Source organism: Perna viridis, chromosome 3 (genome assembly GCF_037379345.1).
Source record: "Perna viridis isolate PV_CMFRI_1.1 ecotype Kerala chromosome 3, ASM3737934v1, whole genome shotgun sequence".
In the NCBI taxonomy this organism is placed as follows: Eukaryota; Metazoa; Mollusca; class Bivalvia; order Mytilida; family Mytilidae; genus Perna; species Perna viridis.
In genome coordinates this window covers 24,849,088-25,102,088 of record NC_142447.1, presented here as the reverse complement: position 1 = coordinate 25,102,088, position 253,001 = coordinate 24,849,088, and the positions used below count along the sequence as shown (strand labels likewise).

The 253,001-nt window shown below is 32.2% G+C and overlaps 11 protein-coding genes and 1 long non-coding RNA gene across 24 annotated transcripts; 6 read left to right on the top strand and 6 right to left on the bottom strand.

Annotated features, from left to right (window-relative positions):
* Window positions 1–11,771: 11,771 nt before the first annotated feature.
* LOC148621578 (C-X-C chemokine receptor type 1-like) lies at window positions 11,772–45,604 on the top strand. Of its 2 annotated transcripts, XM_088576095.1 has the most exons (5): window positions 11,810–11,924; window positions 17,653–17,721; window positions 19,479–19,528; window positions 24,780–26,075; window positions 36,734–45,604. In XM_088576095.1, the coding sequence occupies exons 4-5, from the start codon at window positions 24,801–24,803 to the stop codon at window positions 36,761–36,763; spliced, it is 1,305 nt and encodes a 434-aa protein (XP_088432221.1). In that variant the 5' UTR covers window positions 11,810–11,924; window positions 17,653–17,721; window positions 19,479–19,528; window positions 24,780–24,800; the 3' UTR covers window positions 36,764–45,604. The 2 variants fall into 2 exon arrangements, with proteins under 2 accessions (XP_088432220.1, XP_088432221.1); XM_088576094.1 differs by lacking the exon at window positions 17,653–17,721 and having other exon boundaries at window positions 11,772–11,924.
* A 7,278-nt stretch (window positions 45,605–52,882) lies between these two features.
* On the bottom strand, window positions 52,883–60,331 carry LOC148621577 (bis(5'-nucleosyl)-tetraphosphatase [asymmetrical]-like). Its single transcript, XM_088576092.1, has 2 exons — window positions 60,177–60,331; window positions 52,883–56,967 (listed from the first exon to the last, which is right to left on the bottom strand). Exons 1-2 carry the CDS (start codon window positions 60,295–60,297, stop codon window positions 56,648–56,650), a joined length of 441 nt encoding a protein of 146 aa, XP_088432218.1. The 5' UTR covers window positions 60,298–60,331; the 3' UTR covers window positions 52,883–56,647.
* Window positions 60,332–60,478: 147 nt separating this feature from the next.
* On the top strand, window positions 60,479–76,419 carry LOC148621576 (uncharacterized). Its single transcript, XM_088576081.1, has 11 exons — window positions 60,479–60,784; window positions 61,677–62,484; window positions 63,036–63,133; window positions 63,703–63,918; window positions 64,538–64,625; window positions 66,084–66,205; window positions 66,587–66,692; window positions 69,195–69,376; window positions 70,366–72,747; window positions 73,145–73,244; window positions 74,015–76,419. The coding sequence occupies exons 2-11, from the start codon at window positions 61,726–61,728 to the stop codon at window positions 74,138–74,140; spliced, it is 4,179 nt and encodes a 1,392-aa protein (XP_088432207.1). The 5' UTR covers window positions 60,479–60,784; window positions 61,677–61,725; the 3' UTR covers window positions 74,141–76,419.
* Window positions 76,420–78,433: 2,014 nt separating this feature from the next.
* LOC148621575 (uncharacterized) lies at window positions 78,434–119,406 on the top strand. 9 transcript variants are annotated; one of them, XM_088576086.1, is made up of 15 exons: window positions 78,434–78,589; window positions 79,790–79,879; window positions 80,146–80,916; window positions 94,253–95,315; window positions 101,233–101,366; window positions 101,863–101,995; window positions 102,466–102,624; window positions 103,482–103,538; window positions 107,182–107,431; window positions 108,096–108,231; window positions 109,733–110,109; window positions 112,286–112,400; window positions 114,297–114,429; window positions 115,283–115,296; window positions 118,405–118,537. In XM_088576086.1, the coding sequence occupies exons 3-15, from the start codon at window positions 80,264–80,266 to the stop codon at window positions 118,409–118,411; spliced, it is 3,231 nt and encodes a 1,076-aa protein (XP_088432212.1). In that variant the 5' UTR covers window positions 78,434–78,589; window positions 79,790–79,879; window positions 80,146–80,263; the 3' UTR covers window positions 118,412–118,537. The 9 variants fall into 9 exon arrangements, with proteins under 9 accessions (XP_088432212.1, XP_088432210.1, XP_088432208.1 ...); XM_088576084.1 differs by lacking the exon at window positions 115,283–115,296 and having other exon boundaries at window positions 78,435–78,589; window positions 103,482–103,517; window positions 118,405–119,406; XM_088576082.1 differs by lacking the exon at window positions 115,283–115,296 and having other exon boundaries at window positions 78,435–78,589; window positions 118,405–119,406.
* A 6,405-nt stretch (window positions 119,407–125,811) lies between these two features.
* Window positions 125,812–167,291, top strand: LOC148621573 (uncharacterized). 4 transcript variants are annotated; one of them, XM_088576077.1, is made up of 7 exons: window positions 125,812–126,179; window positions 137,706–138,706; window positions 153,228–155,563; window positions 158,929–159,071; window positions 159,500–162,054; window positions 162,825–163,083; window positions 164,729–167,291. In XM_088576077.1, exons 2-7 carry the CDS (start codon window positions 137,756–137,758, stop codon window positions 165,079–165,081), a joined length of 6,597 nt encoding a protein of 2,198 aa, XP_088432203.1. In that variant the 5' UTR covers window positions 125,812–126,179; window positions 137,706–137,755; the 3' UTR covers window positions 165,082–167,291. The 4 variants fall into 4 exon arrangements, with proteins under 4 accessions (XP_088432203.1, XP_088432204.1, XP_088432205.1 ...); XM_088576078.1 differs by lacking the exon at window positions 125,812–126,179 and adding an exon at window positions 129,831–129,971; XM_088576079.1 differs by lacking the exon at window positions 125,812–126,179 and adding an exon at window positions 134,929–135,079.
* Window positions 127,187–129,534, bottom strand: LOC148621574 (uncharacterized). The gene is made up of 3 exons (XR_015921208.1): window positions 129,439–129,534; window positions 129,038–129,106; window positions 127,187–127,262 (listed from the first exon to the last, which is right to left on the bottom strand). It is a non-coding gene; the product is annotated as an uncharacterized LOC148621574 (long non-coding RNA).
* Window positions 167,292–169,685: 2,394 nt separating the features above from the next.
* LOC148621572 (U6 snRNA-associated Sm-like protein LSm6) lies at window positions 169,686–178,134 on the bottom strand. Its single transcript, XM_088576093.1, has 4 exons — window positions 178,041–178,134; window positions 173,213–173,305; window positions 171,345–171,458; window positions 169,686–169,874 (listed from the first exon to the last, which is right to left on the bottom strand). Exons 2-4 carry the CDS (start codon window positions 173,301–173,303, stop codon window positions 169,840–169,842), a joined length of 240 nt encoding a protein of 79 aa, XP_088432219.1. The 5' UTR covers window positions 173,304–173,305; window positions 178,041–178,134; the 3' UTR covers window positions 169,686–169,839.
* LOC148621571 (iron-sulfur cluster co-chaperone protein HscB-like) lies at window positions 178,128–180,684 on the top strand. Its single transcript, XM_088576091.1, has 2 exons — window positions 178,128–178,598; window positions 180,055–180,684. Exons 1-2 carry the CDS (start codon window positions 178,152–178,154, stop codon window positions 180,427–180,429), a joined length of 822 nt encoding a protein of 273 aa, XP_088432217.1. The 5' UTR covers window positions 178,128–178,151; the 3' UTR covers window positions 180,430–180,684.
* A 6,406-nt stretch (window positions 180,685–187,090) lies between these two features.
* LOC148621570 (uncharacterized) lies at window positions 187,091–190,276 on the bottom strand. The gene is made up of 5 exons (XM_088576076.1): window positions 190,175–190,276; window positions 188,916–188,985; window positions 188,316–188,367; window positions 187,559–188,007; window positions 187,091–187,206 (listed from the first exon to the last, which is right to left on the bottom strand). Exons 2-5 carry the CDS (start codon window positions 188,977–188,979, stop codon window positions 187,196–187,198), a joined length of 576 nt encoding a protein of 191 aa, XP_088432202.1. The 5' UTR covers window positions 188,980–188,985; window positions 190,175–190,276; the 3' UTR covers window positions 187,091–187,195.
* A 4,534-nt stretch (window positions 190,277–194,810) lies between these two features.
* On the top strand, window positions 194,811–195,857 carry LOC148621569 (G protein-coupled receptor daf-37-like). Its single transcript, XM_088574082.1, has one exon. The coding sequence runs from the start codon at window positions 194,811–194,813 to the stop codon at window positions 195,855–195,857; it is 1,047 nt and encodes a 348-aa protein (XP_088430208.1).
* Window positions 195,858–212,488: 16,631 nt separating this feature from the next.
* On the bottom strand, window positions 212,489–213,759 carry LOC148621568 (B1 bradykinin receptor-like). Its single transcript, XM_088574001.1, has one exon. It carries the CDS (start codon window positions 213,757–213,759, stop codon window positions 212,632–212,634), a length of 1,128 nt encoding a protein of 375 aa, XP_088430127.1. The 3' UTR covers window positions 212,489–212,631.
* A 7,266-nt stretch (window positions 213,760–221,025) lies between these two features.
* Window positions 221,026–223,078, bottom strand: LOC148621567 (putative G protein-coupled receptor sqr-1). The gene has a single exon (XM_088576075.1). The coding sequence runs from the start codon at window positions 222,367–222,369 to the stop codon at window positions 221,245–221,247; it is 1,125 nt and encodes a 374-aa protein (XP_088432201.1). The 5' UTR covers window positions 222,370–223,078; the 3' UTR covers window positions 221,026–221,244.
* Between the last annotated feature and the right edge of the window lie 29,923 nt (window positions 223,079–253,001).

Here is a 253,001-nt window from a genome sequence, read left to right as displayed (position 1 = left end):
ATCTTCATATTAAATTTTTTTATAGTAGTTGCAAATTTTATTTTGAAATATATTTCTTTGTGTATTATATGCATTACAACTAAATAAAAAGTGTTTTTCATATTCAATAAACAAGTGAATCAAATAATTTTTCCAAGAGTCTACAAGGGTTATTCATACCAACAATTTTTCTAATTTTAAATAATGCTTTTCTTGCTTTTTCAGTTAGTCAATTTATAGCTAAATTAAAATTACCGTTATGTTTCATAGTGATGCCCAAGTAGTTATAGTGTGACACAGTTTCAATATTCAAATTATTATATAGGAACGTATTTTTATGACTTTTCCCATTTGAATTAAACACTATAACTTTAGATTTATCAGTGTTAACTTGAAGATTCCATGAATCACAATATGTATATTATTTGTTTAGACAATTTTGTAGCCCTGGTTGGCTCTCAGACAATGATACAATATCATCAGCATATAAGAGTATATTTATAGAAGAGTCTTCAATGACAACTGGATCCAAACTGGGTTGGTTAAGATGTTTTACTAAGTCGTCAATAAAGAAATTAAACAGAAGAGGACTCAACACGTCACCTTGTTTAACACCGCGTTCAGAGGGAAATGTTGAACTGAGTCCATTTAAAAAAAATTATATGATGTGTTAGAGTACATTGAAAACAAAATTTTAAATATATATCCGGGAGTGTTGTGTTTTTAAGAGTTTGTAAAATAAACCTATCCTCCAAATGGTATCAAATGCTTTCCTTAAATCAATGAAAGCAACAAATAGTTTTTTTTTTTGCGTTTTTGTTTGAAGTTGTCGACGATGGTTTTTAGTGTAAAGATATGGTCTGCTGTGCGACTTTTTTTCTTTAAAGCCAATCTGGTTTTTGCTAATGAGATTGTTACTGTATATAAATCTGGACAGTCTATTAAATACTATTTTATTAAAAAGCTTGCCTAAATTGGACGTAATAGAGATTCCTCTATAATTACTTGGGTCTAGCTTGCTACCTTTTTGTATATTAGTACTAAAAGGCTTTCATTCCAAACTTTTGGGAAAAGCCCATTTTTTAAGATTAAGTTAAACAGTTTTTTAAGTGGTTTCAACAAAACTGGAATAGCATTTTTCAGCATTTTATTTGATATCATATCTGATGAAGATGATTTTCCATTTCGTAGTGAGCGAATAGCTTTCAATATTTCCTCCTCTTTAATTTCCTTATATGCTGATAGGACAAACTTAGTGTTTAAATTTTCAAGTAAAGACATGAATTCTTTATTTATGTTGGTTTGAAAAGCATTATTTTTATCACATGCTTTATTAAGCTCTTTGTAAAAGTCAATAAAAGCATTATGATTGATGTTTGTTTCATTAGAGAATTAGGGTTTTTATTTTTATCAAGTTTATGCAATAAGTCCAAAAAATCTTTGGGATTTTTATTGCTTATTTTATTAATCTGGGTACATATAGAGTTCCTATACTGTTTTTCTTCAAACTTACATAACTGTCTCAATTTAGACCTAAGTGAATAAAATTTCTTTCGATATAAATGATTATAAGGAAATTTGTTTACAAGTTTTTCATAGTTTTTAACTGACCTATGGAGATCTCTGCAGGATTCTGAGAACCATGGCTTCTTCAGTGATTTTTTACATTTACTGGTTGGGGATTTTAAAACAAATTTAGCAGATTTATTGGCACTATCAAGGAGAATTGTGTTAAAAGCCTCTACAGCTGTATTTGAGTCTTTAAAATCTGTTTCCTAAAAATCTTTAAATTTCTTACAGCTATCTTCACTATTAATTTGAATATTGTATTTTTGGATAGCTTCAGGGGACCATATAAATTTACCAGGTAATGAATCCAGATGACACTGTTCAGTATGTTGAGAAGTAAAACATGAAAAAAGTGTACAACTTATAGCACAATGATCATAAAGGGGAGTGAAGTTATGCACTTTAAAATAGCCAATATTACTAATCAACTCTTGTGAAACAGTTATATAATCAACAACACTGCATCCATTATAAGTAATGCATGTAAATCTTCCTTGAAGATCACCTACAGTCCTACCGTTTAAAATGCGTAGTCCTGATTCTTTGCATAAGTTGAGCAATAATTTGCCACTTTTATTAACAAATTTTGTATCAAAATTATTTCTAAGTAAGGTGTGGTCTTGGATATAATGATCGTCACTAATCCGATCATTTTTTGAATTATCATCAGAAACGAAATCAGGTTTTATACCTGTGTATGCGTTAAAATCGCCTTGTAAAATAATATGACCTAGGCTACTATATTTGCTATATCACTAACTAGCCTATCATATATTGTTTCTATGCCAAAGTCATAAACATCAGAATTTTCTGGAGATATGTAAATGGTTGCTAAATAAATATCCCTGTTAAGGTTGAAAAACGCGTGGTCCAACTTTACCCAAAGGATATCAGGATGGCTTTTTTTGCATAATTTTTATACCTTTGGCAATTAGGTTTTTAACATATATACTTATTCCACCTGAATCTCTCCTTGCTTTTTTGCATTTTTTTTCTGTTACTGACTCCAATGCTACAAAAGTTTGACAAATTTATTTCATCTGAGTCATTTGACCATGTTTCTACAAAACTAACAATATGAAATTTTGAAATACTGTGAATAAAAAATGGATCAGGAATTTTGTCCGAATTCAGCCCGTTTATGTTAAGCAGCAATATGCAAACTAAGAAAAATCCATCCGCCATCGATAAAAATATTTGAACGAAATATGCAAATGATCATAATAGGCAAATCAAACCACCAATGATAACAAGAGTCTCAGAATGACGCTGAGACTGATATAGGTCAATCAATGAAACGACGCACGTTTTAAACAATTTGACCTGTATAGCGCCATCGTCTGGATATAGCTGAGATATTGCTGCTCGGACGTTAAACCCCAACAAACAAACAAACAAACTGAATAGCGCCCAGTGTGTACATTTGACCAGCACGCCAACACAAAAATAGATTTTACCTAACAACCACTGAATTATTTTCAAGATAACTTGGAAGAAATATAGTTCGATACAAAGATTAATTTATTTCCCCATAATGTAAATAAGCTAAATTGTACAGTTTTATACGGTAAGCTCCGGTAACGTCTATGATTATTTAAACAGCCCGTAGATCTGTTCGAGGGATTCGACTAACGCCTTACCCTCCAACAAATCTACTGTCTAAATAATCATAGACGGTCACATGGGAGCTTATAACTGGATTAATATATCAAGAATTAATATAAATATTAAAACAAAGTAGCAACAAAAATTAACATCCAGAGATCATATACATCTATCAGATTTCTGTCACTAATTGAAACCAGGAGCGGAGCCAGGATTTTAGATTAGGGGGCGCACAGTCAAAATCTTTACAGGTTAAATTCTTGATTTTTTCTTTTAGAGTGGGTGCAATGTAGATACCTTTTGTGGTGAAATTAGCGAGATATTAAAGTTTCAACCTAAAACCGCCTAAATCTACCCGACAACCCATGCTTTGCAAATTTTAGGGGGGGGGGACACCCGCCACGCCCCCGCCTGAATCCGCCCTGGTAATGACTTTCACGAGAAGATTACTGGATACGTAGACTAAGTATTGCAATACCTTACGGGTGCAATGACAACATCAAAAGTATAGGAAACCTTTCAAGCCAATATAACAATAACAAAAATGTGATGAATTTATTTGACAAAAATCTAAGATGAGTAAGGAGTCATGGCCATATCATTTTACATCACCTAAGATGCATGATGTCTCCACGGATGGTCTTCGTCTTTTCATATAAAAACCCCTTCGACTTCGTTACATTCAAACAAAACTCTCTTCTATATCTCTCCCTCTACTACACTTCCTTTACAAAACAAGTCTTGACACTCCTGTTTCTGACCCCACCTCATCATTATACAGACTTGTGGCTATCATTTTGGATATTGGTTTCCATAGACTCTTTAAACCAGTTTGTGTAAAAGGTGACGATGAAGAAAAATGATCATTTCTTCCACTACCGTTTGCCAACAAAGGTAAAGAAGCAATTAATTTGGCTAACATCCTCCGTCACAAATATGTCACGAACAAATTTCCCTCGTATTTCAAAGACAAATCAATACCGATTATATTTATACTTCACCTATTGCATCCCAAATTTTCAATTACAAAAAGCTATTGCAGGACCTCCAGATTAAGGACTTCAAGACTAAACCACCTGACTGTTCTTTCAAAAACTCTCCATTCAAAAATGGTCCTTCCGGTCACGTCATTAGGGGAATTTAAACATCATCGAAAACGAATCTCTCCGTAAGATCTTTTCTAAAGGTTCCAAGTACCATGAATCACGCTCCATAATTTGGAAATATACCTTCGAAGTTCTTATGGATGCCGTGGAGGACTACGCAAGAAAATGGATAAAACGAAAACAAGAAGACATTGATTCTCTGTCAGAGCGAGCAGAAGCCGTGAGGTCTTTAATTCCGAAAAGTACGAATGTTTTAAGTAGGTCAATGAGTGTCAATGCTACATCAGTTTTTTAAAGACCCCGATGCAGCAAAATCGTTGTCTATATACATAGCTACTATACATGACAAATATATTGTCGTACCAGCAGACAAAGCCCAAAAACAACATTGTTTTTGTCTGCAAAATGTATTACATCCAATGTTTATTATCAGAGGTAGACGTTGGATACCATAGTAGTAGTAATAAGTCCTATAGTGCTACCACACTCGATCTCCAAAGAAGAGATAGAGATAAATCTGTGCCATCCTCTTTTAGTGTCTCTACTAAAGACTATGATTGTGATATATTGCCTATCTTCTGGATTCCTAAATTTCACAAGAATCCATACAAACAGCGTTTCATAGCTGGATATGCAAAATATACCACGAAACCTCTTTCGAAACTTTTAACTTATATACTCACAACTGTCAAAGAGGGTCTCCAGTCCTACCACGACTCTTGTTACTCCCGTAGTGGCATTAATTCAATGCGGATTCTGAAAAATTCCAAAGAATTTCTGGAAACCCTCAATTCAAGATTATTATCAGAATACAATAACATTAAAAACTATGATTTTTGAACTCTTTGTACTTCTTTTCCCCATACTCAGTTAAAATCCTGACTCAAAAACATTATACATCGTTGTTTCTCCAAAAAAGACAGTACACCTAGATACAAATATGTAGTTCTTGGTAGAGATTCCTCATACTTTGTAAAAAATAATTCCAACTCATCTTCCAAATATACCGAAGAAGATGTTTTCAAAATGCTCGAATTTTTTGATCGACAACATTTTGTCCAGTCTGGTGGACGCATTTTTCAACAAACGGTCGACATTCCAATGGGAACAAATTGTGATCCTACCTCTACTTGATGACCTATTGTTTCATTCTTATGAGGCTAACTTAACAGCTAATCTGATCCAAAAGAAGGATTATCGTTTAGCTAGATCCATTAATCTCAGTTTCCACTATATAGATGACGTATTATCGTTAAACAATCCTAATTGCGGGGATTTGATACATCGCATCTACTTCAAAGAACTTGAGATACAGGACACTACAGACACTGGGAAGTCAGCCTCATATATCTTGAACTACAGTTCAAGGCCGTAGCCAGCGGGTGCAAAGGGTGCGATCGCATCCCCTTCTGAAAAAAAAACACTTTGATTTACATTTTAGCTTGAAATTAAGGAGAAATCATATCAGATAACCAAGTGAAATTGCTTATCAGTGATCAGTTCGCACCCCCATTCAGAAAACCTGGCTACGGCCCTGCAGTTATAGATCGATGGTAAAGGAAAGCTACTGACCAAACCCTTGATTACTCTTTATCCTATGATGGCCAAATTATGATTTGTGACTTTTTATCCTACCGAAATTTTGATGTTTTGTCCTGTGACTTTCTTCCCGTAAACATGTTGTGTAATCAATTTTATTAACCAACTACCCAAAATACGTTAAAATATGTCAAAAACTGACCAACTGATATGAATTCAAACCGGGCATCTAAACGGGGCCAATACGAAAAAAAGAGGGCTAATACGGCATCAGAACGTTCGGTCGTTTGAAACCGCCGTTTCGAATTAGATATTCTCACTTCATGATCCTGCTGGATTATTTATGCATATGTACCTTAACATGTATATAATTTACCAAACAAATAAGAAGCTTAGAATAAGGTAAGAAAACTTTATTTTGATTTGGCATGTTATTCAAATACAATCACAAGCTCTAAGAAGCTTCAGACCAAATTGTAATGTCTAAAACAAAAACAAAAAACATAATATATCTTCAATTGCACAATTGTATATCTAAAATGTGCTTCCAGAATTGTGTTATTTCAGGAATTTTGATCACCAGAACTAGAAGCAGTAGAAACACACAAAAATCTTCCATTTGATACAAAAGGATACTTAAGACTGATTAATGCAAATTAACCTACATGTTCTTGCTAAAACATGAAAACAACTGTTCTACAAAGCATCTAGTTGAGTTGGTTAATAAAATTGTCAATAAATATGGAATTTCATATTGGCCCTGTTATAGGTTTCGGTCGATCATATTGGCCTCGACAGTCGTAATGGCCCTCGGCGATGCCTCGGGGCTAAGACGACCGCCTCGACCAATATGACAGACCTCAAACCTATAACAGGGCCAATATGAAATTACATATTTATTAACATATATTACATGTATGTAATACACATGATGTGCCGGTCAGTGTAGACAGCTTATTATGTAGACGATGTCGCGAACTGTAGCGCTTTTGTCAATTAAAAATGCAAAAAATTAACAATTCTAAATAAAAGTAACAATTATTTCCTTGATGGAAAAAAAAAACGTTGATTCTGCACTAGTTTGTAATGTTTGGAAAATTGAAAAAAATTTCTTCTTTTTTTGGATTGAGATAAAAAATAATATTCACATTTTTTTTTGCCTGAACTTTAGCCATATAAGTTAAGATGAAATATGATAATTAAATATTTTAATGTCTGAACTCTAGTCAGATAGATCAAAAGTAAATGTATACTGATGTAGATTGAGCTATGTATATTTTACAATGTATATATACATGCAGCACATTTTGGACATGACCTTTGGAGCGCACTTCATTGAAAATGTGCTACGGTCAACGCTTTTATGAGTCATAAGATTCTTACACATATCATGTTTCTCTTATTTTGGTTTCTATAATATTTTAGATATACATAGAAAATAGCAATGCTTAAGAAATGACTGTTATATTGTTTCGGTGAATGAAGAAATAACCTCTTCAAATATGCACCACGAGCATTGAGGTTATTTCAAGTAGGCCGAAAAAAATATAAGTCATTCCTTATAATTTTATTCCAGTATCAAAATTCAACTAGTAAATCGTTCTAAAAGGTTGATGACGTCACAGTCACATTACAAAATTTAGTCTAAGATGATCGACATTTTTTTTTATTCAATCAGAAAGCGTGTTACTTCTTAAATAATACAATGATTGTTGGGTATCTTACGAAGCGATGAAACATCATGCGTAAAGCCGATGATTTCCAAATGAAATTATCGTAATTTAAATGATATGCACAGTAAATGTAATTACAGATTTAGATAAAGGTAATGTTTTGTGAACTGTTACATTTCCCATCGGTAGATGTGAAATTAATGTTTTCATCGAAGGTTAGGACTTTCCGAGTTTTATTGATGTATTTTAAACAGTCCACGGATCTTGATGGCAGATGCTCTTTTACATTTCCGAAAATCTACTTATTAATTAACTGCAGTTATGTCTTTATGCATGTTTTTTTGGGGTATTTTTTCATTTTGTTTTTTTTTTTTATTACAATGTAAAAAAAAAAACAAAAAAACAAAAACAAATAAACAAATAAACAAAAAAACTCGAAATTACTTTTTTTCCGGAAACTTGATTTTTTACCATTTACACTACACTTCCACATAATCATAAATCGGGATGCGACTATATTTGTTCGATATTTTATGACCATTTTCAGTAGCGTAAAAAACAATATTTACGCTGAATGGAATTATTTTGGGATGCTTACAGCACTCGAAATCCTGTTGGACAATTTAGTATCAGTCCATGTAAGAATCAGACAGTAGGTGAAACATGGTATGAAAAAAAAAACATCATTTTGGTAGTGTAATTTGACTTTTTGCACCATATGAATCAAAGAAAACAGACAAGATTTTCCATATCATGCTGGACCATTTCACTGAGTTATAATTTCATTGAAATGCACTGAAAATGCACATTTCAAGGGCAGATAACTCAGTTAAAAGCCTCATTTTTTTTTTTTAGATTCTATTGAAAAATTTCTGATCAAAGCCAGTAATTCCGAGATCAAATACCTTGAGTGATATTACATTGTCAGATTGGTGAGTTTTTGACATGTATGTTTCTGATTTTTTCCCATTTTGCTTGATTCTCATAAATACTTACACTTAACATTTACGTTCGCTTTGGAGATACCACTTATCGTCAAGTTATTATAAGCACTCGACTTAATTTTAAGTGCTTACTATAGGGACTATGTGTGATTTATTAAAATCATATGTATGTATTCTTTTTATGCTGAAAACCTCTCAGTTGTGTATATCAATGACGAAAACAGACATATTGTTCATTGCTGTAGCCTTTTAAATATAAATATATATATATATATACTCAGAGCTAGACTGGGATCAAAAGGTCATATTTGCCATAAATCAAAATTGAAGCATTCTGGCCTTACTATATCCTCGTTTCTGTTTTGGACGCCGTGGTTGTCAGTCGAATGCAATAACAACCTATGATAGAACTTAAAGGAAACTTTTTCTCACTACAATAATTAAAAGCAGAAACATAATCATCAGTAGACCTAAGACAGACGAATATCAAAGGAAAAAAAGCCATGGTGTCAACTGAGAAAAAAATAGATCAAAATTTAAAAAAAAAGAAAAGAAAAGAAAAGGGTGTCATTCTAAACTTTGAAAATTAAATAAAATAATAAGGATAAACAAAATTAAATTAAACACGATAAATGAAAGGTACAGGTTTTCATATTGTACAATGATAAGGCATTTCAGAAATCATTTCACCAATTTGTCATGTTTTGAACGCCATCTTGATTTTAAATTCCAAAACATACAATATATCAATGTAGGTGGCTCTTCCAAACTTCCAAATGAACAAAATAGGGACAGTGTCATAGTGCAGCATGATGTGAGCGCAACCCAATGGGGACAATATGGATATTTAATTGCATTAAATATTGGACACATGCAGAGTGGTGGGTTGTTTAAGCATCTTGTGGTCCTTTTTTTAAACAGGAGGAGCCACAAACCCCGAATAGATGCACCAACCTTCCTAGTGGTTACTAATATATATCAAGATTTCAAAACAATTGGTCAATTATAACTAACATAATCCTGAACAATATGATGATTATCATGTATCAGGTTAAAGCTAATTGCAATGTCCAATGCTTTTACCCCATGTTCTTATTTTAGCAACAGGGCATGTTTTTTTTTCGACTGATAAAAATCCCGACAATGATTTTGTTCATAATATCAGGGACTTAAATAACAGGGATTGGAATCTCATGAAATCTCACAATATTATCTTGAGTGACGAGAGTTTGAAGCATGTTTTTAAACTGTTAAAATCAATACTTAGAATTAAAAAAAAAAACAAGCATAAAATTTATTATATACATCAACAATGGTGTATATTTTATGACAAAATTCATTTCATGGAAATCCATTGAGTATTTCTAAAGCCTTTCATACTTTTTAATGGTGTATTTTTTTTTTGTCATATTAAGTCCAGTGCTCGACTTATTTGCGGGAAAATTAAAATTTTGTGTGTCCTAAATGTACCACCGGTATAGTTTCGCTTTTTACCCTTTGACCTTAAGGACGCTCTTCTATGGAAACGCAAGTCACCTGATCGCAATTCTGTTTTCCGCGTACGATTGGTCAAATACTAATAACTTAGTGGCGTTCGGAAAATCTTTATTAAAATTTGAAATTGCGTGCCATGTGTTATAATCTTAAAAGAAGTGTAGAAACTTAGAAGTTATTAACAGAGCAAAATTTTACTGCGTCTTCTATCTTTATTTAAAGATAGTACTTGTTATTTTATAAATGAAATATTATTTTTTTTCGGTAAATGATTTCTAAGTTCGTATGATGTTAGAAATGTTCCGAATTTTAACGAAAGAAATCTGTATATAACCTAGAAATTACTACTCCAAGGTTTTCAATACCATAAGCTCGTAAAACCATTCAATTACAAAATTTTCAAACGACACAAGGAATTTATTCTCTAATTTGGCATGGAATTGGTACCCGTACCCGTACCCGTACCAACTTTTCCCCCAAATACTCTTTTGGTGATTTCATCGTTATTACGCGATTCTTCCACCTGATAATTTGTAAAATTTACAAAATGATATGATGGCTATGCTTGCATCAATGGTTTTTAAATTATTTTTCGAAAATTTGAATTTTATTTGATTTTCAATTTTTTTTTAAAATACCGAATTGTGTAACCCCAAATTCCCGTAGGCAAAATCAAAGTTAGGTACTTTTGTTATACATGCATGTACAATTTTATTACATATTTTCCATATAGAACACCATAATATTATTTAAATATTCAAGGGCGAAAATCGCAACAGATTCTATTTATGAGACTTTCTTTTTCATCGTCGATAAGATTGTTTCCATTCTGTGTTGTTACGGGGGTTCGTGCTAATGGACGGTATAGAATTCTAACTCTGACATTTCTCTTCAAAACTTTTCCAAAGAGAATGTAATCCAGGGACAAAGACCAGACATGGAAAACAGACATACACAACAAACAACATAAAGTAACTATAGTCATACATACAAAGTAACAAAAGCAAATGAGCAACTCGGACTCCACTAAAACAGGAGCATGGACCAGATGCACCGGTAGGGTAAGCGTCCTCTGCTTTTCTAGAAACACCCGCCGAGTTGCTCATAAAAAATAAAGTCCGGGGTAGGCAAACTAGGAAAGGAAAACAATGACCCTTTGAATAAATCAGTTTTCATGGTGCTGGTGGATACACCATAACGATCCACGAGTTCATGATGACGACCATAAAATTTCTGTAGCGATGACTTCAATCTTGTTAAAACATAACCCTGTTCCAGAAGCCTATTTGTTAGTGTTCAATTTCAAGGCGAATTAACGGGGCTTTCTGATAGTGAAGATTTAACCTCTGAATTTTTTTTCCAGAAAAACGTAAAATTCGAACTGGAAAGTGAGAAATAAACAATTAATATTTTGATACGGTAACTTCGGGTTACACATTTCGGGACTTTTGAGAACATAAAATAGACTGAATTTGAAAATATCACAAATGTTTACAACTAACTTCAATTGATTTAAAACACCATTCAGAACTTTAGGATCGAGCAAGTTTCAGTATAAAATTCTAATAACAATAGAAAAATCAGCGATTTGGGTACGGGGAATTTGGTACGGGTACGGGTTACACATTTTGGGGTGTCCCAAGGGTTGTGTTCCTTATCCTAGGTCTACTTCCTTAAATTATATGTACTCTACCTAAATTTGTATTGAAATTGGAACTAGTCTATTTCAACTAGCTGTAAAGCTGTACTAAATATTTACAAGTTTCAATAAGTTTAGAGTTATCCTTCTTTAAACGCATTTATAAATTAGGTTGTATTAGGTAAACAATATTGGCCTGGTTTCTGGTTAGTAGTGTCAATACGCAAGCGTACAACTATCTGTAGTATTTACATTTTGGGTCAACACGCATGACATTCAAAACAAGATCAGTTGTGAGAGGAGGATAATCTTTCCAAAAAAGTGGCAAATACTTGCATAAACAGTTTGGAATGAGAGTGCTTTACGAATTGATAAGGTAACACTTTAAGATTACTTTCAGTTTTAATCTGTTTTGTTGCATGAATATATTTCATTTTCACATCTTATTGAAAAACATGATAAAATGTCAGTAATAGGCCTATCCTCGTGGTTGTAATGGTTACATCCCAGGTGTGAACGAGCCTCGGCCGGCTACCGATATATTAATATTAATGAATGTTTTATGTTGTGTTTCAAAATAGTCTTCATGCACGTGTGTGTGTAGGTCGTGGTTTGCATAATCAGCAGTTATAATAGCTAAAGATACTGAATGAAGTGTCAATGAAGAGGAATGAAGCTCAAGGAATTTCTAAGTTCTGAAGTTGAGGGTCTCGGTCCTAGGACATGGCTAATTTGAACCACCGTAAGATACATCTACAACGTACTTCAATTGTAACATCATGGATTTAAATTCTATTCTTTCTAAATGGAAATTTTTGAACAAGCATACATGTATAAACATTGTATGTAGGTCAAGAGTTGTGTTTATTAAAAGTATCAGTTTTAATTGTCAAGAATAGACCACATTGTGACTGATTCACAAAAATGTCTGGTTTCGCAATGTAGGTCATGAATATACCATGATTTTTTGTAGGATACAAGAGCGCAATTATTCACAACACAATATCCGTATGGGGGTTCCTCACTTCCACTTAAATCTAAAAATAGATCTGGGTTAAATTTCTCTAATCTAAAGCCATGTTGCTAAAGTACACCCATATAGCTTTTAAATTTTGAAATAAGAACCACCATGTCATGCAGCGTTTCTGCCCGTAAATTAAGGTTCAAAAAGGGGGATACTTTTTCAAACATCATTTTTTCAGTAGCCATCCTAAGCCTTAAGTGCTCCGTAAAATACACATGTATGGGCTGCTAGCATTCATATTCGATACTTTTGGTTCCTTACTGTTCTTACAATTTTTTCATGAAAATATCTTTTTTATTATCCACCAGTCGTGAACGTTTCTGTATTTTCCACTGGGCTGCATGTTGGGGTAAAGATCTGGCTGAATACTGAGTAGACATAATTGGGCTGTTGTAACCTGTAGGGTGTAACCCAATGCTTTGCATATCTTTGATCATTTTGTAACCACAGTTACACATTTAACAGATAATACATGTAAATATTTGTGCAGAACATTGACTGTATTAACTTCACTTTCCGTTTTCATCTGAAGTTAGTAAATCAATATACATTTTTTGTTGAAACTAATGTCCTCATGAATAAATATGTACATGTACAATTGTACATTGTACATTTTCATGCACATGTACTCATTCCAAAGCCTGTACTGTCTAGGGAAATAAAAAAATCATTTGGAAATATACATGTACATGTAAATATCTATTAACAGATATTGGCATTTCTTATTTTTTTCTTAAGAGATTAAGTGTAGATATACAAATGTGTCATACATACACTTTGTAGAAAGTGTTAAAAACCAATAAAACATCTATTTTGGGTAAGGTGGAGTGGGGAATGCTTATTCAATGTTCTGTATTGAATGTTGTTACAAAAACCCGATTAAATACTTGTTTTAACTTAATATGTAAAATGTTCTCGAAGATATTAAGTTTTTTTTCTTGAAGGGATGCAGTCATATATTGGTATGGCACTGTTGTAGTCGTCCTCAGACACTTGGTTTTGGTGCAATAACATAAGTTGGGGTTGACCAATGGTTAGTGAATTTTGATATTTTACTTACCACTAAAAAACGGTTCATGTTTAATATGGAGTTTTTGTACCTGACTATATTAGAATAATGGACCAAAAAAGTGTAAAAATAGGTGTTTCATTTAAACCCATATAGACTGTTCTTCTGATTTGTGGTCATATCATTGGTATGGGGCTGTTCTTGCGGCTGTGTCGTCGTCGCTTGAAGACACTTGCTTTTTTGTGCAATAACTTAAGTTGTGGTTGACCAATTGTTAGGAAATTTTGATATGATTTTAGTAACCACTAAAGGAAGGTTCATATTTAGTTTGGAGTTTTGTGGCCCTTACCGGGCTACCGTTTAAGAATTAAGGGCCAAAGAGGGTAAAAATAGGTGATTTATCAAAACCCATGTAGAATGTTTGTTTTCCATCCATTTTTGATACTTCTTTTTAGCTCACCTGGCCAAAGGCTCTAAAAATTCCAATTGTTGGTTGTAAAATTCCCAATTGTCGATAGACGTCCGGTTGCCTCGAGATGGCGATCATGTTGTTTTTTCTTTCTTCCGTATCATATCTTTTGGGATGTTTCGATAGTTTTCCTCATACTATCAGTGACATTATGACTGCATTGCAGTCTATTCGATTCTGTGTCATCGTTGAGCTTGAAGGGAACTAAAAAAAGGAAAACATGGCGTGGCGATGTCTCATAATTGCAAGTTCTATTAAAAAAAAGCTGAGCGCAGCTGATAGTGCTAAATATCGCAAATGTGATTCATTTGGCTTAAAAAATCAACATGAAAGAAAACTTAAATTTTGGTATACTATTAAATGATTCAAATGACAAATGTTTTATTAATGTTTGAAACTAATGAAAAAGAAAAACAATATACATGTATATTATGAAGATGAATTTTTGATGAGAAATGTACATGTATAAAATTTTCTCTGTTGTATCCAAATTGTCTTCCAAAGGAGATCTGCACTCTTCCATACTGAGGGAACAGTAGTGTTTCTCATTTATATATCATTTCCCAAATTAGCAATTTTACATGCATTTTTTTCCCCAATTGCATGGGCCCCGGGCCCCAAAAACAGTAGGAAAATCACTGGAGCTATTGGCATCACTTGGCTTCCATCGTCGTTAAGAATTTTTCAACACTCTTCTCCTCTGACACTAACTTGGTGTGATTGTTCCTTGGTTTATCCTGCATAGAACTGATGTGGGGATTTTTGATCCGTGAAAAAAACATGGCTGCCGTTACTAAAAATAGAACATAGGGGTCAGATAGTAGTTTTTCACATATATCTCCAAAACTGTTAGGTTAAGCTAAATTCTGACAGAGTAAAAGTGTTTAGCATGTTAAGATCTATCTGCGTAAAAATATTCATTTTAATCCCTTAAGCCATATTGGAGTTATAGCCCTTTTTCAAGGTTTTTGCTATTATTAATGTTAAGTCCTACCATATTGTTCTTGAGTCAAAATTGTTGGTCAACTTCTTGTTAAATTCATTGCCCTTGAAAGGCAAAATTCAACCAGGTGAGGGATTCAGGCTCCTGGGGGCCTTTTGTTGTATTGTGTTCCTTATTTAATTCTTTAAACAAATATATCAGCAGATTTGATGTGTTATGGACCATTTTCGAGTTATAAGGGATCAAAGGGGCAACATTCCCAAAGAATCTACTTTATTTTTTGTCCAATATTAAAATTATTTTGGTATTGGATTCCCTATGAAAATTCCTGCCTACTTTTTTCAAGCAGATTACAGATATCACTTGTGATTTTCGAGTTGTAAGGAGTGAAAGGGACCACACCCAAAAAAATCAACTTTTTTGTTTTTGGTTTGACTTGGAAAACTTTTATTTGAATTTCAAATTGTCCTTACCAGTTGTTGTGTTCACAATGAAATGTAATTCCTTATGCTTAAGTGTCAAAAGCTATTATTTTTGTGTCAACACATGCCCTAACTGTTCAAGGTTTGTCTAATGCAGTTGCATCATGCTGTGCTCTGTAAAGCTTTTATTGATGTTGTGAGCAACACTAGGACCACTATTTCGCCAAAATGATCTAGTAGTTTGAGTCCTGCAAAGACTGGTTCTCTTTAAGGTTTCTCCCAGAAATTTTAGTGCAATATCAGTACTGTAGTACGTGTACAAATTGTATATTCTAACCTGCGTACATGCATATATATTGACATTTTCATGCAGCTCAGTGCTACATCATGGTAGGAAACTCACTCAAATTCTAGCCAGTCCTGATTACAATTTTTCAATATATCTACTATATGGCTATTTAGATTTTTGCTAAAATTAGCCAGCCTTGCCAAAAAATGGCCTCGCCTAAATATAGCTGAAATATTGCTGCTGGGGCATTAAACCCCAACAATCAATCAATCAAAATATAGCCAGTCTCAGGCTGACAGGCATGCTACTATTTCTACATGCAACTCTGGCTACATTGACTTCAGAAAAACACTGCATTGGTAAAGGTTACTGTACACCATTTTATTTCGTGGATATTTTTGCATGTATTTATATTTGGGTTTAAGGATGTTGATTCATTTTCACAACTATTTAATTTTGCCATATACATGTACTCTTCCTCTTACATGTTATTTAGGTATTTAATAATTCAAGGACTTTTCAAAATGTTTTTCTTCATGGCAAAAGTACTAAAAAAAGTCGTCGTGGGTATTAAAGAGTTGGTTCACAGTATCTTGAATATTTATAATTTTATTGTTGTTTTTGAAATTCATAAATGAATGTATGGGAATAGTATCACTGTCTGAGGGAGATACAAATGGGTGAACATGTACATTTTTTTGTACTTATAAATGTAGACTGATGGTCAGATGGTTTATAGTAACATCATACCTCCTAGAGTTAATTCCTTTAAATTTCTTGAAATTTGTGTTGTAGAAATACGTGTACTAATGTACATGTATGAAGGTACATATAGGTCATGTAGCAACATAAGTAAAACATCAGTTCTTTACATGTGACAAGAGGTTTTGATGATGATGTGTTTGGATCACAGGGGTTTGTTTCCACAGGCTGGCCATTTACATTTGTATGTGGTTATTAAAAACCACGCTATTGTTTGGGGGTAAAACAATACAACATAAATGGCCAACCTGTGGTAAAACAATGATAAAATGGAGTTTCCATGATTTATTTCTTAAAACATCCAAACGGAGAGAGGGATAGCCTGTGATATATTTTTGGATTATTCTTCACTTCATAAATTGTAATGCATGTGTTTACCATTCAAAAAATTGCTAATGCTTATTATGACAGAGAATAACAGCTGATACTGTTAAATTTGAAAACAGTGAAAAAAGATCATATCTTATCTCCCAGACGAATTACTCACTTATAAGGCATTAGCCATTATATTTGTCCAAAGTATACCAGGTATAAATTGCACTTGTAGCTTTTCTGTGACATTTTATTTAGAAAAGGATGGTGGGAAAAACAACCCCAGATGGTCTTCCATTATGAAAAATTGTATTTGTCATCTCTGCCCACTAAAACAATATGCTGCTTTTGTCTTGTTTTGCAAAGAAAATTTCTTATTTATTGAGTGATCCTGATAGGCCAACCATATGCGTGTTTGTCTGATGTTGTAAATGTCAGTTTCTTAATAAAATAAATCTTAATTTGAGATAATTAGATATGCAAGATCTTCAATATGATGCACATGTAATAGTATTTTCTGATACAGATGTTCTTACATATTACATCAGTTAGAAAAAGTAGCCTGCCCGCCAGCCTGAGACTGGCTATTTTTTGGCAGGGCTGGCTAATTTTAGAAAAAAAATATGTAGCCATATAGTAAATATATTGAAAAATTGTATTCAGGGCTGGTTAAAATTTGAGAGATTTTCGTACCCTGATTACATCTATTTCTGTAAATGTTCCGTACTGTATACAAATGTATATGATAAAAAAAAAATTCATGTACATATATGTAATAATGTATTAAATTTTACCAGTTTCTACATACAGTGTAAATGTACATTTGTTGACTTGAACATATTACTTACTACTCAAACTTTTTTTATTTCGCTAGACTTCTTATAGTTAAGCTTGTGGAAAAGGGATACGTTGCTACAAGATTGGTCATCACTACGATATTATGGTTAGTTTATGTTCTTTGTTTTGTGTGTCTGTTTTCCATGTCTGGTCCTTGCCCCTGGATTTCATTCTTAAATTTGATTTCCGCTAGAATCTTGGTTCCCTTTATTATTTTTTGACTTGAAGCTGTTTTTGACTCTTCATAAAAAAAACAAAATATGTATCTAAAGTTAAGATAGCTTTTCATATCTGATGTGCTTAAAAGTATTAAGCCTTTTTGGAGTGTTGCTACTTCCCGGCTCAGCAATATTTTGGAAGTATTGGCCGAAGGATATGTTAATTAATGGTTATTTTTTCAATAAAATATAAAGACTACAGTATAAACTTTTATTATACAAAGTTTGAAATGTGGAAGAACTTGGTCCACAGACAAAGTATCCCTAGTCTACTGGTACCTAGGACGTCATCAAACATTTATAAAGTGATATATCTATCAATATGGTCTCCATAACTTAAACCTTTGTACTCTACAGCCTCATTAAAATTCCAATATGCAATTTTGTGTTGTTCTCCCTATATTTGATTTCTTCATTCTAGATCTTTATTCTGAAAATATGCACAGATGTTAGTTAAGAGATTTAGCCTTGAATCTTTGATGAAAAGTTGTCTGAAATTCAGGCCAAGATTAAGTATTGAACAACTGTGTCCTATTTATTGACCACTTCCAAAGACATTAATGGTAATGTTGTTTGAGTTCTGTATATGTTCTTGTGTTGTGGTATAGTTGCTGTGTCAAAAATGGTTGGTGATGTTTCATCATTAACAGGTCTCTGCAGTGCTATTTTTGAGGTGATACTTTCTTTGGCCAATGACATGTCTACTTTCAAAAATGTATGGATAGTGTCATTTCTTTTTAAACACCAGTAATATGGAAGATCAGAAAAGTTTTTGTATATTTTTATTCACAGTATTTGTGATGTTTATGTGAAAGTTCATAGAGATTCATTGTATATTTCCCAAGGAAGAATGATTAACTGAAATTTGTTTTGTTCCAGCACACATGCAATGACCTCAGATTTCACTTGCTCAGAATTTTCTGTGCATATACATGTACATATACATGTACGTTGACTTTGACATTTTCAATTGAGAAAAAGTTAATAGGCAAATTCGAAGTGTTATCATTATAAACTGTGCCCTGTCTGTAGTACATTGCACACATTGATCATACAGGGGTATGAACTTTGTAGTATTAGATAAACATTAATGCAGCTAAGGATTACAAACTCTTGGGACTTCTAAATGCATATAAATGGTCATGTAATAATCTTAGATGCTTTATTAAAACTGATTGCCTTTGACGTGGTATTTTGAAAAGTGGACATTTTTAGTGATCTACAGAATTTTGATGAGCCATTCCTAAACATTTGTTGTGAAAATTTTTGGTTTTAATGAGACATTTTCACCTGAAATGTGATAAATGGTGTGTAGTTCTCTGTAACCCCTATCACTGCTATCACATGGTTTTAAGAAGAGCTAAGGAGTAATGAGCTAAGAATCATCTTACTGCCTAGTCATTATTGAGTAGATAAATAATATAGCCTTCAGTCATTTAGACACGTGCATCTGCATTGTAGCCATAGTAGGGCATATCATGTTCTAATGCATTTGTGAGTAAAATTTGAATGGCTTGCCATAGTAGTAGGTTGGACAAGACGATGATTATTGGCTGATATGGGCTGTTCTGGGGTGGCTAACCAGTTATTACATTGGATTTGTTATTGTATAAATAGTAATCATTATGTAATTTTCTCATTACAGGGAAATGACTTGATGACAAAATGGACAGCTGATTTTAAAAGCCTATTGCAGTAAGTTTATAATTATTTTAAAACTATTTACTCTTTCTAAATTCTAAATGTTCATTTGTACTTCATCATTTTATTGTTTATTTTAATGAATAATTCATTGGAGAATTATTTTGTTCTGTAGATGGTTATAACATGTACATGTACATTGAACTATAAAGTCTTGGACAACTTTTTAACATAGCATCCACACTGTTTTTTTTTCTTTTTTTTACAGGAAAATCATTTTGGTATATTTGAAATGTACTAAGAGAACATTTTGTTTAATTGTCATTAAAAGAAACAAAATAAGAAAACCCAACGTACTGTTACACTTCCAAAAAATTTATGAATTTTTGTTTTACCCATCTTATGCAGGAATCAATTATTACTTTGTCATAGGAAGTAATCACTCAAACTCCCATAAATTTAGTATACAATTTTTCTCAATTTTAAAACCATAAACAATTATCCTTGTGAAATCAGCTTTGAATAATAAAAAAAAACAAAAATATTAATCCTACAGAAATTAATGTTACTACAGAATGTTTATATTATTGTGAACCATATAGAATGAAGAAATTGACCCTGATTATGATGTTACCGTAGATTTAGATTAGGAAAAAAAAGGGAATGATAAAGTGCATTAGAAATTGTTTAAACATATCAATGTAAAGTTTATAATAATGCAGGGTTTAAACATAAAATTTTGGCATTGTAGCCAATATGTATAGTTCTTTACAATTACAGTGGAAATTTACTAGTCCACACCATATTTTGGAAAACCTGGCCAAATCATTTTTCAACCTGTTGGACATTTGGTCTAGCAACCTTACAAAATCTGCTGGACTGAACAATTATCTGCAGGACCAAAAAAAACCAAGAATTTTACATTGCGTTTTTGTAATTACGTTTTACATTTTTCCTTATATTCCTGTTGACGAGCTTTAACCTCTGCATCAGTGAGCTTCCTGTTAAAGGGCTTTCCAGGGATGGAGTCCCTATTATATACTAATGCCAGAATCATTTTGCTAATCCAATTTAAATTTGCTTTGATTCAGATGCCATCTTTAAACCATAAGGTCCGGTTGAGGTGTCTAATAAAAAAAAAAACGTACCAGACATCTGGTCTGGAAATCGCACAAATTTTACCGGACTGGCAGCTAAAAGTCTGACAAATTTCGCCATGACTGTTTTAGGGGCCATTGGCCAGTGGGTTCGTGTTAATTTCAAACAATGTAGCGTACCTATTATCACAATATTAATAGGAATTTGAAATAGGACTTTGGAACCATAAGAATTTCTGATCATTTATTTTTTGCTATCTTGTAAAAGAAAAAAAAATTGATACTAGTTTACAATGTGACCATTACATTTACAAGTACATATAATTTGAGTGTAGCATGAACAATTTTCTTTAATAATGTTAAAGTATTAACTTCAAGTTTCTCTTAGTCCAGATACAAGTTGGTTTTTGTAATTTGATTATGTTTGGCAGGGTATTATATCTGTGGAACTTTTAAACCAAACTTCTCAATTTAAAACCATTTTAATGCGTCAAGAACTTTAAACTCTACAAATATTTTCTTTAAAAAAAGTCAACTTTTAAATCAGCTGAGCTGTTAAACAGGCATTTGTAAGAACTTAACCTAAGACTTAACTGTTAAGTCTTAGGTTAAGTTCTTACAAATGCCTGTTTAACAGCTCAGCTGATTTAAAAGTTGACTTTTTTTAAAGAAAATATTTGTAGAGTTTAAAGTTCTTGACGCATTAAAATGGTTTTAAATTGAGAAGTTTGGTTTAAAAGTTCCACAGATATAATACCCTGCCAAACATAATCAAATTACAAAAACCAACTTGTATCTGGACTAAGAGAAACTTGAAGTTAATACTTTAACATTATTAAAGAAAATTGTTCATGCTACACTCAAATTATATGTACTGTCCCAGTTTTAGACCACCTGTAGTTAAATGGGACTAGGTATAGAAATCTTCTCTTATTCAAACAAATTTCATTGAAGACATCCACATGTTTAAAAGTACTATGGCTACTAGATATATAATCTGTTCATGGTCAACTTACTTGTTGTAAGGTGACAGAAATCTAAATCATACCTGTATAAACCTGATTAAAATATCTGATAGTAAACAGAATCAGGAAATTATCAAACTAATACTTCATACATAGTACATGTATAAACTACTAACGGCTTTCTACATTTTTTTTTACATGGAAGATTTTAATTGTTTTGTACACAAATGTACTTGACTTCTTCCATATATTTATACATATATGCACTGCTCTTTTGGATTATGGATTTGTCCATGAATATGTTCAAAACAGACATTATGTCTAGAGTTTATCCTTGAGTGGCTACATTTCAGTGAAACAAAAAGTCATGGCCAGACAACGGCAACAAATATGGCAGGATCTCTATCTAGCAGTGGTAATAAATATCATAGCAGCTTAAACATTTATACCCCAAGCAACAAAGCCTGATTCACTTCGATTTTTAAATTTGATAGGGATAACATTGAATTGCAATAACAAAAAGCAAGAAATTTTAATTTGTTCCTTGTACAATAACTTGAAGTGTATGGATCAATGACTGTACTTAATTTTAGGGTTTGTGGCTTGAATTACATGAACATGTATTTATGAATGAAGGGCCAAAAATAAGAAATTTTCCGTATGTTTAGACCATAACTTGAGTATTAGCAGATGGATCTCTTTGAAATTGTATAAGGGTGTCTTACCTACTGTACAAAGAAATGCTTGAATTGACTTTTGGGATTGTGACTTGAACCAAGTAGGAAAAAGGGCCAAAGAGGCCTAAAACAGACATAATTCTAGGGCAGAAACTTGAATAAGAGTACATTGATCTTTATGGAGGAAAGTATTGAAGGATGGCCTGTATTATGTAAAATTTTCTTTTTTCGTATGTCTGACTACCAATACAAATTTTAAGTTTTTTACCACTTTCATTCTGGGCAGAAGCTTAAACTGTGTTGAACAATAAATCACAATCAAAATTCACAGGTGTATCAAGTTTTAATGTCCCAACTTGTTGTTTGACATCTGTGTTTGTATTAAACTGAACCCTGTAGAGCTTTTTTTTTTTAGCCAGGGAGTACAAGTCTGTAGAAATGTTAGCATGTGTCTAATTCATGCACAATTGGATTTTGTCCATTTCTAGACATTTAAGATAAACATAACATATACTGGTACAATAATTTTACTGGTTTATAGTTGAAAATCTTCCAAAAAAACAACAGCAATACTCCAGACTGGTCAAAAGTGAAATGCAAATAAGTCTCATTTTTATCTGTGTTGGCAAACCATCAAGGTCATAGAATGAACTTCAGATTTGTACATATTGCACTGACAGCCTGAATGGTGATAATGATACTCTCAGTTAACAATGGATGGATAAAAATGACAAAATAACTTACTCATTTATCTCAGGTAAAAAGTTATATTTGTGTTATTTTTTTTATGTTTACCATTTTTAAGCATGCCAACTTTATATAGAAATCCATTGTTAATATATTTAAATGGACCCAGGCACTTCAATGGTCTATAAACACAAATTAGAATCAACTTACAGTATTTTATATAAAATGCAGAAAAGGGTAACAGTTAACATTTTTACTGAATCATTAGTTGTCAATTAAACATCTACATAAAATAAAGTCTTAAAATATAGAAAGATATTTGTAAAGCTAGGTACCTGTTATTTTTTACAGGACTTAACAATGACCTAGTTTTTGACTTCCTTTTTATGTTTCTATTTAGTGTACTTGTTTGTTTATGACATGAAACTTATTTTCTATTTTACTGTAAGTAGTCAATAAAAGGTAGATTTTTAAATTGTAACTTTGAACATTTCATAATTTCATAATTAATTATTTTTCCTGGTTTGAAACTGTAAGTGCTAAATCTGGCTTCAAGGCAGCATTTTTTATATAATGTACACATACACAAACTATTTTCATATGACTGGAAAAAAATTCATTTGTATAATAATGTATTAGTAATGTTGTCATCTTTGTTCTAGCACATGGATCTATGATTAAATAGATTCCTTACCACAAAAGGTTGTCCTAATCATGAAAAGATAATTTAAGGGGCCAAAAGGAGACCATGAACAGCCATCTATTTGGGGTTTCCAGCCTCACAAAAGAAAGGCTTAAATCATTTTAGGGGTTAACCTTTATAACCTGAAAAATTTATTGATTATGGCTAAAAAGGTCCAAAAACAGTCACCTCTCAGGGTTTCATTTACCTGGTATTGAATTTAACTGTAGTATAAATATGTTGATCTTTATGAAATTGATCCACAAAATTCCCTACCAAATAAGGAACGTTTGGATGAGTGTAAAAGAGGGTGGGGTAGAAGAGGGGATTCTTGAACTTAACATAAATTTTCTTAGCCAATATTATTTAAGTTTGGTTTAAAGTGTTGATTTTTGAATGCAGAGTTCTATTGTTGGCATTGCTTTTTTAGCTCACCTGGCCAATGGCCATGTGAGCTATTGCCATCACTTGGCGTCCGTCGTCATCATCCGTAGTTGTTATCAATTATACAAAACTCTTCTCTTTTGAAACTACTTGACTAATTATAACCAAACTTGGTATTAATGTTCTTTGGGGTATCCTGCATAGAACTGATGTGGGAATCGTTGATTTGTTGAAAACATGGCCACCGTTACTAAAAATAGAACATAGGGGTCAGACAGTAGTTTTCACATGTATCTCATAAACTGTTAGGTTTAGCTGAATTCTGATGTAGGTAAAAGTGTTCAGCATGATGAGATCTATCTGGTCAACTTTTGGTTTTAATCCATTAAGCCATGTTGGAGTTATTGCCCTTTTTCAAAGATTTTTGCTATTTTTAATGTTATTTTTTTCAAAAATCTCCTCTGACACTACTTGACCAATTGAAACCGAACTTGTTATGAGTGTTCTTTGGGGTATACTGCATAGAACTGATGTGGGAATTTTTTATTCGTCCAAAAACATGGAAAAGTACATTTGTAAGTTTTCATGATTGTTGTTATACTTACAAAAGTTCATATTGTGTCCAAATTTCTCTTAGAAAACAGAAAATTTTAGGCAATTGATACATATACATGTACATGTACTTTACTGAGTTGAGGATTGATGTTTTTTTTTATTGTTTCTAATTATCCTAAAAATCATGATTTAAACTGAAAATTGTTCAGGATTTTATTTTACAACATTATTTGCACCCATGCTTTTTTTATATTTTAGTAACTAACTACCACCTTGGAGATGGAGGAAGACAAGAATCTAGAACATGGGATGGTAGTCAACATTGTGTTGATAGGACTTATTGGAATTATATGCTTGATAGGCAATGTGCTTGTCATTAGAGCTTTGATCTTTTCCAAATATCCCAGAATTCCTATCTACATTGCTATAGGAGGGATGGCATTTGCTGACATTCTCAACATGATCATGGAAATTCCGTATAACATTTTTGAACAGTTAGGACTTAGCAGCTTAATGAATACACCATTATGTAAATCTCACTTTTACCTAACATCAGTTTGTAGATATGTTGCTGGTCTTCATTTAGTTTTATTCAGTATCATTCGTTGTATTATGTTGAATGACAGAGTTCGCTCTCGGTCCTATGTAGTGCATACATTAGTTGCATGTATTGTGATATGGATTGTCATTTGCTTGACAAATGTTTTGAATTTGAAGACAGTCATGTTTGAGGAGAGACTTAATAGTTGTATTGAACTAGGATCAACGCTGTCAGAGGAAGATGAGCGAATCATGTGGTTGAGATTTAGCTTTTCATATATGATTCCAATTTTTGTTATAATCATCTTGTATATTTTGACGAAAGTACTTAGTATGCGATTTTACGATGAGAGTTACTCATCTCGGGAACGTAGGTTTTCTAGAATGGTAACATGTCTAGTTTTAACTTTTGCAATCTTTAAATTACCCCATGAAGTTGTGGAAATTATGATTTTTTATAGAGCAAGACATCTTTTTGAGTTAATGAACATATTAGAAGCAAGTGATGAGGACCATGAGAAGTTGAACACTTTATTTGATATTTCTGAGTACACAATTGGTGTGTATTTTATTGACTTGGCTTTGCGTCCAATTATATATGCAAAGTTCTCGTATTACTTTGGACAAAGTTTCGATGAAATTCTTAATTGCAACTCATGTCGTGAGAAAAAACATCGTCCAAGGAGACGGAAAACTGATAGCGGGATGTCAAATCACACCAATCTCATCGAGGAAGATGATCGGGAAGAAATAAAAGAAGACCAAAGTCTTGAAAGTGACAATGAATTAGACAAAAATGAAGATATATCGCTGGAGGAAAACAATCCCCCAGCAGTGGAAGAGGAAAAATTCATTAAACAAGGAAAAGATATAGATATAGAACGAGAATCTCTACAAAATGTTGACTACAAAGCTTGTCCTATTTCTATCTTTATCAACAATAAGGACTGCGACAAAAATATCCCGATGTTCGTTGGCTCCATCTGTGATGAGAAAAATGGTATGGTTTCAGAGGTATGTTCCATTTTGTAAACTGATAAAATGTGCACAAGTCAGTGGCTGAGTAAATCTACTTACTTAATAGTCAGTGCAGTTATTTTTTATTTTTATACAGTTTGTACAACCACAAAAAAAAATCTGCAGTTGTATAATGGTATCTTGCTGCCTTTGTCATCACCAGCTTTCTCTTCGTCTGGAGTATGAAGACAATCTTGTTTTCAGACATTAACTTGAGTATAAGTGAATGGATCATTCTGAAATCAAGCTTTAACATAGAATCAACAGTCTGCGCCAAAAAATTTAGATAACTAGTCAACTGGACTAGTAAACAAAATCTCATCAGTCTTAAAACTGATTTACTAGTCCGAAAAAATAAACATTTTAAAAGGTTTATAATTTTATTACCTAATAAGACTGCAGTTAGTTGTTTACAATAATGAATTGCCTATTACTACATGTATAATGACATTAGAAAAAAAATAAAAAACAGAGGCATATTTTTCTTCTCAACTTGTCCAATCAGAACCAGTAGCAATAAAAAATTATAAGTCTGAATTGAAATTTACCAGTCTTGGGACATTGGACTAATGGCTTAAGTCACAGACTGATCAGTAGTTGCAAAAACTGTTGTATCAAGTTGCACTTTGCTGAAATTTTACTACAGTGTGATACACATGTACATATACACCCAAAGGAATTGCAAAGATTGTCTCATTTCTAGGTCAGTTATTTTTAGGTCAGACATGCACAGAACAGTCTTTTTGCTTTTGATCATTATAGTGTAATGGGGAGATTGTACTTTTAGTCAGCAGACCTTAGAGTTCATTGAACCTGTTTTTTCCACTGATGGGCTTTATCATAATTGAGATCTAATTACAAGTATTTTATTTTGATACAGGTATCTGCATAATATCCTCTTACTGGTTAGAAAGAGGTTTTAGAGTGGCACTTCTTGTTTTATCTTAAGTTCACAGTTGAAGATACATAAAAATAACACCAAACTACATTGTAACTGTAAAGAAATGTTAAAAATCAGATGCAGTTAAACATTCTTGCTTAATGTAAATACATGTAGTGTTGAACTGAAGACATAGCATAGTGGTAGTTATGGTAAATAAAAAGCATCGCTGTAATATACTGACACCCATTATGAAGAAACCAAAAATAGATAATAGAGTACCTATAAATGGTCCTGAAAACACAGAATTAAATTTTTTTAGCTCACATAGCCATAGGCCATCAGTTGGCGTCCGTCATTGTCGTCATCGTCATTAACAATTTTTAAAAAATCTTCTCCTATGAAACTACTGAATGGATTTCAATGAAACTTAATGTTCCTTAGAATATCTGATATCCTGCACAATATGATTGTTTGGATATTTGATTTGTTAAAAAACATGGCCACTGTTACCGAAAATAAAACAGGGGTCAGACAGCAGTCTTTTGCATTTGTCTCCATAACTGTTAGGTTTAACCATATTTTGACAGGGGCAAAAGTGTTCACTATGATGAGATTTATCTGTGATGTTATTTTGGTGAAAATCTTTTGAGGTCTCACTAACCACTTCTAAAGTTTCCATTACTTTATATGTTAAACAAGTAATTTTCAATGTTTCACTGTGAATTCTCAGGACAAATGACACCTTAAAGTTGCATACCATTGCAAAGCTTAGGAAATCAGGCTTTCAAAATCATTATTCTAATGGTACAATGACCGTAGAAATTCTTCACAAAATTAACTTGAATAAAAATACTGAAAATCAACATTTTTACCTATTCTGCTAACTGACAGCATGGAGGCAAATTACTCACACATGTGAATAATATTCATACACTTTTGTAGTAAATTACATATATGATTTTAAAGTACACATTCTCAACTTTATTTTGACTAAATTTAATCAGAATACACACAAATAATGCACTTACAATCCATAGGTCTAGGTTCTGTGTGTTTTTGGTACTACATAGGGCGTTGGCCATTTGACCTGGAAGTGGTTAGTGAGACCTGACCCATGTTGGAGTTACTGCCCTTTTTGGATGTTTTTTTGCTGTTTTTTGATGTTATAACTTTCAAGCTCTCCTCCTCAGAAACTACATCCCGACTTGCTGACCAACATTTTGTCAACATTAATCTCCCTTTGGAGCAGGTGTCTATTCGGAACACGTAAGGTTTTCCATCCAATATCGACAATACTTTAGAAAATCTCGAAAGTCGTAAGGGAATTTCTTGTTTTACTGACCCTGCCATAAATTTTCTTTACCCAGGATACAAATGAAAATCATCCTTATGTAACCTACGAACAAAATGTGATTTTGGGAGCACTGTTTTGTTTGTCTGCTGGGGATTCCATTTTCATTCGAGTTACCTCTTTTTTTCTGCACCCGAATCCAAACATCGATTAGAGAGACTTTGAAATTATACCTGCTCTTACGGGAGGTAACTCTGCAAAAACAGGATAAAATATGGCTGCATCCCGAGCTCCGCAAATAGGAAATACAGAGTTCAGTGAAAGTGGTGTTACTGTTTTTAGGGTTTTTAACTGACTGTTTGGATTTTTGATCGGTGGAAAAACATGGCATCTGTTACTATAAATTGAACATAGGGGTCATACAGGGGATTTTTGTATGTATCTCCAAAATCGTTAGGTTTAACCAAATTCTGACATGGATGAAAGACTTCAGCATGATGAGATCTACATGTATCTGTGGTCAAATTTTTGGGTGAAAATTTGTTGACCCATATTTGAGTTGTTGCCCTTTTTCTGGATGTATTTTGCTGTTTTTGATGTTAAAATCTTCTCCTCAGGATTTACTGTACAGAATTTAATGAAAGTTGGTATTACCGGTTTTAAGGTATCCTGCCTGAAATGTCAGTTTGGATTTTTGATTGATGAAAAACATGACTGCAGTTACGAAAAATAGAACAAAGGGATTGAAATACAGTTTTTTTCAAATGACTCAAAAACTGTTGAATTAAGCCCAATTCTATTGTGGGTATTGTTTGTCAGGTGAGCAATTCATGCTCTTTGAAAGCCTCTTGTTTTGCTATTTTTTCGTCAACTATAAAAGAATAATGAAAATAAAAACTTCTCACAAGATAAACATAATATTTTGAGTTGACTGGCTTTATTGAAATTAATTTTTAGGCGGCCATAATCAAAATGGCTGACATATTTCAACCATTTTCGCCAGATGCTCAGATTCCAATGATTTTTGGTATGTTCAGGAAACTAGGTGTTTTAAGTTGAATTATGATGATGAAAGATTGTTTTGGGCATCCATTTCCTGCATATTTTTATACTTGCTTTGATTTCAACGATAATTGGTTTATATAGTAAACATTGTCTCCTGATATGAATGGGATGATGAAAATGTTGGATAATGTTGAAAATGTTGGTTTTACTTCATTTTGTGTTCTTTTTCTGCAAATGTATACTGGACTAATGTCCCCACTTACCTGGTGGAATAACAGGGTATAGGGGGACTCCTGCTCAATTTTTTTCCAGAGGTTCTAAAACACTCAAGGCATTTTCAACATTTTACAGTGCCTTGGTACTCTTTTGAACTTATAGCATTCATCAATATATGCTCTTTTTCAGCAAGTTTTTGACAAACATGGTAACAAAGCATAATACCATTACTTACTTAGTTAATAGGGCATGGTTTGCAAGGTGAGCGATTCAGCCTCTTGGAGAGCCTCTTGTTTGCCCTTGATTTGAGTTAACATGCACTGCAGGAGTCACTGTCCCATCACAGTGTTATTTTACACTTCACTTGACACATTCAGTGGCATCTTATAAGAGTTATGTTTACTATTTTAATAAGATGTTAGTAGATGTTTTAAGAGGATCATTTATGTACAGCAGTTGTCCTGTGGTGGACCAGAAAACTTTCTCTTTAGGGCAGGCTTTAGTAATTTATGAGGCTTTCAGTTGACAAAAGTTTATCTATTTCCATACTTCTTAGGGTTAAAAAATAAGTATTAAGTGACTGACTTATTTTGAGTGCAACAGCTGTTTTGTCTGACTGAAGATTGAACTTGAGTCTGAGGGCAAAAGTTCAGTAATAAAACCTGTTGGTGCATATGGTATTTGAATCACATTTTATATTATTTTTAAAAAATGAAAAATGAACTGTTTCATATAGTGAACAAATCTAATCTTATGGTGGAGATGACCTGACCATAACTGTCAATGAGCTCATGATGTAAACTGTAAAACTGTTGACTTGATGACTTTAAGTCTGTTGTCAACATTATAACCTTGATTTTATACCATAAGTAATACCATTACCTTTAGCATGAAGTAAAATAGATGTGTAGCCTTTGCTGGAGGACCATTTACATTAATGAGAACTCTGAAAATTTAATTGGGGGAATACAAGGTCTTATAACTCCCTGTAAAAGTGACTTTTAAAGTGCATTACACAATAGTACAACTGATGGCAGTATCTTGATTAAGGGGGTGCCCTTGGTATTATAAAAGGGACTAAAATTCTTATACATGTAATAGTAGATGGAGGTCATTATATATAATGTTCTTATTTTTACATACAGTAATTCACCCCAATAACTTGACCCTTTGCCAATTATTTAATTAATTAGGGTATATTTCCAATTTACAGGTGTTTAGTTCATTTAAATAATTCTTTTTTATTGGTACACAATCACCATGTACAATCAAAAGTTTTTCTGACCTTAAAAGAGGACTACAATGTATATGTGTGTTAAAATTTGAATTGATTTTAAAATTGTATTGGCATCACCTAAATTCTTTGTTTAATTATTTGAATGTAATTACAGGAATACAAATTTAAAGTTATAATATAATTTTGGGTTTATTCCTTCACTTGATATATAGGACGTTTCAACCATCTTAGGACATTTTGGTTAATGTTAAAATCATCCATAGTACATTTAGCTATTTTTCCAACACAGTCGGTATAGTTTGGCTTTTTATCCTTTGACCTTAAAGATGCTCTTCTATAACAGTGCAAGTCGCCTGATTGCAATTCTATTTCCTGATTTACTTTGATAGATAGTATTGATTCACAGATTTTACTTCTGCAAGTCCTGTAGAGAATTTATGTTTCTTTAAATCCAATATCAATTAAAGAAGCTGTCATTTATTTGAATCCCATTGACATGTATCTGTATATTTGTCCCCAGAAACAAAATTTCTTTCTCTCTGACAAGTCTAAAAGCAATATACATGTACAATATAACTTATTTCTTGTCTGTACATAATTTGCTCACTTTTTCAATTATCCGATTATTCACAGAATCCAGACAGAATATATAGGTGGGTTCCAATTATACTGGTTAAAACATAATTCAACATGCCATGATCACATGAAGCCCTGATCTTGTCACTCAATCATCATTTGAATTATTAGATATATAAAAATGAGAAATTTTGTGTCTAAATTTATCTCCAAGGCTGTGATATACATGTACATGTCATTTAACTAACAATCAGTACGTGAAGGTTGTCAACCAGAACTTGAATTCGGTGACATAGTTTGCCATTATATTGTATTTCAAGATGATGTACTTTACACTTATCTGTATACATGTAGTGCATTGTAAGTAAATAGTTAAGTTTTCCTAAATGTCATATTTAATGAAGAAGTATTTTTTGCACAAAAATGTAGCTTGGTTTGAACTGGTATTCACCATATTATGGCATACTGTTGTTTATCACATTTGAATTACTTAAGTTTCTGTTTTGGTGATTATTGCAGGGGTAGATCCAGTAGGTGGATTCCGACACTTGAAGGTGGCCAGTAGGTTTTCCTCAGAAAAAGGGGGATAGTAGGACATTATTTGCCCTTTTCTGTCAATTTTACACATGAAAATGACAAGTATTCTAATAAATAGGAGGGGTGCAAATGGCATTCAGAATTTCAGGTTTAGGGCATAAATAGAACTAAAAGCTGAGCAAAGCAAAGCAAGAATATATTGGGGGTAGAATTTATGGAAAATCATGATTTTATATATTTATTTTTTTTTTTCATTTTTTATTCAAGGTGATTTTGGTCTGTGTGATAAAGAACTAAATTTTCAAATTCAAAACTTAGATATACTTACAGGACACCTTTTTCAGACTGATGCTTTAGCCTGTTTTTCCTTGGCTTGGATTGAGATTTACCACATACTTCTTATATTATTAACTGTTTTGTGGATTTTTGGAGAATGGCATGTTTTGCAAGTACCTTTTAGTAAAGTTAGTAAAGATAATTTTATGTACTCAGTTCTTTAGAATTTCAGTAGAAATTTTGTTCTAACCACCTGAAAGTTTGTCATAAAAATGAACTTTTTGCAACTAAACTAACAAATGTAAACTTTCTCTAGGATAAGTTTCACTTCTCACAAATAACTGGACATATGCTTTCTGTAGCCTTGTATACACCTATAAGTAGAGTGTAGAGAATTACATGGATGCATAACCTAGAAAATATGTTAATTGTGTGCTATATTTAAAAAAAAAAAAGACAACAGTTTTATGGGTTTTGTTCTGCTGCCAAATGATGATTGATGTGACAATTTATTTATTGCTATGTAAATATTTGAAATGGTTCCACAAACATTATCTTTTCTGTCAAAGAATAAATTTGTTCTTTGAACACAAGGAAAAATAAACTTCAAGGTTTTTTCAATAAAAAGTCAATTAATTATCCAAAATTTAAACCTACAATTTTGAATTTACTTATAGTTGATAACCCTTGAGTTACATGTAACTTGTGATTTGCCAATGGCAGTTGAGGTCCAGTACTGTATGGAGACAGAATATCTGACGACAGGATATTACATTACAGGGTAGATGATTTTGTATCATCATATCCTTCTCTTTGGGTGAAGAAAACCCAAATTTTATGGGAGTTAAGACTTTTTAGCTTACCTGACCCAAAGGGCCATGAAAGCTATTGCCATCACTTGATATTCGTTGTAGTCCAACTTCATGAACAATTTTTCAAAACCTCTTCTCTGACAGTTTCTAGCCACAAAAGAAAGGTTGGTATTGATTTTGGAAGAATAAGGGGCATTTCATTGAATTCAACTTCATTTAAAGTCCAGTAAAGGCATAGGTATGTTTATATTGTTTCACAATATTCTATACCTCAAGGAATTTTTTTGCGGGGGGGTGGGGGGTGGGGATGGGAGGTAAAGACTTGAACTTTTCAGAACTAGGGGCCAAAAGGGTGCAGAAACATGCATTTTCATGATGTCAGGACATGTACAATAACTTGTTTATTTACGTTCCGATTTATGAAATTTTTTATTGGATTCATTTTGACGATCTTTGCCTGCATTTTTTAATCATATTTCAGATATCTCTAACTGTTTTTCAGGTAATAAGGGGTCAAATGTGCTACATCTCTAAAAATCGACTCTTTAGCTGATGTGGCCTAGAAAGCTAAGTGAACTACATGTATTGCCATCACTTTGGGTCTGTTGTCTTTAACAATTTTTCAAAAGTCTGTCTAAAAACATGGATACCATCACTAAAAAATAGAATATAGGGGTCAGACAGAAATTTGCATAAATCCCCAAAACTGTCTAGCCAAATTCTGACATACATGTAGGGTAAAATGTTCAGCATGATGAGATCTATTTGTGGTGAAATTTTCATGTAAATCTGTTTAGCCATGAACTGAAGATTTGAGGGACTCCTTTTTAGATGTCTATTAATTAATTAGCATGCAGGGAATGAAGTTCTTCCAGTAATGTGCCAAGAAGCATTGAGTGTGCTAAGCATGTTTCATTTAAAACAATCATCAGTCAAAATCTCCAGCATTGATATATGATGATTGATACATAGGAAGTGTAGTGCAGTGAATTTAACCAAGTCAGATTGGTGGGAAAATTCAAATGGATTAAAAGTGTAATTTTGAAAACCTTATTATGTTGATCAAGGAAATTATTTTCTTAAGTGAAATTAGTTCCATTTTGGTATAATTATAGTGTAGGATAATACTCTGTTGAAATACTTTTGAATGAGATTGCAAATTAATTTTAACAAAGGTTTATAAAATTGAGAAATAGGTAAAACAAAATGAAGTTTGTAAATGTGTGTGAAGTTGGATACTATCTATCAATTACAGTTTTTACTTCAGAGATCAGTAATTGATTGATATTCAGTTTTTACATATAAGGAAAACAGTTCTTAATAATATGGGAAATACAAATGTATGATTACATTATGTAATCTTTTAAATATTGTTCATACTACAATTTTCACGTGAATCAAAAAACTCCAGTGCTAACAGCACTTTGTTTATATTCCATATCCAGTTTTAATGCAACTTCAGGACAATGGCTCTGCCAAGGTATAGCCTTTGGGCATTCAAAGTGAAACATAGAATGTAACATTCCTTCTTTTCTGGAAAAGCTTCTTAAACTGTCCCTATATAAATTTAAAATTGACTTCTGTGTGAAGTAAGGTATAGTCACATTCATAATTGAAATTCACAGCTTGACATAAACATTTGTTACCTGTGTCCTGTCTGGCAAGTTGATGAAAATTTTAATCGCATAAATTGAAAATTAGATTGTCCATTAAGTCAACATGTGTTGAGAAATACATAAAAGTTGGGTATCCTTCTGCCAAGCATTATTGTGCATCTGATTATAATCTGATAGAGTAAGTGATTACTTTGCTACACTTTTGACAAGCCACCTTGTTTTGTACACACTGTTAATACTTCACACCATCTGTTAATCAGGCTGTGTACGAGGCCAAAGAAAACCCACACAATTACAGTATTGGTGTGATAATTAGATACTGTTAGTACATGTACTTGCAAACAGTTGTTTTTAAACTAGTTTAATAAAAAAAAAATATTTGTGTTTAAGTAAGATACTAGTACATGTAGTAATAGAAAATTTCCTTATCATACTATAAATAGCTTGATCTGTTTTTCCTGCTGTTATTTGAACTGGAAGATTTCCATTAAGTTTGAGTTAGAAGCCATTAATCTTCTGTTTCTTTTTTTTTTTTATAAAATTTATCAGGTCTGTGTTTAATCTGAACAATCCAATATGTACAAAGTTGCTACCCTTTAACAATTTGAATAAATATCTGGTCTTTGGACTGTGACACATCATTAAGAGTAACAAAATGTAAATGAATTAATGTTTCTATAGCATGAATCAGCCTGCAGTTGAAAAAAGTGTTATAATATTATTTTAATGTGAACTTGTGATGAAACAGCTGGTAAAGAAGTTAATTAGTTTCTGAATTTTCATGACTTTATCCAAGTCTTGTATGAAGAAGTTTTTCATAAAATATGTTGAGAATCTTGTTAGTACAAAACTTGAAACATTTTGATGCACAAGAAGTGGCACTTGTTTATTTTTATTAGATATTACATCAACATTTTGAAAGTCAAATTTTGTTATGCAGTTTAAAAATTCGACCTATCTTTTGACATTTAAAATCATTACATTGGTATATTTGTGAGTGTTTTGTACTGTAATGAAAGGTCATAATAAAGTCATCCACTGACTGTGTCTGTTTATTTCTATGTGAAAAAAAATCAATACGCTGCCCTACATTTTGACCAATCCAATTGATTCGTCCTACTTTTTGTCCAATGAGGGAGGAATGGTTGTATGTAAACAACTTTGTGGTTACCCCAGAATTTCTTCTATTGTCATTAAGAGGATAATATAAATCACATGCTTTAGAATTGTTATTTTCTTATTGTACTTAGATATTATTACATAAGAAAGAATAGTGTGTTTTTATTGACAAAAGTTGTTTTGTTAATGTTTTTAAATTGCTAATAAAATCCGCTTTCATAATTTATCTTGACACGGCCTTTTACCTCATGTTGTAAATACAATAAAGTTGTCAACAACACTCATGGTTTTCTGATTTGTTCAGTAAATGTATTTTTAGTAAATATTTTTGAAAATCGAGATTTGTTTTTAGCATTTTGTCTGTTTTGTTGTTAGTAAAGAAATAAGAATATATTAAGGGGTTAGACCTTGGATAGGGGACATAACTCTTGAAATCAGTGATATGTTTGTATCATATTCTATTTTACCAAAGCCCATCAAGCGTTCCTTTTAAGTTACTTTAAAGCTTGCATGAGATTTATGTAAAATGCTAAATACAAACATTCCATTGATTTCTATGAGTTGTGTCCCTTACCCTAGGTCTACCTCCTTAATTGACTGTTGTTTGTAATTCACAGTAAAACCTAATAGGGTAGTCTCATTTTAGTTTCATTTTCATTACGTATTGTAGAACATATTGAAATTTGAAGACCAACTGCATTTTATTGCTTACTTCCATGTTCTTGAAACCCTGTTTTACAATGCAAAATTTTTATTAATGCTTTTTCTGAACACTTTTATCATGTAAAAAAAATAAATTTGCCATTTTTTATCAGCATGTTTACACAAAAAGGTGTTTTGCTTTTAAAACTGAACTCAATGTGCTGCAAATTATAAATCTCAATACATTTGAACGGTAGACTAGGACACATTCTTCTCAAACCATGGAATCACATTAGGAGACTTAAATACCCTATTATAATTATCATTTGATCTTGTTGATGCAAAATCAATCCTTAGTTATATCTAATAGCCATAATTGTTGTAATAGATGCTTTTAATAAACCTCAAATTCAGAGTTTAAATAATGTAGCTGTTCTTATTGCAGGTGAAACTGGAGTCAGAGATGAAGAATTGAGTTAAGAGCTGGAGGAAACTACCAGTGGAAATAAAAATATGAAGTCAAGGCTTGAGGAACGAGTTGTTAGCTGTAAGAAACTCTGTGGTGGAAAACAAAGAGAAAGCTTAAGTTACCAAAGGCAGCTACAATGAAATAGCAGTGGATGTTTCTATTCAGAGAGGCAGAATCTACCTCCCTGTTCAAAAATATCATGACAGTATACAAGATGGTTACCTCGTTGATTTTCTTCATGTCTTGATATTTCTCAGGTATATTGTATTCTTAACAATCAGCCAAAATATGTTACCAAAGTATGTTTTGATATCAGGCGAAATATCAGTTATGATTATCTCTTTTTCTAGTCAATATTTGTTAAGAATACAATCACTCTATCAGTTAATTCTGCACAGCAGTGTAGAAAAAAAAATTTGCATGTAATAGGTACTTTGCACAGTTTGTATAAGCTTAATCACATTTAAATGAGATCTATCTGAAACAATGCTATTTTTAAGGACCGCTAGACTTGTTATACAATGCAGAATTATTTTTCTTTTTTCAGTATTTTTTTTTTTTTTCAACCTTTGATTCCTCTAAATGTGAATCTTAAGTGGGTTTTACCCTTGTAAATTCATCAGATACTTATTTCATGTAGGAACTTTAATGGTTAGATAATATTCAATTTACTCAAAAATTTTCTGACATGATTGGAACTAAATATAGATGTTTTCAACAAAAAGCCTGCAGGGAAACCAATCCTAGTATATTTATACCTAAATCTATTATTAAGGATTGAGTTTGAACCATCAACATCAGATGAGGATTTAAGATATCGCCATTTATAGTGTTGCCATTTATTTTCATGGTAAAGTCCCTATCCTGATAAGTACTGGTACTTAACTGTAGGAGTTATGTTATTGTTAAATATCATTATTTATGGAAAGACAAAAATATAGTTCTAAATGGTTTGGCAAAAATATACCCCTAGATACTTTAGCATTCATATTTTTAATTAAACATAGCATTTTTGAATCTGGAGTCCTCATTAGACCTACTCGTGTAAACTTTGACCGTATGTAAGAGCCAAACTTTAAATGACTTCAAAAATGACTTCAATTTATATTTATAAACAAATGCATGCACTTTTTTTATGTTAACTTTTTCAATTGCTGTTTGTAAACAAAATCAGATACTTGTTAGTACATGTAGTATCAGTAGGTTGAAGTCAACCTTTAATCTTCTCATTCAAGGAAGAATCAAATTACTAGGCATGTAATCTCCTCTTCTCGACTAGACAAGTCAGTTCCTAATTGTGTTGTCTTTCCAACAGAATTTGATCAATCAAGCTGTAATATTTCCTTATGGAATTATGTAGGATGATATCTGCTGTAAATCTCAGAAGAATTAGAGTAGGAAAATATCATCAATTACTGTTTTTTTCATAGGTAATGATAAACAACAATTTACATTGAAGTAATATCATTTAACTCTAAATAAGGTACCATATGTTTGCTTTAATCTGTCAAATATTAACGTGTTATCTTAGGAAATTTAGCTTCTTACTTCTGTTACAATTGCGCCTATGATCTCAAGCACTGCCCAAAAATGTGAAACACTATTGGTGGTAATGTCTTTTGATAACCAATTGTTTGGAAATTCCATTAAGGGAAGGATTAAACTTTTAGGACATACTGCCTGGAAATGATTTTTCTAAAATATTAGGTTTTGAATTGGATTTTTGAGATGTTAGTAATCAAGCCTATTGCTGTACTTGGTAACTGCTATTAGACTTTGGTAACAAGATGTGATTTTTACAGAAGCTCAACATTTTGTCATCACATTTACTTGTAGTTGTAGAGTACTAGATGTGTAAGATTGGACTTTTATCGTTGTCTGTAATTAAATTTGTTAAAGAAAATCATGCTTCTTTGGTACAATTGTATTCATAATATGAAATGTAAATAAGAAGGATAATACATATTTATGTACATTTACCAGTAACATGAAGATATAGTGTATTAAGAGTGCTTTATATCTTTATTGCAGGGTTTGGCACTAACATAGCCCACATGACATCAGGTAGTATTTGACATTATTTTGCAATCCTGTCCTTAGGATTAATAAAATTCTAAGAATTAATTTAGGTAGCCCAAAATATTAAGGTCTCTCAAATTAAGTAGACACGGGACCACTGTTAGTGTCAAACCCTGTTTTGTGAATAATTGTAGCTAACAGCAGCATTTGTTTGTGCCTTATATTATACTTGATACAAAGTGAACATTTTTATGCTTTAATGTATTTCATTTTCTGTATTCCGGGTTTTATGCTTACCTCATTCACAATAAGTATACCTCTTATAGCAAAATATTTATTAACAGAGAATCAGGGCTATGTTAGTGTCTTATATTACCAATATAGGCCAGTGGTTTAGATTTTCATAAATTAGAAATTAGGCTATACAGAGTTCATTTCTTGGTTCTCAAACCATTTTCACTAAAAGCATTTTTGAAGGTGGTATGAAAAAAATTTGTTGCCTTGAATAATGAGTTCTTTCGACATTGTTCAAAGCAACAAAAAAAACAAAGGATGTGTTATTTTTTTTTTTTTCATTTGATAATTGGTAATGAAGTACTTATAAATTATATCAGGAAGGGTCTTGGATCCAAGAAATTTTTTTTAGTTGGCCTTTTTGTGTTTGTACCTTGTTCTGTTTGTTTAGGTTTCCTTGTTTGTAATGAAAATGATATGGCATGTTGTTAAAAATTTGCATTATGAATCATTTGTTATTTGGGTGAGTTTAATTTGTTTTTGTTCAAGTATTTATGTCTACAATTCTTAAATTGATGTTATATTAGTAGTTATATATTATTTCCTGGTGCATGATGTAATCCATATAGTTTTATTAAAGATAGGCTGAATTTTATTATATAACTTGCACACAATTGTCATGTATTGTGAAGTTTCCCTCTACCTCAAAAAGGAACTCTATAACTAAAAATACTGTTTTTGGCATTTGCCATTTTTTCACTGACTTTTTTTTGTCTGAGTCTTACATATGTAAGTCTCCAGTGCAATACCTAAGAGACTAATATTAATGTTGACTGGGCTAGTAAAAATAGTCAAATACATGGAAATGTTTCATAGACTTATTTTCTTATTATTTATTAAATAACTTTTTTTTTTTGGTGCATACTAAGAAAAGTTAATATTTCTTTAAGAATTACCCTGTTGAAATATAAAATGATTAAAGGACATTAACAATGTTAAAGCATGTGATACATAAAAAAAACATAGATTATGACTTAAATATTGAATATTGGTAAGTGAGTCATAAGTTTAGCAATACAAAAAAGCCATGTAATAGAGATACATTAATCAAATGACGTGTTAAAACAATTGATAATGTCCATCCAGTGATTAACAAATTCAGAATTACAGTGATACAAAAGATGTTTTTGTTATTTATTTTTTGCTGTTTATAATATCTTTTAATATAGGTGAATTGATTTAATGTTGATGAAATTTTTATGTAAGATAAAAATCAGCTTATGCAATAACTATTGATTCTGGTGTTACTGTACTGTCAAGTTGTTAAAAAAGAAGTCAATATATGGAAAAAGAATATATTCCAATTTCTTGTTTACTGTAGGAACAGATGTTGCCGAATGCAATAATTCAAAATTTATTTCTGTTCATAGTCATTTTATCTGTATAAAGATGTTTTGATGCATGAGAATATTTTTATACTTCACATTTCATACATTATTACAAATCTAACGTTAAAATTGAATTCTAAGGGTTCTAAGGGGCATATTTTAATCATTTGTACCCGTTAAGCTAAGTTTGGGTAAAAAAAATGTAATATTATTTTCATTTACTTCAATTTAAGTAATGAAAAAAAAACAATCCATTTAGGAGCTCTGCTTGATAATTATCAAACATTGTAACTATATATTATTAAAGAAAAACAACAAATTGTGGGTAGGAAATAAGTGGTTATATTTTGTAACCTTATTCCCAATAATTCTTGTGATTTGACACAAGGGGCTTTATTATTGTATGGTTAAGAATAGTATGTAGCCAAAGACTGCCTCTTCAAGCCCATTTTATTAAAAAAAAAATGTGTTTTCAGTTTTCTTACTCACAAATGTAGGTATATGTTGATGAACAATTTATCTGAAAAAGGCCCTAAAAAATAGTTTTCTTGGAAGTGACTACTTTTTGCATGGGAAGGATTGATATCTCTAACCAAATTTAATTAGGCAATATTTTTCACTTGAATTTCATATTAATCAAGCTTCATATGAATTTCACTTAACATGAATTTTATGATAACAATTCACATGAATTTCATGTGAAGGGTCTTTTCACCAAAATTGCACAGAGTTTGTTCAATTCAGGTGAAAATCATGTGAAATAATTATGCCTGTGTAGTTAAAATTATTACTTTTGTCAGTTTACAATATTTGTTGTCAGCTTGAAGGATTTGATAGTGTATATTGAAGGGTTGCTAACTAAGATGACTACAATGTAAAGATATTATATTAGAAGTTTTAACATAGCTGTCAGGAAAATGATGTGTTCCTGTAATAAGTTAAATATAATAATGTATAGTTGCTTCATTTGTCAAAAATGAAATGTAATCCAATGAATTTAAAGCTTTGTAGCAGCAATTACTGTACATTTACATTATGTTTTTGGAAATATTATTAGTGCTAGTCATTTATATATAGTGCTTAACCATACTGGTAATCCATTTATCTTGTAAATAATCATATATAGCCGTCCTTTTGAAATTGTTTATATATTTGTCGTGTTTTTTCCCTGACGTAGTCTATTATGAATAAGAGATTAACTCACTGATACATATTAATAAGTTATGGTGAGGAATGTGTTGCTCATCCTTTTGAACCAGTGAAACATGAGTATAATGTGTTTTGAGGGAGGGGTGGCATTAAGCGACGGTGAGGAACCAAGTGAAGAAAAAGGGATGGGTAGCCAGTCTTGGGTTCCTAGCTCATTAAGGAACTACATAACAATAGCCTTTGTTTTTTCTTGAGCTTTTTTAATGAACACTGCAGATCACAGATAAATATCTGCACCTTTAATAACTTGAATTTATTTCAAGACTTGCTCTAACTACTGGTCCTATGCCAACAGGACAACAACACTTGAACACAAGGGCTATGGTTCTGTAGCTATGCATTGAGAAGATAAAATAGACTGTATTTCATTTTCTTAGATATCCTAGTGTTACATGTTAAAATATTGTTTCATAATGAAGCTTTCATTTCGTATTGTTTGACATGTCATTATTCATTGTTTATAATTTTCATATTTTGCCTTTAGAAATACATTGGACAGTAAAACCTGTCTAAACTGTATCCCTTTCAGACTGAAATACATGTACTTGTTCTGTTTATGCAGGTGTTAGGTTTACACAGGAAACTGGCATAAGGGAACTTGGTTTGGACAGGTTACCAGTTTATTTAGGGTTTAGACAGTTTTTACTGTATTTAGTAGGCTAGATTTGAGATGTTCTCAGTATTATGTATTACGGGTAATGAAATAATTTCATTTCATAATCAAATAAATGTACAGTGTGTATCTGGTTCTCAAATTTGAAAATCATGAGTTATACAAGTCTGGATTGTTTTAAATACATGCATAATTTTATATTCAATATATTAATTGTAGAAATTCTCAAGAAGTGTAAATTATTCACTCAAATTATAAATGGTAATTTTTTTCTACTGATGTTACATAGATATATTTACTTGATTAAGATTGTGTTGTTTTAATGTAAGGTGGTTAATTTGAAGGGTTTTAGTGAAGTTGAGAAAAGCAAACATTGAGGAAAAAACATTTCAATCAAAATTAAGAAACTAGTGCATGAAGTGTAACTCTCAAGTGCTACATATGATAGATAGTTATCTTATGATATAATTAATTGTGTTTGACTTGTAAAAGTACTTTATTATATCAAAGTATCAGTTTTCATGTTTCTGGTCAAATTAATGTAAAGATTTAATATCAGCATGGTATCTCATAAAAATTGAGAGCGTGAACATAGCTGGCGTGGATTTCACAAAAAGTGGTAAGTGTAAAGTTGATCGTAAGTGATGATGTCACAGCCTAAAATAGTATTGTGATGTCATAATTTACGATCAATTTCACACTTACGATTTTTTGTGAAAAGGACTGCAGGAACTTCAGTATGTTGTTATCAGATCTATCCATTATCAGTATGTTCATCTATAGGTTAAGATACCAGTCATGACCTTTCTATTGATGTCATCTATTACTTGTTTACAGGTATACAGAAACAGGTGTATAACACCTTATTATAAAACTTATTGTAAGTACAGTAGAACAAAATATTGTCACCAAACCATGAAAGTTGATACTTTTTTTAAAGTACTTGGGTTAGAAAAATATTTGACCAAAGGTTGTGATAATTGATCAGTTTTATAGGGCATGAAAGAATTGAATGGTATTTGTAAAGGGCAATCTTAAATAGCTTCATTTAATTCATAAAATTGTTGTTATATATACACACTTGATTTGTTCATAATGTGATGTAAATATATATGCATATGCATTTCCCATCCATTTTCTATTAATTTGGTTAAATGCTCAGAACGTGACACATTTGCTTATTCTGTAGTTCTCAGAGTCTTTCACAAATGTGTCTCTCATATCTTGGTTATTTGGAATAATTCCACAGAAAATTCCATTGAACATTCCATGGATTCTGAATCAGTTATGGTTTTGACCTTCCCATCTGAATTCACTTATCTGTTTTGATGCATAAGTTGGCCAAACATTTCACTCTCTACATGCAGTCTTGGAATTATATAATGCATGTCAATCTCCTATAGATATCAGCATGTGCCAAGAAGAATATATATCAACAGAGATAATTACTTGACACATCATCTAAAATAAGCTACTGAAAAGTGCTAACAGTTATGACAAAATTCTGTCTGTGTCCAGTTTAATTAGAAATCCTAGATTATTTTACTTCAGATTTGTATTTTTTCAAATAAACCCAAAAATAGTTGAACTACACCTACTACTGAATAGAGCCAAGTAAGAAAGCCCATACATCATATTTTGCAGCAAATATTCAGGTATTTTCATGCTAAACGTGAAGTTAAATAGTTCGGAACATATTTATTCAAAAAAATGCTCAATTCGGCATAGGATATTGGAAGGAAAGAAAACTGCTGAAGCCAGCAAGTAGCTAGGGATCTACAGAATAAGTAATCAAGTCATAGAACTGACAACCAGCACTGATTGAGACAATAGGGCATTGATGTTGATATTAATTGTTTGTTTTTACTGTTTATACCTCTTGTAATTTCGTCTATCTTTGCATTCCTCTTTCTACAGCTATCATGTAAAGTGTTGTTACCATGGGTCTATGTACACTTAGCCTGTTTTCATGATTTCCTACAATCCATTTGGATATTTTCTTTTTGGATTTGAACAAAAACTTGTTTTAATCTTCTATTGAATAAGACTACTTTTAGCCATCAAATCACTATACTACCATTTTCACACTGCATTTAATCAGGAATTTTAAAAATTAGTCCTCATCCAATTTGGAATTAGCTAGATCAAAACATGTTATAGTACATACTGAACATACTATTGCTCTGAAGTAGTGCCTTTTTGTTTATGCACATTTTTAGATCTTTACTACGCCAACAGAGTACAGTTCTTAATGGATGTAGTCCTTGTTGTACAAAAGACTTTTAAGAAAGGTCAATCACCATATGCAATTCTTTATGTAAAAATATTTGATGGCAACATTTTTAAGGTAAATATTAAATATAGTGTAGAATTGATTGAGCACTGTTTTTAAATTTTTAGCATCTCTTTAAATACTTTGTAGAATACTACATATACATAATGAGTGACTAAATCTGTAAATCATTTGTTTGCTTAATTGCTCAATGGTACGATATTCCAAACATACTCTGTTAGAATTTTTCTGAAAGTTTATTATCACTTTCAAACTCGAAAGCAGGTCATATATATTACATCTTTTTTCTTGTAAATAATCATTTAAAATGATAAATGATGATAATAATCAGGGTAATATAAACTTGTACATTATCATACAAAGTAATTTGTTTAATGTTTTGTTTGATCCATACTGGCATTTGATTTCCTTTGCAACTCTTATTCCCTCAGGTCAGAGAACTTGCCTGTCGGTGACGGATCTGAACCCTCCTTTTTCTGACACAGTCGGTATAGTTTCGCTTTTTACCCTTTGACCTTAAAGACGCTCTTCCATGGAAACAAAAGTCTTCAGATAGTAATTCTTTTTCCCGATTGGCTGAACTTAGTGGCGTTCGAAAAAACTGCATCGAAAAATTAAAATTGCATGCCATGTGTTATTTCCTGAATGAAATGTTGAAAATTATCAGTAAAATGAACAAATTTTACTCCTTTGGCTGTCTTTATTTTTAAAGATAGTTGTTCTTGTTGACAATGTTTATTTTGTAAAAAAAAAAAAGTTGGACAAAAAAGAGCAAATAAAAGCCTGTACGCCCCTCTTTCAGATTTTTTGATCCATCCCTAGTGGTACTAAAGCAATGTCAATATGTTGTTTCTTACAATAAGGCTTAAATCTCAGACTTTATTATGTGGTGCATAACTATATGAAAACTGTAAAGTCTGTTTTCTTGCATTTTAATCCCTGGTTTCTTGCCTTTGTCCAAGCTGTTATTATTTTAAAGTCTTCTATATATAGTTATATGTTAAGCCTATTGTTATGTAGATATGTAAAGTGTGCATGCTCATTGTAACATGAAATATTGCTCAAGTATCAATAAAAATGATAAGTGTTAATGGTTTTACTTTAATTCAGTGCTCTCCGAATATATACATGAAAAAATGCTGAAATTGATAAACAAGACCGTGACAATTAGAAATGAAAACAGAGTTAAAAATTTAACTCAAGAACAAGTTCAGAAACTAGCATTTGACAATTGTAATATAGTTTTTCAAATCTTGAAGTGAACAAATTGCTGTACAAGAAACAGAGAGAAGTACATTGCATTGGGATTTAGCTGAAAACTAACCAATAAATTTGAAAACAGAAAAAAAACTGCTTAAACCAAAACTATGAATTAAACTGCATTAAACAGTAAAAAAATTCAACTTACTAAAATGACAATAGCCGAATGAACCAAAAAAAACCTGAAGGAAGTCCCGTCTTAACCAAACCAGAAACAAACCTGTGGACATCAACCTGTGTAAAGCATTAAATATATTAAAAAAAACACATAAATAACACACACGAAGTAACAAAGAAACACTAAAACTACAGAATAAATGAACAGTAAATGTCGGGTAATCTTTTCCTAGCCCTCATTTGATTGACTAAATGACATTTACCTAGTCAGCTGCGTCTGTCTTCTCTTATGATTGACTGTATATGATGTTTGTCTAGTCAACTGTTCATGTACTCTGTACTCTCATATGACTAACTGTAAATGATGTTTGTCCAGTCAACTGTTCATGTACTCTGTACTCTCCTATGACTGATTGCAAATGATGTTTGTCCAGTCAACTGTTCATGTAATTTGCACTCTCTTACGATTGACTGTAAATGTTGTTTGAACAGTCAATTGTTCCTGTACTCTGTACTCTATATTATTATTGACTGTTAATATTGTTTGTCCAGTTAAATGTTCTTCTCTGTACTCTCTTATTTGCCTAGACTCGCCAACTGTTCTTGTTCTCTATAATGATTGTCTTTGAATGATGTATGCTTCATTGACCTTTAATTACCGTACTCTCTGATGTCTGACTTTAAAGTTTGTTTCCCTATAAACTGTTCCCGGACTCTCTTATGATTGATAGTAAAAAGTTGCTTATAGTCAAGGGTTCTTTTGTTTCCTAATGATTCACATGAAATGTTGTCTGCCTGGTCGACTGTTCTGTACTATCCGATAATTGATTGTAAATGTTGTTTGCATAGTCAAGGGTTCCCGTTTCCTCTAATGGTTGACTGAAAGTGACTTTGCCAGGTCGACGTTTTCTCTACGCCCTAATGATTGGCAGTAAGTAACGCTCACCTGGTCGACTATTCCTGTGCTTTCTGATGATTAACTATAATATTTACCAAGTCAATTATTCCTCTACACTTTACTAATTTATTGTTAAGGATGTTTCCTTAGTCATCTTTTCCTGTACTCTCTAATGGTTAAATGTTACTACACAGGCAAATATTTTTCACGTGAAATTCATGTTAATCGAGCTTCACGTGAAATTAATGTGAAATTCACATGAAATTAACATGATTTTCATGTGAAATTCACTAAACACGAATTTCATGTGAACATTTCGTGTGAATTTCACGTGAAGGCACCATTCACCCGAATTTCACGTGAACTCTGTCACTTAGTTTATTTGCTCAATTCAGGTGAAATTCAGGTGAAATTCGTGTGAAAATCATGTGAAATAATTTTGCCTGTGTACTGCAGCCTATAATAATTTACTGTGATGATGTTTGTCTTGTAAACTTTTCCTTTACTCTGTAATGATTGACTGTAGATATAGTCGCCTAGTCATCTGTAACTTTACTTTCAAATTATTTGGCAGTAAATTTCATTTACTTAGATGTTTCTGTACAATCTAATGATTGTGTCCTTTAACTGATGACTGTTAATGACTGATTGTGTGATGTTTGCCTAGTCACTCAATTGTTCCTGTGCTTTTTAACATTCGACTGTTTATATTTGTTACATAGTCAACAAACGGTCGGCATTCCAATGAGAACAAATTGTACTCCTTTACTTGCTGACCTTTTTCTTTACTCTTATGAGGCTGACTTTATAGCTGATCTGATCCGAATGAAAGAATATCGTTTAGCAAGATCCTTTAATCTCAGTTTCCGCTATATAGATGACGTATTATCTTCATTTTAACGATCCTAATTTCGGGGATTTGATACATCGCATCTACCCCAAAGAACTTGAGAAAAAGGATACTACAGACACTGTGATGTCAGCCTCATGTTTTGACCTACACTTAGAAATCGATGGTAAAGGAAAACTATTGACCAAACTTTACGACAAACGTGATTACTTTTTATTCAAAATTGTCAACCTTCCTTTCATCTGTGGCAACATCCCTTCAGCACCTGTGTATGGAGTGTTCATATCACAACTCATATGTTATGCCAGAGCTTGCCGAATCTACGCAGACTTTTTGTATCGCCCTAGAGCTCTAGCAAATAGGCTTCTGGAACAGGGTTATGTTGCTACAAGATTGAAGTCATCACTACAGAAGTTTTATGGTCGCCATCATGAACTCGTGGATCGTTATGGTGTATCCATCTACACCATGAAACTGCTTTATTCAACGGGTCATAGTTTTCCTTTCCTCGTTTCTCTGTCCCGGACTTGACTTTTTATGAGCAACTCGGCGGGTGTTTCTAGAACAACAGAGGACGCTTACCCTACCGGAGCACCTGGTCCATGCTCCCAGTTTTTAGTGGAGTTCGAGTTGCTCATTAGATTTTGTTACTTTGTAAGTATGATTTTGGTTACTTTATGTTCTTTATGTCTTCCTTGTCTGGTCTTTGTCCCTGGATTACATTCTTTTTATTACCGCTATAACCTTGGTTCCCTTGATTATTCTTTCTTAACAATAAGATTTCATATGTGCACTACATGGGAACAAGGCATTCAATATAAATTACCTCTAAAAATGAGGTACAATATCGTACAAATTATTTTGATTACACTAGTTCTTGAAATTAATCTTTGATGTTACTACAAAAAATTAGCTGGCATACAATGGTATGGTGATATTGTCAAAGTCACCAATATGCAGTTCAACCAATCAAAAAGCTTAGATAAAGGTCATTATGGGGTCAGTGCAAGGAGACTATTGCACCCTACAATAGTACATCGACAGTGCAATAGATCGCCCTGTCCTGAATAAATTTTGAAAATAGAGAAAAATATGTGTATATTTAATAAACAAGATAATAACTTATAATTAGGTAATAATAAACATCTGTTCCGGTGTAGTAATTTGAATAAGAATTGATAGATATTGATACCATTTTATAAGGTTCCAAACCACCAACCGTTAAGAAGACACTTAATATGCATTCCATAAAATTCACCATAAATATGACTGAAGTATAACCATACGATATTGTACCACACTTTTCATTTGACAAATTAGGTCAGACAGTGATTGATCTGAAGAGTTATGGCTTACAACATTTAGAAGGATTACTCGTTTTCAAGCAATTATAATATTGCATAAGGCGGCTCAATACCCCAAAAGGAAGATTTTGATCAATATTGATGTGTATGCCTTATTTTTGTTTAGAAATTGAGGTCATAAAGGGTCCAAAAGCAAACATTCTAAAAATTACCAGTACCTACACTAATTAAGTATTGCATATGGACCTCTACGAAATGGTCTCAAAAGTTAATTTCCATACAATTATATTACAAGGTTCCATGTCACTAAAGTTAGGCTTTAGTTGGTTTTCGGGGTGATTATTGTATATCAGTGAAGAAATTTTAGAGTCTAAAAATGTCAAAACAAACACATTCCTGGTATTTGGACATGAATGAAAGTGTATAGATCTCTCCACAGAAGGAACGTTTTGGTCGATTATAAAGGTTATGGCTCTTATCTTTCAGGAATTCATGGTCCTAACGGGGTCTGAAATCAAGGTTTTCTACAAATAAATTTCTTGTGTCTAACTACCAATTTGAATTGTTTTTACTACCTTTATTCCGGAAAGAATATTTTCAAATGTCATAATCATAAAAAAGATATGTAGCCCTTTTCATAAAAAATTTTAAGAGTAAATTAAGTCGTAAGTTATGACATCACAATACTTTAATATACTGTGACGTCATAACTCATGACTAATTTTACACTTACGATTTTTTGTGAAGGCTAAAAACCACTAATTCCACTTCCCATAGGCTTCTATGCTAATTTCACAATATTCAATGGCTTCTCTGGACTTTACCTTAACTTTAACCTGCAGAGGACTATATATCAGCATGATTCTACACATGTCAGCTCACAATCCTCAGAATGGCATGTGGGGTTAGCAGACTTGCAGTGCAGTACTGGTCACCGGAAGTGAAGGGTCTATAAATAGCATGGGAAATCCCAGTGTTTTCACAAGATAGGGGTATATTTAAAAATCATTATGGAGATTAGGCTTCACATCACAAGAAGCAAAATGCACCTATAAAATGTACAGAAATGTTTTTCCTTTCAGAAACTTTAAATTTTTTAAATAAGATGAGAACTTTTTTCACAGCACTATGAGGAACAGGGGTAATTTCTGCGTAGGACTATTTTTGCGTACGTTCCAAATGCTCATTGGTTGAATTGGTGGTCTGTAACCTGAAAAGGACCACTATATGTAGTCCTCATCGTCCTACTCCTACAATTTAAGAGGTTGGAATCCCGTTCCTCCATACCGTTAGGATGGCACCAAGTCAAAACGAAAGCTCGCAAGACAACCTCGAGCACTGCTGAAATAATATTCGTCCAAAAAATTCAAGTTGTGCCCTGTGACGCATTCATTTTTTAAAGTAATCTTAAAATTTTCCCAGTTGTTCGTTGATAAGACTGTTAATGTTTTAAATTTCATATCTAAATGTATTTTTGAATATAAAACACGAATGTATTACACTATTATTGCTTTTATATTGTGTTTAATTTGCGTGCTGAAAATATTTCTAGAGCGCTAATAATAAAATACTGATATAACAGTTTGCCTAATATATTATATTTCATGAATAATAGAACCTTAAAATACTTTTCTTTAAAAAAAAACAAAAAAAACATGACCTTTAAATACAACTGTACAAATATATCCTAATAAAGTATAAACACGTCGATCAAAACAGAGAACCTGACAGAGTTGTGAAAAAAACACGTTGTCATAGCACTCCTATGATATATTTGCAGTATTATAAATAAGTAATGTTCTTTATTCCATTACAGTACACATGAATTATCTAAGTAACAATGACCTTTTTATATTAAAACGACAACAGTTGGTTGTTGTAAAGGGTTTGTTTGGTCAAGTTAGTAGAGGAAATCACAACGGTTGTTGTAAAGGGTTTGTTTGGTCAAGTTAGTAGAGGAAATCACAACGGTTGTTGTAAAGGGTTTGTTTGGTCAAGTTAGTAGAGGAAATCACAGCGGTTGTTGTAAAGGGTTTTTTCGGTGAAGTTAGTAGAGGAAATCACAGCGGTTGTTGTAAAGGGTTTCTTCGGTGAAGTTAGTAGAGGAAATCACAGCGGTTGTTGTAAAGGGTTTCTTCGGTGAAGTTAGTAGAGGAAATCACAACGGTTGTTGTAAAGGGTTTCTGCGGTCAAGTTAGTAGAGGAAATCACAACGGTTGTTGTAAAGGGTTTCTTCGGTCAAGTTAGTAGAGGAAATCACAACGGTTGTTGTAAAGGGTTTCTTCGGTCAAGTTAGTAGAGGAAATCACAACGGTTGTTGTAAAGGGTTTCTTCGGTCAAGTTAGTAGAGGAAATCACAACGGTTGTTGTAAAGGGTTTGTTTGGTCAAGTTAGTAGAGGAAATCACAGCGGTTGTTGTAAAGGGTTTGTTTGGTCAAGTTAGTAGAGGAAATCACAACGGTTGTTGTAAAGGGTTTCTTCGGTGAAGTTAGTAGAGGAAATCACAACGGTTGTTGTAAAGGGTTTCTTTGGTCAAGTTGGTAGAGGAAATCACAGCGGTTGTTGTAAAGGGTTTCTTCGGTGAAGTTAGTAGAGGAAACCACAACAGTTGGTTGTTGTAAAGGGTTTCTTTGGTCAAGTTAGTAGAGGAAATCACAGCAGTTGGTCGTTGCGAAGTGTTTGTTTGGTCAAGTTAGTAGAGGAAATTATAATTATAAAATTATAACAGTGTGGCCTGATCAATGTTTTGAAAAGACAAAGAGGAATAATTCAAAACTTCTATGCTTTGACTTATTCTCCATGCACTTTTCGGGCAAATTACATAGTACATACGGTATCTGCAAAAAAGGGGAAAACAAAAAACAAAAACAAAAACAAAAAACAACAAATGTATCGTCAAGAATAAAAGGGCAATTCAATACAAAAAAAAGTGGAAGAGGTAGTTTTTATTTCAAAAAATATGATCTAAAATTATTGTACTCTACATATCATTCTGTTATAGTGTTATTAAATAGGAATAAATGAAAAAATAATCCTTATGCTGTCTAGAATTTTTCCAGTATTATGCAGTATAAAAACTATTACCATAAATGAAACACGAGCTGAAAAACAATATTTCCCACGATGTGCTGTATCTTGAGAATTAGCCTATGTTGACCAAACTAACAAAAGATGTGCGTTTCCTATAGCTTGCCCACTTTATTTTTCAGCTAAAAATAATGTACCCTCAGGTTTGCTTGCATTGGGTCATTATTTATCAAGCACTGTTATGTAGTCAGGATGCTTCTCCCATAAACACTTTACACCTACCATATTTTTTTTTCAAAGGTATAATAGGAAAATGTAGTTTTTTTTTGCTTTGCTTTAATGTTTAGGCGACTCTTTTAGACTAAGCCTACAACCAATAAACCCATACAAAGATATTTGTGACATTTGATTTGTTAAAATAATCTGTATATAGAATGAAGCCATGATTATGTTGTCACAGGGATACAAATATCGTGTTAGATTAGATTATTTCAACACCTACACTTCTATATAGTTCTGACACAGCTAAGAACATAATTTTCCCACAGAATCGGCTTCAATAAATTTTTTTCTCTCTAACGAAGTTCTAAAGCTAAATCAATACACTGTGTAATAATCAGGCAAAGGGTGAAACATCATTTTTCTCAATACAACCAGAAACCAACCGACAAGAAGCTTTCTGAATTTATCCTGAAACATCTGTGACGTAGATATTTTTTTGACTGTTTATATATGCAAATAGTGTATTTATATGTCTCTTTGTTCTTATTTTGTAGATCTTTTCAATGCCTTCTATATGTGAATAAAAGTGATTCCACATTTGTTTTTTCTTTGGGCCAACATATACCATCAATTCTCACTTGGTCACAATGTCATGGATCAAAATTATACAATGCACAACAACAAAAACAGACAATTTTCTACATCATATTTGAAATCACCTTCCTTTCAGGCACATTCAAGGAAAATCACTAACATCTTTTCTTAAACATCAACAATTGCAAGGTATCACATGGACTAAACAGGCCATCAAGGGACCTGTTTAATAACTATGCCATTTACTACATATAACTGTCATACAAGATTTTCTTCAAGATGAAAACACTCAATTCCTTATCAAAATTATAATCACATAAGAGAATTATATCACTAATAAAGGATTCTATTTTGTTTTTCCTTTTACAATATAACCTGAGAACCTGAGTGAGTTCAGACATTACTTGGATTTAAAAATCCTTAGTCAAAAGTTCTTTCAGAAATACATCTTTTTATATATACATTTACATGAAGCATATACAAGGTATGTGGAATGTCTGTGAACTTGATTAGCATCCTCCTCTATTCAAAATAAAGTTCTGAGCATCTTTCAAAACCTTTTGCAAGTCCACAAATTGTGAAATCTCCATTGCTTCTTCTAGAGGTACCCAGACATATTTTTGGTGCTCATCAGAAAGAAGGATTGGGCACTCTGGGTTCTTCATTTCTGCACGCCAATACACAACTCTTTTAGGCTTTCCATTTACCTTATAATTTAAGGTCCTTTCAAATTTTCTCTCTAACGAAGTTCTAAAGCTAAATCAATACACTGTGTAATAATCAGGCAAAGGGTGAAACATCATTTTTCTCAATACAACCAGAAACCAACCGACAAGAAGCTTTCTGAATTTATCCTGAAACATCTGTGACGTAGATATTTTTTTGACTGTTTATATATGCAAATAGTGTAAGACCATTTTCCCGCAATTTTTTCCATTACATTTCAACTAAAATCTTATAGAAAGCAAACTTTACAAACACTTAGATGGTTATTTCTGGAAGTTATGATGTAATAATTCTTGGATAATGCAATGAAATCTTAGATTTTTTCTTCATGTGCCACACCTCGTACATACTTTTCCTGATTCTTAGACAGAGAAGTATTTAAATGGTAGATATAGATCTCATACAATTAAAGTTTAATATTCATAGATGTACATGTAAGCCAACTATATACATAATACAATGAAACAATGCTGCTAATATTAGTAAAATTTAGTGTATCTTTTGAGTATAGGAACTTTATTCAGTAATGATAGGATTGGGCAGCAGGCTAAACCAGGCCCTATCCATATTCCAGTATAGGAATACATTAATGTATAACAGTAATAAAAAAAGAATGTGTTCCAGGTTACTTTTTGTTCATATTTGCACAAATAATATTTTTTCCAACAAATGAAGGGTTTAAATCCTCAACTATGGTTCTAAGACAATTAATAACAAGGTGTATTAGGGGACACAAATGTTAAACTCATGATAACCAATCATGGTAGAAATCTTATTTCGGACAATAAGAAGAATTTGGCACAGCAAGGGTTTTTGACCCTATGAAAATATGGAATAATAGTTGTTACTGTAATTTGAATGTTTTTAAGTTATAAGCAGGTAAAATCAGGAGACCAGAAAAAATGCAACCCATCAAAATAAAGTCATATAAGCACTAGAATAAGTAGGCACATTAATGAACAACCAGAAGACTAAAAAAAAGGCAATTACTCCTTAAAGGTAATGTCAATGTATATGCTATTTGCAATGTAATGCCAGACTTAACATGGATATGAATCATACGGTCTAAAGCATTGCGTAACTTTAAAATGATTTTATTCTGAGTGTTTAATTATCATTCAATAACAATTAGAGGGGTGTTTCATACTAACAATATATCCTGTCATTATGTTTGTGAGGTATTACATTTGTATTTACAAAAACCTATTTCTCAACAAGACCAGATTGTTTTCCATACTAAATTGCAATCTATAAATTACGTTTTTGCATAATTACAAAAAAAGTCAGTCCTTTGTATTATTTATACAGTAAGGCTTCTGTTCTGTTTTATTGTCATTCTAAATGGTCCTTCTCGCTTAGCATTTACATCAAGTCAAATTAAATAACCTAATGTCTCTTCAATATGTGTCAGTAAAACACCTGAAGACCTGCAGGTAATAGAGAATTATTGCAGTACCAGTCTAATTAAAATTAGCCCCTCCGATTTTTATTTGTTTCGCATACATCAAAAATAAAAATAAAAACGCTAAGTCTAATTTTAATTAGACTGTTACAGTACATATGTACTTATTCATTCAATCATTATAGACGACTGACCTGAATTGAGTTATTTCCCTTTGGAAGTCTTTCTATTTATTTTATACTGCATGTACTGTACATGTACACAAATTCTGGGGTATCATTAATTGTTAATAAATGTATTTAAAAACATATCAGCAATATGTTTACTGTGATGTTTTACTATTGGTTAGAGTCAGACATGATCATAACTGTATAGGTCTATACATGTACATGTACCTTTCGGTAGACTATGGTATAGAAAGGGGTTTCTACAAGCACTCAGAATAATCTGTATCATGCTTCATGCCCAAACTATTTTGTTGAGGACAAGCTGATTTTTATTAATTAATATGTTTTTCATTATATTTCATTTCTTTAAATTTGGTCTGTTCTGTTCAGTGTTCTGAGTTACTATACACTACATTGCATTTTGCATTTACTTGACATAGTGCTCACTGACTGTTATTTGTTAAATAGGGGTTTGATGTCCTAAATTTTCCACTTGTGAGTAGTATTTTATTTTGGCATTAATACTCAGAGTTTTGGACAGTATTTCAATGTGGAATTAGAAGACCAAGATGTGTATAATTGAAAGCCGTATAGCCAGCAAATAAGGTATTTATGATGTTAATTTTTCCTTTTACTTTTCATTTCTCTTACTGGCACTTTGCAAGTTAAAGCTTTTTGTATTCCAAAGTTATCTTGCTCTTTTTATTATATTGATTTTGAATATTATTGAGTCAGTTTAATTGATTTGATTCTAAAGTACCTTGTTATAGTGAGTATTTACAACGAACTTTAGTGGTCAGTTTGTGTATATTTATAGTTAACTGTTGGTATTACATTTAACAGCTTAATTGTTGAGATGTGCTCTATTTATGTGTTCAATATGTTTTGAACATGCAAATGCAATTTGATCGATGCTATCTGTCACAGCATTTGCAATAATGTTCGATAATTTGCATTTATTTGATAATTGATTTATTTTGATTGCATATTTATATGTCTCTTTGTTCTTATTTTGTAGATCTTTTCAATGCCTTCTATATGTGAATAAAAGTGATTCCACATTTGTTTTTTCTTTGGGCCAACATATACCATCAATTCTCACTTGGTCACAATGTCATGGATCAAAATTATACAATGCACAACAACAAAAACAGACAATTTTCTACATCATATTTGAAATCACCTTCCTTTCAGGCACATTCAAGGAAAATCACTAACATCTTTTCTTAAACATCAACAATTGCAAGGTATCACATGGACTAAACAGGCCATCAAGGGACCTGTTTAATAACTATGCCATTTACTACATATAACTGTCATACAAGATTTTCTTCAAGATGAAAACACTCAATTCCTTATCAAAATTATAATCACATAAGAGAATTATATCACTAATAAAGGATTCTATTTTGTTTTTCCTTTTACAATATAACCTGAGAACCTGAGTGAGTTCAGACATTACTTGGATTTAAAAATCCTTAGTCAAAAGTTCTTTCAGAAATACATCTTTTTATATATACATTTACATGAAGCATATACAAGGTATGTGGAATGTCTGTGAACTTGATTAGCATCCTCCTCTATTCAAAATAAAGTTCTGAGCATCTTTCAAAACCTTTTGCAAGTCCACAAATTGTGAAATCTCCATTGCTTCTTCTAGAGGTACCCAGACATATTTTTGGTGCTCATCAGAAAGAAGGATTGGGCACTCTGGGTTCTTCATTTCTGCAAGCCAATACACAACTCTTTTAGGCTTTCCATTTACCTTATAATTTAAGGTCCTTTCAAATTCTGACTGAATGTCATACAAGTTTTCAGTAAGCCCTGCCTCTTCTTCTGTTTCTCGCTTGGCTGTTTGTAGCTCAGACTCACCTGGATCAACATGTCCTAAGAAAAGAAATTGGAACAAAGATTTAGTCATATATACTCTACCATCAACCAAACTTTAAATTTGTCCACTATTCACAGTGAAGTCACTTGTGTCCTCCACTGTGACTTCACCAAATTAAAAACACCAAAAATTGGTAGAAAATTGCCCCATTTCAATGGTTTTCAATATTACTGAAATATTAAACTGCTATAACCATTAAATATACCTTGGTATAAAGACAGAAGAAGTTAATTAAAGACAATTTTTTAAATGGCGACTGCGGAGAGTGGAGACACTTTGACTTCCACTGTGGAGAATGAAGGAATTAAAATTTGTATTGACAGTAGTGTACATTGAAATCCTGGGGAAAAAGTATTAAGTACAAGTTCAAACAAAATTCAGACACAGTCAATGGTAAAATGATTTATGGCATAGAAAAAGCCACCAAATAAACAATGCTTTTTCCATCTATATATGCTATATTTTACAATCTTTTCTATATCTAGACCTGTATTTTTGAGAAAATCATACATCATTATCTCCCAATAAAATCAACCAAATCGAACAAAATCAAGAACAATAACTTCTACAAAGTGCCAATTTTATGTACAATCTATATAATATTTATCTCAAAAATGCAACAACTAAATGAAAAACTAAAACTGGTTATGTGACCAGTAACTGTTTTTGAACAAGAAATAAAACTGACTTGGTGGGTTGTATAATGACTGCTACTTGAATATACAATGTGCAACTAAACCTGTCGAGTTTAAACATTTGATGACCAATGTGGACACAGGATTTTTATTGGACACAATTTTTACCGGGATAAACGTAACCGTAAGCAATTTTGACACACAACATTGCAAAAAGAAAAAATTGCCCAGTTGGTAGGTAGACATTGGATACACTTTTGGTAAAAAAAACATCAAGATGGTGGAAAGGGGTTTCTGTTACATGAATTAACTGTAACTCCTGCAATTTCATAATGTCACAACAAAACAGGTGACACATTGGACTAAAATTTGATCAGACCAGGCAGCCCAGAGACTTATCGCATATGACAGTTTTTTGGGAGTGTTTCAGGTTTCAGCTACTTATAAGGCCATAATATATATCTGATTCCTGATACCCAGTTACCATTCCTACATTATTTTATGTACCTACTTTAAACATTTTATGGCTCAAGCACCAAACGGTCTGGATTTTTTTTCCCATTAACTCAATGTAAAATATTTTTTAAAAATAAAATTAATTCCCAATGTCCCTGTCCTACTTTTTCTAAGTACTATTTGTAGGAAAGAAGACTATTATTATTTTTTTTGCATAACAGTGACAGAGCATCAGGAAAGTCATATTCATGAAGAGAACTATGAAAGATAAATGGATCAACATCGGAAAAGATATATTTAGGATATGCAGAAAGGAAGTGATTGATTGAACTTTTAAAGCTCACTAACTTTTTTCATGTTCGTCAAAAAATCAGCTATATAACAACATAATGGCATTAATTATAAAAAAAAGTCAAGTGTAATTTGTGTATAAATAGTTCTATCCCTCATCGGCAAAGCAAAAAATCTGTTTAATCATATCAAAATTCATGTATTTGATACTTCCAATCTGATAGAATTTAAGGTTTGTGAACCATAAGTAAACCTCAAAGCAGTGAGTACCTAAACGAAAAACATTAACAGTGTGATACTTCCAGGTATCAGTCTTGTATTACATATTCCTGAGCGGGTGCACGTCAAAACATGGCAGCTAAAAAATATAGTGCGTTTCTTTTTTGCCTTTTCCTGTTTTTGTTTCTTGGCAATCATTTTTCATCACAAGTACAGGGTAAATATCAATCTATGACACAAAAAATTTGTTTTTGAGAAAAAACAGTATTTTCATGAAAAATAATGCTTCAGAAAAGGGGTCTATTTTATGAACTCAAAATAAAAGTGAAAGTAGAAAAAGTCTATTTTTAGTTTGACCTGTCCTGGTGTACCAAAGTTCGTGCCTTTTTTTTCTAAAATGGACCTAAAAATTATTTTTGACATTTCCTTAATTGAAAAACATCGTCAAGAGTTAGATTGAAACTCCTCGTCTATTTTTTAAAAAATCATGAAAATTTAAGGTATATTATAGAAGCCTATGGGGCAAAGAATACAAGACTGAAACCTTCCAACTGGGTTCAGGTACGAGAACACAATTCCCTTTGGTTTTCGTTGTATATAGAATATAGTCCCAACTTTGGTAGTAGGTACCTTCCACATTTTTTCATATTTTTATTGGAAACTTATTTGCTGAAGATTTGCCTCTAATTGGTAGAAAATAGGTTAAAATTACATGGGATTTTTTTTCATTGATCAATTCTGACTGAAAGTTGTGATTTGGTGCGGTGGAAGAAGGTTAAAATTTAGGACTTTTAACTCAGTTCATTTGTCATGTTTACCCCATCTCCAAATTGTATGTATTAATTTCAGAAAATGATGGTAAAATTTTCTACAATTTATATATAAAATTCTGTTTGTACATATCTTTAGGCCAGAGAAGTTTTATTCAGTTTGCACCGGTGGAATTTTTTTAATCTGCTCAAATGTGTATATTGAAATGCACTTGAAAATTAATTGCGGTCTCGTGCCATCATACATTGTATATGCAAGCAAGGTTTTAGGTAGGGTCTCACTAACCACTTCCGGGTCAAATGGCCACCCCCCTATGTAGTACCAAAAACACACTGAACCTAGACATATGCATTGTAAGTGCATTATTTGTGTGTATTCTGATTAAAAGTAGTCAAAATAAAGCTGAGAATGTGTACTTTAAAATCATATATGTAATTAACTACAAAAGTGTATGAATATTGTTTACATGTGTGAGTAATTTGCCTCCATGCTGTCAGTTAGCAGAACAGGTAAAAATGTGGATTTTCAGTATTATTTATTCAAGTAAATTTTGTGAAGAATTTCTACTATGATCGTACCATTAGCATAATGATTTTGGAAGCCTTATTTTCAAAGCTTCGCAACGGTATGCAGCTTTAAGATGTCATTTGTCCTGGGAATTCACAGTGAGACTTTGAAAATTACTTTTTTAACATGTAAAGTAATGGAAACGTTAGAAGTGGTTAGTGAGACCATAAATCACATTTTGAATTGCCTCCCTTGATAAAAGGTTTTAATTTTATTTGTTTTTTCCGTGTATACAGAAAACAATTGTGGACAAAAAGTTATATCACCTTTTGGAGGGGTCCAGTGGTGTTTGCCGTAAGATGTTTGCAAGAGAAGATACTCAATACGTGATTGGAATTTGCGAAAAATTAAAAGTCCAGCCGCAACTTTTTCCCCACCGGTAGTCATGGTGTTTTATACCTCCTACCGAAAGAGCTGACTTTTAAATTTACTATATCATTTGCTTTTCTTATTGAAAAGATTAATAAAAATGCTTTGAAACTATCATTGTCTTCTCCGTTTACTCACATAGGAAAACAATAGTGTTTTCAGTGACAAATTATTTTATATCTCGTATCCAAGGAAAGCGCGTCTTTCAAAATGGTGGATTTCTGCCGTCTCGCTAAGACCGAAATCATTTTTGAATAATTAATGAGAGCTATGAATTTCTTACATCTATTTTTTATTTGAAAAAAAGTTATTATGACTTCTCGTGTATTTTTCGAAATAAGAAATTACGGCATATTTGTGATACGTATGAGTGACTTAGAACAAGTCTAAACTTGTGATGTTTTCAGTAAAACAGGACATTGCGTTACAAAATGACGCCGGCGTAGTAGGGAAATTGTAACGGTGTTTGCATTGTTGAAATCATCAAAGTTGATATTGGATAAAAGTAGGTCTACGTGATGTATTTCATTTTTTTATATTCAGAATGTAGATAAAAAATCCTGCTAAGCATTTTTGTAGGAGTTTCATATTTAATGTTAAAATTTGTTTTATTGTCTTTGAACCTGAATTTTTGCCAAACTGACAATCCTTCAAATTAAATTACAGTAAATTTTTATTCATGTATGTTGATGGATTTCCCATAAAAAACACCATGTATATTGTAGTACATACAGTCATTGCATAATGTACAAATGTACTTTGTACATGTATGTAAAACTGACACAGGCTTACACTTATGTAATTGTTACATGCACACATACATTGTACATGTAGGAGTGCTGTACAATGGCAGTAATTTTTTTTTTTTTTTGCATTATTCTTTAACTAGGTCTGTAAAGCTTTGAAAAGCTGTATTTGCCAAAATTTTGAAAGATTGAGGATTACATGTGTATATGTATTATAGAAATTTGTAATACATGTAGATTTACTGAATTCTGTACGTTAAAACTTAAGTCATTATAAGTATGCATCATGTGAGGCCTTCTTTTATTTTGTTTGGTTTAATTTTGAAAAATAATTAATGCCTCAACCAACATTAAAAAAAGGTTGTCTTTGTTTCCCATGGAAAAAAATAGCTTTTCTGCTTGACCCTGATCAGGAGCTTTAGCCTTATATTGGTAATGAGATAAAAAGTGAACTATCATGATCTTAAAAAAATAGACTGACCAATTAACAATGCAGTTTGAGTCATTCGTTTTCATATTTGAATTGTCTTAACCCATTGTTGATTAAACTAACAGATCCTTGAACCATGAAATCTGAATTCCAGATTTATACACATAATAGAACTTAGAGGAAAAATTTGCTGAATAATACAAATATTCTTTTTGTTTTAGGAGATGGGATAGTAGAACAATAGGATGAAATTTTAATTACAATTAAAGTATGGGAACACTATTTGAATGTCTGAAGGAAGCAAGATTAGAAAAGTACTATCCAACTCTAAGAGTAAATGGAATTACAAAATCTGAAGCATTAGCAAGATTAACACTGGATGAATGTTCTGCTATAGGGATTACTTCTCATGAAGATAAAAGGAGGCTATTGGAGTTGATAAATATAATAAAATCTGTCCATACAACAGAGCCTTCAGCATTATCTGCAGTTAGACCTAGCAGTAACAGCCAGTCAGCAAGAAAAAGGAACCGAAGTCCTTTGTTGCCTGGTGGTAGGAATCGAAGTGATCATGCTTTGCATGCAACCAGCGATGTAAGAGTTCATGAAAGGCCACTGCCACAACCTTCAGGTAGTCATTTAAGTCAGGCTGAGTTAAGGCAGTTGCTAGAAAGCTCAGATTCAGATTCTTCTTCTGAGTCTTCTGATCACTCAGATTATGAGCCTGCTACTAAACATCTGAATGCAGCATCATCTCCCCAACGTGTGCGCAGGTCAGTAGTTAGCAGAATCAAGCCAAAGGGATATAACTATGGAGTACCTTCAAGTGCATCTTCAACTCCAACTTCTAGTAGGGCAAGATCAAGAACTACTGGTGAAGAGAGAATTAAAGTATGTGTTAGAAAGAGACCAAGAAATAAACGTGAAATTAAAAACACTGATGATGATGTTGTACAAACAGAGAGTGACTCAACATTAATAGTAAATGAACCAAAAGCTGCTGTTGATCTCAGGGCGTATACTCTTCAGGTAATTTAATGTTGTGACGATGTCTTTGAAAGAATTTAAACCATGCACATACATGTACAATGCAACACATGTGAGGGTTAAGTGAATACAGTAATAATTAGACTAAAGTAGTAATAACTTACACTGAACCTTGATGTTGAAAGCTTTATGGCAAAAATGTTTTGAGTCATATTTTTGTACAGTTAATTCAAAAAAGCACTTGTGCATGTATTGTGAGTTTTTGGTGTTGAACTCAATTAAAGTCTGTATTGGTGTAGTCTGAAGATTCATACAATATACATGTACTATGAAACCTGGCTTAACCAAAGCTGGAAAGTCTTTTAGGACATGTTAATCATTGTAAATTAAATACATCTACTAAAGAGGTTTGGTTTAGACAGGTTTTACTGTATTATTGTCAATATTGAATGTTATTGCCAGTCAACAGACAATCTCCTTTTTTGTTCTGAATCACAATGTAATGTACTGGTAAAGATAACACATATATGCATTTATATTACATGTATATTTTGTAGCAATATTAACATTTTTTTGTTTTTTTTCATGTACAGCATGAGTTCATGTTTGATGAAGTTTTTAATGATAAGTGTTCCAATGAAGATGTGTACATAAGAGCCACAAGACCATTGATAAACTGTGTTTTTGAAGGGTGAGTAAAATGCCAACATTAACAAAAATATATTTGGTTACTACAGAAACAATGTTAAAGAATATGTTACATGTAGTCAACCTTTTTGCATAAACCTGCTTAATCTGTTACATTCATCATTATATACTGTTTATCCCTGAACACTTTTAAACAAGCATAAATATATGAAGCAATTACATTGTAGATTACAATTATAAACAATTTATTTTGTATTTTCTCTATGTTTATACATATTACATGTATAACCCAAACTCAGAACCGGTATAAAACATTATTACATGTACAGTATTAGGTATTTCACATACAAATGTATCACTAACTATACCTGTAGTACATTAATGAGATCACAGGCATGTCTTAACAGAATTACAGAGTAATCAGAGTAAAATTTACAAATATACATTTATATAAATATAAATTTACATGTAACTGTATTATAGGTAAATGTAACACTATTGAAGTAATGTGTAGTTTGTTTCACATAATGACTGAATATCTTCAACATATAATTAACATGGTGATTTAAGGTAAAAAAAACTGGTTTAGTGATGGCCACTTTGTAATTACAGGGGAAATGCTTCCTGCTTTGCCTATGGACAGACAGGTGCTGGTAAAACTCATACCATGATGGGAAACCAGGAGGTTCCTGGACAATATTTGTTGGCTGCCCATGATATATACTCTATTGTGGAATCTAAACAGTATGGTGCTGGACTCAAAGTCTGGGTCAGCTTTTTTGAGATTTATTGTGGACAATTGTTTGACCTCTTAAATAAAAGAAGCAGGTAAATACTTAGAAAATATACATGTATATTAAGTTTGAAGTAGTAGTGTATGATAGATCTAATCATTAAATTGTGTTCAAAATGACTGGATTTAAATTTTCATTTTACATTTATTTAGTTTATAATGGAGTAAGGCCACATCAAGTTAATTTGAAGATTCTCATCCACCAGCAACTAAAAATCTGGGGCGGGTGGGAGGATTTTATTTTGTATTTTTCCAAGATCTGTAAAATCTTATTCGTGCTGACAAATTTGTTGAAGAAATCCAGGAAATGCGTACTTTCTTTTATGTTTGTGCTATTCCAAGGCTTCATTTCTTTAATTCAACCTTATAATGTGACTAACAATGAAAACCATCCTGAAAAATATCAAGATATTCTGTAAACGTACACCACGTTAATCATATTTTTACCAGAAGTCTATAGTATTGTGTATAAGTAGAGTCGTGATGGATACAGACATAAAAGAAATTTGGAAATTTGAACCACCATAAAAAAATCAAAAATTTATAAAAATTTAGGGCAGGCAGTGATGAGAATCTACAAATTAACTTGATGTTGCCTAATAGTAAGCTGAAATAGTCATGGTTAACTTTATTTCATTTATTCACTTTGTACAGATTACAAGCCAGGGAAGATGGTTCAAACAGAGTATGTATAGCTGGACTGACTGAAACAGAAGCTAAAGATGTACAGGCGTTAATGCAGGTACCTGTTTTGTATATTTTGAATGAAATACCTAGGTGAATATAAACCATTATTTTTTAACTCGCCTGGCCCAACCTTGGCATCCATCTTCATCACCTCCTTTGTTGCCGTCGTTGTCCATTGTCATTAAGTTTTTCAAAACTCTTTTCCTCTGATACTTCTTAGAACCAAAATTGGTGTGAGTGTTCCTTAGAATATTTTGCATAGAACTGATGTGGAGATTTTTGATCCATCAAAAACATGGCTGCCATTACTAAAAATTTAACATAAGGGTCAGTCAGAAGTTTTTTGCATATATCTCCGAAACTATTAGGCTTAGCCAAATTCTTGTAGGGTAAAAGTGTTCAGCATGATGAGATCTATCTGTGAACAAATTTTTGTGTTAATCTGTAAAGATTGCACATTTCTGACATTATTTTTAATGTTATTTCTTTCAAAAATCTTCTCCTCTGACACTAATAGACCAACTAGAACCAAACAGGGTGTAAATATTTCTTAGTGTATTCCTCTTAGAACTGATGTGGGGATTTTTAATCCATTGAAAAAACATGGCCACCGTTGATAAAAATAGAATATAGCTGTCAGACAGAAGTTTTCCACATATATCTACCTCCAAAACTGTTAGGTATAACCAAAGTCTGACAGGGAAAAAGTGTTCAGTGTGATTAGATCTGTCTGTGGTCAAATTTTCATGATAATCTGTTAGGCTATGTTGGAGCTATTGCCCTTCTTCAACATCTTTTTGCTGTTTTTAATGTTATTACTTCAAAAAAATTCTCCGCAGAAACTACCGAATGTTCTCTAGGTTTGAACATTAGAATTTTTTATCCTGGAAAAAAACATGGACACTTTACAAAAATAGAATGTTAATTATGAAGCCAGGTGAGAAATTCAGGCTCATTAGAGCCTCTAGTCTTTTCAGTCTTTTGTTAAATGTAGACCAGTGATTTATATTATATCAATCCAATGAAATTTGCTTCATCTATAATTTGTATGAACAGTTAATGTGAAAAGGAAATCATAGCATGTTTCCAACAGTAGTTAAAAAGAGCACAATTCAAGGAAAATAAACAGGCACATCAAAGATCATTAAATAACCAAAATAACTGTACAAAGAGACAAAAATATATGAGCAACCAGGATTTCCACTGAGCATGGACCAGGTGCACCAGGAGGGTAAGCCTTCTCTGCTTTTATGAAAACACTTGCCAAGTTGCTAATAAATATTGATATGCTGTACATGTGTTTGAAGAAGTAACTTCTTATCAGCAACATTAAAATCAAATACATAGGAAGATCTTAATAAAGAAGGAAGTCTGTATACACCAGACCAGATACAGACATGTTAACACCGAACTGTTTAAAGCATAAAAAATATTCACAACATGGTCCATTTCACAAGAATTGGACCAGAATTCAGCAACAAAATTTAATTAGTATAAACAATTTATTTACCAGGTTATTGACTATGGCAACAATGCCAGAAGTAAAGGTGCTACAGGGGTTAATCCAGATTCATCTCGGTCTCATGCTGTTCTACAACTAGAAGTACGCAAATCAACTGATAAAAAAGTTGGAAGGTAGGTCATGTAGAAGTTTTCTTGATCTTATTTGACAATTTACATTAGTGGAAACCTTAATTGATAATAGATCTATGTCTTTAGTTAAGTTCAGTTTTAATTCTTACTGTTGCTGATAATCAATGAAAGTGCAGCATCAATTCTATTGCTATTTCGTGCAATTTTCTCTGACTATTGACAAATAATTTCCTTTCTCAGCATGGTAACGTTAGGAGGATAATCATTGTAAAAACCAAAGGATGTCAGTGACCTTGTCAAAGTGAAATGCAAACAACATTAATCTGTCTTGCTTTTGTCTAAAACTGATAGTAGAATTATAAAATTAGACTGAATAGTTGTTAACATAATTTCTTTTGTTCATGTGTTTAATATTTGTTCCAGGATATCTTTCATTGATTTAGCTGGTAGTGAAAGGGCTTCAGATGTTACTGACACAGACAAACAGACCAGACTAGAAGGGGCTGAAATAAACCAGAGTCTATTGGCTGTATGTTTTTTCAGAAATTTATTCTTATGATAAACTTTTGATTGATGCATAAAAAATTCAGAGGTACACTTCCACTACCAATTTTTTTAATACCATAAAATCTGTTTTCATAAAATTTGCTCACAATATGTTTTATTGCTTATATTTAGTTATGTGAATTAGAGGCCATTAGCCATTATAGATGCCTTGGTGATTTCTATCCTTGTGTGAATTAGAGGCCATTATAGATGCCTTGGTGATTTCTATCCTTATGTGAATTAGAGGCCATTATAGATGCCTTGGTGATTTCTATCCTTGTGTTAATTAGAGGCCATTATAGATGCCTTGGTGATTTCTATCCTTGTGTGAATTAGAGGCCATTATAGATGCCTTGGTGATTTCTATCCTTGTGTGAATTAGAGGCCATTAGCCATTATAGATGCCTTGGTGATTTTTATCCTTGTGTGAATTAGAGGCCATTAGCCATTATAGATGCCTTGGTGATTTTTATCCTTGTGTGAATTAGAGGCCATTAGCCATTATAGATGCCTTGGTGATTTTTATCCTTGTGTGAATTAGAGGCCATTATAGATGCCTTGTTGATTTCTATCCTTGTGTGAATTAGAGGCCATTATAGATGCCTTGGTGATTTCTATCCTTGTGTGAATTAGAGGCCATTATAGATGCCTTGTTGATTTCTATCCTTGTGTGAATTAGAGGCCATTATAGATGCCTTGGTGATTTCTATCCTTGTGTGAATTAGAGGCCATTATAGATGCCTTGGTGATTTCTATCCTTGTGTGAATTAGAGGCCATTATAGATGCCTTGGTGATTTCTATCCTTATGTGAATTAGAGGCCATTATAGATGCCTTGGTGATTTCTATCCTTGTGTGAATTAGAGGCCATTATAGATGCCTTGGTGATTTTTATCCTTGTGTGAATAAGAGGCCATTAGCCATTATAGATGCCTTGGTGATTTTTATCCTTGTGTGAATTAGAGGCCATTAGCCATTATAGATGCCTTGGTGATTTTTATCCTTGTGTGAATTAGAGGCCATTAGCCATTATAGATGCCTTGGTGATTTTTATCCGTGTGTGAATTAGAGGCCATTAGCCATTATAGATGCCTTGGTGATTTCTATCCGTGTGTGAATTAGAGGCCATTAGCCATTATAGATGCCTTGGTGATTTCTATCCGTGTGTGAATTAGAGGCCATTAGCCATTATAGATGCCTTAGTGATTTCTATCCTTATGTGAATTAGAGGCCATTATAGATGCCTTAGTGATTTCTATCCTTATGTGAATTAGAGGCCATTATAGATGCCTTGGTGATTTTTATCCTTGTGTGAATTAGAGGCCATTAGCCATTATAGATGCCTTGGTGATTTTTATCCTTGTGTGAATTAGAGGCCATTAGCCATTATAGATGCCTTGGTGATTTTTATCCATGTGTGAATTAGAGGCCATTAGCCATTATAGATGCCTTGGTGATTTTTATCCTTGTGTGAATAAGAGGCCATTAGCCATTATAGATGCCTTGGTGATTTTTATCCGTGTGTGAATTAGAGGCCATTAGCCATTATAGATGCCTTGGTGATTTCTATCCTTGTGTGAATTAGAGGCCATTAGCCATTATAGATGCCTTGGTGATTTTTATCCGTGTGTGAATTAGAGGCCATTAGCAATTATAGATGCCTTGGTGATTTTTATCCTTGTGTGAATTAGAGGCCATTAGCCATTATAGATGCCTTGGTGATTTTTATCCGTGTGTGAATTAGAGGCCATTAGCCATTATAGATGCCTTGGTGATTTCTATCCTTGTGTGAATTAGAGGCCATTAGCCATTATAGATGCCTTGGTGATTTTTATCCTTGTATGAATTAGAGGCCATTAGCCATTATAGATGCCTAGCGATTTCTATCCTTATGTGAATTAGAGGCCATTATAGATGCCTTAGTTATTTCTATCCTTGTGTGAATTAGAGGCCATTGTAGATGCCTTAGTTATTTCTATCCTTATGTTAATTAGAGGCCATTATAGATGCCTTAGTGAATTCTATCCTTGTGTGAAAGAGTAATCAAGGGAACCAAGGTTATAGCGGTAATCAAAAGAATGTAATCTAGGGACAAAGACCAGACATGGAAAACAGACACACACAACAAAGAACACAAAGTAACTAAAATGATACACACAAAGTAACAAAAGTAAATGAGCAACTCGGACTCCACTAAAAACTGGGAGCATGGACCAGGTGCACTGGTAGGGTAAGCGTCCTCTGCCTTTCTAGAAACACCCGCCGTGAATTAGAGGCCATTATAGATCCCTTAGTGATTTCTACCATGTGAATAAGAGGCCATTATAGATGCCTTAGTGATTTCTATCCTTGTGTGAATAAGAGGCCATTATAGATGACTTGTAGATAACTTATGGCCAGTGTTTAAATCTGTTGAACAACAAAGTCCTTGGTTTTTGCTAAATCGTATGTCTAATTTTAATGTAAACAACACTTGATATTTCCAGCTGAAAGAATGTATACGGTCAATAGATCAAGAAAGTAAACACAAGCCTTTCAGACAGAGTAAGCTGACTCATATCCTGAAAGAATCGTTCACAGGCAACTCTAAAACCTGTATGATAGCCAATATTTCTCCTACACAATCATCATGTGAACACACGTTGAACACACTTAGATATGCAGACAGGTAAATATACAATATATACACCCTATTGTTTGGTTATTCAATGTACAATTAAAACAGGTACCCTTAGAAATACTGACGAGTGAACGCAGTTCTACATAATGATCATACACCATGCATTGAACTTAATGTGGGTTGGTAAGAAAATATTTGATTCTTGGTTTGCTATTAGCTTATATTGAGCAAATAACTGTATTTTCAAAATTTGAAACTTTCAAACTGGAATTTGACTGTTGTTAATTGAGTATATTGTATTTGCATCTGCCCAACTGATTAGTGAGAAATCTTCAATACAACACAATTATCTCTACTCTAATGCAACTGTCAAAAACATACATGTGAAATTTACTGTTAGATATCTTAGAAACAATATTTGCACATTGGAAAAATTTGTTAAACCAATAGATGAAAATCATTATTACAATAAATCTTCTATTAGAATTTGGAAATGATAGATATAAACTAAAGTGTAAATCAATTGTACATCTATACTTTATATATTCAAGTTGTGAAGAATTTTGAAAAATACAATTTTTAGTCCTTTTTAATAATTAAACGAGTCTCAATATTATAGGTAAAAAAAAAACAACTTAACTGAAGCAGTGACAAAGAAAGTAAACAATACACCTGCATTTTGTAATTTGCTATGGTAAAGTGTTCTCTTGTAAATCATTTGAAAAACTGTAAAAAAAAAGTGTTGATTGTCCAGATTTTTAGTAAAAACATCAATGGAAAAATCCTTTTTGTTTGGAACCAAATTTCATGTTTATGCCTACCCATAAAGACTGTGAAAATTGGTACCCTACAAACAATAGTACTTTCACAGTAATACACTTTACAATATAAAAAGCTTATATATACACAGTCTTTTTAAAAAATGAACTGTCCAACAGGTGTCTATAAAGGTATAATGCAACTATTAAGTGAAATATAATTATGTTAATTTATAATGAAAAGGATGCAGATTACATTATTTGTATTTGACCTTTCAGGGTGAAAGAATTGCGCAAGCAGGGCATTCCTGGAGGATCTCGTAGTTCTGTTTCTAGTTCATTGTTACTGAACATACCACCATCTGGAGGGCCATCAGCCTTCCATCCTAACAATATTTTGTGTTCATCAACTCCAACACGACAGAGAACTGCCAGACATACTAGTAGTCATAGAGACAGTCGATCTTCTGAAAGAGATTTCCATCTAGACCCCAATGAAACACCCATTAAAGGTCATGGGGTTAAAAGGAAAACTGTTACAAAGAGTGCTACAAAAACAGCACAACCAAAACCAACTCCAAGTGTTCCGCTTCGAACAAATGTTGTGAGGCATGTTGCTCGTAGCTCATCTTCTCAAAGTGAGTCAGATCATGTGGATTCAGATTCTTGTAATATAGACCACAGTAAACCACATGTTAAAGTTGTTACAAACAGTCAAAATGTTCCTGTTGTCAAATCTACAGACACTGAAAATGATTTTCCAACTACTGATTTTAACAATGAGGACGAATTGAATGATTTGAATAGGACAGGTGGTAAACATGGAACAATGCCCGTTCAAGGAGCTGCATCCAATCAAAGTGTAGCATCTGCTCTGAAATTGTCCACTGCTGGCCATCCACTTCCTGTTGTTGATTGGAATGAACATGGAGCAAAACCTAAGTACCCACAATCTGCACATGGAGCTTCTCCAACTTCAGCTCCAATTCTGAGACAAAAAGTTTACAAAGATGAACAATCTTCTGGTGAAAGAAGTGAACCAAAAGAATATTCACCTAAAAATTTTGGATCAAGGAGTGTTATACCACAAGCCGGTAATAATCTATCACAACCAAAATCTGAACCAAAAGTAACAGTGCCATCAGTACCTACCGCAACACCACGTCTTTCTGATTCTTCTCCACAACATCATCATCAACCTGTTCTTTCAGAAGATTTTGATGATGACATGTTGTTTGATAAACCATCATTTCAGTCCAATATTTCTCAGAGACACAGGAGAACTCCATCTAATGGAGATACTGGTATGAATAATTTAGGATTAAGCCGAGGTAGAGATGCTCCTCTTAAAACTCCACAAGATCCTTCAGTTCATCCCATATTACCTGCTGTAATGCCAGCTAAAAGTAGTGATTTAACAATATTTTCGCAAAGGTCACCAGCACGCTTCAAAAGTAATTTTGAACAGCCTGATCTCGATCCCCCACCATTTCCTCTTGCTCTTGTTAATCCTACTGAAAGTCGGCCAAAAATTCCTAGAACACCTCCACCTATTCTTACACAAACTAATAAGGAATCACAAGGAGTAGATATTTCTACCATTTTGGAAGGTGTTAATGGACATAGAAAAATGCATGAAGATCAGCACTATGATAGGAGGTTACCAGAAAGAGAAATCAGTTCAAAAGATAGAGACAATTCCAGAGAACAACCGAGTGAATCTCCAGAACCATTAAACCTGGATTATTCCCCTTTGTCTACCAACCAGTGGTATAATACCCCAGCTAATTTGACTAATCATATAGCTACCTCTGTTCAAAAGTCAACAAATATAAGCTCTGAACAAAGTGAGGCTTATAACTCCAAAAACATTGAACCTAATAATAATAAATATGATCAACATAGCACTGTTCCATCAGATGATAGACTTAGGATCTTTCAGCCATTAGGATTTGAAGAAGATGAAACTGGTCTGAAAACTGTAGATGATAATCTACCAGAGTTTTTACCCATACAAGCTAGACATGGTGTTCATGACAAACCTGCTCAGTCCTTGTCAGTTGCTCATAAAGATGTTGCTAGCAGGTTAAAGTCAGCTTTTTCTAAACCAGAACCAGATAATTCTAGATCTTTTAAGTCTGAACCAGATAGGGCTAGAATAAGGTCGTCTGCACATGATCATTCTAGGTCAAAACATATGCAGAATAATTTGTCTGGTCATAGTGATAGTGGTCATGTAACCAATTTATCAGTGGAAACAACTCAGGGAGATTCTGAAAATGGTTATTCTAGATTGGCTTCAAAAGATGGTGCCTTTAGTGATACAGACATTCACAAACCAAAAGTTTCTACATCAAAAGGGAGGCAACATGTATCTAGGTCACCTGTTGGTGATAGAAATGCAGGTTCAAAAACACCTGTGAATCAGAAAGGCACACACTCCCCGTGTAATATCTCACGCTCAGCAAGTAATGTGATCAAAACAGAAAAATTGAACAATGGTTCAGCTTTTTCACCAATACATCCACAGCCTGTAACAAACAGTGTCGTATCAAAAACTACTGTAGGACAGTCAAGCAAAGATCTGGTTTATCCAAAACCTGTGGTGTCTCCTTCTTCATCCGATCCAAGAAATCTGGACATAGAATCAATGAGTATAAGGTGAGGATATAGATTATTACTCCTCCTTTAGCAAAGTGTGGGAACATTTCAAATCTTGTATCCCTGAGTGCAAATTGGACTTGCATGTATATTCAAGTGAAAAAGACAGATAAGCTAAAAATCAATACAGGTTTTTGATGTGTAGATTTACATGTAAGTACAACTATGATTTGATGTTAATTTTTCATTTTGTAGGGAATTTGAGTTAGTAGTTTATCCGAACCACAGGAATCATGTACAATAATCTTCTACAATAAATTCTATTTTGTTTATAAAATTGAATTAAAGTTTTTTTTGTGGTTTTGTTAAAGTTTGCTAGAACATTTATCACTCTGTTTATGCAAAGTAAAAAAATGAATTGGAACAAATGCTAATGTTATTTTCTCTACTGTTACAGACAAAAATTGATTGCATCTCATGAAGATCAGCTGGCTTCAGTTACTTCCCTTTGTAAACAGGAGATGAAGTTACTACTTGGTGCTAAAGCTGGACAAAAGGTAGATTATCAATATATATATATCTTATCTTATCTTTGGTGATTGTTCAAAATTTTCTTTCTTGTTATGCTATTTTATTAAACAATATCCAAATAAAAAAATTACACTGAAACATTATATACTTAACCAGCTTTACCTTCAAATAGTAAGTTAAACTGCACAATACTTTATGATGTTCATATCATTACCAAAAAATCTGTTTTTTTTCATTTTGCATGTGTACTATTGATATTTATATTGACAACATGGTGTGTATATTGTGTCTTTCATTTCTTTAGAAGGAAAACTTGTTTTAAAGCCACAATAGAAATTATCCTCATTCCCTCCTGACCCAATTTTTTTCATTCTCCCTGAAAAATCTTATTTTGATTTTTTCTGCAGTTCAGGTAAATTTCTTTTAAATTGACTGCATTTTTCACTTAAAGTGATAAAAAATAAAAAATAAAATTTTGCCTGGATGCCTGCCCATCCCTAATTTTGAAAAATGTTGGATGAGAATCTAAGAATTTTTTTATGATGGCCAAAAGCACAATTTCGCAGAACAGTTTAAGTCTAAACCTATTTTCTGTGGAGAATAATGTACAAATAGGCATTCAATAGACACAAGATTTTATGTGTCTTTTTAATACTGCATTTTTACTACACATATGTTTGTACATGTATTTTTAATACTTCTAGTTAGTGAATTGATTTTTTGATATCCTATCTTGGCCAAATATTTATAAATTCCTGAGAATGTTTTTGAACTGATTAATTACTTTTTTTTTCAGACATTTGATGAGTACATCCAGAGGGTCAGTAATATTTTGAGCCAGAAAATGTCCTCCATTCGTCTTTTACAAGAACAGATTGATGGTTACGTAGCATCTAAACTACAGGATGAAGAAGCTAGATAACAGCATGATTGATTTTTATTTTGTAATACATGCCATAGTCTGTTCTTTCATAAGTTTTGTAAAGTTTTTTTAAGCTTAAGCTTATAAAGATCAAGCTAGTTTGTATGATATTCTATGTATTTCATGCCTTGCTAATCATTGAGATTTTAGGTTTATGTCTCTCTTCATCATATCTCAGGCTGAAACTTTTATTTCTATAAAAGTAGAATCAAATTATAATGAAACTTGGTGTACTTGGCATACCTGTTCATTAGGAAATGGTATTACGACTTCATGTTATTGTACTATTTCTTTTAAAAAAAATGTGACAGAGTATGAGACAGACATTTTGTTTATTGTATTAACTGCTCTATACCCATATTTGGATAATATTTTTGCTTTTACAATTGAACAAATTTCCACATTCAAACCTGTCACCATGATGGCTTATTATCAGATCTTGTTGAATACTTCTGTGCTCTCTTTATTGAGATCATATTATAGTAAGTGAGTAGAAATATTGTTGTATCAAGCTGTCAATTTACTAATAACAAAGATTTAAGGAGGTAGACCAAGGGTAAAAGACATAACTCTTACAAATCATTGGAACGTTTGTGTAAAGCATTTTACATTTATCTCATCTAAGCATCAAAGTAACTTGGATTTATTTCAATTTATTTCAAATGAAAGCTTGATAGGCTTTGATGAAATTGAATATAATGCAAACATACCACTGATTACAGAAGTTATGTTCCTTACTCCAGGTCTACCTCTTTAAGATGCTTCTGTATAATTACATATGTCATTTAGAAAAGGGGCATTGAAATAGTTATATTTATCAAATACTTCAGTTTAAAGTAATTAGCTTCAGAATGTGTAGGCATAGTTGAATATTACTGATATTGTTTCTATATTATTAAGTTATGTGTTTTATGTCACTGAATTTATGGAATTTTGTTTTTACTGTTAGATATTTATAGTAATGGCTGATGTACATTTAAGCAAAGAAGTAAATGTTTCAGTCTGTTATGGTGATGTTAAAACAACTCTAAAGGCATAGAAAACTATTGAGTTAATTTGATTAGTGTGATGAGAGATTTAATGAATTCCACTAACAAACACTATTTTTAGATAAACCGTCAAAAGTTGAAAAGATTATCAAATTAAAAAATAACCTAGTTTTATGCTCTTCTATTAAACTTCCTCCCTATCCCTTACAGTCCATTTTAATGGCCTAAAACTAACATTCCGTCCATAGAGTAAAGTTAGTGGCAGCTAGAAAAGAAAACTGTGATTGTTTCCACATTGTGATATTTAAGATAGGATGGTTATTGATATGAAATCCATTTTGTGTTAATAATTGCATTATTTTCTGTTGTTGTTTTTTATCATTTGTTTTTTAAATCCTATTAAGTCTAAGTAAAACAAGGAAAATGTTTGAATTGACTCTTTTATAAAATTTTGACTTTGAACATACCCAAGACCATTTCAGGCATATGTTATAATTCTGGTATGAATGATTAGTGATGGTAACAGAAAAAAAAATCTCATAATGTTTGTTCTTCGCTTATGTATTGGTCATGACACATTTTTATTTTGGGGGGGGGTGGGGGTGGGGGAATGGAAATTCAGACAATGTTGATTAATGAATTCAAAAATCAAAAGGAAAAGGTTTTCTGACTCTTGTCCTTAATTTGATTTGTTGTTTGGATGTAGTAAAGTTTGAATCACTGCAATTCTCTAATTAGTATATATTTCTGACTTGTATTCAAACTTGCCATTGTTTTATTTGTTTCTGATTATTTATGAAAGTCATTTATAACATTGCAAGTCTGATTCCTAGTGTGTTTTTAGACTATGGAAACATTCATTGAAATCATTTTGCCGAAATTCCATTGAAATGCTAACTGTTTATTTTTTATAGAATTAACTACCGGTACATGTACTTGCATTTGACATAATTGATCACTAATAGCAGTGTTGTCTCTTTTTCAAGGTATTTTGTTTATTTACAACTTTCTATTTTACTTTTTAGATTGTAAAGAAATTTTTGTCTTATTTGAGATATAAATGAGATGAACAGTAATGGGAGACAACTCCAAAATATTCTGTTTTGAAATATACACAAGTAAAAAAATGTGTATCACTTGTTGGGCCGTCGTAGTATTTTGTGATAAATAGCATTTTATTGTTATTATTATTTTTTTTACAGATTCACCGATTTTTGTTGTACTAAACAAGAATTGTAATTTATTTATTATTTATATTTCCATTTTTAAATTAAATTATTTTTAAACATATCTAGTTTATTTCTAAGTTTATCACCAATGATGATAGAACTAATGATGGAATTACAATGATGGTGAAGTAGTTTCACATATTACATTTTTTGTTCCAGTTTCAGTGCTACAGATGGACTTATTGGTACAATGTAGTAAAAGTAAAGTTTTTTTTCTTTTTGTTTATGACAGGTATTTTGTTGAAATAATTTTTCTGAAATAAGTTGCATGTATTGGAATTGAAGGAAATTTTATATGATGGTTCAACACCATATGTACTTGATCATAATGGCTGTTGCTTTTAATAGATAAATTTTATGTGAGATATGGGACTTACATACATTTATGCTTCTAGTTTTACCATCACTAGGGACCATATGGGTGTAATTAGCAAACTTGTCAAAAGTTAGGTCTAATTTCAGCTTTAGAACCCAATGATTAATTTGAAAGAGGGCATTGTTGATACTTGATTTAAAAACCCAAAGAAGGATCATGGACTTTAGATGGAACTGGTGACCCATAGCTCATTCAAGGCAGATTGAACCAGATTCAGGCTGCCCTGAAACTTCTTGTCAACTCACCAGGATAAAAAGTTTTTTAAGAGCACAACTTCATTTACATCTTTGTCCCTTATTGACCATCTAAAAATTTTCAGTCCGCTTAACATCTCAGAAACCATTGATCAGATTAGACAGAACTAGGAAAGAATTACAGTTTCTATAAATCGTCCACAACAAATAACAATAAGGTAATGTGTGGAATGTAACAGTCTGATTGTGTTAACTGATTCAGGTGTTGAAATATCCAGCATTAACTCTCCTGATGATGTTTCCTTCCTTACACTTAGCTAACTCCTACTTACCTAGACAAGCTCTACATGATATGTTAATGATGTGAATTCAAATTTGAGTTTTTCATTGTATCCTTACTGAAACTGTTGATAATGCTTTTATTATGTCCTAAGCAAGAAGTGGGAGGACCTAATATAAGGATCTTTTTGTTTCTAGAATTTACAATGTCACATGTTATGATCACAAAACATTATTTGACTCTCTATATTTAAAAATTAGCCTGTATTTGATCCCAACTGCCACCAATCTTTTTCTATACATTGCTACTTTTATGGTATCTAGCGAACTTAACTGTGCAAAATTCTTGGGGTAGGACTTTTCAATGGCACCAATTTTGTACAACAAACCCTGTTAGCAGTTATTGTCCATTTTATTTACAGATTAAGATGTTTGTACATTTAATGATTGACCAAAACTGCAAAAGATAAACTGTATAAAACCATTGGAGCTTCAACTTGTCCCGTAGAATTTACAATATCTTGATGATAACCTGAGAACAGATCTCTATATATTTTTTTTTTACTTTGCACAGTTGTTAAGCACCATAAAATACAAAATTAAATATAATTTTCAGCTAATTCAAAAATACAGTTTTTGAGTTCAGCAGTTTGGACATTTTGCCATCCCCCTTTTTTCACCATTAGTGGAAGGGTATCACTTAATGTTCCATTAATGCCCTATTTTTTAACATTAAAAATTTCTTAATGTAGCTTTGAGGAAAAACAAATAATATGTGGTTTTCTGTACGTAGGTTCTGCATATTATTCTTAGACACTGAATCAGAACATTAAATCGAGACAAAAATGTAAAACAATTGAGCATGATAAGAATGAAGTAGTGACTTATGTATCTTTAAATAGCTCTTGTGGTCAAATACCTATGCACTTCTTTCAGCCAATGTAACAAAATTGACAAAGGCTCTAAAAAATGGCAATAAATGCACAATTAAGGTAACTTAAAAGTTGAAAATACATTCGTCCATCCAGGCTGTTGGCTTGCAAATTGTTTTTAAATCCTAAATTATAATAAGTTACAATAATATTGATAAAAAGTTTTATAATTTACAAACAGTACAAGGACTTCAAGTATCCTCTTTAGGACAGTATAAATGAAATTTTTATCTGTTATACTTCTGTGTGCCTGAGGCTAAAGACAGTTGTTAATGAGCTATAAACTGATAAAACTATTTAACATTTTTGCCAGTTAATCAATAGGTGAAGTTTATGGTAAATAACTGGTGTTAATCTCCTATAACAATGTGCTAAGTGTTTTAGGGATACACATCCCCAGGTGATGCTGCCTGCTAACATTTGTGCACTGGACTATGCTTCAAGGATTTTGTAAGTAATTGTTAAGATTTTTACACACTTTTGAGAGTGTAAAATAATTTTAAAGCTTTTTGTCAGTGTTTGATAAGGTTTTTGTGTGTAAATAAATTTGAAAAAAATCTGTTTCAAGGAGATTTTTTGCAAAGGTTTGTTTTTAAGTGGTATTTTTTAAAAAGATGCAATTTTTATGAAAGAAGAATTTCATTTTTTTTTTGTTTCTAACTTATTTACATGTATTATGGGACTAAAGTCTTTAGAGATAAAATCTATGTTATCATGCTTAGGTATAGAAAGAAATACTTGTAAGGGAATTTACTTGAGTCCTGTGTTTCTTCATTTTCAATACCTTAGTTTCAGGGTGCACATCGAACCTATATGTACTCTGTCAGTTGAGTAACCCATAAATCTTTAAAATTACTTGAAAATCTGAAAATACATTTTTCAAACTGTCAAAAACTCCCAAGACTTAGGAAGAATTACTAACATAGTGTAGTGTTTTGTGGATTTTGGGACACTGAAAAGTTTTGTTTGTAGGTCTACCAGTGAATGTTCATTGAAGTTAAAAAAAAAAAATCATTTCATTTATTAATACTGTAAGTGTAAACAGTGTCAATAAAATGACTGCAAAAAGATGATAACACCTGGTTTAGAACAAAACAATGAATATTGATCAGTAGCATATAAATAAACATAGTTATCAAATAGATACAACAGACCACTGATTAATAAATCAGCCAATTTAGATAAGATTTTGGTGTAATAAATCCTAGTTCTTACTTCTGTGGAGTAAATTAACTATATTGCTCAAATTTTTTAACCTTATTAGTAAAGTAATGGTGGAACCTTACTGTGCAATTGCACTTTGTGATCTGGAAAGTGAAATGAATTATTTCGGACTGATTTTTAAAAAAATTACCCCCCCTCCCCCCACCCACACACAAATGAAAGGAGTACCTAGAAGATTTATACAGTGTGAGAAAGTTTTAATTTTCATATAGTTTCAAAATTTGTATTTAACAGTTTTAGAGAATAATAGCGTTTTATTAGATTGTTGCTTCAGCTATAGGAAAAAATCATTAACAGGTTATGAATTGGAAATCATGGAAATCATTTCTCCTAAAAACAAAGAATCTTTCACAGATTTTTTTTAAATGAAAAGAATCAACTCTTTCTTCTAACATCTTTACTGATCAGATGTTTTCTATGTTGCAGAATGAATACATCATCTGTATGTTCTGAGAAAAAAGCAGAAAATTTATGCTGAAGTTTATCTCTATATGATATGGATAAGATTATTTTCTGGTAAGATTTACATTGTAATACTTGAAAAATCCATTAAAGTTAAGTGGTTACATCAAAGTGGGTACAAAACCAATCCTTTTGCCATAACCATGAGTAATTAAAAAATCTGCAGCATATAGCATGACAGACAGCTGGCTCATATATTCTCTGTAGCATATTGTCAGTGACCCATGGAGTCAAAATAAAATTAATACCATCCACAAACTTCTTTATCACATAAATCTGGAAACTGTATACCTAAATTCATAAACTTCCTGTTTTTCCAGAATTATGGCAACATTACCAGAATATGGAAGTATATTACACTATGTACAAGTGTTCCAGTAGTACCCCTCCAGCTGTTGGATTTGATCAATATTTGGATTTGTCACTCAGGTTATAAACATGGAAACGTTAAAGTCATATTTGAACAGAATTAAATTCCCCCTTGTTTCAACCTCAGCAGCTGTTACCTCCAATGGATTGAAAAGAGAGAAACTAAGTCGGAAAGGGAGCCTTCAACATACCTCATCTAAACCATTGAAGAAAAATAGATATGAAAACCACAATCCATTAAGTAGTCGTGATTCTAATGGATTTATAACTATAAATGGAGTTAATAGGAATAATGACCAATTTGTAGATGAGGATTTCTATGAAATACCACTGTGTGGAAGGGATTCAGCCATGAAATTGTCACTTGACAGCAACTCAATGGCAAAAAGATCTCCCCCTCCTGTTAAACCACCAAGAAGGGATAAGATTCTAGTTGTAGACCTAAATGTAAAAGATGATGCAGATTTAGGCCTTTCAATTGATGCTGTAGATCTGTTCTCAGTTGAAAACTACTTTTATGGAGAAAGTCCAACCCGGAAAAGAATTTACAGTGATCGTGGAATAGATTCTATGAATGGTTATGCAGATATTGTTGAAGTATTACGGATAGTTAATATCAAAGAGGGTAGTGTTGTACATAAGGATGGAAGAATTCATGTCTATGATGAAATTCTGGAGGTCAATGGACAGTCTGTGCAGAAAGAAACTGTTGGCAATGCAAGGTGAGTGTTAATGTAAATTGTAGTTAGTAGGAATGCTTATTAATGAGGGTCCTATTTATTCCTTCACTTTTGCTTAATTCATACATTGTTGTATTTACGGTGCATTCAAAAGAATATTATAGTTTTATTGTTTGACAGTTTAATTGAAGAAAACTCATTTAACCTATTATGTTGTAAAGTTATATAGAGAAGAGCCTTTATAAGTACATAAAGATCCCTGCAGCTCTTGTAAATTAACTCATATAAAAATGTATGTATACAGAAACAGTTATATAATCAAACATGTTCCTGGTAATTCTGTAATAAAAGTATGTTTGGTACTCTAAGTTACCTTAGTAAAACTCAATGTACACTAATTTTGATGCTTTGTTTTTTTTTAAAACTTCAACAACTTTTTAATTCATTTTTTACCTCCTGCAAATTATTAAGGCACCATCCCAATTGATCTATAGTTTTCCTTGAATACCAAATGTCAAAAAGAATGCACTTCAACACAAGTGAAATTCCAACCTGCATGAATCATGTGTAAGAATCAATAAATCTGGTTTTTATTGTGAAATCAGGTCACCTGTGTATTCCAATCATGTTTCATAGTCCCTTCATATGATCTTATACCTGTATAAAATGCTCACTTGTCCAGCTAAATCCAAGCATGGCAGATCCAGAAATTTTTAAAAGGCGATAATCACAATCAAGAAAATAAAAAAGGGGTTTCCAGGCAACTATTTACTTTTTTTTTGTACAAATTGAAAAAAAAAATCAACAAAAGGAGGAGGGAATTCCAGGCATTTATGTAGGAATGCATTCTCTGCCTAAATGGTTTGTTTAATACAGGTTTTACCAATTAAAATGAAAGTTAATATTTACTCTGTTTACATATTTATTAAACCATTTAAGCTTATTTAAGACATAAATCTTTGAAAATATTTTAAAATATGAAAAGTTTTAACACATCAAGTGTTTGAACAAAACACCATGTCTAATAAGATTGCTCTGGAAAAACAATTAACCAGGTTATAACATGTACTGTACATGTACTTATTGTACATTGTACATGCATATTGCTCAGATACATGTAGGAATATGTACATTGAATCAATGAATCCCACCCATGAAAAGTATGTACAACATGTATCCTTAGGTCGTTTGAATGCTTGTAGGGAATTATTTAAAATCATAAGTATTAGTACAACAAAATTGTACATGTATATGGTTTAGTTGAATAGGAAAAACAGGTATTTCACATGTATACTTTTACTCCATTAAACTTCATGTACATATACATGAATGTCTGTACCTACTGAAAGCACTTTTACCTGTCTTAGTGACCTTGTGTCATATACATGTATTAATTTTTCTTATCATATGAATTTGCTGATTTTTACAAATCTTTCTGTATTTCAAAATTGTATGTTTTGTATATGCAATTTTCGTATGTATTCTCAGTGTTTCAATATCTAAAGTTTGAATTTTAAATAGAAAAGAGATTGAATGTGATATACATTGTACACAAATGAAGGAGCTGTTCAAATAGTTGTTTTCCTTTGCACCCGGTACATGTACATTGTACATTGTTGTGATCAAATTAAGTTAGTTTATACATGTATGGCTTTATTTGTAGTCAAGGACAAATTCAGAGAATGTGGAATATTGTGTTTTAGAAAAAAAGGGGTTCCAGCCTATTATTGTACTTTTTTCTATAAAAATGCACAATATTAACAAAACTTTTAATAAAAAGGGGGGGTTCCATTCACTGGAATCCCAAACTCTTAGGTCCATTAATTTGTAGTCTGCCTGTGGGGCTCACCACTGAAATCCCCAACCTGTAGGTCCATTAATGTGTAGTCTGCTTGTGGGGGCTCCAACCACTGAAATCCCCAACCTGTAGATCCATTAATTTGTAGTCTGCCTGTGGGGGTCCAACCACTGAAATCCCCAACCTGTAGGTCCATTAAATTGTAGTCTGCCTGTGAGGGCTCCAACCGCTGAAATCCCCAACCTGTAGGTCCATTAAATTGTAGTCTGCCTGTGAGGGCTCCAACCGCTGAAATCCCCAACCTGTAGGTCCATTAATGTGTAGTCTGCCTGTGGGGGCTCCAACCACTGAAATCCCCAACCTGCAAGCCCTTAATGTGTAGTCTGCCTGTGGGGGGCTCCAACCACTGAAATCCCCAACCTGTAGGTCCATTAATTTGTAGTCTGCCTGTGAGGGGCTCCAACCACTGAAATCCCCAACCTGTAGGTCCATTAATGTTAAGACATGATTTATGCCTTCCTGTAGTAAGTAAAATATAAGATGAAGCAGCTGTTCAATACAGGAAATAATTACTTGAATATTTACAATTGTGAGCCAAGTTTGCTCTTGATGCACCCCTTTGTAGTATGATTTGATGATTTCAACCTTTCTTAATATATTAATTCTGCACAACTGTTTGAAAAGGTGAGAAATTTATATTGAGATCTTTGGATTTTCTCATCACTTAAAGACCTTAACAGGGAAGGAGTATATTAACACTGCTGTTCCTCTGTCTGTCTGTCTGTAGCACTTTCAAATCAACATCTTTTTTCAAGAATTTTAACATACTGGTATTTTGGTAAATTTGTACTCTTAAAGAAAATCTAGAAATATATTGATTTTCAAGGTCACGAATCAAAGATCAAAATTACTGGGTCATTGTGGGATGCTTTTCTTGACATAAAATTAATCATTTTTAACAAAAATTGTGTAATTTGTATTTTGTGGACTTTTCTGATATGTATTCCTCATGAACATGATATAATACAAGAAAATACTTGTACATATATCTGTATTAGATCATATAATGACTTTTTTGTTTACAATGTAGACCAAGTAGTCAATTCAATGCAAACTTTAAAAGTTTGTTTAATTTTAAAGAAAAAATGTACTTGTATATTGAAAAGCAAAAAAATTTAATGTAGGGAGGTATATTTTCATGGACAAAAGTCTGAAAATCTTGACCATTATAAAGAAAGATCTGATTTTGTCTTTAAATAGTCAAGAAATCTGTTCATTTCTTTGTTACATGTGACTATTACATATAAGAGAGCAAACTTACAAAACTAATTACTGCATTTCTGTTGAGTAAGAAATATTTCAAATATTTAATAGATGTACCTTGTGCATTACAAGTTTCATATTGGTATTTTTCCAAGTATTTACTTCAGAGTGTACTTTTATGATACCCAAACTCATAAAGATAAGGAATATACATGAACATGTATCTGTACCGTTTTTTTCCTTGTCCATCCATCTGTCTGTTTGTCTGTTCATCACACTTTTTTTTCAAAACAATTTTCTTGATATTTTAACACAAAATAAATACAGGTATACCAGTTTTGGGCTAGGGCAACAACTTCCTTTTTGACAACTGGATTTATATTTTGACCATAAACTACAGTTGGGGGCATAAATACATTGAAATCAATACTGGATATTATCTCACCGATTTCTTGTTTTTAATGTATGATAAAACATACAATGTGAGTCTACATTACATAGACATATACAACTGTACATGTAAAAGGAACTAATACATGTATATGTGTACATATATAAATGTATCAGTATTGATCAACAGTGTTGACACTGTAATGAAATCATCCTCCTATTATGATGTTGTCACATTTTGTCATACATCCTCAAACCATTGAAATGTATACAGAATACAAATGACTTTTTATGTAATGTTCCTTGTTGTTTCTAATTTCATTAATCTGTACTCAGTACAAATGTATGCTTAAAACATGAGTTATTGCCCTTGATTGCTTTTATTAGGAAGTTTACAAGTACAGTCATCCAATTTATTGGGTCAAGTTTAAAATGCTGGACATGTCCTTCAGCAATGTTTAATTTTAAAGTGATAGTAAAGGGCCATTCAATTTTCCTTGTTACGTATATATATATATATATATATATGCCCAACTAAGCTAAAGTATATTTTTATATTTAATATCTGATTATTTGTCCCAGTCTCAGACCTAATGACCACTGCAAGATTTAACATTTACATGTATCACTCTGCTGGCTTATTGTATGTATAATCTGTAGATCTGTTTACCAAGACTTCAAAATGTCATAAGGCTTGAGCACTTGTTAAGTCTGATATACTGCACCTTTTTTTCACATAAAGAAGCAGGTTCTAGTACTGAGTATGGCAGAAGGGTCAAAGCTTTGTAATAATGAATATACAGCTGTACATGTATACATCTTCCTTGAACTTGCTACAAGTCTCTCTGCAATATGTTTGTCTTTAAAGTTACTATGTTCATTACTATCAAATATTGATTCACTATAAGCTGCAGTGCTGCAATAGCAATGATATTAATATACAAGAACATATATAACAGACAGATCTACATTTTTTTTATTGGGTTGACATTTTTAGGTTGGATTTTCTTGTATTACTGGTGGATTAGGTTAAAATATATAACTTTTCCTTGATAGAAAATTAACTTTAGTAACCTCTGACGTGAAGGGGAACATCAGTGTCATGTCCTCATGTTTAATCGAGAGACCCTTATGTTAAGAAAAAATGGTGTGCATGTTTAGACTATCATAAATAATTTTTCTTCTTAGCACAATATTGATTATTAACTTTCACATGATTTTTTTTAAGTTTTATACAATGATTAGAAAGTATTTTGTTCTATTGTTTCATTCTGTTTTAACAGAAGATAAATATTTGAATTGTGAGAGTTATATCCCTTTTTTTAAGTTGTACATATTACATTAAGTCAGATGAGGGTAACCTCCTCAGTGGTTTTGGGTAACCTCCTCAGTGGTTTTGTTTTATTACCACTATACATAGAAGTGTGTTAATATTACTACATGTATTATCAGATGTAAACAGAAAGAGGTAAAGGTGGTTTCAAATGAAGAACTGATAACAATGATAAAAGTTTACAGTCTTATCTTGTTTTTGGCACCACTATAAAACTGTGATAGAACTTCTTCTTTAAAAACAATTATCGGTACTTTAACAGTAGGAAGCAGCTTATTTGCACCTCTATCTGAATGGTTAGCCCAGGGTTATCTTTTTATTCCTCTTCAATATCTTCCTATATCTCAAAGTAATTTGTAAAGTATTCCTATAAAACAGTGAAAAAAAATACCTAATAATTTTATATTGAAGGATTTTCCAATGAGCTTCCTCTTATGATATGTTGATGAATTAGGACGTAAATTCTCTGACTCTAATAGGAAGTTGATTGTTAATAAAGGCTCTATATATCAAGTTTAAACTGATCGTGGAATACTTATTACATGTAGTTAACAATGACATCAACGGTTACTTCCAATATCTCTCATCTTCCTGAAATAGGATTACTTCTTTCAGAGGAGGATTCAGAAGAATACAGGTAAAACTACATTACATGTACATGAATTTTTAAAATAAATTTCTTCATATATGAAAAAAAAGTTCTTAGTTTAACTAAATAGTATGTAGTATTTAAAGACTAAGATGATACTAGATTTTTTTTCAGTAGTATAGTGATTAAAAGTACTCTCTTATAAATCATTATTGGAAATGTCATCATATTTTCATGGGATTTTATATCTTTTTTGTGTGCCTTATGGTAGAAATCCTCTTGAGTTAGAAATTCCTTTTGAAGGCTTTTTCAATTCAAAAACACAAATGTTGTACAAGATCTTTAACAGTGAAATTGTACACCGGAGATAAAGTTTAAAAGTTTATAGATTTATAATCTGTGTGTCTGTTACTGCTCTGGTAATGGTTTTTACTGGACAATTTTGTCACATCTTGAAACTAAATACACATGCCAGTACTTTCTAAGAAATGTTTTAATGCAACTTTAGGTATGTGATAATCAACACTACACAAAGATAAATTCTGTTTCTCTGATTCGATTTTCAGTAATTATGTTCCCCATTTCCAAAGGGCAGTGTACATGTATCACATGTATTTTATGCACTATAGTATCCTTTTTTGTCAGTTAGTCTGTCTGTTTTGATGCTTTGGTAATTTTTTGGGTTGATATTGAATATGTAACATTGAGTTTCACCCAATCAGAGAACCAAAAAAATTATACAAGTGACTGAACTCTTTTAATTATTGCAAACTGATTGAAAATAGCTGTAGTTCAATAGAAATTTCAAGCTGATTGACTTGTGTAATTTACAATTTGATAAACCCACACTCTGTTTTCCTCATTCAAAATTCGTAATAAAATTTGAGAAATAATATACTGGTAAATGAAAAAAGCCTTGATCCAAAAGGTAGGTGATAATTCATATCAAATGTGATTTGCTTTCCTACTCACAAATTTAACCATTTGGTATATATTAATAAATGTTAATTAGGTGTAAAGTAGGAATAATTTCCTGCACATGTTTTTATCCATCCTTATAATGATGGTACTTAACTGTGATAAATGGTAACAATTGTTTTAGCTGGTAAAGTGCACTGGTATCTGGCATTCAAATGTTCTATTTTATTGATCTGACCAGTATCTAGCCTTGAGGCCCATACAGTAAAATAGAACATTGTCAGGCTTTAGTTATACACTGATTTTTGTGCACACCACGAGGCAGAATTCCGGGTGTCTATCAGTTTGTCTGTCTCACCTTGTAACCACTCCAATGCCTTCATTTCTCAATAGATTTTTATGAAATTTATACCATGGTTTCTCAATTGTATTCTTTGTAATATTGTTAGAATTATCTTCCTTGGAAATTGAAATTTCTTCAAAATTTGTATTTTATGATCTCCCAAGCCTACTTTTTCAATCAGTTTTGATGAAATATTTTGATGAAAGTTACTCTAGAAATTACTACCATGATAGCCAGTTTAAATTGTGAGAGTTATCTCCCTTAGAGATTGAAATTTCTTCAAACTGTTTTGCATCTTTGCAAGTGCCCTCACACATACATTTCCCACATTTATACTAAATGTTCAAATATGAGTTTCTTGATCGTAAAAAAATCAGAAAACATTTTTCATGGCATTTATTCTCTTTTTACAATTAAAATTAGAACAGGCATTGGACATACATGTAAAAAGAATGTACAATAAATACAGAAAAGTTAAGGAGAGTATTACTATGATGGGTAATGACTAAAATATCTTAAAGGATTACAAAAATAATCTTAAAGAAAAAAAAAAAACAAGAATGTTTTAATTAAATTGAATGTGGAATGCTAACCCACCTTTCTCCTGTTGCTCTAGTCTTGAAGATAATCAGTAAAATTGGTTTTGTTGTTTATTGAAGACTATTTATACAAACCTGTGCTATCTTTCCAATATCTATCACCTGCCAGGGAGGAAGATGTTTGTTTTAATTACACAAAATGCCAAGAGATTTAGATGAAAATATGAAACATGAAGGTAGGTGGTTTGAGACTACTAAATTGAAATAAATCAGTTTTTATCCAGTTTAAAAGATGGTTGCAGAGAAGTTTATTAGCATGATGTAATCTAAAGAACTTTTAACTTTTAATGCCGTAGTCAATTTGGCGCTTAGCAGTACAACTGTCATAGACAATATAGTAGGTACAGATTGTGTTGTAACTTGGATTAAACTGGGTATACTTCTACACACTATTTTACATCTTAGAATTAGCATTTCCAGAATTTTATTGTCGTCTTATATATGCATTCTTCATTTCTTGTTACATACAAGATGTATTACTAATTAAAGCCTAACTAATTGAAAAATTATAAAATTTATAGAAAAATGCATATGGATTACACAATAACAACTTTGACCTATTGACCTTCTTATGACAAAAATAAGTCACTACTGATACCAGTACATGAAACAGTTACTAATGATGAGAAATGGTCATTCATTTTACTTAGCTATTAACATTAAGTAAATGAGGGTTAACTTTCTGGCTTAACCAATATTGATACTTGTTTGATATGCTGTAGAACTCAATGAGTTGATCTACAGGTCAATATGGTGATGATAGGAAGATCTTCCAATTAAAAAGCAATTTTTCCATTCTTTGAAGAATTTCATGGAATGCTTCAAGATAAGAATTATTTGTGGTGTCTCTGAGAAGGGTTACGCTATCTTGGTTGTGATTTAGTTGTGATATGGCTGTATTTTGCTTGTGGTTACATGGATTGGAATATTATGTCCTACTTAGTGACTCCATTATGTGTTTTGGTGCACCAGAAGAGAGTAATTAATTTTTAATCATTAAAATCATTAACATCTGGTTACAATTTAATCAGTTTCACTTAGCTGCCAAGTTCATTGAGAAGTGCCTTACATTCAGATAAAGGGAGAAATATGAATTGAAGGGAAGATGAATTATTCTAAAAGATATTTTCACCCTTTTCTGATTGTCTTGATGTTCCAAATGACAAACCTAGGCATATGTTTTTCACCCAACAACTGTTAGTGTTGAAGTGGTAATATTGTGACAAAAAACATGATCTTTGTCTGGAAAAAGAAAAGAAAATTGTTCAATGTACATTTGTACTTGAATAACCTTGCACTTAAAAAATACTATTATTCAATATATTTACTATATAGCTATATAGATTTTTGCTAAAATTAGCCTGCCGTGCCACAAAATAGCCAGTTCGCGGCTGGAGGGCAGGCTGATATTTCTAACTCTGGAAAACAATACCTTGCTAAATCTTCTGCTTTGATAAAATTTTGAGGGGGAGATCTCCTGGAGTTTTGAAGGTTAACACCTACACATTCATCAACATCATTGCTGCTTTTGCTTACTATCAGGAACATTTAAGAAGGTTGCAAAAATGTCAGCTGTAAAAATAAATCAAAGTTTACAGAATACCAGTATTTTATCCACAGCTGTGTATAGATTCATAGTAGTAACTTACCTTACCTTATCTTGATGAATGTCAAAATGTTTTTAATCTTAATTTGAATATATGTTATTTCCTGCCCAGAGGTTATCTGGTGGTCCTTGGAAAAAAAATTTTTATTCAAAACTTCTTTTTATGAGACTTTTGGTGGTATTAAAAAGAAAACAATTTAGTTTTAAACTTTCAATAATACCATGAAAATGAGACAATGGCAGCAACTGAGTTATTTTATTCCAGGGCTTAGGACCAATAATTGTTTTCCTTTCTGGTGTTCATAGATGAAATCAAATGGAAAAATGAAATTATTTTTTTCAATATCCAAAATTTTCATCAGCATTTAACTTTTTTTAAAAGACCATAGAAATGGTGTAAAGTGACATTTTAATTTGTGGAAACTGTTGCAGTGTTCAATTATTTTGGAAAAAGTTCCATGAAAAAAAATAACAATAAAAACAACTCTGATCCAAGAATAGAATGGTTGAAAATCAAGAATGGGATTGTACTGACATATAGGTTTCAACTTAAATATCTAGTTAGATTTGCAAATTAAAAAAAAAAAAAAAACTTTTGAAGACTCAAGTTGAAGTTGCCACCAAGTTTTTACTTTCTCTGGGCAGAATTTTTAAGCATAAACAAAGACTTTAAAACTTCATATGCTCCTTCATTGAAATAAAAGATAATTTTGCCTTTTAAAGATGGACGTGAAATATGAGATAAAGAGGTATTAATAGGATAAAGTCCCTGTGCCGAGTCTTACTGCTCTCACTGACACATCAGTAAAATCATTGAAGTCAAGTTCCCATGAATCTCAAGTGTCCTACGCAAAAAAAATGATGGGTTATGAGGCTTAAACATTAATGAACCATTTCCTGCTAATATCATTATTACATTATTACGTTAGGTGAAGATAGATCACTTCAATGCTGCTTCATGCTAGCCTACACAGAGCTGGAGTATTTTACAGTGAAACCTGGCTGTAATACTCAATAGATCTTGTTAAGAGGTAATCTGTAATGCTTTACTTTAAGGAGAAGTCATACTGTAATATATTACAGATTTTGTTGAGAAGTCATACTGCAATACATTACAGATTTTGTTGAGAGGTCATATTACAGATTTTATTGAGAGGTCATATTACAGATTTTGTTGAGAGGTCATACTGTAATACATTACAGATTTTGTGGAGATGTACTATAATTGGGTTGTACTAGTCTCTAAGGTATTTTATAGTGAAAACTAGATGAAATGTATTACATGTATTATATTTCAAATTTTGTACTGTGTTGACCTTCATCAATGGGGTTCCCTTCTATTTATATAGGGATAGGTTTGTCTGTGCGTCCTTCATTCGTCCATCCATCCGTCGGTACTTCTGTTACACAGTGTGTGTGGGGGGGGGGGGGGCATCTTGAATAAAACTTTCCTAGAATCTTTATTACATATTCCTATTCTGCATCTCCTGTTTTAAATTTTGATCGAGGTCAACTGGTGCATGTTATCAAGTAGGGGAGTGAAGGGGGAGATAAGTTAGTGAACATGCTCACAGTTTTTTTTATTTTTTTTTAGAACTTTTTCCCAGTTTCAGAGTTTAATATGGGCCTTTAAACACAAAAAGGGGACAACCTCATAGTGTGCTTAATTTGTATAGGGTATTTATGAGTTCCAGTCTACTTTACCATACCAGATTTTGATTAGAAAGTTCATTGAAGACAATATAAAAATAAATCTAAATCAGAAGAAGTAATGAATATTAATTAATTTTTAAGCGCTGATATTGTTAACAACTTCTTGTACTTGTAATTTCAGTACTCAATATTCGCATGTGATTTGCATAAATATGTAGTTATATGCCACATAATGCTGCAGATCCTCACTGTGTTTACCGCCATAGCGTCATTGTTCTAGCTTAATACAAGATAAAATTGTATCCTCTGAAGTATCATACATGTGTGTTCTACGTATGTTTCTTGCTTGTACGAGAACGGGAAGTTTCCATGAAATGATCAGTGAGCTTTAAACCTTATCCAGTTTCTGATTCAGGCACTGGGGCTCGTTACAAGACTATATATGTCATATACATTAGCACATCCCGATATTTATGAATATTCATTGCCAGTTCCTGAATCTGGTTTCTAAATTGATTCCTTGGTCAATATTATAATCAAACCAAAGACTGCTACAACATATCTCTTTTAAAACATATATACATGTCTGCCTATGTTTTTTTTTGTTTTTGTTTTTATTTTTGTTGGTATTAGAACGGTGAGTTTACATTAAAAGATAAAATGATCCGTTAGCATTGAATTTATGTAATATTATCTAGTTTCCGATTCAAACACAGGTGTTCATTACAATTGACTATATAAAGGTCATATTTATTATCAGGATATCTATATATAGCCATTGCCAGTTGTTAAATCTTTTTCCGTATGATTGAAAACATTTGGGTCATCTCAGTTATGAAAGAGTATGCACTCATGACAAAGCAACCAAGATTTTAGCTGAAGTCACCCGATTTAAGACCATATCTCATTAATACCATTTGAAAGTAAGCCAAAATCAGTGACAGTGAATATTTGATGATTAGCGACTTTGAAGACTTTGATTAATTATCATTCTTAATTTACATTAACCTGTACATTGTACAACAGATTATTTTGATGCAAAAAGATAAACATTGAAAACTATTTAAAAAAAAACGTGATTACACTTGGAAAAAATGTATCATACATATACTGAACATTTGAATCATGTACATGTATATATTGATGTACATGTATATATTGATGTATCTGCCCTCTAACCATCATCAGTTTTTTACATTTCCCCTATGATACAGATTACACTGTACATTATACAAGTTATCAATAGTAATAAAAAGATATGCAGGTTTGTGTGTTCTGTATATCCAAGCCATCTGACAGCTCCTTATCAACATGCTATCATACCTACATTTTACTCTTTGTTTGAAAATGGTAAGTTTTTATTAAATATATCTTTTGCTTTTTGGCTGAAATTTTAATTAATTTTGTAGAAAATTACTTTTTTTGAAACATGAAGCTTCTGTAATAATTTATAAGTGATAATTTATCCTAGATCTTTCAATGCACAATTTGTTCTTTGTTTAAACCATACTCACTTAATCAGTTCTAAGACATGCTTCTTTGTTCTTCAGCATGTATATTTTCAAGGAAAATAAACTTGGAGCTATGAACTGACAAGCATAGTATTGTTAGAGGTTTTAGAAGAGAAGATTATTAGGGGAAAAAAGTTTTATTTGAACATGAGTTATGATCCATATCTTAATTTATATTTGCAAATATTATTTGTGCAGAAACTGTTTGCTCTAAGATATATGTGAGAAAATTTGATTGACATACATTGTAGCTGAATTTATACATAAAATTGCAAGATGAAAGCTTGAATTTAAACACAATTGAATTTTAAACTACCCCTTCTTGTAACAAAATGGGAGATACATTTTTGTAACTTACAAATGTGTCACATTTACAATAATTCATATTAGATGAAGAATATGCATGTACTTTGAACTTGAAATTCAAAAGATAAAAATGCATTGTATATTGTACACATATGTACCACATTACACTGGATCAATTTTTTTTACTAAAAAAAGAGAAAATATATGGATGATAACTGCTTTATCTTTAATGCATTTCATACATTTTGTCATTGTGGATAAAATATTGTAATTGAAACTTACTGAAAATAATTATACAGAAGGGTGTTCTTCTTATATTTTAGAAAAATATAATGATACTGGTTTATTTTCATTCTCTATACACCAGGATTAAATTGATCAAACCCCTGCAGATAAAGTAGGATTCCTGATGAAGTCTATATGTGCATGTGTTCAATGATGGTTCAGTGTTGAAATGAACTAATCAGACAAAAAGGTGTTCTATACTAGTTCTATCCATGCTATGATTCATTCATACATACTATTCTAAAGAATTAATTACCGTACAGACTTGGATAGTATAACAAAATGTATACTTGAAAGCCATTCTGTGAAGTTGGTAATCAGTTGCAGATTAGAGGGCTGTATTTTCCCCTCTGTAAATTTTTTATGAATACTCGATTTTCACAAACTATTTCTATCTATCCCTCCCCTCCCCCAAAAATATTACAGTTTGCTTTGCTTAGCACTTATCTTTTCTATGCCTCCCCTACCTGAATATTTAATAAAAAATAAGATGGAAGGGAGATAACTCTATATTTTCATTTGCTGAACCATTTAATTAATTAAATCTTTTGATTGTTTTATCACCAACAATACAATTTAGGGTAAACAAGTCTGTCAGATTATGTGAAATTATGTTATTTGTTTTACTTTTATATCTAAGACATCATATGGGGATATACACAATCTTAAACAGGCAGTGCTCTGAATTTAAAATCATACAAAATCGTATACATTTAACATCATTTGGGGACATACAAAATCTTATACAGACAGAGCTCTGAATTATATTACTTGTACATTTCAGGCTGTTGCTTGCCAATGCCGTGAAGACAGGTCGTCTGACCATGACCTTACGTAGAAGAAAGAAAAGACCTGCTCCAACTCCACCTCCTTCTACTAAAACAACTCAAGAAATGCATTATACAGAGCCTTATTTGACTGAAATGCCTGGTCATAGAATAGCTTCCTCAACTCAAATGACTCAAATGCACTCAAGTTATTCTAGTCACATGACCCATAAACAGTTTGGTGCTGGTCACATGATATCACAAATTCACTCCAGTCATAGTGCCTCTAATCACATGTCACAGGTTACATCACAAATCACCAATGGTATGGCTCATACCTCATCACAAGTCTCCAATCATATGTCTCATTCAAGTTTTGAGATGAGTAGTCGTCAGCCTATTCATCCATCACATTTTAACACAGGTATACCAGGAACTAAAGTGAAAGTTGAGGAGGAACATGTGTATGAACCCGTGGAAGTTGTTACTGGTGTGTATAGACAGAAAAAGTTGAGTCAATCCTTGAACAGTTTCTTGGATTATAGTGTTGAAAATAACTCAAATAGTAAAAATAACAATAACAATGGAAGTTCGTGTACTTTGAATTCTCTTGCCTACAATTCTGAATTTAGTTCAAATGATGATGTGTTTTCTGATGCAAAACAATGTGACAATGACCCACCATATACTGTTACAGTTGTGAAGGCAGAAATAGAAAAGAAAAAACCTCCGTATGTTAATGTAGACATTGATAAACAAAGAACTTTAAGTGCATCAGCTGTAGAAGAAAATATGAAATGGAATTCTGTCCCAATTGACTTTTCACAAGAAGACAGCAGTTACGTAAGTTCTGCTGAGATTGCCAGGCAGAAACGTGATCGAGGTCTTAAACAACTTACTTTAAACAAAACTCTCAATTCTGATTCAAGTATTCATAGATCTGACCCAGACTTAGCCACAACACAGAGGAAACATTTCAGGAAGAACAGAAAGAGTCCAAGATACACAACCAATCGTGATTGTAGTGATCAATCATCCAACAGTTCTGCCTCAATTAAGACAGGGAACCAGAGGAAAAAGGTAAAAGTCTGAACATGTTAATTTAGATAGGAATGTTGTTATATCTTGAGGTTATCATTATAATCCTTCCATACCCTTGAAATTATTCCACATAAAACTTATTTAGATGTTAAAGTACACTGGTGGGGAGTAGTAAATTTGGTCATAATGAGAAAAAAAAATACAAAAAAATGTTAAATGTTAAACATAAAAAAGTGCATGCTTAATTATTGCTATTTTAAATCAGATTAATCTGATTTTTGCAATGATAAAAACATTTATATAGCTTCTGTATTTTCAGTAAGCCATGTGTAGTACTCTACTCCTTCACCCTGTTCCTGAAATTATTTTAAGAGTTTCAGGATTAGGTTTAAGTAGGCCATGGGACTTATTGCCATCACTTTACGTCCTTGGTCATTAACAATTTTTTAAATCTCTTCTCCTCAGACACTACTTGACTAATCAGAATCAAACTTGGTATGAATGTTTCTTGCGATGTTCTACAAAGAACTGAGGTGGGGACTTTTGGTTTGTTGAAAAATGTGGCCATTGTTAATGAAAATATAACATAGGGGTCAGTTTTTATGCCCCCGCAACGATAAGTTGGGTGGCATATTGTTTTGCCCCTGTCCGTCCGTCCGTAATTCCGTCTGTAATTCTGTCCATCCCATAAGTTTTCCCGCACTTTTTTTGAAAATCCTTAAAGATATTGAACTGATTTTTTTTGTGTGTCTTTCATGATTGGTTACAGATCGAGTTAAAGTTTCGTTCTGCTACGCTGAGTTTTACCAAAAATATAGGCCCTGGTCTTTAAAAATTTTATGGAAATAACAGTTTTCCGCACTTTTTTGTAAGCCCTTGAAGATATTGAACTGCTTTTTGGTATGTGAGTCTGTCATGATTAGTTACAAATTGAGTATAAGTTTCATTCTTCTACGCTGAGTTTTACCCAAATAATGGGCCTTGCACTTTAAAAATTGTATTGAAATAATAGGTTTTTTTTTGTAAATGCTTAAAGATATTTGACTGGTTTTTTGTATGTGAGCCTGTCATGATTAGTTACAGACTGTGTTTAAGTTTTGTTCAGCTATACTGAGTTTTACTCAAAACCACATGCGGGGGCATCATTTGTGTCTCACAGACACAATAACACATCTGACAAAGTGCTTTTTACAATTATGAGTTATGATATAGCTGTATGAAGGTTAAATGCAGGGGCATCACTTTATCTAGTTCTCAAATGTCTCCAAAACCATTAGGTTTAGCCAAATTCTGACATGGGAGTAAAAGTGTTTAGCATTATGAGATCTATCAGTGGTAAAATTTTCATGTTAATCTGTATAGTCATGTTAGAGTTATTGCCCTTTTTTTAACATTCTTTCACTATATTTAATGTTATGACCTTTAAAAAAATTCTCCTCAGAAACTACTGGACAGAATTTAATGAAAATAGATATGTTATTGTTCCTTAGATATGAGTGTTAGACATGGCTGCTTTTACAAAAATAGAATGTTGCTTATTGGGCCAGATGAGTGATTCAGGCTTTTTAGAGCCTCTAGTTTTATAGATTAGTGGATGCACCAATAGTACATGTTACGATAAATCTTGAACATTTGCTTTTCAACTTTTACTGTATCACTTTTCAATACTTTGTTTGTTAAACAAACTTAAATGTATTTTCCTTAAAAGTTTATGCAACAGAAATTCAATGCCATCCTTGAGATGTCATTTTTGAATTATTGTAATTATTGTGTCTACAAATTATTGCAACATTGCAATAATTTCTTGACCTAAATTTCAAACACATTGTTTAAAGATATATTTTTTTCATCCTTTGTCAAATTTACTTTCATGTAAATGTACCTCTTAGCAGGCCTCCTATTCTCTCAGATTTCCTTGACCGTCTGCTGATTTAAGCATATAGTATCATGTAGAAACATTTATCAACCCAACATCTATATAACAATAGTTAGAGACAGATCTATAATTGGTAATAATGTACTTGTCACCTCAGAAAGGAAGTAATTTTATCTTCATAAAATGGATATTTTGATAGAAATAGAACAAACAAAACTTGCTCATCTATAAGGAAATTTTTAGTTCCGTACTTGTAATTGATATACATGTATCTTATTCACACTGTTCATTAGCAATAGCGTTTGTATTGAAGTAACAAGCATGGAATGATATATTTTAATTGACCTTTGAAATTTTGAAGTTCAATTAAAGAATAGGACTGTTTTTTACAATGATGCACATAGTATAGGGAAGTAAAAAAAATTAATGGAGAAGGTGTGTTTGTTTGTTGAACTTGGATTTTAGTTCTGTGACATACATTGCAGATCTTTCATGATGGATTGTATTTCTAGGAATAATTCTAGCTTTACAACGGTCAACAAAGGGGTAGGCATCTAATGTCATGTTGAGCTGTTCTGGATGTCAAAGGGGAGGGAAAGGCATCTAATGTAAGGTACAACTGTACAGGGTACCAAGGGGTAGGCATCTAAAGTAATGTACAGCTGTACAGGATAGGAACTATTGGGTAGGCATCTAATGTAATGAAACAGCATTACAGGATACCAAGGGGTAGGCATCTAATGTAATGTACAGCAGTACAGGATACCAAGAGGTATGCATCTAATCTAATGTACATCTGTACAGGATACCAAGGGGTAGGCATCTAATATAAAGTGCAGCTGTACAGGGTACCAAGGGGTAGGCATCTAATGTAATATATTACTGTACAGGATACCAAGAGGTAGGCATCTAATGTAATATACTGCTGTACAGGGTACCAGGGGATAGGCATCTCATGTAATATACAGCTACACAGGGTAGGTACCATAGGGTAGGCATCTCATGTAATGTACAGCAGTACAGGATAGGTACCATGCGGTAGGCATCTGATGTAATGTACAGCTGTACAGGGTACCAAGGGGTAGGCATTTAATGTATGTACATCTGTAGAGGTAGGCAACTTACAAAATGTATAACTGTACTGTACTTGTTTGATTAATTTGGCAAACTGGATTTTTTTTATGTAATATCCATATAATGGAAGCATGACACAAGATTTTTTGCATTGTGAGGATTATTCAATGTTTAAAATAGGACTCTTGACAGAATTATTTTTATACAGAAATAACTGTGTTATCCATAGTCATCAGTGCTGTAACAATCATTTAAATTTTGACAACAAAATGAATGACATGAATGAATTTTAAATTTATGAAATTAGACTATTAGGCTAAGTAAATTTAAATGGTAGATTCTCGGGGGAGGTTTTTATTTTTTATATTTTATTTCTTAACAGATATTTGCTAGTCTAATTTTAGTTCTTTTTAAGTATAAATATATTCTAAGTATAAAGCCACATCAGTTTCAGAGAAGAAACATCATTTTAGTCACAAAGAAATGAAAGATTTATGTGTTATACTATCCTAATACTAGAAACTAACGCAAAAAAAAATCCTGATTTTGAAGTTCCCTCCCCAATAATTTTTATATTTGTCAAATATTTTAGGAATGGGATGGGATGAGAATCTACTGATTATTTTATTTGGCCTAACTTTTTTTAAGCCAAGATATATAAAACATTTTTTTGTGACTAGATTCTGAAATTTAGATACTGCAGGATAATCAAACCAGTGTAATTTACTATCATCTGAATATTGTTACAAATTTTACTCTTTTTTACTCTTTTAATGAGATGGCATTATAATTTTTTACATTTTTAAAAACACATATATTCAAACCCTTTTTACAGTAAGTCCAGAAGTTACAAGTAGAAATTAAGTAGCTTTGAAATAAGGCTGATGTAATCTTGGATGGATTTGGTGGTTGACTAAAATCATTATATATGATTTTTTTTTTGTTCATGTTTCTGTCTTTACTTTTTTCCTTTTCCTTAAAGTTTTTTTGTTTTGTTTTTTTTTTTTTATTATTCTTGAATATGATCGGTCAACATGTTTATGACATTGACTTAATCTTTCAAAGAATCACTGCTACTCATAACTTTGAGGAATCATCATTGACAACACCTGATAGTCAAACACTACATATAAAACATAATCTCTTGTAAAACTGAAACTAGAAAAAAAGAGAAACTGAATCTCTAACTGTGTGCAGTTGATTGTCCTATATCTCCAGTGCTAGAATAAGAATTACTATTATCATATATTAGCAAAGTGAGTTTCTATATTTGATTGATTGATTGATTGATTGATTGACTGATTAGTGTTTTTTTTTATACATTTGAAAGGTATTTTTATTTTCTAAATACATGTGTGTATATTAAGTAAGATAAAAGGTAAAAACAAACATTTTTTAGTAGAAGGGTCACAAAGCCTTGCTAGGACAGATTCATAGGGAACAGGCATGGCTCATCTGCCCTTTAAATGGAAAAGATTTTTTTCTTTACATGAAATCTTGATTATTCACAAAGTCTATACCCAAGACATTTTCTTGCCTCACTTAGCTTGGCCTTCAATTCTGATAATGACCACCCACCCCAACCTGAAATCTTGGATCAACCTGTGTCGTGTATGAAAACAAGGCACTTTGTTGAAATGGCCTGATTGAACAACTGCTTTGATCAGCAAACTTCCTTGATAATATTCCCACTAATCTCATGTACATACACTTGCACTTAAAAAAAAGAACAGTAAGGTCTTCATGCAAAGTACAAGTACAAGCTTAGTTGACCTATAGACCAATATTCCATTGTCAGAACAGGAAAGTTGTACTTAGTTTTTGTAGGTCAATTGAAATCCTTTGTACTGCATGTGATGTGAAAAGAGGATATATACTTCCTCCTTATACAATAGAAACAATGATGATGAATGTATTGTTAAAAAATGGAAAATTTTATGTCAGTTTCAATGCAGTTACAGGATATAGGCAGCAACAAAAATATATAAATCATAAATCCTAGTCGATGTCAAAGTGTAAAAGGCATGACTGTTTTGAAACAAATATCAATATGTTCAATTTATTCCTCTTACAGGCCTCATATTACCACTTTGACAGTATCATGCTATTTGTACACTGTTAGAAGAACTTTTGAAATATATATGACAAATAAATTGGTGCAGGTTATCTGTAAACCCAATGTATTACATTGGATTTCTAATGTCCTAGTTCTTATTTATATCATGACACTACACATTTCAGTAAGTAGTATACCGGTAGTTAACATTAGCGGATAGAGTTGGTCTTTCCACAATCACCTGATGACGGAACTTCCTTCGGTAGATAATTGGGCAGATGACAGAGATTTTGGTAGATAATTGGGCAGTTGACAAAGATTTCAACTTTCTAAAACTTAAATACCTATAAAATGATAGCAAGTTCTAATCTCCTTGTTAATTGTCCAGTTAACTACCTTGGAGGATCTCCTTGTTAATTGTTCAGTTAACTACCTTGGAAGATGTCCTTGTCAATTGCCCAGTTAATTACATTGCAAGATCTCCTTGTTTATTGTCCAGTTAATTACCTTGGAAGATCTCCTTGTTAAGTGTCCAGTTAACTACCAAGATCTCCTTGTTAATTGTCCAGTTAATTACCTTGGAAGATCTCCTTGTTAATTGCCCAGTTAATTACATTGCAAGATCTCCTTGTTTATTGTCCAGTTAATTACCTTGGAAGATCTCCTTGTTAATTGTCCAGTTAATTACCTTGGAAGATCTCCTTGTTAATTGTCCAGTTAACTACCTTGGAAGATCTCCTTGTTTATTGTCCAGTTAACTACCTTGGAAGATCTCCTTGTTAATTGTCCAGTTAACTACCTTGGAAGATCTCCTTGTTAATTGTCCAGTTAACTACCTTGGACATTTAAAAGCAGGTATCAGTGCAAGGTCAACTCTGAAGTTATTTGCTTTAATGGATATTTGAGTTTCAGTTTCCCAACAGAAAATAGAAATGAGTCCTTTTTTTCAGAGGGTTGTAACAAAGTTACATTTGATCAAAGATGAAAATGGCCTTGGTATACACATAGCTGGTGGAAAGGGGTCCAAGAAAGGAGATTTAGGAATATTTGTAGCTGAAGTTACAGTAGGGGGAGCAGCTCACAAGTATGTTTGCATGTTTTGCAATACTGCATGTATATACATTTCCAATATCATGCCCAGTTGTATTTCTTCTTCTGCATTTACAAAATATTATTTCTTGAATTAAAGTTCTTTTCTTATGCGCCTGTCTTTTGGTGGATATACTATGTACATGTATAATGTTGTCCATCCAACAATAAAAACCTTATGTATATAAAAACTCTCAAACACTTTAAGGGAGTTTCTTATACTTTTATTACTATGTTGTCCTCTTTGAAGGAAGCTCCCCTTTTGTTATTTGCTCTTCAGGGTTTATGGATTTTTAATCATCAAAATGGGGTCAGGCTTATGTTGTGCTTTATTGCATGTTTTGCTTCAATTTTGTGCCAATCTAAAAAACACCAATAAGCTTATAATTTATATAAATATGTATTCCAATATTTGGCCAAATTCGAGTACATGCACTGAATTTTAGTTGCTTTTTGATAGTGCATTTCATTTTTAATGACACTTTCTTCAGAGATGGTAGATTAAAGAGAGGAGATGAACTGCTAATGATTAATGGTAAAAGTCTGATAGGTTTGACTCACCAAGAAGCTGTTGATGTTATGAGACAATCCCCTAAACTGGTACAGATTGTTGTGGCTTCCAAAGTTAGTGTATATGATTAAAAATGTACAGATTGTTGTGGCTTTTTAAATTTTGTATACATGATAAAAAACGTACAGATTATTATAGCTTTCAAAGTTTATACATTGTATGTATGAAAAAAAAAAGCTGTTGAGGGTTATACTGGTACCGTACAGTAACTATGCATGAGTAAAAATCTTCATGCGTTCTCGGCACAATTTATTTTATTTTGGTTATTTATAATAAAATTGATTATCTTTTTTATTACATAGTTTTTTTTTCAAATAAATATTGAAATTTTCAAACAAACTTTAAATTTTGAGGTCACAGATTGATATTTCAAAGGTGATGTCACAACAGAAATTGCAAGAGAAAGTTAGAGGGTGAAATTATAGAATTTATGTCATGTGCTCATTATGAAAATTTTACGCAAGATTCACTGGCATCTTCATGATACATATGATTATATAGGGGTCTACATTTGTAATCTCAGATAAAGAGAAGTGGTACCATGCCATCCATGTCCAATTCCACAGAAAATAAAGAACAACTTCCTCCGTCTTCCAGAAGCACTGACATGACCTACCAGATACCTGATCTGACAGCAGAAACTCCACATGGTACAGTAATGAAATGGGAGGAGTTATTTGAGGTACAAAAATTCATATTGTCAAGTCATTTTTTCTCAAATATTTTTTTATAAGGATTTAATACAGCAATAAGGGCAAAATTGCAATAAATCCCATATTAAGTAGGTAGACCTAGGGTAAGGGATATAACTCTTATAAATCATTGGAACGTTCAGCATTTTACGTCAATCTCATGTAAGCACCAAAGTAAAAGTAACATTGACTGATTTCATTTTGTTTCAAATAAAGCTTGAAAGGCTTTGGTGAAATTGAATATGATACAAACATATCACTGATTTCAAGAGTTATGTCCCTTACCCTAGATCTACTACCTATAACACATGTGTTGTGTTAATGGGGTATTCAATCCTTTTTTTTAAGGATTTTTGTAATAAAAGGATCTAGATTTTTGATGAACCCTTTTTGGTCAACTGCAGTCTAAATGAAATTTTGATTGGTTTAGTCTTCAGGATATCAAAATTTGTTTACATTAAAAGCCAGCTTTGAAGTTTTCATAGGTCAGGTACTATCCTCTTTCTGTTGAAGTATTAGGAGACTTTCAGAACATATATATCTTGGAATAAATCATTTTTAAGCTGTGGCAACAAAACAAGAAATGCAATTATGTAGTTTAGCATTCCTATTAAGAGAGAGATTTTCCTACAGTCAATGAACCATATTGTGGTATGCCTAATTATACTGATATACTTTAATAATTGAAGTAGTATGCAATATGATAAAGAAAGATTTTTCTTCCTGATTTTAATCAAAAGGATATATAGGGAGTGCAGAAGTAGCCATTTAATATGTCCACTACTATTCCTAAAAAAATAATGAAACCATAATTATTTTATGAACAATATTCTATTGATTCCTGTAGGCAGTTTTTAAAAACACCAATATTGTGGATAATCATGTAAGCACTACAGAGGAATTTGTAAGTTACAAACAAACTTGTATTTTTTATTGCTATAGAACTAAAATCTTGACTTTCTTTATCAATGGAAATGAGATTTTCATTATCATATGTGCACTAATACATTGTATTATCAGGCAGGAGGTGATTCATGTATGTTATTAGCCAAACAAATTCACTTTTGGTTTTACTTCAGATACAGGCACAGACCACATAACCACTTAGTTTGTCATTCACTTGTTGCTCTTTTGAGATAAAAATTATAGAGTTTGTGTATGAAATTGGAAATTTACAAGAGTTATCATTCTTGATTTGGTTGATTTGTGTATGAGCTAAAAGTATTGTTTTCTGAAATATGCAGAATTTAAAACAGAAAAGACAATTGTTACACAAAAATAAAGCAAATGTAGATTGAAAAAGCATTGTTTGGTTTTTCTACACCATGAATCACCTCTACCATAGGCAGTGCCTGAATTTTATATGGACTGGTACTTAGATACATCATCTTCTACTTACAAATGCCCCGTGCAGGTCCGGTTGTTAAAAGAATAGGCCTGCAGCAGCGCTAAGCTTGTCGTATAAGGCGACTAAATAGTGCTCAGAACCCTAGCCGGGGGCTAGGCACTCTGCCCACAGAGCAACTGGGATGTGTGCCCCAGGTGGTGGAATGGGGTACCCCTGGCATGTTACATGCTGGGGTTGTCAGGCTATAATACGGAAAACCTGACCGCAAACCATAGTGGTGCACCGTGTTGGGAAATATGCCACGTTCCTGGCAAGTTAAAGAACCCTGCTGTGGTATTCGATAGGAGTGGGAACCTTTGCGCTCTGCCACAGGAGGCTAAATTGCCCGACCTTACCCATCCCCCCTTTTTCCAGTGGCAATCAAAATTTTTTGACCCTATTATCCTTGTGACCCATCCTTTTTTTTTTCATTTCATGTTCATTTTATCATCCACTTCATGTTCATCGTCTGAATATAGCTGAAATATTGCTGCTCGGACGTTAAACCCCAACAACAAACAAACAAACAATCTACTTACAAACTAATAGGTCCTTTATCATTAACTAAAAATCAAATACCTATGTAATCTGACCTATGGTATATATGTAATTTTTTAATAAAAATTGGTACATCCATCATGGTTCATGATCCCAGTTTTTGGTGTTGGTCAGGTTACTCATTAACTTTTTCATGGCATTTTAAGGAGGTAGACCTAGAGTAAGTGGCATAACTCTTGAAATTAGTGATATGTTTGTATCATATTCAATATCACCAAAGCCTATCAAGCTTTCAATTGAAACAGAAATCAGTCCAAGTTACTTTGATGCTTATCTTGAGATTGATGTAAAATGCTGAATACATTTGTTCCAATGATTTGTAAGAGTTGTGTCCCTTACCCTAGGTTTACCTTCTTCATTGTTTCTTTATTTTCCTTGCTTGGACTTTTTCTTGACTTTGATTTATGGTATTGCCTTAACTGCAGTTGCTTTTGATAAAATTTATACAAGTTTTATAGTGTGGGTACATTTACTAGTAATTTCTCCCAAATTTGGTATGTTTTTTTTGTCAACTGAGCAAAAATGTGTTGTTGCATTTCTAAGCAATGTAAGTGGAGTCCTGTCATTCACTCAAACAGTAAAGGTTGATTTACATTTTATACTTTTTTATGTGTAGGATCAAAAGTAAATGTTTTAATTCTCAGCTTTCCATGTGTGGAAATCAAGGTTGTTAATTTGCTATGTGTTTGCTTGGTGATGCTCAGTGTTTTGTTTGCTATTTCTGTGTGCTGTTTCTTGGCTTTGTCTTCCTCTTACGGTTAATAAGTTCTTGATCATGTTTAATTTTCGATTCATATAACTTACTGTTGAATATATGGAGGTAAAGAGGAAGTAAAATATCAAATTTACCCGTAGTTTGATTTCCTCTGTAACATATAAGAAAACAGGAACAATACATGATTGGTTTGGATTAGATTATCAAACATTACATATGTATATGGCAAGCCAAAGTGGACAAAAATCAATATTTTGTAATATTAAAAAATGAATTTTTGATATTACAAAATCATTTTTTTAATATTAGAAAAGATTTTTTAATATTAGAAATTCATTTTCTGACATTATAAATTCCTGATTTAGTAATATTATAAAATTTTGTAATATTACAAATTGAATTTGTAATATTAGAATATGAATATGTAATATGATAAAACAAATTTGTAATACATTTATTAGAAAATGAATTCGTAATACATGTATTAGAAAATGAATTCGTAATATTAAAAAATCCCTTTGCAATATTGCAAAATCAGTCAAATTTTTTAATATTACAAAATGATTTTCTAATATTAAAAAATCGCAACTGAATACGACAAATCCATTTTCTAATATTAGAAAATCAATTTCTTATATTAAAAAATCATTTTTGAATGTTAGAAATTCAATTGAATTTTTAATATTAAAAAAGTGTTTTGTGATATTAGAAATCTATTTTGTAATATTAGAAAATTAATTTGTAATATTAAAAATCATTTTTGAATAATAGAAAACACTTATTTTCTAATATTACAAATTCATTTTCTAATATTACAAATTCATTTTCTAATATTATAAATTCATTTGCTAATATTACAAATTCATTTTCTAGTATTTTGAACTTTTAATATTAAAAAAGTGTTTTGTGTTATAAGAAATCTAATTTGTATTATTAGAAAATGAATTTGTAATATCAAAAAATCATTTTTTAATATTAGAAAATGTCAATTTTTGTCCACTTTGGCTTGTCATATATGTTGGTGTTGGTTTGTATATTTATTAGTAAATTATTACCTTTTAAATTAATATTCTTATGAACACTTTCTAGGTTTTGACAGATGATACATGTATAAAAAAAAATTAAAAGAGGGATATTTTTACAAGTGTGTGTTTTAAATTGTATAATTTAATTGTTCATTCAAGTACAGTATGTCAGAATAGTGTTACAAAATGATCCAGCAAAATTGATTTTCATTTGCATAAAATATAGGGTTATATTTAAAATTTTTAAATTTGGTGTGTTGTATTTTGATTTAAACTTTTGTTTTGGTCACAAATGAATTACCACTCACATTCTGAGAACATAATTCTTCAAGTTCTTTTTCCCTTTATGTTTTCATTTCTACTGCTTTCTTCATTACTTTTTCGAAGCATGAAAGTTATCAACTGTTTATAGTTGAGTTGAGTTAATATTTTCCTTAAAAAATCAAGTCCAAGTTTTACTTTGAATTAAATTTTCCAAGTATTGCAAGAAAAAAAAATTTTTTGGAAAAAATATTCTGCTTTGCTGGTTGTGATAGAATGTTTTTTTTTCAAATTCTATCGAATGTTAAAATTCCAAGCTCCCCTGTAATTAATTGTTACACAGATGTAGTGCCTAGCAACGTATTTTTTTTTGTAAATATCATAATTTCATTTTTCAACCTTTTCAGTAGGCCATTCAAAGTTAATTTTGACCTTATATTCAACATATGATTACAAAACACAAAAGAAGAGCTTGAATGGCTTATATATATTACTGTTTAGTTTTCACACTTCAATTTTTTTTAATATTATAATTGCTTTAGTGCATGTCTGCTTCTGAGAAATTTTGCATAATTATCCATTTACAATTTTATCTCTACAGAAATTTTCTCGACCAAGTGACAACACAGAGAGCCAATTGACAGAAAGTGCAGTTAGGGAACAGACTCTAAAATCTAAAACATACCATTATGAGGCTCCACAGACTGTTACTATAAATAAAGGGGCCAGAGGAAAGGGACTTGGGTTCACTATTGTTGGGGGAAGTGACTCCGAAAAAGGAAACCTTGGTATTTTTGTGAGGAGAATTTTACCAAGAGGTCTTGTGGCAGAGGATGGAAGTATGAAGGAAGGTAGATATGACATATACTGTTGTATAAAGCATGATAAATATATTGTCTATAGGAGGCAATTTGCCCCACAGGTGCTTGGAGAAAGGAGGCCCCTGTTTGAAATCCAAATGTTGGCTCTTTCAGTGGAGGAGACAGCACATTGCACAATAACAGATCCAGAGGGGGCTTCAAGCAATTGGATCCCCCATTTGTTTGAGAATTTGCTAATTTAGGGCTAAGGTTGCCCAATTATAGCCTTGAACCTCCTCTTTATCTGTTAATCTGCTGCTGCAGATGTTAAACAATAATCAACCAGAAAGCAACCTAAAGTGAGAAATAAGTATGATACTGCACTTTTACAAATCAAGCATCAGATTTATAGCATCATTTTTAAAAATGACTTTTAACTAAACCAAGTTTTAAACTTTGCTGAACAGTGAAATGCTTATTGCATGAATCTCTTGGAATATTATTCTGTGTTGTATACATATTGCACTTGAAGCTTCTACAGTGCAGTATTGGGTGCTTCTTGGGATAATGTTCCTAAATATTCATGCAAAAAAAACTAAATAAATAGATAAAAAGGGTAAGTTAACTTTAAAAAATTGACAAAAATAACATAAGGAAAAGGAACATAGAATAATACCAAAGAAAGAGGTCTTGAGATATTGTTATTTTTTTACAGGTGATGAAATCTTAGAGATAAATGGTGCTAAAATCACAGGACTGACACATAAAGAAGCCCTGTCAAAGTTCAGACGATTAAATCGAGGGCCCGTGACAATCACATTCCGTAGGCGGATAAGGTCAAGGTCAAATAGGTACATGTAGGAATTATTTCTTTTATTTTTGCAACATTCTGAATAAAGTCTACGATAATGTAATAATTGATCTGTGTTGACAGAAAATAAATATATAAAGTACTTCATAAGATGACAAATTATAAAGCTGAATCATGTGTTAGGCAACAGCTGTTGAAACTAAGACAACATCCATTAATAGACAATCAATACACAAGATTATCATAATCTAGCTGACATCATAAACATTTTTTGTTAACTCATACTAACAGTTACCAGGCTTCTTTCTGTCTCTATATTATGGGTGTATAAGAGGCTACACTGCCACCTAAGATTTCGGACAAGTTAGAAATTTGGGACTCCCTTCCCCATTTTTTTTTTTTATTTGTAAAGAAAGTTGAATGTGATTAAGCTAAGTAAGTACTGTTTCTCTTGTCATTTTAAATTCGTACAAAATTCCTCTAAGTAAAGTTTATCTTTATAATATTGGTATTTAACACATGTAGCTAAAATTATCACTCATTTTCCAAGAGAGGGAACAATATCAAATTTTGTGTGTTTTTTTGATTCAAAGAATGAAACGTTTTCCTAAAATTCTAGTTTCTTAGGTGGACCCCTTTTTATTTTTTTTTAACTGAACCCATTCCCCCTTACTCTAACATTACTTTATTTTCTTTTTTGCTTTTTTGTCTTTTAATGGGTGTATTATTATATTCTGCCATCTGTCTATCTGTCCAAATGTACAATGACTCCAAAATGCTATGTATGACTTGGATAATTAATCTAGCTGTTAATGGATACCGAATTTGGACTTTCATTCTAAATCTATATTTTTATGTACATTTACATTATGTTCTAGCCAGTGTTTCCTTTCACAGGGTATAAATGCACAGAAGTTGATATGAGATGTGTTTTGAACATAATTGGTAAAGCAATTTCACTTCGGTCAGGGTTTATTGTAACTAGATTTGAACTTATCTTAGTTAGGTTTATAAAGGGTCTTTCTCTTTTCTGACTTTGTCCTGTAGGTTTTTCATTTGTTTTGAGGGCGAGTGATTTTACACATCAATAATGTCTGGTAAAACAATGTTCAATACTATAATGAATGTAATGTATTACTATAGCTTCAGTCACATAAAGAAATGTTTTAATCTTTTAATGTCAATTAAGATATCTTGATTTGATAGGTTTTTAGTTCAGGATTCATTGTAACACATGTACATATTTTCTTGATGAGCTTCATTTTTACTTGACATTATGATCATTTAATCATAAATTATAAATTCGAAGACCGACAAAGTTATTCTGGTTTTTAAGTGGAGTGGTTTCACACCAGTATAATCAGATGGTGTAAAAGGGGAGAGTTCTGGGGTTGAAACCCCCTCCCCCACTTTTGTTGTGAAAAAAAACCCTTTTTTTTATTTTCTGGATCTTAAGCCCACTCCCATTTAAAGCATTTCTTGATCTGCCCTGCAGAATTCTTTCATTATATTTAATTTAATGTATTTTGTAATCATTTCAGTCCTTTTAGATCTGGCAGACCACTTTCTGGTGGAGAATTCTCATCTGATGGTAGTCCTGTATCAACTCCAGGTCATTCACCATATAGTAGCTGTACAAACTTAGCTAACATTGATGATGATTTGGCTGAATTTTACGAAAGCAATGGAAAAAAACAGAGTAAAAATAGCAGTAGTGAAAATAATTCTGAATCAAGCGTGATACTAAATCTTGATTCTGAATCAAATCGTAAAGACTTAAAAAATAATTCTGAGATAAACAAATATGTAGAGACAGGAACTAATACACTGAGTAATGGAAAATTAACTGTAGCAATGACTGAAAGACCTAATTCAGCTTTGAACCCTACTGTTAGATGTGAAATCTTAATGCAGAAAGGTACTTATTTTGATATACAACAAAACTGTATAGATTTAGATTAAAATCTTCCTACATTATTGATTCTGGTGATGAGAAGTAACATATACAGTATACTGAAATTTGAAATATCTATTATCATTGGTATTTTTGTAGTGGTATATTTCCTGCAAAGAACTATAAGCTTATTTAATACAAATAACCAAATTTGATGACTTAAGGCTCAATCAAATTTAATTTTATTAGGGGAAAAAATCAAAAACTGCACTAAATAAATCTTTGCATCAATCTGCTCTGTACCCCTCTTACGTCAATCTGCTGTGCATCCTGTACCCCTCTTACTTCAATCTGCTCTGTACCCCTCTTACTTCAGTCTGCTCTATACCCCTCTTACTTCAGTCTGCTCTGTACCTCTCTTACTTCAGTCTGCTCTGTACCCCTCTTACTTCAGTCTGCTCTGTACCCCTCTTACTTCAATCTGCTCTGTACCCCTCTTACTTCAGTCTGCTCTGTACCCCTCTTACTTCAATCTGCTCTGTACCTCTCTTACTTCAGTCTGCTCTGTACCTCTCTTACTTCAGTCTGCTCTGTACCTCTCTTACTTCAGTCTGCTCTGTACCTCTCTTACTTCAGTCTGCTCTGTACCCCTCTTACTTCAGTCTGCTCTGTACCTCTCTTACTTCAGTCTGCTCTGTACCTCTCTTACTTCAATCTGCTGTATACCCCTCTTACTTCAATCTGCTCTGTACCCCTCTTACTTCAATCTGCTCTGTACCCCTCTTACTTCAGTCTGCTCTTTACCCCTCTTACTTCAGTCTGCTCTGTACCTCTCTTACTTCAGTCTGCTCTGTACCCCTCTTACTTCAGTCTGCTCTGTACCTCTCTTACTTCAGTCTGCTCTGTACCTCTCTTACTTCAATCTGCTCTGTACCCCTCTTACTTCAATCTGCTCTGTACCCCTCTTACTTCAATCTGCTCTTTACCCCTCTTACTTCAAATCCAGGATCTGCTCCTTAAATCTACGTTACAAGTAGATACTTTGAATTAAACATCATACTTTTCCTGTGTCTTACTTGGAAATATCTACAGAAATAAAAGAAAATTAATGTACCGGCCCACATAAAAAAAAGTAGGTCGAGTGAATTTCCTTTTACATGTGATAATTGTTTTATTGAAAGTAAAATTAATGGATGAAAAAACAATGGAAGTTGATGTTCAAAAATAATACTGTGAAAGTACTTTAATTCGTGGGCACCAATTTTTGTGGATTCTTGAATTCGTGGTTTTGAGGTTTTTAGTGTACATATAGATGGAAATCTATTTTTGTTGGGAACAAATTTTCGTGGTTTTGCCCACCTACAAAAACCATGAAAATAGGTACCCCATGAACATTAGTACTTTCACAGTACTTAATTATCTTTTGAATTTTGAGGTAAAAAGATGAATGCTGATGAAAATAATAAATACCAAGGACTGTTTAGGAAACAGTATTCTGATAACAATAATAAAGAGAACAGAAAAGGTTTCATAAGTACATTCATGTACAATGGCGGATCTAGAAATTTCAAAATGGGTAGGGGGAGCGGACCATTTTTACTATATAATCAACCAAACTATTCAAGCTAAAGGCACCTAAAATACCTAGAAAGTAGTGGTTAAGCCTTCACACCAGAGAAAAATACATATTGATCAATATTACTTTCACTCTAAATTGGAGGAAATCATAGGAAAGCAGCCATATTTTTTTTTATTACATATTGGAATGAGAAGTTTAAATCTGAAACTTTTTTACATAATTTTCTTGTTTTAACTGATACTTATTTAACACGTTATGGAGAACAGAAATCATTTTTTTCATTAAATTTGATTGTGACAATTGTTTTTAGTTTACTCAAAATTTTGGTACAGATTTTTTTTCAAACAACTCACAATCTTGATATTTATCATACTTGATTCTACCCCATCTTCAAAAACAAAGGAATCTAACTGTTGCATGTTGACCTTTCTAATTAGGTGTTACAGAGAATTGGTATGTGACTTTAATATTTTTAAGAAAAGAAGAAAATAGTTGGTGCATAAACAAAATGAACAAAAAATAACAAATTATTACATAGTATTAATATTAGTACTTTAAAATATTTGTTCTGGTGTTGTTGATGATGTATATGTATTGCATTTAGTATACATTTTTTTTCAGAACAAGGCATTGGACTGGGTATCCTGTTGATGAGGAGAGATATAAGTGGGACCAGTCACATATACATACAGGATATTAAGTCTGGTTCCCCATGTGATAAAGATGGTAGACTCAAGTATGTGTCTTAATTATTGTTTATCTATAGTTTGATTACTGTTAAATGTTGAATATTTTGGTCCGTACAGTTGTCATTTAGCATCAGCATCTGCCACTTTAAGCCGAGGACTACAACTGGACACTATTATGGAAAGTGCTGGTTGGAAATCATCAACCGTTTTTCAAAAATTTTATAATAGGACAATCGTTAGTGATAATGAACAATGTACTTTGGCACAGACTATTTTGTCTTCAAAGGGTAAACAAGGGAACCAAGGTTATAGCGGTAATCAAAAGAATGCAATCCCGGGACAAAGACCAGACATACACAACAAAGAAGATAAAGTAACTAAAATCATATATACAAAGTAACAAAAGCAAATGAGCAACTCGGACTCCACTAAAAACTGTGAGCATGGACCAGGTGCACTGGTTGGGTAAGCGTCCTTGAAAGGTTGTACTGTCATTACACTGTAAGTTGGTTACACATTTTTTGCTTGTACATACATGTATGTATATGTGTTAATTAAAAATTTAGCATCTCTGATTTGATTGTTAACAAGCATAAATACCTATACAAGGTTTTTACAGTTCACTTAGTGGATTGATGATCTAGTTGTGCTCTAAAATCTCATGGGAAATCGTATATATCACCAGTTTAATAAAATGTTTCAATTAATCGAAATATTTTAGATTGTAATTTTATTTAACTGGTGATATAAATTTCACATGCCCACCAATTTGGATTTTTTTGTTGTTGTTTTTCACCCACCCTATACTCAACTAGATCCTCAAGCTCTAAAGTATGACCTTTGGACAGCGACACCTGGCTGTTCTCTCATGTGAAATCTATATCACCAGTTTAATAAAATTACAATCAGTCTTCAAATATTTCAATTAATTGAAATGATATAATCGTTGCAAAATTTTTTTATGAAGCATTCATTCTGTGTTTCGAAATTCAAATCCCAATCAATATTAACAGATAAATCAAGCTTAGATTTAATGTCCACACTGCCAGTCCTTATTTCTGGGTTGACCTCTGGGTTGTATCAAGCTGCACTCTGAGATAGATTTTATCAAGTTTTTCCTCAGCTTTCTGTTTTTAATTTCTTTGTTTAGTTTTTGTATCTTTGATTGCAAGTTTTGGATTACTTGAATAGTCTTCACACCGGTTTTTCTTTCAGATATATTACATTGATCATAATGCATAAGAGATAGTTCTTGTTTGTCAGTTATAAAAATATGACTTTGTTCAAGTTATATCCTTAAAATTATTAACTTGTCAATATTTACATGTGCATAATTTACATGTAATTATAAGTCCCTTTTTCAGATAAATGAATCTGTTAAAGTGCAAGTGCAAAAGTTTTATTGTACATTTCTGAATTGTTTGCAAGTTTTGAGCTTATTGAGATCCAAAATTAGAATCTTTCATATCTTCAGAAGTTGTTTCTACAGATGGTGTGCAATGAACTCAAAGCCCTAATTTTCCCAAGGTACTGTTTAAATGTTTGATGATATTTATGCTTTTTGCTTGTTTAACTCAAAAGGTTTCACTTAAAAGTTTGTGTTAATTAAGTGCAGTCTTCTCTATCTGGAATGACCACTATTTGATCTCTGCATCACGTGTTTGTTTGGAAATTTTTATAAGAATCTTAGAAAATTGTGATTTTGACAGTTATCTGCCCCTGAAATGCTCATTTGCAGTGCATTTCAATGAAATTTTGTCATTTTACCAAAATGATATATCATATAATGATATGATATAACCTTGTCTTCATTCTTCGATTCTGTGGGTCCAAACTCCAAAGTCCAGTTAGTCAAATTACACTATCAAAGTGGTAGGTTCTGACAATGTTTCACTCTTTACCTGATTCAGAGACTAACACCTTAAAATGTTGTGATTTTTCAGAAAAGAAGACATGATTATGGAAGTTAATGGGAGATCATTACAGAATTTGTCCCTTCTTGATGCCCATCAGATATTCCGTAGTTTACAGCCAGGCAATGTTACACTGGTCATTAAACGAAAACAAAAACACAAGGTATTTTAATGAAAAATCATTTTATATCATTTCCATAATTTCTTATGAAGTTCACATATAGTCTCTATTCAGATGAATTTTATGCAATTTCTGTCTCAAAATCCATTGCTCAGTCTGGTTAGAACCATGTGAAGTTCATTAGATATTCAAGTGAAAATATTGTTTAAGTTCAAGACAACTTAAGAAATATATTGATTAGCGTTGGTCTCTAAATTAATTTTTTTGTAAGTAAGATTACCAGCAGCTGTTGTCTCTTGCAGCATTCACATGAAAAATCAAGCTGTCAGACTTTACCATGCAAGATCTTTCAGATTAATCATATGTTCTCATCCTGAAAACCAATAAATATTTGCCTATGGATGTTTTAGTACAATTATTTAATCAATCAATCAATTTCATATGTGTATAGGTTGTAAAAAAAATACTGTACTATGATAAAGAAAAAAATTTTGATGATGAAAAAGAGTTCTCAATATGAGAATAAACTTAGTCTTATAGAGCAGTGGTCAAGTTTACAAAAAAAATTAAGTTATGATGTCACAATACTTAGATCTTTTGTGACATCATAACGTATAACTTGTTTTACACTTATGATGTTTTGTGAAAAGGACTGCAGGACTTATAGGGTCTTCCTGTAGAATAAAGTGAAAGCTGTTTTAACAAAACCCTGAATTATTCGAACACTTGTCTAAACCAGACACTGTTTAAAGTCCCTTTATATCAAGTTAAATGTATTTTGAACCTTGGTAATCTAAGTACTGTCTAAACCAAACCAATGTTAGAGCCATAATAGGTTTGATATAAACAGGTTTCATGTATTGTTCAAAATTTTGAATGTGTTCTACATTTGTAGGGACAAAATGACAGGTATAATGGCATTCTGTTACCATGGTAATGGCATGTTTTATATATATATAATCAAGTCAAGGTCACATTTTAACATTCATTGAACATTTTTCAGCAATTTAGTGTATAGTGTAAGTATGAGAGCCAAAAAATGATGCTGTGCTCTCATTGTCGGTGTTAAAAATAAATTTAGTTTCTGCACAATTACTTTGTATAAGTTTGTGGAGCTCCTTTAAACCTTCCATACCACAAAAGTCACATTTGAAGTGACTGATTTTTTTGGTTTATGACCCCAACCGTTGTGGAATTAAGGGTTGAAAATAAACATCTTTCTGCTGTCCACAAAATAGCTTGAGTAAAAAGTATAGATCTCTTAAATACCATACCACAAAAATTGGGCTGGGATTCATTTTTGGGTAATTATCCAAATCATTTGGGAATGAGGTGGCCAAAAGGGGCTAAAAAATCAACATATTTTTCAGAATTTCTTGTTCATTAAATTTCATTTCAAATTGTGGGGGCGGGGGAGAGAGGAGCTGGATTTTTTCTGTTATGTAATAGTTCAATAAAAAATACTCAGTTTTGGCTATAAAAATTAGTTTCATGTTAAATGTAGTTTGAGGCTAACTACCCTTTATTTGTTATCACAGAAAATGATATTCTAAGATTTTGAATATAAGATTTAAATGCATGTATTGATAGACCTTGACTTAGTTATTGTTAGGGAGAATGTATGTCTTGACATGTCTTGTAGATTAATACATGTAGTTGAACTCATCAAATTATCCAAGAAAGTTACTTTGAGAATTAACATGTCTGTACTTACACATCTACACATTTTACTGCCCTGCACTTGCATTTTTGGGGCATATTGATTTAAAGTCTGTACACCTGTACATCTACTTGAATTAAGAGATTTTCCATCAGAATGGAAACTCTGTACCAATGTTTCTTATTAAATAAACTTTAAAAATCAACACATATTTCCTTGCCTTGATAACAATGAGAACATTAAGAGATTACTTTTGAACTGTTTTTTTTTTTGGTAAATTTTTGGGTCCAATCACAATAAAGCATTGTTTGTATTTATGTTAAGATATTTTATTATTAGCTTCCCTTGGAATATTTATGAGTAAATAATCTTAATTAAGGAAATATTTCTGTCTCTTTTTTTAATACATTTTATACCCCGTGGAACAAAGTTTGAGAGATTTAATTTCTCAAATTTTGTTGGAGTTAAACACGTCCTGAAATTATTTGACTCAAGCATTTTGTCATTGCAACTCTTCTCAAAACTTAGTACTGAAAAGAATTTCATGAAACTTGGCATTTAGTAAGGGCACAATATGTAGATGTCTATTTTACCAAGAAATCTGATCCCTCAAACTTTTTGGTAGTTTGTCCCTTTGAAGTTACCTGAAGTAAACTACTGAAGCATCTTGTTAAATTTAATGCATAAAATGATTTTATTTGTGGTTCAGATGTATAAAAAGCTAGTTTTACACATAAGAAAATCTCTTTTTTTAAATGGGTTCACTTCTGTGTCACTATTCAGTTTTATTTTCTTCATCAATATGTAAGGAATTAATTGATTGTCTACATTAATAAAAAAATATATATCAGTATCTATGAAATAGTGGAATTTTACCCTCTTATAGAATATATGCAGATGAATTAGGGTATTGTATAGAAAGAATTTTTTTTTTTTACTTCCATTGATTTGACCAATATCTGCTTTGTTTTAAAATGAAAATTGTCTGCATTTTATGAAAAACTGTACTGTCATTCCAGTTTTTTTTATAGGACTGCAATAAATTTGTAGTCATATAGTATAGCGATGTCTTCCCCCTCGTCGTCCATAAACACTTGGTTTTCCTATGATTACTTGAACATTGGTTTGGAATTTCATCACAAGATTTCAAACCACTAAATGATTTTTTGTATTGAATTTGGTGGTTATGGCCCCAAAGGTTTTGAAATAAGGGGCAGACCCAAAAACAAGTATTTCATATAATTTTATGTTATAAATCCATTAAAAGCATATGGATGATTATTATGATAGTTCCACAATATTCTAAATCACTAAAGTCTAACTGGGATTGATTTTTGGGGTTGTAATTCAGGAATGTGGGACAATGAAAAAAGGGACTAAAATCAAGCATTTTTGTGATTTCTAGACAATACTTTAATATAAATGCATAGATCACTTTAAAATTGTACCACAATGTGCACCAAAGAAAGACTAAGACCAGTTTTGGAAGTTATGACTTGAACCAGTTAGGAATTAAGGACCAAACAAGGGTTAGAAAAGATAATTGATAATTTATCTCTTAGAAATTGTTGCATAAGGTGTCATACCACCACCAAAAGATGAGATTAATTTTTGGGGTTGTGACTTGATGTTATTAGTAATTAGGGTTCTGAAAAGGGCCAGGAACATTCATTTTCAGCTGTCTGGTTGATTATCTATTTAAAAGAGAATGGATCTCTTCAAAATTATACCACAAGGTGCCATGCCCCGAAAGGAAGATTGGGATTGAGTTTGGAGATTGTGACTGGAATTAGAGGCCAGTAAGGGGCCAATTCAGTTCTCATTAAATTATTAACCTGTGTTTGATGTCTAATCACACTCAAATTTCAAAGACATATCAAGTTTGAATTGTGTGTCAATATTTGCCCCAACTGTTCAGGGTTTGACCTCTGCAGTCATATCAAGCTACCCCCTGTGAAGCTGTAAGCACGTGAAGAAAGTACAATGGTAGTATAGATTTACTAAATGAAAAATGTTTTGAAATACAATATATAGACATAGCTTCATGTATTTGTCAGTATTATTTTGTTACCTCTGCATGGTCTTTAAATTGTTTTAGCACGATGAAACATTTTCAAATATATTTGTTTTGAAGTGTAATAACTTTTTACCATTAATGGAACAATTAAGTACAACTTAAGTTTACTGGGGTGCTAATTTACATGCATTGATGTCTATTTCCATCAAAGGCAGAGATGTATTATCTTAGTTGTTATTTTTGTGGTTTTATACTTTGATATAGACAATGAAAGATAACTCTAGCCAATTATCACTTATGACCAGGTATATTCTAACACTGTTTTCCATTTCCTTTGCAGACAATAATCATCAATATACCACAAGCCAAACCTGTAGTAAAGTATACTCCATCAAAAGATAAGGATGTGTCACAACACCATGACACAGAAAATAATACAACCTTTGAACCTGACAACCAAGGATTTGTTTAATTTTACAAAACTTTTGAAAGGAAGCTTTTGCAGCACATGAACAGATATCAATGTGATATTACATCTGTGTATTTGTATAACTTATGGTGGTCAATATGTTCATGCCCTTTTGAAATACATGATTTACATGAAGCAAATGATAAGACCAAAATTAAATTACCATTATATATTTCATAAGAGTTTCTTCCTTTTTTTTAGAATGTTTTTGACTAAAGACTGTACTTATTGTGTTAGCATTTTCATATACATGATTTTGATTCTCCCATCCTTTTTGGTTTATAATTTAGCAGTATAAGTTGTGCTTTAAAAATTGTCAAAGGGAAATTCAAACTGTACACAGTAAAACCTTACAGGAGGCACTTGAAAGACTGTTTCTTCGTACTACAGTCGTCTGTGCTTGTGTATTAAGTACTTCTCCATCTAAGAATCAGGCAAAATGTGTATAAGGTCTGGCACATGAAGGAAAAAGAACACAGATTTTATTGCATTAACCAAGTATTTATACCCTATAACCTCCAGAAATGACCATCAAAGTGTTTGTAAAATTTGCCTTTTTAAGAAATTGATAGGTCAAATTTAGTTGAAATGCGCTATGGAAAAATAGCAGGAAAATTTTCCCGCACTTTTTCCTTATATAAGTAGTAAAAAAATATCTGCTTCATGGATGCTTCAGGATTAATTTAAATAGCTTTTCAGTTGTCTTCCAGATGTATTGAATATATTTGAGGCAAAAAAGACCAAATTTAGAAATATGATGTGCCACCCATTGCCTGATTCTTATACAGAATTTGTACTTAATATCTGTCTCATAAAACATTTTCAGTTTAACCCTTTCAATCCTGTAATTTTACTACACATCCTTCATATGCTTAGAAATCATGTTCTAATGATATACTTTTTCAATTTCTATTATTGATCTGTACTTATAGCTATTGGTTTATATATAAGATATAAAGATATCTCTTTTTATTATATAGATAGCAGTGATTTACTGAATGTTCCCAGTGTAAAAATTTTTGATAATTCACTCTGTGAAATAAATTCACTCTCGGACTTCCTCTCACAAAAAGTTCAGAAATCGTCACTAATATCAGTCGGACATTCCAAAAATTTAAAATACATGTTGAAAATAGCAATGAATGATGGAGGGAATCTGCATAAGAAATAGAATAATTAATTGGCTATCATGAATAATCAAAATACGATCACTCGTGGCAAGAACACATAAAGATTTGACTGGTGTATGGAACACTTGTGATCCATATTTTGGTTATTCACGCTTTATAATTGATTGTCCTGTTATTTTTTCCACTTTCCTGCAAACCCTAAACCTTAAAGAATATCTTATATAGGAATGCAACTTTGTTAAAGTTAAAATCATTAATTACTTTCTTTTTTTCATGACTATGAGCTATAGTTTATCTAATTTCTATAGAAAGTGCCAACAAAGTTTAAAAATGATGAAGATATTTTAATTTACTTTCATGAAATGACAATAGATGTGTATACAGTGTATGTGATATTGACAATGTTTTAAATATGAAATAAAACAGACATACTCCCAGATATAAAATGTGATATATTGTTCCATACTTTACAGATAATATATCAGGGGCGGATTCAGACAGGAACGTGGCGGGTGTGCCCCCCCCCCCTAAAATTTGCAAAGCATGGGTTGACAGGAGTAGATTTAGGCAGTTTTAGGTTGAAACTTTAATTTCTGGATAATTTTACAACAAAATATATCTACATTGCACCCACTCTAGAAGAATATTTAAAAAAAATAATCTCAAAAAAATTCTTGCCTTGCTCCCTTTGGCAATATTTTAATTGGGCACCCCCTAATCTAAAATCTGGATATGCCCTTGTATATAGTCATTTAAAGTTAATCATAAGGTTAATAGTTTCTAAACAATGCATATTTTCCCAAATGCAAAGAAGGGTGGGTGTAATTTTGACATCAAGTGCTCTGAAATGGTAAGCGTGTCCTGCTTTTCCAGTGGCACCAGTCACATACGGTAGATGTCAAGTATACATGATGGATGAAGAAAAAAACATAATGAATATATATAATTATGATAATAAATTTGGATTTAAACAATACTTTTTTATCAAGGAAGAAGTATGTTTACTGCAGTAAGGCTCCTGAACAAATATTGTAAACTTCTTTTGCTATCAAAACTAGTTTTGCAAAATAGCAAATAGTAAGTTCTGAAAAAAAAACCTAACCTTTATGTATTGCTGTAGAAACTCTGTTTCTTTAGATACTCACTCAATGTTCAGGGACAAAACCAACAAATTATTATTAATTCTATGTCTATTGCTTTTCATATTTGAATGATTGTTACTTTTGATTGCATTTAAATTCTGTACTAACGCCCGAAGATATCGTTTTTTACAAATTGCCCACTAAGTTGACTAACAAGACGAAATACATGTACCTGTATATGGAAAACTTGCATAATGGTTCTCACTGAACTTGGAAAAAAATTTCAAGGAGCCAGCAGATATATTCGAATTTGGGCGGGCTGCAAATCTAGTTTTAATTAAAACTGCAGGACCGGTTTTTATTGTTAACACAGGATAACCTATGTCTATTTGTAAAAGTAAAAAGAGCATTCTCAAAAATGAGTATGTGATAACATAAAAGCCGCCACCTTTTAAATTTTTAGATCGGAATTTACTTGAAAACATCATACCCCTACCACATGATAAAGAAATACTATTCACTATATCCATTCTCGCTATATCTCTTTGTTCAGCACCCAGATACATCAACTTCATAAAATTTCGTTCTCTTGGCTTTACTTCCTTTCTTTCCATTACAACCGATATAAAGAGTTCCACTATGGTTGTATGACAAGCACAGTGGGTTTTCTATACCAGCATCCTTGGTATAGACGAAAGTAAGTAGGCGACCAGTGTTGTTGATAATATGTAAACTTCCAGTAAAACAGTCCGTCACAATGACATTATCCCCGGGTGAAGTCACTATACATATTGGATAAAATGGATGGACCCCATTGACTATAGGATGACCAAGGTATATGTTATAGACCTCCCCTCCCTCCCCCATCACCAATACACTCCCCGACGATCAACAGAACGGCAATCAGCCACGTATAACATATTGTTGGATGTGCTGGTTATATCTTAAGGGTATCCAAACAGGGGCTCATTGTGATCATCAAGTACATAAACTTTCTCTCGTTACTCCTTCTGATCCATCACAATTACCCCACCCCTGTCATTTCTCAACCCACCCACTACTACCTTACCACCACTAGTAATATGGATGGCCGTTGGGTAATATGGTTTTGGGTCAAACGGAGAGTCGGACATTTTACCTGAATGATTGTTTACTACCTTCAAAATTGTCTCACCCACAGAAATTAGAATTTCATTTGACTGACCTAATGCCATACCATAGATCTTAGTTTTGACATTTCGTAAATAATTTACATTTTGCCCAATATAATCCGCTTTCTGTATTATATTGTCTATACCATCTCCTTTCTATATCGTACCATTATGACACGGTAGTAAACTGCAGATCTGTATGGTGTTGTTTGTTGATTTTGAGGTTTACTTTTGTTTTTTTTTCTGGTTCTTTGCTGACTAGAGCTAACTGACCGATATCTGGACAGAGAGTTATCTTTGTATGGACAAATGTCGGCACGGAGCGATATGACTGTGCGGTAACAGGAAACGAAACGCTTGCTTTGTTCGGTATTGAGTGCTTCGTCGACTTGATCAATGAAAACAGTAGAATTGTTCGTTTGAAGGAGTTCATTTACACCGATTATCTTTTTGTCGATTTCGTTGCTATAAGTTGCCATTTTCTTTCTGTCGTCATCGACTGACTTTCTAAAATCGTCGTAAATCTTGCTTGACTCATTTCTTAACTTTTCAAATTGTTTCTCGATGGCACTTTTCCACAACTGCTCATGCTTATTAATATTTTTCTGCACTTTTTGGAATATGTTTTGATGTGTCTTTAAAACATTAGAGAGAATAGTGTTTTTCCTCTTTGCATCACGACTACAACATTGGAGTTTTGTTTTTAGCTCATCCATTTTTCTTTTTTTTGTACCTATTTCCAATTTCATCAAGCTTATACATATTGTGAGTCTTACTTATACAAATCACACAAACAAACACATCACATACATCGCAATACAAGCACATCACATGTCGTAATACAAGCACACTTTTTGTCCCGAATGCGTTTTACAAAAGATATTTGCAGGCGCGTAGCTGCCGTTAGGCAAAAAAGCTTTTGTCTGCACTTAATTTTGCCAATTTTTTTTTTTTTTTTTTTTTTAGATAAAATACATCCAGGAGAGGCATAAATGATGGTCTAAACGCTATCTCCGCGGAGCTTCGGGGGGGGGGGCGGGCTTAAGCGGCCCCCAGACCCACTGCCGTAAATTTGCCTACACTTCAATTTGGCCTCAGCTACGCGCCTGATTTGTAAAATCGAGAGTTGTTTTTTGGTTATGCAAATCTGCTAAACTGATTATCTTATGATCTTGCGTAGACTTCACATCATATTAAAGTATCGTACTGTAGGCATTTCCAGCCTATAGATTTCTGGTTACAGAACTGACAGTTAATAGGTTATTGTTTCACAAAAGTCGCTGAACTTTCCTCTACTGTACATTCGGCCATCTCGTTTGTTTAAACACTGAACCTACCGTTTACGCATAGCACATATAGTTTCTATTTCCTCATTTCCAAGAACCCTCTTAACCTAGCTCCAAGATATAGGTTGTATTTAATTTTATGAAATTTGTAACAAATGTTAATAAAAGAACTGATTGTAAGTAAAAATGTGACACATTACAGCTATAATGATTGTCATTCCATTTAAAACAACAGGTTGAATGAAATGCAACCCCTAAGCAAAAACCCAATACAGTCTATCAGTTATCAATTCATTCAATAACAAAAACTAAAACAAACAAAAAACAAAAAACAAAAAAACAAAAAAAAACAAAAACAAAAAAACAAAAAACAAAATCGGCTGATTTTTAAAGTGTTCAAAACAACATTTTTTTTAATTAAATGTTTCAAGTTGCTCCGTATTACTAATTCTCTTACCCTTTTGAAAGCACACATGGCGAAACCATTGAAAAGTAACGCTGTAATGGTATAAGCTTTATCTATTTGATACCGAGTAAACGTAGCAAGCTTATAACGTACGTCGCCAACTGTGAGAGCTGGCTGTCGAGTGCGGCTCGACTACACCCGTCCGTCTGTCCGTCTATCCGCCCATCACTGTTAGGGATTCTTATATACGTTGTGTAATAGTATTTAACTAATATTGCTGAAATGCTGAACGACACTCAGAGTTTATTTGAGAAATAGTTTGTGGAAGGGGGTAGATTGGTACTCATTTAACAAGGGTACGGAATTTATATTCAATTATTTAACACCGAGCGACAACGAGGGTTTAATGAGAATATAAATGCTAAACCCATGTTAATATATATATATATATATATATGTTAAAAGTATAAATCTACCCCTGAAAGGAATTATTTCTTTTCTATGATGGCAAATACGGTAATTTTTGTGACAAAAATTTCCCTAGGCGTACCCAAAATAAGGCTGTTCCGGTTAACCCTCCCGTATGGAAGTTGGATTAAATTTATTTATGTCATCGTATGTGTCAAATATGTGTATTATTATAACTGATTTCTATAAGATATGTGTATGTGTATAATTGATTTCAATAAGATAACCTCCCAGTCGTTAAATCATCGCGTAAACGGTTTTAAATGAGTGTTTTGTCTCGAAGCGACAGCGAAAGAAAAGAGACAGTGCGCAGGTTCTAAAGGTGGGGGTTGTACCGACATATACTGTTTGACGATATGAAGACGTCATATCAGAATTCCATATTAAATTCATGGAGAAAACTGATTCTTTTTGTCCTACGTTTTATCTTGCTGAAGTTTCCTCGCCACTTTTTGTTATGGATTGTACGTGTAATCAGCAACTAAAAATGAATTACTAATATTGTTCAAACTTGGCAAAGTGTTTATAAACAATATACCTAATATGGACAGAATTGACGAATATTTGATATGAATATTGTCCTGTTTTTAAACAGTAACATTTTTATGTACATTTTTTGTAATTCGTTACCAATGCTATAGATATCCCTTGCCTAGTGTAATTTTCATGCATACATTGAATATAATAATAATTTGCTGATAAAATATGTCAATTTCGCAGGTTCAGACATGCTGTCGGTATTGTTTCATTTAAGTTTGAAAGAAAATCCATCATATTTGTTTTCGTCTTTTGACATTTTGATTATCAATTACCCAAATAATCTAATCCCTCTCCGTATCCGATTCTCTCCTACACTCGGAGAGGGATTGGATTGTTCGAGTTAAGGGGAATTCTGGATACTTGTGGTATCACAGGGATAACAGGGTCGCCGAAAATCTGTCTATCGGTTCTTGTCTCCCTGCAACTGGCAAAAACTTTTTTCGATGCAGCCAAGTTGCGGGGGGCAAGAACAGATAGGCAAAACTTTCGATGTGACAGAGATACTTACTTATTTACTGTTTTTGATTTAAGTTATACGCTAGTGCATTTGTTGTGTTTCCCTTGATTATTCTTTCATCATATCCGTTCTTTTTTCCTATCCAGAAATTTTGAAAAGGGTATCTAAGAGGGTTCCATCACTATTATTTGCTAATGTCTGTCCAAATTCTGGTCTGTATCATTCAGAAACTGCTGCTTAAGGCACTAACGATTTTTATACTGGGGGTTGGGGGGCTGGGATTCTTTTGAAAAAAAAAGAAATTATTCTATATTTGAGTCCAAAAGATGATATTACTCAGCCATTGTCAGAACAAATGAGATTCAATAGCCCCCATTACTTATCAATGCAGATGTTCAAATAAAAGTTTTTAACTCTGGCTCCTGCTAAAAAAATTATTTTGGCACTTGCACTCAAATCATTTTCTAACTCAACTTAAAATTCCATGCCTCCTCCAGAAGAAAATGGTCGATGCTTTAAGGTATCCTAGATTGAGGGCATCTTTTTTCATTCTCCTTTATAGCACGTCACAAACCTTGAAATTCCTCACTTTTATGCAAAACTATTTTTTAAAAATAGGCTGCAGTGATCCTTGGGTTATTAAAACCTAGTCCATTTTATAAGCTGTCCATCTCGTTGGTTTGATATGAATTTGTTAAATACAAATTACAAAATGATAACTTATCACAATATTAGCAATATTTGTATAGATGACAAAGTAAATTAAACCCACTGTTCATATCAAAGGACAAAACGGAGAGATATTTCAAGATATACTGGATTTGGATTGTTTTGAATTCACGCTCCGCTTCTTCCAAAAAATCTCCAAATACCTGACACTTACACGCTACGTTGTTCAATTTAAATCTCGGTGAAATTTTTTTATGAACTTGATATACGATGAGATTCCAAAACACTGTCTTGTTAATATGAAATATGGGGAAGATGCTTTAAATAGTGTCACTGATAGTGGGATATTTAACTCCTGTGTCGTGCATATAAGGAATGTAAATAGTACAAAAATGTGTACCGGGACATCTGTCATGTAAAATGGAATCTAGAAGGAAACAGGGGTATAACGGCAAAGGTTAGTGTTGTGTTTTACAAAATATCATGTAGGAAATACTTGGTAGTCTCTTTTCAAAATGTTTTATCATAGCAGTTCCTATGCACGCTTCAAACGTTGTCGGTCATAGTAATAAACAGCAATAGTGAATACCTTATCACTCATATTTATAATAAGAATATACAATAATACTCATAAACACGTGCTTGAAGTTTTCCGTTTGATGGAAGAACCTGAATCAAAAACTAGTTACAAAATGCCTCTCAAAACTTTTTTTCTGAAGGATGTATCACACACACTCAAAATTTGGGCAAACGTGAGCGAATGGTAGCCAAGAACCCTTATGATAAATTTCTTGACCGGACCCCCTTTTATAAATTTCTGGGTCCGCCCTTGCACTTAATCTGTGCAATTACAACTATCTTAAATCTCATTTTGGTTCTGAAAATACTTTCTTAATTTAAAAACCTTAGAGGGGAGGAGACAGTTCACGCGACTCAATATCAGCTTATCGAAAACAAATTGAGATGAAAGGTATCAGGGTACTCCCCGTCACGACAGACTCTGTCTCAGATGTAATTCCAATTATATTGATGATGAAAAACATTTCCTGCTATCATGCATCAGCCTTAAAAACAGGTCGTTATATACTTCTTCAGTTGGTTATACACTCCTGTAAAAAATTATGTTCTCAATACTAAGGAGAAACTTCTTTGGCATATGAATGTTGAAGATCATCAAATTCTCTGTCAAATATGTAACCTGATAAAAAAGAGTGGAATATGAGTGAAATTTCATTATTAGTGTTATATTTCATTTAATTTGGCATATTTTTAAATTATTTTTTTAATTTCTTACATTAGACACAAGAATAACTTTATGATATATCGGTCTGTAATGTTGCATCGTCATCTGATGTCAATGAACATTATATATTTTATTTTACTTTATCTTATTTTATTTCATCAATTTGTAAATATCTGTACACCATATACAGGCGGCCAGTCAGCATTTTGTTCAGTACTTGTACGGGACAGGTGTTGACTGGACCATTTGAATCGTCACATGGTGCAGTGACTGGGATACCTCTGATCAGATGACACTCTAGTTTGAAATAAATGCAGACCCATAAATATTATTAATAATTATGAATTGTAAACAAGAAATGTCCTTGTTAAAAAAGAACAATGTACCTAGCATCTTAGGCTGTGTCTGTCAAACCATTTTACATTACTGGTATACACTTAGAGAATAATTTAGTTGTATACACTTTAATTGTGTTCTGTATGTGCGTTAATAGTCCGTAATATTCTTTTGATCATTAACTGTATTGTCTCATTGTAACCGTTGTGATTTGTGAATAAAGTATTTGTATCCTTGTATCCTTTAGCTTTGAATTCGACTTTTTAGTAATTGTGACCTAGGGTACATGTATGTGAGCAGTGGGGCAAAATTTTGTCATGGTCCATAAGAAAGTCAGTGTTCACCCTTACACTACTCAATCACCGAAACAACCTACTTTTCTTATACTCAAGTTACTGAGATCGCGAGTTATGCGTAAAATTAATTTCTACTGTCGTGCGAAAAATTTCTACTGTCGACATATGCAGGTGTTCATGTTCGCCTTATGCAGACAAGTGATTTTGCAAAATTAAGTGTTTCCTAATAGAAGTAAAAGTTCTATTTGGGTAAATCTTCACAAATGAACATCTGTCTTTAACTAAATACGAGCCAAATAAAAAGGAACATTTTCGTGCTGAAATCAGTAATAGATTTGTTTCCAATGTCGTAAGAGGAAAATGATAACTAGATTTTTGAATTGGAGAATTGACATTATGGAGAGCAGTAACTGACTATATATTTTTAGACACTTTACGTGATTGAGCCCCGTGCAGGTCCGGGTGTTAAAAGAATAGGCCTGCAGCAGCGCTAAGCTTGTCGTAAAAAGCGACTAAATAGTGCTCAGAACCCTAGCCGGGGGCTAGGGCGCTCTGCCCACAGAGCAACTGGGATGTGTGCCCCATGCAGGAGGTGGAATGGGGTACCTCTGGCGTGTTGCATGCTAAGGTTGTCATGCTATAATACGGAAAACCTGACCGCAAACCATAGTGGTGCACCGTGTTGGGAAAGATGCCACGTTCCTCGCACGTTAAAGAACCCTACTGTGGTATTCTCCCGGAGTAGGAACCATAGGGCTCCGTCACAGGAGGCTAAATTGCCCGACCCTACCCACCTCTCTCCATTTCCACTGGCAATCAAAATTTGTCGACCCCATTCTTCTTGTGTCCCACCCCTCTTTCCATTCATCATTTCATGTTCATTTTGTCATCAATGTCATGTTCATCGTCTGAATATAGTTGTAATATTGCTGCTCGGACGTTAAACCCCAACAAACAAAAACAAACTACGTGATTGAACCATCTTTTAACGTATAATTCAGGTCAAATGTACACTTAGTGTGCATCGTTTCATTTATATTAGTCTCAACGTCATTATCAAATTATTGAATAATAGACTGATTCTGCAACTATTGCTGTCTTTGGTGGATGGATTTTGCTTTTATGGTTATACATTCTATGCTTCGGTTAATTGGAAATCTCCCAATTATCAATATTAAGGGTAGCAGTAAAACCATCAGTAGTCAACTGCACTTAACGGGTACCATTAAGTCTCGATATACATGTATTAAGTATATCTGACAAAATAGTGCGTCGTTTTGGAATGTGGAGACGAAGGTTAAAATGATTAATTTTGTTAGCTTCCGAATTGATACATGAATATTTGATAGTAATCTGGTGAGCATTACCGTCGTTATTTTTATGTGGCGATGACATTGTTTTATTACATACCAATCCATACGGTCTATCCTGTGTACTTACTATCCGTGTCATTCTGTTATCCAGAGATAATCTCATCTAAATATTTTTCATTGATAATGTACCATGGATCTGTAATAGAAGGTACAAAGATGGTTTTGAATATAGTACAAAAGTCACAATGGTAAGTGGCGGATTGGGGGGTGGGTTGGGGGTTGGCAAGCGAAAAATTGACAAAAATGGTAAATAATATCCTAGAACCCCCTTTTTCTGTGGAATCCCAACGGCGGATCCAGACGGATTGTAGGGGGTTGGCCCTATTGACAATAAAAAATGGCAAATAATGTCCTAGCACCCCCTTTCCTGCTGAATCCCGGCTAACACCCCTCCTTTTCAAAGTGTCTGGATCCGCCCCTGATATGTACAATTGTTAAATTACATAGACATATACAAGGTATACTTACTCCATTACCATAGGCCAACGGGCGGTCACTGTTGGGGTCACTGTCAATCTTCGTACTATTCTTAACAAGCACAAGAAAATTTTTATTATATGCACCAATACACATCTATAAATGTGTTACATGAGGTCAATCAGTATTCATTTACATACAGATTACGACAATACTGTCAGACTGAGGGGATTGCTTTATCAGTTGGGGAGCTGTATGCTTCATCAGTACTATATTTACAGGCCTACGATTTTAGCCAGAACAAAAGTTCACAGTTTTTGATGCAGCATATGTTTAAATTTGATTGTTCAAGTCTTTAAAGTGATAAAAAATATATTAATAATATTACAACGAGAAAATAACAAACGCTTTCCAACGGATGGGTCGATAGAGGTGACCCCAGGAGATAACCGATATTGATATGATGTGAAAACAGTCCCTATTACGCTCCCCTGTCTTGACTGGCCTCCATCAACATCAGAAGTCTCAGTGACTGACGGTTGGTTTGTAAGCTTAACGCTGGAATCCTAATTGATTTCTTTCTCGTAAGTGGTTTAGATAAGTTTCCAATCGAGTACCGCTTCTGCAGTTTGTCTCTGTTTTTCATTATAGCCATTGCCTATATAGCAATGTCGGATGAAAGCTCTACAGAGCTTATGTTGTATTGTTATTTGTAAAACCGACTTTAAATAAATCTTTTATGCTTTATGCTAAGCAGTGAAATCCATAAAGTGATGAGGTGTTTTTATGTTAATTTGAGAAATTCTGGTAAGATATTTACCTAATCTGTTTGCAATTCTTTTGGAAATTTGGAAGATTGAACTAAATTTTCTTGTATTATGTTATTATAATAATAAGTATTGAAAAAGAAGGAAAACAAGCAAACAACAGAAATTCAGGATGTAAGAAACTTTTGGGTAATTAATGATTAATGCAATTTTTAAATATAATTTTGTCTGTTTGAATGTTGAAACTTAATGTAAATATAAACAAAAAAGCGATGTGCCTAGGCGAGATAATAAAGCTAGGTAACTTTTAGTAATTTGAATATCTAAAGGTGTTAATACAGGATTAGAAAGGATGTTTTGTGATGTTTAATTGACATCTTTAGATAGTCAGAGAAGATGATGTCACATGACTTAATTATTCACCTGAATATTCAAATAGACATACAAAAAAATAATAGAAATATATAAAATGGAAATTACATTAAGTTTTTTTGTTAATTTGAGATGAAGTTCTGAAAATATTTCCTGGAGATCGTACGTACCATAGAAATAGATCCGCAGGAAGAAAAGTTAAATTATTTTGAAAAATTTTAAGAATTTTTTTTCAAAGATTTATAAAACTATTAACACACTATTTTATTTTAACTTTTTATTTTTTTTTTCAAATCTGATGTGTATGCAGCTGCATTTTTTGCAAACAGGTTGCTATGTGCCTGATTTTGAAACTTCCCTTTCTGAGGTCTAAACTCTTGGCTAAAAGTTAAAGGTAGGGTCTAAAATATGTTACCCGTACCCGTACCAACTTTTTCCCATACCCAAATAATGCTTTGCTAAAATATTTATTCTTACTTTATGTTAAGAACTGAAAATTGCATGAGACGTGGAACAGTCCGTTTTAATCCAATTCTCATCAAGAATATATGTATATTTATCTGATATTTCTTGTTTGATTGGTTTTCTTAAGTCAAAAGATATAAAAATGTGTAACTGGTAGTTACCGTACCCAACTGTTTATTGACTATTTCTCACTTTCCTGTCCGAATTTTACAATTTTCTAAAATCATTAAGGGGTTAAAACTTCACTTTAAGACCTTGGATAAAGTTTTGAAAGATTTGATATTGTTTAAAAAAAGGGAGTGTTTAAGTTTGAATTCTGTACCATACCTAGCGTCAATCCCGTATCAGCAAAGAATGGATACAATCTTATCCAGAATGAAAAACAATGTCTCATAAACAGAGTCTGATGCGATTTTAATTTATTGTCAATGAAAATTTTTATAATATTATGATGTTCTAATGTCAAATATGCATTAAATTAGTAAGGTTAGCAAAAATACCTGACTATGATTTTTGGTGTACATGGGACATTTTAGACCATTTGAAAACAGAAAATTGAATAAAATAATTTTTTTCGACAATCATTTTCAAAATCATTAATTCTAGCCTGTCATCATGTCATTTTGTAATGTGTACCAACTTTCAGCTGGAAATTGCAAGTAATAATGAAGAAATTGGCAAAATAGTATTTGGATTTGGGGAAAAGTTGGTACGGGTAGTATGGGTTACACATTTTAGACCATACCAAAAAAAAAAACCTCTTTTCCAAAAATTTACTTAAGTCAAGCATACATATACATTATCATATATACTTCAGTACATAAGTACATTTGTACATAAACAACATTAACCATAAAGATATTGCTATATCAATGACATTTAATTCTAGTTTCTGCATGTAGATGGCGCTTTCACATGTATATTGGGTGTTTCATAAACTGCATCATCCTTCAACTATGTAACTAGTGTAAGCATAATATGACACCCTATAAGGTTCTTTTCTGGCCAAAGTCAAATAACATGGATACAAATTACTGATTTTACATGTGCTATAAAATGGAAAGAGTAATGATCCCATTGGCCATGTATAAATTTAGGAACCACATGAAAAATGAAATGCTTTTCATATGGCACAGGTAGGCAGACAAATAGACAGATAGACGGACTGACAGACTGGCTACTATAGGGCATTTCTATATTTTGCTTAAATCAGTTTAGCTTGAGTTAATGACAGAGAGACTATTTACGGATTTTTGGTCAGGTTGGGTATATCTTGTACTTTTTTTTTTGTTAGACTATGATAGTAATTTTTAGGAGATTTTTCCTCTCTTTGTTGATTTAAGTCAAATCAGACCCAGGAAAGCAATTCAGTTGCCTTCAAACTTGTATATGAACACTTGTTAATATTTACCAAGACAAAATTACAAGTTAGATAAGGCATAAATCAGATGAAAACAAAAACATCATTTTTTGTGCTACCTTTATTAGAAAGAGTAATCAAAGGAACCAAGATTCTAGTGGAAATAAAAAAAAATGCAATCCAGGGACAAAGACCAGACATTGAAAACAAAAGAAGTTAGGATAAAGCTAGGTAGAATGGGAAATTATTACATTTTGAGAAAAATCTTTATCAGGCTAATAGTACTTAACCATAAAATGTGTTGGGATAGGCAAAGATACATGGTTATACAAAAAAGAGTACCGTTAGCAGGAAACAGACATTCAGATTGAAGGAGGTGTTTATTTTACGTGGCCTTGCTCCTCTCAACTCAATTTATAAAGGTTTAAAGTATGCTCAAACAACTGATTGATAAATGCCACTGAAAGTCTTTCAGTTGTAAATTTGTGTACTGTCAAAAGTGAAACCCCCTTCTTATTGAAGTAATAATTCAAATATTGTGACTGGTATGTTGACAATTAATTTATCAAAAGTCTATTGTATAGAAGTTTTAAATCTTTTATTATGAATGTAATAAAAATGTAGTGTATAGGATGATATGTTGACTTGAACAGGTTAATAACATCAATTATGAATGAATCAGACCATCGATCACCTGTATTTGTATTATACAGATTGATTTTTACCTATTTTTGCAATTATAGGTGTTAGATTTTGGCAAATTATTTTGATGTACATGTACTAGTTAATTTTTAACAGGAAAGAAGTCACTGTTACTATCCATTAAGGTAAGGGGATTATATCATTTACTTGTACATGTATTTCAGTGATATACTAGAGTGAGGTGATTATGTTTTAGGGATTCATGTTTATCCCTTTCTCTGGTTTGCTTATCAATTCTTTTTTTCCTCTGTTTTTTTCCCCTCTCATTCAGATGCCTACCCATAGTTTTCTATCTATGTGAATTAATGAGAATAATCAAGGGAACCAAGGTTATAGCGGTAATCAAAAGAATGTAATCCAGGGACAAAGACCAGACATGGAAAACAGACATTCACAACAAAGAACATAAAGTAACTAAAATCATACATACAAAGTAACAAAAGTAAATGAGCAACTCGGACTCCACTAAAAACTGGGAGAATGGACCAGGTGCACCGGTAGGGTAAGCGTCCTCTGCATCAAATAACATTTGATTTGTACAAAGATAATTTTACAATGAATCAACTTTCTGTTATAGTTCTTTTTATCTTTTTTTTCTTTTATTTATTTTTTTTCTAAACCTTTGTTACATAAAGTTTGGCACACTTTGTGTGGAAAAAAGGAAACTAAGACATTGCAAACGACAGTAAACTTCAAATATTTGATTTATTGGGGCTGCAGTAAGTACTTGGTTACTTTAAAATAACTTTTTTCAAACCATTTAGGTACTTATGGAAGTGAAAATAGTTTAAGTTTCAAAGAAAAATGTTTACTGTTCTTCCTTTCCCCAATGAGATCACCAACCTGGTAGTTGTGTGTTGGTGGGTTATGTTCCTTTGAAAAACTTGCTAAAATGGTTTGCATTCCATAAATATGGAATGGATTATTGGAAGAGCACTGTCTTGTTGAGTAGGTCTCGTGAAATGTAGTCACATCAAAGAATTTAAAATTGGTAGTCATTGCTTCTCTGCTAAACAAAGGCAAATATGAGATAGAATGACAAGTGGCTGGCTTGGAGTCAGAACTATGCACCCAATTTTGGTGACATGCCAACCTGTAGACTATTGGTTCTGTGAGTTAGCCTAATAAAAATCTGGCTCAGTGTGTCAGACTTGATTAAAGCAGGATCTGTTTGATTGGTAAAAAGTTCTTGTCCTGAAATTAATAAAATATCTGCCATAGAATGTAAACCACAGTCAATCAATCAATCAATCAATCAATCAATCAATCAATCAATCAATCAATCAATCAATCAGTCAGTCAGTCAACCAACCAATCAATCAATCAATCAATCAATCAATCAATCAATCAATCAATCAATCAATCAATCAATTCATTGTACATTACTTTTTTGTAAGTAAAAAGTATTACAAGGGAGAGTAATATAATCAGAACTTGGTCACAATCTGTATATCATGTATATGTTATGTGTGAATTAAAAAAAAATTGTGTTCCATCACTTCACACCATGTTTTATCTTTAAAGGAAAACATTACAAGTACATGTACATGTGTTCACTATTTGTTCATTAATTAAAGGGAGATAACTCTTTTTTTCTAGTACATGTATGAATGATTTATTTGATGAAATTAATTAAATGGTTTTACCTGTCTTTTATGATGGTAGAAATGGTGTAAATAATTAATAAATGAGAAATTAAGTCAACAGATGGTAGAATTAAATCCTCTATTATTTTGTTGTTATATTTTTCCTCCTTAAAGAAGTTAAAAACAGGACATAAAGATTATTTTTCCTAGTTAGTAAGTTTCTGCTATGAATTATAATGAGGTGTCAGTTTTTACTTATTGTTTATGTACAACAACAGTTTGCTGGAATATAAATTAGACGTTGGAAGTATGTGTGTATGCACCTTAATTTGTAGTTTTGAATGTGATTAGAATTTTAATGAGGATTAAAGGAGTAATTTTATCTAATGGAATTTTAAAACTGCTGTTTAGTTTTGATCAAATCGTGAAACTGTTTAGAGGTATGTTAGGAGTTCGAGGGTAAATAATTTAAGGCAAAAAAATATGTCTGTTTTCTACTACCCTACCTATCCTAGTTTTTGGTGCCTACCATAAACATTTTAAGGCCATTTTGGGCATATGCACTTTTAAAGTCCAGATTGCTTCCCCATTAACTCAAAGTAAAATATTTTTTACCTACCCTATTTTTTACTTGCTGTAGCAGAAAACAAGTCTATCATGTTATTTTTGCCCGAACTGATAATCTTTTCTCATGCATTACATCCTAATTTTTTCTATGGTTACTTTAAAAAAAAATTCTTCAAAGATTTAGGAATGATATCCCTTGCAAACAAAGTTTTGGGGAGGGGGTACATCATCTTCAGAAGCTGACGGTTGACTATGCTTCAAGGGAAGTATGAAGCGCAATCAACTGTGGGTTTCCAATGATGGGGGTATATAGGAATCTATATAGGATTCCCTCAATCTGTCTGTCTGCCTGTTCATATTTCTTTTAAGTGTAACTCCACCTAAACCATTTGAAGGATTTTGACGATTTTCATATCAAGGTTCTAAATATGTATGTACAAATAAAATTCCTGTCAGGGGACTACAAAGGGAGATAACTGAACTTCAGGATTTTGAACTTGACATTTTACTCCATTTGAACTTAGGGACATTCTCTTTGTCAGCTTCCTCACAGTATTCCTGATTAGAAATAAAAACTAGGGTTTTTAGGAGTAGTTGAAGTAATTTGAAATATATGGTATTATACATGAATGAAGAAATAATTATATTGTTCTTAATGCTGTATGTTTCTTAATCTAGATATTTTCTCTATTTTCAATATTGGCCACACAGCATGCTCTCATGATTTAACAAATTTGCATGAAATGTTTTGTCACATTTGACATTATAGAATCTGTTTGCTGAGGGTTGTAATCTTGTATTAGCATCAAAGCTTGTGTGACATTTTCAGATCTGCCTCGGATACTCAAATATGTACTATTTTGTATTTAGGTTATATGCTGGTGCATTTGTTGTGTTTCATCAAATCTGTTCCTTTTTCTCTCAGTATAAGTTTATATTAAGGCTTTTTTCTATAGGTATGAATCTTTTTTATACCACCACAAGCTGTTTGATACTGGGCAGTTAATAGAGATTGGGACATCCTTCTGTCTATTTGTCCTTCAACTACTCCTAAACCACATTTTTTTATGAAATTTTTTTTTGGAATGACTATTTGATAATGCTATGCTGAACTGGCTATTTCATTAATCATAGGTTTCAATAAGTAAAACATAGAACTTGCTATAAAACCATATAGTAAGTGTATACCAATTTGTACTTTTATTCGTGGTAACAAATTTTGGTGGCTTAGGGGGAAATGATCAATTCGTTGGTTCTTGAATTCTTGGAAATGACAACTCTATCATACAAATGAATGGAATATTTCCTTTTCATCGGGAACCAAATTTCATGGTTTACAAAACCAATAAAAACCACAAAAATTGGTACCCCACGAACAATAATACTTTCACAGTATCTGTAACTTCTCCTAATTCTCCTTATAGATTTTAAAAAATCTGTATGGAATATGATTTTTGAATATGCAATTGTGGTTATGATTGAAATAAATGTTTGATTTCAGCTAACATAACAGTAACTGCCACTGACTCAGATACATAGCAGGATACCCATTTTGTATCTACAACATCCTTAATGAATTTTAAAGAATTATTGCTACATATTACTTTTGTACAGATTTTTCTTGTAGTTTTACTTTCACTTTGCCATTGAATTTAGTGAGATTCTGTAATCTGTATATGTTAAGCACTTATATGATGCTTAAATGTTCATTTCATGGGAAGTATTACTTTTCTTCTCTTGTCTCTGTTGCCATGAATTGGTCTAAGTGGTGGATTCAAGTGGGGGATTCCAGAGGTTGGAATTAATCTAGAGTGAAATTTGGATAAAAATTACCAAATTATATGGTGATGTTGATCCACTTATTTTCTGGACCCCCTTACTTTAAATCTCTGGACCAACTCCCTTTAAAAATTTTTAAATGTTGAGGCAACAATGGTTTCTATTGGTTAAGATGGATTTTGATGGACTACTGTTTGGTAGAGGAGGATATTGATGTAGACCAACTACAGATTAATAGGAATGTGATTCACCAGCAGAATTTAAATATTCATTAAATGATATTTTTACACTGTAATTGATGTAACACTGTGAAGAATACACATTTTTGGCTTAGTTTATCCAAGCGTGCTGGATGAATTATAACTGTGTTTATGGGTGGGGTTACCAGATATTGCAACATTTTCCCATAATTATTTGAGGATCCTCTTTTAATTTGAAGATTTAAAATAAGATGAGGTAATTTAAATATCTTTAAGGATGATGACTTATATGTAATGTATGTTTTTAAGGATTACAAAAATTTTATATCTTTTTCTCTTTATATGTAAAGAAATTTTACCAATTGATCGAAAGGTAACTTAAACTTGTGCAGGTGTAGCATGTTTATTTCACATAAACTTTGTAACTTCCTTAAGAAATAAGATATTTTATAAACAAAAAATACTTGATACATTTAAAAGTCACTATTGTTTAAACATTTAATACTGTTTTTCATTTTAGTTTATACATTGATGAAGTAACTTGGACACGCATATATACAAGTAAAGAGGATGGAAAGTACTGGCTCTGATCTTTCGGACTGGGAATGTCGAACTTTTGGAAATATTCAGTTAAAGTCTCCACCAATGGTGCACCATGATGACCTGACCTCAGATAGTGATAATCCCCACCTGCCATCTCGTCAAAGAAACTATGGACAGTCTTTGGATACTGGAGATCATGAAACTAAAAATAAGGGAACTAATGCCTTTCACTTGGATAAGGAAAACATTCCAACAAAATGGAACAATTCTTGGGGTTCAAGAGATCGTGATAGTGCGTTAGGTGGTTCTTTAATTTCGGCTTATGGTTCAGTGCTTACAGACAGCTCCAGCTCATTTGATGGGCAGTCTAACTCCGAAAATGAAACTATTTCAAATGTCAGTTCCCCTACACATAGTACTTATGGTCGCTATAGAAAAATCTATGGCAATGAAAGTGATTCAACAGAAACAAATTTGGAAAATGGTGCAGAAGAAGTTGTTGTTCTGCATCGTCTTCCTGGTGAAAATCTGGGAATGATCCTTGGAATTGAGGGAGACAAGACAAAGGATCACATTTCAACAGTGAGGGTAAAATCAGTAACAATTGGAGGAGCAGCATATCGAGCATCAGGCAGCTCTTCTGGTATTGCAGTTGGTGATGAAATCTTAGAAGTAAATGGACTAGAACTAAAGACTTTGTCACATGATGAATGTGTAACAGTATTCAAAGAAATGCCACTGAGGGTAATACTGAAAATCAAGAGGAAGATGAGGAAGAGAATAAAGTCAGCCGCTATGACCAGTGATGATGAACCAGAGGTTAAGAATGGATTTGTTATGAGATACACAGCCTCAGAAAGTGAAGATGATGTCCGAGATGGATTTATTCCCCTTACTTGCGAAATTGACAAAAACCCAAAGGAGAGCTTGGGACTAAGCATTGTGCCAAGTTATGGATCAACTAGACAGTTTTACCAAGTAAGTTCAAACATAAAAAATTTATTTTGATTATTTATAGTCCAGTTCAGTGGTTGTTGTCATTGATGGAGTAACCACAGCATTAGTACAAGCAGGAGGAAAATTGAAAAAAAATATTGTGTTGTTTTTGAAAGAAACACAGAATTTGTTGCTTTCTATTTATGGTATCTAGCCCATAGGTATTATACAAAAAATATCTGACAAGCCTTCAGTATGATGCTGGGGAATCTGTGGGCATTGTATAGAAGGCCAAAAATTATAAAAAATTACTATTAAGGACCAGTTATACTATGCCCCCCCACACAAGAAATTCTGCAAGATCGCATAACAGTGGTTTCCAGCATGTAATTTTTGTCCCAATCCCTGTAATGTCATGACATCATGATAGAACATTTGAAAAGTCAGCCTAGATTCTACCAGACCAGACCAGACAGCTTGGAGTCTTCTGTTTTTTTTAATTCTCGGATTTTCCTATCTCATATTATTAGCCTGGTAGGGGTTTCTAAGATCAAATTTCACTAGCTGTCCTTAAATTTTGTTGGTCTCAAGCTAGCAGTTTAGTGTTAGTGTCAACCCTTTGAGAGATATTGAGACAAAGCAGAGATCTGAAACCATGATGATGAAATATAACAGTTTAATATTTTTTTATAAATGTGGGTATTGACCTTTTAATACATAAAAAAAATATTGCCTGTTAATAACATATTTCACTAATTTGGAATAAAATTAATAAGGCTCAGGATTTATCAAAAATGCAAGATTGAACACTGCATTTTTACTGGTTTGAGTAAAATTTGTATGTATTCAATTAGTGCACTGTTATTATCTTTATACTGCAACAAAAATTTGAAAGAAAAATAATACTTATAGTGATTGGGATTACTGTGCGCCATGCGCCATAGTCGCATTTCCTCATAAAATGGCGCATTGAGTGACTAATGTGTCGCGTCATGTCCATGCATTAAGTTTCTATCATTGATGGTGGATTATTTTCCGCTACTTGTTGCAGTTAAAAAGGCATGAAGATATCTTTTAACAAGGTTTCAATTAGCTACATGCGGGTGTTTTGATCGCCACGTTTTCGAGGGGATTTGAGGACCGGGGTATGAAATGGTTCTTTGTTGTGATTTGTTGGGATTGCATATTTTTCATCATTTATGCATTTGAAAGGAAGAACAATTAATATTGTATTTTTAAAGAACATAAATAACACGATAATATCAGAAAAGTGTACTGGTGGTCCCATTTGAAATTTAAATTGTCACCAAAGTAATTTTTTAAAAGCTTGACCCAAAACAAAACAAGTTATCTTTTTCAAAAGAAAATATAAATTTTGGTAACCAGAATCAAACTGCAATTGTTGTAGAAACTGACTTGCCAACTAAACATGATTCTGAACCCTCCTGTTTACAATACTGATGATGGTGGAGTCATGTCATCTGGTCCTATAGCCCCACCAAAACATTTCCATGATAAATGGACAAAATCTAATTGTAACCAAACTAAAAAAATAAAATAGGCTCTCACCTAAACAACTTAGGGTTCTGTGGTCGTGTGGACTATGATTAAGAACTGGACAATACATAAGTACATGTATAAAAACTCAAACAACAGAAAAGGAAAGTGATATGATGTGACAATTAATTGACATTGACATATAATGCAGTTATATACAATACTGAATAACAAACATTTTAACTCTTAATGAAAAAATAGTCTGTAGTGTAAATTAAACTTTGCTAATGCTACATTGTACATTTGGTCTGCTATATTTACGCGTAGCTGGCCATAGTTGCTATTTCAAATTTTGTCCCATGGTTTTTTTAGGATGGCCAATTGAAATTGAAAATGCCCCATTGAAATGAAGGGAAAGGGGGCCATAGTCCCATTGACAAAATTTTAAACCCAATCACTGTACTTAAGCCAGCTAAATAATGTTTTGATTTAAAGCGGTGACATCTTGACAGCTTACAAACAATGTGATGTTTATTACATCACATCAGACATCGACTGTATTTCACTTGTGATGTGGATTTTGTATTGCTCAAACAGTATGATTGCAGTATTACTACTAACTAGTCTGAAATTTTGCTAAATGTAATTAACCATAGCTTAATTTTCAAAAAACACATGTTAGTGCATGGATGACATTTATATAGTCTAAAGTATCCTGTAGATGTGCTATTGTTCATGGGGTACCAATTTTCGTGGTTTTCATGGGAAGACTAAACCACGAAATTTGGTTCCCAATGAAAGGTAGATTTCCATTGATGCGTATACTGAAATCCTCAAAACCGCGAATTCAAAAATCCACAAACTTGTGTTTCTTCCGTAATCCACAAAAATTGATATCCACGAATTTAAGCACTTTCACAGTATGTTTGTTTTGACATCAGTAGCTGTTTCCTTGAGTGAAGTCAGGTTAAGTAAATTGGATTTTAGTTTCGTTTGAATCATTTTTTTTAAGAATTAACATCCTCCTCCATTTTTTTAATCATTGATTTTTAAAATTTTTGAATTTCTAATTTTTGTTTTTCTAAATTTGTTCTGTTCTTGGGCTCTTGAAGTCATGGATTTAAAAAAAAATATCAAAGTTTCAATCGTAATTGATTATCTTATTTGGAATAAGAATTTGAGGTTAGTCCGAACTAAAAAAATCATGAAAATTGATACCTACATATAATGAATAGAAGTTCTTATACAGCATTTGATGTCTCATTACTAGAATTTAAATTGTAGAAATCTTTGCATAATTTGTTGTTTTGTATATTGATATGAACTTAGTGTGAAAACAATTCATTTGTATTGAATAAGGGGACCTTTGACCTTGTGGTGATAAGAAAAATTCCAGAATAAGGTTTCTTAGTATATTGAATTATCTCTCCTTGAATTTAAATGTTATTGCAAATTATGGTAATTAGAATAATTATTTTCAGAAATGACACCACAATTTGTCCATGAACAGTTGTATGTTGTCAGCAGTAATCTTTACAAACTAGTGTTGGGTGTTCTGTATATCATACTTATATTGTATATGCATTACCTTGTGATCAAATGAGTTACTAAGGAGGAGGGGGGATCAAACTGGGCCACAAGTTTTTTTTTCAATGAAAATGTGTAAACGTTGCATTTATTAAATTCACTTGTGTTAATAATACAATGCAGATAGATGAATTTGATAATTTTATTGAACTTTTTATGTTTTTTCATAAAGCATATAACATTTCAATTTTTATTTTGTAAGGGGTATGGGCTAGTTTACCAAGGACTTTGTATATTTTTTTACTTTATATTTTTGAAAACTGAAAATTTACTAACACTTTTCCAAGCAACTTCTCATCATAGCGGCTTGAAATTTTAACACTTCTTTCTGTCATATGATAAGGTCCATTTTCGAAAAACATTGACATCAACTTCTGTTTAACATTGAGTACTTTGTTTATGTTCCTGATATCATGATTGAAAGTCGGGTATCACTAGTGAGCCATTGCTCACAGATTTATTGTTTTAAGTTTCCAGTTACATGTATTCACTTCTCCAGGGGAGGGATAAATATTTTGTTTCCAATGACTCCTTAACTTCAGAAGAATTTTTAGGGATTTTTTGTCAGCCAATGCATTTGCGCACCTGTTTTATTTTGAATATATTTGAATATATTGACTATAAAACAATATTAAATATTTTTGTCATGCCATGTGTTCTCTTTTGATAATGCAATTAAAAACCTCTCTTCCCCCCTCCATACCCCCTTACACACAAGACAAATTTATAACATTTTTCCCTTATAAACACTATTTTGTCAAAAGCATATCCCAATTGTAAAGTGATGTAAAAAGGCTTAATTTGTACTATCACATCATCTGTATAAAATTATGAAAATATAGTGAAAATATAAGCATATATATTTATGACAGCCTATAGAAATATGTATACATGTACATGTGTATTATCAAGTGATAGCCAGTGTTGATGGTATGTAGATAAAACAAGCAGATGTCCTATCTTTCTATGACCACCAAATACTTTCCCTGGTAAAATGCTACTCTGGGTAAGAAACTGGCAGATATATATTTTAACTGCAAAATACTTTTTGTGCTAAATACTACTCTGGATAGGAAACTGGCAGATGTCATACCTTTCTACACCATCAAATACCTTCTACGGTAAAATACTACCCTACGTAAGAATATGGCAGAAGGTTGATCTCAAAGGTGAAAGACAGCAGGACACTTAGAATTTTGAAAGCATTAAACCAAGACCCATTTGCATTGAGTTGTTACTGTCAGACTGTGTATACAATGCATAATAATGGGAATGTTCTATTATTTTTCCATTTTTCTTTATAGTGTATAAATAGTTAAAAAGTACAACTCTGCTTAGAAACCAGGCAAAGGCTTATAATCGGTGATTATTGCATTTCTTAATCCAAAATATTTTTTATTGAAAATCCTTCTGTAGTCCTATAGAACTGCAGATATTAAAACTTAAAATGTGGTTATACTCTACTACAGAAAAAATTGAGAAAAACATACCACCAGAATTTTTACACTATATGCTGTCAAAAAATATTTCACTTTAAGTTGCAGATCAAAGTACATGAACATAGGAAGAGTTGTTTTTTTTTACCTAACAAATTTACTTTTATAGTTTCATTTATTACCTTAAGATATGATTAATCACCCCCTGCCTGGTTTTGAGGCAGGAAAATATTTAAGTGTTGCATTTTTATCAATGTTTTCACATTGTATATTCAAAACTTTTCCCATGATATAAGATTGAGTCCCAACTCTTAAACATTATTACTTTATATGCTTTTGAATTGTTGGTTTGGAACCATTTCTATCAGAGGATTGAGACTCTCAAAAAGCTGATATCTATATACCTTGTTAAATAAAAAAAATTGTAAAATCTTTTTATAAAAATAAATTTGCCAGATTTTTAAGCAACGTACATGTACATGTAGTACTAAATAACATAATCAAGATATTAGCCCAAATTTTAAGGCATATATTTCTTGTATTTTTGTTGATTGTTTTAAAAAAAACTGGCCATAGCCATCATGCAAAAAAAGGGATGGGGTGGTACGGTAGTTTAATTGGCACACTTTCTAATATAAATGAGGAAATCATGAAGAGCCAAATTGTAGTTGATGCTGAATGTAGTTCATGTATGATGACATCTTTCATTTTAAAAAGTCATTTGTGGTTAAGTTCACACAAATTTCCAAGACAAAAATCATAAAAATAGCAAATTTCAAATTAAAAAATATTGGGATTGCAACCTTCATGTTGGTGAAATCAACCACAGATATTTGATCCCTATATGGTCAAATAGCAACTTCACTTCAACAATGGTAAAATGTGAACTTGTATAATTTCTCTATTACTTTTCAATTTACAGCCATTTGCAGTAGAAAATTCAATTACCACAACCCATAGTGTGTATAAACTCTTCCAATCAATAAATTATACCAAATAACATTTATTTATCACCATGTTAAAAAGAAATGTCTACATTTCAATTAGTTAATTACTGCAATGCACCAAAATTAGACAATTTAAAATCTATGTTTTTATCTTCCACATTATGATAATTTCACACTTTACAACCTGCCCAAACTTGGTATTATTATTTTTAGTCATTAATTTCATTATATCATTCTGTAATTGAGTGTATCTTAAGGTTGAATATTTCTTTGAAATAGACTATAAAAGAAAGATCTTGTACACCTTTTAAAACATGTTCAAAATACCCATGATTGAAATTATTTTTCACAATTGAATAGGATTAATATAGGCTGATATATTATGAAATCTGAAAGCCTTTATTCCTGAAATATTAGGGAGGTATAAGAAGTGAACTGGTAAATTTTTCACTTTTTAAGGACAATTTATAATCAGCGATTTTACAAGTCATGAAAGTTTAGGATCTAATTAGTTGGAAACTTAAAACAGGTGAGAAATTGTACAGTCGATTGAACCCATAAAATAACGTATAATTTTTAAGTTATTGTAAGTAATTTCGTACAGGTAACTACCTGTTTTTAAGTAACATTATCACCTTGAACAGGTGATCGTGTTTGTATGGAATATATGCTTGGAAATAGAACATACATTTCACTCAGCCTTTGAAGTTACCTAAATTTTATTGGTAAGGACTTATGCTGGTTATGTTAGTGAAAGGTTTGTTTTTTATTGCTTAGATAAGTACCAGTATATAGTTGCAATAACAAGAAAGCTAGAATATGTACATGTATAGAAAAAAGAAAAGACTTTATTTTTTCAAACTATGTAATTTTTCTGAAATTTTCTTCTGTTTCTGATCAGTCACAACATGGCAGATTTTCTTGTTGACAGTAAAATTTTGCTTTGTCTATTTAATTTCCCCTTCTACTAATTTTTTTCTGATTTATTTTTTTACAGTACATTATTTCAGCCGAAATATTGAACCTGTGTGTCAATACTCCTTATTTCTTATTATGTATAACAAAATTCCTATTAAAAAATGGTAAAAAAATAATATATGAAACTTCACATACCTAGCCCCCCCCCTCTCTGGGAAGTAGATTTTTTGCAGTTATAACTTGTTGCATATCAATGTACTGCTTGTGTCATTTTGGCAATCTTATAATTTTTATTGTGTTAAATGACTGTAAAAAGATAAGGTATAACTGATTGATTGATTGATTGATTGATTGGTTGGTTGTAGTAAGGACACTTAACAAAAGATCGGTGCATTTATTGAAGTCAAGTAGCCCATGCTTTGTACTAAAACACTCTTTAAAATACATGCACCAGTTGGAGCCTCTTTTGATATGAAAATGGACACCTTGCTACCATTTTAAAGTTTGTAGCATGAAATGGTCAGAGATTCAACATATGACCTTCAATAAATTAAGTCATCATGCTACATGTACCACTAAGTCCATTGTAGGGGTTTGGTATACTGGAAAAAAATATTTCAGTTACAAATAAGTTGATGGTGTACCAAATGATTGTTTCAGACTAAAATTCTTCCACACCCTCATACCAATCTTATTGAAATACAGCCAGATTTGAGTCCTAATCAGACTTATTGCCTGCCTTCCAAGTTTAATCCAGATAAGCTGTGAATAAAATGTCTCTATTTAGTTGTGAACATGCCAAATTTGTCCAGACAATCATAATTTATTACATCTTGATGGTCTAAGTTTGTTTTTGTGTGAATTGTATCCTTTGGGTGCATTTACAATGTTTTAAAATTTCATGCTTATATTCTTTTACATAATATTTATCAAAGGAAAGTTTGGGTCCCTAAAGGCTTTGCATTCAATTGTAAATCTTTTCAATTATATTTTAAAAAGTACAATGTCAAGACGTCTAGGCTACTTTACTGAGAAGATTGTCTAAATGTTGACACAGCACTCCTGTACTACTCCCATCTTACTTTCCACACAATTTAAGCACAAACTTTTGATACAAATTTCTGCTAATTAGACAATAGCGTTTTATAATATGGCTTTAAATTAATTTAACACAAATTATTTGTGAAAAACTGGCTCTTATTGCAATTCCCATGGCACAGTTAAGAAGAATTAGTGTTAAAAACAGTGACAAATTGAAAGTGAAATCAATGTAAGGGAAGGACAAGTTCTGATGTTAAGGAAAAGGCCAAGATTTTAAAGTCTAGAGACAAAGCATAATACAAATAAATACATGTCATAGTAATGTAGACTCTGCCATATAAACCATAAAACACAGTCATCACAATAATGTGATTTATAGCCTTTTTAGGAAGTTAAGAATTTTTACCCGAAATAGTTTCCAAGGCAACTATGGTAGTAAGATGTCAACATTATTTTGAACATGGTGACAGTTGAACATGGAGATGACGATGATTTATTGTTGATGTATATCTGTTGTACAGATGTTAACACTATTTGATGACTGTACCTTCTGATGGTGTTATGTCAACACTTTCTGATGCTAGTATCTGTTTAACAAGTAACATACCTGTCATTAGTTCAGTGGAAGACATTGATATTGACATTCTTCTGTTGTCTATTTGTATTCAGTTTTCATTTCTTTGAATACAATGTATTTAAATAATCTTAAATCAATGGAATAAATGAGTTATTAGTGTATGCATTTATCAAATGTTTTTGAGTATGAGGCTTGGGGGTAGGGGAGGGGGGTTAATTTAAGCCTAGATCAAACTTTGTATCTTTACTGCTCTGTCTTTTTATCATAAATATAAAGCATTTTTTGTAATAGATTTGACTGTATGTTCTAGTTTTCTACCATTAATTCTGACATAAGAAGAAAAATTGCAAAATAAGTTCTGCAAAAATGGATTTAAATTATAGAATGTGAAATTGAAGCAAATGAAACATGATCCTGTATTTACAGATCGTGTTAAATATATACTATATTAAGAAAAATGTATTCTAAACCTAAAGGCTTGGATAACTTGAAATTTAAATCAATGCACCGGGTAGGACACGAATGCATGTTAAAGCCTAACCATGATCATTTAACCAAAAATTATATGTATACATATTCTATCTGCACTGTCATGTAACAAGGTGTATTTGGTAAGGTTTTAAAAGGAAGATATCGCCTTATAGTTATGATTAACGTCTTCCTTTGATAGTTGGTCTCCTACATAGATCTTAGGACATGTTCCTCCATATCTCCGGGACAAATTCCACGTTATGTTGACATTCCTCACGGATTATCATTAAGTCAGGTGTGTATCATTGTTATGTCACTGAGTTTTAACTATATGTCTATATCGGTGAATATACTTATAAATTTATATACACCCGGTTGTGTCTATTCATAAAGTAAAATTATGTTATGAATTGGGTTGTTATGTTATGATAGATGAGTACCCAGTTTTGAGGCCCTATGCATTGGGTGCATAATATCAGAACTAAAGAAAAACATAGTATTATTCTTTTGTTTTAAAAAAAAATTACCAAAAATGCTCCACATAATTGTATGACATTGCTCCAGAGGAGCCCTGTGCATACTGGAAAGAGGTCAAAGGTCAAGGTCTTTTGAAATAATTTGAAGTTTAATATACTTAATAATATTGTTCTGTAATTCAATACTTGCTTGGAAATAATGTGGCTTGTCTTAAAATGTGTTTCAATTGAAAATGCATGAAATTTGCATACTGGTAGTTTTTTTTTACTGTATTGCCATTTTCATTTGTCCTGGGCAACAGGACAACCTTTTAATTCATACCCAAAATTAATTTCCCATAACTTTGAACAAGTTGACAGGTATGAGAAAACCACTTTCAATAACACATGTGCTGGAAAGTTCATTCATAACTTTTATACTTGAAATAGTTTGTTGTGGTTGATACTGAGGAATTTGGTTTTGTTGACTCAGGATTTTACCTCTACTTTTAGATGTTTGGTTTTCAAAATCAAATATTTTGATATCTGTTTACATAAAGACAAGTAACAGTTTATTCTTAAAGACCCCAAATGTCCTTCATATAAGTGACCCTGAATCAAGTTTTTAATTGCAATTCTATTCTGTCTAATCATATTTTATTTAAAAGCTGTCAATTAATTTCTAGTACTTCAATTCATTGACAGATTGATCAAATTCTGCAATCTCTACTGTGAACCAAATAACTGAATCTGGATTTATTATGTATAAATACACTAGCTTATAAGCTTTGCTATTCAGAATGTGAGTAAACCCTTTTCCCGTTAAGGACCCAAGAAGCTCTTTCCTCATGTACTGTATTGATTTGCATAAGGAGGTCGGGTGTTTAGTAATGAGTATCATAACAGAGATGTGAAAGCTTTGAAATAATAAATGTACCTCTATGCAGAAAGTTGCAAATTTTATGCATTTCTTTTCTTCGAATGACCATTGAGATTAGGTGATAGGGTGAAATAAAAAGTTCCCTTTACTTTTAATTTGTGCAAAATGAATTACAACCATTAATTGGGGATTTTACCACCATATTTTACAAATTTAAGCCTTATAAGATTATTGATGATGGGGCAAAAAGCTGAAAATATTTGATTTGAAAATTTGTGGAAGCCTAAGGTTCTATTTGTTTCTGGATACCTGGGCTCTTGATAACAGCTATTCTTTATGGTTATATAGCCAGTAATCTAAACAACCTTGCCATAAGACTAATATGTCATTACACAGGCTTGGTACTCAGTGTGTTCTATTTAGTTCTTTTGTGTTGTAGAATTTGTTCTTGACCCTACCGGTGCATCTGGTCCATGCTCCCAGGTTTTAGTGGAGTTCAATTTGATCATTTATACTTTTGTTGCTTTGTATGTATTATTTTGGCTATTTTATGTTTTTGTTGTGTGTGTCTGTTTTCTGTGTCTGGTATTTATCACTGGTGACACATTCTTTTGATTTCCACTGGAGTCTTGGTTCACTTGATTTTTTCTCTTCTCAGTTGTTCTTATTGTGTTTACAGCATTGCTTTGTTTATATAACTTCTTTCATTTATATCTTCTGTATTGCTACTTTTTTTTATTATAAAAATACTTTACTGCAGAGATGATCACAGTATTCTTTATTTATTCCATTGTGCTTCCTTTGAGCTAATGTTTGAACTTTTGATGTTAGATCTTGTGATATTTATTTTACATTTGATTTCAAGTTCATTCTGAATATCATGTTTTATCAATAAAGATTGAAAAATTGATGGCTAATACAACTGTATAGACTGCTGAATATTGATATATACCTTTAAGTATGATAGTCATCTGTTCTATAGTTTGTTAACGTTGCCCAATACACACAGTAGAATTGTAAAAGGATTCGATCATATCTGATTTTGTGAACAAAATATATTACAAGAGATTTTTTCAATGGTTTACCGACGGACATAATCACCTTAACTTTACACTCTATTGTTGGAGGGATTTACTTTACGTTTTGTAAGAATTGTCCATTAGAGCTTTCCATACCAGAAAGAAACCCGTCAGACAAGTTTTTTAAATAAGTGTCATAGATAATTTACTCACAATATAAATCTGATTTCCCGTTATTGACAAACCTTCAATAAATTGGTTGTAAGCTATGAAAGGAACAGTCTTGCGTGCTACACACTGAATAAGTAAGTAAATGCATTAATTGTGTTATTTTTTTGTTCTAGATTGCTCATAGAGGAAATTAAACCTCCAGATTCAAACCATCGTGTTCACCTATCAAAGAATTCTAAAGCATCTATTTCAAATTTCTTGAGATTTTTTTTTTTTGGTTATTCTGTATACTGATAATTTTTATATTCCCATCTATTGATGTATGATGGCATACCATGTCTGTCTGTCTGTTAAAATAAATTTTAAGTTAAGAATTTTGGGCACAAAAACTAGAATAGGGGAAAAACAAACTAATATCATGTGTTTTAGTTACTTTTTTTGTTATCAACAGTATACAGCTACAGAGATGAACTATTACAAGATATATGTCATTTTCTCTTGCGTAAACAAGTAGCCAAAATGTTCCTGAACTTTGCATGGGCATAGTATGGTTTCCATCACTGATTTATAGTCATGTTATTGCAGAAATTTTTATTCCTAAAACTTATTGTATATATATGCTGATATATTTTTTTCCTGTTAATAGCCAATGTTGTATCAAGTAGTGCTGACTCATACATTTCATATAGACTCACATCTTTTTAAGCAGATTTGTTAGCAATTTTCATAGAAATATCGTTTTTATTTTCTCTTTGATGTTCTATATTTTTGCTAAATCTCATCCATTTGTATTTTGAAAGCTTGGCATCCCTGTGTCTTAGACCTTTCAATTGTATCAATCATGTTTTACAGTGGGCTGAATGCATTTAAATAATTCAACATTTTGCAAAAATGTTAAAGTGTATCATCAGCTGCCTGATAATTACTTGGATATGTATTTCAAGTCAAAAGGTTTTTAGTTGATGGAAATGAAAAAAAAAGTGTGTTATGTACATGTATTACAAATTTAGGACCTTTTTCAATATTTTCCCATTTCGCTTGGCTGGAGTTATAATGAAGTGTAATATGATTTAAAGGTAGGAATAACTTAATGCCTGGATAGTTACTGAGATCAAAATATTTTGAAATAGTTTTATATTAAAATACTTCCATTGTTGTCTATTAAATAATGGCTGACCTAATAGTTTTCTCAGGTGTAACATCAGATTTTTAATGATTTAAGAAGTCCAATGCTTATTTCAGTTCAATGTAAATTCATAAATATTGATGAATACTTTTGTTGTTATATCAGAAGATGTTTGATTACACAGGTTATTGGTTTTACCCATGGTTTACATAGGTTATTGGTTTTACCCATGGTTTGGTTTGGACAGGTTATTGATTTTACCCAGGGTTTGGTTTAGACAGGTTATTGGTTTTACCCATGGTTTGGTTTAGACAGGTTATTGGTTTATCCTGGGTTTGGTTTAGACAGGTTATTGGTTTATCTTGGGTTTGGTTTAGACAGGTTATTGGTTTTACCCAGGGTTTGGTTTAGACATGTTACACTGTATTTTAATTGAGACTGAGGTTGCAACTTGCATTTACATTGAGTTGCACTAGTTTGTTTATAAAACTGACTCTCCAAAACTTGATGAAAATATTTTTATGTAGTACAGTGGCAGATCCAGGGTGGGGTTCCAGGCACCCCTTAGAAAATTGTTGAAAATTGTTTAAGATACCCTCAGAATGCAGGATTTGAGGTTTAATATTTCAAAATTTTCTTTGGGGGAGCATGCCTCCAAACCCCCCTAGCAAATATGGTGATCCTGTCAAGAATTTTTTTTTGCCCCCCCCCCTCCTTACCTAAAACTCGGGCTCTGCCACTGTAGTAGGTCATTATTTTCATATGGTGGGACAGTAGGTGAGTTTTTCAGGAGTCTCATTATCTTAGTATCTCCTCCTTGTTGCTATTGATTATGTTGTTAATACAGCACATCCATTGAGCAGTTTCCTTTTCTATTTTACTCTCTAAGCACATCAATTAAAGTGATTAGATTGGGTTGCTTTAATAGAATAATTGATTCACCTGTAAATATATAGTTCAGGTGTAGTATGTCGTTACCTGTCAGTATCAGACTTCTGCTTGTTTGTTTATAAATTTAAGATCAATGACAACCTTATCTGCAATATTTAAGGACCATTTTAAGTAGAAAGTGATTCATGTTTTTGAGGGAGATAGGCTTTTTAAGGTATGCATGATATTTTTATGAGAATAAAACTAGAAAATAAATTAGTATTAGAAATATAACTGATCAATTATCAAGGTTTTTATTGTGATGTGGTTAATGAACAAGATGGGACACAGAAATCAGGGCTGTTCAGTAAATTGGTAGCAGTATTATTTGTGTATTTTGTTGTTTACTTAGCTGCCACCTATTTTTCAGGAGTTTAGTATCATTTTCTACTTATCAGTATTATTAACTTTCTCAAGCTTTTGGATGATTTCAGCTACTTCTGGTATTCAATTTATCAACCCTTCAATGTCTTCTGTTTAAATGTTGTTTTTTGCTCAAATCTATCCACTCTGGTTCTCTATAAATGTTGATTGACATATTCAGTAGTGTACAAAGAATGGGATGCTTATGTTGGATATTCTAAATTGGCAAGACAGAGAATAATTGGGACTGCCAAAGAAAGTCTCAGTATTACATTATGCATGAATCTTAGATGAATTTGTGCTTGTATCCCTTTTTTTTCCTACTTATATGTAATTCTTCATATCAACCAAGGTGTAAACAGGTATATGATTCAATATTCTAATGTTGACAAGTAATCTGAGTGCATTTCATTTCATCTGATGATACTTCCTGCTAATTATAGTATTATGACATTTGAATTACATACATGACAATAGATTCATCTCATCAAAACTTTTATTTTATGATTTTTTTCTCTAAGTCAGCCTAAAAAATATTTTTCCTGGAATGACTCCTAAAATGGTTTTTATGATGATTAGACAATTTATCTGTATAAATTTAACATGTTACAATTTATGGTGCGGAAAAAAACATAAATAACTGCTGGTTGATTGATTAGTGTATAAAAATTATATCAGATTAATGGAATAGACTTTGTGGAAGTGAAATTGATGAAGTAACATATCTTGGATAGGTATACATCTCTTCTTGAACGAAGGTATTTTTTTACAGCTAATACAGTTTAACTATGTAGTACATGTACTTGATTTTTAATTACATGTACTTGAATTTATTTGAATTCTTGACATTCTATGGATATCTCTGATGCAGGAAGCATCAAATTGTATACATATATTCATGGTCAATATCTATAGGATTATGTCCCTTTTAAAAAAAGAAATCTTTTATGTGACTGTTTTGAAGTAAAACTGACACATTCAATAAAAGATTTTTTTCTTTTATTATAACAAGTAAAATGCATCATTTAACTCTTAAAGGGAAGCTCAAGTGATCAGGTAAATTATATGTTATTTTGCATTTATAGATGAAAAAAAAAAAACAAAAAAAATGTATTTGGCTTAACATTATATTTTATTTTTTTTAGATTAAGAGACTTCTACCTAGCGGTGCAGCATCTAGGAGCAGGAAGTTAAAAGTTGGTGATCGACTTGTTTCATGTAATGGAATAAACTTAGCTGGTGTTAATCAGTCAAAGTGCTTGTCAATACTCAAATCAGAAGCTAATAATGGAGATTTTGAAATTGGAGTTTTAAGGCCAGTTGATAATGATATTCCAACAGAATTTTCATTGACAGTAACAAATGGACATACTGGTGAAACTAACCTAATTCTTAAGTCACCAAAACTCAATAGGAAATTTGAAGACAACCTGTTTGATACTGAGGGTGAATCTGAGGTTGTACTGAACAGTTTCCAAAATTCTAACAATTTATTTGCATCCAATAAAGCAAAGTTGTTGTATCAGAAACCAAACCAAACAACTCAGTACTCATCTGACCAGAGTACTGATTTGGACTCAAGTTTTGAAACTAGAGACTTTTATCAAAAAGAAAGAAATTCAAAAATGGCAAGTAGTGAAGATCCATGGAGTTTTGCCCTCCCCCCTCCAGCAGAATTTTCTGATCAGAATCAGGACAAAGATGATGATGAAAAGGAAGATCAAGTACCTGCACCAACAATTGATGATGTACTCAATGAGTATTCACCAACATGCTCTAACATGAGTACGCCAATTCATCAGCCTTCTGGACAGGTTACGGACATGAAAATGATTGAGGCTTTAGTAGGTTTGGAAGAGGATCGAGATGTTTCTGAGGAATTTCCCCTCACTCAAATTGATGAAAGTCCTCTTGAACAATCAAATACTGTGGATAGGATCGGAAAGAAAATGAATGAAGTAGTTCAAAATGATTTAAATGACAATCAAGAGGAATTAGTCAAAGAAAATGATCATACAAATTATACAAATACCAATGGAGATTTAGGAGGTCAGTTAGCAGACGACACTGATTCAAAATGGCTGCCAGAACAAAATGATATTGAACTTAAAAATGAAATTGTCTCTGAAGATTTAGACACAAAACCAAAACTAAAATCAAAGAACTATTTTGGTCTTGTTGGAAAAGTTCATCATTTTTACTATAACTCAAGTGACAGCCTGTCTCAGACTGAGAGTGGTGATGATGACATGATACAACCTATTAAAGTTAAGAAAGAATTATCAGTCCCTGATTATTTACAAGATCGGTCTAAGACAGTTATAACTGTTGTAAATGAAGAAACAATAACACCATCAGCAATAGAAAGAGACAACAAAATACCAGTTTCTGCTCGGTTTGATGTGAACTCTTTTGTTGAAGTGAATAAGGAAGAAAGATGTCAAAGTGAAGATATTCTCCTGCCACAAAAGTCCTCCTCTCCACCATTACCTGATATGAACAAAGACCGTCCTCCCAAATCACATGTGTCAACCAAAGTTGAATTTGATGGGGAGGAAATTGTTGAAACATTTGTACCAATAAAAGCAAAAAGGGAGGATCATTCTAAGATTTTAGAGGAGAAACTAGGTAATGGTATTGAGGAGGAAACTATTGTACGATCTGAAATCAAGAGAGACAACTCTTTTGGAGACCATGTTCAAACAATAATGATTGGTAATAAATTGGCCAAATCTGTCAAAGAAAAGACTGAGAACTACAAAAGTATTGTTACTTTATCAGGAAGTGTTCAAAGTACAGAAATATTTGAGAAGCATGAATTCTCCGATATGGAGGTGGATAATGCAAGAAGAGAGGAAGAGCTGAATGGTAAAGGTGGGAATTCCAATAAAGTGGACCCATTAGCAAATGAAATTTCTGTAACAATACCAATGCAAAGTACTCATGAAAATGAAGGCGCTAATGAAATTGGTGGATATAAAACTGAGATTTCTGTCAAAGTGCAAAATTACAATAATTCAAATGACAATTTAAAAAACGAAAGTGAATTGGATGCTAAGGTACAAAAAGTTTCCGAACACAATGTGACGGAAAAATCAGGCGTTGACATTACTCCAACACACAAAACAACTGTTTCTGTAACCAGTACCCTGAATACACAAGGATCATCCTCACCTACCTCTTCAACAATCAAACCTCTTACTACCATCAAACCATTGTCATTTAGTTCATTGTCACTCAATAGACCGAACAAATATAAAAGTGTGATAGATACTGGATCAAAACCATCTCTGTTGTCAACAATATACAGCAAAACTCATGCTATTTCTGCTAATGTCAGATCAGAAACGGAGGAGTTCCAAGTAAATGTGATGAAAGGGATTCTTGGTATTGGAATGAAAGTAGAAGTTAAACCTGAAGGATATGTACAGGTCACTGAAATCCAATCAAGTGGACCTGTTGGCAAGGATGGTAATATAAGGTAGGTAACTACATGTATAATATTGTCCACTTCTTTCTGTAAGAATCAGACACAGAGCATAACATGGTAATTTGACGATTTGTACCATTATAATCAGGGAATAAAGACAAGGTTTCCCCATGTCATTTTGGTCAAATGAGATATAATTTCATTGAAATGCACTAATAATGAACATTTCAGGGAAAAGAAAACTTCAATTTTTCTAACATTTTCAAACCCAGTGATGCACTTACTAGACCTTACTCTGAATATGACCTCATCTTCCTCTTGTGTTTTGAAGATGCCATTGTTTTTTTTTCTGGGAACAATAAGTCAGATAGTGTTTACAGATGTATCATTGATGTCAAGGAATTTTTTTGCTATGAATTGTTACAATGACATTTGCATAAAATTCTTATGGACTGTCAGCATTTTTTTTTATTTTCAATATTATATTATCTTTGGTACCCTCTATTTGTAAAGTATATGAAATTTCTTTTGCATAAAGAAAAAAATTCTAGGTGATCTCAGAGCACCTTTCAAAATCTGTTCAACTTTTACATAATGTTACTTTTTATCATTTTGATTGATTATTATATGATGAGATGTGTGTTATATGGTTCAGATATTCATAGGGAAATTTAAAAATTGACCAATGAATCTTTTGCAATGTCAAGTGGTTCATGAAATTGTTTCTTCAATTCTGTCTAAATGTTATCTCAGGTAAATTAATTCCATATAAAATTTATATGTTGAATGAAGTGTATGTGTGTGTGTGTGTGTTTTTTTTTTTCTAAGTAAAATTCTCTAGATGTACATGCCTTTAAAATCTTTTTTTCATTGTTTTGTCACATTTTCCTGTTTATTCTTCAGGGTTGAATTTGAAAAGTTAGTATAGGGTAAAATTTCAGTTTGAAAAGTAGAAATAATTTGGTCAACTAGTATTTCCTGTTGTTTTAGCTGACGACCAAGAGCAGATTTTCTGATAAAATATGTTTATGTTAATCAATGGGGCAGCATTTATATATTTCATGAATGGGAAGTAGTCAACTTTACCTAAATATGCTACAGAGAAATTACTTTTTTTTCAGTGAATCTTTTTGAAAGAATATTTCAATAAACATATCAAACAAAATTTTCAGAAAATTATCACACTTTCTTAAGAATCGTATACTGTCCTCCAGATATAGACATTTTCCCTTCAAAACAAACTTTAAGTCTGATGTATATGCACAAGTTGTAAAGCAGATCAAAATGTAGACAAATTGTTTTATGATTTATTGACAAAAATGACGTCAAATGTAATAATGTTATCATGTGTATGATCTGTAGAAACAAATCAAGAAGTTCAACAGATGTAATCAGTATGTCCTATGGACATCTGACATTACTTTCCTGTTAAAAACAAGGTTGAAAAATTCATTTTGTACATTAAAGGTTGTCACCTATAAAAACTATGGTGAAACAGTCTAAATAAAGTACTTTTTGCCTGCACAAATGTTAAATTTTTTTCTTAAAATGGTCCTGGAAATTATTTTTGTCTTAATTGGATAGTCACACAAGTTGAAATGCACCTGTTAAGACGGGTATTCAGTTTATGCAGGTTCAAAATGCAATAGAACCTTTTTAGACTGAACCCTGAATAAGTCCTTAATGAAAAATACTTAGATTCTCATCTAGTTTTCTTCAAATTTTGTGGTGCCAGGTGGGTTAATTTTATTTTTATTTTTTTTGTCAATTTTTGTGAAAAATACTGTCATTTTGAAAGAAATTGACCTCAATTGGGAAATTTTTTTTTTTAGGAGAATGAAAAAATCGAGTTTAGGAGGGGATGAGAATCAAGGTTATCTTTTATTTTGGCCTGATCCAAATTTTTAAATGTCCCTTTTAATACATTGATTTAAGTACTTCTCTGTCTAAGAATCAGACAAAGTGTCTATACCTAATTAACACCAGAAGTTTACCTTTTTTAGAAATTGATTGGTCTAATCTAATTGAAAAATAAAAAAAAAAAATGGTGAGAAAGTTTCCCTGCATTTTTCCTTATATAAGCAGTCAAAGATACATTTTTGTCACAGATGCTTCAGGATTGATTTTAATACCTTTGTGGTTGTTTTCTAGATGTATTGAATATATTTGAGTCAAAAAGACCAAATTGAGAAAAACGATGTGCCAGTCCCATTGACTTGTACTTACACAGAATGGTGTTTCATTGTATTTTGAATCTTGGTAAACTTTAAGACTTGTCCTATTGGTATGGAACAAAGTTTAAAGTCCAAAAGTGATTCAATTTAGCCAGGCTTCACTTTAAAATATAACTCAGAATTGTAAATTTGAATCAAGATTAGTCTGTTAGACTCTAATTTCAATTAATCCCTCTGAATAAATTTGTTTTGCCAGAGTATCAGGGTATAAGGTGGAAATACACCAAGTCTAGTTTTCATTAGACTGCTTGAAAATAAAAGAACTGTCTTCTTGTCTAACAGTTAATTGCATGCTTCAATTTTTTATTTTGAAAAAAAAAATATCTGTTTAACAATAAAGACAAAGATTTCCTGAATTCAAGATATTTTCATGCATTGAACATCAGTTTTTATAGAAATAATTTTGCTGAAAATTTAGACATTCATAATAATGATAAAATAATATATATTTAATGTTGATGGATGTACATTTTTTTTCTCACAAAAATATGCTAATATTTTCAACCCTTAAAATTATCATGTTAATAAAGAAATACTGCTGCTCCTTATCTAAGGGAGATAATTCTAGTTTTACTCAGAAATATAACTACAAGGAGAGCTTGAAACTTCAGATAAACCATTTTAATCCCTGTATTTTTTACACCAGCTCTGAGTCAAGCACTGTCTGTGTAGTTGTCCTTTGTCACTTTTTGTGTTTTATGTATTGACTTGCAATTATGCTTTTGAGTTACTAGTATGTGCAACTCTGTGTACTCCCTCATTTTTTATGGCAGTCAATAAGAGCTTGTCTTTCTATGTGGATTTAACTCCGTGTTTGGGCTGAACAGTGCCTTATTGTGTTTTTGGTTGCATTTCTATTTAAGAGGAGTTGTCACATAAACATTTTTTTCTACTCCATCTTTATTTCTCAAGCCAGATTATTCCTTTCCCACTTGCTGGTAGCAGAGTGCTATTGATGATACATGCAGTGTTATATTGAAAACTTAAAAAGTTTCATGTGTCATGTTTTTTGTCTAAAACTCACCCATTTCAGGTGATGGAAAAACATATATGAGCCTTAGTTTAGTAAAAAAAAGTTTGTTTTTAAGTGTACACTGTATATGTGTTTTATTGATATTGTATGTGCTTGAAAAAAAAAATCATTGTTTATATTGTTAAAAGTAACTTTTTTGTATTTTGCAGGGTAGGTGATTACATCCTGTCCATAAATAGCACAGAGGTCACAGGTCTCCCTGACCACAAGGTTCAACAAATCATCCGATTACTTCCTCGAGGGCTTGCTAAAATTGTTGTTAGTGTAACACCTCCAGATCTTTCTAAAATAGGTAAATTGGAACTTATTAGTTGGTTCAGTAATACATTTGTGTTTCTCATGTTACATCGTTACCTATTGTCAGCATTATTTAGGTATTAACATATATCATTTTCACATTTAGGGGTTTTTTATCAGTAAAAAAATATATCATTCACATACATACATATATACATACATGCATACAGACAGACAGACAGACAGACAGACACACACACCTGAATAGCAAAACACAAGGGTATTGCTATTTTCTTTTTACTTCATACTGAAAAACTTGCTATTTAAGCTGTATATACTAACATCACAGGACTTAAAATTCCTGTAACTTATTGGGAAATATTAAACAACGGAACTTTAATTTTAATTGAAACAATAAGGAATTATTAGCATTTGTTCTTTTAAAATAAAATACAAACATTGTTTTTCAATGTATATTTTTAGATATGAGCACTAGGTCAAGGCCATCAGATTTGTCAATCAACACAAGCATTGGTCCACTAAGACGTCTGACTCCTGCATTGAGTCCCAAATCATTTGATGGAAGAATAACCAGTCCTGGTGCTAAACCCTCATCACCCACTGTAACTAAACATCTGCCACCATCACTTTCACCAAGTCACCACTCACCGTTGTCATCACCACCAGCAAATCAAGGATCTCCAAAACTTAGTAGTCCTCCAAAGTCTCCTGGTCTGTCTCCTGCTCTGGCACCAAAGAGGTCTCCATTGCAACAGACACCACCAAAACCATTGGCTGTCCCAAGACACACTGTTACCCAAGAAACAGTAGGGAGCAGAGAATCATCAAAACCATTGGCATCTCCAAGGAAACCAGTTGAAGATGGAATGACAATTGTAAAAGTAACAGGCACTAAGAAAGAACCACCACCTGTTGCCCCGAAACCTAAACCAAGACCATTACCACAGCAGACAGAAACTGCCACACATCACAAGATCACACCAAGTATAGGAGGTTATGTTGGTTCTGCAATGAGTCAGCTTAAAAAGTCACATGAACAAACCCCAAAAGAGTCTATCATAACTCCACATCATACAGATTATGTGTCCTCAGCACGACGGGCTGGTCATGAGACAGACAAGACAGAACCTATAGATACAGTCATTTTTGCATCTGTTTCCCCAGATAAACAGACAGATTATGTGTCCTCTGCTATGAAATCTGAAGAGCCAAAACTGATTCCTTCTGGTGTAGTAGACTTTGTCTCCAAAGAAAAACCAAAAGTTGCAGAAAGAAGTAAGCCAGCCCACTTTCAGGTTATACCCCCTACTGGAAATGGTGAAGGAGGAGTAAAAATTGCTCCTGTGAGACTCAACTCAGCACTGAGTCCACGCAAATCAAAATCACCAGACAATACAAGTTTCAACTTTAATGCTAACTATTCATTTGAAGAGAAAGCATTACCTAGGACTGGTTACTTTGTTGGTAAGACTGATGTTGTAACTTCACCAAATAGCTCTTATTCACTGCATGATGAGGAAGTCTCTGTCCCACCCATACCATCACCGAGGTCAGACAAGTCTGAATCACCTAGGGACAAGACAAAACAAGTAAATGATGACAATTCATTACATTTTAATGAATCTGAGTCACCTAGGGATAAGGTTGAAAACTTGGATCTTGACATGAATATGTCACAACGATCCAATCAGTCTGATTCTACTAGAAATAAAATCAAATTTTCACCAATGCCTTCTCCAAGGTCACCAATTTCACCAAGGACAAAAGTTGATACAGCTGCAACTGAAATTGATTCAAAGATTTCTCCACTTTCTCAGTTTGAGAAAAATATAACAGGGTTGCATGATGATGTTGTTTCACGTACACCATTAGATGAATCACATGACACTTTAAATAACCGATCAGAAATGTTGTCTGCAGTCGATGTTGTACCAACTTCAAAATATGATGAAAGTGAAGTTAAACAAATTGACCTTGAGTCCAATGACCTCAACATTAATTTGTCTGAAGATTCAGTCATAAATGAAAAACAGTTAAGTGAAGCTTCTGGTGTTGGGCTTGAGACAGAAATTATAGCAGACTGTTCAGTTAGTCAGGAAACATTACCAAACATTAATGGTGAACATAATCAGTCAGATATGCATGGGGAACTTAATAACTTGTATATGCATGAGGGAAACATCCCTACTAATACTGATGAAATTGACTCTAACAAAATTAGTGAAGAATCAGAATCTAACCAAGTCACTTCAGATTTTTCTGTTGAACAAAATGGTCTTGGTTCTATTATAGACTCTTCACCATTGGATGCATGCTTTGATGATGTCATCAAAACTTGTGAACTCTCAGGTGAAGGGACTGATTTCAAAGGTGAAAGTTCAAATCAAAATGTTGATGTGCAATTAATTTCTGATACAAAAAATATTTCTTTTGAGCAGGAGCTTCAAGGGTCAGGCGATCAGCAAACTAGTGCAATTGTAGAAGTAGGAATAAACGTTTCTGTAAATAAAGACTATGTAGATAGTGAGAATATTGTAGATGATACATTTATTGGTGTAAGTCATGTTCCTGCGGGATTTGGTGATGATCCAGACAAGGAAGTAAAAAGTGATGATCATCACCAGCAACAAAATGACATTCCAGATTCTGCAAATATTTCAGACAGTGCTAATCAAAACTCTAATGTTCCATTCCCATCTTATTGTGTTAAATTTCCCCCAATTGATACTTCAGACAATTTCAATATTGTGTCTAGTCATAGGCCATTCTCCATTATAAGTGGGCTACAAAAAATTTCTGTTTTATCAAAATCAAACAGTCCAGATGATGTGTTGTTATGTGACATGGTAGTTTCAACCACAATGTTGTCATGTGATTTACGATTGGCCAATCAGAAGATGGATTCTCTTGGAAAGTCAATTGAAGCTGAAATTTCTGTGATACTTCTTCAACGAGAAAGTAGCAAGATTCCTATTGGATTAAATCTAAGAACAAATGATGCATCTGAGGATTTGATAGTAAGTTTATATGCAAAATCGCAAATGCTTATGGTAAGAATAACATTTTTTGGTTTGATAAAAATTTGATGGTTTATTTATTGACTTTTCAACTTGACAATACTTATATAATTATCTTTTTTCAATTGAAATTTACATTTAATACATCATATAATAAATTAATATTCAGTAAAAATTTTGGATCAATTGAAAATTTAATCCATGGAGATAAGAAGTCTCACAAAAAAATAAAAAAATTAATCATTTATTCTTTAATTTATTAATTTATTGAATTGCTGAAATATCTAGCAATATTCATTGTACTCGGTAATAAACTAATTGACTTTTAGGACTACCAAGTGAGTATTGCTTTACAGTTAAACCGAGTTTACACGAAATAACAACATTTTATGACTGAATAAAATGCCTAAAATATAGTTGAGTAAAATTTATTCCAATAATTCTGATATTATTAGCCAATATGTATATAGCTTATATGTTGTAACAGATCCTGTAATATTTATTTCTCTCTGTATATTGTTAACTGAGAGTACTGGATGTTTAGGGAAGTTGGCCCAACTAAATTTCCCTGACACTTGTTTGTCTTAAAAACATTTTTGATGACCTTCTGAAGATGCTCCATAGAAATATATTTTTGCTGAAAGTTTGTTTGCCAATTGATTGCTTCTGTGTGATTCCAAGGTGGAATTATATTAAAATACATGTACATCATGTACTATATAGAAATTAATAATTTCCCTATATTAAAAAGCAATGTTTTATTTTGCTAGGTCTCCAGTCTAGATACCTCTGGGTTGTTACAGCAGAGTGGACACATCAAAGTAGGGGATTCAGTTTTATTAATTGATGGTGAAGTTGTCAACAAAGACAATGTTGTTGCTATATTCCAGTCTGTAGAAAATTCAGAATCACAACTTGTATGTGTTGTTATCTCCCCTTCCACAGCTTCACCAAACAAGGAAAATATCTTACAAGATGAATTGGTTCCTGCCCTTAGTCCGACCAGTGATGAAAATGCTAATAAAAGGAGTAAGTATATAAAATCATTTAAAGTTTAAATCTCCAAATAATTTTTTTGTGGAAAAGTATAGGAATTTTGCAGCTTTGTGTTATTTAATTTTATATTGCAATATTTTTATAATAGAAGCTAGAACAGGAGGTTCACCAGGATCAGTTTTAGCCCCAATTTATAGATGATGGTGAGGAAATAGGTGCATGCTTTAAAAAGTAACATATACACTTTATACTTCCATTATTTTTTCCTGAAATACTTTTTTTTTCCCATTAATTTATGTTCTAAGCTCTTGTTTTATTTTGATGATATTTTTCCAGTTTAAGTTTTGAAGTAAGTAAGACTTGATTATGCTTGGTGTGTGACTTTAATGCAGTTCTTTCAGATTTTTTTCTTGTGCATGTAGAGAGTGAACAGATTAAATTGATACTAATGCAATTAAAAGTAACACATTTTTATTTGAAATTTCTGTAAGCAGGACATGGTCTATAACTGAAATTTATTTTTTATCCTAATTATGTTATCTATACTGATGTTGTGATTTTCTGCTTGTAGCTGCTTTGTACAATTTTTCTTTATTGCACAAGATTAAACTGCCTATTTGAATTGTTCCCAGAAAGAGCTTACAAAGGAAACCCTTGTATTGCACAACAATCATAGAGATGCTAGAACTTAAGTTCAGATATATTCATTTATTTTACCTATTTTAAACTATACTCATTTTGCTATTTTACCGGTTTGAAACTTTACTTAAAATGCTTTTGTGCAGTTTATTTCTGATACAAAATAAATTTCCTTATAAATATAAATGAATTTCTGAATATGTCCATGATCTGATGAAAGTTTCTTTTTTTTCGTTTTCAAATTGAAATGAACCTAATATAGATGGTCAATAAATTTCTATTTTTTTTAAATTCTGAATTCTTTATTAAATGAAAAATAAACACAACACTCTGTATCTAATTAACAAAAGTATTTTTTACATCATTTTATCTTTTATATCTAAAATTTTAGATCTCATTCTTTAGTTCTTGAACTTTGTTGTTTCTTAGACTACACATCTATTTCACAAATACTTCTTACTGAATATTTTCTTATTCAGTGTAATAGACAAGTCCATTATCTCTTTCTCCAAGTCAGGAATTATTCAGTTGTGTTATTTTTTGGTGCTTTATTGTGCATTCTTTGAATATGGTGTCTTCATTGAGATGGTAATGTGTCTAAAATGTTATGTTGTGTTAACTTTAACTACCATGAATAGTTACAATGTAATCATTGTGTAAATTATTGTCTTGAAAAGTACAGGCAGATCGAGGACTAATACTAGTGTGCTGAGAATGTGCTCTCCTTAATGACAATATTTGAAAATTGTGTTGGTTTGGAGGGGTTTCAGAAAATTTAAATTCCTTGGCTTCTTGTGTGAAAAATATCTGGGTTCTCCCTAATATTGGAGTAGTTATTAAATAGGTTGTTTATAGATGTTTAAACTGGTTGGCCAAACATTCAGGTTTAAAAAAATATTTAAAAAAGAGGAAAATAAAAATGTGTTGGGTATTCCCCTTAAATTTTCTTTTAGTACTGGTGCAGTTTTTAGGCATTTTTAAAAGGATGCATCTATTTTATCTTAAAAACACTGGTCATATTTGATATCTTACATTTCAGTTTCCAATGTGGAAGGCGCCAGCAAAGATAATTTATCTGAAAACACTGAAGAATGTGGAACAGAGGTATCACCTGATGGCATCATAGAATTAACAATGGTTAAAGGAGTCACTGGACTTGGATTTCTGATTGAGGGGGGCCTAGGCTCACCACGTGGGGATGTCCCTGTCAAAATTAAAAGAATGTTTAAAGGAGGTGCTGCTGCTAAGTGTGGACTTCTCCAAGTAGGAGATGAATTGGTAATGGTCAATGGCACAGAAATGGCTACTATGAAACACACAGAAGCATGGAATTTCCTCAAATTTTTAGATGATGGAGATGTTAAATTAACCATCAGAAGGGCACCAAACTAAAACTTTTAATTATGTTGCTGTTAAATACTTAAATGGCATTTACTGTAAATTCAGAAGTTATAGCAGTGTTTTAGATATTGTGAATAATGTGACTGCATTGGTTTTACATGTAATTAAAATTTTGTGATCTTAAGGAATGCAATTTTTTCCTGAATTTGCATTTAGATTGTAAAAATTGAAAGAATCATAATGCTTGTGCATAACAATTTCTGAGTTTACAGTATATTTTCTCGACTTTACTATTTAGATAAAAAAAAATAATAAAAAAAACACACTCAGTACATGTATTAAACAGCCAAGGAATATTAACACAATTAGAAAGTAATTTGCCTTATTAACTTTGAATTATAAACCTTTCAAAGTTTATTTTCAAGAACATATTTGATAGGTTACATATAATGGGTAGATTTCAGTAAAAAATATGTTTAATTTTAAGGAAATTTTAATTTAAAAACCTCTTGGAATACAATGCTTTCTTGTGTTAAGAAAGCTTTCATAAGAAAATGGCCATTTTCCATGAAAAGATGCATTTTGTGATGCCATAAAAATAATTTTAAAAATCAAAATCATATTTAAGAAATCCAAAGATAATACATTAAAACATCCATTTTCAATTTAATGTTTTACCATACAAGTAATTGTCTTATTATACTCAACAACAACAACATTGCATCACTCTTAACTATAGGCAGAGGTGAGGTGTTGCATTTGTATTAGCAGTAAGTATATATACTTATATTACTGGCTTTGTCTCATTTCTGTTTGCCATATACATAGTTTATTAAGTATACATATGGACACATTGTCACAAAAACAAAATATAATAATACATTTGTTTTTTTATATACATTTGTGCTTATTTATATTTATTTAAATGTGGTGGACAGCAAATTGAATTTACATGGAAGTAACAAATTTAGTACAGGTTCCATTAAGAGTTGTGCAAATAAAGAAACAGTAATCAGTCAAATACCTTTTTCGCAACTCTTTTAAAAATTGACATACCCAGTAATCTCTCCAAAAGTCCCAATCATTGTTAAAAATACCAATGAGATTTGTATCTTATTTCGAAGAAGTGATGAAACTAGTCCAAAAATTTCAGTTCTATTGAGAAATATTCCTTGCCATTTCTACTACACATTATTTTATATTCAGTATTTTTTTTGCCTTTGAAACCGGCTTCATTACTGATTGATACTTAAATAAATAAGGGGACATACAGGATAGATTTATAGTATTATATTTTGAAAGTTTACAAAAATATCGACTTTTCACTCTCCACATGTTTCTTAGGTCAACCTGTACTTAAGCAAATGCATGTAACACCACGAACAAGTAAAACAATTCACTTGGTTTGTTGACCCGTGCTATCAAGGGCATGAAATAAACCTTAAAAGCTTTCTAATGAATCTTATTAGCTTTTGGTGTCAATCCAGAGAAAGTTTGGAAATTAGGAAGACTGGCCAGTTTTCAGTTACATTAACTAGTACATGCATAGGGTCTTTGTGAGCTTGTATCCTCTATATTATATGCATTAATGATTAAAACTGAAAAAAAAATAGACAACTTATACTAATAATTAAAGAAACTGTATGAGGAACTTTCTTTATGGTTGAATTAATAATAAAGTTTTTTTTTTCCATTTTGCTAAAATTATGCTCACTATGTCTCATCACTAAAATATCCAATGCAGGTTTCCAAGTATTCTTTCAAGTTATTTTATACTAGTATATTATTACTGGGCACACCATTTAGGTTGTCTGAAATTTTAGGAAGTGTGAAAAAGTTCTAATATCCTGGCAGATCACATTTTGATAGATTTTTCTTCATTTATCTACAGACTTCAAAAAAAAAAAAAATCTGTTTGCAACTTTAAATTCGTTCTCTACCTTGGCATCCTAATCAAATTTGGAAATGCCCAATTCTCAAGATGTGTCTACCTATATTTTTGTAATTGAATATATCATATTTTTAATCCTACTTTGGAAAACTGGAAATGCTAAAAATCAGGTTTTGCTTTCTAATTTATAACACATGTACCATTATTACATATTATGACTATTCCAGATGAATATTTAATTGTTGTGTGTTTTTTGCTATTGTTATTATACATTATTATAATATATTATAAAAATATTTATACATTATTAAGAGTAATAATTACCTAATTATGTTATACATGATATCAAAATAAAATTGTGATAAAGAAATTTTGGTTTTGTTCAACTGTAAAAATGACCCTCCCACATTAGGGCAAGATACCCTCAAAATCAATGAAATTGTTGGAATATCCCTCACAAAAATGTAGGACTTGTGGGAGATTTTTGATTAAAATTGCTTTATTTTCTGTGAAAAATACTGTACTAAATAATGAATTTTTGCATAAAAAATTTATTTTTACGCAAAGTATTCCCACGAGACAGTGGCGTGGGGGTGAATCTCTCACACTTATTGTTTCAAAGGTTAACTGTTATGGTACAGTGCTAATAAGGTTGTTTGTGATGTCTTTGCTCTTGTCTTCAATAGATAATTGTTTTTGTATTACTGGTAAGTTCAATCCATCATGTTATGGCTTCAAACCAAGAAGAAACAGTTTGATGGATTCTTAAATTTTAAAAGATGATTTTTTTTTTAGGCAAACATACTTCATGTTAATACATGTATGGACAGCATGAAAAAAATTTCCGTAGCAAAACTAAGGATCTTATTGGAGAAATGAAGTTTGAAATCTAATTTGCCACAGTTTATAAATTCAAAAAAAAAAATGATAAGGTCACTCTCTTAGAATGTGAAACGAGATATCGATTTCTTCTCCCCAGAAGTAATGGTAGACATGAATTGATCTGGTTGATTTAACCTTGTTCTAGAAAAAAACTTTATTTAAAGTCCATGTTAACACATTTAGGTGGTTTCAAGTGCTACTCATCTATTTTATAAGGGAGGACAACAAGGTGAAATTCTAATAACCATTATAAAGTCGACCTATAAAACTGTCCCCAAATACTGAAAAACATTCTTTGACATGTACTTAACTTGCACAAAATCCATAAATGTAGATGTAATTAAGGACAGATGAAAAAAGAGCCACATTTGTGACAAAAACAGATACACCACAGTACAGTGTACCCACTATTAATACAAGAAAAAGCAAATATCTTGCCACATTGACAAATCTAATTCAAACTTACTCTTGTTATCTCCCTTTGCCCATAAAATTGTGCAAGCTAATACAAAAACAATTCTTAAAAAAAAAAAAAAACAGGCTGTTTCGTCCAAAAATTGCATGACAGTAGACTTATTTGGAAGTCAGCTGTTCATACATTGCTCTTTGGTTAGGTACATATCTGCTGTTTGTGTCTTAGAGATGATCACAACAGTCTTTATAATGAAGAAATTTTGAACCTATACTGACGTAATGACTATCACAAATTTATGGTACATCCATCTGCACCATGAAAACTGGTTGGTTCACCATGTCATAGTTTACCTCTTTCATCTACCCACATATGAAATTTTATGAGCAACTGCAGGTTTTTCTAGAAAAGTAGAGGCAGCTTACCCTGCCATATACAATAGTCCAACTTCCTATTTCTTACTAGAGTCTGGGTTGCCCGTATATTTTAGTTTCAGTGTTATTTTGGTTATTTTATGTTCTTTGTACTTTATAGTGGAGTCTGGGTTGCCCGTCTATTTTAGTTTCAGTGTTATTTTGTGATCTTTGTACTTAATAGTGGAGTCTGGGTTGCCCGTTTATTTTTTAATTTCAGTGTTATTTTGTGTTCTTTGTTGTATGTCTGTTTTCTTTATCTAGTCATTATCCCTTGGTTATGTTTTTTCATTGTAATTTGAACAAGATTTCCTTAATTTCTCTCATTAAACACAAAGAAATATATATGTTAAGGACAAGTATGAAATCATTGTCCAAAACATTTTATGAATAAAATGCTTTGCAGGGTGCAGCTTGATACAACAACAGAGGTTGTAAACATAACAGTTGTGTCTACTGATAGTATGGACACATTATACACGCTTGATACAGATCTGAATTTGGTTGTGATTAAATATTTGACACATATTAAGAATTTGACCATTATCACTTTTTGGCACCTTATTCCTAAGTAGCTCTGTCATAACCCATGATATCAATCCCCACCCTCTTTTGGGGTATGACTCCTTGTGAAATTCATTCACATTTACTCATATTATTGTCCAGACATCATAAAAATACTTGTTTCTGGCCAATAATTCCTAGAAAGTTCAAATCACAACTCCCAAAATCAATTACAAACTAGCTTTTGTGATGTGGCAACTTGTGGTATAATGTAATAAAGATATATACATTTTTACTCAAATTATTGTCCATATCTACTGACAACAACAAAAACTAAGACAGGATAATACCAATATACAACTGTTAATTTTTTTGCAGTCAAATAAAAAAATATATGCGGCAATCTTTCCTGTGAAGAAAATTTTCTTTATTTATATATTTACTCCTTCAAAATTTTGTTGATAAGAGGATAAATAGATTTTCATTGAGGTAATGTGATTGAAAAGTAGTGTAAATCGTTTAGGAATACATAAATGTAAATAAGAGGCTAACATTATTACATAGAATTACATTTACTACAAATTTTACATGAACATTCTGTCATGAGAAAGATGACAAATGAAATGACTGTCAACACTGTATGTACATAGTGTCAGTGAGATCCTGAGTAGTCCAATCAGGTTTCTGTATACTTTCTAGATAACCAATCAGATCCTTCGTTTTTGAGTACTTATATACAACACTACAAAATGAAACAAAGAATAAAACAATAAAAGCGCAGTAACCATTAAATTTCTGTTGGATTATAATCGATAAATTTAAAAAAAAATCATTTCCTAAAATTGTCTACAAAACCTTTGTCAAGCATTTAATGTCCTGCTGTGCAAATCTCAAAATCTAAGAAGTTGGTTCTGTAGAGGCAAAATTTGGCCTCAAAAACAAAGTCTACATGAAGAAAATTTTATGTTTCTCCAGTTCTTTAATGTCTCGTATAGTTGATTTGATTGATTTATGGTAATAATTTGAACATATACAGTCAAATATTGAGATTTTTTTTTTAGGGGAACCAGGACTAGACATATAACAATTAAAATGCCTGACTATTGATGATCTTTTTTGCTCTATTGACAATTTTATCGTTTTTCCATTATTCTTACTGCATGATACTTTCTATCTGAGGCTCAACCATAGTAAAAAAAACATTGGCAATATCTAATGACAAAGTTAAGTCATATCAACTGCGACATCACAGATTAACTGAATAGGGCTTGTAAGCCTTTTCACATGACCACATGATTTTACAAGAATGATTCTCTAGCTCCCATTCATAATTCATAGGTACACCCCTTTCATTAAATGGTGGTAAGAGGTACTTTTACCCTTCTAAGCTACTGAAAGGTACCTCCAGAATGTTTAAATTTCATATAGTTTTATAAAAGAAAATGATGAAAATTACCTTCTACAAAAGAAAAGGTACCTGAATTGCAAAAAAAAAATGGAACCCCTGAGGTAGTGGTTGTTTATCAAGTAAACATTACAATCTAATGAACGAAAACCTTTTACGTGCAAATAGGACAATGAAAATATGGTACCTAACTATTAAATCACCATAATAAATTTGGTGATAACACAAAATAGAAATTTTTGCTAATTTAGCATCATTTTATATTGATGTACCTGGAAGTAACAAACAACTATAAATCTTTAGTTTTGAATGAACTAAAAATAAAAAAATAAATTGACAACAAGACTTACAAGTCCTATAATACCAGTTTTGAATGTCTCTAAAGAACATCAGTCTTGCCCCTGACTTCAAAACTGTCCTTATTCTGTATATATACATACCTACCAATCTTAAAGTACCTCAGAAAATGAAGTTGTGTTACAAATCAGATTCTTTGTTCTGAGTCCTTTCCATTAAAAAGATAGTTCTTAAAAATCTATATCATACCCTGTTTCATTACTACATACTTTTCAGATGTTCATCATTTTAAATTTATCATAACTTTATTATAACCCAACTTACCAAGTAACATAAAATGTATATACAAAAGAGGTGAAATATCAGTCAGTGAACTTTTAAGGTTTGTGCTACATGTATTAACAAATTTTCTAAAGAAGATTGAAATGAAATCGCTTACACTTTATTATTTTATCTACACGTGTAAAATTATAATATTTCTAATGGAAAAATAAACACATTTCAACAAACCATTGTTTCCTCTAATAAAGGCATCTCCATATTTATTTTTCAGCTGTCCATTGACATATTCTTCTGTCTGTTCTAATGCTATGTTCATATATCCATCTAAACAAGCTAAAACTCCTGAAATATAAATAGGTTCAGATCTGTAAGATAATAAATTATTGTCTTATTTACTATTTACATGTACTATGTGCACATATAAACCTTCACATATGTATTGAAAGTTTTATTTCTGATGCTTCATTAGACTTCAAGTGCTACTGTCAATGCTTTAACACACCAATGGGAGGGGGCTGGAGTTTAATGTCAAATGAAAATTTTTTCAGCAAAATTTTATTTGAAAATCTGCCTTCTAAATTAAGGATGAAAATATAGAATCATTTTTTTTTTTCAATGGATGCAAAACAATTTTTTTCTCAGAAATATTTTAAAAAGGTTTATACTTAAACAATAATCTTGGTTTCACCATGCTGTTTTCAAATTAAAAATAATTTTTCAAAAAAATACAGGGAATTGCCCACTTAAGGCCTAAAAAAATTCTGTGTTTACAGTATCATCTCCTTCAAAACTAGGGTTAGTAGGTGTCTTTTTTTTTTCTTCAAATTTATAGATTTGCAGGACATTGAAACCTACCGATTTTGCTGCCTCTATTATGACATGGCTGAATACTGAACTTGTCGTAGCCACAGCCAGGTTAATTTTTTCAACAAATTTTGAACCTCCACATCAGGGAGCGAAGCAATTCTAGTCAAAAAGCGATAATGGAAATGCCAAAAATCTGTATTTTTTTTGTTTTTTTTGTTTTTTACACCATATTAAAAACTAGGTTTGGTCGGGTTACCAGAAGCACAGAATTATTTTTTAGGCCTTTGATATATACTTTCCCAAAGTTTAATTTTAATTGGTGCAAGTGTTTTTGAGTAATTGTGTAAAAACACTTGATCTTCCCTTTTGTTAGGAATAATTATTGCAGCCATGAAGAAAAACTCACTGGAAAACCCCACCCTTTTCTGTCATTAAATTTTAAATCAAAATTTAAAAAGAATTAAGAGGAACTTTTCACTTTTTTTTCTATATTTTTCTATAAATATGTTCATTTTAATTGTTGGAAGTGTTTTTGAGTTATTGTGCAAAAACTGGAAACCTCCCCACTTTTTTATGAATAAATAACAAAAAATTGCATTTTTCAAAAAATTAAAGGGAGCTTCCCACTATAGATATAAACACTATCTCAAAGTTTCAATTAAATTTGTGCAAATGTTTTTGAGTTATTTTTTGACACCTACAGACAAGGGTAAAACTTAATGCATCCCACTTTTTAGTTACTGTGGCATAAAAAAAATGTAAATGTGTTGTGAAATAATCCACATATATTCTTTAAACATTAAACAGCACTCACTCTACAAGTTACAATGTACATGTACTTCAAAGAAAGCATAATTCTAACTATAAGATCATTAATATCTTTAATAGTGTAATTTTAAAATTGCATGTACAAATGTAAACTGAAAATGGTTGTATTAATTTACTAACTTATTCTACATTGCAACATATACGTCTACGAAACTCTACATGTAAAATATGTATTAATACTTTAACATGAGAGCATGATTTGACTACCAAAATTATACTCCGCCACCGAAGATTGAACCCTAGACCGCTCAGTGACAAGCCAGCGACAAACCGATTTGGCTAAAGAATTAATCCTTTAGCCAAGTCAATTAACTGGCTATTTAAATCTCACTACCTACTACAACGCAGGTAGGCCGTCCTGCCACAACACAATGTCAGAAACCCAACATCTCATTTTGAGCTTTAAGCGTGTTGTTTTTTCACATCACTATTTCCAGAACTTAGAGATGAAAAAATCTTACCTCTATAATCCACTCCAGAATTTAATTTGACAACAACAGGTCTGCCAATGATCTGTTTCAGAAACTCACTGGGAGTTTGTTTTCTACTCATTTCTATATAAAAAAAATGAAAGTACAAATGTACATGTACTGTGTAAATGTATTTGTCTAACAGTAGAAATTAAATGTAGTTGCATGAAACCAATATTTGTTGACATACATGTACATAATGTGATGTACATGTACATGTACATGTACAATGGGTGGAGTTACTGATTTTTTTCCTTTATTTTCATTAACCTATGAAGAAACATATGAATCACATCTCTGGGATGAAAAACCGTTTTTTGATTGTATTGAATATGGCATCAACACAATGGAACTTGAATCAAACTAGGTAAATGTACAAAAAATGAATATTTCAACTAGATAGTTGTACAAGTAGTTTGTGGGGTGGCACACCATGGCATGACAAAAAAAATTTCTGACTTTTTCTATTGCACAATTCTTATGACCACAACTCATCAGTATTCACATGAAAAAGAGGATTGCAGGGTCAGAGTATGTTTAGTTATGACTAAGAAACCAACTAACAATGTTATGTACCCCCCACTGAAATTTTATTATACTATAGGACTAAACAGCTATTTTCAGTTCATGCATGTATGAATGGATCTCAGAGCTCCTAAACTCAATGAACGGCCAAAGACCGTTCATGTAATATTTGGGAGTAGAGAGATCCGTTCATTCATGCACGAACGACCGAAAATAGCTGTTTTTCCTTATATTTCTATCCCAATATTTTGAAATTTTTTTTTTTTCAAATGCGTTGAACCAGTAAATTTATTTATAGAAGTTAGTTCTGGGACAATTTAATTTAGGGGCGAATTTACTTGTAGTTAGATTTTAAGCATTTATGTTTCTTTCCCCGAGCTGAAAATTACTCTCTGTAAACAAACTGTACTGGTAAAATCAATGTGGATGTAATAAACTATTCTTACAGCTATATTATGCCATTCAGTTTGTTGCCACACTCTTTTGAACTACATGGATGCCACATTGGTTTCAAGTTGACTGGCGTTCATGCATGAACGAACAATCTGGCAAAGTTCATGACCAATCAAAAATGGCTATAAGCATGAAGAATCTTATGATTAGAATTATTGTTTAATGTTTTATACATCATTCTAATATATAATTCATATGTCAGTGAATTTATAATTATGTTACTTAAAAAAATAATGTCAAATGACTCCTTTTACTGCCTCTCAATCACTAGTTTACTGTGCATTCTATTTGAATTTGAAATTGTTAGCTACCTGTATAATTTGTATTTTGTGGTTGTGGTAAATTTGTAATGGTCCCAATTGACCTTAGATTTAAAAAAGTTAATGGAATCTGCTGAGATGACACATGTTGGTTAAAATGAAGTGTAGATAATGAGATGTACTGGCCTCTGGTGTCATTCCTTGACATTATGAAAAGATTTTGCCATTCAAAATTGCTATTTTTTTTTAAATATTTTAAAGACTTCAATGTATTGATATTTAATGTAAACCTTGTTTTTCCTATTATATTCATGTTATTCAAATTTTATTTTATATACATGTACATTTGTACATGATGGCTGAACATATAGCTGAAAATTCAATGGAGAAAAAGACTCTTCAGCATACAGTACAGCTCGCAGCAGTCTGATAAATACCTGGCATGCCAGGTATGAATCCTTTGAAATTGATTCTGTTATTTGTAATATACAAATGTACAACTCACTAATTGATAAATAAATTCTTGTGTCTCAGGTAAAATTTACCTGTCCACCAGGACAGCTGAGAGTAGAAAATGTAATTTACTTGTAAGATAAAACTGACTTTAAATTAGTGCTGGAAAACTAATGAATGTGTGTATAAAAATGAATATATTTTGTTATTGATATGGAATGGGCAATCAGACTGATGAATATTTGAAATACATGTACATGTATTTTCTATTTCTACTTTAAAAGGTCTTTTTAAATAAAAAATTTATTCCAACGTTACAACAATATATACAATGGAAAGTTGCTGGTGTTCTATCCTAACATGCGAACATAGGAAAAATTGTACTGATTTTTAAAATAAAAATCAGACTAAATTTAATTTTAAAAGGGAATTTTAGTTGAGTTATATTGACCCCAAAAAATTGAGAATAAATATAACTTATTTCATTAGGATTACATGTAGGTGTGTCAGTAAAAATCATTTGTAGGGAAAAAGTCACAGAAAATATTACAATTTATAGATGTACAATGTATTTGGAGCTGTTATGGAAAATATGAACTGTAAAAGATAAAAAAAATTGTATTTTATCATCTACAATGTATTTCATACCATTTAATACTGAAATTAAAACATAAATTATATAATATTAGCATACATGTTTGAAAATTTGAAAATTTGATTTTTATTAAAAAAAATAAATACATGGAATGAAATATAATAACAAAAGAGTTTTTTTCATTAGCAAGGAAGCTATTTTAATTCACTTATTACATGTACTGAAAAAAGTGGAGGCCACATCTACCAGAAGATGACAATATTCAGGACCCGATCTGCATGAGAATTTGACTGCTTTACAACTAATAAATGATCGTTACACATTACAATGAAAATAACTTAGAAAATATGACTAAAATCGACATGTGCATTAAACCATACTACTAGATGGGTAGGATGTTCTTGGGGATTATATATGATTTCAAGCATTGTAACACATCAGTATTTTTCCTGTAACCTAAAAATCAGATGTCCATGGAAATATTAAGAGCACATGTTATTACATGTTATTACATGTGATCAGTAGTGTTGATTGACTTCACCACATACTTTGTTATATTGCAAATCATTGTCACTCAGTACTATTTCATATTTTTTTAGGAAAAGAAATTAGATGCAAAATAGCCTACTATGGAAAACTTTTTAAAATATAAATAATAAATGATAAATTAATTGTTTATCATGTCACATTTCAGATTTTTAACAAATAAACAAAACCATATCAACTTTCTAAAACACATATCATTTCAAAGTGAGTTTGATTTTATTTGGAATCAAATCATAATTACATGTAGAAACTCAAAGTTCTGTAGAGGTGTTTTATCATGGTATGTTCAACGTTAAATGTTCCTCTAAAAAATTGGTAGCTTTTAATATGGGAATCTTTTCATGCTGTTATATATGACAATTTCCACTGTTATAAATCAATTTTTGACTTTAATGTTTTGTTGTTGTTACTTAAATTTGTAAACAAATATCCTTGTCTAAGTTATTAAATAAATCTAACTACACCTCAAATAAATTCTGATCATTAAGTAGAAAAATGTGTGTTCATATAACTAAAAAAAAACCCAAAATATAATTTCCTAATTATGATTTTTAAAATAATTAAGCAGCAAACTAGTTTTTCAAAATGTTTCAAAATGATAAATAATTAAAGAACCTTAGTGAGCACGCACACATACCCCACACGTCCCCATGTTGGATACTCAAGTAAATTTGTTTGTAAGAGAAATACATGTAGAAGAACCTTGATAAAAAGAGGAATAAGAATGTTTTTTAGGTTTTAGACCTTTATCTTCTAACTAAATTTATTAATCAGAATTGTAGTTTCAAACTCCAGACTGTGATTTCTTTGAGTTATAGTTAATCCAAAGTAAATATCACCATAGAGAAAAACATACACTTGACCTGTAACTTATCATGGTGAACTTTTATACTAAAATCATTGGAGTGGAACTACTAACTTGTCTGGTAACTTATCATAGTTAATTTCCATGCTAAAAATCAGGTCAATATCTGCAAATGTTCAGAATAAAAGTCCAAAAAACTGTTGTTTCTGTGAATTTTGTTCAAGGCCTGTAATTTCAGTAAAAATCATCAGATCAGAATGAAATGAAACTTGACCTGTAACTTATCATGGTGAACATATATACCAAAAATCATGTCAATATCTGCAAGGGTTTAGAAAAAAAGTCTGGAAAACTGATGATAGACTGATGGACAGGTCAAAAACATTATACCCTTCTCAACTTCATTGCATGGGGTATAACAATAATATTTACATCTGATTGACACCTCCCATTTGGATATTGTGAGTCACAGTGCTGCTTTAATACCTTTGACTGGCTTCAGTCATAAATTGGTAATGGTCAATTTTGACTAGGTGTAAACACAATTGTTTAATTAGAGAAAACATCCATTACTGACAAACTTTCTGTCAATTTAAATACACAAAACCTAGGTCCAAGAAAAACCACCAACCCGTTATTTTTGTCGCCAGAACAAATAAAAAATTGCAAGTTGCAACATTGACGAAGCCTACCATGATCCCTGCCAAATGAAAATGGTTATATGATAGCTAAATTTTAAGAGCAAAATATCCCAAAGACTCTTTGTCTAAAATTTTGGCATGACCTTGTTTCATGGAAGAAGACAAAACATATGTGGGCAAGAACTACTCTTTGACCAGTACGGCAGTAGGAACCAGATGAAGTTTTCAAATATCTTAAAAAATGAAATTATGACAATTTAAGTTGATTCCCCATACCAATCAAAGGATTTTCCCGACCTGAACCATACTGCAAGTTACAGATGACATTACGAAGAACTAACGTTACAGTGACACCCTAATATCCAACTGATCAAACAGCATGTACATATTGTAGACAGTCTGTTCCAGAAATGACAATTCAAAACAAAGCGTATAGAAATTTGAACAGCCTTTAGAAACAGAATAAACGCATTAAAACCCATTCGACTATTTTGACCTGAAAAGCGCTATTTCTGGGAGTGTGAAGTTTTAAGTACATTACCACTGCTAGTGCTATTATATTGTAGTACCCGGTTCAACACATCTTTAAATTCTCGCGATATTTGAAGATTCTTTGACGTTGGATCATGTGACTTTTCTCGCGTGTTTCAAGATGTCAGCGCCCATGCAAATGCCTTGGTCTTTCCAAAGAACAATTTTGGTGTTTTGTAGACAAAAATGGAAGATACACGGTGATGTCTCACGGGCTTTAGAACGATATTCACCTCAATTTAAAGGAAGACGCTTTATTTCAATATATTCTTCGTCAATTTATAAAAATTCTGTGTTTCTGAACATTCTGGTGAAACATAATTCCCGAACCCAAATACGGAAATATAGTTTTCATGGTAGACTTTGCTGGAAATGCGGAAAACCGTCAGATTTAGAGAGTCAGAAATTTTTTTGTGAGTGTGGTGTTGTTCAGTCTGTCAGAGAGCTTTCACTTTTTGAAATAGTTGGAATTGAGGACAGCTTTGATGTAGAACAATCAGTTTTATCACAAAATTACAAGGAAATTCAGAAACTTATTCACCCTGATAAACATACACTAAAAAGTGATGTAAGTATAAACAGTGAAACCCATCTTATCCAAGCTCCTTTGGGACTAAGATTTGTTTGGTTAAGACAGGTGTTTAGCTTATACAGGTTCTAAGTACATTTAAACTAATGTAGAGGGACTTTTAAAAGTGTCTTGTTTAGGCTAAAAACCACTAATTCCACTTCCCATAGGCTTCTATGCTAATTTCACAATATTCAATGGCTTCTCTGGACTTTACCTTAACTTTAACCTGCAGAGGACTATATATCAGCATGATTCTACATATGTCAGCTCACAATCCTCAGAATGGCATGTGGGGTTAGCAGACTTGCAGTGCAGTACTGGTCACCGGAAGTGAAGGGTCTATAAATAGCATGGGAAATCCCAGTGTTTTCACAAGATAGGGGTATATTTAAAAATCATTATGGAGATTAGGCTTCACATCACAAGAAGCAAAATGCACCTATAAAATGTACAGAAATGTTTTTCCTTTCAGAAACTGTTTAAATTTTTTAAATAAGATGAGAACTTTTTTCACAGCACTATGAGGAACAGGGGTAATTTCTGCGTAGGACTATTTTTGCGTACATTCCAAATGCTCATTGGTTGAATTGGTGGTCTGTAACCTTTAGACAGGTTTTCAACTTTTCAGGGTTTGGTTAAGACATGTTTCAAGTTATTTATTGTGTTTAACAGTTAAGTCTAGTACTGAACATGAAATACATGCACTTTTTGGAAATATTAATGCACTCTATATTCAATAGGTTAAATTTTATTATAAAAATTATTAATTCTCATTTATGAAAATTTCTGAATATATGTATTTCCAATAGTTTTTTACCTGACTTATTCATTTTTGGACTTGGTAATTGCCATTCCATTTTGGTTTCCCTGACAGTTAGAGTTAATTTCATTCATTGGGGATTGGGGACAATGGGGATTAAAGATTTCGATAATATTCTTGATGTAACGACTGAAAATGTTGAATTTTTCTTTTATCATCCTATTTCAAATATTTCTACACATACATGTAGCAAAAATATCTTATTATACAAGACAACAACAGCATGTACAATTGTAGGTGTACATTTTGATACTACATGTATATATAATACACTGACTGTACATATACATGTATCTGCACTTCTATGAATACATGTACATGTATCTTTGCCCTTTCTTTTCTTAAATGGATTTGGAAAGAAGACCTTCAACCTGAACAGTTACTGTATGTTCCTTGAAGATTAGCACAAAATTTTTCTCCATAAACAAATTTAAGATAATGAAAAATTACACCCTATACTTTACAGTGTTTTCGTTTCAATGATAAATACAGAAATTATCAATTTAGAAAGTTATACATGTAGGAATTCCAATTACAGAATTTAGAATAGGTACTTGTAATTCATATGGAGTAGTGTGAAGATATTTTTTCATGCTAGGATGTTTTTTTTAAACAAAATTTATTTCATGGTAGGAAGAAAAAAATCTTGCAGAGGAGCAGTCTTCATTGGTGAACAAAGCTTATTCCACATTAGTGAAACCATTAAATCGTGCACTATATATGCTTGAAAGAGCAGGACATGGCCTGGAGGAAGACTCCAGTAATGTTAACCAGGAATTCTTAATGGAAATTATGGAAATTAATGAGGAAATAGCAGATGCTGAATCCCCTGATGCTCTAAAACCTATAGAAATTGCCAATCTTGAGAGATTACAAGACAATATTAAAAAGTTATCAAAAGCTTTTGAAAAAAGTGATTTTGTACTTGCAAAGCAGTTGGTAATAGAGTTGAAATATTTTACAAACATTGATGAGAAAATTAAAGAAATTTATAGAGGACATTTTTGAGGGGAAAAGTACAATATAGCATGCATCTGTTTGACAATCAAATACATTTTTATGTAACTAAATTTACATGTATCTTAGATTATAATGAACAGTATTTACAATTACTTTTCAGTTTTAATCATATGTAATTTCTCCTTCAAATTTATGGCCAGTGGGATGCTTATTTATTTACATGTTTAGATGTTAAAATGTATGTATACTAATTTAATTTTTTATGTTTCTAGATCTAGTATATAAAATGTTTAAATTTTCTGATTGGACTGTTTTTTCTTGAAAACTAAAAGTACAAAATGTAATAGTAATGGGATAATTACAGTAGTATAACCAAAATACAAGTGTATTATCACAAGTGCTGAAGAATGCATAGATTTAAGCCATCACTACAGAAGTTTTATGGCCGTCATCATGAACTCGTGGATCATTATGGTGTATCCATCTGCACCATGAAAACTGATTTATTCAACAGATCCTAGTTTTCCTTTCCTCGTTTGTCTACCCTGGGACTTGACTTTTTATGAGCAACTCGGCGGGTGTTTCTACAGAGGACGCTTACCCTACCGGTGCACCTGGTCCATGTTCCCAGTTTTTAGTGGAGTCTGAGTTGCTCATTTGCTTTTGTTACTTTGTATGTATGATTTTAGTTACTTTATGTTCTTTGTTGTGTATGTCTGTTTTCCATGTCTGGTCTTTGTCCCTGGTTTGCATCCTTTTGATTACCACTATAACCTTGGTTCCCTTGATTACTTTTTTTAATCGCGCTAGAACTCTAACAAATAGGCTTCTGGAACAGGGTTATGTTGCTACAAGATTGAAGTCATCACTACAGAAGTTTTATGGTCGTCATCATGAACTCGTGGATCGTTATGGTGTATCCATCAGCACCATGAAAACTGATTTATTCAACGGGTCATAGTTTTCCTTTCCTCGTTTGTCTACCCCGGACTTGACTTTTTATGAGCAACTCGGCGGGTGTTTCTAGAAAAGCAGAGGACTCTTATCCTACTGGTGCACCTGGTCCATGCTCCCAGTTTTTAGTGGAGTCCGATTTGCTCATTTGCTTTTGTTACTTTGTATGTATGATTTTAGTTACTTTATGTTCTTTGTTGTGTATGTCTGTTTTCCATGTCTGGTCTTTGTCCCTCGATTACATTCTTTTGATTACCGCTATAACCTTGGTACCCTTGATTACTCTTTAACCAGTGTTCCGTGCACAAGTTAAATCTTTATAAGTTCTTGGCACAAGTGATAATATTTTGGTAATAACCAATTGATTATGCTATTTATGATATGGATTTCCTCCATTATTCTTTACTACATGTAATGAATGTTTAATTTTGTGAGTGGTGGATTTATGTTTGTGTTGTGATGTTTTGGCAGGAGAAAGTCCAAGAGTGAAATAATGAATTTATTTCACACTGTGATTTACGAAAAAAAAAAATTACACTTGGAACATTCAGTAAATCACTGCTATCTATATAATACTTTGCTGATTAGTTCTCTTTGATGTAGTCCCAATAGTAACAGTGGGGAATAGCTCTCGGACCCACGTGGGGTCTGGGAGTAGACCAGATTGTCAACAGAGCAGCCCTAGCCGCTAGCAGGACATACTATGACCGAGATCTTTGGTCGGGTATCCCAAAGGCTGGGCTCTGCTACCTCCAACTACCAACAGACATTTACCAACAGAATCCTCTTAAGGGGTGGTCGTGCTAGATCCGTAAGAATAGTCAAGCCTGAAAAAACCCCCAATCATCATTAGTCCTCTTCCAGTAATTACTGTGTAATAGGGACTATATACAGTGCAGGCTTAGTAAATCAGTTGGTCTTTCTGTTAGTCCAGCTTTCAGATTGATTGTTATTATAATAAAAAAATATAACAACAGATTTTTCTTCCATTTCTAGAATCCAATTATATATATTTTTTTTAATTTCAGTTAAGGAGTTAAAGGTTATTTCACCCTGTTCAGATAATTTTTAATTATATTTCATGAATATGAAGAACATGGAAATAAAATAGTTGTTTACTTTTTTACACACTGCACACTATTGTCAGTGCCATGTCGTCAATATCACGTTGTATGTGTTGTCAATAATAGACATTTGCTTTTTGTGCAATAACTTGAATATTAGTTGGTTTATCTTTATAAAAGTTTTATTTTGTAACTACTATTTAACTCCAGCAAAAGCATCCCCGATATTATATGCCACAATGGTCAGACTGGTTATGATTTTCGAAAATTTTAGAAATTAGGGGCCAGAAACAAGCATTTTCCATATATCCAGACAACAACTTGACTATTAGTGATTCAATGGATCTTTTTGAAATTGTATTACAAAGTGCCTTACCACCAAGGGAGTTTAGCGGCAAAAAGTGACCATATTGATTCTGGTCAAATTCTTATCCTGTATCAAATTGAAATTCAAAGCTGTATCATTTTTGACGTCAAAAGATGCATGTTATCAAACAAAGGAGTGGGGGTATCAACTTAGTGAGCATCCCTCACTGTTTTTTTTTAGTTTTACTTACATTTTACGGTACCAAAAAATGTACGAATAAAAAGGCAAACCAGTAATGTTTTGCAGACCTACAGTGAGAGCTTTAAGCTAATAATGTATGTATTTTTTTCACATTTAAATGAATATTTGCAGACAGATTTCATTCAATTTAAGTCACAGTGCATGAAGGCTCTCTCACATAAAATACATTTTGTAGTAAATTGCTGTTAATATACTGCACTTGTTTGAACACATTTATGCTGTAAACCAACAAATAAAGACCAATGACATGTACTTGAATAATGAGGTAGTATGAAGACAATATAAAAGTGAATTTAATATGCCTTATGACTAAAGTACATGGACTTACCCTTAATTATCTCGACATACTAATACAACTACTGAACTGCTTCATAGTAGGAGCAAGCCTTGTAACTAAACACGCTTTATGATTGTTCTTGAATGTTGTGAAACTTATAGCATCAATTGATTTTTTGGAACAAATCATTTGGGTCTTTCGCTCAAAACTGAAGTAAATGGACAAGACGATTTCTCACACGACCAGCGACAGCAAGGGGTCACCTCAAAATAAAAAAAAAATCTGACTAAAAGAATACAGAAGACCTTGTTTATTGGATTCATATAGTTACACTGCACTGTGTCACTGTAGTATCGAATACGTACAGTGTATCATGTAATCTAAGAAAATGTTTCTCATTAATTACGAAACGTTATATAAAACAGATATAAGTCAACAAGTAAAAATACAAAATCAGTGAAATAAAGACCACACAAATCCATGTCAAAAATGGCAATAGAAGAGAGACATTATGACTTAAAAACTAGCCTTGGGGAACGAAGGTGGATATTGTGGTTGGTGCTGGGTTGTAAATCTCTAAGTTGTTGGAAAATTTTGTAAATTTTTTGTCAAATATCGTCAAAAATTAGAGCACAAAAGAAAAAAAAACCAAAAAAACAAAAAAAAAAAAAAAAAAAAAAGGACCAATTCAGAGACATGACTAAAACGTAAAGATGGAACGGACACGTTTCACAAACACATGTAGACAACATGAAAAAATACATATACATACAAATGACCCCCCCCCAAAAAAAAACACAAAAAAAAACAAAAAAAAACGGGAGTAATATCAGATGCTACTGAGGGCTTAGAATGTCATGTTTCGCCAGAGGCACCAGACGTCACATTACAAATGAGTAAAATCCGGTAAGCGTCAAGCTATCAATGATGTTAAATCTTAACTGAAGACTGTGAGAAAAGACTTCATATAGGCCAATCAAATTAGTATGATGCCGACAAATTTTATACACGTAGTGATAATAACAAATACGTCTTTAATAAAAGCTTATTTTAAAAGTATATCTTCCTCTACTAAGAAAGCCGGTGTACAAATCACATGCACGACAGTAACAGATGATCTCTGAATTGTAAATTAAAACACCATAGGCAATTGAAAAGTTAAAATCATAGCGTCGATTTCAGACACCCTATATCTCTATGTCATACAGGTTAAGGTCTAGATATAAAGAATGTGTATTAGCTGTCACATTAGTTTCAAATTCATTTAATTGGGTAGATCAGATGTAAGTAATCGTTGAAGTTAGAATAAAACTAGACTAGAGATAGAGCATTATCAAAATAACGGAGACTGAAATTGAAAGACTTGGTTAGTCGCTTCTTCTTTTTTCTGAAGTATTCTTTATAAAAAGCAAAATTAAACAAATGATAGCATGGAACCCTTTTTAAAAATTTCTGGATCCACGCTTACTACGTCTAAACTGGTTCACGAATATCTGACATCAACAGGATTGGCATGTTTTTCTACAACACACACACACACACAATAACTTGCATCGCTTTGTGTTAGGTCTCGAAACTTTTGCTCTGAACTGGGAAGACATGACCCAGACTTGAAGGGCGGGTTGTTCTACATGCACACTTCGTTGGGTGTCTAGCTGCCAGTCGAAGCTGAATTTAACAATTCAGTAAATAAGTTCATTTTCATTTTGGAAAGACAAAATCTATCAACCAAGTTTGATCCACCATGAACAGAGAATGAAAGAAATGTCTCATCGGTCCACTAAACAACAGTCTGAAGAAATGTCTTATAGGTTCACTGAACACCAACCCTAAGAAATTTCTTGTTGGTCCACTAAACAACAGCCTAAAGAAATTTCTTATTGGTCCACTAAACAACAGCCTAAAGAAATGCCTTATCGATCCACAAAATAACAGTCTAAAAAATGGCATAGTCTTGCTACAGTCAATCATGTACACACGTTAATCTGCACGATTTTACTTTAATATACATGTACCATTAAATTAAAGCATGGAAATTCATGAGAGTGCAATAAATTCATCGATTTAGGCTGTTAAAACTGGAAGTATAGTGAGTTGTATCTTTATGGCCAGGACAGATACCTTTAATCATTGGAAGGAACCACCAAAGCAACACTTTCAGGGTCTTTTACCACAACTTATGGCAAGAAAACAGTGTTGCGATTCTCTAGAGAAACTGGTTATGAATTGGTCACTTTATCATAAATGTACCTGAAACGTAGTTACATTCCCATGATAAAGGTGCAAGAACTATAAGTTTATACACATGGAAACGCACAAGTGTTTATTCTAGACCTAAACTGGTAGCCCTATAGAAAAGGCGGATTATGGAAATAAATCTTAAAGAACGAGAACCCACTCCAATACACTTAATTAATAAGAGAGAAGATCAGAGGGATAGTGGATTTATATTAGGAAGACCGCTTATTTTGCCAAAGGAAACGAAGTACTCGTTTGTATATAGTAAACTTGAAAAAAGAAGCCGATAATTTTGAAAGACTAGGAAGATTACAAAATGTGCCAAAACTTAAGTACTAGTCCATATAAAATTCAGACACCGCCTATAGTAGAGGTGACCCACACCAAATAAATGATGTGTTTTTTTGGTCTACATATGCTATATTTTTATATACAATACAGTCCTTTTTCTATTCTGATCTGCACTTTTTAGAAAACCACACATCCACTTCCCACTAAAATCAACCAAATCCAATCAAATGAAGAACGATAACTCTTGCAAAGTGCCAATTTCATAAACAGTCTTTTTAATTTTTATCTGAAAACACAACAACCAAATGAAAAACCAAGGCTAGATACGTTGTCTGTAATTGTTTCTGAACGAGAAATAAAAGTGAGTTTGGTGGAATTTTGGCATGTATGAATTATCTCCTGTCTGATTTTCATAAAGACCGCTACTTAAATGGCTAAACTGTCAAGAGCGTTTTACGAACATTTCAATAGCATTTTAAGAAGTTTGTTGATTTTTAAATGTAATAATTTTTAATCAAAAATCCTGTGTGTTTAGAAGTGTTCTGATGTTTATTCTAAAGTATTCCTTCCTGTCACTGCAGTTAAAGCTCATGCTGTGAACCTGCTTACAAAAAATATATCTTATACAAGTACATTATATTCGAGCGGAGAAAAGCCGAATAAGCTTAGGGCTAAGAAATATGAATGCACCGTCTTCCTAAACGTTTATTTTTAAATAAAAGACTAGACTAAGCCCATAAAACTAAACAAGAAAAATTGACAGTCTAATTTTCCGTGTTTTTTTTTCTCATATCATTAAGTTAATTATCCACCCATAAGTCAATTGCTGTTTTCGAGATCATGAACGACGATTGCAATTATGTAACATTCGCTTAGTTTTGAATTATATAACCGTCTCTTTTGCTTTTTTAAAATTGGTCCAAAATACATTTAGATAAATTTTTTTTACAAGAAACTATAGAAGAAAACAACACTGCCTGTGTGTAATGGCCGTAGTAATGTAGTGGACAGTAATTATGTTCATTTCATCTACTACTCATGTTAATCAAGTATTCAAAACAAAGAGTTTAGATGTGTGTGTAAAAATTATTTTGGACACTGACGCCTATTGATATCTCTGGTTTGCGTTACACTACAATTAAAGCCGTTTTGTACTGATCAAACACTGTCACGTGTTTTACACTACGTTTCAAACGAATGCTTTAACTGTAGTAAAAGTCAACTAACCCGATGGTAGAATAAATTAAATCAATTGATTCAGAAAATGAGAAGACATATTTCAAATTTACCTCATTCAATGACCACGAAAAACACCAATTTTAATGCTCGGATATATTTAATAATACAAAAAATATGACAAAATCTTTTAAAAAGGGAATTCGTTGTCAGTTGAGCTTTCAAGTTTTGTTACCATTAATATCTTTAGTATACACCTGAAAAAAATAAAGATAGTGAACTTTAGTTGTTCGACCAAACATTTACAGTATATATAATGATAAGACACAAATACACACATGTATATGTTATTTTGTATGTTTTAGTTATTTCTCGTTGTTGCCTATTGAACATGATTTGTTTGTGTGATTTCACTTGCTATACATAACGTTGTTTCTGGTCCACTCAATTGTTTTTGTTCCTTGAAGTGATTAACATTTAGTCGTTGTCCTTTATTTTTAAACACGATTTAGTTGAGGAAATTTGAAACAAACGCTTCTGCATGATGACAAATGGGGAAGATTGCAATTAAAAAAAAAATCTACACGGGTGAATACATAAAATACTTACTTCCTTTTTTACCGTATTTGTATCTTCTTCCATATCCACCATAACCTCCATAGCCCCCTCCGTAACCACCAAGACCACCATAACCTCCGAGACCTCCACCGTAACCACCAAGACCTCCACCATATCCGCCCATTCCACCATAACCTCCGTATCCGCCCAAACCTCCACCATATCCGCCCATTCCACCATAACCTCCTAGACCTCCGTATCCACCCAAACCACCATATCCGCCCATTCCACCGTAACCTCCTAATCCTCCATATCCACCGTAACCTCCACCTAGGCCTCCGTAACCTCCATATCCTCCTAGGCCTCCATAACCTCCTAGTCCGCCGTAACCATTCATACCACCACCATAACCTCCTAGTCCGCCGTAACCATTCATACCACCACCATAACCTCCATATCCTCCGTAACCCCCTAATCCACCGCCATATCCACCCAATCCACTGCAATAATTTATAAAATAATTTTAATGCTGCTGATGAGAAGTTACTCATTGAAACATGTCTACAGTATGTCGAAATTTGCAATATATATGATTGGTACTTTTGTATTTATATAAAAGAAAGAAAACCATTTGTGTCGTATTACGGAGTGAAGACTTAATTTTCATGTATTAATTTAATCTTTCAGGATTTAAGTGTGACACCATAAGGTATTCCAATCAGCATACAATGCCGAAGTACACTGCTTCATATGGTTTAAAAAGAAAACAAGCCGCCGGAACCAAATGATCGTAATTCCTTTATCTTACCCTCCATAACCACCTCCGTAAATTACTCCGCCTCCGATGACACCACCACGTCCTTAAAAAGGATGTAAATTTTATTTTGAATAATTATTACAGCCACATGTTTAGAAATACTTTGTACAATGCGAAGGACAATAAAAGAGACAAACTATAAAGACATGTTTAGTTTACTCTCTGACGAAGATATTAAGTTCGTTATCTATTTATTATCAAGTATATCCAATTCTTAGACTCTAAAAAATTTGAAGGTTTATAATATAGTTTTTGTAGCTTGTTAAGATATAATATAATGATAATTACTCTGAATTAAAGAGGAAGACCTGTGGTAAGGGACACAACTCTTACAAATCATTGGAACGTTTGTATTCAGCATTTTACATCAATCTCATCTAAAGCATAAAAGTAACTTGGACTGATTTATTCTGTTTCAAATGAAAACTTGATAGGCTTTGGTGAAATTGAATATGATACAAACATATCACTGATTTCAAGAGTTATGTCCCTTACCCTAGGTCTACCTCTTCAAGTTAGCTTTCGTCAGTTTTAAAAATACCAACATTCTCACTACATCGTAATTTTATCATGTACAATTGTGATACTCACTAAGCCACCAGGTTCCCTGGACGGTTGACAGACAGATTGCGGCAAGGACCAACAGAAGTTTCATTTTGTACTAAAAAAGAAAACAAACCATACGAATGCTGATTTAGATTCATGAAGAAAAAAAAACATAAAATGCTGTAAAATCAACGATCTTATGAAGGAATAGTCTTTAACAATATCAGACAGAAAGTGATCACATGCATGTTTAAAAATATCCCCACCAATTCCCCTTTTTAATTCTAATAAGAAACAGCCACAGACCAGTCAATTTTTCATTTTATAGTTGCACATTTGGAATAAACACTATTTACCTTGTATATGAAATTAGCACTTTGCTAGAGGTATTCTTGATTTGACCGATTTAAATGGGCAATGTAAGCCAAGTTTTCTTCCAAAACAGAAGGACTATTATGATTACGAACAATGCGTATGAAGAGAGATAGAGAAAAAAACATCTGTACCATGAATCACTTCTACCATTAGCAGTTTCTGAATTTTATATGCATTGTTACTAAACCATAATGAAATAGCAATAACAGGAATCTAAAATTGACACTGAGCACAGTCTTTTGCAAACGACAGTACTTATCTATTGTTACATGAACATCTTTATTTGTCTATTCATTCATGTAATATTCATTTATAGAAATTATATCCAAAGTGTGACTTAATAGCAGAAATGAAACATGCATGTTGAACGGGGAATTCTCTATAGAATATGAGAAAACTTTCTGTTCCAAAATGATATTATGACTCATAAGTTTTTTTTATTAAAAGTAATTTTATTGTCCAAATTGATAAAATTGTACTGGCAATCCCTAATATACTGAGACTGGCCTTTAAGCACTATCTTATTGCTGTGCGATCGTCTTGTGTTATTCCAAATTATATTAAAGTGTTATAGTAAATTGCGAGTTACGATTAAGAAAGGCAATAATGTCATTTGTTCAAAGAGAAGGATTGTTTTATTACCAAATTTCCAGTTTTTGCCCTAATTTCGCCAGTTTTGATGACTTTCATGTTTAATTATCCCTATGATTTCATAATTTCGGTTATTTCATCATTAAACAAATAGAAGAGAAAAAGCAAAATGTAGAGAGAGAGAGAGAGAGAGAGAGATTTAATAATTAAGATGACAATAGTGAAATTAAAATCCAAATAAATTAAAATCACAAGAAGCCAATAATATTAAATATTTCAAATTGCAAAAAATAGAAAATTTTAAGAAATTGTAGATTTTCTTACTTTTTCGTACTTACGTTAACGGTGACTGTTCCCGAAGATGAACTTGTGTTGAGACCAAGAACCAGTAAGTCTTTTATAATGGTTCTGTGACCACCGATTGTGTCATTTGACGGCGTCCACTATGTCAAAATTGATACATGAGTCGAACGCGGCTTTTTCATGTTTACTGAAGTAGATAATCATGTTTACTAATTTTTTCACATTGACATGTTACAAAACGCAAGATGAATAATTAGAAAATTTATTTATAAACAAAAGGGAGATGGACATTTGAAATTCACGAACATGCTAAAAAAAGTCAAACAACTATGATTGATCCGGCTGACTAACCTAACCAATTTGGGTCAGTTCGTCGCCCGTGTACCTCGCCCGTGGTATCTGTGGTCGTATGCTTACTTTCATGTAAATCACCGCGTCCATCACAATAAACCAACTTATATAACGATGTTTTGCAGGTGTAAATTAAGGAAATGTATTAGTAAGATATCACCATAAATCCTACACTAACAGGGGGTTCAAATGCTTGAGACATGTCACACATTCTATGCACTTTTAACACGTCGGAAACCATGCCAAAAGTAGTCTTAAATGAATTTATTTATCAATCAATGTAATATTACATATTCTTGTTCGATGCAGGCATACTTTGTTATTGAATAGATTAGATAAGTTCATATTTGTGAGGAATGGCATTTAAAAAGCAAAGGAAGGGGAAAAAAGAATATATCTGCCAATTTCCGTTTTATTGACTTCTCGTAGTTGCCTTCAGATCATCATTTTGCGAAGTTAAACATCATATTTTTTGCACATTTTAACTTGGATTCGTACATACTTCACAATCTACGCATTTTGAATTGATAATTAGTTAAAATTTATAAATATACAGTAAATTTATAATAAGTGGAAACTTATGTACTAAATGTAAAAATATAAGTTCATTTTTGTAGTTTTATCCATGTCAACACACTTTCTAAACAGCTGTATCAGTTCAAAGTTTGTTAATTTCAGTATTTGTTTTCTAATAATTATTTATTCATTGTAACTGTTATCATGCATGTCTCATTCAGAGCACGATCCAAAATTCTAATAAGATTTATAAAAACAAATCTTTAGACTGTATTTCGATTATAATTCATTAGACAACTACAGATTTTCTTTTGCTTCTTGCATACATATATTTTTCGATAGCTTGGGTTGTGAAGATTTTGACGAGCTTTTTGACATACCGGAGGCAAATGACTACTAGACCCCATCCCACCATTGTTGTATGTGTTGATATTCAAGTTATTTAGATTAATGTAATAGTTTTATATCATTTTTATTAAGACAGTTGTAATTTTATATGTATAGGATTCAATGGTCACAATTTGTATTGGATGTTTGTATGTTACAATATAAAATAATTTAGACTGTGAGTTCTGTAACATGTAGATAGATTCCCAAAGTGTCCAGTTGCTTCATTTCAAAACATCAATATATTTACACCTACGATTGTTGGCTGATATATACTAGATTCATCTGGATTGGAAGCTATGTAGATGAAATCATCGCAATTTTGATATAACGAACCCTTAATTCATCTACATGCATATAACCATGTAGATAAACCATCGCTATCTTGATATTGACCGCCAATCATATGTAGGTTGTACCAAAGACGGTATGTTCCTGTGTCCACATGCCAATGGATAAATTTTAACATATGGTTTTAATCTGCATTGCAAAACATGTAATGAAAAAAAAATACGTCTGACGGTGTCAACAAAAATATCTCTGCATAATCATTGGTGTTAATGGTCCCATTAAAGTCAAGGAAGTGACATAGCTGTATGTAAGGTCACTGTAGTCCAAGTTGTAACCCTTGTAAGGTTAAAACGTACAGTTTAATAAGGCATCAAACCACAATGTTGTCTTATTGGTTATCTGGAAATAATCAACAGACAGGCATATTAATTCCTAATTGAAGAAATTCTAAAACAGTGCAGGATTTCAAAATTGAAATAAAATCGAGTAACACAAGAAAATTGATCTCTCTGTAAGACAATTTGCAAAAAAAAAAAAAAAAAAAAAAAAAAAAAAAAAAAAAAAAAAAAAAAAACACTTCAACACAGAAAAATGACAAAAACTCGCAAACTACAGCCAAAATGTTCAAGGATTGATACCATGTACTAAGATTCGATATTTTGGTTTGATTACTTTATGCATTCAATTCATTTTTGGATTTATCATCCTATACATTTGGATCTATTGTTGTTGACACGAGATTACTCCTTGAAACACGTGTACAGAATACTGAATCCTGTAATATTCATATGATTGGTATTTTTGCACTTGCACTTTTAGTTTCATTTGAATTAGAAATATAAATTAATTTAGTGGGTTTTTGATATGCATGAATCACCCTTGTATGATTTTTTTCAAAAGTGTGCTTCTTAATTCCGGATGGATATCATCTCACATCTTAACCTTTAAAAACGATAATAAACACCAAACAATATTTAATACCTCGTTTACATTTAAGGCATTTCTAATTGTAATTAAAAATAATCATTACATAATTTTGTCTTGAAAATGACTTATTAACAGTCTTAAGCGATTTTTGCAATAGATCTTCGTGTCACTCGACCAATTAGAACTTTGTCTTAGATTCGCGTGCTATGCTACATCGTTAATAGTTAGTTAATCAATAACACCGCAAGATAAGTTTTTTTTTTAAATTTAAGCAGTACCAAGTTTTAACAGAAGTTTAAGAACATACAATTGGTTGGATAGTTCAAGATGAACTTTTGATTTAATTTGATTATTGAAGCGCAACCCTATTACAAACATGTATATTGCTTACCTTACCGGTGCACCTGGTCCATGCTCCCAGTTTTTAGTGGAGTTCGATTTGCTCATTTACTTTTGTTACTTTGTATGTATTATTTTAGTAACTTTATATACTTTGTTCTGTTTTTCTGTTTTCCATGTCTGGTCTTTGTCCCTGGATTACATTCGTTTGATTTCCGCTAGAATCTTGGTTCCCTTCATTACTCTTATATAGGACTATATATCAATCAGTCAAATGGGCTTATATAGAGCACCATCTATTGTCATCACCAAAATTAAAAGTAATGAAAAAGAAGAGAATACATGTTATCAAAAACATGTTTTATTCTGTCCACGTATGGTATACTTTTGCGTAACAGTAGTCCTTTCTGTATTCAGAGAGAAAAAAAAAGACATAAGCCAACCAAAGCAAGAGCGATAACAATTGCGAGGGGCTAAGTTCTCACGCAATCTATATAATTTTCAATGAAAGACAGATTGACAAACTAAAGAGTCGTCCGTAACTGTTTCTGAATGAGAAATATAAAGGAAATGTTTTTGTTTTGATATGAGTCAATCACCTTCTGTATAATTTTTTATAAAGACTGTTACTTCAGAGAATGGACCAATGTCTATTCTGCTTACAGTAATCAATCAACAATCAATGCAGTGTTTATTATTTGTTGGTAGCGGTAGCTAATACCTGGAAATTGTCATTTCGTGTAACACGAAATCAACTGAATGTAATGCAACAAACAAAGGTTGCGAGTTTATTTACTTGTTGACCTATGTAATTTTATGTGACATGAAAGTAATGTTGTAAACAGTTGGTTATACTCTTTACAGAAGGATAAAAAACAATGTCATTGGATGAAAATAAAAAAAAACAAAAACAAGGCAACAATCCACCAAATAATAAACAAAGTATGATACAAAAACAAAGCAAAACTAAAGAAAACAAAGACAAAACCAAACATTCAAACAAATGACGTTACTTACAAATAAAAAAAATCAACTAATTTGGTGAAAAGAATATATAGTGCGTTTTTTCTTGACACAGAATAAGATGAAAGAGAATTTAATTTGAAAAAAAAAATTCTTAATTCAATGAATAATGATAAAAAAAATAATAATAATAAAAAACATTAACATGGTTGTTTGATTATCATCAATGATTCTTCTTTCAACACTGTCCTTTATCGTCTTGACTTTGTCGACTGTTTTGAACGTAATTGTATTTACTACTTACTTTTATATAGAAATAGAAATTAACAAGTTACAGATACATGTACTAGTATTTTGACTAGGCTGTATGGTATATTAATTATGTTTTTGACGAGGGGTGCGTTTTCGAATAATTACAAATGAAACAACAAATTCAATCACCATCAAATACATGATGTTCGGAAGGGGAGGTGGTATATTAAGTAAATAAAAATGTCATACAAAGTACGAAGCCAACATTCTTCTCTTCAAGTAATCCCCAAAATGGTTCAATTTAAAAAAGTTCATTATATTTTGATGTCTACTAGAAAATGTCATATAGAATTGAAATCTTGCTGTTTTTAAATGATTCTCTTTGACTGGGAATTATTTTGCAGATTTCACTGCTAATGTAAAATGACCATATTAATGTCTTTTGATTTCTGATCCAGAATAAAATAATTATTCCACAGAGTTATTGTAAAGTTCATGGTGAATTATAATGGGTGGAGATACACAACAGTGACATACATAATCTTGCAACTTCAAATTGATAGAAAGTTTCTCAAAAGTCTTGGCCGTTTGGACTATTAGGAAAAAGAGTATCCAGGAAAGTATCATCATTTGGCGTAATTTATAATGGACGACATGTTTAATACAAGCGGCAATCAAACATTAGAAGATCTGATTTTCATTCTTGACGATGATACAAGCTATATAGAATATGAGATTGGTGTTAGACTATGGAAGTACATTCCTCCATTTCTTTTAGTTTTTGGTACAGTCGGAAGTATTCTATCAATTATAGTTCTTCAGCGTCCAAATCTCCGGAAGTCAGTTTGTACTATTTACTTTAGTGCCCTTGCCGTTTCGGACCTTTTAGTACTTTATACGGGCTTGCTGAGGCAATGGATTTTCACGACGTCTAATACAGATATTAGGCACATAGGATCTTTGTTTTGCAAATTCCACACTTGGATTTTGTACTTTTCTTTAGATTTTTCTGTCTGGATACAAGTTGCAGTTACAGTTGAACGTTTACTAGCCGTTTGGTTTCCCCACTCACAAAAGTATCGGTGTTCTAAACATGGTGCTAAAGTGAGCTTAATTGTAATCGCTTGCTGTCTTCTGGTAGTTAACAGCCACATTCTATATGGATTAGGGGATTTGACAGAGAATATAAATGGTACTGCTACTGTAGATAAGTGTACATACTTGTCTAAATCTTATAAAATATTTTTCATGAAGACTTGGCCATGGATATATTTAGCAGTTTTCTTTCTCGTTCCTTTTTGCGTGCTGCTCATAGGAAACATTTTGATTGTCGTGAAAGCTGTAATACACAGAAGAGTGATGCGTCGCCATGTTGTTCCTTCTCAGACGACACCAAGTTCTTTTTCGAAACTTGCATCTATGAGTTTGACACTATTCACTTTGAATACTGTCTTTTTGGTTTGTAATATTCCAATAAGTATTTATCTCATAGAATATGACTACTTAAGGGAGGTATTACGCGGGAGGTCATATGCTGTTCTAGAAATGACCTGGGCTATTGTTAATATCATGATGTACTTCAATAATGCTATAAGTTTTGTTTTGTATGTTCTAAGTGGTACTAAGTTTCGACATGAGTTTAAAACCATGATTCTTTGTTGTAATGCTGGCCACAAAGACTCTAAAAGTTAAGCTTAAAGTTAGGCTGTGTCTATGAGGGACGGAGCTAATTGTGCTCAAATAACATTTAACTTTGTTGATAACGTCACCCTGTTATATCGCGGATGTCTCCATCAATGGGAATCTGCGGAACCATGACTCCTACGACGCATGATGTGCATCTGCGTTAACGGTTCGAACGATTACATCCTTACTGCTGGCTTCACTTCCGACAGAAAGATGTTGAGCCATTCATGTTTTGACAGAGAATTACATATGTAAGATGTCGTTGACGCTCCGTCCCTATTATTTCGGTCAAATTAGCATGCATAGATTTTTTTAATATGCTTGAGATCTCTCGCGACAAACCTTTTTTTTTACTTTTCAGACAAAATTGGATTTAAAAAAGATAGATTATTTTCCGCTGATCACTTCATAAATGACAGGATTATAGCATGTAATTTTCTTTCTCGTAGTAAGATAGTTTAAGGTTATAACATAAAGGATCACGAGAATTTAGTTTGTAAGTTTCTAGAGAAAATACTTTATTTCGATGTTGTAACATTGAATGTTTGGTAAATTATTGAAATGAACTAATGTTAAAATGTTAACATCGCCAACTGAACGTGGTATTTTAATGTGACATCAATGTTCTGTCAGTTGTTAACATTGAGTTAAAACACGTTCAATGATGGAAGGATAAATTATTATCCCAACAAATACATAAAACAAAGCAAAAACCCAATGAAATAGCCGAAATAGAACAATCAAATCAAACTATATTTGACGGAAAATTACAAGAAATATAAACAATGACATTGTTAAATGTTTATTGTATTCAAATCCAAAAATATAAGAAATTAATAGAAATCAAAACAGAACTTTATTGTGGATTATTTAAAACCGCGGGCTGTCGGCTAATTAGTGTTAATGTACCAAATCCCGTTATATAAAAAAAATCTGGTAACTAAAATAGAAAAAACAAGCCGAAAAAAATTAAAAATTGATATATTACGTATTTTAATCCGGAAATATACCAATAGGTAATATACAATATGAACATTAATTTATGAGAAAATTTACGAATATACCCTGATTTAAGAAATAAATGTACGTATATCTAAATATAGTTCTATGTGTTCAACTTAAATGTAGCAAGCTGAATTGGAAATAAAACTGAGCGTTCAGAATTCTTTTTGTCTTTAATTCATCAATGGACACTATGTTTAATATAAGATATCCTTATAATACTGTTCAAGACAATCCAAAGAGGGTCTATAATATAAGTTATACCATGTCAAGACAATCCAAAGAGGGTCTATAATATAAGTTATACCATGTTTCTTTTAGTATTATTAGTTGCTTTAAATGGAAATCAAGGAAAGCAGGATTCGAAGGGTAATCAAAAACAACATAATCTAATGATAACGACAGGACAATGACACACACACACACACACACACACACACACACACACACACACACAAGAAAAATACAAAGAAACAAAAGTAAATGAGCATCCCGGACATCAATGAAACCTTGTCGTATGGAACAATTCATGGATATATTAACACCAAATTGCAGTTTAAGGATAATTGTGAAGCATCCGTTATTTTACATTCGTTTGCAAAGAAAATCAGGGTTCCCAACAGTTCAGAGGTTATCCTTAGAAGAAACAATTTCCATCATTCATGGTCTCATTTACCACTATTCCATTACTTTACATGTTAAAAAAGGTAATTCTCAAATTTTTTAGTGTGAATTCTCAGGACAAATGACACCTTAATGATTCAAACCATTGCGAAGCTTAAAAAATAAGACTTCCAAAGAAAAATATACCAATGCTACGATGAGCTTTTCATAAAATTTACTTGAACAAATAATACTGAAAATTTTGAACTTTTCTTCTGATTTACAGCATGCAAATTACTGACACATGTAAACAATATTCACAAACTTTTGTAGTAAATTACAAATACGTTTTAAAGTACACATTCTTAGCTCTATTTGACTACTTTTGATCCACGTACACACATATTATGCACTTACAATACTTAGATCTAGGTTCAGTGCGTTTTTTTGTACTACACAGAGGAATGACCATTTGACAAGAAAGTTGTGAGACCCATGGAGGATATAAATTGTTTTTTCTACAAATAAAGCCTAGGATAATATATTATCTGTATCTGCAAAAGTGATAAAATTAACAGTTTAAAGAAAGATCTGACCATTTGCACCAAACAAGGTAATTCCACATGTAGAGCAACTGCTACAACGCTGTCGAAGGACGAAATAATAGACAGTAACAAATCTGTCTAAATTGAATTAATTGCATTTTCATATATTTTATTGTCAAAGCAACGGGGGCAGAAAAAAAAGACACATATCATCAATCATATCATATCATATCATATATCATATAAATAAACGGTCTTAAAGGGAAGTGATACTAGAAATAATTGACTTGCTCGAGATAGTTCTCCCAATAAAAAGCAAATATATGAAGACAGTCCGTATTATTACTATCAGCAATCCCATTGTTGCATAAATCATCTTAAATTTGTATATATCTAATGAATATAAAACTTAACACAACAGCGGGATGAAAGAAGAATACCGGAAAGTAATGAAATACAATAGCCTGAATGTTGTATCGTTCAATAGATTATTATTTCAATTAGGAATATCTTTTCAATGATTATACAGATATATACCCAGGAGTGACATAATAATGCCAGTTTTACAGAATATGATAAAATACAAAGTAAACCCCATTTACGTAATGAGGGTACTGATTCTGTTTTTTATTTTTTAATTTACTATATCAAGGATTATTCTAGATGTACAAACAAAATAAAATACAGAAACATCCATGTGAAAATGAATAAAATTGCATGAAGTCAACATATTGTTCAATTACTAGCCTTTTATTAAGCTTAAGAAAACACGAATGTGTTATATGGTTAACTTTGAAGTAAATACTTCAAAGTTACGAAAATTAAAAAAAGTACGAACTTTAATGAGTATTTGTACTTGCAAAAGCTAAAACAGAACGAGAACTAAAATGTTATCTAGTATTTTAATAGAGATTATGTAAATGAAAAGCTTGTTAATAGTTTTTGACAGTATTTTTTCTTTTTGATTTTGTTAACTATCAGCAATCATCACAATCTCTGCCAAGCACGAGGCCTTATTGGGTAGAGTGACGACAAGTTGGCTTGTAGTCAGCAGAATAAAATTGGCGTGTCTGACTAGTATAACGTATAAAGCAGGGTCTGTTCGATTGATCAACGTTCTCCCCTTAAAATGCATGGAATGTAAGCACAATTTTGACGGAAATGAGCATAATTATAAGATGTCGAAGATATAAATTAGAGACGATATATTGTCAATGATATTAGAAAGACAGAAGAAGTATTGAAGTATACAAAAAGCAAGTATTGAGGTTGTTACTTGCATCGCAGGATTTTGGATTTTGGAGGAAATGTTTTTTTCATAGTAGTTAATTATAGCTCCTCTCACATACATATAAGGTTTTGTCTGTTTTAACCAACAAATCGAATACTACATAAAAAGCTTCTTTAAACGATTGTAGTCTTTGCCCATTCTATTACTATTCAGTTTTGTTTAAACTGTTTGCGTAACTAAACTATAAGATCAGGACCATCTATCAAAATATTTGCGTTGAAATGTCTTTTATCAACTATCCAATTAGAAAAAAAATCATTTTATTTGACGTCAACTGCTTGCATATGAAGAAAAATAAAGGGAGGGTCTTGTTTTATTTTGGGTAAGTTCAATCAAGAAAAACTGCAATCAAGTGATAAGAAAATCAAATTCTCTGACATTTAGACGACATGAAAAAAACTTATTGAGACGCACTTCAAATAATTGGAGCATACCAACCATGTCATGCCTGTTTTTCATAGCACAATATGTATTAAAAATACAACTTGACGAAACAAAGGAAGAAACAACATGCTTGACTATTGCAGTAAAGCTACAAAGTTGAAGAATGACACAATCCCATTAGGAACTATTGGAACTATAATCTTGATTGGTTAATGCAGATATTTGATTTAAAATATTAAACTGATTCTAATACCTCATAGTTATGTACTCTGAAGGCATAGAACTTTGTTGGTGTAAGACGTTTTGTGACATTTAGAAAGAATTTAGTGTAAAACCAGAGTTGCTGTTTTTCAATAGATACATTGTTTTAATTGATCCCAATGTCTACTTAGAGTTTAACTAGTATTAACTACCACAGTTTATGAGAGGTTAACATGATTTGTGAAATACATATTCTAACCCTCCAGAATTGTTTGTCAACGGAAAATTCGGTTTAACATATTATTCGTCTACTGTAATTTCGAAAGTATTGAGTTGGCTCATAGTTTTAGCTCTCTCATCTACAATAGCAGGTTCATTTAATAATGATCGCACAATTGGTCTATTTACGATTAACGATGATTAATCTAACGTTATGGCATATTCATGATGAAGCTTAAGTCTGAACATCAAGTGACAGAGATGATGCAGGTAGAGTGACACTTAAAAACGTTTTGTATTCAAATTATATTGTAAAAATAAAAAATAATAACTTTTTCATGTGGTTTGATTCTGAAATTGAATTCAAAGGATGTTGTTTTTCTACATTAAATCCTCTGTCAGCAAATCAAATGAATGGGACGAGTTGTTACACGGAGAAATGTAATGAAAAAGGTCCGGACAGACGGACGAACGGAAGAACACTAGGATCATTAAATATCTACCGCTTAAGCGGGATTTAATGATTATCCATATTGATTTAGTCATTTATACCTCTGTTTTTTTATTTTACTCACAGGCGTCAATTGATATCAAGTAAAATAGTTTTAGACATTCTTCTTTACAATCAGTTTTGATGTTTTTTGTTGTATTTTTTTAAAAAGACCAAAAATATTCAACCAACATAGTTTATTATGTTGTTATATAAAACTAAAGTTTCATGTTCTTGCGTGGTATGATTTAAGTTTTGTGAAAAGAGTAGTTTTACTGATGTTCTATTTTTAAATTAAAACTTAGAACTCAGAGACTGCTACTCAGCGAGTCACTATCATTCACATCCCTGTCATGATCACGCTTTAGTACCTAACATCATAATATCAACTTTGTACCTGTGGGTCAACGCTACATTTACATATTAGACACATTAAATTAAATATGGACAAGAAGTCTTAGGTGGTCTGAATCGCAAACCTGGGACTTATTTCCTCACCCTATGAATATTTCATACCAGAAAGATTAATACTCTAGCAATTGAAACTTTTTCTAAAAACGGTTTTTACAATGTAAGCCAGAAACTTTAAAAGATGCTTTTTTACCCTTAAGGCAGTAACTTATTAGGAAAATGAGTCTTTTTTTTCACTGATCTTTCGTATGAATGATCATACGGGTTATTGTATCAACTGTAAGTTGTTTTCTTAAATAAATTGCCAGACTAAAACTCTAATGAGGAGTTATCCTACAACTTTGACCAACTAAAGACTGTTTTTCTGCTTTAACATAATGATTGTATCGTCAATTTGTAGTATAATTTTATCTCTTATTTTTATTAAGATATTGGCTATACTTCGAAAAGTTCCTATAGCCGAAGGGGGTCTTTTTTTTTTATTGTTCTCCATTATAGTTTTTGTAGAAATACATTGGAGAACAATAATTAACTCCCTTGTTCTATAAAGAGAGCGGCTTAATTGATTGCAGGATTAAAAAACAGAGGAAAGATCTTTTAAGAATGATAACAACAACGATGACGACACACCACAACGGTCACAAAGTAACGTCATTAAGTTCTATAGTCGAGGTGAGCTGAGAATGTAAGATGTTTTTTTTTTGTTTGTAATTAGAACCAATACAAACAAAAATCTGGCTTTTCGAGGATTCCGAAAAAGAATCACAATTTCTGTAGTTGATTCATACTTTTTGTCAAATTTTACTCCTTGACTTGTTAACATATAGCTTCAGTTTATAAATACTTCCGAATAATTTATATGCAAGATTCTGCATACCACAAAATTTAAATGATTCTGTATAAAAATATGCTTCGACTTGTATGCATATATCTTTGAAATGGAAGCTTCAATGAAAAAAACTCATTTTGGGTTTTAATGGTATTCAGTTCATATGTACTCATGAATTCAATTTAATTGACGTCAAATATCAATTAAGCTTATTGTTGTTTTACGAAAAGAAGAACATTTATAAATAAAATTTTAACTTTCTTTTCCTTTAATCGAATTATATTTTGTGGAACCAAAAACTGGTAACACCGCCCTTAATTAAAGCCTACTAGAAAAATCCATTTATTGTAGCGAACATTCCGCTTTTTGCGTCTTGACATGAAACCATACTATGTGTTATTTTTGAAGAATGTAAAAGATAAGTGCAAATCTTGGAACAACAAATAAAAAAGTCATGAGCAAAAACATAATTTTACGTTATTTCAAAAAATCTTTGAAGTGTAAAATTAAATCATGTAGTCAAATAACAGCACTTATTGCTGTATTGTTAAAAATCTGGACCATGTTTTTGTTGGATAATTATTTCCTTCTTGTTTTAATTAGCTCTTGTGATAAGAAAAACATAACAAAATATCATGATGATTTAATACGCAACCTTTAAAATGAAGATCGGTGTTTTTTTTGTTCTTGTGTATTGAGACGTTTACATCATAAAATTTTAACGTGCATTTAAAAGTCTATTGACATTTTCGATGACTTCTTTATGAAAAATACAGGACAAGAACTTTTAAGAAGGCTTAAAACAAAACAAAACAAAATGTTTAGTCCATTTATAACATTCATTAATGTTTCAGATTGGGAAAGCATATATGTTTATCCCACCGGTAAATAAATATAACGAATTTAATAAACTTGAAAAAAAGTTTTAGTCAAAATATTAATTTCTGTCAACTAAAATAATTTTTAAGATGTTCGATTGATCGTATTGTTTAAAACCTCAGATGCGTATTTTAGTTGAAAAAAAAACCGATGAATTGTTTGTATTTGGCTGAAAAAGAAATGACAAAAATATTGATTCAAACATATTACGAAAACTATATATAAAGCAAATATATTCTTACAAACAATGCAGTTGTATGTGTTCCTTAATTATGACGTTTTTATCAGTTATTGTAGCGAGGTAAGAACTTTCATAGAGCTTTTAACAACTGCATTAATTGTAATATTTTTGTCGTAGAAATATTTGGTTTCGTTGTTGCAAATCTCTGAATGTGTGCCTGCAATTAAATATTCCACGGAGCGGTTTTATACAGAAATCCGTGCCCAGGCTTTTAATATACACCGCTGGTCTATTAATACAAGGAAGGTTTGAAAAGTAAATAAAATCTCAGGCTCTTAATCTACATCGCATGGCTATTAATACAAGAAAGGTTTGAAAAGTAAATACAATGTAAAACATAATTTTAATAAGAGTATATAAACTTCAACTTTGGTTCCCTTGATTACCCTTTCAACTTGTGTGCCTTAAAATGTATGACATATCTAAGAAGATTGTTAAACACTGTAGTTTCATTTGTTGTATTGCACATGATAGAATCTCTTTCTTTGGCTTCCTATTTTGATATAAGGACAGGTTAGTTACTCAGTCCTTTATAGGCTGATTGAACAATATTTCAGAACATTTACTGTTTATTTTCCTATGATTTCAATGTAATAAAGACAACACAGTGGTAGATTTAAAAAAGGAAGAGCACGTTTGTAAGATTATTTGAATTTTATACTCGCTTTAAAAGCAGCGGACGCTACCCTACAGGTGCACATGGTCCATGTTCCCAGTTTTAATCACTTATTTACTTTTGTTACTTTGTATGTATTATTTTGTTTATTTTATGTTCTTTGTTGTGTGTGTCTGTTTTCCATGTCTGGTCTTCGTCTCTGGATTACATTCATTTGATTTCTGCTAGAATCTTAAATCTCTGGATTACTCTTAAACTACTATCGTTTGAACTAAACTTAAACGTAAATGCAGTACAACTCGTACTCAATATACTTGCATTTTCTACCCAATGATCAACATAGAATTGAATTGAAACAAAGCAAAATACTGATTTGTAGGTTCGATGCTATGTAAGGTACAATTCCACAACATAACTGGGATTGGTGGATCATGATTTAATACAAAAATCTTAATTTAGGCTGTAGAAAAAAAACTAACTTTTGAAATATATTGACCACAGTTGATTGAAATTGTTCTGGAGGTCTTGCGTTACAACAAAAATACCTCTTATTTCTGAGGACCTCTTATCCTGACATTTGAGTTGATCTATAACCATCCCTGGGACCAGACATCTGCTTTCGCACACTTTAATCAGGTGTAAACGTATTTACATTTACACTGTTAATGTTAGTTGTGGTTGCCATTAGTTACAATACTACAGTATTCATTGTCTTATTATGGTGAATACTGTAGTATTGTAACTAATGGCACCCACCCTGAATGTGTTAAGATATTCATATTTTCATTCATTGTGTAGATATGTGCCATCATGTGTGTAGAGGGTAATTTCGTTTGCCCTAATATTTGGAGGGCGAATGACGAAATAATTTTCATTTCAAACAAAATTATTGATTTCAGTATTCCACTCTTTTTCTGGTTGCGTCAATATGTTCCCTCTTTTTCGACCACATGCGTATTAAAATTTCACAACCAACCACCTTATGAACAAGTTTATATTCTGTAATCCAATGTGCTCGCTTCCGCTTCTGTTGTATGCCCAATGTACAATAGATGAGTCAACAAACCAAATAGATTTCGATTCTGCTGATGGTTGTGCCACTGGGCGATCTGCTGTAGTAACATTTGTACTGGTAGATAAAATTCCATTTGTATTATCACTGCGAGGACTGCGTCCAGGATCTGTTTGTGCTTTTGGGTGCTATATTATCCTTCGTCGTTGTCTCATCGTGTGTAATAGATACTATAGATACTAAAAGCCAATTTGATATTGAAAGTTGTCTAGGTCTTACATTTTGATCCTGTCTTTAATCATTTTGTCTGGTTTTGGGTCCCGGTTGAGTCGTCGATGTTTTCCTTTGGCGTGCTTTACTCCGGATTAAGGGGTGTTTTTTGTTGTTGGATGGCTTCTGTTTCGCTTGGGAGGTCTCATATTGACTGAATTAATTAGAAGATAACAGGTAAGATTTATTCTTCTATTTTTGACCGAAATTGACCAGAAGTTGTGTAGAATTGACTAAAAGTATTGACACAGAAAACTTTTCAGGATATTTGTGTCTTCATTTTTATTAAAATAGTTTATTACAACTTTAAATAAACTTCATAAATGATCAAAATCAGACACAAGCTACGCATAATAAGTCTAAACCAGCCTAAAGAACTTATCACTGTTACTTTCCCATGTTAAAGGTAAGTTAAATATGATAAAAAGATACACTGTTCACAAATGCATTGACCATTACCATGCTTTAGTATGAAAGAAAAATATACTGTTCACACATGCACAGACTGACAAATTTTACAAACTATTAAGTGTTTTGATAGACAGCATATTTGTCCAGTTTAGTCTTTTTATTCAACACAAAATCGGAAAAATTGTGCACATCTTCTGATTCATCTGATTCTACGCTCCTAAAAAAGACACTTCTTCCAAGGTTTTCTGCAACAAAAAGTTCGATTAGTCTTTTACTTTATGTGTGCATTTTTCAAAAAAAAGGTTGTCACCACGGTAATTTTAAGCGTTTCCATGTTCCCATAGAAACTATTCAAACAGGGGTATTTTTCCTATGTATCTTTTCTACGATTTTCACCATAAAATAATTGATCGTTATGGAGTATCTGTTTCCAGATTGACTGATTACTACAATTGTCGTAAGGTTTCTTCCTCTTTACTGGGTATTATATATACGGGCAACACACCAGTTGTCTTGTAAGTAGCGGGAAATATTCACCGACCCGGAGCATCTGAGTTTATTCTTTTTTTTTTGTGTTAAGATTCGTGCTGCTCGGATCTTAGTGAATTTTAATTACAGTTATTGTCTTTTGGCTGTCCTTGTTTCAGTTTATGCTTTCTCCAAATTGTTTTTTAAATAAGAATTTTTCCCTTTTTAGTCCCACTCCGGATTTATTTTTTTTTTGCAATTTTCATATACGAAATCTAAAAGGGAACTTTTGCAGTGAACTGTTGATGGTCTATGGTCAATGGTCAATATGGCTAACAATGAACGCAAATGTACTCCTCACCAACCAATGAGGAAGTTGGTATAGTTTTTGCAGATACAACGCTTGAAATTACACAAGAAAACAAAAAAAAATATCTTGTAAATCATTCACTAGAATAAGTGACATAAACCTGAGTTTTATCCATAAACGCAATATTTAAGTTTTTTATCTATTGTGTGTACACGTTAATACGAATTCACGGCTTTGAATGTTCGGAAGAAAGTTTTACGCTTCATCTTTCGACAAAATTAAAAAAAAAGATACCTATGGATGGTGACCAAATTGGTAATAATCCACTGAGTTGTTAGACGAGATTTTGAAGAAGTTAATCACGACGACAGACGACGAAACCTAGTGATGACAATAGCCCAATAACCTTTGACCAAGTCAGCTAAAAAGGTCATTTAATTGACCTGACTAAAGGATTGATTCTTTACCAAAATATAGTTTGTGACAAGCCGGTCACCGAACGGTCTAGGTTCGATCCTTCATTGCAACGGTATAATTTTGCAAGACAATTAATGCTCTTCCGTTGCCGAATATTAGTCAATATTTTTGGCAATTTATAATTATTCGAAAATAAATGGAAAAATATTGCTCGTGAAAATAGATTGTTTTAAGTTACTTGACTTCATTCCTTTTTCCCTTGAGGATATTAAGGCTGCTGAGAAGTCCTCTCCACGGATCTCTGTCATGGGCTGATTGTTTTTTCTCCGTCCATATCATAAATACCATGGCCGCTGTCCCTCTGTCGTTCGTCTGTCCGCCGCCAGGTCTCTTTTGACCTTCCTCTTATACGTTTTTCTTTTGGCGTTCATGTTAAGGCAGTCCGTGATTGCGCATTGGTATTCATCCTTAAAACATGACCTATCCATTTCCATCTGCGGATCTTTATTTAATGGCTAATGAGTTCAACTTGGGCTGTTTCTTTTAAGTTTTCATTGGAGATTTTTTTTCAGGCCAATAGATATTATATATTTTTCTTAGACACTTATGTTGGAATTTATCAAGTAGTTTCTCGTCCCCCTTTGTCATCTTCCATGTCTCGCATACACATAAAAGTATATTATAATGTTGGACTTGAGAAGTTTTATTTGTGTCCGTCTGTTGATTTTGCTGTTACTCCATATTTTATTTAGCTTGAAAAATGCTGTTCGTGCATGTCCTAGCCTTCTACTTATATTTTCATTTGCACCTCTTGTGTTACTGATTGTTGCACCCAGCTAGATAACGCTGTGAAAATCTTCTACCTCTCTTATCATTAGGAGTTGGTAATTCTTAACGTTGAGGTGCACTGCTTTCGCTTCGCAGCATTTATCTTTAGTCCTGTTGATGTTGCGTTGTTGTTTAAAGTGTACACTTTTCTCTGCATCTGATCTTTTGTGCTTCAGAGAAGGGCAATATCATCGCAAAATCTAGATTGTCAAGTTTTGTTGTCATGTTCCACCTTATACCAGTGTTGTTATCTGTAGTTATTTGTTTCATACTAAGTAATCCAATCAGCGATGAGACGGAACAGAAAGCCTGACTTGTTGCACCATTGCTTTACACCTGATTTAATGTCGAACAATTCATATACACTTTACCATCAACAACTGTACAACTATTACCTTCGTACCTTATCTTGACCTGGTATTGCATATACTTTCATAATCTCACATAGTTTTTCTCGATTAAAACAGTGAAACGCTTTATCAAAGTCAACAAAGCAGAGATATAGGTTTGAGTTTCACTCGACAGCCTGTTCCATGATGTTTCGGAGAATAAAATCTGCTTGGTTGTCCCTCTTCCAGCTCTAAAACCTGTCTGTTTATCTCGTAGTCTTTTGTCAACTGCTGGGGTGATTCTTTTGCCCATTATCTTTGCATTTGTTGCCATGAGAGTAATTCCACACCGATTTCCACAATTTGTTAGATCTCATTTTTGGCTAGTTTTATTATGAGACCTTTATTCCAATCATCTTGGCCGTTTCCAGTGGTCCATTTTTTTTCTAAAAAGATGATGTAATTCTTTAATGGTGGTTTTAATGTTAGCATTTCCACTGTGATGTTATCAACCCCGGGCGCTTTTCACTTTTTCATTTTCTTCAGACTTTGTTTCGATTTCAAAGTTTGTGGATGGATAGGTGTTTATGTCCAGTTCATTAAGATTTTCAAATGTGTCTGGTGTGTGTACTGGGTCAGGTCTATTCAATACTACATTGAAGTGTTCTTTCCACTTGGACTTAATTTCCCCTTTTTGTGTTGAGAGCTTTCCGTCTTTATTATTTACTGAATCGAAATGTTTTGGTTTTTCATTGCACAAAGGTTTAGTTAATACCTTTCATATTTCCGTTGTTAGCAGATATTTGTGCTTTGTTGGCCTTCTCGTCCACCCATCTACTTTTGTCATCCCTCATATTTTTCTTGATGTATTGGTCTCAGAGTTTTGTTCTCTGACGATAATATTTTGTTTCTTAATTATCTTCTCTCTTCCACACATTTTCAACTTGATTGACTTATCCACGCTGAATTTCTCTTCTTTCTTTGGCAGTCTTGATGGCTCTTCTACTTTTCCCTGTTTGTCCCTGTTTCAACCTAGATTTTGTTATGGTGAGGTTATAATCAGAACCAACATCAGCTACTCTGTGAACGCTAACATCTAGAACAGATCTGATGAATCGTCCATTTACTGCTACATGGTCAATTTTTTGTGTTTGTTGATGTCCATGTGTGTTTGTGTATGTCTATATGCTTGAACATTGAGTGTTTTCCAAGACATGCTATAGGATTTCATAGATGTCCTCTGTTCATCAACTTCAGCACCTGCGTATAGATTTTTCACATCACAACATTACGACAAACGTGATGACTTTTCATTCAGAATTGTCAACTTTCCTTTCATCTGTGACAACGTCCCTTCAGCAATGACGTACAGAGTGTTCTTATCACAACTCATACGTTATGCCAGAGCATGCCAAAACTACACAGAATTTTTGTATCGCGCTAGACTTCTATAAGTTTTATGGTCGTCATCAGGAACACGTTGATCGTTACGGTGTATCCATCTGCACCATGAAAACTGATTTGTTCAACGTGTCATAGTTTTCCTGTCCTTTTTCGTCTATCCTGGACGACTTTTTATGAACAATTCTACAAAAACAGAGGACGTTTACCCTACCGGAGCACCTGGTTCATGCTACCAGTTTTAAGTGGAGTCGGAGTTGCTCATTTACTTCTGTTACTTTGTATGTATTATTTTAGTTACTTTATGTTCTTTGATGTGTATGTATTCTTTATCTGGTCTTTGTCCCTGGAGTACAGTCTTTTGATTCAGCTAGAATCTTGGTTCTCTTTATTACTCTGTGTGTCTTCTGCATCTTTGGTAGGTGCATTTACTTGTATAACTTTGGTCTTGATGTATTTGGACCAAAATCTTGCTGTTGTGATCCGATCGAGAATTGGTGCCCTTTTGACAATGTTTTTGATGTTTCTTTTGTATGGCTACAGCATCTCAATTACTGTGAATGTCGTCTTGTCTTCTAGAGTGAAGAATTGTTTATTATTCTTTATTCTACCCGATCATGTCCATCTGATCTTACTAGTGACAAGAATGTCTAGGTTTTATCGTTTCATTTCTGCCATTTCTTGAGCTGTTTTGTCTATTGCAACATTGTTTTTACGTTCCAATTCTTGTAATCTTTTTGAGCATGTCTGAGGAATCCATGTACCTGCAATCCTTCTTTCGGATTTTGTGCGTTGACGCAATGTTTGCATCGAATTCGACTTCACAATTGTCTTCTTGAGAAAATTGGCTATCTTCACTAATCACACAATATCTACTTGACTTGTCTACAGCTTCTGTACATATAATCACTTTACTTTTCACGATACAAGATGGTTGGTCCTCAATGAGGATAGATTTTTCTGTTTTGGATTTCTTCCCTTAGATGATTCCATTTCTCTTGTAAAGGGGTCATCTTCGCGGATTTTCTGTCTGGATTTTCTTGCATAGCTTTGACTCTACCAGAGTTATTGGACTCATAACTGAAGGCTAGGTCTAGTCTCCTCCTAGACCTTTTGTTTCTGCCTTGGACCGCAGGGTACCCAGTTATTATCTACCACCTCAAGGTGGACCCTATTTCTTGGACACCTAGGTCTTACTGCATGAAAGGCTACAATCTGCAGGAAAGAATAACGCTGTCGGTTTTATCTTTCACAGCAAACTGCTTGCCATAGGTGTAGCTGAATGCGTGAGTGACAAGCACAAACACTACAACACACACTGTACCATCACTCAGTCATTGTTATATTCTTTTATATGATCTTAAATGGCTATCGGGTAGTTTGCTCTGATATAGACCTTTTTGATATCTGTTTTGCTAAAAGACCGATGTCCAATTTTAATATTGAAAATATGGTTGACAGAGTGTGCAGTTAGAATGTACAACGAAAAGAGTACTTATTTAGTTTACAAGGAACACTGGCATTCATATTAAACTGCTTACGCACTTTAGCTTGTTTAATATAAGCTTGTCAGGTTGAAATTCTCCATTTGGTAATTTTATACATCATAACACCAACCTTTAAAAGCTAATATAAAATGCATTAAACGATTGGCTAATGTAATGTTAATCATTATGAACTGACATTTTTAGTTTCTTTTGACTCTATGTTATGCAGAAAATCTTTTTAACAAAATCGATGCTTCCTTTGAAGAAGATTGCTTTGTATTTTGTTCGATACATACCATGATTTTGCATTGCGACCAACTTGTTATAACTGAGAATAGCTCTTTTTTCTATTTGCATTAAAATTAATATTTAATTGGAATTAAAATGTATCATAAGGATTATGATGTATTGCTGTAATTGTAACACTTACAAAATAAAACATGGTCTGAGAATTAATATCGCAGTTGGTTTATTAACAAACTATTATTCTTGCATCAAAAAGAAAATAAAATAAGTTGTGATTCGATACTTTAAAATTAATATTCATTATTTATATCTATAGTTCAATGTGGATGAAAGTATAAATCTCTAGAAAAAAAATCAGGTTCATTATAATTAGCTTGCTGATTTACACTTACCCTATCGGCGCACTTGAACCATGCTTCACGTTTTAAGTTGAGCCCAAATGTCACATTTTTGTGTATGTTATTTTGGTTATTTCATGATCTTTGTTGTGTGTGCCTATTTTCGAACTCCACACCTCGTTTGGAATTAAATCTAATTGCTACAGCCAGCCCTCTAACAAAATATCATAATTGCAAAATCGGGAAAAAGTGAATGGTTCATCATGACGTTATTAGAGCGACGTTTGATTGGAAAAATGTCCAAGAATATCAAAAGGCCTCTATACAGCGATTTGTTTTAGAGGAAACGAACAACTGCCGCTGCGTGGAGCTTGTCTATTTACTTGGTCCCGTCAATATCTCCAGATGTGTAAAATTTTAAATGTGCGTTCGAAATTAACATTGTCTGCACAAATAATTTGCAAAGGTGAATTCCAAATTTTACATGGTAATGCCTCGTTGGTATAAAAATAAATATATTAATCTTATTTCAGATTGAAGCACTAGATAATCACGTCAATATTTAATCATATTTACTCATATTTATCAGTAGTATAGACGTTATTTATTTTGTAATGTAACAAGATGCTGCAAATTTGTGTTTAATCGTAATGGAAGAGTAATCAAGGGAACCAAGATTAAAACATCAAAAGAATGTAATCCAGGGACAAAGGCCAGACATAGAAAACAGACACATGCAGCAAAGAACATTAAATAACCAAAATAATACATACAAAGTAACAAACGAAATTAAGCAACTCGGACTCCACTCCGGAAGCGGGGGTTTAGCGCAATGTAAAAAATGTTCAACCCATCTTTTCACTCTGAAATGACTGCACCAAGCCAAAACCACTGCGGTAGTTTTCCGACATGATACATACGACATGACATAATTCAAACATTAAACATGAAATATTTTTCAGATGAACTTTCAGAAAACAACATCGAAATAAGAGGAGCACGTTTCTTTGGAATTTTTCACTTTAAAAGGAATGAGAGGATTGTTAATTTGATATTACATGTTTAAAATTAACAATGTTTCAAAGAAAGAGATGCTGTTGACATTTTTCTTGTGGTTGCCATTTCTCATATTTTTTTCGTCTTAAAAAAAAACTTAAATGACGTTTTTTTTTCTCTCGTTTTAACATTTGACTTTCAGAAATGATGTTGAATTTTGATACTTTATTAAATCATCCATTTGTACGTCATATGTTCGAGTTTAACATTGGATTTTCAATGTTAACTTCTTAATTTCAAACTTTATTGTCGGAGTTTAAACGTTAAACTCGGAAATTGAAGTTTAAATCTTTAATTTATACTCCAAGATAAATGACATTAAGTGATTATTGAACTATTGTTGGTGGAATTTCTGTAATAGACATTGAAAGTATTTCTAAAAAAATATATGTATATAGCACTATCTTATAAACTAAGTTCAGATTTCGTTGTTCACAGTTTAGAACTGGTATAAAAATGTTTAAAACTTAATCCATTCATGTACAATAGTTAATCTTCAAGAAATTGTTTCAACACTATGTACTCCTGCTTCTGTCTTATCTCCAGCACGACGAACAGGAACCGTTATCACGCAATTAACTCTTGTTACTGAATCATTATGCATAACTGTAGCGTTTTCTTGCTGTTTTCGCCGGAACATGTCAATAAACTCGCGCCTGAATCTACTTCCGCTAAGAATATACAAAAGAAAGTTAATTGTATTATTCAAATACATCATCATGTTTACAACTGCCCACATCATGTCTAAAACGGCATAGCCCCTGCCAGAAAGTGTTTCGCGCCAAGTAGGCCAACCTATCATGTAAATGCTAATTGGTGTTGTACAAATCAAGAAAACGGTATTAAGAGTGAAAAGCATAACGCTCATGGACGAAAGCTTGGTTCCGTTTTTGTGTGTTTTTGACTTATCTGGATTTCTTGCAGGAGCAGTCTGTCGTTTGATGGCCCGTTGAGAGGCCAAAACCTTTCCGAATATAAGTAAGTTTCCGATCAACAAGCATGCAAACGGTATTCCACAAAAAAGAGTCAAATCTAGCCAAGGCCACACTTCAGCCCAGAACTTAGCATACCCTTCATAAAGATTGTCGCATTTTTGCGCAACGAAAGTTCCATTATTATTAACAACTTTATCGCCAAAACCAAAAAATATATGACAGTTAGCAAAAAATAAGACTGAAACTATTACCACAATAGTTATACCGGCTGCACGCTTCGTAAATTTGGATTTTGCCATCTGAGGGAACCATACTAGGCAGACTCGTTCGATGGTGACTGCTATTAGGATCCATGACGACATATCAAGTGAGAAGTAAACTATCCACATATGCAGCTTGCACCAAAATGCACTAGCTTTCCTAATGTCGATGTCAAAAGTCATGACAATCCATTGTCGCAATAAACCTGTATACAACACCACTAGATCCATAACAGACAGTACAATAAGATAAATACTACACACTGACTTTCGTATATTCTTTCGACAAAGGACTAATATTGACAAAATATTGCCACAGGTACCAAATATGATCAATATAGGAGGAAAAATCTTCCACAAGAGAACTCCGTTTTTGTATTCGGGGAAATCTGTATAGTCAACGTATGCATTTTCATCTGAGGAATTCATTATTGCTGTTTAGTACCACTGTTTCGGTATTTACGAATACAAATGTTTCATTATAGGTATAGCACAAATGAATATCAGAAATGTTTCTCACAAAGCTTCTTCGGCAGAAATATTTGAATAACTAGTAATTTCATGTAAAATCAAATACAAAGGTAAATGCCGTTTTTATAGATTTTCCAGAGGAATTATGATACCGAAATGTTGGAAGACCATTTAAATACTAGTACACATCCAACGAAGAACCACAAAGTAACCAATAAATAAACAGTAAGTAAACCGTTGCTTCCAAAAGCGCCAGAATGTGATCTAAATATATATAATTTCATTTTCACGCCTTCAGAAATGACAGGAAAACTGAGCATTCCTTTCAGTCATTGGTAGATACATCGTTATTTCCAGGTAAATCCCCATTAAAAGCGATCTATATTGTCCCACTGAGTACAAGGGATGTTCAGAATAACTTTAGTCGAAGTTCTGCAAACGCAAAGCCATATCCGATGGAAATTGTTTTTAACGTTATAGAGCAAGGCTAATGAAGTACAAAATCTAAATAAATTAACACTCAATTATGACAAAAAAGTAAGAACATTACCGAGTGTTTCTATTGATATTATGCATTCTTCATCAAGTTTAAATTAGTTCAAACAATTTTATTTACGGTTTCTTTTTTCTGCCTTCAAATAGTATTTTGATTTGTCTTTGCGTATTCCTGTTTGAAAAGACATGGGTAAAAATATTGAATTCCTGTCAATAAGTCTTCATGAGATCCTCTACTTATGCTATTTTCAAATGAAAAGTTTACTAAATTGGGAATTACCAAATAACCGAACTGATACGCAAAAACTCAATACGCAAAAGTTGAAAGGAATGGCCATTTAAGATGGGGATACCAGTAAACTATTTTATGTAGAGCTTATAACACATGATTTTAGTATATTTCAAGACGCGAAAAGGCCCGAAGGTTAGTGATAATGACATTTGGAGGAAAATCATGCGTCCTCGCGATAAGACAGTATTTTAGTACATTTTACATATGACCATTGATACAGAGATTGTGATCATGATCAGTCACCACCATATCTTAATACAGAAGATATCTTTCATTTAGATAAATTTTGAAAATGTTTGGTATACATGCTTTCGTCCATTGTTTGTTTACAGACACTGCTGAGATAACCATTAGTTATGACATGCTTTGCAGTCGATTTAAATGACGTCACAGTACCAAGAAGTTAGTATCTTGCCCATATGAGAAGTAATCAATCAAATTAAATTAGTTCAGATTAAAAACTCAAAACAAATGTTTCATAGACTTCATAAATGCCCCCCTGCATCCTTGATCCTAAATTCTCCATTTGATGTTCCCTGATCAAAAAGACTGAACATTGGAAGTTAAACAATCAAAAAGTTACACAAATATCCTTTTACTAGGCGATTTTACGTGATCTTACGTCGAACCAGGTAAAAATTCAACAAGGTTTTTTTTATATATTATTTCTTATTTTGGGAACTAACATGCATAATTTAATAATCGCACTTTTAATGAGGGTCTGTTAATTAAATAAAGATTCATATAACATTAATCATCGTACAACATTCTATTAAAGTAAATGAGCCTTTTCGGGAATTGTATTTTTATTTGTACAGAGATTCTTTTGTATTTGGATGAAAGGAAAATATTTGGTGTTTACACGTTTGGAACACCTTTTTACATTTATCAACATTTTTTAAAAATAGATTTAACTATTTTATCATAATTTTAGGAATAAGGCGTTCTTGACTGAACATTTCTTTGTGCAAATTACAGTGACAAAATCTTTTATAATTCACATGTTCTATTTAGATACTGTAACTACTAATTAATAGATCTTTATTTCAACTTCATTACAGGATATTCAAAACATTCCCAATACACGAATGATACATTGAAAAGTGAAATAACCCACTACGCGAATATTTTAGATCCTCGTTATTGCGAAAACTTTTCGACCAAAGACAGAATAAAAATACTAGAACCAAATCTTAATTTGATAAAAAAAAAAAAAGATACGCGGATATCTTTAATGAACAATGACAATAATAAATATGTAGTATAACGACACAAAGGCACATTAATGACTATAATCTAAATGACTGTGGACAGGTGAACATGACCTACGCAGTTGCTGAAAGCTGGCTTAGATCGTATCAAAGATTGACGAAACTATCAAAAATAACACCATAAAGTAGAGCTAAAAGCGCTAAATAGGTAAGATTTGATGTAGTGTAACACCACAAAATGATTAAGTATTCACTCAGGAATAAAATCATGGATCGAATATATCTACTTGCGGAATAAAGGATCAAGGATTTGACAATGATTTGGAAATCCTATCTATAATGATAAATTTAAAAATTAAAGTTGATAAAGCCATCGAGTTTTATTTGCAAAAATATTAGCTTTGCAACAATATTGCCGTATAATGCTGGATGAGAAAGTGCTTTTATAATTTTTTATCAGTTTTGTATAGGCTTTTTTATAAGAACATTGTGATATCGATACCACTGATGCAAAACGTCCTCTGTAAGGCTCTGTTGCGTTCATTAATTAAAATCTGACATACGAGCAAAACCTACCCATTGTGAAATGTAAATACCAAAAGAGGGCACTACAAGAATATCAGCATCTAGAAACGGACAATTGATGTTAGAAAAATAAAAATAATCTCTTTTGTTACAAATTTTAGGGTAAGTGCTGCAATTGTCTAATGTAATATCCTAATCAAGAAAAAAGGCGTACGGGTACTGTTATTATCAGACTTGAAAAATGTAATGTAGTTTTCGAAGTAGGGCCAAAATACAATCGAAATATCTTAAGGTATTATTGAATTAATGCAATAAGGCATCTGGTGTTTATAAGGTATTCTTCATTTAAAAAGTTTATATAAGCATATAATTACCGGCACAAAGGTTAATCACTAGTTGGAAAGATATTCAAAATATTAATTAAGCCAACAGAATATTAGTAAAACCGTAATACAAATAAACATGTATGAACTTGAAGAAATAATCCAATTGTCGACACCTTGTACAAGATTAACATCAATTGGTCTGTACTTTTAAAACTGTTCAGTATTTATTTTACAAAGATAATGTCATGATCACTGACTAAACTTTACATTAAATCTTCCAGAAAATCGTTTATTTTCGCCATTCATCCTTTTGTGGTTTTCAGTTTTCATGTGCCTGGTTTGTCAAACAACTTTTCAGTGTATCATTTATATCCCTTAAGGTTCCCAATCACGGAAACCAAAGTTCTAGGGGTAATCAAAAGAATGTAATCCAGGGACAAAGACCAGACATGGAAATCAGACATACGCAACAAAGAACATAAAGCAACTAAAATAATACATACAAAGTAACAAAAGCAAATGAGCAACTCGGACTCCAGTAAAAACTGGGAGCATGGACCAGGTGAACCGGTAGGGTAAGCGTCCTCTCCTTTCTAGAAACACCCGCCGAGTTGCTCATAAAAAGTTAAGTTCGGGTAGTCGAAGGAGGAAAGGAAAACTATGAAACGTTGAACAAATCAGTTTCATGGCGCAGATGGATAAACCGTAACGATCCACGAGTTCATGATGACGACCATTAAACTTCTGTAGTGATGACTTCAATCTTGTAGCAACATAACCCTGTTCCAGAAGCCTACTTGTTAGAAGTCTAGCGCGATACAAAACGTCTGCGTAGTTTCGACAAGCTCTGGCATAACATATGAGTTGTGATACGAACACACCGTACGCAGGTTCTGAAGGGAAGTTGCCACAGATGAACGGAAAGTTGACAATTCTGAATGAAGTCATCACGATTGCCGTTATGTATAGTCAATAATTTTCCCTTACCATAGATTTTTAGGTGTAGCTCAAGATATGAGGCTGACTTCACAGTGTCTGTGGTATCTTTTATCTGTACTGTGCCTTTCATGTGTCTTTCAATGCCAATTTCAAATGGATAATAAATATTTTGAAATCTCTTGTGGCATGATATAATTGTTGTCACACATGGTTTTATGAGTATTGCGCTTCAGTGGAGGTTAGTTGTAATTATTTATTTTAAGTGTCTAATCATACGTTAGACGATACTGCTAAATTTGATTTGAATAGAATTTGGAAATTGCATAACAAGGACAGATCTTGGAATCTCGAATTCATGGATACCATTTGATAAACTTAATTTTCAATGGAAAATGGTATTTGTCTTACTGTTATATTTATATTGGTCTACCTAATGTTCATGATAATTGATATCATACGATGAAAGGAACTTAATATGTAATGTTTATGATACGTTTTTTTTTTGCTTTCTTTCCGATATTGTCAATTTTATATTCCCGTCGATAACACGTTGTATGTACTATTAAAGTAATTAGTACTAATACATTTTCCTTTGATACCCAAAAGCTTAGCTACATGTATTTTACCGCAGACATTGCCTTGTAAATTATTAAGTTGATAAATTTACAAACATCTTTTAAACTTTACAACATCAAAGGTGTATTTTATTCGGCCATGTAAAAAGAACACTGAGATTGCTTATAGAAAATAATGAATTCCTAACAAAATGAAAGCAATTCTGATATAAGAGATAAATTTCAATGGAAATTATGAAGTGTGACAAATAAACATCTCGTACTTAATTGAAACTTCTTTATCAGCTAAGAACGCTGAAAAGATACATTTTTATGAGCTTTTCGAATTTGAATAATATGGCAAAGGTATTCAGTATTGAATTTGTTTGCTGTTGTTCTTTTTGCTAATTTTTGATTGATGGTTTCTTCATTATTTTCAAATTTTAAACCATCGTTGCACTATATTTATTTTTTAAGTATTAAGATAAGTAAGAAAGGCAAGATTATAGCAGTGGCTTAATAATATAAGACCACTTACCTTTTACCCCAAATCAGTCAGATTTGTCAATAGTGTGGGGAAAATGTCGACCAAGCACCTGCCCACAAATTAACTAAATACAAAGAAGTAAGTGTAGGATATTAGCATTAATCTGTCTTGTACGTCGAGGATGAATGAACAATAATAACAATATCACCGAACTGACAAATCTTAGCATTAGTCAAAAGGGAAAAAAAAAACAAACGGAAAGTCCACATAACAAATTGCAATATCAGTTTGAAAGTTTGCAACCACCGAAATGGCTTTGATTTGGTACGGGCATTTCTAATGAGGTGGGTTTAACCAGGTTTAAACAAACAAACAAACAAACAAACAAATCAACAGGTTTTGAACACTTCAGTAACTAAACAGGAGGTGTTTCAAGCATGTCAAGACTCACCAAAGTCACTTCTATGACTTATTCCGAATCAGTCATAATTCGTGATTCGGTTGTTGCATTTTCGAAAGAGTTTTCGTTCCTTCGGTGGGAGATAATTATATGTATGGTTTTCTTAAAAATACCGATCTGACCCATCGTTATGTAAAGATATATCAAATGTTGACTCCTCTCCCCCCCAAAAAAACCACCGTTTATTGGGTGGATTTCCTCCACTATGAATCTCCTCTGTAAGTAGTGTCTGGATTCTATATTGATTGGTAAGTATTCATTTGAAAAGCCCAAACCATTTACTTAATATCATTTACTTTTTTGATAGATGAAAAATAAATTGTTAAAGACGCGAATCGATAAAGTATTAGAACTTCCAGATTTGCCCATATACTCGCAAAAGAATGATATAAATCTCTCGTTGTACCGACAACGAGATAACCCAATTATTTCAGAAATACCGTAAAATTTCATTGTCATGACGTGAACAGACGTAAGATTAAAACTACCCTTCAAAGCTTACGTATATTATATGGTAGGACATTATTTGATTTGACAACATCACATGGAAACTCAATTAGTCAATGCAAATACACTGATTTACATGTACACCACTTTTGAGAGGAATATTCACAACAGCAATAATCATTTGACAAATATAAACTAATAAAGTCCAACAAATTAAAAATAAACACCACAAAATACAATAAAACAACCAGACAACACAAAGCAAATTGTAGGATGTTGACTTTAAAGAAAATAATGCAACGTTTTAATCAAGATACATTGCATTTACTTACTTTTTGAGAGAGAAATCAAGGGAAACAAAAAAAAAAAAGAATATTATCCAAGAATAGCGACTAGAAAGGGGACATCACCACATACAACAAAGAACTTAAATAGCCAAATATAACGTACCAAGGAAGAAAGAAAGAAACAAACAAAAATGAATTCCGGACTTATATGACGACCATGCAACTTTTCTAGTGATGACTGTTATCATAACCCTGTTTCAGAAGCATATTGCCAGAAGTTCTCGTAGTTTTGGTAAGCTCTGGCAAGCACTGTTATAACGTGTCTTGGGAAATCAATTGTCAATTGATTTTATGTCTAGTATTTTCATGTTTATGCCAATAATTTTACGAGTGATTATTCCTGTGTAAATCATTTGCTAAAACATGTTATTTCATAACCAATTTAAAAACATGGTCAGTTCTTATCCCGAATAAAATCTGTCGTTCATCGACACACATGATATTTAAATGATGACCACTTGAGTGTGGATCAAATGAAAAAAAACTCCAAAAAAAAACAACAGACAAATTCATGAATGGTAAAGACATGTCCTCTTTTTAAAATGAAGTTCTGTAAGGAGTCAGTTTTAAAAAAGTGCTGGGTAAAAAAAAAAAATATTTAACACAATTTGTACAAAAACAAAGCTTCAGAAAAAAGTATTAGTTTTTAACTATAAGTGAAAGAATAATCAAGGGAACCAAGGTTATAGCGGTTTTCAAAAGAATGTATTCCAGGGACAAAGACCAGACATGGAAAACAGACATACACAACAAAGAACATACAGTAACTAAAATCATACATACAAAGTAACAAAAGCATATGAGCAACTCGGACGCCACTAAAGACTGGGAGCATGGACCAGGTGCACCGGTAGGGTAAGCGTCCTCTGCTTTTCTAGAAACACCTGCCGAGTTGCTAATAAAAAAGTCAAGTACGGGGTAGACAAACGAGGAAAGGAAAACTATGACCCGTTGAATAAATCAGTTTTTATGGTGCAGATGGATACACCATAACGATCCACATTATAAAGTACTAGTATAACATTAAGAAATTATCAAATGATTCAACACAGACACATTCGACAGTTAATATTATCAGAGGTTCGTGCTACTGGGTCATTACAGAAATTGAAAAAGTTGAATAAGTACAGATCTGTATTGATGTAAAATGCAATTCATTTAAGATAACACAAGAAACAATTAAAAGTATTTCCTAAATGTTAAGCGCTGCTGAACAGCACTGTTTATTTAACATTATGGAAGGAAACATTGTGGTAAGATTAAAACAATGAAATATTCGATGTACAATTTAATGTTGCTTTGATATCTAAGGATTGTCAATTACAAATGACAATATTCACCGTTATTTTACTCTAGACTCTCACGAAACTGTTTCTATCATTGTAACTCGTGTTTCATTATTCTGATCACGTTGAGTAGGAATCGTTGTCACACAGTGAACTTTTGTAACCGATTCATTGCGCATGACTGTAGGGTTCTCGTTCTTCTTTCGACGGAACATGTCGATAAACTCGCGTCTGAATCTACTTCCGCTGAGGATATACAACAAAAAGTTAATAGTATTGTTCAAATACATCATTATGTTGACAACAGCCCACATCATGTCTAAAACAGCATAATCTCTGCCAGTAAGCATTCCGTGCCAGGTTGGCCATCCTATTAAGTAAACACTAATTGGTGTTGTACAAATCAAGAAAACGGTGTTAAGAGTAAAAAGCATTACGCTCATGGACGAAAGCTTTGTCTCTTTTTTGTGGATGTTTGGATTTTGCGAATTTCCCGAGGGAACAATTTGTCGTTTAATCGCACGCTGAGAGGCCATGACCTTTCCAAATATAAGTAGATTACCGATCAACAAACATGCAAAGGGAATTCCGCAAAAAAGTGCTAAATCCAACCAAGGCCAGACATCAAGCCAAAACTTCTCGTATCCGTCATACAGATAGGTACACTTTTGTGTAACCAATGTACCATTATTAATGACTACTTTTTCTCCAAATCCATAAAATATGTGGCAGTTTGCAGCAAGTAAGAACGTGGCAATAACAACAATCATTATTATTGCAATTTGCTTCGTACATTTTGATTTGGCCACCTGAGGGAACCAAACTAGGCAGACCCGTTCAACGGTAACTGCTATTAAGATCCATGACGACATATCCAGTGAGAAGTAAACCAACCACATATGAAACTTGCATAAAAATTTGCCAAGTTCCCGAATATCGGTGTCAAAAGTCATGTTGATCCACTGTCGCAATAGTCCTGTGTATAAAACAACCAGATCCATGACAGACAGTGCAATAAGATAAATACTACAAACAGACTTTCTTATATTCTTTCGACGAAGCACTATGATGGATAAAATATTGCCACATGTACCAAATGCAATCAAAATTGGAGGGAAAATCTTCCACAAGAGAGTTCCAGCTTTGTATTCAGAAAACTTTGTATAGTCGACATAGTCGTTACTCTGTGAAGAATTCATGTCAATATTTAGAAACCGCAGCTTTATGTCTTTTTCATCCTTTAATTACAAGAATCATTGTACGAAAATATATTGATGGAGGTGTGTCACATCATCAGAATCAGAGCCGCTTTCTTATATTTAGAAGCTTTTTTTTTAAATTAATATTTTTTTCCCATTATATTAGTTGTAACAATAAATCTTTTCTACTTTATATAGAAAAATAATTTTACTTGGTAGTTTCTCCGAAAACGATCCTTTCCGAAATATCTGCTTGAAGCTTTGAAATAATCACAAGTCAACAAGTTGCAAGTGGATTATGTTTGTGAAAAGCACTAGAACCTGGTCCTTCTTCATCTAAGTGATGTTTACAAACACGCCCTCGTACGCATTAGAAAAACTGAATATTCATGTTATTGGGTATGTACATAGTAAGATTTCCAGGTAAGTCATCAATTAAAATTCTATAGTTTTCCTGCGAGTAATTTAGTAGTTCAGATAGCCTTTAGAATATATATCCACACTTGAAGACAAACCAATTTTGTTTCTGTGACATCTGGTTGACATAGAAAGATGACACTTTAATGGAGGTATCGCGAGACCACATAGTACATATCAAAAGACGTGAATCTGAGTAGATATTAAAAAATGTTCATAACTATATTGTTCTACCAATAGTGTTAATTACCGTTCGATTTTCAGTACCTGTCTGACAAATCCGTAGAACTTGTAAATTCATTGCTTATAAACGGTAAATAAACATCTGGTGTGATATTGATATTCATTATTACAACAGCAAAAATATGAGTAAAGTACAATGAATATAAGAAAAACAAACCAAACTTTTATCAATTTATAGGACGATGATTCAAACAACTCATTAACAATACTACGAAAACTTCATTACAAATAGAACAAAATATTAATACAATGATTGTTCAGCACGTCGACATCTTGTGTTGATAGTAGATAAATATTACTTCATAGATATAATCTATATGTACAATATACTATGAAGTCCACAATAAAAAAAAAGAATGTTGGTTTTACAGAATTATGTACAAAAATGATCATTAAAACAATTAAAGACAAAAAGTAACAACATAAAAAGACGAAAAATAATCACATCAGCAAAAATGTTATTACACAAGTGTCCTCCACCGAACTATGAATTTCCCAGTCATCCGTTTTTTAAATAACACAAACAACGTTTGAAAGGACCCTATAATGATGAAGATAAATATCGACACCATGACTATCCAAATTTAAATTCACTTCAGTCGTAGAAAATTTTGAAGTAATATAAAAGGATATGTGGTATGATTATCAATGAGAGTCATTCACCAAAAGTCAAGCAAAGAACAATTAAACTTTCATTGTCATTCTAGTGGAACCTTAAAACGGTATGACACAAAAAGCTAGCTTTTGTGTTGATCAGTTTTTGCTGTATAGTTAACGTATTGTCGTTAAAAATCCTAGTTTCGGGGATTTTGAAATAAGGATACTGAAGACACTGTGACATCAGCCTCATATCTTATATTTAGGCTTCTGGAACAGGGTAAGATTTAAGTTTTGTGGCCGTCATAATGAACTCTTGGATCATTACGGTGTATCCATCTTCACCATAAGAACGGATTTGTTCATTTTTTCTCTGTTTTCCTTTCATCTTTTGTCGACCCAGGACGTGACTATTTGATGAGCAACCCGACGGGTGTTTCTAAAATAGCAGAAGACGCTTTACCTACGAATGCATCTGGTCCATGCTCCCAGTTTTAGTGGAGTCCAAGTTGCTCATTTACTTTTGTTACTTTGTATGTATTGTTTTGGTTATTATATGTTTTTGTTGTGTTTGTCTGCTTTCCATGTCTCGTCTTTATCATTGGATTACATTCGTTGATTTCGGCTAGAATCGTGGTTCTCTTGTTTACTCTTTCATACGTGTATCATATTTTTTTCAATACTTTGAATTACACCATTTTAGAAAAATAGATCAGAACTGAATACATTTGACCGATATAAAAGTAAATATAATTGAATAGAACATGTAGCACTAACTTTGAATTTGCTCAATAGTTGCTTTTATATATAGCTTAAGATATATTTTCACATTTCCCTTTTTTAGCCGAATCTATTTCTTGGAAGCATATACACTGATGAATTAGATTTAATGGCGTCTGAGTTGATTGTGTTTCTGTGTATTTATGTGTGAAAAGAGTCTATTATTATTAAAATCATTGCATTACTTAAATTTCGCTATGTTTTTGTACTACACTGGACTCTGAATAATTTTGGAAAATGCTTCAATGATACCAGCAGATATTAATTTATAAAAATGGAATGACAGTAAAACGTCATTCATCGAAATTATTAAGATGTTTTAGTATACAAGACTGAATTGAAATTTGTAGTTGAACTCATTAAAATTGAATAGAGAAATTTGATTTTCTACTAATAGTATTACATGCATAAAAACGGTACTACAGTACTTAATTACAAATGTTAGAACCATAGAAGAAAGTAAATTATTGTCATGAATAACACAGCACACGCACTGCAGGGTAAAATTGCGTTCTTGCTATTCAATGTAATGAATGTTCATATATTCGATTTTGACTGTCAGAAATTTACCTTAGGTTGTATTGACTTTGAATTGACAAACATCTTTTCCAATTTGACAACATCTTCTAAGGTGTATTAGACTTGGTCTTGTTAAATACATTGAATTCTTTCATAAAGAATATCGAATTTTGTCAGAAAAAGTGAAAACTATAGTAATGGGATGAGTTAAAAATCAATGACAGTAAAACAGTACAACGAATGAGACATTACTAATATGTCTGATATTGCATTGCAGCAGTCAAGAACGGGAAAAATCATCCAATTATGACTGCTTCTTCAATTATGAATGCCCAAAGTGCATACTAGAAAAAGAGTTATTAATTATCTTGTACTCCTTTTTTATGTATTGATAAATTGTTTTTTTTTTAATGTTTAGAAGTAAATAAGTTTGTTTTGAGTGCAGCGGATATTAATCTGATATGAAAGTGAAAACAAAATGAAGCGAGGCTGGAAAAAAATATATTTCAAAGAGTAAGTCCATGTTATGAACCAAAGGAACAAAATGTTTTCAAATAATTAAATCTAAGCACAGAAAGGTATCAATATTGCCCTCGACAATGCTGTGCATTTTTGAAACGTTACACAGATGTAGAAAATCAATAGTTCTATTATCCATAGACATCAGCAGGAAATTTATTATATTATTTTTTGCACTAGTGGTGTCTTGTTCTCTATGTTACTTGTGTTTCATTTGTCTGGTATTGTTTGTCTTAATTATTTGAACAATATCAAAAATTTTATACTGTGGATATTGAAGAAAATGGCAGGCTTTACTAACACTTTTCCATTCTTGCATCAAGTTCAAGTTCATACAATCGTTTTTACAACAACGTATTCACGTTGCCTTTAACTAGTAATATCGATATTATGAGATTGCAATGGTTCAATGACTTAAAACTATTAAAATGGGAATAATTAGCATATAAAAAAACTTCCATAGACTATCAATCCATCTGAAACACCGACATTCAACGATTAAACCCACGAGAGTAATCTTGCTTTGTTTTTTTTTTTACATCAATCGTTCAGTTCCCTGAATAGAAATATAATACATGATTTGATTTAACAGTACTTATACCTTTGATATTTTTACAATAAAACATTGTCATCTTATATATATATATATATATATATATATGTACATAGCGAAGTGTCTTTTGTTGTTTTTTTTTCTCTAATGGATGGTAATAATCATGTTCAAATTTACAGTAAACCCATTATACCCTCTATTACTACCAACTTTAAAGTCTCATTTTACTTCGTTTAATATACTTCGCATTTAATGATAACAAAGAGAGACAATGTTAAAGCTTCAGGCTTTTGATATTCATTTTTTTTTCAGTGTTCTAATAAAAGGAAGATTCTAAAACTAAAGGTTAAAAACTATTTCATAGCTAACAGGGGTTATTTTCCACCACACTCACACGATATGACCTCATTCGAAGATGGAAATTTGTTCCACAGTTCGGGCACATATTAAGGATTTAATTTATAAAATTCTTGTAAAAATTGAATATACATTATAATATCATATATAATTCGGGTTAGAAGGACATTACAGAGCCATCAGAATCAAACAAATCAAAGAGACGACCAACATACAAAATGGACAACAGAGTAAAATACAATAACAAATAAAACTGAAGATGAAAAAAAAAACATGACAGCACACAAAGCACTTTCAAGATAACCTCTCATAAAAATTCGACAGTAACATCAGGTGATAAAGAACGACCGGATTGTCCGACTCTGCCAGTGACACACTTCATATTGCAAGCGAATACAATTTGGTAGGTGTCAACTTTGATGTGGTAGTCAATCCGGTAAGACGTGGAAACTAACTGAAAGCATCTTGTATCATTTGTGAGATAGAAGCTGCATGATTATTCAAAGTATGATGACGACCAGAAACGTCTGCACAGTTAGTGGCGGATAGGGAGAAGATGCGGGGGTTGGCACCCCCTTTTTGTTGGAAAATTTGTTAATTTCGTGTGTAAAATTGACAAAAAATAGTTAATAATATTCTAGTCTCCCTTTTTATGAGGAACCCTGGTTGGTATCCACTTTTCAAAGTGTCTGGACCTGTCCCTAACAGTGTTTACATCAAGAAAGTCTAAACATTTCCCTGTCTTACAAGTTTATTTGACATCCTCTTTCTACAAACCACGTAGCAGTAACAATTCATGTACATATATTGACATTTTCGTCATTTGCAAAATCCCATCAGCACCTACGTTTGATGATTTCGTATAATAACTCAAGAGATTGTCGTAACTACACGCGGACTTTTTGTACCGTGTTAGATTTCTTACCATTAGGCTTCTTGAGCATGGTTATCTTGATAGGAACCAATTTGTTCTCAGTGTCATAGTTTTTCTTTCCTCTACCCCAGACGCAGCATTTTATGAGCAACTTGTCAGGTGTTTCTAGTAATGCAGAGGATGCTTGTCCTGCGGGTGAACCAAATCCATGCTCTCAGTTTTAGTAAAATTACTGAAAACGTCATTGTAAAACACTTCAGGGGCAAAAAACTGTCCAAATGCAACTCAATTTTCTTAATTTCCCACAAAAGATGACCATTGACTTTATGTATGTTTTATGAGTGTTTGCTTGGAGAGTTTTATTATTACTGAACTATGTCCAACTTTTACCGACAGGACAAGTCAAGTATGGGTAGTAATAACGTCAATCCTGTCAATGTTCAGTTCTACTTATCGCTTACTCAGATATTGTACAGATCAAATTCAAATTGAGCGATCACAAGACCTAGAACAAGAATAAGCACATGCTCGTCTAAATCTTTGGACACATTCCCTTCGACCTACATATTGCTTAGATGATACCTATGGCAATCACAGATTGTTAATAGGATTTTATTTTTACAGAAATTATCTCGAAGAGATCAATTCATAGACAATAAAAACATAAAAAAAAACTATCTAGAATTTATCTATACATGCTAAAAGTCACTTTCTGATTTTTCCCAATTTCTTGAAATTTCGTTTAAAATGTTATGAGAGCAATCATAACAAGTACTATCTTTAAAAAAAGATAGCCGACGCAGTAAAATTGTTTTTTTTTACTGAGAATTTTCATCAGGAAAATCTCCTTTTTTCTAACCCCACTAAGTCGTCAGTATTTGGCAAATCTGGAAACAGAATTTTGATCATGTGATTTAATTGCGTTTCCATGGAAGAGGGTCTTTAAGGTCAAAGGGTAAAAAGCGAAACTATACCGACTGCGTCGGAAAAATACTCATCATAGAATTGTTATTAGTATACACTACATGTAACTATACTGCATATACGAAAATCATTTAGTTTACCTTTTCTAAACCTGTAAATTGACATGGCAAAACCACATTGAAAAATAATAATAGGCAAAAGATAAAGTCGTGTATTGTCAAGGACTTGCAATGAATTTACAAAATAACCCAATGTAAGTAAAGCTGTTATTTTCCGAACGATTGTTTCTATCGATATCAAATACCAGTGACTAACCACTCCTGACCATGGCAATGCGCGAGGTAATTAATTAAACACAGTTTGAATAGTGATAATTAGCATAAAAATATTGCTAACCATATATGTTTACTTGTAGCCAACGTATAATTTTCCAGTTTCATAGTTTATCGTTCTGAAATGAGGCAAGCACACATCACGTGGGTGTTTTATTTCTGTTCATTGTTTGTATTCACCTGAAGTACTGTAATCGTATGTGAACATGATAAGTGCAAAAACGGTGATTAAAAACGATAAGTATGTAATTTAATCTGTTGCTGCTTACGCATTATATTTTACATTCTATTCTGAGATTATGCTGTTGATATCAATACATACTAGCCACAAGTATCTATGTATTTTTCACGAGGTATGGTATGCTAGAATATTTAATTGCGTTCAAATGTGATGGAATAAGTAACGATAAAATAGCAACTATTTATACTAACAGGACTCAAATGCAAGAATGAATACACGTGTCTGTCTTTGCACACTTTTCTATAGACTTATACATACCAATGATTTGTCTGTGCATCATCTCGAAAATTATCTGACTTCGTTTGGCGATGCACACAAAATTCAGTTTCAATAGGGTCTTTCAAAACGGTTCATTTGTGCATAAATGCAAAGTGATTTGAACCTTGTACGTTTGTGACGTTCATTTTATGTTTCGATGATAAAGAGTGCACTCCATGATATATGAGTATATGATTCAAGTCTTACGTAATTAGTAAACGGTTGTAGTCACATCATCATAAAATTGATTACGCACTTTTGTAAATTTACTTTTTTTTGATAAATTGATACGGCAATTACTAGTTCTAAATACACCTGATGCTTTCGATATGACGTCATGTTATTAGTTTAATAAAATACAAGCAATTAAAAGCAACTATGTGATCGAAGGAAGACCGCCGAAAAGTACAAACATAATTAAATTTCAATTACCAGAATGTTCCGTTTTAATTTTTAATTTGCATAATTTTTATACATGAAGTATTTGATCAGTATATTGTAATATTTGGTCTGGAATTACGATAGTGTACATTATTATATCGGTCTTCTCAGACTATATTTAGCAGCATACACATGTGGTGATGAAACCTTGCTTAAATCTTCAACCATTTTTGTCAGATTTTAGTACTCCTCTGGTTTTATCACTGTCATGGCATAAATAAAGTTTCCCCAAAGACCCCGCATTTCTTTTCGAAATTTCATTAAAAAGACCTTCAAATGTCACTTGAGAAGTTTAGTTTTTTACTAATCCTTGTAATTTGTACGGGATTTTAATAGATAGATCCTACTACGACAAAACCTATGGACAATCTAGAGAATATTTTTACCGCCAAAATTTCAAATGAAAAAAAAAAAAAAACACGAGCAACCTGATCAATCAATTTTGTTTCTACTTATCTTGTTTTAGCACGTAAGGTCTTCAAAGATTGGCAACCATTTTAAAGCATTGTTATTCTTAAACAGAGCAGCCAACATCGCTATCATGGTGCATGTACCCAAAAAAATATTTATGCAATAAAACGGATCACACTTTCCGACTGTAAAAAATAAGTGCAAACTTACTAATTTACATAGTCCAGCATAATTTTATATCAACAAAATAATGATTCAATAAGTTACTAAATCTGTTTTTAATTTCAATACAAATTAACAGTCAGATTTTTCTACATTTATATCGAATCAAAGTACTCATGTACTGAATTAATTTATATCGATTGTTCGAATTTTTACGCCTCAAATAATCGACCGTGAAATTACCAAAAAAATATGGGATAAAAGCAGGCATTGAAGGAAAGCATAAGGATTGAATTCAAATGTATCGAAACACAGGTTATTGTTTTAAATGGTTAGTATTGAACTCTTTGATTTATTTTTTAATTCACCATTTTTATTACGAAGGACATTTAATAAAAACACAACAAAATTCGTGATATCTGGTAGCAAGCAGTGCGAGAGTTTATATGAGATATTCAGGTTCGATGCTGATTAAAATGGAACACCTAGATGAATTAACACAAAACTATCCAACATACTACATAATTGAACTACAAACTACAAGTTGGCCTTTCTCAGTTTCTGAATTTTCAAGTCGGATCTCCAATTCGAAATTGTCTGTTAAATCATTAAAACTTAAGCCACAGTCATTGAAATAAAGCATGTCCTTAGATACATGTCCCTCTCAACTAGCTACATTTCTCAGTTGATAAGCTATATAGCTCAAGTCGTACAAGTTATCACATAGACGCCTAACGCTTAGTTTCTGCACGGGCACCTTGTTCCAAGAGACACACATTAACATAAACGCCAAAGTCTTAGAATAGAATTTCAACAATTATGTCTGGTGCTGGAAGCACCTACAGCTCTATCATTGCCACAATGCCAAATACACAAATCGCCAAATTACAAAAAAGCAATATCACCAGACCACAGACTGACACAATTCCTTAGAAATGAATTATCGATATTATTTCTTTGTCATCGTTTATAAGCAAAGTTTCATTTTTATTTTTCATCTCCGGTCTTCTGATGTCACAAGGCAGTAACTGCAATAAAAATACACGATACAGTGGGTGATAGATCAGGGTGGTTTTAGGATGGCTTCGGGGTTATGCTACCTCTTTGTTAAAAGTTAAGCAAAAAATGAGCGGCAAATATAGCCTGGAAAAAAGAGTTTAGTCCCTGTCTGCAACCTGTTTCTTCTTATAAGTTTCTTGACCGGAACCACCGTCCCCCCTTTTTTGTAAATAAATAGATGAAATATCGGAAGACATCTCTTCCAATTGGTACTCAGCATTCCTCGTTTTCATTGCTATGATCGATTACTTTTTATAATCTCGTAGGGTTTTCATTTCTAGCCAAACTTCGAATGGTTTATCATGCGTCTGTTAGAACAAACCATTTGCAGGCAACTTGAATATATCGACATATTCAATATAATATAATAAACGAATGGTTTATTCTTGTAAATGCATAGAAACAATCAGGTACTGGTAAGAGGTTCGAGGTCAACTATTTTTATGGAATCGTTGTTAATACAAACCAAATTAAATTCGCATTAAAAGTTGTTTATTGTGTTTGTTTATTGGCGTAAATAGAATTAAATATGATATATTAGAAATACCTATAAAGTAGACCTAACTATCTTCATTTGAACCTTAATCGGATATGCCAATGGAACTATTTTCTTCCGGTAGTGTAAAATAATTGCAGATGCTAACACGTTTACAAATCTAAAGGCTCTTGCGACTGCTATATCATTTCTGATCTTCAATCTAAATTGATAAAAAGAAATAATAGGTGGAAGTCCTTGATCTAGTTAAGGTTCCAATTATTTGAAATACAAGTCACATTAAACAGAAAAGAAGAATTAACAAATTATAAATGAAAATTTTCTTTTAAGGATAAAAGTTCGATAGACATAACACGAGTTAAATATATCAAAGCCAATATTCTTTTTTTCAGACATCCTGTCATTCCTTCTTTCAATCGATTTTTTTCACTTTCCCCGGATATAACGTAACAACTAGAAAAAAGTACATCTTTTAATTATATCAAATTCAGTTTAAATATGTGGCATTTGCATGTGGATCAATTTGCTTGATTTTATCTCAGACATGCACTTCACAAGCAAAGGATGTGAGTCCAATAAAATTGCCACAACAATTTGCTGTAATGTATTTTTGTCGTTTGAGTACATTGTTCATTTTACTGTGCATATTTAAGCACGAATATACTGAAAACCAATTTAAACCAAACAATTTCTTTAGTCTTTTCGTGTCAGTTTAATTTGTAAACAGAACACCAGACTGAATTGAATATTTTATTAAGTCCAAAAGGGATACTCTCTTGTCGGACTTTTTATCTAAGTTAGTCTGTTACAATTTGCAATATCTTTAAAACCCCGAGGCGTCATTTATCTTTCTTATTTTTATGGTTGTGAATACGTCTTGTAGGTTTTTTTTTTTTATTTTTTGAAACTTCCATAGTCAGTGACGAATCCAAAGTGGGTACAGTGGTTGGCATCCCTCCTTTTCACTAGAAAATAGATTATTTTCATACGTAAAATTGACAAACATATGGGTAATAATGTCCTAGTACCCCTTTTCTGGGGAATCCCGACTGGCATCCCTTCTTTTCAAAGGGTCTGGTTCCGCCCCTATTGATTTTTCTATGTATTAGTATTTAGTTATGATGTTTGTATTAGAGATTACTCATTGAAACACGTGTATATGCACAATATGTATATCAGTGTGGTATTTTCGTATTTTATTTATGTAATATAAAATTTTGCATTGGGTGTGTCTATGTTGTTTATTGTTCTAGGATATGTCTAATAAATTTAAACAATAGCCTTTCTTCTTTGCTACAGTTCTGTCTTGATTCTTTGTACAAACACATTTAAGACACCTATTCTCAGAAATTTCATTTAATAACGTCTTATTTTACGTTGTTGTTTAATTTTATCACAATTCTTAACTTTACAAATGTTTCTTCCTTGACAGTTAAGGACTAAACTTCCCTGACTTCAATTGTATAAGATGTATATGGAATTTTATTTCTTTGCCCAGTTTTACGAACCCAATTTTTGAATCTAATCGTGGAATTTGGTAAAGTGAATCTTACATTAAACATTATGCTTTCATTTAGATTCATACTCTCTCGAATTGAAATTCTTCAAAATTGATGGAAGGAAAATATCTATCGCAGGAATAAACAAGTGACGTGCTGTTAAATATAGTTCCGGCTTACTGTTTTTCTCAATATTGTCATATTTGATATTAAGTTAATGCGTAATAGCCGATGTAATATAAACAACTTTAATGAAATGAAAAGTTTTCAAAAAATATGACATCGTGGCGACAGGGTTTATCGCCGTCAATGTATAGGTTTTTGGATGTCTTAACATTTATACATATTGTAGCTAACCAATTATAACTATACCATCCTTATAAGATTATTTATATTTCCTTTTTAAAAATTGAACGTGAACTTTAAGAATTTGTCAGCATAGGGAAAAAAGTCATAAATGTCAGAAAGACGGCAAGAAACAGTCAGGAAATACTGCATATTATTAACTTGGAAAATATTTAGAGAGATGGGGTTCATGCTGTTATAGTTCTTTGTGTAATTTAACTCTTTGTTTTTTTTTTGTGTGTGTTAATTTTCCTTGTGTCAAATTATGTCTTCACGAATGCATTTTTCCCATGTGTTCAATGTTGTTATTGGCACGGTTTGTTCTCTTTTCTTTCCTTTAAAAATTACTTTTAGTAAAATTGTTGTAAAGAATACTGTAAGTGGATCAAATATCGATTTCAATAATTATTGTTTAAGGTCAGTAACTTGAATGAGACATTTTCAACAGAACAAATCAGCTCATTTCACAATCAATCCCCAAACTTCGTTGTAACTTAATTGTTACTTCAGCAAATTAAAGCAAGAAATGTTTCGCAAATCATTTATTTGTAAATGTCCGACTGAGTATGGTTTCTAAAAAGAAAGATTATATTCATTGATTTTTAAGATGCTTTTTTGGAAAATCCAATTCTAACCTGTTTTAATTAGGTTCACGCTAATTATTATTTCTAAAAGTACTGAAAGATATCTGAAATTTTGTTTGAAGAATCTTGGATTTCTCAATTATGCTCTAGCATATAACAAAGATAGCCTAAGGACAAATATGTACCTTGCCAAAAATAGTCAGTAATAACGTGTTAGTTATAACCAAAAAATGAGTAAGTCTCTCAAGCCCTACTGTAAAACATCATAACCGTTAATTGCAAAATGTGTTGTTAATGGTGATAGCATTGAGACACCAATAGTCTTGTCTATGTATAAGGAAAACATGTATAGATGTCATCCACATAAATGCTTGCTGAAAAAGATGGGTTTTTAGTCACTTTTTAAAAACATCCACACTCACTGTTGTGTCCCGCAAATCATTTGGCAAAGCGTTCTATTGAAAGGCAGCAGATCTATCAAATCGTCTTTCACCGTATGACTTTGTTCGGGTAGTTGGTGTTTCTAACAAAGATTGAGATCCCTATCTCAGCGATCTCGACGGTCTATAGATTTTAATCAGTTCTTGAGTGTAAAACGCAGCTTTCCTGTAAGAGCTTTGAAAACGTACAGCAACAACTTGAATTGAAAACGGTAAGAGACAGGGAGCCAATGGAAGGATTTCACTGGGGTGATATGACCTGATTTCCTTTCCCTTAATATAACTCTAGCGGCGGTATTTCGAACTCGTTGTAACCTTTGAATTTCACCACTTGGGAGTCCATATAAAAGTACATTTCCGTAATCAAGTCTTGATGTTATTATCGAGCAAACAAGAGTTTTACATGCGTCTTCTGTGATGTAACGACGAATGCGGCCAATATTGCGAACCTGATGAAAGCAAGATTTTGATATTGCACTGATCTGTTTTGTCATCGAGAGTGTTTTGTCAAAGTAGATTCCTAAGTTCTTAACACAATCAGTACTACTAACGATGTTTCCTCCAAAACGAAGACTACAGTTTGAAAAGTCTTTGGCTTTATGTTTTGGTGCGAAAATAATCAGTTCGGTCTTATCTTCATTCAGCTTCAGCATATTACTACACATCCAGATGCTTATATCGGAAAGGCAAGATTCAAGTCGCTCAGATATGTTGTTCCAGTATCTAGCAGTTGTACAACTAAATATACTTGCGTATCATCGGCGTAGCAGTGATGACACATGTTGTGCCGCCTGCATATTTCACCTATCGGCTTTGAGAATATACAATATAGTTTTGGATCTAAAACAGATCCCTGGGAACACCATACTTAAGTTCGATCTCATCAGACATTGTATCACCAATTGTTAATCGCTGATTTCTGTCTCTAAGATACGCATTCAACCAACTAAGAGCTGTTTCATATACTCCAAAAGAATGTTCCAGGTGTCGATGGTTACACGTTACAGTACATATAACAGTTGTTCAGAAATTGCATTTTACAAAAATTTCAATCTGGGACTTGAAAATAATAACTAATTAATTGTACTAAGCCTGTCTTAAGGTTACAGACCACCAATTCAACCAATGAGCATTTGGAACGTACGCAAAAATAGTCCTACGCAGAAATTACCCCTGTTCCTCATAGTGCTGTGAAAAAAGTTCTCATCTTATTTTAAAAATTTAAACAGTTTCTGAAAGGAAAAACATTTCTGTACATTTTATAGGTGCATTTTGCTTCTTGTGATGTGAAGCCTAATCTCCATAATGAATTTTAAATATACCCCTATCTTGTGAAAACACTGGGATTTCCCATGCTATTTATAGACCCTTCACTTCCGGTGACCAGTACTGCACTGCAAGTCTGCTAACCCCACATGCCATTCTGAGGATTGTGAGCTGACATATGTAGAATCATGCTGATATATAGTCATCTGCAGGTTAAAGTTAAGGTAAAGTCCAGAGAAGCCATTGAATATTGTGAAATTAGCATAGAAGCCTATGGGAAGTTGAATTAGTGGTTTTTAGCCTTAAGTTGAAGCCATGGCAAAATGAAAAGTTTCTTGAAATAGCTTTAAACTACTTGAAGATCTTGTTAACTTTGCCATGACAGGAATACACTACAAAAATCCTTCAAAATATGCATTTTTTTAAGTTATAGGTCCAAATTATGGAAAATTGGTCTTTTTGGCTGATTTTTATGTCCTATCTTGTAAAAAGTGTAGAAAATTTAGTAAAAATATCAAATATTAAACTTTGAGGGCTATATTTACCTAAATATAGTAGTAATAAGCACTTGAAATCAAGTTTTGTGTAGATTTGAGCAAAAATTAGGTTAGAAATGAGGAAAAACTCACTTTCATTACTGCGGTTAAGGCCATATAAGCATTCCCCTATGGCAACATGGAAAATCCATTATTGAGCACTTTTTTTGCTTTAGGTGCCCTTTACTGGTCATGTTTTAATGTGAAAACACTGTATTTACAAATTTAAAGCCAAATATATCACCTTTTGTGAAAATTTAAAGATTTAGGGTTTTTGACATGTGATCAAGAAAAAGGGGGAGGCATGTCAGAAATAAATTTTTAAAAATAGACCAATTTCTCAGAATATGATTACTTTTAAAACTATTTCTTCATTAATATTGTTAAAAAACAAGTTGTGGTTGATATTTTTTATTTGAAAAGTCAGAAAAAGTTCTTTGCAAATATTTAATGCATTTCAGTATGGTAGAATATTGTCACTTTTTTGCTCGCACAACTTGGTTACCCTATATTTAAAAATAAAATATTTAAAAAAGTGCTTGTCACATTTCACTGAAACTTTGCAGATGCATTCAGTATGTGTGTAGGAAGATACCTGTATAGTTATTAATTTTTTCTAAGACAAAAAGTGACTCTTTATTAAGTTGAAGCCATGGCAAAATGAAAAGTTTCTTGAAATAGCTTTAAACTACTTGAAGATCTTGTTAACTTTGCCATGACAGGAATACACTACAAAAATCCTTCAAAATATGCATTTTTTTAAGTTATAGGTCCAAATTATGGAAAATTAGTCTTTTTGGCTGATTTTTATGTCCTATCTTGTAAAAAGTGTAGCAAATTTAGTAAAAATATCAAATATTAAACTTTGAGGGCTATATTTACCTAAATATGGTAGTAATAAGCACTTGAAATCAAGTTTTGTGTAGATTTGAGCAAAAATTAGGTTAGAAATGAGGAAAAACTCACTTTCATTACTGCGGTTAAGGCCATAAAAGCATTCCCCTATGGCAACATGGAAAATCCATTATTGAGCACTTTTTTTGCTTTAGGTGCCCTTTACTGGTCATGTTTTAATGTGAAAACACTGTATTTACAAATTTAAAGCCAAATATATCACCTTTTGTGAAAATTTAAAGATTTAGGGTTTTTGACATGTGATCAAGAAAAAGGGGGAGGCATGTCAGAAATAAATTTTTAAAAATAGACCAATTTCTCAGAATATGATTACTTTTAAAACTATTTCTTCATTAATATTGTTAAAAAACAAGTTGTGGTTGATATTTTTTATTTGAAAAGTCAGAAAAAGTTCTTTGCAAATATTTAATGCATTTCAGTATGGTAGAATATTGTCACTTTTTTGCTCGCACAACTTGGTTACCCTATATTTAAAAATAAAATATTTAAAAAAGTGCTCGTCACATTTCACTGAAACTTTGCAGATGCATTCAGTATGTGTGTAGGAAGATACCTGTATAGTTATTAATTTTTTCTAAGACAAAAAGTGACTGTTTAGGTTACAGACCACCAATTCAACCAATGAGCATTTGGAACGTACGCAAAAATAGTCCTACGCAGAAATTACCCCTGTTCCTCATAGTGCTGTGAAAAAAGTTCTCATCTTATTTTAAAAATTTAAACAGTTTCTGAAAGGAAAAACATTTCTGTACATTTTATAGGTGCATTTTGCTTCTTGTGATGTGAAGCCTAATCTCCATAATGAATTTTAAATATACCCCTATCTTGTGAAAACACTGGGATTTCCCATGCTATTTATAGACCCTTCACTTCCGGTGACCAGTACTGCACTGCAAGTCTGCTAACCCCACATGCCATTCTGAGGATTGTGAGCTGACATATGTAGAATCATGCTGATATATAGTCATCTGCAGGTTAAAGTTAAGGTAAAGTCCAGAGAAGCCATTGAATATTGTGAAATTAGCATAGAAGCCTATGGGAAGTTGAATTAGTGGTTTTTAGCCTTAAGTTGAAGCCATGGCAAAATGAAAAGTTTCTTGAAATAGCTTTAAACTACTTGAAGATCTTGTTAACTTTGCCATGACAGGAATACACTACAAAAATCCTTCAAAATATGCATTTTTTTAAGTTATAGGTCCAAATTATGGAAAATTGGTCTTTTTGGCTGATTTTTATGTCCTATCTTGTAAAAAGTGTAGCAAATTTAGTAAAAATATCAAATATTAAACTTTGAGGGCTATATTTACCTAAATATGGTAGTAATAAGCACTTGAAATCAAGTTTTGTGTAGATTTGAGCAAAAATTAGGTTAGAAATGAGGAAAAACTCACTTTCATTACTGCGGTTAAGGCCATAAAAGCATTCCCCTATGGCAACATGGAAAATCCATTATTGAGCACTTTTTTTGCTTTAGGTGCCCTTTACTGGTCATGTTTTAATGTGAAAACACTGTATTTACAAATTTAAAGCCAAATATATCACCTTTTGTGAAAATTTAAAGATTTAGGGTTTTTGACATGTGATCAAGAAAAAGGGGGAGGCATGTCAGAAATAAATTTTTAAAAATAGACCAATTTCTCAGAATATGATTACTTTTAAAACTATTTCTTCATTAATATTGTTAAAAAACAAGTTGTGGTTGATATTTTTTATTTGAAAAGTCAGAAAAAGTTCTTTGCAAATATTTAATGCATTTCAGTATGGTAGAATATTGTCACTTTTTTGCTCGCACAACTTGGTTACCCTATATTTAAAAATAAAATATTTAAAAAAGTGCTCGTCACATTTCACTGAAACTTTGCAGATGCATTCAGTATGTGTGTAGGAAGATACCTGTATAGTTATTAATTTTTTCTAAGACAAAAAGTGACTGTTTAGGTTACAGACCACCAATTCAACCAATGAGCATTTGGAACGTACGCAAAAATAGTCCTACGCAGAAATTACCCCTGTTCCTCATAGTGCTGTGAAAAAAGTTCTCATCTTATTTTAAAAATTTAAACAGTTTCTGAAAGGAAAAACATTTCTGTACATTTTATAGGTGCATTTTGCTTCTTGTGATGTGAAGCCTAATCTCCATAATGAATTTTAAATATACCCCTATCTTGTGAAAACACTGGGATTTCCCATGCTATTTATAGACCCTTCACTTCCGGTGACCAGTACTGCACTGCAAGTCTGCTAACCCCACATGCCATTCTGAGGATTGTGAGCTGACATATGTAGAATCATGCTGATATATAGTCATCTGCAGGTTAAAGTTAAGGTAAAGTCCAGAGAAGCCATTGAATATTGTGAAATTAGCATAGAAGCCTATGGGAAGTTGAATTAGTGGTTTTTAGCCTTAAGTTGAAGCCATGGCAAAATGAAAAGTTTCTTGAAATAGCTTTAAACTACTTGAAGATCTTGTTAACTTTGCCATGACAGGAATACACTACAAAAATCCTTCAAAATATGCATTTTTTTAAGTTATAGGTCCAAATTATGGAAAATTGGTCTTTTTGGCTGATTTTTATGTCCTATCTTGTAAAAAGTGTAGCAAATTTAGTAAAAATATCAAATATTAAACTTTGAGGGCTATATTTACCTAAATATGGTAGTAATAAGCACTTGAAATCAAGTTTTGTGTAGATTTGAGCAAAAATTAGGTTAGAAATGAGGAAAAACTCACTTTCATTACTGCGGTTAAGGCCATAAAAGCATTCCCCTATGGCAACATGGAAAATCCATTATTGAGCACTTTTTTTGCTTTAGGTGCCCTTTACTGGTCATGTTTTAATGTGAAAACACTGTATTTACAAATTTAAAGCCAAATATATCACCTTTTGTGAAAATTTAAAGATTTAGGGTTTTTGACATGTGATCAAGAAAAAGGGGGAGGCATGTCAGAAATAAATTTTTAAAAATAGACCAATTTCTCAGAATATGATTACTTTTAAAACTATTTCTTCATTAATATTGTTAAAAAACAAGTTGTGGTTGATATTTTTTATTTGAAAAGTCAGAAAAAGTTCTTTGCAAATATTTAATGCATTTCAGTATGGTAGAATATTGTCACTTTTTTGCTCGCACAACTTGGTTACCCTATATTTAAAAATAAAATATTTAAAAAAGTGCTTGTCACATTTCACTGAAACTTTGCAGATGCATTCAGTATGTGTGTAGGAAGATACCTGTATAGTTATTAATTTTTTCTAAGACAAAAAGTGACTCTTTAGGTTACAGACCACCAATTCAACCAATGAGCATTTGGAACGTACGCAAAAATAGTCCTACGCAGAAATTACCCCTGTTCCTCATAGTGCTGTGAAAAAAGTTCTCATCTTATTTTAAAAATTTAAACAGTTTCTGAAAGGAAAAACATTTCTGTACATTTTATAGGTGCATTTTGCTTCTTGTGATGTGAAGCCTAATCTCCATAATGAATTTTAAATATACCCCTATCTTGTGAAAACACTGGGATTTCCCATGCTATTTATAGACCCTTCACTTCCGGTGACCAGTACTGCACTGCAAGTCTGCTAACCCCACATGCCATTCTGAGGATTGTGAGCTGACATACGTAGAATCATGCTGATATATAGTCATCTGCAGGTTAAAGTTAAGGTAAAGTCCAGAGAAGCCATTGAATATTGTGAAATTAGCATAGAAGCCTATGGGAAGTTGAATTAGTGGTTTTTAGCCTTAAGTTGAAGCCATGGCAAAATGAAAAGTTTCTTGAAATAGCTTTAAACTACTTGAAGATCTTGTTAACTTTGCCATGACAGGAATACACTACAAAAATCCTTCAAAATATGCATTTTTTTAAGTTATAGGTCCAAATTATGGAAAATTGGTCTTTTTGGCTGATTTTTATGTCCTATCTTGTAAAAAGTGTAGCAAATTTAGTAAAAATATCAAATATTAAACTTTGAGGGCTATATTTACCTAAATATGGTAGTAATAAGCACTTGAAATCAAGTTTTGTGTAGATTTGAGCAAAAATTAGGTTAGAAATGAGGAAAAACTCACTTTCATTACTGCGGTTAAGGCCATAAAAGCATTCCCCTATGGCAACATGGAAAATCCATTATTGAGCACTTTTTTTGCTTTAGGTGCCCTTTACTGGTCATGTTTTAATGTGAAAACACTGTATTTACAAATTTAAAGCCAAATATATCACCTTTTGTGAAAATTTAAAGATTTAGGGTTTTTGACATGTGATCAAGAAAAAGGGGGAGGCATGTCAGAAATAAATTTTTAAAAATAGACCAATTTCTCAGAATATGATTACTTTTAAAACTATTTCTTCATTAATATTGTTAAAAAACAAGTTGTGGTTGATATTTTTTATTTGAAAAGTCAGAAAAAGTTCTTTGCAAATATTTAATGCATTTCAGTATGGTAGAATATTGTCACTTTTTTGCTCGCACAACTTGGTTACCCTATATTTAAAAATAAAATATTTAAAAAAGTGCTTGTCACATTTCACTGAAACTTTGCAGATGCATTCAGTATGTGTGTAGGAAGATACCTGTATAGTTATTAATTTTTTCTAAGACAAAAAGTGACTGTTTAGGTTACAGACCACCAATTCAACCAATGAGCATTTGGAACGTACGCAAAAATAGTCCTACGCAGAAATTACCCCTGTTCCTCATAGTGCTGTGAAAAAAGTTCTCATCTTATTTTAAAAATTTAAACAGTTTCTGAAAGGAAAAACATTTCTGTACATTTTATAGGTGCATTTTGCTTCTTGTGATGTGAAGCCTAATCTCCATAATGAATTTTAAATATACCCCTATCTTGTGAAAACACTGGGATTTCCCATGCTATTTATAGACCCTTCACTTCCGGTGACCAGTACTGCACTGCAAGTCTGCTAACCCCACATGCCATTCTGAGGATTGTGAGCTGACATATGTAGAATCATGCTGATATATAGTCATCTGCAGGTTAAAGTTAAGGTAAAGTCCAGAGAAGCCATTGAATATTGTGAAATTAGCATAGAAGCCTATGGGAAGTTGAATTAGTGGTTTTTAGCCTTAAGTTGAAGCCATGGCAAAATGAAAAGTTTCTTGAAATAGCTTTAAACTACTTGAAGATCTTGTTAACTTTGCCATGACAGGAATACACTACAAAAATCCTTCAAAATATGCATTTTTTTAAGTTACAGGTCCAAATTATGGAAAATTGGTCTTTTTGGCTGATTTTTATGTCCTATCTTGTAAAAAGTGTAGCAAATTTAGTAAAAATATCAAATATTAAACTTTGAGGGCTATATTTACCTAAATATGGTAGTAATAAGCACTTGAAATCAAGTTTTGTGTAGATTTGAGCAAAAATTAGGTTAGAAATGAGGAAAAACTCACTTTCATTACTGCGGTTAAGGCCATAAAAGCATTCCCCTATGGCAACATGGAAAATCCATTATTGAGCACTTTTTTTGCTTTAGGTGCCCTTTACTGGTCATGTTTTAATGTGAAAACACTGTATTTACAAATTTAAAGCCAAATATATCACCTTTTGTGAAAATTTAAAGATTTAGGGTTTTTGACATGTGATCAAGAAAAAGGGGGAGGCATGTCAGAAATAAATTTTTAAAAATAGACCAATTTCTCAGAATATGATTACTTTTAAAACTATTTCTTCATTAATATTGTTAAAAAACAAGTTGTGGTTGATATTTTTTATTTGAAAAGTCAGAAAAAGTTCTTTGCAAATATTTAATGCATTTCAGTATGGTAGAATATTGTCACTTTTTTGCTCGCACAACTTGGTTACCCTATATTTAAAAATAAAATATTTAAAAAAGTGCTCGTCACATTTCACTGAAACTTTGCAGATGCATTCAGTATGTGTGTAGGAAGATACCTGTATAGTTATTAATTTTTTCTAAGACAAAAAGTGACTGTTTAGGTTACAGACCACCAATTCAACCAATGAGCATTTGGAACGTACGCAAAAATAGTCCTACGCAGAAATTACCCCTGTTCCTCATAGTGCTGTGAAAAAAGTTCTCATCTTATTTTAAAAATTTAAACAGTTTCTGAAAGGAAAAACATTTCTGTACATTTTATAGGTGCATTTTGCTTCTTGTGATGTGAAGCCTAATCTCCATAATGAATTTTAAATATACCCCTATCTTGTGAAAACACTGGGATTTCCCATGCTATTTATAGACCCTTCACTTCCGGTGACCAGTACTGCACTGCAAGTCTGCTAACCCCACATGCCATTCTGAGGATTGTGAGCTGACATATGTAGAATCATGCTGATATATAGTCATCTGCAGGTTAAAGTTAAGGTAAAGTCCAGAGAAGCCATTGAATATTGTGAAATTAGCATAGAAGCCTATGGGAAGTTGAATTAGTGGTTTTTAGCCTTAAGTTGAAGCCATGGCAAAATGAAAAGTTTCTTGAAATAGCTTTAAACTACTTGAAGATCTTGTTAACTTTGCCATGACAGGAATACACTACAAAAATCCTTCAAAATATGCATTTTTTTAAGTTATAGGTCCAAATTATGGAAAATTGGTCTTTTTGGCTGATTTTTATGTCCTATCTTGTAAAAAGTGTAGCAAATTTAGTAAAAATATCAAATATTAAACTTTGAGGGCTATATTTACCTAAATATGGTAGTAATAAGCACTTGAAATCAAGTTTTGTGTAGATTTGAGCAAAAATTAGGTTAGAAATGAGGAAAAACTCACTTTCATTACTGCGGTTAAGGCCATAAAAGCATTCCCCTATGGCAACATGGAAAATCCATTATTGAGCACTTTTTTTGCTTTAGGTGCCCTTTACTGGTCATGTTTTAATGTGAAAACACTGTATTTACAAATTTAAAGCCAAATATATCACCTTTTGTGAAAATTTAAAGATTTAGGGTTTTTGACATGTGATCAAGAAAAAGGGGGAGGCATGTCAGAAATAAATTTTTAAAAATAGACCAATTTCTCAGAATATGATTACTTTTAAAACTATTTCTTCATTAATATTGTTAAAAAACAAGTTGTGGTTGATATTTTTTATTTGAAAAGTCAGAAAAAGTTCTTTGCAAATATTTAATGCATTTCAGTATGGTAGAATATTGTCACTTTTTTGCTCGCACAACTTGGTTACCCTATATTTAAAAATAAAATATTTAAAAAAGTGCTTGTCACATTTCACTGAAACTTTGCAGATGCATTCAGTATGTGTGTAGGAAGATACCTGTATAGTTATTAATTTTTTCTAAGACAAAAAGTGACTGTTTAGGTTACAGACCACCAATTCAACCAATGAGCATTTGGAACGTACGCAAAAATAGTCCTACGCAGAAATTACCCCTGTTCCTCATAGTGCTGTGAAAAAAGTTCTCATCTTATTTTAAAAATTTAAACAGTTTCTGAAAGGAAAAACATTTCTGTACATTTTATAGGTGCATTTTGCTTCTTGTGATGTGAAGCCTAATCTCCATAATGAATTTTAAATATACCCCTATCTTGTGAAAACACTGGGATTTCCCATGCTATTTATAGACCCTTCACTTCCGGTGACCAGTACTGCACTGCAAGTCTGCTAACCCCACATGCCATTCTGAGGATTGTGAGCTGACATATGTAGAATCATGCTGATATATAGTCATCTGCAGGTTAAAGTTAAGGTAAAGTCCAGAGAAGCCATTGAATATTGTGAAATTAGCATAGAAGCCTATGGGAAGTTGAATTAGTGGTTTTTAGCCTTAAGTTGAAGCCATGGCAAAATGAAAAGTTTCTTGAAATAGCTTTAAACTACTTGAAGATCTTGTTAACTTTGCCATGACAGGAATACACTACAAAAATCCTTCAAAATATGCATTTTTTTAAGTTATAGGTCCAAATTATGGAAAATTGGTCTTTTTGGCTGATTTTTATGTCCTATCTTGTAAAAAGTGTAGCAAATTTAGTAAAAATATCAAATATTAAACTTTGAGGGCTATATTTACCTAAATATGGTAGTAATAAGCACTTGAAATCAAGTTTTGTGTAGATTTGAGCAAAAATTAGGTTAGAAATGAGGAAAAACTCACTTTCATTACTGCGGTTAAGGCCATAAAAGCATTCCCCTATGGCAACATGGAAAATCCATTATTGAGCACTTTTTTTGCTTTAGGTGCCCTTTACTGGTCATGTTTTAATGTGAAAACACTGTATTTACAAATTTAAAGCCAAATATATCACCTTTTGTGAAAATTTAAAGATTTAGGGTTTTTGACATGTGATCAAGAAAAAGGGGGAGGCATGTCAGAAATAAATTTTTAAAAATAGACCAATTTCTCAGAATATGATTACTTTTAAAACTATTTCTTCATTAATATTGTTAAAAAACAAGTTGTGGTTGATATTTTTTATTTGAAAAGTCAGAAAAAGTTCTTTGCAAATATTTAATGCATTTCAGTATGGTAGAATATTGTCACTTTTTTGCTCGCACAACTTGGTTACCCTATATTTAAAAATAAAATATTTAAAAAAGTGCTTGTCACATTTCACTGAAACTTTGCAGATGCATTCAGTATGTGTGTAGGAAGATACCTGTATAGTTATTAATTTTTTCTAAGACAAAAAGTGACTCTTTAGTTGAAGCCATGGCAAAAATGAAAAGTTTCTTGAAATAGCTTTAAACTACTTGAAGATCTTGTTAACTTTGCCATGACAGGAATACACTACAAAAATCCTTCAAAATATGCATTTTTTTACGTTATAGGTCCAAATTATGGAAAATTGGTCTTTTTGGCTGATTTTTATGTCCTATCTTGTAAAAAGTGTAGCAAATTTAGTAAAAATATCAAATATTAAACTTTGAGGGCTATATTTACCTAAATATGGTAGTAATAAGCACTTGAAATCAAGTTTTGTGTAGATTTGAGCAAAAATTAGGTTAGAAATGAGGAAAAACTCACTTTCATTACTGCGGTTAAGGCCATAAAAGCATTCCCCTATGGCAACATGGAAAATCCATTATTGAGCACTTTTTTTGCTTTAGGTGCCCTTTACTGGTCATGTTTTAATGTGAAAACACTGTATTTACAAATTTAAAGCCAAATATATCACCTTTTGTGAAAATTTAAAGATTTAGGGTTTTTGACATGTGATCAAGAAAAAGGGGGAGGCATGTCAGAAATAAATTTTTAAAAATAGACCAATTTCTCAGAATATGATTACTTTTAAAACTATTTCTTCATTAATATTGTTAAAAAACAAGTTGTGGTTGATATTTTTTATTTGAAAAGTCAGAAAAAGTTCTTTGCAAATATTTAATGCATTTCAGTATGGTAGAATATTGTCACTTTTTTGCTCGCACAACTTGGTTACCCTATATTTAAAAATAAAATATTTAAAAAAGTGCTTGTCACATTTCACTGAAACTTTGCAGATGCATTCAGTATGTGTGTAGGAAGATACCTGTATAGTTATTAATTTTTTCTAAGACAAAAAGTGACTGTTTAGGTTACAGACCACCAATTCAACCAATGAGCATTTGGAACGTACGCAAAAATAGTCCTACGCAGAAATTACCCCTGTTCCTCATAGTGCTGTGAAAAAAGTTCTCATCTTATTTTAAAAATTTAAACAGTTTCTGAAAGGAAAAACATTTCTGTACATTTTATAGGTGCATTTTGTTTCTTGTGATGTGAAGCCTAATCTCCATAATGAATTTTAAATATACCCCTATCTTGTGAAAACACTGGGATTTCCCATGCTATTTATAGACCCTTCACTTCCGGTGACCAGTACTGCACTGCAAGTCTGCTAACCCCACATGCCATTCTGAGGATTGTGAGCTGACATATGTAGAATCATGCTGATATATAGTCATCTGCAGGTTAAAGTTAAGGTAAAGTCCAGAGAAGCCATTGAATATTGTGAAATTAGCATAGAAGCCTATGGGAAGTTGAATTAGTGGTTTTTAGCCTTAAGTTGAAGCCATGGCAAAATGAAAAGTTTCTTGAAATAGCTTTAAACTACTTGAAGATCTTGTTAACTTTGCCATGACAGGAATGCACTACAAAAATCCTTCAAAATATGCATTTTTTTAAGTTATAGGTCCAAATTATGGAAAATTGGTCTTTTTGGCTGATTTTTATGTCCTATCTTGTAAAAAGTGTAGCAAATTTAGTAAAAATATCAAATATTAAACTTTGAGGGCTATATTTACCTAAATATGGTAGTAATAAGCACTTGAAATCAAGTTTTGTGTAGATTTGAGCAAAAATTAGGTTAGAAATGAGGAAAAACTCACTTTCATTACTGCGGTTAAGGCCATAAAAGCATTCCCCTATGGCAACATGGAAAATCCATTATTGAGCACTTTTTTTGCTTTAGGTGCCCTTTACTGGTCATGTTTTAATGTGAAAACACTGTATTTACAAATTTAAAGCCAAATATATCACCTTTTGTGAAAATTTAAAGATTTAGGGTTTTTGACATGTGATCAAGAAAAAGGGGGAGGCATGTCAGAAATAAATTTTTAAAAATAGACCAATTTCTCAGAATATGATTACTTTTAAAACTATTTCTTCATTAATATTGTTAAAAAACAAGTTGTGGTTGATATTTTTTATTTGAAAAGTCAGAAAAAGTTCTTTGCAAATATTTAATGCATTTCAGTATGGTAGAATATTGTCACTTTTTTGCTCGCACAACTTGGTTACCCTATATTTAAAAATAAAATATTTAAAAAAGTGCTTGTCACATTTCACTGAAACTTTGCAGATGCATTCAGTATGTGTGTAGGAAGATACCTGTATAGTTATTAATTTTTTCTAAGACAAAAAGTGACTGTTTAGGTTACAGACCACCAATTCAACCAATGAGCATTTGGAACGTACGCAAAAATAGTCCTACGCAGAAATTACCCCTGTTCCTCATAGTGCTGTGAAAAAAGTTCTCATCTTATTTTAAAAATTTAAACAGTTTCTGAAAGGAAAAACATTTCTGTACATTTTATAGGTGCATTTTGTTTCTTGTGATGTGAAGCCTAATCTCCATAATGAATTTTAAATATACCCCTATCTTGTGAAAACACTGGGATTTCCCATGCTATTTATAGACCCTTCACTTCCGGTGACCAGTACTGCACTGCAAGTCTGCTAACCCCACATGCCATTCTGAGGATTGTGAGCTGACATATGTAGAATCATGCTGATATATAGTCATCTGCAGGTTAAAGTTAAGGTAAAGTCCAGAGAAGCCATTGAATATTGTGAAATTAGCATAGAAGCCTATGGGAAGTTGAATTAGTGGTTTTTAGCCTTAAGTTGAAGCCATGGCAAAATGAAAAGTTTCTTGAAATAGCTTTAAACTACTTGAAGATCTTGTTAACTTTGCCATGACAGGAATACACTACAAAAATCCTTCAAAATATGCATTTTTTTAAGTTATAGGTCCAAATTATGGAAAATTGGTCTTTTTGGCTGATTTTTATGTCCTATCTTGTAAAAAGTGTAGCAAATTTAGTAAAAATATCAAATATTAAACTTTGAGGGCTATATTTACCTAAATATGGTAGTAATAAGCACTTGAAATCAAGTTTTGTGTAGATTTGAGCAAAAATTAGGTTAGAAATGAGGAAAAACTCACTTTCATTACTGCGGTTAAGGCCATAAAAGCATTCCCCTATGGCAACATGGAAAATCCATTATTGAGCACTTTTTTTGCTTTAGGTGCCCTTTACTGGTCATGTTTTAATGTGAAAACACTGTATTTACAAATTTAAAGCCAAATATATCACCTTTTGTGAAAATTTAAAGATTTAGGGTTTTTGACATGTGATCAAGAAAAAGGGGGAGGCATGTCAGAAATAAATTTTTAAAAATAGACCAATTTCTCAGAATATGATTACTTTTAAAACTATTTCTTCATTAATATTGTTAAAAAACAAGTTGTGGTTGATATTTTTTATTTGAAAAGTCAGAAAAAGTTCTTTGCAAATATTTAATGCATTTCAGTATGGTAGAATATTGTCACTTTTTTGCTCGCACAACTTGGTTACCCTATATTTAAAAATAAAATATTTAAAAAAGTGCTTGTCACATTTCACTGAAACTTTGCAGATGCATTCAGTATGTGTGTAGGAAGATACCTGTATAGTTATTAATTTTTTCTAAGACAAAAAGTGACTGTTTAGGTTACAGACCACCAATTCAACCAATGAGCATTTGGAACGTACGCAAAAATAGTCCTACGCAGAAATTACCCCTGTTCCTCATAGTGCTGTGAAAAAAGTTCTCATCTTATTTTAAAAATTTAAACAGTTTCTGAAAGGAAAAACATTTCTGTACATTTTATAGGTGCATTTTGCTTCTTGTGATGTGAAGCCTAATCTCCATAATGAATTTTAAATATACCCCTATCTTGTGAAAACACTGGGATTTCCCATGCTATTTATAGACCCTTCACTTCCGGTGACCAGTACTGCACTGCAAGTCTGCTAACCCCACATGCCATTCTGAGGATTGTGAGCTGACATATGTAGAATCATGCTGATATATAGTCATCTGCAGGTTAAAGTTAAGGTAAAGTCCAGAGAAGCCATTGAATATTGTGAAATTAGCATAGAAGCCTATGGGAAGTTGAATTAGTGGTTTTTAGCCTTAAGTTGAAGCCATGGCAAAATGAAAAGTTTCTTGAAATAGCTTTAAACTACTTGAAGATCTTGTTAACTTTGCCATGACAGGAATACACTACAAAAATCCTTCAAAATATGCATTTTTTTAAGTTATAGGTCCCAATTATGGAAAATTGGTCTTTTTGGCTGATTTTTATGTCCTATCTTGTAAAAAGTGTAGCAAATTTAGTAAAAATATCAAATATTAAACTTTGAGGGCTATATTTACCTAAATATGGTAGTAATAAGCACTTGAAATCAAGTTTTGTGTAGATTTGAGCAAAAATTAGGTTAGAAATGAGGAAAAACTCACTTTCATTACTGCGGTTAAGGCCATAAAAGCATTCCCCTATGGCAACATGGAAAATCCATTATTGAGCACTTTTTTTGCTTTAGGTGCCCTTTACTGGTCATGTTTTAATGTGAAAACACTGTATTTACAAATTTAAAGCCAAATATATCACCTTTTGTGAAAATTTAAAGATTTAGGGTTTTTGACATGTGATCAAGAAAAAGGGGGAGGCATGTCAGAAATAAATTTTTAAAAATAGACCAATTTCTCAGAATATGATTACTTTTAAAACTATTTCTTCATTAATATTGTTAAAAAACAAGTTGTGGTTGATATTTTTTATTTGAAAAGTCAGAAAAAGTTCTTTGCAAATATTTAATGCATTTCAGTATGGTAGAATATTGTCACTTTTTTGCTCGCACAACTTGGTTACCCTATATTTAAAAATAAAATATTTAAAAAAGTGCTTGTCACATTTCACTGAAACTTTGCAGATGCATTCAGTATGTGTGTAGGAAGATACCTGTATAGTTATTAATTTTTTCTAAGACAAAAAGTGACTCTTAAGTTGAAGCCATGGCAAAATGAAAAGTTTCTTGAAATTGCTTTAAACTACTTGAAGATCTTGTTAACTTTGCCATGACAGAAATACACTACAAAAATCCTTCAAAATATGCATTTTTTTAAGTTATAGGTCCCAATTATGGAAAATTGGTCTTTTTGGCTGATTTTTATGTCCTATCTTGTAAAAAGTGTAGCAAATTTAGTAAAAATATCAAATATTAAACTTTGAGGGCTATATTTACCTAAATATGGTAGTAATAAGCACTTGAAATCAAGTTTTGTGTAGATTTGAGCAAAAATTAGGTTAGAAATGAGGAAAAACTCACTTTCATTACTGCGGTTAAGGCCATAAAAGCATTCCCCTATGGCAACATGGAAAATCCATTATTGAGCACTTTTTTTGCTTTAGGTGCCCTTTACTGGTCATGTTTTAATGTGAAAACACTGTATTTACAAATTTAAAGCCAAATATATCACCTTTTGTGAAAATTTAAAGATTTAGGGTTTTTGACATGTGATCAAGAAAAAGGGGGAGGCATGTCAGAAATAAATTTTTAAAAATAGACCAATTTCTCAGAATATGATTACTTTTAAAATTATTTCTTCATTAATATTGTTAAAAAACAAGTTGTGGTTGATATTTTTTATTTGAAAAGTCAGAAAAAGTTCTTTGCAAATATTTAATGCATTTCAGTATGGTAGAATATTGTCACTTTTTTGCTCGCACAACTTGGTTACCCTATATTTAAAAATAAAATATTTAAAAAAGTGCTTGTCACATTTCACTGAAACTTTGCAGATGCATTCAGTATGTGTGTAGGAAGATACCTGTATAGTTATTAATTTTTTCTAAGACAAAAAGTGACTGTTTAGGTTACAGACCACCAATTCAACCAATGAGCATTTGGAACGTACGCAAAAATAGTCCTACGCAGAAATTACCCCTGTTCCTCATAGTGCTGTGAAAAAAGTTCTCATCTTATTTTAAAAATTTAAACAGTTTCTGAAAGGAAAAACATTTCTGTACATTTTATAGGTGCATTTTGCTTCTTGTGATGTGAAGCCTAATCTCCATAATGAATTTTAAATATACCCCTATCTTGTGAAAACACTGGGATTTCCCATGCTATTTATAGACCCTTCACTTCCGGTGACCAGTACTGCACTGCAAGTCTGCTAACCCCACATGCCATTCTGAGGATTGTGAGCTGACATATGTAGAATCATGCTGATATATAGTCATCTGCAGGTTAAAGTTAAGGTAAAGTCCAGAGAAGCCATTGAATATTGTGAAATTAGCATAGAAGCCTATGGGAAGTTGAATTAGTGGTTTTTAGCCTTAAGTTGAAGCCATGGCAAAATGAAAAGTTTCTTGAAATAGCTTTAAACTACTTGAAGATCTTGTTAACTTTGCCATGACAGGAATACACTACAAAAATCCTTCAAAATATGCATTTTTTTAAGTTATAGGTCCCAATTATGGAAAATTGGTCTTTTTGGCTGATTTTTATGTCCTATCTTGTAAAAAGTGTAGCAAATTTAGTAAAAATATCAAATATTAAACTTTGAGGGCTATATTTACCTAAATATGGTAGTAATAAGCACTTGAAATCAAGTTTTGTGTAGATTTGAGCAAAAATTAGGTTAGAAATGAGGAAAAACTCACTTTCATTACTGCGGTTAAGGCCATAAAAGCATTCCCCTATGGCAACATGGAAAATCCATTATTGAGCACTTTTTTTGCTTTAGGTGCCCTTTACTGGTCATGTTTTAATGTGAAAACACTGTATTTACAAATTTAAAGCCAAATATATCACCTTTTGTGAAAATTTAAAGATTTAGGGTTTTTGACATGTGATCAAGAAAAAGGGGGAGGCATGTCAGAAATAAATTTTTAAAAATAGACCAATTTCTCAGAATATGATTACTTTTAAAACTATTTCTTCATTAATATTGTTAAAAAACAAGTTGTGGTTGATATTTTTTATTTGAAAAGTCAGAAAAAGTTCTTTGCAAATATTTAATGCATTTCAGTATGGTAGAATATTGTCACTTTTTTGCTCGCACAACTTGGTTACCCTATATTTAAAAATAAAATATTTAAAAAAGTGCTTGTCACATTTCACTGAAACTTTGCAGATGCATTCAGTATGTGTGTAGGAAGATACCTGTATAGTTATTAATTTTTTCTAAGACAAAAAGTGACTCTTTAGGTTACAGACCACCAATTCAACCAATGAGCATTTGGAACGTACGCAAAAATAGTCCTACGCAGAAATTACCCCTGTTCCTCATAGTGCTGTGAAAAAAGTTCTCATCTTATTTTAAAAATTTAAACAG

Excerpts from the sequence above, each read along its gene's own strand:
- LOC148621578 (XM_088576094.1), top strand. The coding sequence starts at position 24,801 with ATGGAGGAAGACAAGAATCTAGAACATGGGATGGTAGTCAACATTGTG. Across the intron at positions 26,076-36,733 it reads AAAATGGTATGGTTTCAGAG|GTGAAACTGGAGTCAGAGAT; the intron begins GTATGTTCCATT and ends TTCTTATTGCAG.
- LOC148621577 (XM_088576092.1), bottom strand. The coding sequence starts at position 60,297 with ATGACTACCGGTGGGGAAAAAGTTGCGGCTGGACTTTTAATTTTTCGC. Across the intron at positions 56,968-60,176 it reads CCACTGGACCCCTCCAAAAG|GACATGTTGATCCAGGTGAG; the intron begins GTGATATAACTT and ends TTCTTTTCTTAG.
- LOC148621576 (XM_088576081.1), top strand. The coding sequence starts at position 61,726 with ATGGGAACACTATTTGAATGTCTGAAGGAAGCAAGATTAGAAAAGTAC. Across the intron at positions 64,626-66,083 it reads ATGTACAGGCGTTAATGCAG|GTTATTGACTATGGCAACAA; the intron begins GTACCTGTTTTG and ends TTTATTTACCAG. Across the intron at positions 66,206-66,586 it reads ACTGATAAAAAAGTTGGAAG|GATATCTTTCATTGATTTAG; the intron begins GTAGGTCATGTA and ends TATTTGTTCCAG.
- LOC148621575 (XM_088576082.1), top strand. The coding sequence starts at position 80,264 with ATGGAAACGTTAAAGTCATATTTGAACAGAATTAAATTCCCCCTTGTT. Across the intron at positions 80,917-94,252 it reads GAAACTGTTGGCAATGCAAG|GCTGTTGCTTGCCAATGCCG; the intron begins GTGAGTGTTAAT and ends TGTACATTTCAG. Across the intron at positions 112,401-114,296 it reads GATAAAGATGGTAGACTCAA|AAAAGAAGACATGATTATGG; the intron begins GTATGTGTCTTA and ends GTGATTTTTCAG.
- LOC148621573 (XM_088576077.1), top strand. The coding sequence starts at position 137,756 with ATGGAAAGTACTGGCTCTGATCTTTCGGACTGGGAATGTCGAACTTTT. Across the intron at positions 159,072-159,499 it reads TCCAGATCTTTCTAAAATAG|ATATGAGCACTAGGTCAAGG; the intron begins GTAAATTGGAAC and ends GTATATTTTTAG. Across the intron at positions 162,055-162,824 it reads ATGCATCTGAGGATTTGATA|GTCTCCAGTCTAGATACCTC; the intron begins GTAAGTTTATAT and ends TTATTTTGCTAG.
- LOC148621572 (XM_088576093.1), bottom strand. The coding sequence starts at position 173,303 with ATGAGTAGAAAACAAACTCCCAGTGAGTTTCTGAAACAGATCATTGGC. Across the intron at positions 171,459-173,212 it reads TTCTGGAGTGGATTATAGAG|GAGTTTTAGCTTGTTTAGAT; the intron begins GTAAGATTTTTT and ends TTTATATTTCAG. Across the intron at positions 169,875-171,344 it reads CTTTATTAGAGGAAACAATG|TGTTGTATATAAGTACTCAA; the intron begins GTTTGTTGAAAT and ends TTCATTTTGTAG.
- LOC148621571 (XM_088576091.1), top strand. The coding sequence starts at position 178,152 with ATGTCAGCGCCCATGCAAATGCCTTGGTCTTTCCAAAGAACAATTTTG. Across the intron at positions 178,599-180,054 it reads AACATACACTAAAAAGTGAT|GAAGAAAAAAATCTTGCAGA; the intron begins GTAAGTATAAAC and ends ATTTCATGGTAG.
- LOC148621570 (XM_088576076.1), bottom strand. The coding sequence starts at position 188,979 with ATGAAACTTCTGTTGGTCCTTGCCGCAATCTGTCTGTCAACCGTCCAG. Across the intron at positions 188,368-188,915 it reads CCAGGGAACCTGGTGGCTTA|GACGTGGTGGTGTCATCGGA; the intron begins GTGAGTATCACA and ends ATCCTTTTTAAG. Across the intron at positions 188,008-188,315 it reads TACGGAGGTGGTTATGGAGG|TGGATTGGGTGGATATGGCG; the intron begins GTAAGATAAAGG and ends AAATTATTGCAG.
- LOC148621569 (XM_088574082.1), top strand. The coding sequence starts at position 194,811 with ATGGACGACATGTTTAATACAAGCGGCAATCAAACATTAGAAGATCTG.
- LOC148621568 (XM_088574001.1), bottom strand. The coding sequence starts at position 213,759 with ATGAATTCCTCAGATGAAAATGCATACGTTGACTATACAGATTTCCCC.
- LOC148621567 (XM_088576075.1), bottom strand. The coding sequence starts at position 222,369 with ATGAATTCTTCACAGAGTAACGACTATGTCGACTATACAAAGTTTTCT.